This window comes from Podarcis filfolensis (assembly GCF_964270895.1).
Source record: "Podarcis filfolensis genome assembly, chromosome: 4".
Classification (NCBI taxonomy): domain Eukaryota; kingdom Metazoa; phylum Chordata; class Lepidosauria; order Squamata; family Lacertidae; genus Podarcis; species Podarcis filfolensis.
Window position 1 is genome coordinate 80,065,252 of NC_139607.1, and position 288,358 is coordinate 80,353,609.

The 288,358-nt window shown below is 41.9% G+C and overlaps 5 protein-coding genes and 3 long non-coding RNA genes across 29 annotated transcripts; 3 read left to right on the forward strand and 5 right to left on the reverse strand.

Moving 5' to 3' along the window:
- The first annotated feature begins 8,813 nt into the window (after positions 1-8,813).
- SPATA13 (spermatogenesis associated 13) lies at positions 8,814-111,438 on the forward strand. Of its 14 annotated transcripts, none has more exons than XR_014546983.1 (13): positions 8,814-8,965; positions 66,868-68,670; positions 80,401-80,754; positions 85,111-85,255; positions 98,134-98,270; positions 98,580-98,759; positions 101,832-102,017; positions 102,683-102,862; positions 103,850-104,082; positions 106,895-107,024; positions 107,974-108,346; positions 110,589-110,801; positions 111,035-111,438. XR_014546983.1 is itself a non-coding variant. In XM_083608989.1 (13 exons), exons 1-13 carry the CDS (start codon positions 8,951-8,953, stop codon positions 111,214-111,216), a joined length of 3,993 nt encoding a protein of 1,330 aa, XP_083465115.1. In that variant the 5' UTR covers positions 8,814-8,950; the 3' UTR covers positions 111,217-111,438. The 14 variants fall into 14 exon arrangements, 12 of the variants coding, with proteins under 12 accessions (XP_083465115.1, XP_083465124.1, XP_083465121.1 ...); XM_083608989.1 differs by having other exon boundaries at positions 110,589-110,663; XR_014546984.1 differs by lacking the exon at positions 8,814-8,965 and adding an exon at positions 31,338-31,733.
- On the reverse strand, positions 56,204-57,408 carry LOC310760589. The gene is made up of 2 exons (XR_014547029.1): positions 57,018-57,408; positions 56,204-56,311 (listed from the first exon to the last, which is right to left on the reverse strand). It is a non-coding gene; the product is annotated as an uncharacterized lncRNA (long non-coding RNA).
- LOC310760484 (heterogeneous nuclear ribonucleoprotein M-like) lies at positions 57,951-60,864 on the reverse strand. Its single transcript, XM_083609120.1, is given in 4 exon segments — positions 57,951-58,731; positions 58,733-59,351; positions 59,353-60,293; positions 60,297-60,864. Coding segments are annotated over 4 exon segments (2,217 nt in total). The 5' UTR covers positions 60,726-60,864; the 3' UTR covers positions 57,951-58,503.
- A 154-nt stretch (positions 111,439-111,592) lies between the features above and the next one.
- On the reverse strand, positions 111,593-125,597 carry LOC310760591. Its single transcript, XR_014547033.1, has 5 exons — positions 125,507-125,597; positions 120,637-120,734; positions 118,947-119,043; positions 111,982-117,906; positions 111,593-111,799 (listed from the first exon to the last, which is right to left on the reverse strand). It is a non-coding gene; the product is annotated as an uncharacterized lncRNA (long non-coding RNA).
- On the forward strand, positions 117,915-124,676 carry LOC310760533 (uncharacterized protein). Its single transcript, XM_083609250.1, has 4 exons — positions 117,915-118,043; positions 121,422-121,602; positions 122,604-122,666; positions 123,217-124,676. Exons 1-4 carry the CDS (start codon positions 118,029-118,031, stop codon positions 124,008-124,010), a joined length of 1,053 nt encoding a protein of 350 aa, XP_083465376.1. The 5' UTR covers positions 117,915-118,028; the 3' UTR covers positions 124,011-124,676.
- A 43-nt stretch (positions 125,598-125,640) lies between the features above and the next one.
- On the forward strand, positions 125,641-178,863 carry MIPEP (mitochondrial intermediate peptidase). 2 transcript variants are annotated; one of them, XM_083609125.1, is made up of 20 exons: positions 125,641-126,080; positions 127,986-128,159; positions 128,787-128,875; positions 130,262-130,348; positions 131,680-131,743; positions 132,080-132,262; positions 133,219-133,375; positions 134,560-134,608; positions 135,131-135,191; positions 136,666-136,718; positions 142,085-142,238; positions 143,741-143,818; positions 144,315-144,519; positions 146,666-146,775; positions 154,611-154,685; positions 160,151-160,270; positions 171,042-171,163; positions 173,537-173,610; positions 177,268-177,833; positions 178,068-178,863. In XM_083609125.1, the coding sequence occupies exons 1-19, from the start codon at positions 125,907-125,909 to the stop codon at positions 177,363-177,365; spliced, it is 2,127 nt and encodes a 708-aa protein (XP_083465251.1). In that variant the 5' UTR covers positions 125,641-125,906; the 3' UTR covers positions 177,366-177,833; positions 178,068-178,863. The 2 variants fall into 2 exon arrangements, with proteins under 2 accessions (XP_083465251.1, XP_083465252.1); XM_083609126.1 differs by having other exon boundaries at positions 125,756-126,080; positions 177,268-177,798; positions 178,015-178,863.
- Positions 178,864-197,425: 18,562 nt separating this feature from the next.
- LOC310760636 lies at positions 197,426-203,964 on the reverse strand. Its single transcript, XR_014547088.1, has 3 exons — positions 203,554-203,964; positions 202,744-202,852; positions 197,426-197,610 (listed from the first exon to the last, which is right to left on the reverse strand). It is a non-coding gene; the product is annotated as an uncharacterized lncRNA (long non-coding RNA).
- A 5,594-nt stretch (positions 203,965-209,558) lies between these two features.
- On the reverse strand, positions 209,559-260,826 carry TNFRSF19 (TNF receptor superfamily member 19). 8 transcript variants are annotated; one of them, XM_083609226.1, is made up of 11 exons: positions 260,686-260,826; positions 260,339-260,427; positions 242,703-242,801; positions 239,936-240,046; positions 234,639-234,817; positions 232,761-232,846; positions 216,443-216,607; positions 215,391-215,516; positions 213,764-213,866; positions 212,238-212,635; positions 209,559-211,324 (listed from the first exon to the last, which is right to left on the reverse strand). In XM_083609226.1, exons 3-10 carry the CDS (start codon positions 242,766-242,768, stop codon positions 212,245-212,247), a joined length of 1,227 nt encoding a protein of 408 aa, XP_083465352.1. In that variant the 5' UTR covers positions 242,769-242,801; positions 260,339-260,427; positions 260,686-260,826; the 3' UTR covers positions 209,559-211,324; positions 212,238-212,244. The 8 variants fall into 8 exon arrangements, with proteins under 8 accessions (XP_083465352.1, XP_083465357.1, XP_083465358.1 ...); XM_083609231.1 differs by having other exon boundaries at positions 212,349-212,635; positions 260,686-260,822; XM_083609232.1 differs by lacking the exon at positions 260,686-260,826 and adding an exon at positions 260,558-260,663 and having other exon boundaries at positions 212,349-212,635.
- Positions 260,827-288,358: the final 27,532 nt, after the last annotated feature.

A 288,358-nucleotide genomic window follows, 5' to 3' on the forward strand; every position in this document is an offset into this window, starting at 1 on the left:
TTTATTGGCTGTGTTGACCTTTTAACACTGTGACAAACAACACTCATTCATTGAGGGGAGTGAAAACAGGCTGTTTTCTAGTTTTCAAAAAAATGCAATTCAGCTATCTGACTGCCTTCTTCACATGGGGCCACAGACACGGACTCTCTGTCTCTCACTCACTGTCTCACTCACACACTCTACCAAAAAAAAAAAAGTGCTTGGAAAAGTTCACCTGATTTTTAGATTTTTTAGGTAAACTCTCTAGATTCTTGCAGGCTAAATAGTTGTGTAGAAACTGGGGCTTCTCTCCCAATCCTAGCATCCATAGCTATGGGAGGGCTGGCCAGGTTGTTTGTCCCAGGTGAAGCCTCCAGAGGGGCACCATTGAGTCTCCCTGCCTTTGTGTGCGTACGCAAATGTGTGTGGGGTGTGTGTGTGTGTGCGTGCCAAACTGGGTCTTTGATCTGGGTGAAATAAAGCCCAGTTTTGCCCCTGTCCAAGAGAATCTGCAGGGAAGGAGGTAGCTTTTGAGATTTTTGGGGCCTAAGTCATTCAGGGCTTTAAATACTAATGTGAGCAACTTGAATTGGGTCTGGAAATGAACTGGCAACTCATAGAATCATAGAACCTTAGAGCTGGAAGGGACCCCAGGATCATCTTGTCCACCCCCTGTAATGCAGGCATCTCAGCTAAAGCATCCATGACAGATGGCTCTCCAACCTCTGCTTAAAAACCTCCAAGGAAGGAGAGTCCACTCCATAATTAAAGAGGAGGCTCCAGTAATGCATAATTAGCTGAAACCTACCTTACAGGGTTTAGAAGAGGCAGAGGAACCAGAGACCAAATTGCAAACATGCGCTGGATTATGGAGAAAGCTAGAGAGTTCCAGAAAGACATCTACTTCTGCTTCATTGACTATGCAAAAGCCTTTGACTGTGTCGACCACAGCAAACTATGGCAAGTTCTTAAAGAAATGGGAGTGCCTGATCACCTCATCTGTCTCCTGAGAAATCTCTATGTGGGACAAGAAGCTACAGTTAGAACTGGATATGGAACAACTGATTGGTTCAAAATTGGGAAAGGAGTACGACAAGGCTGTATATTGTCTCCCTGCTTATTTAACTTATATGCAGAATTCATCATGCGAAAGGCTGGGCTGGATGAATCCGAAACTGGAATTAAGATAGCCGGAAGAAATATCAACAACCTCAGATATGCAGATGATACAACCTTGATGGCAGAAAGTGAGGAGGAATTAAAGAACCTTTTATTGAGGGTGAAAGAGGAGAGCGCAAAATATGGTCTGAAGCTCAACATCAAAAAAACGAAGATCATGGCCACTGGTCCCATCACCTCCTGGCAAATAGAAGGGGAAGAAATGGAGGCAGTAAGAGATTTTACTTTCTTGGGCTCCATGATCACTGCAGATGGTGACAGCAGTCACGAAATTAAAACACGCCTGCTTCTTGGGAGAAAAGCAATGACAAACCTAGACAGCATCCTAAAAAGTAGAGACATCACCTTGCCAACAAAGGTCCGTATAGTAAAAGCTATGGTTTTCCCAGTAGTGATGTATGGAAGTGAGAGCTGGACCATAAAGAAGGCTGATTGCCAAAGAATTGATGCTTTTGAATTATGGTGCTGGAGGAGACTCTTGAGAGTCCCATGGACTGCAAGAAGACCAAACCTATCCATTCTTAAGGAAATCAGCCCTGAGTGCTCACTGGAAGGACAGATCGTGAAGTTGAGGCTCCAATAATTTGGTCACCTCATGAGAAGAGAAGACTCCCTGGAAAAGACCCTGATGTTGGGAAAGATGGGGGGCACAAGGAGAAGGGGACGACAGAGGATGAGATGGTTGGATGGTATTCTCGAAGCTACCAGCATGAGTCTGTCCAAACTGCGGGAGGCAGTGGAGGACAGAAGTGCCTGGCGTGCTCTGGTCCATGGGGTCACGAAGAGTCGGACACGACTAAACGACAACAACAACAACCTTACAGGGTTGTTGTGAGGATGAAATGGGGAGGAGAACCATCTGTACCACCTTGTGATCCTTGGAAGATAAAGTAGTAGATATGTAATAAATAAATAAATAAATAAATAAATAAATAAATAAATAAATAATAAAGCAGGGGAAGGGTGTAAGAATGAAGGTGTTGCACACATCCTATTTTCATCTTCTAAAGTTTGGAAGACATGAAATGTCCTCAAAAGTATTTTTTTTTAAAAAAAAATCCTTGGTGGTCAGATTTGAGAAACTCTGCTTTATATAGGTTGCTGTGATTTTTTAAAAGTCCCTTTAGAACATGCTCAGCAGTTTGAAAAACAAACAAACCAACCATCCCTCTTATACAAACAAAGTTTGTTAGCTTTGGTACCTGAGGCAGATTAAGTTTGGAATCTGTGTCCATGTTGTTTCAAACACATCCCAAAACATCCCACAGTTAATTGCTCAGGAAACTGCTGAAGAATGGTGTGGGAACTTGTGACGGGGGAGATAACTTAATTTGAAACATTTAAGTGTCTAGGAGAATAGAATCTCTTATTTTGAGCTTTCAGTTTTTATTAGTTTCCAAATAACAGACTGCAAACCAGGACACAGAATGTTGCACTGGAGAGAATTAATTGTGTTCTGTCAGTGGTGTACCAGCAACTAGCATAATGGAACTGTTACAGTCACTTAACCGTGATGGAGTTCGTCTTGTCCTTTGGACTATGGCAGAGGTTTAATAATAATAATAATAATAATAATAATTATTATTATTATTATTTCACCTGCCTTTCAACTCAAGTTCCCAGGGCAGGTTACAACAATTTCAGATACAATATTAAAAAGAGTCTAAACCCCCAACCACTCAGAAAACTAGGAATAGACTTTCAATAAACATTCAGACTCTTGGGTTCTTACCCAAGATATTACAAGGTTTATCTGCTGTGAGCAACAACTTCATTTCCCTCTCCAAAGCTTTTCCCTTGCTGGCTTTTTATCCCATTAAAATTCTTGCCCTTGATAGTCTTTGAGTGAGCCCAAATGAAAACACCTTCCCCTATTCTGACAAGTCTCTTTTAACAGGCGTTCCAAAAAAAGTTTTCATAGTTCATTCTTCATCGCTTTGTTAATTATCCTCCCTTGGTAGGTGCAGCCCACCTACATTATGTCTTGGCAACTGAAGCTTTTTTTTTGCAGAGTGCATATTCCAAATAGAATACAGGCGGGAATTGTATACACATCTACGTGGCTTTTAAGAGTTTTATACACTGTTGTATACGTTCTGGTTGTATAGGTCCTTCAATTCACAGCAGGTTAAGGGGGGGAAATAATTTATGAAATGACTCAAAAGTATGCTTGTTATGCCTAGCAATGGATTTTGTGGGATTTGCTGGGTATTTGAAAGGTATTAAGTTTTAATCTTGCGGAGCAATATTTGCCTTAAACCTGGTAGGAATGTGTCAGTACTGGCCCGGTTTTGTTGCTTTTTTAAAAAATGCACTGAAGGTATCTATGTCCAGGTAAATAGGCAGTTGGAACATATATCACAGATTATATCTCATATGCTCTAACCACCCCTATTTACCAGGGATGGTCCCTGTTTTCTGGTGCCTGGCTCTGGTAAATCATTGGCCGGGCTTGGACAATTATGCATTGATTTATTGTTTCATGCAAACTTTGAAACTATGGTTACCAACCTCAGCCCAAGCAAGGTTATTAAACCAACTTCAAAGGAAACAAGGGACAATGCTTAAGAAGCAGAGCTCTGCAACAAAATGTTGCAGTGTATCCCTGGTGTACAGGGACACGGGTGGCGCTGTGGGTTAAACCACAGAGCCTAGGGCTTGCTGATCAGAAGGTCGGCGGTTCGAATCCCCATGACAGGATGAGCTCCCGTTGCTCGGTCCCTGCTCCTGCCAACCTAGCAGTTCGAAAGCACGTCAAAGTGCAAGTAGATAAATACCTCCAGCGGGAAGGTAAACGGCGTTTCCGTGCGCTGCTCTGGTTCGCCAGAAGCGGCTTCAACATGCTGGCCACATGACCCGGAAGCTGTACGCCGGCTCCCTCGGCCAATAAAGCGAGATGAGCGCCGCAACCCCAGAGTCGGTCATTACTGGACCTAATGGTCAGGGGTCCCTTTACCCTTTATCCCTGGTGTACATGCATCACCTGGTTCCTTTGCTCCTCTGACCCATCCTGTGTCCTTTCTCAATAAACTAAAGCCCACCCACCTACTCTTTTCACACTCCCCTCTCTAAAACATAGTGTTCAGAAACCCACACGTACTAAAACACATTACAATAATGCCCATTGGAAACAATGGACCCTTATGTGAATGCTCACTGGAAATAATGGAAGCTCTGAATGTCAGCTTTCATGACAGGGCTCCATTGAAATAAATGCAGGCTTTAGTGTTAAATGTAATGCAAACATGTTAACTGCTCACTTGAATAGAATAGGAAATGGACAGAAAAGAGTCTGGAAAATCTCATTATACCCAGTTCTCACTTTGGTCCTGATGCTGGAGGTGATGGAAGAAATCTATCCCGCCTTGCTGCATATGTAGCAAATAATAAGAAAGATCAAGGGGAAAGGGAAGGAGAGACTTGGCTTGCTTTTATCTACTTCGGAGATTCTCATATACTCCATTGCTGCATTCAGATGGCACTTTATCCCGATTTCCTGATGTTTCCTTATCATGCCACACTTTTGTGACATTTTGGTTGTTCCTAATAAAAGTGTAGGTATCGCTTAGCTGTGGATTTGGGAGTTGTTGGTTTTTTTACCTATGGCCCAGCATGCCTAATTCTGCTTTTTTATGTGCATTTTTTAAAAAGACAGTTTTGGAAGTCTGATCCGCCAGTGTGGAAATAATAACAAGCTGCCATGGGGCTGCATATTTTCATTTGTAAAGAGTTTTTGGTTGTCTCCTGAATGCATTGCTGGAATGAGTCACTCACCTCAAATGGCTTGCCAAGGAAACTGAGTGAGAGCTGATGAATTGACTGCTGTCCACATAACAGCCCCATTGTAATAGCTTCCTCCACTCCCATCCCATCCTTTAATTGTGCTCATTACACCGTCAAGTGCACTTACCTGTGCAAATTCTCCAGAGGCACCACATTAAACTTTTAAAACGCTTATAATTGTATTGCTGTCCTTTTCTTGCTGTTGTACCAAAGGGTAGTACAAATGTAATGCAGCTGATCTCGTTGTTAAGAGCATGGGTAGGCAAACTAAGGCCCAGGGGCCAGATCCGGCCTAATCGCCTTCTAAATCCATCCCGCAGACGGTCTGGGAATCAGCATGTTTTTACATGAGTAGAATGTGCCCTTTTATTTAAAATGCATCTCTGGATTATTTGTGGGGCATAGGAATTTGTTCATTTTTTATTATATATTTTTCAAAATATAGTCTGGCCCCCCACAAGGTCTGAGGGACAGTGGACTGGCCCCCTGCTGAAAAAGTTTGCTGACCCCTGGCTAAGAGAGTTAAGGTAGACCTGGGGGCCCCACATTTCATGCCACCTCCCTTTTCCCCTTTCTGGTGGTCTGTGGGAGAGAATATTTTCTCCCTCTTCTAACACCAGAGCCCAGGGCCACTCAAGGAAGCTGAGAAAAGAAAGTACAAGAGAGACAAAAGGAAGCTCTTCTTCACAATGGGTATACACAATGGAATTTGTGACCACAAACTGTAGTGATGGTTACTGACTTGGATGGCTTTAAAAGTAAATTAGACAAATTCATGGAGGATAAGGCTATCAATGGCAATTAGTCACAATGATGACTGTATGCTACCTCCAGGATACTTCTGAATGCCAACATCATGTGTCTGTATACCAGTACCTGGAGAACATGTTCTGCTTGTGAGGTTTCCAGAGGCATCTGGTTGACCACTCTAGGAACAGAGTGCTGAACTAGAGAGGCTTTTGGTTTGACACAAAATGGCTCTTCTTATGGTGCAAATTTCCACTTTATTTATTATCCACTTTAGCTGTGCATTCATGTTATATCTGCATCCTTCAACACCATGATTAATGCAGGCCATCTTCCCGTTTTTCCAGGGATTTCCAATCCATCTACAACCCATGGTTCAGATACATTCTCTCCTCCTACCCTCCTGTCTCAACTCCTTGTAGGTGAAGAAACTAGGGACTGAACTTGGGAGGATAAGCATGTAAATATGTTGTCTGCCAATGATCTCTACCATCCCTCTACACTTAGACAAGATTAGTAACTTGCCTGTAGTAATGGGAAGGAGATGTGCTACTGCTGGACAGAACTATACTCATAGCTGTCAACTTTTCCCTTTTATTGCGAGGAATCCTATTCGGAATAAGGGAATTTCCCTTAAAAAAGGGGAAAGTTGACAGCTATGACTATACTTGCCTCTTCTGAAAGAAGAAATCTCTATGTCTTTTCCACAGGCTTACCAAGTTTCTTGTCCAAGGCATTAGCAGAGCCAAAATTCTCTTTTATGTTGGGGAGGGGATGACCAAGGGCAATAGTAGGTTTTGGAAAGAGATTACAGTTGTCAATCCCTTCCTGAAATCAGCATTGACCCTAGATGTTTTGCTGCTTGAAACAAGAGTCCAAATGGCACTAGACACAAGACTTTTAAAAGTCTTGCTGCACCATTCAGACACCAGTTCTTGCTGTTGTGTATCCCCCAAAGTTCTGTAACCGATTCGCATTGTTGTATGGTAGACCCAGAGTACCTGGGATGTGGCAGGCACAATCCCCCAGTGTAAAAGGAGCTTGCTTTTTAATAGGGAGAACTTGAAAGGACTGAATTCTCACAGCTTTGTGTATCTAGCTACAGTTGTAGCACAGACAAAAATAGCAGTGCCTAGTTGTTTGCAATAGTTGTCACTTGCCACTGATATCATCTATTAAGATGGAGCAGAACATGATCATAAAGTTCTGTGTGCTTCTAAATTGGAACCTTTATGAAACCGGCAATGGTTATATAACCATCATGCTACTTCATTAAATGTGGATTAATGTCAATAACATTCTTTTTTGTAGGCTTCCTTCCAAAGCAGAACAGCGAGATTCTTAACAATCTGACACACAGCGGAAGGAATATAATTGCCTTTTTTTCAAATTTAAATGAAGTGCAAATACATTTCCATTTTGGGCTTTTTACTGCTGTGTTTGAGCCAGCCTTTCTTCAAAAGGTTTTGAAAAACCTACCTGGGGGCATGTGGATTATTCTGAGTTGCAAAACTGTGCTGTGTTTCCTAGGTGCCTTTTGCAAATTGTCAGATTCTTTAATCAAAATCAGAATATTTAACAGTATCTCCTGGGCTACATCTACTGTGTGCATGTGTGTGTGATTAGCTGCTTTCCCTACAGCTCAGGTTACACTGGTGAATGTGCACATGGGTTTGTCTGAATTGCTCAACAAGACTTCAAGTTGCTTGCCTGTTTAGTATTTTATGACCTACCGTATTTTTCGCTCCATAAGCAGCACCCGACCATAAGATGCACCTAGTTTTTAGAGGGGGAGTGCAAGGAAAGAAATATTCTTTAAAGGGAGCACTGAGCAGAGCCTATATGCATCCCAGGCTCTGCTCAGCGCTCCCTTTCACGAGTTGTGTGGAGTGTGTGTGCGGCTCTCAGGGAAAAGCCCCCAAGAGCACACACGCTCCGCACACTCTTTAAAGGTCAGAGCCTTCCACCTGTATTCGCTCCATAAGACGCATACACATTTCCCCTTACTTTTTAGGAGGGAAAAAGTGCGTCTTATGTAGCAAAAAATACGGTATGTCAAAGAGTTGCAGTGAGGGTGGAGGAATCATGTCTCACCCAAACTGGTTCTGGGAGGGGGTCAGGAGAACCCCCAGAACAGCATGCAAGGGGAGGAGATACTTCTGGCTTGCATGTAGAAATGCACTGCAAAGCCCAATCTTACTACTGGGGTCCCTTTTAGCTGGAAATGCCTGGAACCTTCTGTCCTAAAAGCATATATTGCTCCCACTACACGAGCCTCTGGCCTCTCCCCTTCATAAATGCAGCAGCGGACTAATATTTTCAAAACGGTAGTGCTTGTAATATATAGGGGATGGATATGCACCAGAGCCAGGCCAGGTTAAGACATGTTGAGGCTCTAAACTATGTTAAGTTTAAGAGGCCCATAAGCAATACAAAAAAGTGTATTAATCTAACAGAAAGGACAATGAAAATAGAAACAATAAAGTTTTATATGTGCAAATAAGTGAGGATGCAACTAAAAAGTAACATTTAAAAAATATTCTTTAGAGGCCTTGCGTAATCTGATGCCATAAGAACTGTAGTTTATTTAGTTTATGCATAAATCCAGCACTAATTTAAGTTCTACCTTAACTACCCCTAGAATCCAGCAAAAATGGAGCTTTAGGGGCAGTTCTAACAGGTGTATACATCATTCAAGTTCATAGTTGGTGTTTTGCATCTCCCTGTGTGGACAGATTCAACAGAAGAGTGCTGTACTTGAAATAATCCGCATGTTATCTCTGCAGAGTTTGATCTGTGTTGGCTGATTCAGACATGCAAGTCAGTGCTGCAGTTGTCAACTGCTGAATATGTGGGAAGGGGTGGCTCAGACCAAGAGCAATAAGTTTTGCATGCAGAAGGTCCTAGTTTCCCTCTCTGACATTTTCAGGTAGAGCTGGAAGGAATCAATACTGAGTTGGATGGGCCAGTATGATGCAGCTTCCAGTCCAAAAGCAGAGGAGATGACAGAGTGAATGCTCAATATTAACTTACAATGGTGACCAAGGATGCCATATGCACATCACCGCCAGCAGGGTTCATTGATGATTTACAGGTGACATCATAATTGCATCCCTGCTGAGTGAGCTTATCTGTTCTTAGTGCTATAGAGGAAGTACTGTGGGAGGAAGACGTGTGTAGGATCTGGGAAGAGAGGATACAAAGGAGGTAGACAGAGAAATCAAGGAAGGATGGAACTGAATGGCCTGAGGTGTAACAGCCCATGGATTTTCCCCAGGTATGACATGTTATTTTATAAGAATTAAAAAGGGAGTGGTGAATTTAATAGAATGCTAAACATAACATACTTCAAGCCATAAGCTTTCTTTCAGTTCATAAGCCTGAACTGAACCTGCAGTTGACACGCCTCATTGGAAAGCCGAACTACATTTTCCGGCAATAAAGTGGTCTGACTTTGCTCTATCAAGCCTGCTTTCTCAAGTGGAAAATATCAACAAGCCCTCAAGCTCAGTAATTTAGTGGAACTCCTTGAAGTGCTTACATTGTGCAGCAGGTGTGGTATGGTTGTGTGGAGTTATTGCATTGGGGAAAGAGATTCATTGCCTCTGCTCTCACATTTCCTCAGTTAGGCTTGGGAAGCTGAGAAATGGCATCTGTGTGATGACTTCTTCATGGCGCTGCTATAATGTGTATGGGTGGAACTGACTTTTATCTTTGCTGGGTAGAGTTTCTCTGCCAAAGTTTCCATGACATTCTCTCTCGGCTGGCAGCAACAGCTACTGGCATGGAAACTTTCCTTTTGAAGAGCAAGATCAACCATGGGATCAAATGCAGTGTGCTGCATAGTCATCACCTAGAGAATCTACCTAGTCTCTCCATGTGATAAGAAATAACACACCCATATGAAAGTTCCCATGTGGAGGAGCAGTTTCCCAGTACTACATTCTGGAGGTGTCCTGTGAAACAGGAGCAGAAGCATTGAAAAATTAAGGTGCCTCCTACCCACCCATATTCAGTCTCTGCAAATACTCCAGAAGGATACAAGGATGGATGGTATCAATGGACCTTTCACCCACCCACTCATTTGGCAAGCAGAAGGAGGAAGTTTGAGCTGGCAGGAGACCAAAAGGAGACCAGCAGAAGTGAGTAGAGGATAGCCTCCACTCAGTCCAACACACAACCCCACAGCCTAGCAAAATCAGGGCGTTGGACTGCAATCTGAAGGAGCTTCCATCCTAAACCCCAGCCAGAAGCCATACTGAAATGGATATAAATAATCTGGTTCATTCAAGAGTACTTTGAGCTGATTATACTACTTTGGCTTTGAAAGAAGGCTTCCTTCTTTCATGTGAGCTTCCCTAGAAATAATCAATAGGGATTGATGTAGTGAGGCATCACTGTGGAGCAACCCTCCCAATGCCAGTGTCGCCACTGCTCACCTAGATAGCACGTGGACGAGGCAGGGCGGTGGCAAGGTCAGGGCTGCGCTTCCGCTTATATGTCCATGCAGCCCCACCTCAGTGCCACCAAAGGTGCAGCGAAGCCAGTGTGGGGGGTACAGCTCCATGGCATTGTTCCACCATACCAGCCGCTATTGGAAATGCTTATTGAAGGCAATTAATTGATCTTTACATTCAATTAAGCCATTTTGTAGGGGTTTTTTATGTCCAATTACCTTGAATTAATGTAAATTGCCTTGAAATTACATACTTTATTAAACTTGTCATTGACAAAGTGTATTTTATTGCAAAGGATAAACAGGTCTAAGGAACTTGCGAGAGGCACAAGGTTTTTGATATAGAGGGACTGCCGTATGGCATTTGGCATCTGAAGGTATGGATGACAGTGATTGAAATGAGTGTGTATAGATAAGATCTACCAAGATGAGGAGTACTTCTCTCACTAGAAGGATTCCAGAAAGAAAAAGCAAGCAAGCCATGAAGGTCATTCCGCATTTGAAGTACAAAGTGGGAAGTGCTGTCTTTTGTGGGATGAAAGGGGCCTACTAAATTCTCCCTCAGAGCGCTGGCGCATTAATTCCTCTGTTCCCATGTTTGATCTTTCCCTGTGCCTGTTTTAGCGGTGAGGATCTTAAAAAACAAATTTTCTATTCACAACACCCAGTATGCCACTATTCAATAAAGCCCTTTACTGAAATAAGCAGTAGGCAGGAATGAATTGATTATGTCAAGTATGCTATTGAATAATATAATAGGCTCTTCTGTACTAAAATTATCTGAATTCTCACTAGGGGCAAAGACTTTGTTAGCCTATTCCCTTAAAAAAAAAATTTCCTCAGAGCAAAGGGCATGGTGACTGTTTCTTTCATCACTCCTTCTGCATCTATCTCGTGTGATGTGGGTGGAAGCTTTGTCAAAATGGATAACTTTCAGGTTGTGTTCTGGGATTGGAGGAATTATGGAAGATCTACAGCGTCTTGGTGTCAACACTGTATTCATTTGGGCACCTTGTTAAACTCTTTTTTATTTGTCCAGGAAATTCAAATTATTGTATTTTTTACTTATTTTTACTGGTTTTGTTCCTCTCAATTTTAATGTTGTGCCAGAGCCAGTCCTACCATTAGGCAGAGTGAGCATATCTTCCAAGTGTCCCTATTTTCCAGGGACAGTCCTGGAATTACAAAATCTATCCCAGCTTCTGATTTGATCCCGGAGTGTCAGGGTGTAATTTGGAGAGGAGAAGCAACTGCAGGGGTCACTATTCCTTCCCCAGCTTACTGCCCTACAATCCCCTCCACCAAAATCCTGCTCTCTGTTACTTCCCCTTGAGGCATGTGCTTTCATTGCCAAGCCAGAGGAGTCTCAGGGGACAGATTTTTTTCCTGTTTTTTCATGAGCTGAGCTAGATAGGCAATTGGGTAGCAGGAAGCTGTGATTTATTTTTCAGAAGGGAATGTTATGCTTTAACATTACAGTGGTACCTTGGTTACATACGCTTCAGGTTACAGACTCCACTAACCCAGAAATAGTACCTCAGGTTAAGAGCTTTGCTTCAGGATGAGAACAGAAATCGTGCTCCGGTGGCGCGGCAGCTGCAGGAGGCCCCATTAGCTAAAGTGGTGCTTCAGGTTAAGAACAGTTTCAGGTTAAGAACGGACCTCCGGAATGAATTAAGTACTTAACACGAGGTACCACTATATTGTATGCGTGTGTTTATGTTTTGTGTTTGTTTTAAATACAACAGGGGTCCTCAACCATTTTGAGGAACATGTGGATTTCTAAGATACAGTCACAGGCACTACAAAATATCAATTTTATGGAAGAAAAACCTGTGGTGCTCAGAATACCCATACTCCCCACTCCCAATAAAATAGACACAAAGAAAGCAGCTCTCAAAACAACAACAGGGAAGCTCCCCCTCCCGTAACCAACCCCTTCAAAACTCAATAAAAAAATTAATCACCCCATGTAGATGGGACCAAGGAGTTTATCTGAGGGTGCTGTACATGGTCCTGGGAATACTTCTGAATAAAAAGAAATAAGCAAAATTTCTAAAATTCCTAGTGTACCGTATGAATAACACTGAAGCAAAAATGCTACTGAGGGCAATGCTCTTTCCAAATATAGTGCATTATTTAGCCTTCGGGTTGGTATATTTACTTTCTAGCTGATACTGTTATGGTCAGTTTTACACAGGGAGGGGAATTCTGTACCAGAATGTGACTTAATCACAAATTATGTGCCATGTACACGATACTGTATGTAATGTTTGCTGATAAAGATAAAGTTAACTTGGGCCCCAATACATTGCTTTAGCAGCTACCCACACAGCTTTTTTAAAGCAGCCCACAGCGGAAAATGAAACGTTTTGTCTTACAAAATAGTTGTTTCAAATTATTTTTTGTGGCAGTTTAGAACTTGTTCTGCAGAATGGGACTCCAAAGATCCACTGGATACATTTGAGGCACATCCAATGCACATTTAAAACACAGGACTTTCCCCCCCAAAGTATTCTGGGAACTGGAGTTTGTTATGGGTGCTGGGAATTGTAGCACTGTGAGGGGAAACTACCATTCCCATGTTTCTTTGGGAAAAGTCATAGAACCATATTTAAATGTGTGGTTCTGCCCTAAGGAAACAGTGTTTTTTGTTTTTTGTGCAGTGTGAAGTGGCTTACTACTCAGTTTTGCTCCGTTGGTGAGTATAGCCAGATGTGTGGCAAAGTCTGGAGATTATTTATACCACTCTTTGAGGATCAGGCCCTGCCTCCATCTGAACTGACTTCATTGCCATAAATGTACATTTCTAGAGCAAACAAGGTTATCTGGCACTAATAATTCTTCCAGTGGGGAAAATCATCCCAGCAAAGTGCCCCAGGCTTCCTATAAATTATATTTTACTCAGTCTGTAGGTTAGATGTTTCCTTTCATGCAAACATCAAGAGATATTTGTAAAACAAGTCTGAAGTTTCCTACTAATGAAATATGGTGCTTAAGAAAGCAGGACTGTTTTAATGAGTTTGTAAGATATATGCTGCCTTTTAGATCAGGGTATGATGAGAATAAAATAACTCGCATTAAGATCTGGAGATTTGCAGTATTTTAAAAAAATGTATAACAAATAAGAAATTTGAAAGAAACAAGAATTAGAGAAGATGTAGCATACTCTTGAAATTGCAAGTCTATGTTGCTCAGACTAAAAGTTGCTACTACCGCCATAGCTGGGAGAGCAGCAAAGCAGCAGCACCCCATCTTACAAATACCACAATTGCTGTAGATTTATGTAAGTTTTAAAACCAATTTAATTTTCATGGCTTTCTACAAAAAAATGGTGGGGATTGTAGATTGCCCACTGCAATACAGCTTCCTGCCCAACAGCTGCTGAGCAGGGTAGTACGGCGACTAGACCTAATGGTCAGGGTTTCCTTTACCTTTACTTACTTAAAGATGCCATAGTCTCTAGGTAGAGCAGTGCAGGAGATCACTGACTGTACTGTATACATTGTCCAGAAGCACACTGACTTCCTGTTACTTGGGTATATGTACAGTGACTTGCATGTATGGCTTGGGCATCTGATTGGTGGCTTGTGTACTAACCAATTCTGACAAATGGCAGCTTTTAAAACCATCAGGGATTAAATAGCATGCACTAGCCATTCACACTGAAATATGTCTCATGTTGTTTGAACTCACCTTTAGTCATTTAAAGGTGATAAAAGAACTGCATAAGCAAACAGTGTAATCGGGTACCCCTCAGAAGGAAATAATAAAATGGAAAGTAAACACAGAGCAAACTATAACATGAGTGAATATGTGTTCAGTACATTTCTATGATGAGCAGCAGGTGTGAACTGTGTTTCACTATGCTGGCTTTAGGCTAGATTGTGTACTCCTCACAGCAGGAGTTATCCTTTGCTTATGTTATACAATATTACACCATACACACTTATCACACTAATTAATAATAGGTAGCCTAGCAATTCGAAAGCATGCCAAAAAAGTGCAAGTAGATAAATAGGTTCCACTCCGGTGGGAAGGTAAACGGTGTTTCCATGTGCTGCTCTGGTTTTGCTGTTCCGTTGTGCCAGAAGTGGCTTAGTCATGCTGGCCACATGACCCGGAAAAACTGTCTGCAGACAAATGCTAGCTCCCTCGGCCTATAAAGCGAGATGAGCGCCGCAACCCCATAGTTGTCTGTGACTGGACTTAACTGCCAGGGGTCCTTTACCTTTAGCCTTCGCTTAAATAAATATCCACAATTTACTCAGATCATGTGTTCCCTGCAGAAGAGCTCTGTGTAACTCAGAAGCGTGCAGAATTTCACAAACAGTGTGTCTTACGTTAGCCTCACAGTTTACTCTTTTCTGGGGCCAGTGTGCCACAGCCACTACAGATAGGGCTGGGAGAGGCCCCTGACTGAAACTCTGAAGAGCCACTGCCAGGTAAGATAAACAATACTGGGACTAGGTGGACCAATATTTTGATTCTGTATAAGGCAGCTTCCTATATTCCTATGGCCACCCTACTACCTTCTTTGATTTTGCGCGCGCGCACACACACACACACACACACACACACACTGCAGAGTGGTCCTCCGTTAGGGAACACTTGGCAGCAGAGTCCCTTTGCACTCATTTCTTGCTTTTGGGCATCCCATAGGCATCTGGTTGGCCACTGGAAGCAGAATGCTGGACTAAAATAAGGCTTTGGTCTGATCCCTCAGGGCTCGTATGTTCATATCAAGGAGCAATCTTCTAACAATTAGTTCCCATTGAGAGATAGCACCTGAATATCTCAGGCTATTAACATTCCATTGCCAAGTCCAAGATTATGGCCAGGCATTACCTTAAGGCAAACCCACAGTGATAGTTCTATTAACAGAATTCTGATAACATAATAATATCCAGAGGCTGAGCCACGTTCGACTGTTGCACTAAAAACAATAAAGAGTCTTTTGACTCCTTAAAGGCTGAACTTTCTGGCATAAACTTCCCTAGACGACACAGCCAATCAGATCCACAATCAATCAGAAGTATATAAATGGTGGCAAGCTACAATAGCAGTGGTAAGCAGTGAGATCAGGGAAAAATGAAATGCAAGAATTACAGACAGTGACAATTGAACCAGAGGTAGAATGCATGCAAAACACAGAAAGTGACCCCTTAAGAAAGCGTGATTGCTTTGCTGACTTAGTTAACATTTATAGTGGAAAACTTGCTTCTCTGTTCAGGCCAAGATGAATAGTTTAACTTCTTGATTGATTGTAATTTTGCATTCTCACCCTGAAGTGTCCCTTTGAAATTCTTTTGCTCGAGTATGGCCACTTCATGTTCAGCAGCAGAGTGCCCAGGTAGATTGAAAAATGTTGTTCCACTGGCTTATGAATATTGCCATTTTCATGTCAAATTTGGATCCATTGGTTCTTTAGTGTGTAGATTGGTCTGTTTTTCCTGTGTACAACACAGAAGGACTTTGCTGACAGATGATGATATACATTACACTTAAATACAGGAGTATATTTGCCTGCTTAATATATTGGGCATTCATATATGTTGTCCTTTTTTTGTCATTTCAGCACCAGTTAAAGTCTTACAATAATTCAGGCTTTTGTTGGTTATCAGTCCCATAAATGAGTCCATGTGTGGCTCCAAACTATTTTTATAGATGGTAATTTTGAGGATTTGTCATGGGTTTTTTTTTATTTGTTCTTTTGATAGTATTGGAACTATTCAGATTTTAATTGCTTCTGCCTCTCTCTGGGTTCTTAGGATAAAGTGTGCACTAAAATATAGTAGTACGAAGCTAAGTTGCAACCTGGCAGGCAGGGACAATCTTCTTGTTATGATCTTAATGTACAGTATGCTGCTGTGGGAGCCTTTTTGGCTGAAGAGTGAAAACCCTTCAAATATTTAAATTAAATAGATACAGTAATGCAAACTATTTGTCTATCTACTAGAATTATCTACTCTGACTGGCAACAGGTTGTCTCCATGGCTCAGGGGTTTGACATCACTTATTGCTTGATATTTAACTAGAAATGTCAAGGATTAAACCAGGGACCCTCTGCATATTGTCCTGTTTCATGTGATACTGAAGCCAGCTGTCCCAAAGCCAATCACAGGGTCAATCAGAAAGGCCAGGCCAGGTCATGGTCCAAAGTCAAATTCCAGGGGAACACAAAAAATGCAGGTTTCAGGAGAAGTCAGTGGTCAATGCAACTTTCCCACTTTTGATTAGGTATCTTTTTAGTGTCACTGTGAGTCTTCACATTAATTGTGCTCTTCATTTAGACTTCTTTCACTTTCCCAGAAATATTTCTTCAAATGAATATTTACTTCTGCAGCAGCTTTTGTGCCCCGAAAAGCCTGATCAAAGTTTATGCATGCTGTCTGTTTGGAGAGAAAAATGTCTCTGCAATTCTCTTTGTCTGCAGTTATTTTGGTATGCTTGATGGGGCATCAACACCCACACAACATCTCAGCAAAACGTGTATCATGTGCAGAGCTATTAGCCATGTATTAGTGCTTACCCATCCACCTTCCACTGCTCCTGGCATGATTTTCCAGATGGTCAGGCTACTAATGTGCTGCATGTACATAGCTAGAATGCTCTGCTGACAAGCAAGGAGGGCATGCAAGATTAATATTGTTGGCTGCCTTCCACGGCTGTGCCAAGCAGGACTGAGCTCAAGGGAGGAATCTCAGTGGCTGTAATCAGGAGGACCAAACTGTCCACACTCTGGTTTTGCTCAAGAGTGTACATTCTTTAAAGATGCAAGAGGCATTAATCGAGTTCAGCTATCCATTCTAGCCAGGCAACAACACTTGGGGTGAGAAGCTGCACCAGTGCGGGGTGGGGCCTGGGGAGAGTTTTGAGGACCGGCAGAGATCCTCCCATCTGAAGTTCCCCACCCCTACTTTGGATGAACTTGTCTTTAGACAAATGAAGCCTTTAACAGTGCATTCCTATCCATGTCTTCTCATAAATCTTACAGTGTGCAATGGGGTTTACTCACTACTAGACTGCAGCCTTGTGAATCATACCTCAGCTTTCTTCACATTAAATTCCAAAAGCCATTTCTTCTATTGATTGATTGATTGATTTTTACAATAATTTCTAGACTGCTTTTCAATAGGAGGAGAGAGTGATCTGTCGCTCGAATCCTGCTTGCAAGCTTTCCACAGGCATCTGATTGGCCACTGTGAGAAGAGGGGGCTGGACTAGGTGGGCCATTGGCCTGATCCATCAGGCTCCTCTTACGTTCTTAATATAAATTCACAAAGTCCAGAATACAATAGAAGCCTGATCAGCAAACGGTAGAGTTTTCATTCCCTTTTTGCACATTAACGTTCAAGACAAATCCATCTTTCAAGGTTGAGCAAGAAGAGTAATTTAAACCGATACTTTAGGAGTTCCTCAAAAGTTTATGTGTCTATGACACTTGCATAGCCTGAGGCTGTTGTACCACTCATAAAAGTACACCACGTAGGCAGCTGAAGAATCCACAGAACAGATCTGTGATGGACTAAGTTGGCTTTTGAATTCCCAAGATGAGGGCTCTCCACAGAGAATGCCATGTCCCCAGATGACTACCTTCCTATCAAATAAGTATTTGCAAAACATGGAATGTGAATTATGCAAAGTACTTCTGTTCCTTCAATGCTATGGACATACCAATATATCTACTACTAGTGCTTGGTGAAGTGAAGGTGTTGAAATAATCTGCAAAATAAATATTTCAGTGGTGATATTCATTAGAATATTCTATCTGGATTCTGTAAACTGCCCTGAAAGCTCCACTGAAGGGCAATTGTAATATTAGTTGAACCAGACAGTAGTGTTTATATTTAAAAATCATTTTAGTTGAATTTTTATTATTTTTGTACACCGCTTTGTAAACATGCATTGAAAAGCAGCATAGACGCATTTCAAATGGATGGGCAAAAAATACCGTAATTTTTGAATTGAATACAAAGAAAACTAAAAAGGGAATTAAAAACTGTTTGGAATTTGTAGGAAATGATTATTCGCTCCCTATTTAAAATTCTCTACTAGTGTCAGCCCTCTTAAAGTGATAGGGACCTGTAGTAGTGATACACTCCTGAACATGACTCTTATTGTGGGGCAGGGAATAGCAAATTTACATTACTGTTTGTATAAGTCTAACCTCCCAGATACATGTACATTCATACAATTTGTTCAGCCTCAGTCTTACAAATATATGTTCTGCATTGGCCCAAAATCCCTCCACAGTATTGCCTTTGCTTTTCAGCACTATTGAGATTACCCAGAAGTTGCCACTGCCAGTCTGTGCTGCACTCTTGCCCTGAAAACTGCGCTTTTTCAGGGCCACGCAGGATCTAGACCCGAAAAAATCACTTGGGAGGGGGGGACGAGAGTGAAGTGCAGGTCACGGGACTCGCCTGGGAGCAGTGGCGTAGCGTGGGGGGTGCAGGGGGGGTTAGGGTTAGGGTTAGGGGGCGCAAATCCACGGGTTAGGGGGTGCAAATTACTTGCCTTGCCCCGGGTGCTGACAACCCACGCTACGCCACTGCCTGGGAGTGCATTCTGACTGACGCATGTCTCATTTTGGGATGTATCTCAATTCACTTGGGGAAGTCCTACTGAAGATGAGCCCTTCTCACTGAGAAGGAGACCACCCCCCAAAAATTTTTTTAGCTTCCATCACACAAATGCTTGAATCTTCTGCTTGAGCCATTTGAAAGGGCCTATGGTTTGACCCCAGTTTAGGAAGGATCCTAGTAAGGAAGAACATTTTTAAACAAGTGATACGGCCCTCATAAGGTAATAATGGATCACAGCAGGATCTGCCTGGCAAAACACGCAATCTGAAAAAAAGCAGCTTTGCGGTGGCTGGTTTCAGTCACAGTACGGACTTACTGGCAAAAGAAGACATTACAACCCACCAGCGAAACGAAACACAAACAGGTCCTACCACTTCTAAGGCCAACTGGGCAAGAGCCCCAGAGCATGAATGTTCCAGAAGAATAAAGGGGGATTTTCTCTTTGTGAAGAGTCCAGACAACTCTCACATTCCATTAGCAAATCGAATCTCTAGGATGAAACTTACATGTAATTCTTGGCTAAAACATGACTTTCACAAGCAAACCAAGTCAAATGGAGCAGCTAGGTAATTTCCAGGATTTGGGTGACTTTCATTTCTTTAAAGGTTCAAATCCTTCAAGATGGCCCTAATGCATGTAGTATTTTCAGATGCAATCCTAAAGGCCCTCTCACATCCGACATCCTACCAGGCTCTGGCCCAGTACCTGCTTTCCCATCTATCCCAGTACCTGATGGGCAGAGGCTCCTCAAGATCTTAGACAAAGAGAGAGGTCTTTCACATCGCCTGCTGGATATTTTTTAACAGGAGATTCCAGGGATTGCAAACCCTTTATCTATATGCAGCTTTGTACAATAGTGCTGTGGGCGCTCTCCTTGCTCCACATGGGGACACTGCAGCGGCAAGGCCAAGTCTTGCATTGGGTGGCTTAATTTTCATGAAAAGGGTTCCTGCAAGAGCACGGGGAGGGTACAATGAGTTCCTCTGCACCGATCATGCAGAGAAGCAGCCCGTGGTCAGAAACACACACTCCAGGGAGCCTTTTACATTATAGAATTTCTCCCGCAACACCCCCGCCAAAACGGGTATTTTGCAGGTTCTATTTAGAAGTGAAAAGCAGCCGCTTGTTCAGCAATTGCATATACCGTTTAAAAAGGTAGCAAAAAAATAATAAAACAGGTGCTTCCCAAAGCAGCTCTTGGGTACAGTTATTTAATTATTAACACAGTTGCATTGCTAGAGTGGGGGTTGCAGAGGTGTTTTTTAAAGCACCCTTCAGACTTTGCCCTTAACCCTTTAGCAAGCCAAAGTAAACACAGGTTCTGCTGTTTGGATGCTGTCATCAGGTCCTGTTTGATGACTGTGCTCACTAGCAGTGCTAATGCGTTCTCTCTTTTCTCTCACCACCACGGAGTCCCTGGGAACTCGTGTCCCTCCGTGTATCTCTGAACACCAGTTGTTGGGAATCACAAGTGGAGAGAGCACTGTGGCACTCAGGTCCTGCTTGCAGGCTTCTCACAGACATGAGGTTGGTCACTGTGTGAACAGGATGTTGGATGAAATGGTCCTTTGGTCTGATTCAGCAGAGATCTTCCTATGCTGCTTGCCTGCATTGGCAAGTGGCATGGAAGGCAGACGTTTTCTGAATGCCTCAGCTACTACATACCATATTTTTCGCTCTATAAGATGCACCAGACCACAAGACGCACCTAGTTTTTGGAGGAGGAAAACAAGAAAAAAAATATTCTGAATCTCAGAATCCAGAACAGCAAGAGGGATTGCTGCGCAGTGAGAGCAGCAATCCCTCTTACTGTTCTGGCATCTGTGATAGCTGTGCAGCCTGCATTCACTCCATAAGACGCACACACATTTTGCCTTACTTTTTAGGAGGGAAAAAGTGAGTCTAATAGAGCAAAAAATACGGTATTTAACTCGAATGGCAATTTTACACACATTTACTTGGAAGTAAGCCCTATTAAACATTGGTAGAACATCCAAGTAAACGTGAACAAGATCAGCATTCTCATGTTGACTTTAGAAAGTTTAGAGTGTTCTGTGATTTTACAGAACGGTGCTAAATTAGGTATGAAGGCCCATTTGCTACTTTCAAGAACAATGTAAAGTGTAATTAACTCATTTATCCTGTGTTGTTTATTTATTTAGGACGTTCCCATGCTACCCTTCAGTAGAAACTCTCAGGTTGGCATAAAATAATACAGTGGAAACAAATAAATGTGTAAAACATTAGAAGAGTAAAACAGCAGAAGTAGCAATTAAAATTAATTGTTATTTATGAAGGGCACAGTCCATTGCAATGTTCTGCGCAAGCAGCATTAAAATTAATAGAAGTTGCAATTAATAGAAGAGAGCATAATGGATTGTGCCATTTAAGTCACATGAGTAACAATGCTTTCCTTAAAATGCAAATACAACCGCCCCTACAACTGCAAAAGGTCATTAAAATTATATATTTCAGCACTAAACTTATTGACAGGAATAAGAAACTTAGGCTGAGGACAGCTGCCCCCTTGAAAGTGGAAAGTGTGAGATGAAAGAGCTGAACATCTGTAATGTTGGCATTTTCATTTTCACATTTTGTGTGAACTCTTTTTATCCTCTGCTGAAGAATTCTCTGTTGGCACTTAATTACTGCCAGGTATAATAATGACAGTGTTGTTTTGTTGGCGGCACACACATAAAATAAAATAAAATAAGAATGATTGTGCTTGTACTTAAGAAATTTAAGATTCCTGGGGCAAATAACTGTTTTTCTTCAAATACTGATGCAACCAACCTTACTTAAAGCTGCACAAAGAAGTCAGGGAGGAACAGGTTTGGCTCTCTTTGTTGCCCAGAAAATGCTAGGAGCAAACCTTCCTGGCAGCAGGTTATCAAGTTACAAGCATTACATCATCAGAATATGTTCTCATTTGCAGAACTGTGGCCTGAAGCCATTTCACAGTTGGTTGCTGAGTGGTGCAAAGTTGTGCCCTTATAGCAGTTAACTCTTTCATGGGATATGATCCAGAAGAGCTGGTGTTAAGCCATAATAGGAGGAAGTGAACCACAGTGGGGGGACAACACACTTTAAAGGGAGCTTGTTTGTTCTTGAGGTGTGTAAACTTTTGTAGGCAATTGCCTTCTTCATTGGATTCGTGCCATGGAAAAGGGAGTGTTAACACATTAAGTTAAATAAATCACAAACTAAAACGGAATGCACATGCCTCAAGCCTCTGTCGAAGTGAGGCTACCTGCTTTCCAAAAGCAGAAATTGGAGGGTTTCTACTCAGACACATGTGATTTGAGCTGCAGGTTCCTGCAGTGTTCCATTCTTTTTAACATTTAAACGTGAAATGCCCTCCTATCAGAGATATGCCTGGCACCGATATTGTATTATTTCTGGTGCCAGGTTAAAACTCTTTAAAAATTTGCCCAGACACTTTCAATTACGGGATTCTTTTACCTAGTTGAATAGTTTAATCTTCTCAGTTTTATTGCTGTATTTCGTACTGTATTTGTAGATTAAAAGGTAGAACAGTTGCCTTGATCACGATGCCACCTCACTGCTGCCCACTCCTCTAGCCACAAGACTGCTTCCATTTCCTCTGTGGATTCCACATAGGGGACATTGGTGTCTCTTCCTGCCTCTCTCCCTGCTGTGTGTGTGAGGTCTCACCTACCCACCCATGTGCCAATAGCAGACTTTTATAAGATGCAGGGGTGGAAGGATAAGTAAGGGGCTTTCTGGCATGGAGGGTGCCTCATGCTGAGAGCCCTCATAAATGTAGGCTTGGGTTTTGAATGCCAGCTGTCAGAGACTGGCAGGGCTTTGACATGTGTGTGGTGGAGGCAAGGGACCTAGACAGTGACCCAGGAGAAGGATCCAGTAATTTATGGGGTTTGATGCAGGAGCCAGTGCAGATAGGAGAGTCAGGGCAGTCCAAGGTGGAAGATGTGGTGGAAGAAGGAGAGTTGGTTCAAGCGAGGGACAGGTCAGTAGATTTCCCACCTTCTACTGCCCCATTGTCTCCTAGAACCAGGAGGGGCTTCCAAATACCTGCACCTCCCCACCTCAGAAGGAGGATGGGGAATCCCCAACATAGAAGCATATTACATTGCCAACCAAATACGCCATATAATCCCATATATACTAGAAGATGAGACAAAACAATGGGTACACCTAGAGAGGGACACAATTGAAAATACCTGCACCACAACATACCCACTCCTCCCAAACAAACTAAAGAAAATTCCCACAACACTTAACAGGTACACACAGACCATGCTCAAAGCATGGAAAACACAAATAGGCAAACTATCCCCAACCCCATCCCCACTAATCCCCCTGGCGTACCACCCATTATTCCACCATGCAGCACAAAACCTCCAGATAAAAACCTGGCGAACCAAAGGCTTATATCGCCTAATAGACTTTTATAAAAATAACAAACCCTTGTCAACACAAGAAATACAAGACAAACTAGAAGACACCCAAATGCCCTGGTTAACACAACACCAACTACATGCCCTCTTAAACAACCCAACAGTAAAATCAGCAGCAACTAGACCCCTGACAACCTTTGAAAACCTCCTCCTAACAACAAAGGGAAACGGTAAAGGGGCGGTATCCGCAATATACAAAATACTACTCCAAAACCCCGCAAATCCCCTAGACGCAATCAAAAAACAATGGGAGAATGACATAGGCTATGAGATTAACCCCACTCAATGGACCAGAATGTGGTCTAAACCCCCCTTTAAATCCATATCAACGAAAAGAAAAGAACTCACACTGAAACTCACCTACAGGTGGTACCTAACACCAAGGAAACTAGCGCTAATACACCCAGGAACCTCACCAAAATGCTGGAGAGGGTGCACCTCCACAGGCACATACCTCCACATGTGGTGGGAGTGTCCCAAAATCCAACTATTCTGGACAACAGCCATACAAGAAATATGTAAAATAACTAAACAAGTATTAGACGTCACCCCAGAATTGGCCCTACTAAACATCTTCCAAGACAACAATGCCCATTTACACCACAAAGAACTCATAACCCACCTACTTTCAGCAGCCAGAAACACCATAACCAGACACTGGAGAGACCTGTCAGGAGTAAGCATGGACCAATGGTACCAAATAGTATGGGAAACAGCCCTCCTAGAAAAATTAACTAATAAACTGAAACTGACACGGGGACAAACAGAAGAAGACACCTTCACCCCGGTATGGCTCCCCTTTATCACATACACAGCCCAACAGGACGACAATAATCCACCAACAGCATACAAATCAATATGGCTAACCTGATCCAAAACACCCACCCACCTCACTCACACACGAAAACAAAGATCACCACAGCCAATCACAAACAAACAATCACACCCTAGGCCAACCCCAACCTCTCTCACCACCAAAGGAACACAAGTGAACAACACAAGCACGCTGACACCAAACTCTACATACATTAAGCATAACAGAAACACCGCTACCTGACCCCACCCCCATCCATCTCCCCTCCCTCCACCCCCTTTCTTTTTTCTTCTTTTTTTTTCCTCTCCCTAATGCCTCATCAAATGAAACAGATTTGTAAAAATGTTACATGGAAGAAAAAAAAAATACGAGGCATTACACTTACACTGTAAAACAAGAAAACCCTTAATAAAATATTAAAAAAAAAGAACCAGGAGGGGCTTGAAGTCTAAAGTTGTGGGTACGCAACCCATCAGAGGATGGTATAAAAGCCAGAGGAGGTGAGGGACCCACTGCCACTGCAACTGCTCCATAGGGCCCAGACCTGTGGATGGATGCCTAGAGGTTAGAACCCTTTGTTTATCTGAAGCACTGTGGAAGCTGCTGTGTTTCTCTTGCCAATAAAGAGTAGTTAACTATCTGATGTGTGACTTCCTTATCTGGGACTAGTTGGGATACCAGTGGACCAATTACCTACGTATTGGGAGGTGTTAATAATAATAATAATAATAATAATAATAATAATAATAATAATTAATACCCCACCCATCTGGCTGGGGTTCCCCAGCCCATTGTAGAGGGACACATATTTGGACTTTATGCAGCCTGCAGGATCTATAAGGCAAGATTATTTAGAAGATTTATAAAGCAGAATTCATACATTCCCAAGACTTTATGTGGGTTTGTGTCTGATAAATATTCCCATTAATTTCTATATCTGTGATTCACCAAGCACTAAGCATATGTTTAAATCCTATCCACTTCAAACTACATGGTAAAATGTTTTTGATTAATCCGGTTCTAAATGTACAGTTTGGATTGATGAAACCATTGTTCAGATATTAAAGGCATTGGCCACAATCCAAATAAGCATCCCCATCCCTGCAAGACAGACTTCCTCTTTGCTGGCAACAGAATGGGGAAGAGCCCTGGGGGCTCCCAGAGCACCATTTGGGAAAGCCAGCATGGAAGCATATGGGGATCTGGATTGCAGCCATTACTTTTAATTGCATTCATATATCCCCACTCTTTTTTCATACTCAGTGCTAGTATTGTCTTGGTCTGGCTGTCCATACATCATTCTTTTCTCCTTGGTTTTTCTCTTTGGCTATTAGTGATGTGGGATTTATATTTGCTTTGACCTGATAAAATGTTAATTATAGTTCTGACGCACTTGTTGAAAAGGTATAGAAACCATATGAGAATTAATCCACTATGCTAATATAACCATTAAATAAAAGAGCTAGGAGTAGCCAGGAAATCTTCTACTTGTTTTGTTCCTTAATACAAAAGAGCCTAAGAAACACCATCAGCCATGTTCTGTGAGCTTTGACCAAATAGGTTGCTTGCTTGAATTCATGACAGTGCAAATAAGACTGTCCATTTAGGTCTACCTTTCCTATTTGGACATGCTTCTTTGGGCAGCTGCTTATAAGCACTAGCTAGTGTATTTAAAAAATGTTTAGGGTTTTTTTTAAACCAAAGCCCCATTAATTTCAGTGCTAAGATTAAGCACATAAAAGTGTTTTACTCATGACATATACAATTTTCAATCTTCGTTTAGTTTAGTTTATTAGTCAACCGAAAAGGTTTAAACTTTCAAGAAACATTAACAACTTGGCACAAAACGTAATATAAAATAACAAGAAATCGTAAGACAGACCATCATTCTGGCCATCAGTCATTTGAACCTCCATAAAAGTGTTTGAGCCTGGTAGTGAATCTAAACACAGTAAGGACATTGTAATCAGAAAGTAATAACTTAATTGCCTGAGTGTCATCAACTCCCCTGACCTGAGTTTAGCAACCCCTCAAGCATGTTTTTTAATTGGCAGTGACACAGAACCATACAGCCTATAGGCATGTGCTGCTTTTGCAGTTCACTTTTGTACCGCCCTTCTATTAACTAGGCAAAATGTGAAAGTGGGGAAAGTTTGACATGGTTGCACTGTGAATGTTGTTTGTATTTACTATGGTTTTTGGCCCAAAGGCCCCCAAAGCAATGCCCAACATTCAATAAGAACAACATGGAAGGATGGCGCTTGCAATATTTTTGGCCTCTTGGGATTTTATAAGGATTGATTAAGTCCTGCAAGTACTCAAGATATGTTAAATCTTATATTTAAACACTGAATGTATTCTAACTTATTGCAATATGTTTATAAGATAAAGTTTTTCTATTTAAAAAGGAGTTTGATTCAGTCCTGCAAGCTGTAAATTTTAGAACATATAGATATACGTACAAACATCTTTCCTCACCAGATTTCATGAAAGGTTTCCACAACTAGTCAGTAGATTCTTACTGATATTTTATTATTTGGTGCTCACATGAGTGATGCCAGGATTTTTTTTGGGGGGGGGCAGGCCTTTTGTTAGGATGGAGGCAGAACCTCAGTTAGCTATGTATTTTTATTGATGTTTATTGATGGAGAGGCAGCTGCCCCTCCCTGCCCCCCTTGGCTATGCCCATAGGTGCTCATAAGAAGAAAGTAAACATCCACAAGTACAATATTTTGGTTGAAACCTGCTCTAGATAAGCAAAACTAACATTGAGCGCATTCCCGGTATGTATTTTTCACTAGGAATGGTATGTTAAGCAGACCTAGTAGTATCTTATAAAATACGAGTCAGAGGAGTTCCATTTGTTGTCTCACTTGGGCTATGTACACTTTAGCGGCTCAAAATGCAGTGCGGTTGCCCTCTCTCACCTGCTGCATTTCAACTCACATTCTTGCATTGCTGTACAAACCAGGGAGAGGGTGGGGATATATTCACTCGAAACCTAATTTGTTTCCCTACACCAAACTCCAATTCACTGAAGTTCTAATCTGCGCATGCACTGTAATTTGCACCTGCGCAATGACTGCCTGAAATAAATTCATGGAACAGGCTGAGTTGCAAAGAAGCAGCTCCTGATTCATAAGTTGATCTTTTAGCCACTAGCTACACCAGTTCCTGGGGATGCGGGTGGTGCTGTGGTCTAAACCACAGAGCATAGGGCTTGCCGATCAGAAGGTTGGTGGTTTGAATCCCCGTGACGGGGTGAGCTCCCGTTGTTCGGTCCCAGCTCCTGCCCACCTAGCAGTTTGAAAGCGTGTCAAGTGCAAGTAGATAAGTAGGTACCTGGCTCTGGCAGGAAGGTAAACGGCATTTCCGTGCGCTGCTCTGGTTCGCCAGAAGCGGCTTAGTCATGCTGTCCACATGACCCGGAAGCTGTCTGCGGACAAACGCTGGCTCCCTTGGCCTATAGAGCGAGATGAGCGCCACAACCCCAGAGTCGTCCGCGTCTGGACCTAATGGTCAGGGGTACCTTTACCTTTACCTTACACTAGTTCCTAGTCTTTTTCCCTGACCTCAATGGAACTCAAAACTGTTTAACTGCTTAGATCATGCCTACCTAATAAATGGTGGACTAAAGGAAGATTATGAAGTTGTTATAATGATACTAGCATACCACTTGAAATATTTAAAGAGCTTCACATACATTATCTTAAAAATTATTGTTACAACTCTGCAAGGTAGGCCTATATTATCCCCATATTGCGGATGGAAGGGGTAGATAGGGTCTGAGAGATAGTGGCTTTCCTACCACTGTCTAATGCCCACATAATAAAGAGGGATTCCAGACTCACAGCTCAGACTTCGACCAACTACACCACCTTTCAACAACTGCTTCTACCTGCAGTGACCACCAGCATGTAATTACACCCATTCGCATCATCAAACACACTTGACACCTTTTACAAAGGCAAATGGCTTTAATCCGAATCTGAAAGTGATCTAGCAGCAGTATAATTTTAGCCCTTCATTCCTTGGAAGTGCTCACATATCTGCATGACAGATGGATGCGTCAAACAGGAGCTGGCAACTTTTCTTCAAATACTTACATTTGGTGAGAGGAAGGCTTAATGAGAGAGAAAAAGGAAATGGTTATTGCAGGGTGGACAGAATGTTCTGACTAGCTGAGATGCTTAGCAGCACAAATGAATATCCAGAATGAACTGCAGAGATTTGCATCATTTGTGCTTTATGCCTCTAATGGCACCCTACCTGTACCCCCGTGTTTCCTGAGGGTGTGCCGCACAAGCGCCGGATGTATGTCACACAAAAAAAGTAATACTCTTCGTATTTGAATCATCTTTATAGGTGACTGCACATTATAATGCAAGTGGATTCTATGCCCATAAGGTGCCTCAATACATGCCAGGAAAACCCTGTGCAGCGTGGAGGCTGCAGTCTGCCCATATATGGGCTGAAACATCATCCCATATGAATATGCCAGGATTCTTCATGTTCAGCCCAGCCCAAGTAACTAGAAAATCCCAGAAGCAGGGGTGTTGCTGGGTACCATAAAGTTCCTATGGCACACATTTGCATATGCTAGTTTATATGAATAGATGCCTCTTGGTCACTTAAGATGGCTGGAGGATGGGGTTGTGCCAACAGTACACTTAGTGGTGTGCCCAATCACCTTATAAGGCAGTCTTTGCCAAAATGGGGAGGCCAAGGTTGGCAAGAGCTGCAGTAACCAAAGTAAACTATATTAAAAAATAAGTTTAAATGGAGGGAAGGCAGCAGAGAAGATGGGTCCCAGCAAAAGAAATATGAGCAGTGCTGTTTTTCTAGAAAAAGAGGTGCTGGAATTCACCATGAATGCCTATGTTGTTCCCTTATAACGGCAATGGTGCCCACCTGAGATGTGCCAGAACTGAGTTCTGGTGAGTTCCAGCTGAGAAAAAGTTCTGGATATGAGAATATGCAGATTAGCAAACACCACCCCTTTCCCCCTCCCTCATGTTGAGTCAATACCTGGAGGGAAGGTGAGAACAGGTCTATAATGGGCATAAGAGTATGCTGCCCATTTTAATCCAGGAAAATGTACTCTGTTGTTGTTGTTGTAAATGCTGTTGTATCCACCAGACATCCTGCCATTGAAAAGAAACTAATCTGCTTGCTTTTTTTGCTCAAGGAAAAAAAGGTCCCATTATACATAAGAAAACATGGCACATATTTTTGCGTTGTCCATTTTTGACCTGTCCTCTCTGCATCCACAAGGATTCAATGGTTTGTTACACACTTGAAGTCATTTGTGGAGATTGGCAGAAATCTGTTAAACAAAATAGGGTTTAAGAATATTACCCTGAATGACTGAATTCATGTGGCACTATTCCAAAACTGAATTGACTGTTTTTAGCATCCAGCGTCATCACAAAAATTTGTGGGCACCACCCCACAATAGGTGCAGGAGATTACCCTATTTAGGTTTGCAAATTATATTGCACTTGGGCCAAAGATGACTAAATTCTGAGGATGAATGTAAAGTGGTTAGGGACACAGTCTTCCTAACCAGTTAAAAAAATATGTATAAAATCACATTCTGATCTTCACGTTAACTAGTTGAGAAGAACAGCCGCATACATGCACACATATCCGCTTTCATACTTACATTCGCCAGCGTGGATTAGGAAAAAATACCACGCTATGGGGAATAAATCAAGCCACCCTCAGGAGGAACCTGTGTGGGGGGAAAGGATAAACCCACTTTTCATCTTGACTGTGAGTATAATGGTGATTTTGGAAAAGCACAGGCAACAAATTTGACTTTCTCTTTTAAATTTAAATCCAACACAAAGTGCCTTAAAGTGAAGAAAAAGGGAAAAGGCTATATTCCATCACAACAAAATTGTCAACTTTTCCCTTTTCTTGCGAGGAATCCTATTTGGAATAAAGGAATTTCCCTTAAAAAAGGGAAACGTTGACAGCTATGTATCACAATAACAATTGTTAACAGTTAACAATTACAAATGTTAACCTGCTGTATTTTGTATAAATGGGTTCCAAATTTCATTATACTTTTGCACAAACTTGATTTTCATGATTAAAACTTATTTCAGCATGACATTTTAAGAGTTATGTAATCTTCTCCGAATCAGATGAATTTGGCTGATGAACTTGGTTTTATCTGCTGGTGCTTATTCTATTTTCTCTTGTAGTCTGTTTCTTAAGTTGATACTTAGTGGGCTGTGTTCAAAGGTGGCTTTGCCTTCACAGAAAGCACTTCTACTTGCGCCATGTAGGCACCCAATTTTCACTGATACTTCTTACCTGCTGAACCCCGCTCCATGAAAAGCTCTTCCTGAGGGCAGGGAGACCCACTGAAACAATATAGGATATGGTGCAATGGGCTTCCGTAGGCAGGAAGCATGAGCAAAAAGTGCTTGAGTGGAAGCACTTTGCAGCAAGACAAAGCCACCACTGGATATGACCCAATATTTCTTAGTTTAAAATACAACACTTGTAGAGAGTGGGGAGAAGTGATTTTGGGCTGGCATGACCAGTTCAGCCGCACTGGGTGCCGGTGCCACATGACGTACCACAACAATGATGTAAAACAGAGAGCGAGAGGTGGGGGGGGGGCTGAATTTTAGTGTCGCACAGGGTACCGCTGAAATTTGAGAGCCCAAAGTTTCCCTGTGGGGAGGATTATTATTATTTCTTAGAACCTACCCTTCCCTTCATGAGAAAAATAAAAATTGGTAAGGGGAATATTGACGTTGTTGTAATTGTACTGGATGTTCTGCCAACTTCTGAGTTTTGGGTTGTGGTGGCCTATAAACAATACAATTGGTATTGGTATTCTGAAGTAGGAAGGTGTGCCTGTAAAGAAAGGCAAAATTAATTAAAATAAAATATTTGGCATGATTCTGGAATTTGGGGAAGTAATGGCCTCTCCGATTCCCGGATAGGGATGTGGGGTTCTCTATGTCTATCTCCTCTGCCCCCTCATTATGCTGGGGCGGAGAAGAATGTGAAGACACCTCAGGATCCCTTGTCCCCACAGAAAATAATTGGGAGGGTTGGCATGGCCTTGCCTCCTGCAGTTCTCAGAATTGTGCCTTTTATTTCATTATGTTTTGCATGTAGCTACAGACTGCTACAGGCCGAGGCGTTCTTCCTTTCCATCGTGTTCATACAAAAAGAAGAAGGGGAGGGGAACCAAAACAACCCAGGGGTGGTTACTATGCCAACAAATTACGGGAACTGGGTCTATGATTCCTGAAGGAAAGAAGGCTGCAAGTCTTTAAGATGGCAGAGGGAGGACAACAAAATTGAGAAGCGTGCTCGTTTCGTGCTTTCACACTCCGTTCCCAGTCCTGCCGCCGCCTACACTGGAGCGAGGCGAGGGAGGCAGGACTGGGAGCGAAAGAGGGAGGAGAGGTCGGCTCCGAGGCCGCTGATTGGCGGAGGAGACTGGCTGCTGGAAACAGCGAGGTGCACTCCGTACTCAGAATCCATTTAAAAAGCTCCAGATACCGACTGCACTTCGCCCAGGCTTAGGAAGGGTAAATATTAGTCACAGGACCCGAAAGCTTAGCTGGTGGTTTAGGGCTTGCGGGGGAGAGGAGAGGCTGAAACAGTAACTTTTGTTGATATGCTGCTGGGGAGGAAATAATTCGGGATCCGTTCCGTATTGCTGTGAGGAACTTGCAGGTGCCTGGGGTTTTCCCTGCCTTCTCCACAGACAGGTAAGAGAGGACTGTGGTGTTTGCCCACCTCTAACTTTTTTTTGCTTTTCTCCTGTTCTCTGGAAGTGTGTTGCAGCCGTTTAAAAGGTGAAGTGGGCTCACGGTGGCATGAGTCGTGGTTTGAGTGTGGCGATCAAGCTGCATCAGCCGGGTGTTTTTGCACTCAAACGCGTAGAGCTTTTTAAAAGTTGCAATAGTGTGCTTGTGCTGCTGCTGCTGCATCTACAGCGGAGATGGATAAAAACTGAAAGCCCGAGGGCGCTCACTGGAAAGCAAGTCTTCGTGTGCTCGGTTAGCAGGGCTCGAGGGAAGGTGTGTTGTGCGGGTGCTGAATCTTTACAACAAACACAAGTTTTATTTAAAAAACAAACCAACAGACCGAAAACTGGAAAGAGGCTTTAAAGGACTGAAGCAGACTTAGCTTGCAATGGTGCATTCGGGTCCAGATGCTTAATTTTGATCATTGATGCAGTTTGAAATCTGCCAAAGTTCGGAATTTATGGATATACGAGGAATATGGATTTGTATGTATGTCTGGGTGCCTGTGGCTACAATGCCATTACAGTACAGTACTCGCTTATTTGGGAGTAACAATTTGACACACACACAGTGGCGTAGCGTGGGGGGTGCAGGGGGGGCGGGCCGCACCGGGCGCAGCATCTGGGGTTAGGGCAAATCCACGGGTTAGGGGGCGCAAATCCACGGGTTAGGGGGCGCAAATCCACGGGTTAGGGGGCGCAAATTACTTGCCTTGCCCCGGGTGCTGACAACCCACGCTACACCACTGCACACACACAAACTCCTCCAGTGTTAATGAATCCGAGGCAGTCAAGGTGTTTAGTTAATGTATTCAGGATTAGGGTGCAATGTCTCTAGTAACTTCTAAAAAAACTAAATGGCATGTTCAATTACATGAGGAGAGTGTTATTTACTCAAGATTACCTTGATTTCATGGCCATAGGATGAATGGGCGGAAAGTGATTTGTGCAAATTTTATCTTCATGAATAACATAGGATTTGGATGACTGAATATTTATGATGTGGATTATCTGTATGTACTGTACCTACTTGATAAAAACTGAACACACCACCTGTGTGTTAGGCAAGCACTGATAATGTACATGCCCAGTATTCTCACTTCTCCTTTGACATTCATGTTTCATGTGGTGTTAAATTAGTGAAGTGGGGAGAATGGATTGGCCGATGAACAACAAAGTATAGTGGAACGTAAGAATATTGTTTAAACATGTTGCTGAGTTTTAAAACAGGGCAGATCCATTCAATAGTCTCCCTTCTATCCTCTAACTCCTCCCACCCACCTGTCTGCTCCTTCCTTCTTCTCCAAGCTAACTTCACAGCTCTTAGCTGAGCTTTCTGTTTAGGACAGGTACACATCATACATTTAAGGGACTACCCTGCTCTGGGACTGTAGTTTGTTAAGGGTTGTCACTGTAACTCTGTGAGGGGTGGACTACAGTTTCCAGGATTCTGTGGGGGTGGGAATGTACTTTAAATGTAAAGTGCTTATGCAGCCTCTGTACCATTAAGCAGGGCTCATGTGTCCTAAGAAATAACTGAAAATCTTTATTAAAAGCTTGAGATGTAATCCATGCAACCAGGCATCCTGCTTTTCCAGGCACATGTGCACGATATGTACAGTTCAATTTGTATAGGCCCTTGCTGACACTAACATAAACGTATGCAAGTTGGGAGCAGGGATAATGTATTTGACCCTGTTTCTCTCAAGTGTATGGCATGTTGGAGGTAAGGGGTGCCAGAATATCTTTTGGTGCAAGGCCCTCATGATTTTTAATTGGTGCTGTTCCCAATAAAACAGAACAGCTAGCAGGGCAAGACTGGTAAATATTCCCAGCTAATTCTACAAATTGCAATATTATTTATCCATGGTCAAGCTCTCCACATAAGAGGAATTGAGTGATGGGGCAGACAGTGCTCATGTGCTTTTGGGTAGTTCTCTTGTGAATTCTTAAGTTGATGAATGGGACAAGGACACAGCGGCTCCTTGCCACAGATCCTAGGTTTTTAATTTTATGTGGCATTTAGTGTGTGTGCGTGTATAGTTATTGTAAACCACTTTGATATTTTAAAAATGAAATTGCAGTATACAACTAATTAAACAAACAAACAAACAAAATAGAGGCCTGATGAAATTGGCAGGAGATGTTCTCTCGCCTTTCTCTTCCTGTCTTCAACCAGTCGTAACAACTGGGCCTCTTGGAGAGGAGGTTGGGCCTCCAGATTACTTCTCACCTCTCCTGCTTTCTACCGTGGTTCCTTAAAAGACATCATGACAGAGACCACAGAGCATTCTTTTGAAATTTTAGTGGTTTCACATATGTTAGTTGGCATAAGGCATGATGGTAAATGAAAGCTTGCTTTGTAGAAGTTGTTCAGGAACAGTTTATCCATGTGAAAGTATAACTCCAGCAAACCTGCCAGGGCCAGTTAGACCTTAGGTGATCTCCTGTGCAATTGTTGGCAGGCTATACAATGTTAGGCTGTTTGGGTCTACTGTAATTCTTGCATCCAATTTATTCAGGATTTCAGAAATCCTGTGAGCAATGTAGCTTTCTACTTGGGCCCAGTTTCTTTTCCCTTGCTATCAACAACCAAAGCTGGGTGCATTCGTTATGCTTCATAATGTACTACCTTTTCACTTTATCAGAGCCTGGAGGAATGTGCTGCCGAGGAGATACATTACTGTGTTTAAGACCTTATCTATTGATTTATATTTGGCTTGAATCTATTTGCCTTACTGAAATAATTAGGATACTAATTTTGTGCAGAAAAAGATTTTGCCAGGAGTATTCATTTAGATCAGGGGTGGGAAACCTATGATTCTTCAGATGTTGTTGGACTTGAGTTCCCATCAGCCACTGCCATTATGGCAAATGGTCAGAGATTATGGGAGTTGTAGTCTTAACAGCATCTGGAGGGCCACAAATTCCCCATCCCTGGTTGACCTGAATAAGGTATTAGTGAGGAGTAAGGGGTGAGGCAGCCTACATGTTACCACAAAGGCCTCTTCATTCCCAGTGAAGAACAGAAATTCCCAGTATCAGCCTCTGTGAAAGGCAGGCAAGAAGAGGCTTGGGGATTGGCTAAATGAGGTGTAGTTAGAACTTTCTCCAGTAGCATAGATATTCCTTGCCTCTGCTGCTACAGAATATGTTCCAAGAGGTACCCAACTTGTACATTCCCTCAGTTATCCCAGGCACAGGTCCACACTGTAAAGCTTTGTGTCTCAGCACTCTTTCTTTTAACCCTAGAGTCCCGTCCCATCCCCCACTAAAAATCCCCTGTTAAAACCGCAGCGAATGGCAATTCAGGAATTCAGGTTCTCCGCAGATTGCCATTTGCTCCAATTCAAGAAGTAAAGAGCAGGTTTTCGCAGGGAAAGCTCTAGAGTGAAAATCAGAGTGCGTGGAAATGCAGGATGTGGTTTGGAGGAAAGGTAAGTGTGGATAAGCCCTAAGATTCTAATTCAGGTTTATCGCTATCCAAACAACACCTGCCTTGTACATCTAGGATCAGATAGACTCAGGACTAGTCTTCACACACAACAGTTCTTGTAAGCGATGGATGGGTGAAAAGTTAGAGATCACCACACCTTTATAAGATGAAGAGATAAAGTTCATTACTGCTCATTATTTAGTAACTGGGAGGGGAGAGCGCCTACTTACAAATTAGGCCTGCTTTTCAAATCTCCTCAGCCCCTGTTTCTCCAAACATGAACATGGCCTCAAGGTGGAAGCTTTCTCTCCTTCTAACCAAGAAGCTGTGTTCCCACACTTCCCCTATGAATCTGACTTGTGTCTCAGAAAAATGTCACTGTGTCCCTTGAGTACAGGAAGAGGGGGCATTGTTTGCTCTCCCTTAGGATAATCCTGTTGATGCTCATGGCTATCACAACATTGTTCTCAACACTTGACTTTCCTCCATAGGAATAATCAGATACAAACCGTTATCTCTGTGCTAACATTAGATGTATGGTTTTATTTTCCAAAGAACCAGCATCTCAAAAAAATAGCTCTTGGCCAAGAGGTGGCCTGCACATATAAGGAAAATGCACATATAAGGAAATTTGACCAGGGCTGGAATGCTTAGGTAATTGACTTGCCAGTTAGCTCAGCTGGTTAGAGCATAGTGCTGACAATGCCAAGGTCACGGGTTTGATCCCCATGTGGGTGCATATTCCTGCATTACAGGGTGTTGGACTAGATGATCCACAGGGTCCCTTCCAACACTATGTTTCTATGATTCTCCTGGGACAAAATGCAACGCTAGACATTGGTGCAGACCCACCATAGAAACAGGAAGAAAAGGGGAATTAGGCTTACAATTGTAAACATACACACTGGATAGTAAGTCCCATTGGACAGAGTATGACTTGCTTTTAAATTAAATTTTAAAATAAATAAAAATGATCAACTGCTTGTTGGTTAAAAAAATTCTCGAACAAATATGCACAGGATTGTGCTGCACATTCAAAAAAAGGCAAACTCTTAAATGCTGCGGTGATGAGGTTTAATTGATCTTGGCAATCTATGTGATTATCCATACACAAAAACATATTCTAATCGTTGATCTGTCAGCATAAGGTGACAAAAGTCCAATTTTTGTAAGATTAATCAACCTGTCACACCTACGAGTAACACCTGAATCAGCACACGGTGCAGTAATAAGGGATCACTTTTCCCTACCTTTTTTGCTTGACTCCACTGAACCACCACTGCCCAGCTGTGTCAGGCATTTTGTTGAGAACTAAATTGGACCCTGCTGCCTTTAATAACGTTTTAATGGCTCAAGCCGTGTATATCCGGCTCCTTGTAGTGTTTTTAAAAGGTCCCCACCTAGCTTCGAATGAATGCTTCAACTTATAAAACAAAAGCTTGTGCGTGTGGGGTTGTTTTCAACTCTTTTTTAAAACGCCTAATGCAAAATTCACACTGGTTTCCCTAAAATAAAAATGAGCTTCTGGCGGCTTTTCTACACTTCAGACTTCTTTATACTCTGATTCTGGCAGTAATTATAAAGAAAATGTAGTCCTGTATATATATTTTTTAAAGAGCATCAACGTTCTGCCTATACTTTCCCATGTGAGGTGCAGTCTTAAAAATACCCAGAGATTCACAGGTCACCTTTTCTCTTTTATCCCATGGGAACCATCATAGGAACATATAAAGCTGCCTCATATGGTGACAGACCATTGGTTAATCTAGCTCAGTACTGCCTGCACTGACTGGAAGTTGGCTCTCCAGGATTTGACAGAGTTTTCTCTCATGCTCACCTGAAGATGCTGGGGAGTGAACCTGGGACCCTCTGCATTCAAAGCATAGATATAGACATAGAATTGTAGAGTTGGAAGCAATGCATGAATCTTTGGCCCAATGTGAGGCTCAAATCCACGACCCTGAGATAAAGAGTCTCATGCTCTACCGACTCAACAGACGCTTTTCAACTAAGCTACAATCCTCCCTATGGCCTATACCTCTGCTAAGTAATTTTTTTACTGTCCTACCCATTTTCACTGATCAGAGAAAAGAGAAGAACCCTGAAAAATATAGATAACTACTTTGTCTTTTGCTGCCCAGTACAGCCTGAAATATCATTCATATGTAGCAGTAGAAACATGCCAAGTCCATCTGAGAAGTAGGCGTCCTCCTACATCTGATGTCAGATACAGACAGCGCGTTCACAAGATTTCCTGTCCTTCAGGGCTGTGGTTCAATTAATTACTAAGTTGGGCAGGTATGAACCACTGCAGGACCATAAAGCTATGATTTAAACAAACAAGCAAACAAGCACGAAATATTTTCCCATATGTATATACTATATATGAACATTGGTTCTTAACATTCCATCCTACAGCATACATTTGAAGCTCATTTTAGGCATATGACTTGCCCCCAAAGAATCCTGGGGAACTCTAGTTTACCCCACTATAAGGAGTTAGGTGTCTTCTAGTAGGAAATGTTGTATGGACTGACTTGTCCGCGTAGAGTTAAAAAAAGAGAAAAACTGGAGAAAGAATGGTTGGATAATGACAAATTTAGGAAGGAAAGAACAGGGACCCCCAACTTTTTGGGCCCTGAGTACATCTAATAAACTCTTGTGGGCACCATAAAATACCCATTTCACAGAATTAAATCTGGTGATACACACACACACTCACATTTCTTGGGCACCTTGTGGGGGACTCCTGCTCTAAGATGTAGGCCCAAACATGCATGAGAGACATTGTATGAAGGTATCTGATAGGAGATAACTTTTCTTTTATAGAGAAAGTTTTGATACAGTAGAAAGGACACAGCATGGTATGGACTATTAACAGTTATCAACAGCACATTCAGGTGCAAACCAAATGCAAAACAGCTAATGCAGACTAATTTTCTATATGTCAGTCACAGAGAGTCCCACCAACAGAGCTGGGGAAGTTGTCATGTAGATGAATTGTTTCCAGCTCTTTTCCTTTTCTCTTTGCCCACTTTAATGCTGTATAATAGTTTTGTGTCCTGCTGTACTAGTGTGCATAATCACTAGCTGTTCAAACACTGGCCTCCACAGTTAAAAGGATCTTGCTGTCACAATCTGTACAACGCAACATGCAATGAGAAGCGTGGTTTACAAAAACGTAGATAAAGCTAACTCAAATTTTCAGTGTGAATCATTCAAACTATGTTGTTTTAGTACTGTTTTGGGTGTTTAGTACAATGTTGACAACATACAGTGGTACCTCGGGTTACAGACGCTTTGGGTTATGCATTTTCAGGTTATGGACCGCGGGAAACCCGGAAGTACCGGAAAGGGTTACTTCCGGGTTTCGCTGCTCATGCATGCACAGAAGCACCAAATAGTGTCACGCGCGTGCGCAGACGCAGCACTGCAGCTTACGAACGCTGCGGGTTGCAGACGTTTCTCCGTCACGGATTACGTCCGCAACCCGAGCTTCCACTGTATTTTCAGATTTAATGCTGAAAGGCTGTTTGCATTGACATTAGGGGAACATAAGGAGGTCAGACCAAAGACCTTTCTACTCCAAGATCATCTTGTTCTTGGCCAACCAGTTGCCCATGGGAAGCCTACAAGTAGCACCTATGTCAAATAGCACTTTACCTACTTGTGATTCCCAGAAACTGGTATTCAGAGGCATATTGCCTCTGACAATGGAGGGATGTGTGTGTATTCGATCAGTGAGAGAGTAATGGGAAAGAAAAGAAAGAAGAAACAAAGAATTGAAATTGTGATAAAATAGAGTATATAAGTAATCAGCAGTTTTCCATTAAATGTAAAAGTATTAACAAGACATTATACTTTTTATAAATAGATTCCAAATATAATTACATTTATCCATACACAATCTGTGTCTAAAAGCAATCTGTTGTATGTTACCAGAGTTGTCATGTCTTCTGTTCATTGATTGAAGGGGACCATGGTATTATCTTTCAAGTGAATTAATATCAGTCTTTTAGCAGAAGTAAGGGCGCAGAGAGTCTATCTACATTGAACTGTGGTCAAACCCCGTATAGTTGATATATAGTTTAAAACAATGTTATCCTCTGAAAATATTTTATATTTCCCCCCAAAACAATATTTATGCATCTTAGTACTTTTCTCGAAAAAGGTAAAACATAACCATCATGGCTAGTAGTCACTGAATTGTGTCCAAGTAAGGACTTTTAAAGTGTGAATGTCTTTAAATTAGGGCTTCAAACCTTGATTAACAGTACAAACCTATGCATGTTGACACAGCACTGTGATGAAATGGAGCTTACTCCCATAAAAGTGTGTGTGAAAAATAGATCTGTAGCCTAAAAGGCGAGATGCCTGAACAACTAAATGATCTTTCTTTGATGGACAGCTTTATTTTTAAATGCTAAAAGATGAAGATAATAGGTTTGTTTTAGGAACATGCAGAGGTTTGACACTGCTTAATGTACAAAAATACTACTCTTCTGCACATGTATACTTCCCGAAAGGTGTTTGCATTAGCCAGAGCTCCCTTAATGAGTTCCATTGTAGTTAAGAAAGATTGTCTATCACTGAATGATATGCCGCTTACAAGTGAGTATGAGTGTTAATGAAAGGCAGATTGGAACAGATGGTCTGTGCAATACAAAAAGTGCCACCTTATCTGCACGAAGTTGTTCTTGCTGGCAAGCAGCGCCAGTTTAGGGAGGAAAATACATGCATCATTACCAAGTATTACATGCCTCGCTTGATGAGAGCACAGTATTGCCTTGAAAGTTCTGTTTTGACTAGGGAGGAAAAACAATAGCTTCTGCAAATCTTGCAATGTGACCTCAAGGTAAGCATAATTTTCCTGGAACTGATGCATAAACAGATTTTCTGCAGTTTTGCATAAGCGGAGTTTTGCATTGTATATGATGACCCAAATTCTGCAGCAGGTATCTTCCATTTTCAGTTTAGCGCCACAGGTTTCAAGAGCTTTCTGAAACTATATAGGAATACAAGATATAGGCAACTACATCAATATTGTTCAGGTATTTGAAGCACTCACTACTTTATTAGAGAAGTAACAAAGAGCAATGTTAATCATGCTAATTACTATGGTCTCCCAGAAAACTCCAGAATCCAGTCCTTTCTAGAAGCATGTCAGATATGATTTGTGAGCCCCTTCGTCTCCCAACAGCACATACTATTGACAAAAGAGTCATCCTGACTTCTGGAATGTTGTCACCTGTGTGGGATTGCCACCTTTTGTTTACAAAAATAATGGCATCTAAGATGGAATGCATCAGAGCATGTGTAAAATTCCTTTGCAATAGATAAACAAGCTTTCAAAAAGACAAAAGTGTCTCTGAGCATGTGCAGATTGCATTTCATTTGCAGAGACCTGTCAAGAAACTGGTGTCTTATGCTTCAGCTGCCAACAGAGAATGGTAGTAGTGACCCATCAGACACAAAACTGCCTGAGAAGTGGCCTTGGATGACCTAGCAGGCAGGCAGTATCAGCAAATTTCACATATAGGAGTGAGATCGAAGAGGAGTCTGGGTCAGGGATGGGGAACTTACAACCCTCCAGGTATTACTGGACTCCAGCTTGCATCAGTCCCAGCCAACATGGCAAATAGTCATGGATGGTGGGAGTTGGAGTCCAGCAACACCTGGTGGGTGGGTGACATGTGTTCCCCACCAGAGCCTAGGAGGGTGTCTGCCATCTGTCCTCTGTCTCTGTGTAATTGAGTTCCGCAGAAACTGCAAGCTTATTCCATGCTGTGATAGAAAAAGCAACTGGTCATCTTTCCCAGCATAGAAAAGAGAGTGCATAGAAAGAGTGCTTACTTTCTTGCTGTTTAGAAGCACCATGACATAAGGTGGTTAATGCTTACTTGAGTAAATAATTATTAGGCTATTAGTTAAATTGGCCTCAGAGGGCCAAGGGCTACCAGTGAGAAACCCAATATCATGGAGCATTAGTTCTTCCCATTGAGCCACATTCTAGCTTCCAGAGTAATGGTGGTGTTAATTAAAAGGGGAACCTTTCTATGGATTTTAAGGTGCAAACTAATGAAGTGTTATAAGAGGGTGCCAACCTTACTACTGTGATAGAATACTATGTTTGACAGCTGTGTGCAGTGTTGTGAACTGATCTCTACTGAGAAAATTTTCAGATCTTATTCCTGAGGCTACTATTGTAGCTTTATGAGAAAACTCTTAAGTCCCCAAAAATGTTTGCACACAGCAAAGAAGGAATATTTTTTACTTCTTAAGCATACAGACATACAAACATTTGTAACATCTACTGAACTTTGCTCATTTGTTGTGACTAGTACTCTTAAACAGTTTATGATTAAAGTTAAGCATAAATGTGAATGTAACTACAATACTTCCCCTTCAGTGTTTAGTATTGGGCTGCTATTATTATTATTATTATTATTATTATTGTTATTGTTATTGTTATTGTTATTATTATTTACCTTTTTTCTCAGATGGGACTCAAGAACTGCTAAAAACCTAGAAAAAATTCATTAAAAACAATTAAGCATGTTTTTATATATGTATGTAGAATAAAACTACATACATATATAAAATCTATTAAAACCATACTAGTAAAAACAGCACTGCACCAGACTACCTACACACCATACATTTAAAGCACATTATTCCCCCTCCTCCAAGAATTGTGGGAGCTGTAGTTTGCTAAAGGTGCTGGGAATTGTAGCTTTGAGAAGTAACCTAGAGTTCCCATGTTCTTTGCAGGATGTCTGTGCTTTAAATGTATGTCTTTTAAAACCAGACAAACCTTTTTTGTTCAAACCAGTGTCTAAGACTCTTTTGGACACACCCCAACCTGGGCTAGCTCCCAAAGAGGATTGTCTGTACTGTGTTTGCAGGTACTTCTGAGAAGAAATATTCTTTTTGTAGGCTGTTATCAGACACTACTTTGTCCACAGAGAGCCTCAAATTGGTCTCTTGGTGGCATGTAATAGATAGAGAGCCTTTTGTTAAGACAAGGCTCCACAACAGTGGGCCAAAGTCTTGCCTTCCTCACTCAGTCATCTAAGTAGTGCTATCAGATACCGCTAGACTACTCTGTTTATAAAAAGGAAGGCTAGGCTTAGCTCTCCACAACTGCTTGTTGTCATACAGAATAAGTGACAAGAACATTTGTTGTTATTACAAGTTGTTGTCTTAATTAACAAATTTCCCCAGTAAATTTGAGGAGTAGAGGGTTTCGTAGTTAAAGCTATTCCAATTAGGATTTTAGCCTTCTTTTAAAGTCCTTGGAGGGGCAGTACTTTGCTACCTTGCCTAAATATTTCTGCAGCATCCCCCAAGTGTTTATCTTTCATCTGTCTCAGCAGTTAAATCCCACAGCTGTTAAGATGAGAAGATAAAGGATGTTATTAAAAATGGGAGAGCAGCACATTGCACATAATCAGATGTATCTAGGAAAAATGAAAATAGCACATGTAAGCAGTTGCAAGCCAGGCAGAGAGGAGCAAATAGGTGTTGGAGTATTGGAGAACAAGGATCGTCAGGTCCCATTCCTTTTGTAAGTATTTATTTGTCAAAACCATGAGCCGTAACAGGTCCAAACCTATAAAAATAAACTGCGTTTACCATTCCCTAGCCATGCTACCATTCCATAAACCATACTATCATGTACCACAAGAAAACCAAAGTCTGTGATTCTGTTAGGAAGTAAGTGTTCTAATATTGAGAACTGAAACTGTAGGACAGTTGTCTTGTTGAAATAAAAAGACCATATAAAATCATTGCCCTCAAAGAAGACTTGTTTGTCAGGATGAAAGATGCAGTTACCACACAAGAAGAGCCTGCTGGGTCAGGTCCCATCTAATTCAGCATCTGAGCATAACAGTACTTTCCCATCCTGCCGTTTTCAGGAACTGATATTCAGAAGTGGAAGTAGAACATAGTGTCATGAGTTTGTGGATGCTAGACATCCTAAATTCCTGGATTCAGTAAATGTCAGTATTTAATCAATGCTTGGAGTGTTATCTTGGTGCCATTTCATTATCTAATGAAATCCTAACAAAGGCTATTTCTCCACTTAGAAGTTAAACTTCTATATTTATTTCTTCATTGAATGAATGAGTTTGTGGAACCGATTCCCATCTGCTTTAGGAAATATATTGCATCGTTTCACCTCCTTAATCCGCATGTCCCAGAGAGAAGTCAACTCTTTGTAGAGGAAACCAACCACTTCGACATCAGAGTTGGCCTTTGGTATTCTGGCTCCTTGGTCTGTTAATGGTAGACTTAGTACTTTGTTCCAACTTTAGATAGAAAACAACCCATCAAAGCAACAGCAAGAAAATCTCTAGTGGTCTCATGCTAAAACATTCTCCCCAGTTAGAATCTTCGCTAGGGTAATTTGTCACACAACCATGAGAAAAGGTACCAAGAGGCAAGGCAATGTCTCCTCAGTTTGTTTGGGTACTACTGTTTCCCCCATCATCACTTAAGAGACTGGTTGGCCCATTCAAACTGGTCTAGTAGTTGGGTGGCCTTAATTCTCAGGTGTCTGTGGAGTTCTTTTGGAAGGGTTGACTGAAAATGGACCTGGCTAGGATCTCTTGTAATTCCTATCCAACTAAGCAATTTTTCCAGCTCATTCACACTCCTACAGCAACAATGCCAGAGCGCAAGTGGAGAAGGTCCAAGGTTCAATCTCTAGTATTTCCAGATAAAAGGATACGGTAGCAAGTTGTGGGAAATACTTTTCTGCCTAAGATCCTAGAAAGCCATTCCCGGTCTGAGTAGGCTTTACTGGGCTAGGTGGACAAGTAGTCTAGAAGGCAGCTTCTTATATTCTCTATGTAGCTCTTCATAATTAGTAGATAATTCCATCCCTGCCTGAGCCACTCACAACTTGCATAATATTTAACTAGGCATCTGGAGGCAACAAATCCCTTTAATTAAATGAATTGGTTGGTTCACCCCCTCCTTTCCTGTGGATTTAATTTAATGTGTACAACAATGTGTTCTGTCTTCTCGTATGTGATACTAGCGTAAAAATAATAATTTATGAAATAGAATCCTAAATTTGCTGGGCTTCACCTTTGTTTGTTTTGGATGTTGCGATTTTGTAAGTATATATTTAACTTGGTGATCTAATACACCGGTTTGCACTAATGTGTTACGCATTAACTCAGGTTTCACATTTATGCAGGGCTACTGCTAGAAAGACAGGCTCTCGACTCCTGTGTCCTCATCACCTTGAAAGTTTCAGCCAGCGAATACCCAGGCAACGGCGAGCATTTAATGATCAGAAGCCAAACAAAACAAAATTTGTGCTCCCAGTGGAGAAGGGTTCATTTTGCAGCTGTGAGATACTTCCATGTCCTGGGGAAATCAGTAGACTTTCACTCTACTGCTGTCTTGAAAATTTAAAAAATGTTAAGTAGAGCATAACTTAATGACTTTCAGAGCTTTACTATTTTCTTCTCAGTCATTCTGTTTTAATTTCTTTCTTTTATACTTTTTCTAGCAGTGTGGGGTTTGGGTTTTGTTTTGTTTTGTTTTTTAGCTATGCATGTGCCAAAGTTCTGCTTTCGGGTGGGGGGGGGCGTGCTTTGGAGTTACCATTCTTGCCCCTGTTTCTAGGGAGAAGCTTGCAAATGTCTCCCTTTCAGGCTTTCCTGGCAATAGGCGTCTCTTGGGCTATGTGTGCAGAACGGCTTTATATATGCCAAGTTTCAGCTTCCTGGATGCTCTGGTTGTGTTGTGCAAAAGTCAGAGGTTCCTGCATACACTGTCACTTCCCACACGCATCTCTCTGTCCTCCATCCAGCCAAGCAAGAGGCAGAACCACAGTGCAAGGACATATTCCAGCCGGCAAGAGCACTCAGGGAGGATATAGTGCTGGGCCACTGCAGCATGGGGAGAGGGGGCTTGGCCTGGAAAGCAGTGTGACCTGGGATGAGTCCCAGGGGCCAGACAGAAAGCCCTAGAGGGCCACATTTGACTCTGAGCCTGGGATTCTCCACACATGTGTGTTGAGTGCATGTACGTCATCCAACAATATCATGTGCAATATATAATTGCTCACCCGGTATGGAGAAGGCTCTTTTGCCTTTTGACAGCCGCATGATAATTCCTACTGAAGAACCTTTCCCCCAGCATGGGTATGCAGTGATGGGGAGAGCTTCTGCTAAATGATGCCCAGTTGGTAGCTCTTAAAAGCTCACATCCAATTCTAAGGAGGAAAAATGGCAGTAGCAGCCCCCCAAATTCATTTCCTTTAATGTTGTGAAAAAGTGTATGTGTGGATTGAACTGAGGACTGGTTTAATGCAAGTTCACTCATTACAGTGGTACCTCGGGTTAAGAAACTGTTCTTAACCTGAGGTACCACTTTAGCTAATGGGGCCTCCTGCTGCCACTGCGCCGCCAGAGCACAATTTCTGTTCTCATCCTGAAGCAAAGTTCTTAACCTGAAGTACTATTTCTGGGTTAGCGGAGTTTGTAACCTAAAGCATCTGTAACCTGAAGCGTTTGTAACCCGAGGTACCACTGTACAGTCATACCTCAGGTTAAATATGCTTCAGGATGAATATTTTCGGGTTGCGCTCCACGGTGACCCAGAAGTAATGGAGCGTGTTATTTCTGGGTTTCGCCGCTCACGCATGCGCAGATGCTCAAAATGATGTCACACGCATGCGTGGAAGTGGCGAATCACGACCCGCGCAGAAGCGTGGACGCGGGTTGCGTTCGCTTCAGGATGAGAACGGGGCTCCGGAACGGATCCCGTTCGCATCCAGAGGTACCACTGTACTTGTCCAATGTCTGCTAAACTGACATCTTTTAAAATTTGCACAGGAGTCACCATGATAATAACTTCATGCCTTAAAAAAACACACAAAGCAAATCAACTGTTATTTCATGCAGCGGTAGTATCTGCTACAGGGATAAATACCAGTGTGGTATTTCTTACAATGCACATGTAGAGTGTGAATGACCGTCCTTAAATCAGGGGAAGGGGACTTCAATTTAGTGGCCCAAATGTGGTCCTCTAGCCTTCTCTTTCTGTCCCTAGCGACTCTTCCCATGCCACACCGCTCTCCGGCCTTGTGTCACATCCCCTGTGAGTGCTTTTGCCTGGTTGGAATATGTCCTTGAACTCTGATGATGATGACTGTTGCTTGTGCATGGAGGATAGAGGTGTGTGTGTGTGTGTGTGTGTGTGTGTGTGTGAGAGAGAGAGAGAGAGAGAGAGAGAGAGAGAGAGAGAGAGAGAGAGAGAGAACTAGCCTACTGCTCAAAGGTAAATATTATATTCACTGCTCCATCCGCTTTTGCCCCTAGCCCCATTGGAATCTGGCCCCGAAAAGGGAGTGTGGTCCTTGAGCTGAAAAAGGTTTCCCAACTCTGCCTCAAATGCCTGAATTTCTTTCTTGCTTTAGGGTTGCTGATGTCTGGCCATGAGTATTTAACAGGTGCATATATTTCCCCATGATGTTTGGATATTTGCTGCAGGAAACAAGCACAATTACCACACAAAGTGCTTTCAGTTTTGTGCCCAGCTTAAGTCAAGGGAACTTGGGTACTGCCAGAATTTTCTCCCTTATTCCACATTTGAAAGTTGGAGACTGGAATGTTTGAAAGGTCAGCATTACGAAATCATTCTTAAAAAACAGATGCACTGTTTCACTTGCAGGAAAACAAAGCAGTAAAGTGAATTGCAACCACCCCACTTACTTTAATCGGTCCAGAAGTGGTACTGGGGTGTTAATGTGCTCCTTCTATTCTGAAGCTCGTCTAGAAGAAGATTGTTTTGCTGCTTGGTGTTGCAGCAATATTAGAGCTATACAAGAGGGAGAAAATCCTCTCTCAATCCACTTTATCCACACTCTGCACAAATTTTGTAAACCTCCTTCATGCAAACCAGGGGTAGAGAATAGTCTTTAGGTGACGGTGAGGCAGGTGGATGTGGCGGGTGAGTTTAGGTATTTAGATAATGTTTTCACTTAATGTTGCACTGGATTTTTACAAGCATAAACTAGATAATGCTTGGTTTATCTCCATGATCTCAGTAGATTGGTGGCATACAAATGTGATAAAATAAATGAATGTGATAAAATAAATGAATCAAGACTTACCTGTTGTAGGAATGTGAAATTATGCACAGTTATGTTTGTAGGATCCACATACGAATTATGAAAATAGAGTATAGTGTGGAATGAGCTATGTCAAATGATGGATTTTTATTGAAAAACTGTGTTCAGTGTGGCAGGGGTAGGGATGGGAGCTGGAAATGAGAGAAAATTAAAGGGTGGCTACAGCTTCAGTTGGCTAGTCTAGCAACTAGTCCTTTTTATTCATATGAAGTTAGATTTGCTGAGCTGCGGCTTAAAAGAAGTCAAGGATATAGGTGGAAGTTTGTATAAACAGTGGAGGCTCTTAGTAACAAAGAAAGGCTTGCCACAATCTTTTTACTGTAAGATTAGAGCAAATACTAGTTTCCATGCATGAGTATGTAGGAAGCAACTTTTTCCTATTAGCCAATAATCTATTTGGGATGGCAGTAGCTAATGGAAACCAACTTATTGTAAAATATTAATTTTCTTTTGCCCTGTATATTGTTAAATATTAATGTTTTTGTTTTGTGTAAATAGATGGGTTGCTTTGACAATACATTCATATCTCATTTTAGCATCTAAATGAATAAAGCATGAATTGTAAATATGGTTGTATGGCAACATTGGGTACACACCCCACAGGGGGGCAATTTGATTTTTAAGGGGGGCAATTCGAGAATGAGTTATTAACAGTTAATGGCCTTTTAGGCTTCCTCCATGTGAATAGGAGTTTATTTTGTAGCCGGTTGGACTTTTCTCTGCATGAATCTTCCATAGTGGAATAAAAACCAAGCTGCTAAATTTCCTATTATTATCTTTATTATTTATTAAATTTCTATACTGCCCTTCATCCTGATTGTGCTTCGTAGGGAATGCATACCGTGCAAAGTCATTAAAAAAATTTACTTGTGACATACTACTAGTCTTCATGTGAATGACTACTCTGTGTGGTATTATCAGTGCTGCTCTATTTATCCCATGCTACTTAATGTGGAACATGTTGGGTTTCTAGGTTGCAACATTTTACAGGGGAAAACTTGTCTTTAGGATTACCGGTTTGCAACCCAGAAAGCTAAAACCACCTGCATCCAAGCAAAGATAGCTGCAACTACCCGGATCTGGGAATTAGTAAAACTATATGCTAGTTCACTGACAACCCCAAGAGCAAATTAACACAGTGTTATATACTGGATGGTATGTAAAACTTTCTCTAAGTTCCATTTACCTTTAGACTTTGGTACAGCAGGCATTTGGAAAGACTACAGCATGGTGCTGAAATGTAATTATTTCCCAAAGCATAAATTTACTAGGACTACAGACATACTGTTCCTCAGTAGCATTCATAATTCCAAACATCAGAGCATTATGAATATAGACTGCTGAGGCGACTATTTAGTGTGACTTGTTGAGCTGCAATATAAGTGATTGGAAGTGTTGATCTGCCACCTGGACTGACTACTCAACTGTAATACCTAAACCCCTAAATTGCAAAGCGCTTTTGAACATATTAAGCATATTTTTCTTGGTTTGATGCTTTTGGAATAATGTCTCTGTCATCTGGGGCCGCTTGTTACAATGGTTTACTTTTTACTCTCCTATTTGCTGGACTTCTACTCTTTCGTGGGAAAAGCAGCAATGCTTCCAATACGGTCTGTGAAAAAGATTTTTCCCACTGTTTTATAATGAAAGCCTTTTTATACAAGCCTCGTCTGTGCTATGAAAAGTTACCCAGATCTGACAAGAGGCACAATCTGCCAAGCATTGCTTCTCAATGGCTCTGGTTCACTTCCTTGGAGCAAACGTTGGATCCACCGTGTGTAAAGCACTCCTGTGGCACATAGAGCTGAAAAGGTGGGGTGGGAGCACCTGTACGTTTAGAGTGAGATGAATCAGGCTTTCCTTTCTGTCCGAAAACAGGTTTTACAAGTACTTGCTATTAAGGTCCTAACAAAGGTTACAGTGCCAGTTGTGCCTATTAAAACATAGCTAAATGCCTTTTACTGCCAATGCAGAGAATGGGTCGGTGGGTGTGCTCACATGCACACATGCATGCTTAGCACCTGTGCACATCAAAGCTCCTGCTGATGGGCCTGGTTAGGTGACTCCCACCCATACTGCTTTTGCATCACAGTCAATAAAGGATAATATTCCAACCATCTCAGGAGCCAAATACAGCACTGGGAGTTTACATATAATTCCCAGCAACTGATCGCAGATCAGCCTGTATGTCATGAGGCTGTATCACTCTGCGCAGCAGAAAACCCCATGTCTGCAGAACTGCAGTTATGAAAGTGCACAAGGAGGAATTCTTTGGATGGAGAACTCCAGCGGAAGGGAGTACTCTGCAAGAAGGAACACTTCTCTAGTTGTGCAAACAGTCATGGCCAACAGCAAATATAGGAGGGGCAGATGGATAATGTTTGTCACATCTCAGGACCCTTGCAGGTGTACTGCTGCAGGACACGATGCAGATACCCTATGGAATTGCAATTCTGCCGCAACAGTGACTGCAAGGACCGGCTGCTCCATACAGGTAAGCAAGAGGGTCTTGCCAGTTTCCTGAACTTCTTCCATCTCCCTCTCCTCGCTTTAAAGTATGCCAAGCACTCAGACATGTATCAGAGTGTCTCCTCCCATACCCTTTGCCTTGCAATGTGGGGAAACTGCACTGGTTTAACAAGCCTTTCTTGCTCAAAGGGACGCAAGGCATATAAGTGCTGTGTGGACATGGGAGAGGGGGCTGCTAGCCACAACCCAGGGAATACAACTTACATGTGTTAGGGTGGGTTGTGGGGAACACATTGGTAGTGAACACCATGCACTCCCTTCTTCTTAATGGAATTGTTGGCCAATCACTCACGACTCTTTCTTCCTTATTACAGGATCAGAGCCAGGGCACATGGAGCAGAAAAAGCTGTCACTGGAGAAGGGGGTACCGGTGCAGCTCATTTTTTTGCATGGGTGAGTATTAGCCCAGTTGCTATATTGTCTCCTCTAGCAAGCTGAATTTCCAAAATCTGAGGTGTAGCCAATGAAGTCCTACTCTGTGGACCCGTTGAAATTAATGGAACTAAGTGAGTCATGCCCATTAATTTCAGTGAGTCTGCTCTCAGCAGGACTAGCATTCCATGCAGCCCACTGATAGCTGTGGTAGTGGGGGTGCCAATAGGAGAATGGGGGCTGGGGAATGTGGAGCAGAAGAGCACAGAGATATCGCACTCCTTCTTGAAGATGCATTTGCCAAATGAGCACCCACTCATTCATCTGTTGCAATAGCTATTCGTTATTCGTTCCTACGCCCATGTCTGTCTTGTCTCTCCACAGGCCACCAAGTAGCCACTGAACACGCACAGGGGAAAGGATGTTTCTTACTGCTACCAGTGCACAACACCAGGCCTCCAGCAGCAGCAACCAGTGGGAAACCTGTGTTCCTACGTGGGGTTGCTGCCTTTTAAATCTCCCTGGACTCCTGTGCCTCTCAGAAGCACATGACAGACAGAAATGCAGCAGGAGCAGGAGCACCCTTGATGGGGATGCACTGAGCTGCACTTGTTGCTCTACTGCCCGTTGTGTCACACAGAGTGGCAGGAGTCCTATAGCCAGTAGCAACCCCACGTTGCTAGGATGCTGTCAGAACTCCCTTCAACACTGAAACTGTTCAATAAAAGCTTGTGCCAGTGTCCGCTGTGTTTTTGTTCTGTTGATGGCTGTCCAGTGTCTTCACTGTGGGAAACTCGCAATAGGAGGAGGAGAGCATTGGGCTTTCCATCATCACAGCCCTTCAAGGCTGACTGACTGTGCGGGAATCAGATCCACGCCTCTCCTTTTACACTGCATTGCTCTGTCCTACTGCATTGCTAAGTGGCTGGATGTGTTTCCTTCTGTGAGCTTGCTTTTGTAATGTCTACTCTTCCCTGTCCAAGTGGCTCTCTCCCACTCCCCCTGGCTAAATGGTTGTTCCCTAAACATAGACACCAGCATATACTTATTGTGTGAAATGTTACAAAAAGCATCTGTGCACATTCTCAGAGCTGGCCCACCCGTGAGGCTGGGTGAGGTGGCCGCTGCAGACGTCACCTTCCTGGAGAGGTGGCATCCTGTTTCACTGCCCAGAGTTACCGCTGGTTCCCCCAGCTTTGGGGGCAGAGAGGGACTGGTGACAAAGCTATGCAGAATGCCTCCCCTCCTGCCGAGTCGGTGAGAGGGGAGGCACTCTGCCACTCAGCTTTGCCACTAGGCAGGAGATCTCCCACCCACCCCCTGCCTGGCAGTGTGATGGAACTTTTCACCAGCTTCTTCTGAATGGAGGAGCCCATACAAAGCCCCACTGGCAGGTAGGAGGGGAGGGGGGATTGGGAATAGATCTCCCCACCACTTCCCGGCAAGGGAGTCTCCTTATGGAGTTTGTGCCCAGTGGGGCATTTCACCTCGGGTACTGACCTGCCATGGGCTCCCTCTCTGCATTCTTGATGTTGCAGGGACCTTGTTGTGAATAAATTGGCACTCCTTCCTTTGGTCCTAGCTATTTTCCTGACCAATGCAGGGGTGGTACATGTTTTTCAGCCCAAGGGTTACATTCTGTGGCAGAAATGTCCACAGGGCCACATGGTAGTGGAGGGTGGGGGCAGGTGTAAAAATGAGTGGTGCAATGTAGGTGATGCTTATCTTTCTACACTGTGTTGCATATACATATACCTCTCTCCATCTGAGAGGACCTTTTCGGTGGCTGCTCCCAGATTGTGAAACTCCCTTCCACCTCTCTGCTTTCCTTTTGCCAGCAGGCAAATACGTTTCTGTTCCAACAGGCCTTTGGCCACCAGCTGGCTGTTGCAGCAGGGTCTTCTGAGGGTGTTGTACTTTGTGTGTGCACGCATGCGCTTCTAAATGGTTTAATGTGTTTTCAGTGCTTTTTTATAATAGGGTTACCATTTGTTTTAATATTTATACTGTGTGTGTGTGTGTGTGTGTGTGTGTGTGTGTGGTTTGTATCTGCCTTAATTTTTGCTGTGAGCTGCCCTGCACTGAGAGAAGGGTGGAGTATAAAATAAATAAATCCAGACAAGCTAGAGGCAGCACCAGAGTTCAACGACATATACCAGTCAGGCAAAAACAATCAAGGAGGACGAAGGTAAGGGGTGGGGCCTGGGGAGATTCTTGAGGGCCTGACAGAGAGGTGTGCAGAGGCACATCTGACCCCTGAGCCTAAGATTCTGCATCCCCACATTTAAAGGGGTATCCCAGGGGGATGCCAAGGAATTTGAACCCCCATCAGAGGAGAGCCCTGGAACCTGTGATTGCTTTTCTCCTAATGCCTAGGACACAGGAGTCTTGTGGTAGGGTGAGCCCTTATTGACTCTTTTCTCCTGAGGGCATCCCATGTGTATGGGAGGAAATATAGAATGGGTTCTGTTGACATCGAGCGTCATACTTAACCATGGTGCAACCTAGATGTCACATAGGTATTTCTGTCTTCCCTGCTTGGTGTGAGTAGAGGGCAATGTCATGAGTGGTGGACAATGGTAACTAGTAGTAGTGTGGATTGGTGGGCAGTATTGCTGCATTATTTCTTCTTCACGTTGGCATTGTCTTGCTTTCTTCTTTGCTGCTTGGAGTGCATAAGGATGCAACTCTACTATGGCAACGTAACATTGGCGTAGCCATGGCACAGTGGCTGGCCATGTAGAGTCTGTGAGAAATCAGAGGCGTGAGATGGAGCATCTGCAAAGCTAGAGAAGCTTTGCTTCTAACCACGTTGAACGCTTGAGAAATATGTGCTGAATTAGTCATTGGGACATCAAAGAGAGTTTTAATGAGATTGACATTTAAACCATTTCAGATCATTGTACAAAAGAGATTTTAGTCTTTTTTAAAAAAACAATAGTTAATGAATATAGAATGCAGTAATGGTTTTCCAATACTGTTCTGGGAAACACCAGGTTCCTTGGAAGCTCATGAGAGATTCCTCAGTGAGAAGGAGTGGTGGACAAGCTTGCTGGAGATGTATCTTCCCTGATATGTAGATTCATGTACGGTGCAAGCTCAATATGTACATAGCTATGGTGAGGTCAAACAGGCCTGTTCTGGGCCTTCTATGAACTGAGTGCACTCCCTAGACCAGGGATACCCAATGGTGACCTCCAGATGTCGTTGGACCTCATATCCCATAGTCTCTGCCCATAACCCATGCTAACTGGGGTTAGGGTGTTGTAGTGCTGTGACCTATTTAGGGCCCTATGTTGGCTATCCCTGTCCAAGATAGTAGTACCAGCAGGATAGGTCTTTGGGACAGGTATCTTGTGTTACTTCACTTAATATGGTTTTACAGGGGGGGGAATCTTCAGATAGTAATGTGTATGACTTAAAAATAAGGTAAGCCAGCACTCTTGCTCATTCTACAGACTTGGAGTGGTATTCAACTAAGTTTTACTTAGCGTAGACCCACTGAAATTAATGAGCATGACTAAGTTCATTATTTTCATTGGCTCTGCTCTGAGCAAAACTTAACTGAATACCACTCCAAGTCTGTAGAATGAGCAAGAGTGCTGGCTTACCTTATTTTTAAGTCATACACATTACTATCTGAAGATCCCTCCCCCTGTAAAACCATATTACGTGAAGTAACGCATATTAATTACCATCTAAAGTGCTGCCCCCAAGACCATTAAATCCAGTGTGTGTATTCTGGTAATACTTTAAGACTAGTCTTTCCCAACCTTAGGTCCCCAGATGATGTTGGACTACAATTCGCATCATCCCTGACCATTGGGGCCACCTGGCTGGGACTCATGGGAGTTGTTGTGAATCAGCTTATGGGGACCCAAGGTTGGGAAAGACTGGAAGAGTGTAACATTATCCCGTTGCACCACTGTCCTCATGAAGGGGTTTCTCAACAGACAAGTCAAGGTAGGAAAGACTCATTGAAACTTGAAAGGTTAGAAACTTCCATAACAGAGGAGAGAAACTACCGTACTGGTTAAAATTTTCAAGTCTTCCTTGTTGTGAATGGCTTTGAATGTTAAAATGGGGCAAAGGGAACAGGAAATGTTCTCTTTGTCACACTTTAATGTGACGGTGTCACACTTCCTGTTCCTCTGCATTTCCATCTTGAGCAAAAAAAGTTATTTTTCATATTCCATGCTGAGGGGACTGCACAGAATCCTGATGCAGGGACAGCTTGTCCATCTCTCTGTTAGGTTGCAGTCCCATGCTCACTGACCAGGAAGTAAGTCTCATTGAACTTGTGGGACTTACCTCTGAGTAGCACATGCTCAGGATTGCACTATAAAAACTGTTTCACACCAGATGGAGATATAGGGCAACAAGCAGTGTGAAGCTCTTACATTTCCTGTTACCTTTGCAAAAGCCGAAGAGGCTTAGAGGGAGGGATGATGGACATGGTAGGAGCTACTATGCATGACTAGAGCTACCCCGCCTACAAGGGCTGCCCCATCCAGTGACAAAGCTCAGGTCAAGGAAAACAGATGAAATATAAACCCACTTGAAAATATCCCTGCATCTGTAAATGGGATTCAAAGTGCACAGTTAATCACTTGATTTTGATGGGATTTAACTTTTGCTGTGTCTTTTCGTACACATCTAATTGTCCAGAGCCTTTCAACATAGCAACCGCAGAGGCAGCTAAGGTAACCAGCTTCTTGCCAAATTCATTGGGGTATTTTTGTTGCATCATGCAACAGGAGCAGTTATGATGTTGCAAAATGCTTGTGTTGCTGCAGTGTTCTTCTCTTGCTGCAATATTGCAAGAAAAGAAACTGCAAATCTTTCAGCAAGCACACATTGTATGCAGTTTTGAGCAGCCTTTCAGACTGCAACTCTCATCAGCTCCAACCATTATGACTAAAGGTCAGGGATGATGGGAGCTGTAGTGCAACAGCACCTGGAGGATGTCAGCTTGGGAAAGGCTGAGTTAGAGAATAATTTGTTAGTTAAGCATAATAATTAAGGCTACATACATGCTATACCTTTAAAGCACATTTTAAACATTCTTTCCCTCAAAGAATTATGCACTGTAGTTTGCTAAGGGTTTCTGGGAATTGTACCTCTGGGGGCTAAACTACAGTGCCCAGAATTCATTGAGGCAATGAATATGTTTCAAATGTGCTGTAAAGGTAAGAACATAAGAAGAGCCTACTGGATCAGGCCAATGGCTCATCTAATCCATCACCCTGTTCTCATAATGACCAACCAGACCATGCTGATTGTATATAGTGTGTATACAAGCTAAGAAATGTGCTGGACAAAAGATAACCACCTTCAAAATGTGGGGACTTCAAAATGATTCCACACATACATTGTATAGTGCAACTTTTGCCAGTCTGGTGCCCCCAGATGTTTTGGACTACAAAAATATTTGTGAAGTCCCAAACATCTGGAGAGCACCAGGTTGGCAAAGGCTGGTATGGAGGAACACTTAGAATGGAAGGCTGTGGGCGTTCAAGATAGGAACCTGCCTTATATGCCCCTCTTCCTTCACTTGGAACATTGTTTCCAATCCTGGGATAGGACAAGTTTAAAACTAAAACAAATACTTAGAAATATAACTTTGCTAGATTAGACCAAAACTCCATGAAAATCAGAAAGAGCCAGTTACTATTGTTCTTTATATCTTTTTCCATCTGTAACATGATTCCCCATAATCTGAAAATGCTTTTCATTTAGCATGAAACCTGTTAGCCATAATTGCTTTTAAAACCCGGTTATGGAAAACCAATCTGTGAGATTAAAATTTGAAGAAACTTGACCACTTCCATTTATCTGTTTCTTTTCTTCTTTTACATGCATGGTTTCTCTTCCCTGTTTTTTAAGCATTAAGTCATAAGTTGAGACAAAAAAAAGAAAGGTAGAGTTGCAGTCTGCTTAATTAGAAACAGGAAGTTTTCTTTAGATTTGAGACACAATGATCTATTTATTAGAAACTGCTCTTCTGTAGTATGGACCGTTTCTTCATGTTATGCTGCCTGAATAATGCCTGTTGAGGATGGGAGAACAATAATAGTGTCACAAGCAAGCTCAATGAGGGTATAAATAGCTTTCTTCCAGACTGAAAGGCTGAATCCACCATTAAGTTGCATGCAGCTGCACGGGTGAAGGTGGGTGGGTAAGAGCAGCTCTGACAGAATATAATGGTAACCTGGTACACAGAGGTCCTGTTTCTCAGATTGCGTCACTCCACAGGGCCTTTGTTCCCCAACCTAAATTGCAGCTCTGTGCCAAGTAGAGTGGGGTGCAATAAGCTCTCGGCAAATGTGAAGAAGGATGGTACTGATAAAGGATAAAATCTCCATTGCGCTTCAACCATTAGTTTTTGGGGACAAGTTAGTTTCTAACCTTGAGTTCATGGATGTTGTTAATTGAGAGAACATTTGGGGATCTTTAGCAAAGAGTTAGTGAATTCTTTTTACATGCTTCTTTCAAATTAAAAGGGCAATCAGGCAATTTCATATAGGCAGATTAACAACTCATTTTTCACATTTACCCATTCCTCCGGAATTGAACAGGTGGCCCTTTAAGAGATGGGGTTATGAAAAATATCTGCTTTTAATGACTGCATTAGGACATAGCAAAAAATGTTTTAATCGCAAAAAAAGCATAGACAAAGAGATCAGAAGCCTTCATTTCTGTTTTTAACTAGCTGCTGCTTAGACAAACTGTGATTAGTCTTAACTATGGCTTACTGCAAGGATGGGGAAAGTGGATGCAAGGAGCTGGAGTCAATATCTGAAGGACCATGGGTTCCAAATCCGTGGTTTACTGAAAGGAGATGCTTTTATACTGTGGTTCATGAAGCTAGCTTGCTTTAATAAACCATATGTGAGGAGGCACTTTCACAGGAATTCTCTTGCCCACAGTCATGTTCCCGCACTCCATTTTGCCTAGTTCAGTATACTTCACCACCTGTCTCCTTTTCCATCTTCTCCCTTATCCAAACATCTTCATTCTGTTTCTCATCCCCAACCCCTCAGTATCATCTCATTTCATTTTATGGGACAGACTCCAAGCTGTTGATCTTCACAGCAGGCTAGGTAGCTTCCTTGCAAGTAAACGCAGAAGTGAGGAAGGCATAAATCAGCTTTGTGGCAGATCAACTCTAGAAGAATCTCACCAGCTGGGGCTGTTTTTATTCCATTCTCCTTGGAGACGTGAGAATGGCCTCTGTTACCTGTTTCAAGAATGCTGGGAGTGGGCCTGGACATTCTCAGCTGTGGTGTGAAACAAAGTGCTGAGGGGAAGTCCTGAAGTTTTCTCCCCGAGTGGGCATTTTCTGACCCCAAACCTATTTTTCTGCAAACGTCTGGAGCTTGAGGACTGTATCAAACCCTGAATCAATTATATTCATCCAGAGGTTGTGATTCTTAGCATACCTACTGTCAGTTTGGTATCCCATTTTTTCTCCGTCACATATGGGCTCCCAAAGAGAGAAGAATAATACTGAAGTTCGTTGAAGAAACTTAGGTGAAAGTGCACAGAGCAAATGCAAATATGCAAATGGAAGAAAAGATGAAAAAGTGGTAAGAAAGCTGTAGGGAAGGGAGGCAGTTTACTGTTCAGAGTGGAATAATGTGAAAGACTGGGATTATTGAGCCAGCTGAAGCAGGTCCGTCCCCCCCTTGTAACCCACAAGAGAACACTTTTAATATAGACATCGACTTCATACAAGGCATGTGGTTTTGGTTTGACTCATGGTCTAGTTGTACATTTTCCAAGAAAAAAACCTAAAAAAACCTTTTCAGACATTCACAGAAGTTCCCAGGTGGAATATTTCCCATAGGAGAAACAGATACAGAGTTATCAGCACTACCTGCTTTCTTCAGAGAGTCTTTCCAAAGAGTTTCTCTAACCAGGGAAAGGGTGGGAACAAGACTTGATAGCCACCCGCCACTGGCATTTATTTACCAAAGACATAGTGTAATGTGACGCCACTACATGGAACCAGATTGTGCATGTTAAAACACAGTTTCAATTCAAAAACCAAAACCCAGGACAGTAAAATGGGGAAAAAAACAAATCTTATTTTTAAAAAGGAACTAAAATTACTCCAGAAAGCAACTGAGTTGTCTTACCATCTTCACATTCAAATTTTTAAAAAAATCCCAACAAGAAAGTACAAACCCCAAGCACTCTCCCTTCGTATTTAAAAACGCCCATGCCAAAAAACAAAACTTAGGCATTCCTGTCAATCCGTACGTCTGTCTCCCTGCTACGAAGCTGGATCCCATTCATCATACGGCAGGCTCTTTCGGCAACTTCCAGGGATTCAAATCGGACCATGCCGCACCCTTTGGACTTGCCTTTCTCCATTTTGATGTCCACATATATGACTGGGCCGCACTCATTGAACTTGTCTTTCAGCATTTTCCACGTGAAATCAAAAGGAAGATTTTTCACAAAAAATCTGGCAAGCCTTCCTGGCTACACCGGCGGCGGCGGCAGGTCCTCCGGTCCCGAGGGCACCGGTGAAGCTTTTGGCGGCAAAGTTCCCCCTGTCCATCTCCATCATTCTCTCGAAGGTACTCCCCTTGGCGAACCCCATCCTGTCTAGCCCTGCCCCCATGCCCTGCCCCATGGCGGGCCCCATCCTGTCCATGTTGGTTGCAGCAGCCCCCATACGGTCGAGACCCATCCTGTCCATGTTGCTGGCTGCAATACAGTCCAGTCCTATCCTGTCGATGGAGGCCGCCCCGAGGCGGTCCAGCCCCGTGGACATCCTGTCCATCACGGGGCCCATCCCCGCGGGCCCCATCCCCGCAGGGACCATGCGGTCCATGCCCAGGCCCATCCTTTCTATGCCGGAGCTCATGCGGTCCACGCCGGCACCCATGCGGTCCATGGTTGTACCGACGTGGTCCATGGCGGAGCCCATGCGGTCAATGCCGAACCCTAGCCCTGTGCCCATCCTCTCCATCCCGATCCCCATGCCGTCTATCCCAGAGCCCATGCGGTCCATGTTGGACGCCAAGTGGTCTATCCCGAGGGGAGCCATCCAGTCAATGCCGGAGCCCATCCTGTCTACGATCCAGCACCAGCCCCATCCTATCCATCTCGGAGCCCACTCTTTCTATGCCATGCCCCATGCCCGAGGGGAGCCTATCAATGCCCGTGGCCATGCGGTCAATCGTGGGGATGCTGGCCCCCCCTCCGCCACCACCCAGCCCCCTGTCCAGGGTGTCTCCAAAGCTATGAGGCATCCCCATTTCGTTCCTCGGGAAGTCTCTTTCAAAACTGCCTCCAATTGCACGGTCCATTTCGCTCATCCTGCCCAGGTTCATCCCAGAAGGGAAACGGCCCAGATTCTCCATTCCGCTGAAAGGCCCTTCCATCCCTCCCATTTTGTTCATTCCAAAGCCCAAGCCTTCTATACCCATTCCTCCAGGTCCCAGGTTGCCCATACCCAAACCCTTGTTCAAATGGTTTGCACCAATAGGTATTCCTCCTGGCCCCAGTCCCATGCCAATGCCTCCGAGTCCATGAGGAAGCTGCTGTGGCTGCTCTGGAGGGAAGAAGTCCCCTTTCGGCAAGGCTCGCTCATCCATCTTCACATGCATCGGTCTATCAAACAGCAGCTGCCCATTGAACATGGAAATGGCCTGAACAGCTTCAGTAGCCTGCTCAAAAGTCACTGTGCCAATGCCCCGGCTCTTGCCATCTTTCTCTTCCAGGATGTCTGCCCGGACCACTACGCCAGCCATGCTGAACACCTCCTTCAACTTCTTCCAGCCAACTTTGTAATCCACATTGGCCACAAAAACCGTGCTCCCAAGCCTTTCTGCCTGCAGGGCATGAATGATCTCGTTGGGGATGTTTGGATTATTGAGGATGCTGGGAGGGATGTTGATCATCCTGGGGCTGCCGGGACCAGTGCCGATCCCCATCCTGCCACCAGATGCAGCCATAGCCTTCTGTACGGCTCTCCTCACATGCTCTCCATCAGGATCCTCCTTCACTTTCAAGGGCTACCCGCTGAGGCTGTGCTTGCTGAGAACTTCCACAGCCTTCTTCATGCTCTCTTCCATCTTGAACTCGACAACAGCACATCCCCTTGACTTTCCTTCAGCGTCCATTAAGAGCTCCACGTATGTTACCTCACCAGCTTTCTCTTTGACTAGATCTTTGAGGTACTGCCACTTCACATTGAAGGGGATTTTGGTAATGAAGGCTCGGTATCTTTTTGAAGGGCTGGCATAGGGCTCAAAGCGACTCCCTCCTCCACGCTTGGCACTTTTCTCCTTCCTTTTCTCGTTCTGGTTTGGCCGTTCGCCTTCACTCTTGGGGACGCCATCCCTGACACCGTTGCCAGCCCCGTTGGCTGGCGCCATCCCTCCTCCGGCCAAGGCCCCGGCCTCCGCCATCTTGGTGCCGCCCTCCGAAACCGCTGCTGCCTCCATTTTCTGCTCCTTCTCAGCCCGTCGCCCGTGCGAACCATTCAAGCAGATTTATGTATATTTCTGCTCTACCACAGATATATAGCCTTTTGGTAAATTACTGTCTGTCAGACTCTGGTCTCTCGCTGTGAAACGGGAATAATATAGATTTATTGCACAGGGTTTTGAAAGGTGAACACAATAAAAGCTAAACAGTACATTGCAAATTAGAAGTGCTATATAAAGTATTTACGGTGCTAGGGATTAATATGAATTGCTAATATCGAAACACATTTGCATTTTTAAAATTATTTTTTCTTCTTTTAGACAGAATCCCCCCTTCAGTATAACTTGTTTCCCGTCACCTTTCTGTAATCATTTCACACACTGCTTCAGTTTGTAATCCTCTTCACTCCTTGTCACATGCATATTAAACCTTCTTTAAATCAGAGATTTAAAATTTTAAAACATGCCTTTCATTTTGTTGCTATAAATACCAGAGACCATCATCAACACACACTAACAGCTCTTTTGCCCATTACCAATCAGGATTTTGCTCTCCAAACTTGTTCTGTTTTTTAACATCTACACTTGATTCTCCCATGCTTTATGATGTTTGCAGAAGGGTTTATTGAATTACATATGTTATTGTTCAGCTGGGGACAAAAGAACAGGTTGCAAATAATAAGAATGAACTGCAGCTTTTTAGAACAACCTACAAAAAGTAATTGTTCAGTTTCTTGTACCTCTGTTGCTTAGGCTCAATGCTTGCATAACCCTCCTGACATTACTTAACCATGCTTAAGCAGTTGTGAACTGTCTGGGGTATCACACATTCCTTCCCTGCCTCCTTCTTAAGGAGATGCCATCAGTCTTAACCACAGATGATGGATGCATCAGCAGTTCACCATGGTTCAAATTAGGGTTTCTACAAACAGGATTTGCATCCTAATTTCAACCCCTTCTGGTAATCACTATCAATATAATGCCTAGCCTCAGTTAAACAGTGGCTAACAGAAATTCCCATCCCAGAAGCGAGAGGTGGAAGAAGGGTATGTGCAGTCCTGCAACCTGTGTCCAGTTGCCAAACCGTGGTTTGGTGATGGCTGGTGCTCATAGACTCACACCTTCCTCTGCTTCTCCTGACTTTTCCTCCCCTCCTCTGGTTAGCTTCAACTTAAATTTGAACCATTATAACCATGGTTACCACTAACCATAGTTTGCTTCTAAAATCAGAGACTGAAACCAAGATCAGAAATTGGTTTCAATCTCTGGTTTGAAAGCAAACTACAGTAAATGATTATGTTAATGCATGTGTAATCTGTCACTGTAGTTAACACTAGCAAGGAAAGAGACAGGGTTTCAGAGTGCTGATTCCCAAGCCATGGTATATTCCAGGTTCCCAATAGCATGTACAGAGCCTGAATCATAGAATAGAAGGGATCCTGAGGATAATCTAGTCCAATCCCCTGCAATGCAGGACTGTGCCGCTGTCCCTTACCTTGAACCTGCAACCTTGGTGTTATCAGCACCACTCTCTAACCAACTGAGCTAGCGTGCACAAATTGATTGTATGTATGATATATGTATATATATACAATATATATTGTTTCTGAAGTTATCCTGAATGTGTGTAATGAGAAGGCAGTTTCAACATGCATGAGCAAGACTCCCCACCATGTACATGTATAGAAACTTTGCATAAAAAAAAGAAACTTTGCATATTCACCAATGTCTCGACTACCCTTTAGAACAGGGGTTCCCAAACTGTGGTCTGTGGACCACCAGTGGTCCATGAACTTCATTCAAGTTGTCCTGCAGCATGTCTGTGGATTTGTCATCGTACACAACACATCAGTTGCATTAAATACGCATAATGGTTTTGAACTGTATGTTATTGGCTCTTTTATTTCTTATATTTTATTTCATAGAATTCAAATTGTGATGCAGAAAATACTATAATATGACAGTTGCTAAAACAGGTAGAAAAACCCATCAGTTGCCTGCCATTACTAGATCCTTTGCGATTATCAAGTGGTTGGTCGGGGTGGGGGTATGAGAGCCACTGCATTAGAACATGTGAAATTTTAGAACTCAGAACAGGCTATTTAATTTTCAGGTTTTAAGTAAAACATTTCTGCAAATGAGAACACAAAGTTCTCAATTGTGCAGTTGACAGTACATGGGCAATTAACAGCAGGTAATTTATATGTTAAAATATCTTCAGTTTCCTCTTCCTCCAGTGTGGCTATTTCTTAAGCCACAACCAGCTTGAATTGACTCAGCAGGAACTGCGATAAGGGCAAGATTTTACAGGGGGGTTATTTTTTCAAAGTGCAATCCTATACAAGTCTCCACAGAAGTAAATTCCATTAATTTCAGTGAAGCTTACTCTTAGGTAAGTGGGTATAGGATTGCACCCTTAGCCTGCTGCTTTTTCAAAAGAATTTTTTTTTTTTAGGTCTAGCGATTTTGCAGGGGGAAACTTGATAATATGAACCACTCAACACTTTTTAATATTATTTTTAAAGAAGCTTCGCAAAATTCATTTTCGATATGATTTAAAATAAAATCTTGCAATGTTTCTAATGTTGCTAGATTCTGAGGGTAACTTAAAAACAAAACAAAGCACCCTTCCCCGACCCCCACCAGGGAGAAAGCTGGCTGTCCTGGTTCACTTTTTGTCATTTATATTGGCTGGGCTGCTACTCTTGTTATCGGCTGTTCAATTGATAATGAAATCCAAACGGAGAGCCAAACAGCCTCCCTTTGTCTCTGGCAGAGTCGGAAGAAAGGCGGGGGGGGGGAGGGGCACTTAATGAGTGTTTGCCCAAATGTAAATCACCCTGTTTTAAGTGAGATGCGTGATTATTTTATCCCGTGCCCCCAGCCCTCCCCTCCGGGTCAACTTCCGTTGTATCTTTATAGATAAAGGAGCATGGACTGTGCCTCTAGGGTGAAGGGGCCACAGGACGGGCATCAGCTCCTCTTTCACTGAGGAGACAAGGATAATTTCTCTCACCACGAGGGCGGGAAATTGATGGGAAAGAATAGAGATGCGACGGATCGGGCAAGGTTTTCTGACACCACCACTCCACTTGATGGATTTATAATTGTTTTTAGTGGTGGCGTTTAAGATAGCGTTTTAAGGCTGCCATCCTACGTCAGGGAGTTTTAAGTCCCATTCAAGTCCACGGGACTGGACTTCTAAGGTGACTCGTATAGGATCGCGCCATGCGTGCTGCGTTGGACCTTTAATAATCTGCAAAACGGCCAGAGCCGTCGGTTATATGGGTAGTATAAAAACGCAAAGTTGTTTTTACAGCTGCTGCTGGGGTGAACTCGGAGTGGACTTTGGTGCTGAAGGGGGGCGAGCTCTGTTCAGCCCTGGTGCTAAAAACAAGTTCCTCGGTTAATAATCCTTTTGCGCCAGACTCAGGGTCCTCGGTAGATTTCCAGGAAACTTAAGAAGCGTGCACGCACACGAAAGCTCATACCAGTAACAAACTTAGTTGGTCTCTAAGGTGCTACTGGAAGGATTTTTTATTTTTATTTTTAGTAAAACAAAGACAGCCCGCTAAGGGACTATCCGCAGATCCCTGGGGGAGAGGGGATCCCCGGGGGCGACTTTGGTACGTGGCTCCTTGAGCGAGGACAAAATTTTGCGGACATTTATTTTCCACAACAGTGCAGTTGGCCTTTTATTGATCTTCGCAGCAGCTACCCGTGTAAATGCACCGTAGGTGGTGGTAGTTGTGTTTTTGCGCCCCTTTGGCTCCCCATCCTGTGCGCTTAGGCTAGCCGGGCACCCCAACCCTGCCAATACTAGTCAGGTCCCTGCCCTCATTGCCCAGCTTGCTACTAAGGTCTTTCCTCTCCCCCTCCCTCCCTCCGTCTCTCCCTCTGTTCCGGTTGCTGCCATAGTGATGCTTGGGAGCAGATTAGCCTCCTATACCAGGGGTGGGGGTGGGGAGGCAGCCGCCGCCACCACAGCGACTAGGAGGCGTGTTTATGTGGGAGGTTTCTGCCGCTGCTCCACATTCATTTCTCCGTCCTCTTCTCCCCTCCGGTGTAAGGGGGTGGGGAGAGGCTACCTTAGAGGATCAGAGGTGATCCAGCTCCTCCTCCTCTCGATCCTGGCTGTGATCTGCTGTCCGGCGTGCAGGCGGAAAAGTTTAGTCCAGTCCTCCTTGCCAGGTAACCGCAGCTGCCGGAGGGAGGGAGGGAGGGACGGCGAGCGCATGGCTTTCCCCGGCTTCCTTAGCTATAGGGGCACATCTGCTCTGTTGGGGGCTCTCTTTTTTTCTTCCTTTCCTCGGATTAGAAAGAAAGCCAGAGCCTAGCAGGTGCCCCATTGGAACTGGAAGTCTGAAACTTCGGAAAGCTAAGAGGGAGAGGGGGAAAGACTAGGCAGACTCCTTATCTTTTGCAGGCCAGTGAGGGAAGCGATTCATTGAAAGCATTTTTTAAAATCATCCTCTTCACTGGCAGTTTATATGTGCATTTGTTTTTCTCTGCTTTTTCATCTCATTGTGTTTGTTTAAAAAGAAGTGTGTACAATTAAACAGGTACTGATTTGTATTATAATGCAGCATCTTAAGCGCTAACTTACTCACTTCCTGACTGTACTGTTCTTTTTATATATATATATTCTGGGGGCAATATGACTTTGCAGCATGACTTTAGACATGTTTATTCAGAAGTCTGCCCCACTGTTTTCAATGGAGCTTACTCCCAGGGTGTCTAGGATTGCACATTTAAAAACAATTGTCATGTTTTTCTGTGAGAGTCCTTGACTTAATCCAGCCCCCCAATTTCCTCCCCCCCCCCATTTTTACTTTTAAATATAAGAACTAAAAGGATGCTGAGATGGGAGTCCTTGTTCTGAACTCCCTCTAAAGTTATTTGAAAAATTGTTCTAACCCCATTTAAAGCAGCTCTTTGTAAATATTTATGTTCAAGCATGTGAATTACCCTTTATGCAGGATGATCAGTTAAGCTGTGAATATGGGAATAGGGTAACAGGGCAAGATGGAATTGCAAGAGTTGTTAAAACATCTCCTGGGAGCCCACACTTAAACTCCCACTACTCCTACTGTGACACAAGTTTTAAATAAAAGAAAATAAAACTCCTACATAAGGAAAAGATGGACTTAACAAGGCTGGGGTAAGTTTGAGGAGGAGGGTTCTAGGAATTTCCAGGTTACTTTATGAAGCGTGTACTAGATAATGTTTATGCAATGTATTTTTCTTCTAAGGGAGAAATGAAATCTAGACTGAAAGACTTATTGGGTATTTTGAATTTCCAGTAATCCACACAGAAGCTTAATTTGTTGCTTGTGTACGTGGGCTGGGGCATGTTTCATATTTTTCACTCCCTTTAATATTTATTAAGCTCTGAATTCTGAACGTGTTAGTTAAATTTATTTTATTATTTTTATTTTAGGATTCTTTATCTTATCCTTTCAACAAGTCCTAGCGGTCAGAGTCCCAAACATCTTTTTGGCAGGCACAGGTCCCTTCAGCAGGTGCTTTTGGAGAAATACTGCAAAGAGTGCTGCGGGGCAGAGACAGGAATCCTGAGAAATAGGTCTCCTAGGAAAAACTGACTACAGAATCAGGCCCCATTGATACAGCAGCGTGAAGGAAATCCAATGGGAGCTTGAGCTGGATCCTGATCCATGAAAAAAATCCATTGATTTGACCCTCTTTTGGCCCTCTGGATTCTTTCTAATATCAGTATCCCAAGCCTGCAGAGCAAATGCCCCCCCTTATAATATAATACAGTGGATGCTCGGGTTGCGAACATGATCCGTGCGGGATGCACGTTGGCAACCCGCAGCGTTCGCAACCTGCGTCTGCACATGCATGGGTTGCGATTCGGCGTCTGCGCATGCACGACCGACAAAACCTGGAAGTTACCCATTCAGGTACTTCCGGGTTTCGGCGGTCTGCAACTCCAAAAAAACGCAACCTGAAGCAGCTGAAACCCGAGGTATGACTGTAGATATAATTAATAACTCAGATAATGTTTGTGTCCTCAAAAAGTATTTCTCAATTCCACGAGAGAGCCTTGTTTAAGAAATCCTTGCATTTTACACAAAAGAATCCTTTTTTTCTATGGAGAAAAAACATGCTAAATGCTGGCTTTGTTTTCTTGGTGCAGGCAGTGCAGACTACTGGAGAACTAAATCCACACCACAGATGTGAAAACAACAACCCCAAAAGATGCACCACTGAAGAAAAGCTTTGGTTTGGTGAGAATGAAGGAGACAAGGTTTTGGATGTGAGATATAACCCCATATATCCCGATGCTTACGCAGAAAATATGACAACGTATCAGAATGGCTGTGGAAACGGCACCTCTGTTACCTGTATGGTGATGGATAATAAGGAATCGAAGCACTGCAATACCTCCTTAGGTCAGAGTGGTGACCCAAGTCACAACTATGAAAATGAAGGCCAGGATGATAAAGTCAGCCCTTCCAAACTCATGCACTTTTTCTCCACTCCTCGGAAAAGATCTGGCTCCAATGTGGAAAGGCCTCGTTCTCTGATAGTCATGGGGAACCCCTCAACATGGAATGCCCTGTCTTCCATTAGGAAAATAGGATCTTTCAAGAAGTTAAAATCCTCCGTTCTCCAAGGAATGCCAGCCAAGGAAGACTCTGACACCTTAAATGATAGCGTGTTGGAAAATAATATCAGAAAGCGTGTCCCAAACAATACGTTGGTGAGAGTTCAAACAAACAGGTATTCTTATTCAGGGCCACTACATGACTCGCAAAGCACAACAGACAATGCTTTTGTTTCTGATCATTCTGACGGGGAGGAAGGCGATGATTCCTTCCTGAGGAACACTCGCAGGTCACGCAGCATCAGGCGTGCCTATGGGATTGGCCGTATAAATTTATTAGACACTGATAAAATCCAGGGCCATCAGGAGGCTACCAGGACGGTATCCCCTGTCATACAGGAGGCCCAGATTTGCGAAATAGTAGTGAAAGATTCTGAAAGCAGCAAAGTCATCTACCGGAGGAGCAAAAGCACAGATAACCTAAACTTCCTGAAAAAGAGCTCATTCAAGAGGAAGTCGACCTCAAACCTCACCGACCTCAAAGTAGTGAACGAAAAGCAGACTCCACAGAGAACAACAAGTATTTCTTCAGCGGACTCTGACAAAGCCAGCAGGAACTCGGAGCGCCAGTCGAAACGCTGGAAGAGCCCAATCAGGGCGAAGGATTTCGACAGAGTTTTGAAACTTGTCAGCAACGTTGCTGACGTTGCGTTGAAGAAAGACGGTCCCAGGAACGAAATCCCATCCTCTAATGAGCCGAACCAGAGGACTAGATCAAACAGTCGGCTGCATGATGATTACTCACGTCGGGTTTCCAGCAACACTGAGAAAGACAGACGGAGGTGTGCACCTCCCAGGAGCAGCCCAGACTCTACTGTTTCCACATCGAGTGTCCAGAGTTCTGAGGATGACAGTGTTGTGGCTAATACATTAACCCTCGAAGGCAGCGGTCTCAGGATGTCGTCCTGTGACCTTCCAGATTCGGTGTCTTCGCCGCCTCCACTTCAGGACGTTGGGACAATTGCGAACGAAGTGTTTTACGAAGACTCTGATGAGCCAAGAAGTTCTCGCCAGTTTACATGCAGCAGCACCGAGCACCCTGCCACCCCTGCCAGACCCGTCATCCCCAAGCCTCAGAGCCCTTGTGCCGGAAACCTCAAGTGCAATATGGATTTCCGTTGTCCTGACAGGAACAGCACCTTGTCACTCAGCTCCGTGGAAAGCGAGGGAAGAGGGGATGGGCCTTCTGCCAAGCTAGGGAAGAGCCCTGTTTGCTTCCAGGATTCGGTGCAAGCTGTGTTCTTTGACGACACAAATGAAGACAGTGGCATCAGCAGCCACTCTCAGCTGAGTCTCAATTTAGCTGTGAGTGTTGATGAAAAGAAGGAGGAGGTAAGGAGGAAAGCAAGCCCCGTGCCTGTAAGGAAGGGGTGATACTCCACTTCTGGGGTTAACTAAGTATTGACTACTACTCATGTAATGTCAGGTGGCTTAGATAACTTGTGTGTATATTTTAACCACTCTTGCAGTTATATTCTCTGCATATTTACTCAGAAGTAAGTAAGTGTGCAAAGAAGTGTGTAAACAATTCCATTTCGAAGGTGAAACTGGAGTAGTTTGCCCTCCTGTGCACATTAATAAAGAAAGCCATGGAAGGGAGATGGCTTGTGTACATTTTCGAGGGCAGCCCTATTGCAATTTGCAACCTCACCACCTTGTGACAGGATCAAGACCAAGCAGGATCCAGCTAGGTGAGTCCATGGCTGGAGCCCTGACAAAAAACACTTAGTGTAAGCCATATGGTAGTGGCCATGGTGCTAAACGGTTAAGGGACCTTGAAGTCACTCCCAAACATGCTAAAATTATACAGAAGGCTTCACGATGACAGGAGCTGCATACACAGATCTTAAGAGGTTGTTGCAGTTCTACCATGTTTGAACAGTGGTATGTGTTGGTACATTATTTAAAGGCGCAGTTAGGGGCATATTTAAAAAAGAATCCATTCTTTACTGGGCTCTGTTTATAAAATGGCAGCTGTGGGTCACATATGAGTCCAATAATTAAGAGTGACCCTATGGATTGATTTCCACTTTATTAACCATTTCAGATGTATTCCTCATCTGTAATCCTTGTCTCACTAGCCCTGTTCTGTATAGCGTTTGAATGCCATAGCAGTCATTATTATAGTTGTTAAGATATGCACATAGCATGCAGGCGTCTAGTCCTGTTGGTTTGGAGAGGATAACTTAAAAGAAAGTTCAAAACTTTTGGCGGGTCGGTTAGAACTTCAATCCAGAAAGGATTTAAGTTTCCTGCAATGGAACCTTGTTCCATTTATCTTGTCCACCAACCCCTATCTCTCTTTTCATATGCTCATTGGCCTTTGACACTGTATACCAGGAGTGGCTAACCTGTGGCCATCCAGATGTTGGAATCGAACTCCCATCACCCAGCATGGCCAATAGGGATGATGGAAGTTGTAGCCCAACAACATCTGGAGGGCCAAAGGTATTCTTCCCCCAACACTCACCCTGTTATATACCATTCCTGGAATATTTAAAAGCATTTAAAAGAAGTAAATCTCAGGAGCAGAACTATGTTAAGTAAATACATCGGTGTGTTAAATTCCCAGCGCATCCCAACAGCACAAATATACCTGTAATTGTGTGAGATATTGAGGCACAGAAGTGCTATATCTTTAGCAAAAGCTGGGGACAGAATTTGTGGAGCAGCAGGGAAGGAACCACTTCTCTGTGACTTCTGCTGCACTCAGGTTCCATGCTTTTTCTTATTTTGCTTCCTGTTTCTTAACTTGCAATGTATACCGGCAGTTACATCATTGCAGTATTGCAAGGAGGTTAATTAGGTAAAACTCCTATATCTCTTTCTGGTATAAATATAAAGCAGCTGTTGGTGTTCTGAAGGTCTATGTCAAATCTGCCCAGTGCATCTATGATACATACTTCATACAGTTTAGGCTAAAACTTGCTATGAGTGAATGGAACGGTGTAAAAATAATGCAGAAATGTTGTGGCTCAGCAAGACTGACCTACTTGCTATAAGTAGCAGTTAGTAAAACCAAATAGTGTGTGTGTGTGTGTGTGTTTTCACTTTCTCAGGCTCCTTCTATTAGCTTAATTTGTTATGTTGTAGTTTTGCATAACTTCATTAATTCTACAAATCACATTCCTTCCCACAACCATTTTGTAGAATCTGAAAGATGGTATTCAACTCAGCTTTACTCAGAGATGACCCACTGAAATTAATGAACATAACTAAATTAGGTCCATTAATTTCAATGTGTCTGCTGTGAGTAAAACTTAAGTCTAATACCACCCAATGTTTTCCATCGCTTAGACTTCCTGTATTTTGTAATACTTAGCTCTAACTGGTTAGATACTTTTATTCTTTTGGAACAACATGTATTTAAATGTTATATTGCAGATGTGCGAAGGGAAGAGCCTCCTCTAGCACAATAGCTGAATCACATGGTGGCAGGCAAAGAGGAATAAAAACAGTCCATATTTCACCTCTTGCAAACTGCTACACTGTGTGGAAGAATGAAAGAATGTCAGGGCTTCAGAATAGTTCTAGGTGTTAAGTAATAAAGCTTCAAAATGCACTTCAAATCCTACACAGATTCTGTCACTGGAATAAACGGTAGAGATCTGCATAAGAACATTTATGTGAAGAGAGCCAGTGTGGTGTGGAGCAGTACCTGGGACACCAGGATTACAAGTCCCCACTCAGCCATGAAGCCCAGCAGGCGATCTTGGGTAAAGTCACTGCCTCTTAGCCTAACCTACCCCACAGGGTTGTTGTAAAGATAAATAAGGAGAGAACTATGTACATACATCACCTTGAGCTCCTTGAGGAAGCAAGGGAAATAAATGTGATAATAAAATGAATTATTATTATTATTATTATTAATAATAATAATAATAATAATAACAATAATAATTTATTTATTCCCCGCCCATCTGGCTGGGTTTCCCCAGCCACTCTAAAATACAGAACACTAAAATACAATAACCTATTAAACATTAAAAGCTTCCCTAAACAAGGCTGCCTTCAGATGTCTTCTAAAAGTCTGGCGGTAGTTCTTCTCTTTGACATCTGGTGGGAGGGCGTTTCACAGGGCGGGTGCCACTACCGAGAAGGCCCTCTGCCTGGTTCCCTGTAACTTGGCTTCTCGCAAGGAGGGAACCGCCAGAAGGCCCTCGGCACTGGACCTCAGTGTCCACGCAGAACGATGGAGGTGGAGACTAAAACTAAAAAATAAAATAAAAACTAAGTATGTAAATATAGTCCCTTGGGCACAGGGGAGGTGCATGTATTAGGCGAGGTGAAGCCATTAGCTTCAGGCTGTGGATCTGACCCCCTCCTCACAGCTGTATGGGTGCAATGGTGGGAGCAGGAAAGGAGACCTGGGGAGGAGGTTGTCATGAGGGCAGCGGCAGGGCGTTTTGCTTGGGCATAGCGCAGAGGTAGAATCATAGAATTATAGAGTTGGAAGATGCCCCAAGGATCATCTAGTCCAACCCCCTGCCATGCAGGAATCTCAGTTTGCATCCAGTAGGTCCAAATTTCAGTCCCTGGCATCTGCAGCCAAGAAGGATAGCAAGTAGCAGGGACAGGAGTGGGCTCTGTACAAGACTTGGCTAGCAAATAGACAGAAATGCACTTAGTGGTTCAACACATTGTAATACGGCTTCACTTTTCCCCCCAAAAAAATGCTTTTCTGTGACCCAGAACCTGCTCTGTACCAAATATTTGGGTTGTAAGTCTTTGCATCTTTAGTGATATTGTTACTTAATTGGCTGGAAGAGAGTTTGCATGTTCTGCCTTGCTTAGAGCTAGTAACGTTTGAATGAAAGCTTGTAAGTCGTGCTCCTGATTCTGAAGCAAAGTACCAAAAGAAGACCTATGTTGGCGCAGGAAAACACAGAAGACTTAAGTTGCAGCCTTTTCAGGCTGTTGGATTATTATGCAGTTCTCATACTTGGTGAATGTGTGAAGTCTTGCTTTGAAACGAATAGGAAAACCAAGATAAATGAAAACAACACTGCACATTTTCTTCCATATTGTACCAGGGTCCTTTGAAACAGTCTGTTTGTGTTCTCAATCTGCCATCTAGTGGTGAGATACTTTAAAGCAGAACTTGCCATGCATATTTGACAGGTTTGATTTTCAGTTTGGGGTTTTTTCAGCCATCCAGAATACTCCCTTAGATATGCGCAACATCATGCTTTGCTTTTGTAATTTGAGACTCCAGTGCAGAATTTTGAAACACTCCATAACTTGATATGAAGCATCTGGAGTAGCTACTCAGGTTTTATTTTTTTAACTATCTAAAATCCTACTGGATGGGTTGGATTTATGTAGTTCTCAGAATTACAGTCAAAGATTGGAGAGAGAATTTTAGTTCCTTCCCTCCTTTTGCTGCTTCCCCCTTGGCAAAATGTAGTTGGAAGAGTCATTGAGAGCCTTATCCTCCACAAATGTGGAGTTAGTGGCTATTGCTACATTGTCTAGAAGCAAATTCCATCATATGATTGTGTGCTATGTGAAGTACTTCATTTTGTTTGTCCTGAATCACCCCTCCCCCCCACCATACAGCTTCATTGGATGACTGGGGTCTGGTATTTAGGGGGCAGAATTCATGGTTATCAGTTCAGAGAGTAACAATCCAACTTCATTCTGTTCTCCTTTCATGGGTTGCAGGATTGCAGCTCGCAACATCAGCAGCAAAAAAATCCAGGTACTATTGTGATATGGTAGCAAGAACATAACCTTATTCATGGCCACCATGCTTCTGTTTGTTTATCATCCCACAATTGGGTGTTTACGTCTACAAAAAGAGAAGTAAAAATTTACACAGGAAACATTTACCTTTCTGGAATGTACTTTGTAAATGAATGTGTAACTGGCTAGGACTTTGTCCTAAAAGGTACAATATACATAGTTAAAATAAAATAAATAATAGAATAGGTCTTGAATCTTTCTATTTCATTTTGAGAATTTGAAATAGCATGTTGGCTTATTTGGGTTTATTATTTTGGTTTCTGAACCACTAGAAAACCCAAAAGTTATGTTTTCCAGAAAGCTGCCCCTATGTTACCAGGAGATAGAAAATCTCTGCCCCCTGCCCTAATTGTCATGCTTATGAACTCATGAAACATGACGTATTTCTATAACTGCTATACTATTCCCATTACTATTCTGTTACATGATGTGGACAATTGTATCTTTTTTAGACCAATCAAACGTTTTGAACAATACGTAGTTGGCATACCTGTGTGAGCACTTAAAACTACTATAAGCAACAGTCTAAAAACTAAAAACCATATCCATATAGAAATAAATTCGCTGATTTCATAAAGGGGAATCATATCCCGCAGTACCTGTTCTCAAGACTGCAACTTTAGATTATGTTGGCTGGGGGTGGTGGAGGGGAAACAGCTTTGAATATTTTAGTAAAGTGGGAACGATTTCAACAGCTATCATCAAATAATTTGCCTACTATCTAAAAAGCATTTTTAAAAGGCATAATGAGCAACTGTTCTCATAGCAACAACTTGAGATTGGGAGGCAAGGCCACTGCCGCAACTTGGGTTATGAATCATTCTATCAATTCTTTGTTCTCATCAAACTGAAATGAAACATTAAAGGCATTAATGTAATAACGGAGTTCCAGTCTCAGGAGATTAGAGAAGTATCCAAAGCAAAGGAGGGTGGGAAACCTTCTTTGGGCCATTAATGATAGCATTGTTCTTTTCTCACAAACTGCCTTAGCCAGCTTGGATGTTAAGAACTTTGCATTCCTTGGCACAGCCATCAACCAAGAAACGCCAGCGAAATGGGCATGGGAACTGGAATGAGCGCAAGCTGAGAAGGGAAGTGGTTAGTGACAAGCTAACTTGAGCAGGAGAACCCAGAGAAGTAGGCAATAAAGGGAGATGATGATATGGGAAGTCATAAGAAGAGCAGAGCCCTGAAGCTGGAAAAGACCAAAGGCCCATCTAGTCCAGCACTCTGTTCCCACAGTGGCCAACCAGATGCCTGTGGGAAGCTGAGCACAACCCCACTCTTCCCCACTTGCAACTGGTATTCCAAAGCATAAAAGTCCTGTTTTGGAAGAGCCTAAAGAGGCCATGTGCAGGTAATTTGGACCTAGCCTGGGACTTAGCCTTGTCTAAGAATGCAAAATATGTTGACACTTTGCTGTGCCGTGAAAAACGCTGGAGGATGTGATCCTGGCTTTAAAAAGAAAATCACCTAAAGGACTCTGATGACCACCAAGCCACAGTCAGATGGAGAAGATGCCAGTTACGTCTTGGTGTATAACCATGAAACACTTTTAATTCAGCTTAATACCAGCAGCAAGAACTTAGCATTTATAGTTTGGAAGCAGAAGTTGGAGCCGAGCGGATTTGGCCACAAAAACTTGTCAAGGTAATGGCTACAAGATGTCAGTTGACAATTTTCCCTAATAAGATGAGTTAAGATTTAAGGGTCCTGGTGGGGTTGAACTGCTGAAGATAAGGGTGATGACTCTGTAAGGCTTACCATAGAAATAATATCTTTGATGTGATGTATGTCAGGGTAGGCTATACCCGCAAAACATTGTTCTTTTCTTGACCAGCTACAGGCACAGAATTAGCAATGGTATTCTGTTTCATCATAGCAGGTAGTGCGTATCTGGAATTAAGCAAGTGTTCATTGATTTGTTCTTACTAGTTACTTAGGCGAGCAGAATTTTGGCAGTTATATAAAGTCTCAAGAGGGTGGAGCAGGCTGTAGACTTAATAGGGAGAGTGCTATTTTTTTTGCTACCTGATTCCCATCTCTTTCTATGTGTGTATTAGCTCTACAGCAGGTGGACAATGGGTTGGGGAGATGCATGGATAATTTTGTTCTTTCACTTCAGGTGTGAAAATACCCTAAGCTTGGCACTGGGAAGGTGGGTGGGAGCCAGTTTGCTTTGATCATAGGCTGTGGTTCTATAAAGTTATTTTCAGGTTATGCATAATTACATATACATTCAATCTTAATTTCTTTATTTAAAAAATCCTTTCCAAATATCCTACCTCTTGCTGTTCTTTTTCTCTGCTTTTAGACCCTTTCAGCAGGAATTTCCTTTTAAAATGAAGCCCTGTGTAAGTTGCCGATTCTTCTTGCACAATGGAGGAAGTATATTCGAAAGGTTAAGCAATCTAGCCTTGAGGAACGTGTTTCATTTTCCAATTTGCTTTTGTACACACATGAATGGTACACATTAGAACTCTGCATGTACACTGAGTATTCCTTTCTCTCTCTTGCGGGTAGGAATTAAAAGGAAAGTAAGTGGTATTTTAAGTTTTCTTGCACAATTTTTGGTGATAGACTTAAGTGACTTCTGAGAGGTTAGAAAGCCAGCTGTGGGCAGACTGTATCCTGTCACCTCACATCTATTACCTTTCAGTTCTTCAGGACTTTAAAACTTTGAACTCTTTGCAGGATCTTTGGATCATACATGTATGCCTGTAACTCCCTTGTTCAGCACTTGGGACTGGTTGACTCAACACATGTTTACTGCTGAATGCCTGCAGCATCTGGCAATGGCATTGCCACAGATAGAACTTTCTCAGATCATTCAAAAGGTCCATTTTTAAATCCCTGGTATCTCCATGTAAAAGCATCTCAGGTTGGCAATACCCTGCCTAAGAACCTTAGATAGCTGTTGCCAGGTGGAGTATACTAGTAGCCACTGATAGCCTTATTCTCCATGACAGCCTTTCTCAACCTTGGGTCCCCAAGTTGTTGTCGCACTACAAGCCATCATTCCTAGCTAGCAGAGGCTACCCCATGGTCAGGGGTGATGGGAGTTGTAGTCCAACAACACATGAGGACCCAAGGTTGAGAAAGGCTTCTCCAAGAACCTGTAGCCTCCCGATGTGTTGGGCTTCCAACTCCCTTTAGCTGTCAACCCAGGGTGTGGCAGCTGTGAAAGGCAAATCCCATACTAGGGATCAATAATCAAAATACCAACATCTATGGTGCGACTGCATTTGGAATGCTGTGTGCGGTTCTGGTTGGCTCACTTCATAAAGTTATTGTAGAGTTGGGGAAAGGTTCAGAATATGGTAACCCAAATGATCGAGGGGATGGAGCAACTCCCCGATGAGGAAAGGTTGCACCATTTGGAGATTTTTATTCTAGGGAAAAGGCAAATGAGGGGGGTGACATGATAGCATTTTATAAAATTATGAATGACATGGAGAAAATGGATTGGGGGGGCGGAATTGAATGAAGAAACTGCCTGCCGGAGGAAGCGCTTTTGTGAGGAGCCCCTTGAAAGGGGATGTGGAGAAACCTAAAGTGGATTTTTCTGCACATGGGCATGTTCTCTGATTCTACATTTTGGCTGGCAAAGAAGGTTGGCTGGGTCTTTAATCTCTTATAAAGAGAGATGGTAGAATTCAGGTCTGTGTGAGAGTCATGCTGTATGCCCTGTAAGCCTGCTTCTTTAGCTGTAAATTTGGGAGGAAAGGTGGATAAGCTTTCAGTAGTGATTGAAATGCACTTTGCACATGCGCTCAGACAATTTAGACAATTCCTCTCCTATATTATATTATATTATATTATATTATATTATATTATATTATATTATAATGACTTTGGTGCTGAATGTATCTTATAGGCCTTTTGTCAGGGGAGCCTTAGCACAAATGGAGTCCTAGCCAATGTACACTTTCTCCTTTTGGGGGAAAAAAACATCTGTGCATATGTATCTTGTGATTCCCAGTGAGTGGCAGTCAGAGGCCTACCACCTCCAACAGTGGAAGTAGAACACAACCATTGTGACTGGCAGCTGTTGAGAGTGGCTTGCCCGAAACCACCTAGTGAGTTCATGGCAGAGGCAAAATTCAGCCGGGGGTTCCCTTATTTCTTAACTCAGTCTTGTAGCCACTAAGTTTAGTGCAGGGATAAGGAACCCTTGTCCTGTCCAGATTTGGGCTACAGTTTCTATCAGTGCCCGCCAGCATAACCAATGGGAGTTGTAGTCCAACAATGTCTGGAGGGCACAGGATTCCATGTCCCTGCACTAAGCAACATACAAATGTTTCTAAGTAAAATACAGAAATCAAAGAAAGTTGGACTTCTGTGCAGCCAGCTCAGAACAGGCTGTTCTCTGCTTCTGTGATTCGGGCAGAGTGGGCAGGTCATAATCTCTTCTGATTGTTCACCAGGTTTTATTGCTTAAGACAGGGCAATAATAAATAGCACACAAAAAGACGACATGTGACGTGTCCTTTCCCTGGTTTTAAGGTACAAGGTCATGGAAATGAACACTTTGCCTGGCTAAGCTACGCTGTGAGTTGTGCTTGTCTTTCCAGCTCATTTGTGAAATTAAATGGGAACGACAAAAGAATGACTTTAGTCAACTCTTTGATGTCCCAATGTATGTGCGGGGCTCTTATGTCTGTGTCCAATGACAAAGTAAGTTGATTGTTTCGTATATGATTTTCCTGCCTGGGTATATAATTGTAAGGAAAAGGCCTTAAGTGGTGTGAAGCAATGCACAACTCTGTTTAAATTCAGTAGGGTTACTTTGATTTTAGACAGCAATATGGATTTATACGACAAAAATATTGAGTCTGAGTGACTTCTTTATGAAATGAAATAAAGATGGTACAAGAATGTCTCCAGTCAGCTTTTCACTATCTTGAATGATTTAACACTCCGGAATGAAGAACTTACTTCTGAGTAAACATGCCTGCCTGCAGTTTTGTGCACACTTACCTGAGAGTAAACCCTATTGAACATAGTGGGGCTTGCTTCTGTGTAAACAAACATGCACAGGCTTAGGCAGCGTATAGCACATGTTTACTCAGAAGTAAGCCCCACTGTATTCAGTAGGGCTTACTCTTTTGCAAGTGTGCTTATGATTGCAGCCTTGGTAGTTGTGATTTTAAAACACACACCTTTAGTTGCTGTATGTGAGGCTACTCACTGCCACTGTTTACTGTATTGTTTAGTGCAGAGTGTTTCACTTTGTTTCTGATCTTCTAAACATTTATGCCACTCTTTCCCAACCTGGTGCACCCCAGATGTTTTGGGACTGTCAGCTTCAGCCAGCATGGCCAGTTGGCAGGGATGATGGAAATTGTAGTTCAAAAAATCTGGAGAGCCTCAGGTTGCGTGAGACTGATTTAGCCCATGAAAATACTGTTGATGGAATATATGGAATATAAGATACTTATATATGGAATATATAAGTATATGGAATATATAAGATACTTATATATGGAATATAAGATACTATGGAGAGGTGCAGGAAGCTCAGGTGACTGACCAAAATTAATTCTTTTCCAATTATGTTCCAAGTAGAATCTTAATTTAAAACTCATTTCAACACAGAATGGAAGCTGTGTTTTTTATCTGCTAGTTTACCCATTTTTCCAACCCCAGCATGTTGCAAGTCAAAAATAAGACAAAGTGAATTAAGCCAGAATTTAACAAATCTTACTGGCATACCAATATCAGGGCTACAAAGTAGGGACAATGTTGTTGATCACAGAGGTTGTAAGATGTTACACCTTAGAGAAATGGATAGTTCATAAGCCGATAAAGATTTGATGAAATGGTCAAGTTAAGTATCGTACTTTGGGGCTGGGCCAGCCTGTAGGGTCAGGATGTTGCCTGATGTCTTGTACCTGGGTTTTTATTCCATTGCCCAATGTAGTGAAGGTGAGAGCTGTCTTCTCCTGGTTTCCATCCCGCTTCTGCCATATAGAATGCTGCAAGCATTGCTGTCTTGCGAGAGGAGCAGCTTCCTATGATACTAAATATTACAGTTTTGTTTTTAATTGTTATACTTTTAGGATAACATGAAAAATATTTACTTTGCAACTAATACCGAGGGTTGCTGTCCAGTGGATCTGGTGTGGCTAGTACAAAAAGAAAAAAAGCGAAAGGCTCCTTAGTATAGTAGCCGTCACAGAATAATTTGTGGATGATCAAGGTATTAATGCTCTGGGAAGGAGAAGTAAATTATCTGCAAAACTGTGAAAGGAGTGGGAGTCTACTTCTCATTTTCTGTAATGGCACCCTTCAAAGCGACAAATGTCAGTGTTAAATAGTAATTGCAAAATAATAGTAACTTCAGACACTGGGATGCATCAACACTTTTACTTCTACCAGTTTACTGGTAGATTCCCTTGTATGTATGCACGTCTTTCTTTTGTCACGTTCTGGACAGTAATGTCTCCGCCTTCATTTACACTGGAATTTTATGTGTATGTTTGACCCACTTTCATTGTGGAAACAAACAATGGGAGCTGTATCTGATCTCTCTTTCTCTGAAGGAAATCACCTTCAGACCGTTTAAGATTTAACCTTGTGCTTAGGTTTCATTGCGGGCAGTTCTGCTACAGTTCTGGACTAGAGGGCAACGTAGCAGCCCTTTGCTTTCTGCTCACAGCATCGTATTCGTGAGTTAATTTCCACCTTGTTGCCTGGTGCAAGCAATGAGAGCATCTGTGGCAACTGCGTCGGTTACGGAGATGCAGGCAGCTACCCTTTCCCAGGAGACCGAACTCTCTGAATGCACTGTCCAACAGGTGATGCTCCCTTGGCAACAGCTCATGGTTTGTCTAGAGTGGGATAAACTATGAGTTGGGGCAGAACACAAAGCCAAACAATGGCTTAGTTCACAGCAGCAAAGCAACAGAGGAGGAGCAGAGCAACTGTGACCTGTCTGGGAGCCCCATATTTGTTTATTTGCAATAAACCATGGTTTGGCTTAGTCCTTTGTGCAAACTGGTGGACTACCGAGCTAGGCGGACCAATGGTCTGAGTTGGTATACAGCAAATTCCTATGTTTCTAGCTTATGAACAATTCTTTGTGTAGGGTTTTAACTTTCCAATTATTGTTTATGTGGTTCCATGATATGTATTGCTCTAGCCACTGGATGGCATCCTGGGATGAAGGGCAGCTAATCACTTGAACAAATAAATAGCTCCAAATGTCTGGAGGGCACCAGATTGGGGGAGGCTGTGTTGTACCATGTGAAGGATATAGATTATTACATCTTTTAAGTGCTTTTGGTTTATTTGACCTGTTCACGTTTAAAAAAGGTTGTTACTGATGATCACTGGAAGAAGGCCCCATATCAGGATGAAGAAAGAACAGACACTCAAAAAGTCACACCCAGAAGATGGGGCTCTGGAAAAAGATCCCGCCCTCGGCCCCTCTCAGATTACGGCCAGTTGGCAATTAGGAGTTTCTCAATACCAGAAGATTCCGTTGCTATGGAGTCTCAGAAAATGGATTGTGTGGATGCTGACACTGAGCCCGGATCGCCTTCTGCTGCGCCGGGAACCTGTATGGTAGCCAGTCAAAGAGCGCGCAAAAGAAGACCCATCTCTGTCATTGGTGGGGCCAATTTCTATGAGAACCAAACAGAAGAAATAACAGACCTCCTTACACAAGTAAGACACAAAATGCACAATCAAAAGATCCTCCTCCTCCTTCCTTGCCTGTAACCTTCAAGTTAGAATTAGTGGACACCTCCTTTTCCTTCCTTCTGCTTATCCCAAATCACCATCATTCTTCTAAAAAGCATGACATCAGACTAATTAATACTTCTCAATGGATGATTGTTCCTTTGTGGTGTACACTAACTTTCCTCCTTTCTGGATGCCGATACTTGAGGCTTATAAATATTTATATCTCTGTGTATATCTAAGTACGACCTATGTAATCAACAATACAGGTTGTTGTTGCATATAAATTTCAGTATTAACGTGTATTAATTGTGTTTCTTAGGCCTTTGAAAGTGTTTATTAGCTTAGAAATATTTATGGGCACTAATTCTGGCATTTGACCAACAACCTTAGGGAAATGTGCAATAGAGTTATTAAGGGACTCTCTTATAAACCAGAGTGTTAGAGATAGTGCCTTGTATCTAGTACTAGTGACTACAAGGCTTGTGGCACCTTAAAGACTTAACACATTTATTGTGGTATAAACTTTTGTGGACAGAACGATACATAAAAGGATCCTATAGCCATGCAGGCATATATCACCCCTGAGTACTAACAACCTACCAATTCATTTATTTTCCTGCTATTCATTCAGAAGAAAAACCAAAGTGACAGACAACACATCAGTAAAATCTAAAAAACAATCCTAAGAATCTGATGTAGCCGACGTCAACATTTACAGACCCAAATCCACCATGCATGTACCCAGGGACCCATTTCTTCATTTTGTTATGGTATATTTGTAGAGCCCACCTTGGATCATGCCAGGACCCAGTAGTGAGTCCTGACCAATCAGCTGAAGATGCATGTATCTGATGAAGTGGACTCTACAGAAACATATGCCACAATAAATGTATTGATCTTCAAGATGCCAAATACCTTAAATAACTTCGTTCTTTTTGCTACAGCAAGTTAACATGACTACCTGTCTCTGGAGTTAGTACTAGGTGACATGTTGCAGAAAGGACCAGTAACATATGTGAAATTTGACTCATTGTTGACTTCTGGTCCAGTTGTGTTCATATACCACTGTGGGCTTAGCTCTGTCCTGATTCAGCTTTTCAAACTCTTTATCACTAACCAACACCTAGGATAGCTTGCAGAAATATGCCAAAAGCTTCGTTCATCCCATGGCACAATCAGAAGTGGACAGGAATTCAGTGTGGGCTAGCTTTTTCATGCACAGGCTGAGATGGTTGTGTGAACTGGGCCTGAGACATGAATTAGCTCTTAGGTTATTTCTCCCCAGATATGGCTGCAACTATATCTCTGCATACCAGCAAAGAATGTTGCACGCTAATCAAAGTGACATTGACCTAGCTAAATTTGAATACTGTAACATTTTTAGAGGTTGCACAGAAGCACAAGTCCCATATCTGCCTCTGTCTTGGAAAAAAGCAACATCTAAATTTGCCCTTTCTTCATGGAAAATGAATAGGTAGTCGATGACTACCACAGTCTAAATGTGTATTTTGATCCATCTTTTAAAGCTAGAAACTTAATACTTCTCTTAAAAGATGGTCTGTAAATAGTTGGGTTTAACAAAGAGCCTGTTTTGCTGTACTGACTTTGGTTCAAGTTATATAAAATATAATTTGTAAATGAATGAAGTTTGATCAGAATTAACTGAAATTTCATTTTCTAACATTCTGGAAACTTTAAAAAGAATGTACCCTATTTTTTATTTTTCAAGTGTTCAGACATACAGACATTTCCATTTCCTTTTAGCACAACGCCTCCTGCTGGGAAGCTCTTTAACAGTGGGAAAAGGAAACATTCATACAAAGATACAGCCTTCTCACTAATTTAAACTACGATAGAGAGCTGTATTGTTTCTTTTGTGAAAATGAATGGGTTTCTAATAGACATCTTATATATGCGTAGCGCTTCAGATGAGCCCTTAGCCTTCAAATATTCTAAAAAGAAAAAATTGTCTTGTTCGTCCTTCATGAAAAAAAGTTTTGCTTTGGAAGGGCCTTTGCATGGCATCCAGAAATCTTCACTTTGGCATTTATCAATTCTCTTGTGATGGGTCTTTGGCTTCTTACTTTACAATAACTCTCATCACCAGATTGTCATGAAAAGATTACCAGAAATGGAGTCTTCTTACTTTGGATGTGACGGGAATGTTGTTTCACTGTTTTTTGTTTTTTTGTTTAATAAGCTTTCCAGCAAGGCGAGATATTTGCTTTCCTCCCTAATTCAGATTTTCTGCAGTGTATTTAAGGAGGAAATTCTTCACACTTGTGATTTCTCCTCCACATAGGATGCTATCTAGAGGTACTGTACCTGACAGCATAGTCTATTCTGAGTCTGACTCTGGGCTTATCCACACTTAACTTTCTCTGCTCTTTCCAGGCATGGTCTGTGATTTAAAGCTCTATATCTGAGCACTCCCCCCCCCTCCCCAGTTCTTTTCCTGCAAAAAAGCCCACTCTTTAAAGCTCAATCGGAGCAAACACCAATCCGTGGTAAACCTGAATTGACATTTGCTACGAATCAGCTTTAAAGAGCAAGTTTTTGCAGGTCAAGGTAAAATAAATCAGAGCATTAAAGCATGGACCCTCATGCCTGGAAGAGTGGGGCAAAAGGTAAGTGTGGATAAACCCTCTTATATAGGTATCACCCATATTTTGTTCTCATTGGATAGCATTCAGCAAGTCTGCCAGTTATACTGGCATTTTTAAAACTTAATCTTCTTGTAAAATTCTACTTTGCTGAAATTCTGGAGACAAATTCAAAGGTACGGGACCACTCTGAAGGTAGGTATATTCTTATTATTACTGATGCTAAGAAGAGGAATCAATTCTCAAGGCTTGGATTTTGTTAAGCACAAATGTACTAATTACTTAAAGAAGAGTTAAATGAAACACTTGGTAATATCCTAAGTATAAACAAATTCACAACAAACAATAAATTAGCTTTTTCTTGAAAGTAAGACCTGCTGAAAACTGGTATTAGTTTGTTTTTTTTAATTGAACTGTTGGGTTAGATAAGAGAATTGAAAGAGATTTATATGAATCACTAGATATGATGGATTTAAACAACAATAATAAAACATAGCAATCAAAGAATTGCTTGAGGGAGATTTTTCTTTAGATGATATTTTTATTTAAGAGAAATCAGGAGGAAACACACAAGCTCCAGCAGAGTGTCAGAAAACCCAAAGCAAAGCCCTTGTTGACCTTTATTTTATTTGCTTGGGAATTGGGTGCAGGGAAAGCTCTGTTCTATAAGAATCCTTCTTTCGTGCTAGAGGGTCAATTAAGGTTTCCAGAGAGGCAGCGTTTAAGTTTTGATAACTAGTATAGCCTTCTGAGAAGGAATATGTGCTTGAAAAGCTGTGAAAATGTGAAAAAGAGAGTAGCAAATAGAGTTTAGTGTGAAGGTTTTTAATGTAAAGTGTGACTGGGAGCAAACACTTTAGAAAGTGCAATCAAGTAAAGGGGAAAGGCAAAGAACAGTATTTATTTTATTATATCACATTATATAATATAAGAAAATAATCAAAGTGCTTACATTAAACACTTAGAGAATCAGTTGCATGGAATGTGTTACTTAAAAGTGCATCTATAAACCTAATCAGTACTTTTTAATATAGGGAGAAAGATAGAGGGGCCCATAATAAAAACTCAGAGACCTTTTTCCTTCCAACTTCGCTAAACCTCTATAGGCAGCTTGTTCAAGTTTCACCATCACCTGCAGGTGGTCACCAGGGAAAGAGCTTTTTCAGTTGTAATGCCTTAGCTCTGAGTGCTAGTTAACTGAGTCAGCAGCCATTCTGTTCTCTGTAATACGCCATTGCATTCCATTCACACACACCCCTGGTTTTTTGTTCTTCCCAACAACTAGTTAGTATTCTATGCCTCCTGAGCATGCTTAGCACACATTGGGCTATTTCCCCACCCTCTTAGGGTTTATTTCCCCTTAAATGGGTTGTTTTTTTGCTGGGGGGAGAGAAGGCATTGCTTCCGCAAACCTCATGGTTTCCCCAAAGCCTGCTGAGACAGATTATGATGATGATATTAATTTTATTTTTACCTCACCCATCTGACTGCCCCAGCCACTGCTTTGCATAAGCGACAACACTCACCTCCAAACATCAGAAATAGAAGGAATGATGGACGTTTACAATTACATGGAACCCTAATGTTGATTTACTGCAATAGAGTGCTGAGAACACTTTTCTTTTGCCTATGTAAACTACTTCATTTCTAAACAGTGTTTTCTGCACAGCTTGGTTGGACTTCCAGGTAGATTTCTTTGGTAACAAGCTTTCTTTGTTTTCCTTTTTTTTTTTAGCCAGTTGCACGCCCTCCGGTACCAGCACATCAGGTTCCTCCCTATAAAGCTGTCTCCGCCAGATTCCGCCCCTTTACCTTTTCTCAAAGTACACCCATCGGTCTGGATAGAGTTGGATGTAAGCGGCAAATGAGAGCATCCAATGGTGAGTTTCACAGAAGGCCAATGGAAAATAAACTTACAAGTTATTCAATGGTTGCTCTAATCAGTGGTGGCACCCAGATTGCTGAACTCTCTCCCAAAGAAGGCCTGCCCAGCCCCATCTACTCTGGCAGATTAGCCTTCCATTTGGATTTATGTTTGCTTTATATCACCTGATTTATGGTTCTTAAAATTTGGGTCATCTGTATCCTGTACGGTTATTCTTTTATTCTTTTTCATAGTTTATGGCGTGGGTAGGCAAACTAAGGCCCGAGGGCCAGATCCGGCCCAATCACCTTCTAAATCCAGCCCACAGACAGTCCGGGAATCAGCGTGTTTTTACATGAGTAGAATGTGTCCTTTTATTTTAAATACATCTCTGGGTTATTTGTGGGGCCTGCCTGGTGTTTTTACATGAGTAGAATGTGTGCTTTTATTTAAAATGCATCTCTGGGTTATTTGTGGGGCATAGGAATTTGTTCATTTTCCCCCTTCAAAATATAGTCCAACCCCCCCCCCCCAGGTCTGAGGGACAGTGGACCTGTTGAAAAAGTTTTCTGATCCCTGGTTTATGGTGTTGGTTTCGGTGTATTTTGGTTAAAAAAATTACAGACATACCTCAGAGATACTTCAGGTTCAGTTCCAGACCACCGCAGTAAAGCAAATATCACAGTAAAGCAAGTTTAACTTCTCCCACAGAGTTGTTATGAAGGTTAAAAATGAGAAAACCATTAAAGCAGTTGTTACACTGAAATTCTTCATTTCCCCCCATGCAAAACCCTAATATCATCACTGTGAGGCTTATAATGGGGTTAGCCACTTCCCGCAGAAAAAGACCATTGTTGTTTTCACACACAGATTTAAAACCCACCATTGCCCAACAGTGAGGAAGAGGTGTGTCGTGTCTTGGATGTCAGGTCTTGTTCCTTAAGGACTTGAATAAAGTCATGCTTTTGTTTGGCAACTTGATCTGGAGTCTTGTGCATGGCTTAAATCCCACCAATGCAATGAGATTTAAGAGGCCCAGCTGTGTGCAGAATTATACCTTGGTTTTCAGATGTGTGAATGGGATGGTCCCTTGATGTATCAGTCTGTGAATGAAGCAGGCATATGCTTTTTGTTCTCCAGCTGTGTTTATCAAGCAAGCCAGCCCTTTCTTGGGATAAGGTTGACTTTTCTAACCTAGTACAGTGGTACCTCGGTTGTCGAATGTAATCTGTTCTGGAAGACTGTTTGACTTCCGAAACATTCGACAACTGATGCGCAAAGGGAGGCCTGCAAAGTCAATGAAGAAAATTAGGGGGGGGGGAACGCAGCGGTAGCTGTTCGACTTCCGACGCAGGTTAAAAAAACAGAAGCATTTACTTCTGTGTTTTTGGCATTCGAAAACAGGAATGTTCAGCTTCCGAGATGCTCAGAAACCGAGGTACCACTGTATTGTATTCCACTTGCTTTTGGACCACATTACCCATCATCTTTGCCTGGTTGGGACCAATGAATATTCGGAGTCTGATGGTATCAGGAGGGCACAGGGTTGGGGATGGCTGCTTTAAAGGGCATTTAGACAAACTCATGGAGGAGAAGCTTCTCAACAGCCATGATAGTTAGTGAAACATATTTCAGTAGCAGTATCCCTCTGAATACCAGATTCTGGGGACGCAAGCAACTTGAAGTTGAAGTTGAACAGAGGGCTGTTCCCTCTGTTCCCTGCTTCCTAGAGGCATTTAACTGGCCGCTGTTGGGATCAGGATACTGGGTGAATTCTCAGTCTGGTCCAGCAGGGCTCTTTCTATGTGCTCATGTCTGCTGATACAGAAGGACAGATGGCAGTATCTTCATGACTGGGCAGCCGCTTTCAAATGACAGAGAAATGCAGATTCTTATCAGCAAGAAGGGTAGAGACTTTCATTTAATGCCTGGCTTCTTGTTTTCCATTACAGCCAGCGGCTTTCAGGAAGCCACGTGACTTCTGTGGCTGTTTGGTGCTGTTTGTGTGCAGCAGGGGCCTCCAGGGTCTGGGTCTTTTGAGCTGGTCAATAGTGTAAGGATGTGGGGGCTGGAAATGTCTCAGCTAAATAACTGAGCTGCATTGTCCCTGAAAAAGAAACAAGACCAGAGTTTTGCCAGTCATAGAAATGCGTCAGGCTGGTGTTGAATGCGCTTTATGGATGAGTGGAACGCTCTTTCAGTACCAGATATTACCGTATATACTCGAATATAAGCTGAGTTTTTCAGCATATTTTTTATGCTGAAAAAACCTGCCTCGGCTTATACTCAAGTGAGGCGAGTGGCTGCGGAGGGACGAGTGGCGAGAAAGGAGCCCTTTCTCACCGCTCATCCCTCCGCCGCTACCCGCATCTCGCAAGGGCAGGCACAGGAGCTGCGGCTGGGAGAGGCGCTGCACTGCACTGTGCCTCTCCCAACCGGGCTCCTATGCCTGCTCTTGCGAGTGGCAGAGGCGGTGGCACGAGCAGCTGCTCCTTCCTCCTCCGCCGCCTTTGCCGCTGTCGGCGGCAGCGGAAGAGGAACAAGCAGCCCAAAAGGAGCCCTTTTGGGCTGCTCTTTCCTCCGCCTTTGCCCCTGTCTGCGGTGGCGGAGGAGGAGCAACCAGCCCGAAAGCAGCCCTTTGGGGCTGCTTGTTCTTCCCCCTCTGCTGCTGCCACCACCAGGTTTGTGGTGTGGTGAACCAGCTTATACTCGAGTCAATAGGTTTTCCCAATTTTTTGTCCTAAAATTATGTGCCTCGGCTTATATTCGGGTCGGCTTATACTCGAGTATATATGGTATTTATTTTTTAATAGGCAATCCCAAATGCAGAAAGATAAAAAGGGCAAGCCACACTTATTAGGAATATAGGAAGCTGCCTTATACTGAGTCAGACCATTGGTCCATCTAGCTCAGTATTGTCTGCACTGACTGGCAGCAGCTCTCCAGAATTTCAAACAGGAGTCTCTCCCAGCCCCCTGGAGATTGGACCTGAGACCTTCTGCATGCAAAGCAGATGCTCTACTACTGATCTAGGACTCTTCTTCTTTTTAAATGCTTTTTATTGGATTTTAATATATAGTCACAAGCATCAAATTCTTTTAAACACATTACAGAGATTATGTGCTCAGACATAACTTATTCATATCTGTGCCTATAACAAAAACAAACTAAGAAAACAGTACAGTAATAGTTGGAGAAAGTAGCAACAAATGCACCATCATCTATAAATCATACAATTGACCATTACATAAACAGAGAATTTATATGTGTATCAGTGCACTATTATAAAACCGTCAGCTTTAACTAAGTTCCCTTACTGCGTTAGGGAAGGGATTAGCAAGACTCTATACAAGTCTTATTGTATTAACGAAATCCATTTATATGCAGGAGGTGGGGTTTGACCATGTTCTGTCTTGTTTACATGCATAATAAAGTTAAGCCACACTGAGATGAACTTGTTCTTTTTACTCTGACCTCAAGAAACCCATAATATATACATTAATTTCTCTAAAAAGGCTGTTTCTTAAAATCTTATTGTACCAATATATGATATCTGCACCAGCAAGGTCCCTCCAGAAACAGGTGATGATAATAATAATAATAAGCCACTCTGGGCGGCTCCCAACAGAATATTATTATTAATAATAAAAGCAATAAAAGATCAAACATAAAAAACTTCCCTAAACAGGGCTGCCTTCAGATGTCTTCTAAAAGTTTGTCAGCACCCTCAAACATGCTCAAAAGGGCAAGTTGGGGGAGGGTACATCATGGTTGCCTGTAATTGCATTGATTTCTTGGAAAACAGGACGAACTATGGCTCTTCTTCATTCTGAGGTTTTTATGAAGGGACGCGGGTGGCACTGTGGGTAAAACCTCAGCGCCTAGGACTTGCCGATCGCATGGTCGGCGGTTCGAATCCCCGCGGCAGGGTGCGCTCCCGTCGTTCGGTCCCAGCGCCTGCCAACCTAGCAGTTCGAAAGCACCCCCGGGTGCAAGTAGATAAATAGGGACCACTTACCAGCAGGAAGGTAAACGGCGTTCCGTGTGCTGCGCTGGCTCGCCAGATGCAGCTTGTCACGCTGGCCACGTGACCCGGAAGTGTCTGCGGACAGCGCTGGCTCCCGGCCTATAGAGTGAGATGAGCGCACAACCCTAGAGTCTGGCAAGACTGGCCCGAATGGGCAGGGGTACCTTTACCTTTACCTATGCCGGATGGGCACAGTACAAGCACTGGAAAGATACAAGTCAAGACTCTGCATGTTGCACTGGTGTTGCTGTTCCCCATGCTGAGGAACAGCTCTTTACAGAAATGTGCCACATTCTGATGCGTTGAGGTCTGCTTGACTCAGCTGTGTGAAAGCTGACATTTCAGCTCTGGGGCTGGTATAGAGTCCTATCTCTTTCCCTGCCACCCCATCTCTTGTATGCCACAGAACAGCCATGCTGTAGCTAAGATGTAAGTCAACAGGATGCAGAAATAGTTCCTGTGCTTGCTGGTGTATGCAGATGTAACATTTTCGAAGTGGTTGCGGTGGTTTTGTTATAGCACTACTTGTCCGCAGCATATGCACGTTTCCCACCTGCCCTCCTGTAGTCTGTGCTTAAATTGGTTTCGTAGGCTTTTGGCACCCCTCAAGCTGGAACTGAGAAAACCTCAGCTCCTCCTTTCAGAAGAACCAGCAAGGCTCATTAAGCAGTTCAGTTCTTGTGGTTGCTTCTTGGAGCCATACAACTCTCTTTACCCCACCCCTCTCCCTACAGCAGTTATGTAACTGATTTAAGGGGGAAGTTTTTTTAATAAGATGAATGATGAACGTTATCCTGAAGTAAGCCAAGGAGGAAAGAGGCCTACTCCTTGTAGTGCCTTGCCTTCGGATTCTCTCCCTAAGGGTGCTTGCCTGGTGCTTACTTACATGATTTTGGTGCAAACACTTTCTGCCCAACATTTTAAACTCCTGTGATGCTGTTATTCAGCTCCTGAATTTTTCTTAGCTCCAACTATATCATATGCTGCTGTGCTAGCTGCTACTTTATATGCTCCCATTCTGTGCTGTTTAATTGTTCTTTTTCTGACATTTCCATGTCTATTTTAGTGTGGCTTATTAGGCGCCTTCATTGTACTGTTTTGGGCAACTACTAAAAGTTTAAGCAAGCCTATTCAGACATGTCATTAAGTATATTTAACTGTTGATTTTGTGTGTGTGTGTGTTTGTGTGTGTGTATGAATGACTGCTCTTTTAAATACATGTTTTTATCACTATCTTTAATGAATATTTTATACAATTTTATCTAAACAGCATAGGTTTGTTTTTTTAAAAGTGGTATATAAAAGGTAAAGATACCCCTGCCCGTACGGGCCAGTCGTGTCCGACTCTGGGGTTGCGCGCCCATCTCACTTAAGAGGCCGGGAGCCAGCGCTGTCCGAAGACACTTCCGGGTCACGTGGCCAGCGTGACAAAGCTGCATCTGGCGAGCCAGCGCAGCACACGGAAACGCCGTTTACCTTCCTGCTAGTAAGCGGTCCCTATTTATCTACTTGCACCCGGGGGTGCTTTCGAACTGCTAGGTTGGCAGGCGCTGGGACTGAGCAGCGGGAGCGCACCCCGCCACGGGGATTCGAACTGCCGACCATACGATCGGCAAGTCCTAGGCGCTGAGGTTTTATCCACAGCGCCACCCGCGTCCCCAAAAGTGGTATATACATCTTGTTAAATAAAGATAAATAAAATGACCTGACTACACTATTATCAGAGAATCTGTCTATAATCTGGGTGGGTGGAAGAGACCTTTGCTGGTACAAAAGCTGCCTCCCAATTGGTGTATCTCTCTTTTGTGGGGTAGCTATGCTTGCAGCATCTGGTCTTAGCTCATGTTGGATTATAGCTCTAGCTCCTGGGCCTGGCTCTGACTAGACCTACCTGGAGACTAACCAGGAGACCTACTCAGGAGGTGCCTTCTCTCTGGTACATTTCTAGCTGCTGTACTTAGGCCACGATATAAGGAAGCAACCTCAAATATTGAAACAGTGGTTCAGAAAAGGGAGCAGGAGAGTAAGCAGAAAATGGTTGAGAACAAAGCTCAGAGGAAAGGCCTTAAAAAACTGGAGAGGGTTTGGCCTGTGGGGTCAGCTGATCGTATTCAGGCTGGCTGGCACTGCAGATTTGATGACACCCTTGACCCACAGCACTCAGCTTGCCAGGCCTCCCAAGGAAGCAAGAGGAAAGGGGGCCTGTTTCTTGATGGCCAGTCTTGAGAGAGAGCATGCAAACAGAGTAAGCACAGTGCCATATAACCACCTACAGGGAGTACCTGCGAATTTAGCATTTGCCATTTACATTCTGACATAATGTTCTGGCTGCACGATTTGCACCAAGTGATTTGCACCAAGGGACTTCGTGGAAAGCATGGCCTCCATGGGGCTGTCCCTGAATAAGTCTGGCCCAACCCATAGCCGCGGACATGCCTTGGACCTGGTGTTTACCTCTATGGATGTTGGTGATCTGACACTAAGTAAAAGCGAAACGAAAGAAGTGCCATGGTCAGATCACTTCCTGGTGCAACTGGACTTCTCTGCGACCCATCCCCTCTGCAGGGAGGTGGGACCAATTCGGATGGTCCGCCCCCGCCACTTAATGGATCCAAATGGTTTCCAGAGAGTGGTAGGGGATGCTTTATCCCATGTTGATGGCCTTTCAGCTGATTCCCTGGTGACCCGCTGGAATGTGGAGCTAACCAGGGCTATTGACTGTTTGGCTCCGAAGCGCCCTCTCCGATTGCTTGGAGCCCGGACAGCCCCGTGGTTTTCCACGGATCTGAGGGCAATGAAACAATCGTTGAGACGGCTAGAGCGCCGGTGGCGGATAACTCATTCCGAATCTGACCAGACACAGGTTAGAGCTCAACGTCGAGCCTACCAAGTGGCGATAGCGACGGCGAAGAAGAATTTCTTCGCCGCCTCTATTGCATCTGCAGAAAACAGCAGCAGGAGACTTTTTCAGGTGGTTCACAATTTAGCGGAACCACCTGCAACATCGGGGCCCAGTACGGGCCACATGTTCTCCTGCAATGATTTTGCAAAGTTTTTTGCAGATAAAATCGCTCAGATTCGGGAAGAAGTAGACTCCACCGTGGGAGCAGGGCCGGGGCGGGAGAGTGCTAGAGTTCTGTCTAGTCAAGTTGAGTGGGATCAATTCCAATCTGTTACCTCCGAGGATGTGGACAGGCTGCTTGGACGAGTGAAACCAACCACCTGTCTCTTGGATCCTTGCCCATCCTGGCTTATAAAAGCGAGCCGGGAAGGACTGGGCGATGGGCTTCGTGGGGTGGTGAATGCTTCCCTCCGTGAGGGAGCCTTCCCAGACCCGCTGAAAGAGGCGGTTATTAAACCGCTTCTTAAAAAACCATCTTTAGATGCGGCCACGATGGCCAACTATCGCCCAGTCTCAAATCTTCCATTCTTGGGCAAGGTGATTGAGCGAGCGGTTGCCGAACAACTCCAGGCACGCCTGGAAGAAGCGGACCATTTGGATCCCTTCCAGTCGGGATTCAGGCCTCATCATGGGACTGAAACTGCCTTGGTCGCACTGGTTGATGATCTCCGGCGGGCTAGGGACAAAGGTGAGAGCTGTTTCCTAGTTCTGCTGGATCTCTCAGCGGCGTTTGATACCATCGACCATAACATCCTTCTGGACCGTCTTCAGGGGCTGGGAGCTGGAGGCACTGTCATACAGTGGTTCCGCTCCTTCCTCCTGGGCCGTGTTCAGAAAGTGGTGGTGGGGGATGAGTGTTCAGACCCCTGGGCTCTCACTTGTGGGGTGCCTCAGGGTTCTGTCCTCTCCCCCATGCTTTTCAACATTTACATGCAGCCGCTGGGAGAGATCATCAGGAGGTTTGGGCTGGGTGTTCATCAGTATGCGGATGATACCCAGCTCTACCTCTCTTTTAAATCAGAACCAGTGAGGGCGGTGAAGGTCCTGTGTGAGTGTCTGGAAGCGGTTGGAGGATGGATGGCGGCTAACAGATTGAGGTTGAATCCTGACAAGACAGAAGTACTGTTTTTGGGGGACAGGGGGCGGGCAGGTGTGGAGGATTCCCTGGTCCTGAATGGGGTAACTGTGCCCCTGAAGGACCAGGTGCGCAGCCTGGGAGTCATTTTGGACTCACAGCTGTCCATGGAGGCACAGGTCAAATCTGTGTCCAGGGCAGCTGTTTACCAGCTCCATCTGGTACGTAGGCTGAGACCCTATCTGCCTGCGGACTGTCTCGCCAGAGTGGTGCATGCTCTGGTTATCTCCCGCTTGGACTACTGCAATGCACTCTACGTGGGGCTACCTTTGAAGGTGACTCGGAAACTACAACTAATCCAGAATGCGGCAGCTAGACTGGTGACTGGGGGCGGCCGCCGAGACCATATAACACCGGTCTTGAAAGACCTACATTGGCTCCCAGTACGTTTCCGAGCACAATTCAAAGTGTTGGTGCTGACCTTTAAAGCCCTAAACGGCCTCGGTCCAGTATACCTGAAGGAGCGTCTCCACCCCCATCATTCTGCCCGGACGCTGAGGTCCAGCGCCGAGGGCCTTCTGGCGGTTCCCTCATTGCGAGAAGCAAAGCTACAGGGAACCAGGCAGAGGGCCTTCTCGGTAGTGGCACCCGCCCTGTGGAACGCCCTTCCAGCAGATGTCAAAGCGATAAACAACTACGTGACATTCAGAAGACATCTTAAGGCAGCCCTGTTCAGGGAAGTTTTTAACGTGTGATATTTTATTGTATTTTTGGTTTTTATGGAAGCCGCCCAGAGTGGCTGGGGAGGCCCAGCCAGATGGGCGGGGTATAAATAATAAATTATTATTATTATTATTATTATTATTATGCATTTTATTTTATTTATTTTTACATGTAGTGGGGGTGGAGGAGAGAGAAGACTCCAGCAATTTGCAAAGGAACCTTGGAGTTAAAAAAACAAATGAAACAGCAGGAGGGATATATTTGAATGCACAGCAGAAGCCTAATTGAGAATAACAAGAATAAATCTGCACTATAGGCATTAAAGTCCTGAGCTGGCTGTGCATGCAGTATGTGCATGAGAGCTGTGTGTCCGCTGGGGCAGGTGTTTCTTTTTTATAACTTCCTCCCTAAGGGTACCCCATGATGCCAACAAACTCACAGCTACACTGAACAGGGAGTGAGCTGTCAGTTTCCAAGTAGCTCTCTGTCCTGAACTGCAGAAACAGAAGCTCAAAGCGATGAATAAGCTGTTTCTGCATTTCCAGTCGATTGCAGCCTCTCCCTGGTCCTCCGTGATTTTTTTTTTTTAAAGGACTAAGCCTTACATATTAAAAACCAAGCTGTGCATTGTGTATGGTTTTTTTTTTTTTGGATGGCAGGATGGTAGCCAGAGGGGAAATGGCCCGGTTTTGGAGCCTGGAAAGCCTTCAGATAGGTATGTTTGAGTAGGAGATAAGCTCCATTTATTTTCTATGGCATTTTATGTTTTAAACTGTTATAATCATGGGGCTTGACTTGGTTTTAAAATAATGCTTATACTAGCAAGACTAGCAGTTGGACCAGCACAGGAAGAATAAGATTAAGTACTACATCGACTTTTGGATTTTTGACATTCCATTAGAGAGATAAGAATTGCTCATTCATGTCTGCATTGTTTACTCCAGGCAGTAAACAATAGAGAAATGGCTACAAAGAACAAGAGATGAAAAACTAGCTATACAGAATCCAAGCTTACATATTGCAAAGGAAGACTCAACTCCCCGTTGGTTGTTTTTAATAGGTGCTTCCTTTTAAAATATCTGCATATAAGTATTCACAATTTACTGTGGCTTAAAAAAATTAAGAGTGGGGGATGAAGCTTTCCAAATGCAGCCTTAGGCTGTGTGTTCTTTACAGATATTTATGAGAGGGGTTTTGTAAAAACATTGTAAAAATTGCATTGTAAAAATGTGTATTCTTGTATAAGTTGTTCAACCTTCATTTATGTTTGCAATACTGTATTTTGGGAATATTTCCTAAAAGGGAAATTTAGCAATACTGTTATGATATAGTTGGAGATTTAGATAGTGCATTTTAAATAAAGTTTGAAATTAAGAAATAGTGTTGATCAGAATAGACAGACTTGCCTTCATAAGCAATGAGGTCTAGAAGGTAAATCAGCTCACTGTTTAATCTGAAAAATTAGGTCTCCCTTAAAAATAAAAAAAGGCAAAGCCTTGAAAAAGTTCGAATTTGTCAAGTTCTAAAACCAGGACGTGGATAATATGGGTGCATAGAACACCCTTTTTTCTAATGCTGTGTCATCATGAGAACCTAGTGGCCAACTTTTTGGCATACCCATATAACTGCCACTCTAACATAGTCAGTACTAAGCTCATCTTTGGTTTGGTGTGGTTTTGCCTCTACACCAGACTTTGCCACCCTCCAGATGTTGTGGACTACAACTCCCATTAGCCCCAGAACAGCCAGTGGTCAGGGACAGTGGAAGTTGTAGTCCAAGCATATGGAGGACACTGCTTGGTAAAGGCTGTTCTTAGACTATTGAGTCTGAGAGCCAGTAACCATATAGTTATAGCAAGGCAGGTAATACAGGCCTGGCTCTCAGGCCCTCTGCTCCTGGCCTTAGCTTTGCTTGAAGTCCAGCTACTTGTGCTTCTTGTGGTACATGATCTAGCAAGTCTGATTGTACTCAGTCATTACACAGTTGTCTGCTAGGATTTGCACAATTGCATGCTAGTAGAAGGCAAGAACTCTTCTTATTGGAATTACCAAAATCCTATATACAGTGGTACCTCGGGTTACAAACACTTTGGGTTACGTATTTTCAGGTTGCAGACCGCGGGAAACCCGGAAGTACCGGAAAGGGTTACCTCCGGGTTTCGCCGCTTGCGCATGCTCAGAAGCACCATATCACACTTTGTGCGTGCGTAGAAGCACCAAATCGCATCACACGCGTGCGCAGACATGGTGCTGCAGGTTACGAATGCTGCAGGTTGTGGACGTGCCTCCATCACGGATTACGTCTGCAACCCAAGATTCCACTGTAGTATGATAATGTGGTTTAAAATGTCACATTCCTCCATCCCTTGAGGAAAAGAGTAAGAGTTCTCTAAGCTACTTGCAGTCACCCGTATCCATATCTCTGCTTGGTACGTCTGTGTATTTCTACAGTTTGCTTAACCACCACCCTTTCCCAGCTGGAAGCCTTTACTGTGCTTACACCTCTGTACAGCTCTGTTGGTCCTGCAAAAGCAAGTGTGGTGTAGTAGTTAGAGTGTTGAACTAGGACCTGGGAGGACAGGGTTTAATTCCCCATTTAGCCACGGAGCTCAGCGTTGACCTTGGGCAGTTATAAGTCTCTCAGCCTAACCTACATCACAATGTTGTTGTGAGGAAAAAATAGGGACGGGGAGAACCAAGTTATCACCACCTTAAGCTCCTTGGAGGAGGTGGGATATAAATATAATAATAAATGAAAATAAACAAGTTCTACCTTCTCTACCACAGCACTATGGCAATGGTCTGGTTCGAAGCATATTATCTTCCCGACTTCCTGCATGGGCAGGTGTCTGTCACTAATTACCCTGGAAGGGTGTTAGTTTTGAGGTTTCATTAGTGTTGGCTCCTTCATATAATGCCATGGCTGCTTTTGATAATGGATTGTTTTAGCTGTAGTTGGCTTTTAGGTGGAATACATATATATTTCATTGTTTTTCTTGAATGGTTTTCACGGATAACAAAGGTAAATATAACAACTTTGTTTTCAGAGTCCTATCTACAGGTCAATTACATTTGATGTCAGACATTGCATTTGATAAAACATAGGCTATAATGGTTTTCACCCATTCTAAATGTTCCATGCTGTGTTGGGTAGAAAAGTCATCCACAAAAGCTTTAAATACACAAATTAAACAGAGACCCAGTTCTGTTTAGGAGGAAAAAAATTGTGGGTTTTTTAATTTGTCAGTCTGCATGATATAAAGGGATCCAGCCCAGTTGCCATTTCTGAGTGGTACAAAAATGACGTGACAGAGCAGGTAAAATTCTGGACTGTTCCACACTTTAGGTAGGGGCAATTCCACCAGCTTGTCCTACATAGTAACGTAGAACACATTATCCAAGTGTAGGTAGGTAAAATAGCACCATCCACACACAAAGAGAGAGGTATTAGCAGGCTTCCCAAGGTTTGCAGAAGTACAAAAATATTTAGGTTGGTGGGGGAGAACATGACCCTAAGTCAGGGGGAAGGGGGCTTCAGAAACAGCACAATGAGGACTAAGTATGCCCAGTAGCCATGGGATTTTGACCAGCTTTTGGAGAGAGGACTGGAAAACGGACAGGGAAGTGGAATGGAATGGAGTATCATGACAGAAGGCATGGCTTGCTGGAACACTAAACAAGGAGCACTCCAGACTTTCAACTGCAAGCCTCATTGGCTCTGTATAATACGTGGATTTTCTCTTACCGTGTGTTCAGATTTTTCTCTGCTCTAACATTTCCCTTCAGACAGATAGCTGCCTGAAAAACAGTTTCTACGCTAATGCAATTCTGGTTCTAAACGCAGCATAAGGGGTCTCTGTAGTATAGTGTATTTTAAAATGGGGTTTTAGAGTTTTTAGGGGGTTTTGAATTTTTTATGTAGTTTTATGTAGTTTCGTGGTAGTTTTATGTAGTTTTTATGTAGTTTTTCAATTTCATTGTTCCGCAAGGGACAATGACAATAAAGATATCGTATCGTATCGTATCGTATGGTTTATTCAAGTGGATGTGAGAAGTTGTAAATCAGGTTCCATGTCTTTTTATTAGTATGAATGTTTTTAATTTAAAAAGTCACAGAGATGGGCTTTGACTGTACATAATTTATCAATATTTCACTGTCCCTGCCAGGTGCTACTGATGGAGGTACTGAATCTTCTGCCTTAGTGGATGATAATGGTAGCGAGGAGGATTACAGCTATGAGGACCTCTGCCAAGCCAGCCCTAGGTACTTGCAGCCCGGAGGGGAGCAGCTAGCCATTAATGAGGTAAATGAGGCGATGACTTTGGTGCACGATTTCCCCCCGAAGGTCCACTGTTTTGAGTTTCTTGGACAAAGAATCAGATCTGTGGGCCCATAATCAGCTCCTCTTCTTTTTGGAGAACTTCCAAATTACAAACTGTTTATCTTTCACCATTTTGACCATCTCCATGGATAATACCTATAAGCTTCAGAAAAGTGGCTTGATATCTCGGTTGCTGCAGGTGCTTCTTGCATCTACACATAGTTACTTAAAGCATTTGTCTTTGGCCATCCCTACAGAAACCTTGCCCTTCACAAAACATTTCTGTTTCAGCTGATAAGCGATGGGAGCATGGTCTATGCAGAGGCACTCTGGGATCACGTGACCATGGACGACCAGGAATTGGCCTTCAAAGCCGGGGACGTCATCCAAGTCCTTGAGGCTTCCAACAAGGATTGGTGGTGGGGCAGAAATGAGGAGAAGGAAGCCTGGTTTCCGGCAAGCTTCGTCAGGGTGAGTGAAGCGAGAACTCAAGTTATTTTTATTTTCCTTCTAGAAACTACTGAACCACCTCTTTACGCAATATTGTGGTCTTGGGCGGCTGATGCATTGCTCAAGTTTACTAGTACTTCCTTTCCCACTGCAACACATAGATTGCAGTGATTATTTTCAGTCCTAATTTTCCGGCTTCATCTACGTCAAACTGTTAGAATCACTGCTGTCCAGAATGTCCTCCTCCTCTCCTTCCTTTTTCTTGCAGGTTACAGTCATTGCTTTTGCTATACAAACCGCACTGTGACTACAGGGGGACCCAGCAGATGCATTATCTGAAGGGCTCGTTTTTTACAGTAGGCTATCCTTTAGTTTAGGGATGCGGGTGGCGCTGTAGGTTAAACCACAGAGCCTAGGACTTGCCGATCAGAAGGTCGGCGGTTCAAATCCCCGCTACGGGGTGAGCTCCCGTTGCTCGGTCCCTGCTCCTGCCAACCTAGCAGTTCGAAAGCACTTCAAGTAGTGCAAGTAGATAAAGTAGATAAATAGGTACCGCTCCAGCGGGAAGGTAAACGGCATTTCCGTGCGCTGCTCTGGTTCGCCAGAAGTTGTTTAGTCATGCTGGCCACATGACCTGGAAGCTGTACTACGGCTCCCTCGGCCAATAAAGCGAGATGAGCGCTGCAACCCCAAAGTCGGCCATGACTGGGCCTAATGGTCAGGGGTCCCTTTACCTTTACCTATCCTTTAGTTGCCATTGTTGTTTGTACCCACAACCAAGTATTTTGTGGAGGAGAAGGAATCAACTCAGTGAATCCAGCAAAAGCTGGAGGAAGAAATTCACATAGAGCATTTTATTTCTCTGTCCTTAAAAGCGATTATAAGAATATAGGAATCTGATTCCTGTTTTAAGAAGAGATTTATATTCTACTTTTCAGGTCATGTGTTCTTTGCTACAATGAAATGCAGCATACATATTCAGTTTCAATTAAGGCCACCTGAGCCTCTAGAAACAGCATAGAATTAAGGATTACTCCTAAGCAAGGTACTTGCTCTCTCAGGGGAAGTGTTACCCTGTCTAGAACAGGCCCAACGTCCCAGTTCCTGAATCCTAAGCACCATTGACCCACTGGACCCGGTCTTGTCAGGATTTAGCTTAGTTCATTGGCCTTCATCCTGCCCATTGCTGCCTCCAGACCCTCGTTCAGCACCTGAACTGCCTCTCATGATTCAGATGAACTGAGAGGGAGCTGAGTGTTATCCACATATTGATGACACCGTGCTCCAAATCCCCAGAAGGCAGCATGGGATCAGGCTGCATGTCTGGCATTGAGATGTGTGAGTCTGCATCGTACTTCTGCTTCTGTAACGATATAAATGGGTAACAGAAGAATAAAGGGTCATGAGTCAGTAGTTTCAGACTGGTATCGCCCTTCCTCCATGCGGCCTGTAAAAAACCTTTACTGAATTGCCCAATTTTTGCCAGTGTGAGAAACACACGCCAGGCTCTCTGCATTAACAACTATGCGGTTGAAATCCACAAAGTGTCACATGTTTGCACACACTGCAGTCCTGAGGTCCCCTGAGTACATCATCCTCTTCTTACAACAACTGCAGTAAGAGTTAACCATGTTTTCAATCAGACAAAGGCCGAAACAAACTCCTGTCTTCCCCCACAGCAATCTTTTGAAATGGGCAGCCTAGTTTCTTCTGTGCCAGCTCAATACGCGGCCACTCAGCATTCCACGCTTCCTATTCTTGGGGCTATTTCTTTTTTAACTTAAGGCATAAATAATGTATCACTTTAAAAAGCCTGTTGTAAAGACCAACAGAGTCGGTACAAAGGTTGAAAGGGCTTTCTATAAATGATAGGTTGATATTAATTGGAAACCGCTCTTTGGATCATTTGTTTGATACTGCCCATTCCCACGCAATCTCTTAATGCTCGTTTTTAGATGGCAGTGATATAAAACCTCTACCTGTTTTTCCTCCTATTACATTGGAGAAAGTCCAGTCCGATGCATTTGCTGTAAGAGGAGTGTGCTGCACATAAAAGAAAGGACTTCCTTGCCTAGAGCTTACATCAGGGAGGGGGAACATGTGGCCCTCCAGATGTGGTAGGATTCCAACTCCCATCATCCCCAGCCAGCATGGCCAAGGATCAGGAACTTATAGTCCAGGAACATCTGGAGGGCCTCATTTCCGCCACTGGTTTAAATGATGAAATGATGAAATTCTTCTCAGGGAACCCTGTTCACTGTAATAATAACTACACCAAGCTGAGCAGAGCCAGGCTTGTAAACGGTAACTCGCCAAGTTAATCTGTGTTGCATAAGACTCTCTTCTAAGTTGGTTCTTAGGACTCGCTTGACTACATAATATGGGTAAGCTAAATGCTGAGAAATCCCAGTTAATTTCAGTGGGGCTTTTCCGCAGAATATAAGGAGGCTACCTTGTGCCAAATCAGATTTTTTGCCCATCTAGCCTGATATTGTCTCACCTGAGAGGCAATGGTTGCTCTCCAGGATCTCCAGAATACTTTTCATCACCTGCTTGCTTTTTAAAAACAGAATGCCAGGGAGGAAGAAGAAGAAGAAGAGTTTGGATTTGATATCCCGCCTTTCACTCCCCTTCAGGAGTCTCAAAGCGGCTAACATTCTCCTTTCCCTTCCTCCCCCACAACAAACACTCTGTGAAGTGAGTGGGGCTGAGAGACTTCAGAGAAGTGTGACTGGCCCAAGGTCACCCAGCAGCTGCATGTGGAGGAGCGGGGAAGCGAACCCGGTTCCCCAGATTACGAGTCTACCGCTCTTAACCACTACACCACACTGGCCCAGGGAGTCTGCCTGGGACCTTCTTCATGCAAAGCATGGACTCTACCACTGAACTGTGGTCCCTCTCCAACTGTATGGAGCTTTGAGCCATACTAGGTAGCATAGGCACAAAGGATTATCTCCAGGGTTGTGCCAGGAGGGCTTGGTGCCCACCCCGCTCCACCATATCTGTTCTGGAGGTCCCACAACCTTCTGGAGGGCTCTTCAACTCAGCAGTGCTTCCTCAACTCAGTTGCTTTCTCCTCTCTTACGATTCCAGCTGCGGGTCAACCAGGAAGAACTTGCAGAAAATGGTGGCAGCCTCCAAGATGAAGAACCCAATGCAGACCCTGAGAAGCACCGCCAAAAAATTGCTGAAAACAAGGATCAGATGAGAACAAACGTGATTCAGGAAATAATGAACACGGAGCGGATCTATATCAAACATCTCAAGGACATCTGTGAAGTAAGCTGTAAAATGCTGGAGAGGAGTTGCTTTGGGGGGAGGAAATACCTGTGTTTATTGGGGACCATAGGAAGCTACCTTATACTGGGCTAGGCTCCTGGTCCATCTAGCTCAGTATTGTCTGTTCTGACTAGCAGCGGATATCCAGGGATTCAGGCAGGGAACTTTCCTAACCCTTCCTGCAAAGCAGACACTCTACCTCTGAGCTATGGTGTCAAACTTTGTCTTCAGAAAACTTAAGGTGGGCATATGCTGCATTTCTTGGGTTGCTGCAGTACTTCACTTTCTTGGCCTGGGAAATTTTGTGCAGCTCCCTGGCAGCTAGGTGTTGTTAGTTGTTTAGCTGATTTCTTGGGGCACTTGTTATTTGCTTTGGCTGAATAGCAAAATTATGGCTTATATATAGGATTTCTCTGTGAGCGGGTGCTCTGGTCTTACTGTCAGATTGGTTCTACTGTGTACTGGAATCCAGACCATGCAGCTTGGGTTTGGGAAAACTTGTATGGTTATTGCTCCTCGTGAGTAAGGGTTGCAAGGGAGGGACAAGGAAGTCTTAAGATGAAGCTTTCCTTTGTTGACTACTGAGCTTGATTATTTGATGCAACATTTTATTTTCAAACTCTTCATCTTTGACAAACCAAAGAGTCCTGCTCTGTCATTTCCAGGGGTACATTCGGCAGTGTCGGAAACATACAGGAATGTTCACTGGGGCCCAGCTGAGCACCATATTTGGAAATATTGAAGACATTTACAAATTCCAAAGAAAGTTCTTGAAGGATCTAGAGAGGCAATACAACAAAGAAGAGCCCCATTTGAGTGAAATAGGATCCTGCTTTCTTCAGCATGTAAGTTGGGTAATTCTACTGCATTAAGTTGATTAGCTAATGAATGTTATGCCAGAAATGCAGTCATGTGAGCCAGGGCAGCTAACAGTGTGATAACACTACAGAATTAAATGCTGGATTGCATGCACCCTTAGCCCAATTATACATACAGATATGGGGTGTGTGGGGTAGGGTGGGGTGGGGGGAGAGATAGGGTTGCATAAGAGAGTGAGAGAACATATTATACAAACCTGCAGTGCTGCAAACTCCATCCCCTTTATGCTTTGGTTATGCCTACCACTGACCCTGTATCAACTCTCCATCAGCTGCAGCATCACCTTCCATTCACTTCTCTCATTGTTCAGTTGCCCTTCATAGCAAAGAAATAGAGAGATTCCCTGCCTCTACCATAAGGCAGATCCTCAGTTTTACAATACCACCATCCAAACAGGTGTTGTTGATTACTGTCACAGATGTCAACATCACACATGATAGTTCCTTCTGGAACAGCTATGATAAGTCTCAAACTTAGTTTTCTGTTCCTATGTAAGATCTTTACAGAGGAAGGGGCTGTGATTGGAAAATGGATGAGAACACCAAACGGATTAAGCTTTCAGCTTCCTATCACCTCAAATCAGTGATATGGAAATATGTTAAATTCTCAGCTCCTTTTGGGGTCTGGCCATTTTTTTTTTATTCCACCCCACTCCCACGTTCTCATATGAACCACCCCAGATGCCTGATGGTGTTGGGAAATGTAAATTATGTTGCAAAGGAACAACCGGGAGTGCCCTCCTAAGACATGGGCTCCCAGTTGTTTCTTGGAAATAAGGTTTGCATTTGCAGCTGTTTAAATTCAGCACTTAAGGCAAGCAACTCTGAGCAGTTTCAAGGCATATGGAAGGGAGCGATTGGAAAAGGGGATGGCTACAGGAGTGGGCGTGCCAATCCCTTCCTTGATATTTTAACCACAGTTTTGCTTTTATTCTCTCCCCCACCCCATTTTAGCAAGAAGGCTTTGCTATCTACTCTGAGTACTGCAACAATCATCCCAGTGCCTGCATTGAGATGTCTAACCTGATGAAGCAGGGCAAGTACCGCCACTTTTTTGAGGCTTGTCGCCTGCTTCAGCAAATGATTGACATCGCCATTGATGGTTTCCTTCTCACGCCTGTTCAGAAAATCTGTAAATATCCCCTGCAGCTTGCAGAATTACTCAAGTACACCACTCAGGAACATAGGTAAGGCGAACATTATGTTTTTGCCAAGGGGACCTCCCCAAACTCACTTCCAAACTAACCTACAGCAACTACCGCCCTCTCATTCTGCTTAGTTCATTCTCTTTAGCCTGGAAAAGAGATTATTAAAAGGCTTTCACATAGACGGTGAACTAATTTTGAGGTGGTTGTTTTTGCTCCAGAGAGGAGGACCAAAACCAATGGGCTGAAATTACAAGAAGGATTTAGATCAGGGGTAGCAAATGAGGTGTCCTCTAGATGTTGTGGACTACAACGTCCATCAGCCCCAGGCAGCATATCCAGTAGTCAAGGATGATGAGAGTTGTAGCCTACAACATCTGGAAGGTGTACCACGTTGGTGGTCCCTGCTTTAGGCTAAACTATGGAAGAACTAGTTCTGGCAACACAAGTTGTTCCAAGAGTAGAACAGACCGCCTTGCTAGGTGGTGGACTGTCCTTAATTAGATGTTTTTAAGCTACTTTATTGCTACCTTTAGTAATGTAGTAGTTGTATTTCCTTGGACTAAACAGATGAATTTTGAGGTTCCTTCTATTTCCACAAACGTTAGCTCAGATTTGTATATCCTTTTCAAATATGAGCTATCAGTGACATTGGGAGAAGGCCAATACTGCTTCTGCACTTGACGAGTGGACAGAAGTGGTTAAATTGTGTTGATGAGTAGCTTCAGCATATTAACTGGCCATGTCTACTTTATTCAACATAATTCCCTGACACAGCATCCATCCTTCAGCCACAAATCACTTCAGTTTTTCTTAGCCCACATGAAGTCAATGGGATTGGCTATTTTTAAGTGCAAGCTTTCTGTTTTAAGTAGTTTATGACTCATAACCTTATCGGTTAGGATATGTTTTTTGCCCTGTATGTCTAGTACAAGTTCCCCTATTCTTAATGTAGAAGAATATGTAAGTAGTCAAATAAAGAGGAACATGATTTTACAGTATTGCAAGCGGATAAGACTAAATGCGGTAGACAAACACTCATGTAGTTAATTATGGCCTTCAGTTATATATTTATGGCCAGTGTCTGCATGCATTTCCTTTAGGGTAGGGTTTATTCGTCACTCTCTTGGGCAGGATTTTTGTGTGCTTTTAGTTTAACATTTTCACAATAAAAGTGCTTCTGTGAGCCTGGATAATATGAGGACAGCTGAACCCTGTAAAAACTTGCAGGGTTGTTGTGAGTTTAAAAGGCACTACATATATGGAGTGACAGTAGCTCAGTGGGGCTGCCAATCAGAGTAGACAACACTGCACTGGATGTCCAAATAATAATCTGACGAGCACATATTAGCTTTCTGAAACAAATCAGGGGAAAATGCAAGCTGTGCATTGTCTGTAGGCTGTTGTCTGGGCTTACAGACAATGATTGTAATGGTCATGTTGTGGTTTTCCCATCTCTGCACTGGGTGTGGGTGTAACTGAAATGTAAGTGCAGGACGACATTTGCTGAGGTGGTACAGTCCTCTCCCAGGAACCCAGGAGGCTGATTGTGTCCTTGAGAGATTCCGCATCTCTGTCTGTCTGCATACGGAAACCCAACATGACAGCAATAACTGCTTTTAGCATTTTCAAACTAATGCTACCCTCTGTACATGCAGATATGATAAAAGTCCAGTGAGAGGGCTGCACTGCCTCAGCTGTAAGAATGTGTATCACACAATTGATGTTGATGTGTGGTGGCCAGCAAGGGGAGATGGTCAGCAAAAACCTGCTCTGAAACCTAAAATTAATGTGGAGGGGTCTGGACACTGAGGCAATTAAGCATGTGATCCCATAAAGTTTTGGTTTATGTGCAATCAGTCCAGGAAGTCACACTGCTGACGCCACACTCTCTTTCAGTAAAGTAATCCCTTTCATTAGCTCTGTTTTTCCTCCCAGCCTGCTCCTGATTCAGCTGAACAGGACTCTTGTGGGGGCAGGAGCTCCTTTGTTGTCTGCTTCCGTCCTCAACTTTGTCCTTCTTCTCCTTCTCCAGTATTTATTCATTAATGTATTAGAAATCTCCATAAAAAGGGTGATCCTAGCATCATGAAGAAAATATGCCAGGACTCTCGCTCTCTCTCCAATGGAGCGGTTCATTTGCATACTCCCTGAATATATACAGTATATATATAAGCTTTTGCCAGCCTGGTGCCCTCCCAATGCTTTGGACTACAGTTCCTACTAACCCTAGTTGTTAATCCAAAGTATACCCCCCCTCCAGCTCGTCACCCCCCCTACCATTCCCCACATGCTTCTCTCTCTCTCTCTCTCTCTCTCTCTCTCTCTCTCTCTCTCTCTCTCTCTCTGTGTGTGTGTGTGTGTGTAAACTTTCATTTACTAGAAATGTTTTCAGACAGCTTCTTATGGCCTCAACCTTTATATCACACAAAGCTGAAACCTAGGGTAATGATTGCATTATTAACTCAGAGGAGGGGTATGCTCAAGCCCAAAGGTTAACAGATGTTTTTATCCTCTTGACGCTTAAAGAAATAGAGTGAGGGCACACATGGCATTTGAAATCCTGGTTTATCAGCAAACCTTGGTTAGCATAACTACAATTAAGGACCATGCCAGCATAAGCCTGTACTGTGGTTGGGAAAAGTCAGAAGTAAAATGATGCTATTTATACTGGGCTTGAATTCCATGCACCTTAATGCTCACTGTATCATGACATGAGTGCTGCTTTTCTGAATCGTACCCAAACCCTTGTGGCCTGGCGCTCTCGTTTCTGCTGGTGTCTAGCTGCATGGCTCTCACAAGCCGAGTTCAAAGAGGATAAAATGACTGACCCATGCCTGCCTTCATTTTGCAGCGACTATAATGATATAAAGGCAGCATATGAAGCCATGAAGAACGTAGCCTGCCTGATCAATGAACGCAAGCGAAGGCTAGAAAGCATAGACAAGATGGCCCGCTGGCAAGTGTCCATTGTCAACTGGGAGGTAAGGGTGCACTTCCAGGAGGTTTTCATCTCAAAAGTCGCAGACAGTTAGATCCAGTCTTGGGATTAGAATACATCCATTATAATCAATGGGACTTAAGACAGACGGGGGGCTAACCTATTACCCACCAGATAATGTCAGATTTTTTAATGTTTGTTTCTTTAACAATTGGTCAAAAAGTGGTTTACGGTACAAAACAGAACTAATAGGAACAAAAAGTATAACGGATAAACCCAGTTGGTCAATCAACACACTAAAACGAATCACAAACAGCAGCTTATGGATTCTCAAAGCAGCATCTCAGTGAACAGAACCATCACACTCAAAAATGCCCAATGGTATAGAAAAGTTTTTCTATACCATTTCTTCAAAAAAGAGCAATTGATGGGGCCAAACTAGTCTCCAGGGAGAGGGCAATTCTACATCAATGGGGCAACTACTGAAAATACTTTGCTCCATAATTTTAGGTGTCAGTTATTTTGTAGTCATTGAATCCTATGCATGAAACTGAGAAGACATGAGTAAGACAGCCCCACCCAACCTGGAACTGAGTTTGCTTAAACCTAGTTATCAGGGAACATAGGCATGCTTAATTCTGTTGTGACCAAAGAGTCCAGAGATATCCATATGCAAAAAATGCCAATATATCTCCGTCCAGCAACTGTGATCCTCAGATGGAGCACTGCTGAAAAATATCACATACCCCAGGGATGTGCTTTAGAAACTGGGCTTTTAGTGTTGAAGCTCCAGCCACCTGGAATTAGTTACCAACTGAAATTAGACAAGCATGTAGCCTCTTGATATTTAGGTGGCTTTTGAGGACATTTTTAAGGAGGCTTTCCCTGAAGTGACCCAGACATATTATGGAATATTAATTGTAGCAATTGTTTTGTTGCTTTTAGTTTATTGAGTTCGTAACTTTTTGTTTGTTTGCTGCAAACATTTTCAGGGGCAAGACATTTTAGGCAGAAGCTCAGAACTAATCCACTCAGGAGAGCTGACCAAAATCTCCAAGCAAGGCAAGAGCCAGCAAAGGACTTTCTTTCTCTTTGACCACCAGCTTGTGTTCTGTAAGAAAGATCTCTTGAGAAGGGACATGCTGTACTACAAGGGCCGGGTGGACATGGATGAGTTTGAAGTGCTGGACATTGAGGACGGTAGAGAAAAGGACTTCAATATCAATGTCAAAAATGCTTTCAAAATTGTAAATAGTGCCACAGAAGAAGTCCATCTATTTTGTGGGAAAAAGCAAGGGGACAAGAAGAGGTGGCTGGAGGCCTTTGCAAATGAGAGGAGGCGAGTGCAAGAAGACAAAGAAATGGGCAAGTATTGTCTTCTGTTGACTTCTCTTATTTCTGTGCTTTGTGGAAACCCTGGTTCAGCTGTATAAGCAAGTTTATTGATTAACAGTTACCACTGGAACTGAGCAGTGGGAAGCTGGCTTGGGGGAGTTAGGGGTGGGTGGAGATGGATTGATTGACGTACATTATTTTTTACTCTCCCTTCACCATAAGGTCTCAGTGTGAATTACAACATTAAAACTGTTACAAGAATGAATAACATGGTTCTAAACAGAACAGTGTGAATTCAGCAAAAGAGGTGGGTCCCACAAAACCAACTGCCACCCTCCCAAATGGAATTTGCTACAAAATAGAAGCTTTTGAGTTCTGGTGGGTTATCTCAGTATTTTAATATTCTTTTGGAAGCCGCCCAGAGTGGCTGGGGAGGCCCAGCCAGATGGGCGGGGTATAAATAATTATTATTATTATTATTATTATTATTATTATTATTATTATTATTATTATTATCTCAACAAGACAGCAGTGCCATTTAACAAACTCTGAAGTTGTAGACACAAACACAAAGCAGCACATGAACTAGCGACAACCTCACTAATAGGTGTTGCTTTCCAACAGTCATTCACATTTTCAGCCTCACTGATGGATGGTTTGCTGAAAAGTAGCAGCTGCCCCTACAGTCATGGCTGCTTCTACAACATTCTCTGCCTGCAGCTGTCATTCACAATCCCACACCTTGTATAGGATTTTTGAGCACATGACACAGCCTTTAACCTGCCTCTCATTCGTGGGGTTTGGATACGTCGCCATACAGTAGGGAGGCGAAATAAAATATGGACTAAAACCTCATTCCCAACTGAAATCTTGGACTCCAAATGCTACTTTGGATGTTTCTGAGCACAATTCAAAGTGTTGGTGCTGACCTTTAAAGCCCTAAACGGCCTCGGTCCAGTATACCTGAAGGAGCGTCTCCACCCCCATTGTTCCACCCGGACACTGAGGTCCAGCGCCGAGGGCCTTCTGACGGTTCCCTCACTGCGAGAAGCCAAGTTACAGGGAACCAGGCAGACGGCCTTCTCGGTAGTGGCGCCCGCCCTGTGGAATGCCCTCCCACCAGATGTCAAAGAGAAGAACTACCAGACTTTTAGAAGGCATCTGAAGGCAGCCCTGTTTAGGGAAGTTTTTAATGTTTAACAGACCACTGTATTTTAATACTTTGTTGGAAGCCACCCAGGGTATTAATTATTATTATTATTATTATTTGCTCTCCCTCCACCCCCCAAAGAAACTCCCACTACCACCACCTTTTCCAGCTCTGCAATATTCCGAATGTGGTTGAACGATAAATTTGTATAACGGAATTATGATATCAGTAGTTTTATTTTAAATTGAGATACTTTTACAAGGTACAGTTTCTGTTATCCGGATAAGGTCCACATCCAACCTGCAGCTTACAAAGCTGACTGCAGTCTCAGGGAACTCACTTTGTCCAAAGCTTTTTGAAAGTCCAATACAATATATCAGCTGGATCACCTTTATCTTATGCTTGTTAACACTCTTAAATAACTCTTAATAGGCTAATAAGAAAGGACTTTCCCTTACAGAAGCCATGCTGGTTCTGCTTCAACAAGGCTTACCCTTCTATATGCTTGGTTATTTTAGTTCAACAATATTTCCCACCAGTTTTCCCAGGACAGACACTAAGCTAACTGATTTCCAGAATCCCCATCCTGCCATATCTCTTATTAAAAATTGGTGCTGGGAATTAAACCTTGGACCTCCTGAATATGAACAATGGAAGAGACCTTTTACTTACTCAGACAATTGGTCCAGCTAGCTCATTATTGTCTCAGGCTCTAAAATTCCTCTAAAGCCACCTTCTACTGTTCTACATCCAAACTGGTGCCGCATAGATAATCGTTAGATTACAACTCCCATTGTCCTCAGTCAGCATGGCCAGCGGACAATGGGAATTGTAGCTTAACAACATCTTGGGATCCAAAGGTCAGAAAGGTTGGCTCTCAGCTGACTGCCAGTGGCTCGCCCAGTTTTCAGGCAGGTATCTGTTCCAGACCCTCCTGGAGATGCCAGGGGCTGAACTTCGGATCTTCTTTAAGCAGAGCATGTGCTGTACTGCTGAGGTTCTCCTTTGAATGTACCATTAAACTGAACCGTTCCTGTGTGACATTTTAACCTGAAATTATTTTCCCTGCAGTCAAAAACCTGAGACGTGTTTAAAAGTACATGGCTTGTTTTTCCATTGTAGGAATGGAGATCTCAGAAAACCAAAAGAAACAAGCCATGCAAAATGCACGGAAGTCAAGACACGGAAAGATGAAAGGTGACTCTTTCGCTACCCCCACCCCGACCAAAGGCTAATTCACACAAGAAGCTTTTCTCCTTCTCGTGAGGAGTCCTGCCTGTCCTTGGGCATGGTGGGGAAGGTGGTAGCCCATGGACCAGACAATTATAGATCCAGGTGACAGCAGTTCCCATGCTTTCTGTGCCTGGAATTGCAATGCTGTCTGCTGGCTGTAACTGTGGCGTTTTGCATGTACCATTTATCTACCTGTGTGTACGACTGTGTGTATGACTGTGGACATTTGCAATAGCTTGGGTGCAGAAACAAACGTCTTTGTGCAAACTTTACACCACCCCAGTCTTTGTCCCCACAAAAGTCTCACCCCTGGTGTCAATACTTTCTTTCTACAGGTGTCGGATACAGTGGGTGCCCGATGCCACCCCCTCACCAGAGTTTACATCCTATCCACCAGCGTCACATCACCGTGCCCACTAGCATCCCACAACAGCAGGTCTTTGCCCTGGCAGAACCGAAACGGAAGCCCTCTATTTTTTGGCACACTTTTAACAAGCTGACCCCATTCAAGAAATGAGTGGCTGGAAGATCCCTGGACTATAGAAGGTTACAAGGCGAAGGAAGAGCCACTTGCCGTCAAAGAATTGGTTGGTCCAGCCGGAAAACTCTGGAGGAAGGAGTCCTGATCTTCCTCTGCTTCAGTGAGAAGGACTTGCCGGCGGTTTAGTGGAGAAGGCTGTGGCTTGATGTGAAGCAAATGTTGACTTGTGTCAATAAACATTGCTGAATGAGAAACCCACCACTTGGTCGCAAGGGCAGAATTGCTGCTACTCTTGAACGGTGGTGCAGGGTTGTTGTACTTGCACCAAAGGAATGGTTTAAATATCTTAGGTCATTTTGCCTGTCTTAATAATAAATTCATGGCCAAATTTAGAAATAGGAAGGATAGTATCCAACCACCTCCCACTGGCGCAGCATGTGGAAAAAAAGAGGTACCATCTTCTGTGTGAGCACCAAGCAGGCGTATGGATCTCTGGGATCAAGTTAGCTGCCACTGCAAGAACTGCTGAGCCTCCGTCCTTCCTATTTCTCTTATTTCACTGTCCTTATTTCTTGTTAATTTAACCGAGTAGGACTTCCTGCAAGGCCTTAGCATCTTCCTGGCAAAAATGGGAGAAAATGTTCACTTGGTGACATAAATAGATAAACATGCATTTTTACGTGCTGTTGCAAATGACGAAGGAAGAGCCCAATGCATCTTGGGTGGATCCTTATGAAAAGCGGTACTTTGCTGCATGCATTGAATGCACTTCAAGAAACTGGTTTTGTTTTATTTTGTTACCTGCTGCTGTTTTAGCCTGTGAAAATTGCCTCTGTGCTTTCCAGTATGCCTGCTTTTTACACTATGAGAAACTGAAGTGTTCTCTGTTCTTAATGGCGCCAATGCAACTAATGAATAAGAGAAACAGAAATCCAGTTGTTAACTCAAGGGAGATTTTTGTCACTCTCCTATAAATCGGGCAGAGAATCTCTAGTCCTTGAGTGGTTGCTGGACTTCAGCATCCACAATCCCTGACCACTGGCCATTCTGGCTGGGGCTGGTGGATGTTGGGAGTCTAATAACATCTGGAGGGCCACAGGTTCCCCACCCCTGCAGTAAATATAGAATCATTCCAGCTGGTTTCTGTGACTCCTAGAAAAACCTTCAGAATATCTCCAAAATGCTGTTGATTTCATTATTCTTGCCTACATCAGCCAAGCCAAGAGGGTCGTTCAGGGATTGTTTCTTTGCAGTCACAATGATCCCACACAAGGGAACATTTAATGGCATCAGAAATGAACTTTGATCAAAACTCAGGTCAAATGTGGCCGGTTTATGGCTTATTAAAATTATGTTTTCTTGTTTTGCTTTGCTTTGTTCTGTGAATATGAAGCTGCTTTTAATACAGCATTTACAGAATATTCTACCCGAAAAAGCTGTTATAAATGGAAGTTTATGGCACACACTACTATTTCCCTATCTCAGTAGTTCTATATTAATGCAGCTTTAGCCTAAGTATTATCGACTCAGTAGCGGGACAGTTCTATTTCAAAGGTTGTTTTTCAAAAGATATCCAGTCTATCCAATTGCCAGTTATGTTGATGTCCAGAACTTTATCTGATAATGAAGGTTGATTCAGGATTTTTAAAAGTTATTTATTTTTACTGTGAATACAACTTGAGGCGGGGGAAGAGAAAAGGGGTAAATCTGTTAAAATATATGAAGGACAATGGGCTACAGCCAAGGTTATTTAACTACAGGGTGAAATATAAAGCCTTTGGCTGACATCCTAAGCATATTTACTAGAAAGTAAATCAGTTGACCTTACCTCTCGGTAGATGTGGTTAGGAGTAGGCGATTTATTAACTTCCAGTTTTCTCTCTCTTGCTCCCTGCCACCAGCACACAGAGCATATAGACTCTGGCAAAAGTGTGTCACCTTTAAACCCCATTAATTTCAATGGGAATGCTTAAAACACATGCATTGAATTCAGTGAGACTCAGGTGTTTGGCAAAGGTGTATGTTGTTAAAAAAAGATTGTTTAATTGAAGCACAGGCATCTGGGAGGGCTGCAGAGTGCAAACCATTGGAGAGATGATTTGTAGGATGAATGAAAGGGCACTTGCAAACACCCCTTGATTAGTTCAAAAGTTAGATAAGCACAACAGAAACTGTCAGGCAGTCACGGACCTGGGCATCTCAAATTTTAGTGGCACCCTGTGTGAGTCCAAAATCCTGCACCCCCTGCCTCTTACTTTCCGATGGACTTTATAGTTGCGACACCTGCTACAGTGGTCCAGAAACTCCGTGCCCAGGGCAGCCATACTAGTCATACTTCCTTAGATCTGCCTTTGATACTGGATAAATTTTTGGCATGGCACTGGGTAAATTAAGTTCTTGTACCTGCATTTACCATCTTTTTGAAAATGGATCTTTTATTAACAGGCAAGTGGAAGTAGCACATCGAAGACTGTCGTGTTAGATATGCCTTCTGTACATAGCTTAGCAATGATTGTAAAAAGACACTGATGCTAAACTGGATTGCCCAGCATGCTGTGAACCTCATTGCTTGCATTTCAATAATATTCTTTTCCTGTCCCCAAATGAAATAGTTGAGAACTGGATATATGGAATTACAGACTGGCATTTTAGTCATAGCGGTTGTTAAAGTTTTTTTAAAAAATCATTTCAACTGAGACAAAAACAACTGTCTTGATAGCCCACCTGATTTGTAGTCACCTGCTTTGCAAGTTGATTTTTGAAGGCACAGCCTCCCTTCCCCAGATGGGTGGGGTATAAATAATAAGTAATAATAATTATTACATTATATTGTTCCATTCACTCTGAAAATGTGGCATAAAATTATTTTCAACAACTGGAACAAGCAGCAAAACATTGCAATGCATTCTTCTATTGTAGCTGGAGGGTGTTAGCCAGCCATGCAGCAATACCTTCCATTCCCTCCTCCCAACCTCCAGTTTTCCAGTTTTCTTTTCCAACTGACAGCACTCTGCAGCTACTGCTCAGTCCTCAATGGGCTGTTTCTCAGCGGTGTTGTCCCCTTAGGTTTATGAGTTTAAAAAAATCTATTTTGGGTACTTCTCCTTACCCCAGAGCTTCCCCAAGCATGCTGCCACCTCTCTCTAGTTTTTCAGTGGTCCTGTTTTGGCCACTGTGCCTGCACCAGGGTTGATTACAGTTTTAAAACCTTTTCACATTTATCATTGCACGACCACAAAACTTGAGAAAGCTGGATGGACCCACTCACATGGCTGTGTCTGCCATAGTCTAGGTGCCTATGCCGTGATAACAAAGAATTTGTTCAGACTGTTGTTCAGTGTTGTAGTCCTGTGACCCTGTGGGTATAGAAAGCAGGGTAAAATAGAACGGTGGTCGCCAAGGTCTATTCTCTGCTCCTGTTGAAGTGCTGCTGCTGTTGTCTGCTCTCTGCCAGAACCAGGCAATTTGCATCAATGCTTCTGCCACTCCCCCCAGCCCCCTTCCTGGCCTATGGAGCATAAAAAGAGCTTTGCTGCATTAGGCAGCTTCTCTAGTCAGGCACCTTGCTTTTCACAGTGGCCAACCAGATGACTATAGGAAGCTCACAAGCTGGACATAAATGCAATAGCAACTGGTACCCAGAGGCATACCACCTCTGATACTGGACGTATTGTAGCCATTGCAGCTAGCAACCATTGATAGCTTTATCCTCCATGAATGTGTCTAATCCCCCTTTTTAAGCCATCCATGTTGGCGGCCCTCAATACTGCTGGTGGTAGGGAATTCCCCAGCTTGAGAATGCACTGTGAAGAAGTATTTCCTCTTGTCTGACTTGATTCTCCCCTTATTTCACTGCATTGAATGACTCTAGCTTCTACAACAGCAGGGAATAGAAGCCCAGGAGATTCTCCAGGTGTTGCTAGATACGTTTGACCCTCCCACTGACACAAATTGCCTGCCTGACAAGTGTACCTTCATTATGGCAGCCTGATAGGAGATAGAAGGATGAGAATGGACTGCTATAGCTGACACTCATTGCCCTCATACCTGCAGAATTGTGCCCAGGGAACACTGCTGTTTTAGCACTGGAATGGAGCAGAATGCTTTGGATTTGCTTGTAGATGCACTGATGTTACTCCCTTCAGGAAACTCAAAACATTACAAAGAGAGGGAAATGTTTATCATTATTCAGGTTACTCAGGAACAATGTTGTGTACAGTACCTTGCACACCAAAGCCGCTTTATTTAACAAACCTCTTCACCTTGACCCCTTTTTGCAGCCAAATTTTGCTTTGCGTGAAGGTGGTAGTGGTTGCAGCATATTAAGGCTGTGGGGACTGCTTTAATATTAATAACTTTGTTTAGAATGTTTTTATTTTAGAAAATACGAAGGCTGGAAGAATAGATTGGGCTTAAGGTAAAGGTAAAGGGACCCCTGACAATTAAGTCGAGTCGCGAACGACTCTGGGGTTGTGATTAAACATGCTCTCAAATTATCCTGGAAATTCAGTGGGTGGAATTCAATGGAGCACTAAGGAGATTGTTCTGTCACAGCAAGCATCTTTGCTTGCCCAGTGGAACAATATCCTCTCCCCCTCCACACTGTTGGCAGGGGTGTTTCCTGACCCTTCAGAGCAGATTTGGGGAAGGAGGGAATCCTCATTGTGCTAGTGGAAGTTTTCACACTGGCTACTGCTAGCGGAATGGGTTTGCTAAATCAGACCTTATATAATTGCGCAGCCCAAAATCCAAAGAGCCATTTCAGACCAGTCCAAAGGCTTGATCTCACTCAGTTGGCTTTTTTCCGTTTTACACTATTTCTTTTAAGAACTGATTTATCACAGCAGACATCTGCAACTGGGTCAAAAGTTGTTTTTCCAATTTCACCCTAGAGACCTGCTATTTATGAAATAAAGTGGTACCTCAGGTTACACAAGCTTCAGGTTACATACGCTTCAGGTTACAGGCTCCGCTAACCCAGAAATAGTGCTTCAGGTTAAGAACTTTGCTTCAGGATGAGAACAGAAATCGGGCTCTGGCGGAGCGGCGGCAGCAGGAGGCCCCATTAGCTAAAGTGGTGCTTCAGGTTAAGAACAGTTTCAGGTTAAGAACGGACCTCCGGAACGAATTAAGTACTTAACCTGAGGTACCACTGTACAGGACCAAAATAGATCAGAGGTGGGGAATCTCTCACCCTCCACAATGGTGCTGGACTCCAAACTCTCCATCTTCCCTGCCCATTCGCCATGCTGGTTGAGGCTGATGGAACTTGGGGTCTAACAATGTTTGGAAGACCACAAGCTCCCCCATCATTGCTTTTAGTTCCTGGCCTGGGTCTGTAGGGAAGTGGGCTTTAAGAATACAGTATTGTTTTTGCAGGTCACCATAAGCTGACCTTGAGCTTCATCAAATTAATGTCCCTTTAAATAACATTGCTGAGTTTAAATTTGCATAACACCCCCACCCCAATCTAAACCGAACTGCTGTTAATTTCTACTGCAATGCTTGTAAGTGTTTGTTTTTTTGTCATGTTCTCATATGACCACTGATTATGAGGTTCCTCACAATGCTAAAGCACAGCATTTGTGCAAATAACCCTCAAAGCACACTTTTCCTTGTCTCTACTGGACTAAACTAGCGCTAAACTCTTAATTCTCTGGCTTGCTGCTAGCATCTTTTAGCAAATAAATAATCTAGGTTTTACAGTGGCTTGTGTTTCAATATACAAAAGTGAAGGAGCTTAACTGAAACTTTTCGCATTTTTTTGCGCGGGGCATTCTTTTTACATTTTAAATATATTGTAGATTTTAGCTTGGAGTTTGAGCCAAAGGACCTTAGCCATAAATAAATGGTATATTTCTGTTGACTGCCTTTTCTTTCTCAATGTATATTTGCATATTGAAGACACCTTCTGAATGATTCTGTGATTTAACTTTGTTGATAAATATTAGGCCTGCTTGTTCAACTTGCTTGTATATTTTGACAAGTGTTCTCTAACAATTCCCCGCCTTCTGTATATGTTCTTATGCATCTTAACAGCTCTGCGCTGCTACATATGTTTCAAGCCAGAATTCCTGGCTTCAGAAAAAAATATTACTTGGCTGTTGACAGCTAAAGGTATAATGTATAGGATCTCTTTACCTTCATATGTTGTTTGCTGTATCATTTGTTGCCAGATTTATTTGCATTCTGTATGTTTTATATCTTTTAAAAAAATATCTTCTGGGAATGAATCTACAAACGTACATTCCATGTACCTTGCTCTAACTTTATATGTTTTGATTAAGAATGTGCATAACTTAACATTTCTCAGCTGTGTCTTACATAATTTCAACTGTACAGTTTCAATGTTTGTGACTTTTTCATAGCATATAAAATATTGTATGTGAGCTTTAAATATTTGAACATTATCTGACAGCAAAATATCATTTGTTTTGTTTATTTTGTCTATTTATAATCTTGCTCTACGAACCTAAGCCCCCCCCCAACATCTAGTTAACATTTAGCTTGCATAACTTCTCATTTTGCATGAGTTATCCCAAAGGAATTTACAATAACATATATAAAAAAGTTAAAGTTATTGCACATATAACATTTTTTTTAGAAACAGATAAAAACAGCTTTAAAAAACTAAACATACATAAGATCAATTTGGATCCAAGACAGATACCAACAGGTGTTGCTGCTGCCGCTTCTGTAAATAGGATTGCATCTTTTTCTCATTTTCTAAGAGAGAACAAATTAGGAAAGGTGGAAAGGTTGGCTGCTTTCTCAGTCACTGTATGTGATGTTTGTGCACAAGCCAAAAACATGCATATGTCTATCTCTGGGTGGGTACAGTTGCCCGAATGTCTCATGCAAATGTAAGTAGACACAATTGCTGGCTAAAGATACATTCAGAAAGAACACATGGCCCCCTTTGCTGTGCATTGTGATAGCTAGAAGGGTTTGGTACTGCAGAAACAAGTAAATTTGAATTTCTAAGAAAGCAACTAAATGGTCCATATAAGTCAAAAACATGATAACATTTCATCCCCCTTCCCCCAAAGACCAGGATTATATTGTGAGCGGATGGAAGGGGCAGGCAGTCTCCATGCCATTTTTCTAACCAAAAAGCTTCACCCGCACCCCCAGTTCATACATACTTCATAATGAAACTGTTATTTATGTCCATAGCAGTTTCCTTCCCAGGGCAAATAACAGTCAGGGATGCAGGGAGGGAAAGTCACCTGGAAAATGTTTTGATGCTGGGCTTACCTGAGGCTAATATACAAAAACGTGTAAGATTGGAGAAATGCAAATGTGAACATTTATTTAACATATCGTTTAGTTTGTCCCAGAGCTGGCCAGTAAGGCAAACCTGGAAGAGAATTCCGTTCTGCAAGAAATGATGTGTGGAACGTCATGCTGGAGGGAGTTTTGTTTGCAGAGTTCCCTGTAAGACTGAAAATGACCTCAATATAGCAGTAGTTCAGTTTATTTGGTCTACGGATAGGGATGCAAGAAGACACTGGTTTCCATTCCACTCTGTGTTGGTCACCTATAACACTTTCTTCTCTGCTGCACTTTGGCTTCTGACAAAAACTACCGGTACATAATTTGTCTCGCCGGCCACTCTGGGGAAATGTTACACAATTGCCTAATCATTACTTTATTCCCACACAAATTATTTTAATGAAGAGTAAATGCAATGCAAATTGGAAACCTCGATCAATTACGTACCGTTACTCATAGTTTCTGGGCTGAAAACAACAGTGAATACTGACCACATTCACAAGACTTGATTGCAGTTCCGGATGTGGGACAAATCAGTGAACACCGGCATTTTCCACTCCTGTTTTCATCACAATTCTCTTGACAGCCCTGTAGTCAGACCATAAATATCCAAAACTCTCCTTCCAAGGAGGTTTTTAAGCAAAGGTTAGATGGCCATCTGATGCTTTAGTTAAGATTCCTGCATGGCAGGGGATTGACTAATGACCCCTAGGGTTCCTTCCAACTCTACAATTCTATTATTCTAAAAGAAATCACCTCAATCCACTAAATTATTCCTCTCCCAATTGCAAAAGGGCAGCGTTTGGCCCTTCCTGAAGCCTTTAGACACTGATCATAGATCTGTCTGTAGGAAACAAGACTCTTAATCTCAGGGTCATGGATTTGAGCCCCACATTGGGCAAAAGATTCCTGCATTGCAGGGGGTTGGGTTGGACTAGATGACCCTTGTGGTCCCTTCCAACTCCACAATTCTCTGATTCTATGAAGCTTCCAGAAATTATTAAACCACTTATTGTCCAAAGGTTCCTGGACAAAGGTTCCATTGTTAGAAGCAAACTATTCATGGAGTCATGGGATGAGTAAAATACAGTAAGGTGCTCTTATTAATGGGAAAAGTTGAGGGGATGCATTATTTAAAAGTGGGGCAGGGATTTTTCAATCTTAAAAGATCCTTTTTTTAAAAAAAAAAAAACTTCCCTCAAAGGGAATTGCAGTTTGTTAAAGGTGCTGAGAGCTGTTGGAAGACCCCGTTCCCCTCACAGTGCTACAGTTCTCAGAGGGTTTAACACTAATCCCTCTTCAGAGGGAATTCTGGGAATTGTAGCTCTGTTAAGGTGAATAGTGGTCTCCTAACAACTATCAGCACCCTCAGCAAACTACAGTTCCCAGAATTCTTTGGCGGGGGAATCATGACTGTTTAAAGTCATGCAATACTGCTTTAAATGCATAGTGCAGATGACTCCATGGTAAAGCTCTGTGCAGTTAACAAGAACGGACTTTGGGGGTTCAAGTGGAAAACCGACAAAACATTGTACACTGGTGATTAATATTTAAGTGCTGGAATCATTCCACATAAATATCTTGGCACCTGCCTCCATATTAATCATTGAGCGTATCTGAAAACTGGATTAACAGCTTTTAGAACTTAGTAACCTACTCCCCAGCTGCCCTTGCTTTAGCTTCACATACAGTGCCTGAGTGTTAAGCACAAGATACCCAAAAACATATCCTGATAGGCAGTGGCGGAAAAGGTAAGACTCGGGTGCAAACTATGCCTGGGGAGTAGTTGAGCAAATATGTAGAGGTTGAACATAAAGTCTCCTGTTAGGAAAAATATTCCATGTATGTTAGGGACAAAGGGGCTGTCGTATACTGAGTGAGACTATTGGTCCCCCCAATTCAGGAATTGTCTATGGACTAGCAGCAACTTTTCAAATGGGGGGGGGAGGTTTTCCCAGCCCTAAGTGGCCTTTATCTGAGCCTCACTGGGCGGTTTTCAGTATAAAACAAGTAAAATAAACTATTAAGACATTAAGAACCACAACACATTAAGTGAGAGAGAGTAAAATTCCTGAAAATAACAAGATATTTGGCTGATGCCCAAAGGATAACAAGGTAGGCCTCCCTGAGGATGGATTTCTATACAGGGGTGCCACCACTGAGAAGGCTCCCTCTGGTCACCTGGAGAACAGGATCCAAGCACTTGGAGAACAGGATCCAAGTTCTGCCTCTGGAGCAAAGGTAGCCTGGCCCTACCAGCTCTCTGGATGGAAAAGCAACTGAGAACAATGAGAAATATGCTCTGAGCCGTATGCAAATGAGATGAGAAGTGACAAACTGAACAAATGTAATTTTAGGAAAAAAGCATTGGCACTCGCCCCCCACCAGTACATTATTAATTTGCTTGCTGCTAAAATTAGCTCTTGATTAAGGGGTTTATATACTTCCCATAGGAAGTCCTACTAACCTAAATGAATTATGGACTTCCCATATACTTCCCATAGGAAGTCCTACTAACCTAAATGAATTATGGACTACAGCAACCTATAAGGACTTGTTCGGTGACAAAGTACAGACTTTGTATGCAGGCATCTCTATTTCTCACCCCCCCCCCAAAAAAAACCTGATTCCTTCTCTTGAGATCTCTGACCTGCTGCTAGACAGAGTACGGAGCATTGGACTAGCTGGACTAATGGTCTGACTCAGTATAATACAACTTTGTATGTTCACAGTAACCTCCTCTGTTATCTAAATGAATTTTACCCACACACACCCTACACTATATAACCTTGTGCCCAATTGACAGCATGTGCTAGCATGTGTTAGCGAACTCTCAAATGCATTTAAAACAAGATGAAGATGCACAACAACTTTATGATTAAAACATAGTATTTATTTTGCAAAGCATGCTATTCACTGGTTGTTTTATGTTGGTTTTTTGCTTTTAAATATATTGATTCCTTCAGCTGAAATTAGATAGCATGAAACTCTGGATTATTCTGCTGGCTGTTGCAGTCAGCACAGAAGAAATACAAAGGCAGAACAGTTGCAATGAAAGGTTTCCTGGGATCCCTGGCAACCCTGGACACAACGGCATACCAGGACGTGATGGACGTGATGGACCAAAGGGAGAAAAAGGAGACACAGGTATCACACGTGTTGTCATCACGAGAACCCTATGAGCAAGTTATACAAAATATGCTGAGGTAGAGGAGAGCAGAGCCACTGATTCACTGTAACAATTGAGTTTACGGTGATCTTCAAGGCTACTTTGGGTGTGAGGTTAATGTTTGCATCTGCAGCCAATGCTGATGGGTTGTCAGGAGTTGTGGCTGTGCAGTACTATGCGTAGTACAATTATGTGGTTGGGAGTTAATGAATGGAAGAAGTTTTATCCCCTTCCCCAATGAGAGCCTGCTGTGAGCATCTCTCAGGTGAGAGATGGGAAAGCAGTATTTGGTGGTCTAGATTCCAGCGGGTGTGGGGCATTAGTGTTTCAGAGATGGGATGAGTCTCTAATGTGTGTATACCTGGCAGTGATCCTTTGTATGGGAGTTATAATGTTGCTGAGTGTGAGTGGTTGGCTAATGAATGGTTGGTTGATAAAGATAACAAATGAGGTAGGACTTCCAGTTTTAAAAAGCGAAGCTAATTACAGAAGACCAAAGTCACCCAGCCATTAACTTAGAATCGATCAGTAAAAAATATGAACAGGTGATATAATGCACGTACTCAAGATGGCTGTACCTCTGTACCTGTGCAAGCAATGACCAGTGTTACTGCTTGCAGGAAAATAATAATAATAATAATAATAATAATAATAATAATAATAATAATATAGTTATACCCCACCCATCTGGCTGGGTTTCCCCAGCCACTCTGGGTGGCTTCCAATAAAACACTAAAACACAATAACTTATTAAACATTAAAAGCTTCCCTAAACAAGCTTTTTTCCCTAAAAAAGCTTCCCTAAATTATCTTGCACTGCCTTGGATTTTGTGCATTCCAGTTCTCCCTGATGGAACAGAATTGTGTGTTGTTGCAGGATGTGAGGTCATTTTTGCAGTCCAAAAGCAGAAAGCTTAAACATCACCTTTTTTAGAATGAAATGCTTAACAGAACTGACACTGCCTTTTTCTGCGGCTAGGTGAACCAGGACATCCTGGAAAATCAGGCACAGATGGCATAAATGGAGAAAAGGGAGATTCAGGTGAGAGCAAAAAGTGGTTTTGCCAAAAAACATTTTAGCTTGTTACCTGCTCCTGAGGGGATATGGATAAATGCAGCTGAATCTTCATGGGTTAGGGATGGGGTTCAGCTACGATTTTAATGCAAACCTACCTAATGGGGGGCGGCATTTAATTTGAAGTAATGTCAAGTGAATTAAAAAGTGCCACTATTGGAGAAAAGAGGTCACTGTCTCCCACTGTATGTCTTAAGCACTTCACTTAATTAAAGTGTAGTCTGGAATCCTCCCATTTCCTATATGTTTGGATATATATATATCCCAAATGACAGCTAAATTGCAGCTCTGGAAAATCTCTTTTCTCCCACAACACTTTCTCTCGTGCTCTGAAAATTCCAAGGCCGTCCTTGACCTTCTCATCTCCTATCAGTGCAGTGTTAGCTAATACAAGAATGACGAATGCCTTTTCCTGTTATCTTGCACATATGCTCCTAACAATCTGATACTAGATAATTAAACCACTCTTTTAAATAAAATAAATCTCTCTCTCTCTCTCTTTCTCCTTCTCTTTTAGGAGCTGATGGCAGAGTTGAAGAGAAAGGGAACAAAGGCAATAAAGGGTCAAGAGGCTGGCCTGGGAAATTTGGCCCTAAGGGAATTCCTGGTCCTGTGGGTGATAAAGGTCAAAAGGGTGAGCTAGGACTGCAAGGACAAAAGGGGACAAAAGGGGACATTGGGCCCATTGGTCCAAAAGGATTTAAAGGTGAAATTGGAGTCCAAGGCGAAATAGGCTTAAGGGGTCCCGTTGGACCAATTGGCCCCATTGGTCCAAAAGGAGAGGTGGGAGGCCCAGGTCCAAAGGGCAGTAGAGGAATCCAGGGAGAAAGGGGATGGAAGGGAGACAGGGGAGAAAAGGGAAAACTTGGTAGTACCCCAGTCATCCCAAGAAGTGCCTTCAGTGTAGGTCTCACCACTAAGTTTCCTCCTCTCAACGTTCCCATCAAATTTGACAAAGTGATGTATAACGGCTTAAACCATTATAACACAGCCACTGGGGTATTCACCTGCCAGATTCCTGGTGTCTATTACTTCACCTACCACATCACTGTCTATTCAAGGAACGTTAAGGTAGCTCTGATTAAAAATGGGAACAGGATGCTCCACACCGCAGACAGCTACCAGAGTGGTGAAGACCAGGCCTCAGGAGCGACCATCTTGGAGCTGCAGAAAGGTGATCAGATCTGGCTGCAGACCCACGGGACTTCTAATGGTTTGTTTGCAGACCCTGATGATGACACGACCTTCACAGGCTTCCTTATATTTAGTACCTCAGAGACAGCAGCGCCTATACCACTCCTTAGTTTGTGATCTGTTTTGTTTCTAATGTGATGCCAATTATACATACTATTACTTATTTCTCACATCGAGATTTGTATGGCAACAAAGCTCACAAGAGCATATTAATAGCTCCTTGCCAGTGACATAGTCCTTGATGTTAAACATTTGCACATGACTTTGTTCATATTATTCCCAGGAGCGGTTTTGTTGGTTTTGAAGAATAAATCTGAAACTAGGCCAACTAGGCCATATCTCAAATTATACAAAATTCTGCCTGCAACACCATATGTAACCCTCAGAATCACAAATGTGCAGAATTATCTTACCCTGGGATGAGAGGGTGTTGCTGTTTGTTTTAAATGAGGAGATTAAGCTCCCATACTTTTTGCCAGAATAGCTAGACCTGGATTAAATTGTACAACCTACTTTTGTATGCCCATGCCAAGATGCATTGAGCTTGTTTGCTAGATGCCACATCAGGACCTGAAGAAATTTATCCTATTTCTGCCACTCCCCACCCTCTCAAGTTCCCAGTTAGTCTGTAGAACTTGCGTTTTCTGTTTTGCAGTGGTGACAAACCAAGCAAATTCATGTTCTCTGTTATGGTTGGTGCTGTAGCTGGCATTTTCCCTAGTATGCCACAATGTTTCTGAACACTGGACAATGTTTGCCTGGAATAAAACATACTTTTACCTATTTAGTGTCTTATCTTTTGGGGCATAAAAAATTATTACACGTTACTCTGGAATTCTAAATGTGTGAGAGAGACAGAGAGGAGAGGAATATCCCTTGATGCCTTATTTGGGTGAAGGGCAGTAAGACTGCTATCCAAATTTATTTAATTCATTTATTTAGTAATACACAGTACAGTACCCTTATTTATTACATCCCATGCTTCCTCTCAGGAGCTCTGGGCAACACTGAATACTCTTCCTTGTATCCTAATATCAACTCTGTGAGGTAGGTTGCTGCAAGACAGAGCGACTGGCCCAGAGGCAGCCAGCAAGTTCCATGACTGAACTTGAAGCTGGTTGCTCTCCCTCTGAATCCCACGCTCTAACCACTATACCACTCCACTTAATTCACATTTCCAGGGTGTAAAACCCATCAGCAGGTCCGGTCCACACATGAGACAAGGTGAAGCAACCGCTTCAGGCAGCAGGATCTGCAGGGGCAGCAGATCCAGATGTGGGTCTTTTTTTCTCCCCCATTTTTTTTCTCCCCTATTTTATGGTCTACCTCAGTCACCAAAATATATGGGCCTGGGCTGCCCATTCGTCTCAGCAAGATTCCCACTTCAGATGAAATCTGCACAGCAAACTGTGGCTCGGGTGTAGTATTTACACCTAAAAGTGGTAGAGCTGTAAATAATGTCCATGCAAGGTGCAAGGATGGGGCGTCGTTTTTAAATATTCTTTCGGGTTAAAAAAAAAAAGCCAGCAAACAAAATGCTTTGCAATACCAGAGCAACGTGAAAAGTTGCAACCCCCTTTTTGTAAGGATTATTGCTTGCTTGCATTATTTACTAGTTCGTTCGCTTTCCCTATTAAAATAGCGTTCAAAAAATTAAGTAGAGCCTATTAGCAGAGCACCATCATCTTTACCATCATCTCCTTCAGCTGCCCGCCGCCGCCGCCGCCTCGGAGGATAATTGAAAACATAAGCACGGAAAGCCGAAGCGCCACCTGGCTCGGAAATCCCTCTTGCCGCCACACCGGGGCGAATGTCTGCCTCCAGGACGCGAGAGGGGAGGCGACGAAGCTCCTCCTCACGGCCCGGCCGCGTAAGAGGTCGCCGCCGGAACCAGGAACAAGCGAGGCCGAGGCATTCCAGCGGCCTGGTCGGCGTGTAGCGAAAGGAGCTTTTCCCCTTCAAGAAAAAGAGTACAGGCCGAGCAGGCAGGCGGGGAGGCCGGCCGGTGCCGCCATGCTGGCCGGCTGCGGTCGTGTGGCGCGGTCTGCCGCGACCGGCCTGAGGTGGGGCCCGCCCGGCCGGGCCGGCGGCTCCGCTCCCCAGAGATGGGTCAGCACCAGCTGGTCCCCGGTGGGCGCTGCCTTTAACGCTCAGCAGCAGCACCGGCGGGAGCTGGGGAAGAAAACGGTGAGAGGCTGCCTGGGCCGGGGAGGCTGGGGCGACCCCCTGACGGGGTCGGAGAGAGAAAGGCTTGTTCTGAGCCCCACAACCTCTTTTCGGTGCCAAGACTCCGGAGCAAGCGATGCCAAGACTGTGCACGGCCAGAATTTTATTTTTATTTCTGCCTGCTTCCAAAAGGAATAGATAGCTGCTCCCACCCATCCCTTTATCCTCACCACAGCGGTTTGTCTGTGTGTTGTTTCATACCTGTGCATAATTATTTTGCATTATTGTGTGCTACTTAAAGGTTTTAAAAAAGTGGTTTATATCCACTTCCGCTCCTAAATAAATAAAACAGCCCTGTGAGGTGGGTTAAGCAGCTGGCGTAAGTTTTGTGGCGGAGTGGAGATCTGACCCAAAGTGCCTCAGGTTTGAATAAAACACCTTAACTACTACACCACACCGGTTCACAGCCTCTGGGGTCTTCACTGAATTTCCCTACAGAATAGTCCTTGATTTGAATTGTGGGGTTAGGAACACCTCCCCCCCCCCCCATAGAGCTTCATGGCATAGTAGCTCAGACAGCTAGAAATCCAGCAGGACCTTTTTTCACCACTGTCTCTTTATGCTAGGATAAACTTTCCAAGCTCTTTGCTTGTTGTGCACTGTTAAAGCATACCTGGACACTCCTTGTTCTGCTAAGTTGCAGCACTGACATAAGGGTTCAGTAAATTCCATGTACCCACTGTTGGTTTTGGGTGAGCTGAATTTTAACTCTGAACTAACCCTGGATCATCAACATGTCACATAGCACAGCCCTACGGTTGACCTGAAAAGCCAGCGAGAGTTGTCAGTAAAACACAGGAACAATCCATAAAAGGCGACAACCTTAGGCTTAACAGTGGCATTTGGAAATTAGTGACCATTCAAGAGTTTTGTTTCTTTGGGAAAGTGTTTAGCAAGTTATGGTAACCTGGTGTAAGAGGTCACTAATGTATATACTGCATCTCAATTTCCAAGTTATCCTATACCCTATTTCTCAGTTCTCAATGTACCGGCAGTTCCTTATGTAGCCAAAAGATCACCACCCACACTCCAGAGAGAAAAATCTGCAGGCTTGGGTAAACACTGAGATTTTGTGTATGCGTACAGATGTAAATGTGTGTATAGTGGTATCTTGGTTCCCGAACGCCTCTGTTGTTGTACGTTGTACGTTTCGGTTCTCGAACACTGAAAACCCAGAAGTAAATTATTCCATTTTTGAATATTTTTTGGGAACTCAAACGTGCGCCGTGACTTCCTCTAAGTGCAAGAAGCTCTTATAACCGATGGGAAGATGTGCCTCGGTTTGCAAATGTTTCAGAAGCCGAATGGTCTTCCAGAACAGATTACATTCGAGTTCCGAGGTACCACTGTGTATATATAATGTACACCACAGACACTTGCATATATATATGACACATGAACGCATATGTTGCAGACATGTGCATATACAAACCTATGGGAGGGGGAGCCCCAAAACATCACTATAACTGAATAAGCTCAGTGGATACAGGATGCTGACTGGCCTATGGGATGGGGTGAATGGAGCATCCTGAAAGACAGCATGGCTCACCAGCTGAACTGAGTAGCAGCATCCCAAGCAACAACATTTTGTTGAAAATCATACCAGTGATTCCCACTTGTACCATAAACACAAGATGCTGTAATATTAATTTAGGAATTTATTTGGGGCACCCAAATAAAAACATAATTGCTGTGTTGTGGAATTGGTGATTAAATCAAGGGTGCTGAAACATTTTCACACTTCATGTATTTTTACAAATACAGCTTAAATGTAAAAAGCGGCTTTATAATTTATAGCATTGCTGTGAAGCAGGAAAAGTTGTAGTGTATTTATTATTTATATGGGACCTGTTCTCTGTGTTTTAGGGTCTGTTTGGTGTACCAGAGTTGAGTTGTCCAGAAGGATTTCAAGAAGCTCAAGAAAAATCACTGCAAGAAACAGAACGACTAGTACAAAAAGCATGTACTACACCGCCTGGGAAGGAGATAGTCATGATCTTTGATCAGCTCTCAGATGCTTTGTGTAGAGTAGCAGATCTGGTAAGTTACTTTTGAAACTTTGAAATTGCCATTTGTTAATTATCACATTTCTAGATTCCAGTTGCGTAAATTTTGTCAAATGCAATGGGAAGTATATCAATGTTATAATTAACAATGAAACTAAATGAGATTTCCTGTTAAAACAGACAAGCCTGTTGCTCTAACTCCTTGATTTCTTTTTTAAAATGTAGTGCCCAATATAGTGAGCATTGGGCTTGTTAATACATTGCTTTTAGGCAGTAATTTATTTACTGGGGATTATGCCGTTGTGTTAGATTGTGCATGTATTTGTTTTATACATTTTGGTAACCCACTGCTAACTATGGCTTCCCATTATGTATACAGGCAGTAGGATAGACATGTGGCTCAAGCAGAGTGGTACAAAGACTTTCCTCCTCTCATGTTCATCTGTGTTTGAAAATAATTTAAATGTGCTTTTTCCTGAGGCTGTGTGAGGAAAATGCCATTTTTAATAGTATCAATAGATTGTACTGCTATGAAATACAAGATGCTCTTATGAAAAAAGATTCACATGGCAATTTAAGTTTAAATTTCTAACGTTTCTTTAAATATCAAAATAAACATTTCCCTATCACTATTATGGTTTCTTTTTTTCTACTGCTTTAGGCTGACTTTGTGAAAATTGCCCATCCAGATTTTGCTTTCAGAGAGGCTGCTGAGGAAGCCTGCAGAAGCATTGGCACTATGGTAGAAAAGTACGTTTTATTCATTATGTTACAGTTTATCTGTTTATTGAATGCTGCTATGAACAGTAGACAACAAGGTGTTTTGTTTTCCTATGTGTTCTAAAGTCTTTATGAAAACAAGCAGAATCTCTCTTCCAATTAAGAAATCTGGTAAAAATGTTTTTTAGTTTATAGTAATTACAGCCCTGATATTCTAATTCTAAATACATGTTTCCTAACCACTAGGGCTGTTTCCAGACTGAAATTCAATACCGTTTCTAATTATAATTGAGATATTGTCCTTTTACAATGTGTAATATTTTTCTGTGTTCTGTTCATACCAGTGGAAGGACATTATCCTATTGGTGGGGAAAGCAATGGTCCATATTACATGAGTGGTCATTTAAGAAAAATGAAATCCAAGAGTTCCATTAAAAAACAACAACCCGGTCATTTAATTAGCTCCAAAATGCTTATTGATTTAAGCATGATTGCTTTTCATGAAATTAAAAAAAGAAAAGAAGTAGTACTGAGCAGTAGTTTTGAATGAGAAGTGCAGGCCTAACATCTGGATGGCTCAGTTGCTTAGAATGTGGTGCTGATAATGCCAAGGTTGCAGGTTTGATCCCCATATGGGAGAGCTGCATTGCAGCGGGTTGGACTAGATGATCCTCAGGGTCCCTTCCAACTCTACAATGCCACAATTCTAAGATGGGAAGTGTTTATTGGGAGGAGCCACTTACTATAATGTCTCTTGCTAAAATAGCCTTGCATGGTGCAGGGGAAAGGCTGCCTCCCCAAAAATGCCTGCTGGAGAGCAAAACCTTTACACCCAGCAAGGCCCCTGTTGCACGGGTTGGGGTCAGGGTCTTTTGCTGCCTGTTAGTTCTTTTTATGGCTGCAGCAATCTTAATACGCTACCTATTTTCATTGTTGTGTTGCGAATAAGTACCGTATTTTTTGCTCTATAAGACTCACTTTTTCCCTCCTAAAAAGTAAGGGGAAATGTGTGTGCATCTTATGGAGCGAATGCAGGCTGTGCAGCTATCCCAGAAGCCAGAACAGCAAGAGGGATTGCTGCTTTCGCTGCGCAGCGATCCCTCTTGCTGTTCTGGCTTCTGGGATTCAGAATTTTTTTTTTCTTGTTTTCCTCCTCCAAAAACTAGGTGCGTCTTGTGGTCTGGTGCGTCTTATAGAGCGAAAAATACGGTACTTGTTGACTGATCTGTTGCTCTCATCTACACTTCACTGGTTATGGTGATGTTAACGTTCTGTGGTGTCTGAAAACAACCTGACAGTTTAAAAGACATGACAGAAAAATTCTGCAGAAATAGTAAACCTAAAAATGTTTTTGTTACTGTACTGTGAAATAATTGTATTAGTAGCAACTGATCCTTTAATCTTCTGTGTTTCTAGATTAAATACAGATGTAGATTTGTGCCAAAGTCTAAGAAAGTTGTTGGCTGATAAAGGTGTAATGGCGTCCCTTGATCCAGAAACAAGGTACACATTTTTAATTTTGTTTCAGTAGATATTTCTTCATGATACTCAGAATGTTGGCTATTTAATGTTCTACATACCTTATTACAATATAGGTAGTTCAAAACACGGAGAAATTATTTTCATAGTATACCATATTTGTGAGTCTAATTCCAGTCTTTAACTATGGAAAACATTTTGTTAGTGGTCTAGGTAACCTATGGTTACAAGTGCCATTTCATGCTTTGAAATATAGATCCAATATATCCAGACCTGTCCTTTGATAGACTTACCATGATTCCATCTACATTCCTCAATCCAGAATCTACTTGCTACTCTGAAACTGAGGGGACTTTTGTAAAATTCTGTGCTTTCCTATGGAAATTTTAAAACTCCATGGTTTGGTCAGGGTTGGTAACCCTAACACCCCAATTATCATGGTCACCTTAAATTCCTTTTTGACTTTTTTTGTCTAAGGCCTCAGAGCTATATCAGACTTATGGTCAGTGTGCCACAAAAAAGTTTGCAAGCAAAACATGATAATATTTATTTTTAGAAGGAATTAAACAATGCAAATATTTGTCTTCCCTGTGAACATGAAGGTTGTCTGTATCTAGTTTATTTCATCAATGTAGCAACACCCTACGACACTTAGTTCCATGAGACTGCAATCCTAACCCTGCTTACCTGGGAGTAAGCACCATTGAATTCAACAGGACTTACTTCTGAGAGCACATGGTTAGGATTGTTTTGTATGTAGGCCATATGGAAAGCTATTTTCATTAAAAAAAAAGATGTTCCATTGCTGTGAGATTGGATCCATGTTATTATTTGTTTTCATCAGCACCAGGCAATTAATGAGTAAATTGCATAGTTCATGATTCTGCTGACTTGACGGTGAAGTCCCTGGTATGTCATTGTTAATGATTTTCAATATTTCCTGTATGCCACACTCAGTTTGTGGAATATCCTTCCCTAAGGCATGGCTGGGACTGATACTGTCCATTTTTCAGTGCCAGCTGAAAATCTTCCTCTGCCTCCAGGTCATTTGGATATTTTGGGGCAATTTGCCTGTACAGAAATAGTGATAGAGGATTTTTTAAAAAATTGAATTTGTATTGCTTTTGAATCTTTTTTACGTATTTTAATAATTGTAACACGCTCTGGGGTCCTGTGGTGAAAAGTGGGATAGAAATTATATTAAATAATGAATAAATTATATTGATAGTTCCCTACATTGACAAATTAGAACTTGGTCTGCAACATAATAATCTGCAAAATATAATATATATCTGTAAAAGGGATGAGTCTATAACAGTACATGTCCTGGAGTTAATGTGATTTTATTATTTCAGGCGAGTAGCAGAACTTTTCATGTTTGATTTTGAGATCAGTGGTATTCATTTGGATGAAGAAAAGGTAAGTTATTTCCATTATAAGAAAGGCTATTGGCTAAGCCTTCTAGAAACTAAGCCCTTATCCCAAGCATAATATGCTGATTAACCACCATAATCAAGATTTACAGAATACAATGATCCCTAACCTTAATGGCATGGTATTAATTTCTACAGCTAAGATACTATGGTCTTAGTTTTTAAAACATCTTAATTTCATAAGGAATATGTGTGCATGGGAATATTCCCACAGATTGCTGAACCAATGCAGTGCAGGAATCTCAACTAAAGCTTTTTAAGATGTGAACAGAAACTATATTTTAAAGAAATATTTATTACTTTGTTTATTTCTCATTTGCAGCGAAGGAGAGCAGTAAATCTCAATGTCAAAATATTGGATTTGTGTAATGAATTTCTCATAGGATCTCATCTTCCGAACAAGGTTGACAAGCACATTTTACCAGAACACATTCGGCATCATTTTGCAGTTGAAGGCAATTATGCCCAAATCAGTGGTCTCAGTGCTGATAGTCCTGATGATCTGGTATGTATACATGAAGTACGTTACAGAACCATATACAGTACGATCACATCTTACAAGCGTTTAACTCATTTTAGTTCAACCCTATGTGGTTGAAGGCCGTTTGGTTGAAATCCACAAGTTAAATGCAAGCAATGCAATGCCTCTTGGCACATCGGTTCTAGGATGCTCTCATGAGATCTCTTGGAGTCATCCTTGTTCCTATGAGGTCTTGTGCCAGCATCCCTAGCCTTCTGGAGCCGATGTGCTGAGTGGGCCTTGCCAAGCAAGCAAGGCAGGGAGCTGAAAAGTTCTTTTCACACTGGGAAAACCCAACAATCCAAGTTGGGGACCATCAGTACAATTCCATAGTATGTGCTATGTAAAGAAGACTTCCTTTTGTCTGTCTGGGATCTTCCAACTTTCAGCTAGGTTCTTTAAGTACATGAGATGGAAGAAAACCTTCAACTATATCCATTTGTCTGCATGGAGGTCTTTTAACTGTGTACCCCACACCTAAGCCATAGGTGCGATGACTAAATTTGCAAATGCTATCTTTTTTAATGCTCCATCTAATGACCGGGGAAAGGGATTCAGAAATTGACCAGTTAGGGAAGAAGTGAATATTCCTACTGTCTCTTCCCTTCATTTGCAACAGGGTGATACTGTATACAGTGGTACCTCAGGTTACAGACGCTTCAGGTTACAGACTCCGCTAACCCAGAAATAGTACCTCGGGTTAAGAACTTTGCTTCAGGATGAGAACAGAAATCGTGCTCCGGCGGCGCGGCGGCAGTGGGAAGCCCCATTAGCTAAAGTGGTGCTTCAGGTTAAGAACAGTTTCAGGTTAAGAACGGACCTCTGGAACGAATTAAGTACTTAACCCGAGGTACCACTGTAATATAAATGTCTTTTCATCAATTTCTGCATTTTGCTATTGTAGTTGTCCATATATTGCTTTTCTTTTGAATTAACCTTAGGTACGTGAAGTTGCCTACAAGGTTTTCCTGTACCCAAATGCTCAGCAATTACACTGTTTAGAGGAACTTCTTACCAGCAGAAACCTTCTGGCCCAGTTAGTAGGATATGATACATTTGCTCATCGGGCTCTTCAGGGGACAATGGCCAAAACTCCAGGTAATGCTAATTGTGAATTATGCCAGGATAAATGCAGGCTGTGCGGATTGTTACAAGAGACTAGTAGTACATGGGAGGAGAGAAAAATGGGAGGGGAGCATTTTCATTCGTGTTCAATTCCCCCTCCCTTTGGCAACAGTTTCTCTCATATTGATTCGAATGGGAGGGAAATAACACTAGCTCTGTTTCAGGGAGGTGGATCCTGTGGATCTACAGCCTTTCCTGGCATGCCCCTGACAGCACCCTGCAAGGCCCATATTTGCCGTCTCCCAACACCTGAGGGGCACTATGTGGACCTTTTCACAGCCTCATGGGGGAGGTGTACAAGGTTGGATCTCCCTCTCCAAAGGTGGACCTTTGTTTCTCTCCATCCTCTGAAAGGGGACATCAGAGAATCCTATGGTCCTGGCACACTCTCCCAAGGAACATGAAATTGCAGTCAAACACTAATTTATGCAGTGTCAGAATGTTTTAAATATATTACATCCTCATACGAAATACACTGCATAGAATAATGTCTCGGTGAAATTGTTGTGTTAAAGAAATGTTGCTGCTTGTTATTTTAGTTATGTTGACCGTCCATGAGTATTTATTATTTGCTGCTGATAGAGAACTTCCTTATTCAATATATTCACATTGTTTCAAAGTTCCAGTGAACTTTGCATGGGGAACCTGTGGCCCTTCAGATGTTGTGAGACTACAATTCTTGTCATCTCTCACCATCCCAGGCCATCCTTGCTGTGATTAATGGGAGTCAAACAATATCTGTTGGTCCACAGGTTTCTCAGCTGTAATAAAGTTGAATACTCAAACTTCTGCATTACAATTTAATTGTTATCAATCAGTTTTAAGATTAGGAAACCAGAAACCTTGCACTAGTCAGCTCTGTTTATTCAGCTATGACCGGCTGTAGTTCTTGTAGGGCTGGAAATGAACCTACATTAATGTCTCCAGAGAGTCAGAAATTTCAGGTTTAATTTTGCTTAATGGCTTCTTTAATAAATAAAACAGATAACCACTACATTCAGCCTTTTTAAAAAAAACAGTGACTTAATTCACTTCTGATTTATGAATCATTTAGTAGATTACTTTAAACTACATGAAAGTTTACAGCAGTATATAAGTTATTTCTTAAGTGTTCTTTCTGCCTACTGTACCAATATTTCTTCCATTCTGTTTTTTAGAGAAAGTAATGCAATTTCTTGAGAAGCTTTCAGATAAGTTATTCAGTCGGTGAGTTTATTTTTTAATAAGATTTAAAAGGAGAACAAATTTGCCTTGCTGCAAGGTAAAAATCTTGTAATATTACTAGTAGAATCAATAAGAAATACACTTAGATTTCATAATTAATTCCCCCCATCTTGATTCTGCAAGAATATTGTAAAGGATTATATCTAATCAACTACAGATTAAGGTCATACTGTAATTGTAAAAATATTCTGAACGGTGGGTGTCTCACTGCCAGCCAAAAGGCCCTTTCATGGTAAACGTACCAATGTTCTATTTTCCAGTGATGTAAAGAGGGAAACCAGCCAAATATTTTCTGTATATTGGAAAGTATTATTCCTTACTGAAAAACCTATTCTAAAAAAGCAGAGAAGAATGACAACTCTTTATGGCACATTTTGTTCGTTTGCTTGTGGGAAAGATACTTTTATTTGCAAAATGGACAAATGATTGTCTAGTAATTGTATTATACTACAAAGTCTTTTGAAAAGCACTTTAACAAAATATTATGGTGAAATTGTTTTTCAGTACTCTAAAGGATTTTGAAATGATGAAAGGCATGAAAATGAAACTAAATCCTATAAAATCAGTAAGTTATATTTTGCATTTACTTTTTCTCAACTTGAATGAGTTGAATGCTAGTTTGAGAAAATACTTTCTATAATTTCAGAGTTATGTTGACGTAATCTAAGCTTTCTCTTTCTCTTGGCTTTGTATTATAACGGTGTTGGGTTTCAAGGCTCTTTTCTCTAAGGGAAGCTAACCACTTAAAAGAAGATATTGGTTTAAACACAGTGATTTATGTGGTAGCCAAAACTTAAGATGGAAAATGTAATGCCTTCTCTTGAGTATGTCAAACATTTTGTTCAATTAGTTTTTGCAAGCTTGAAAAGGCAGAGGCCAGATTTGAAAAACTGCATGTGTCTAGCCTGTGTGTTGGCAGGCTCCAGTATTTTTGTTCAGAAACCACGGTCTTTCCAATAACTGGGTTGCTGCATGATTATTCTAATAGTTCTGCTTCACAATGTATAATTTGGGACCTCAAATGCCCCTCAGTGAAATTTGGTTGGATAAATACAGATGGAAATCTTGAAGCCTTTTAAGTCTTAGATCACATTATTTGATTATATTTAAATCTTCTAGCTGCCAGTCCTGAATCTCAAGGCAAGTTCACTTAGCGCCACTTTTCACTTGCTGCTTTGTACTTTGATGCGGTCATATCATCTGTAAATGATGCAGATGTGTTAAATCTGGGCTTTCCTTTGTAAAATACACAGAAGTAGTAGGTAAATTCTATCCTGATCGTCATTTCTTTGTATTTCTCCCCGCTCCAGAAAACTGGAGATACTTAATTGAACATGCCCCTTTTAGAGTGGATGCATGTGGGAGGAGATGTTTGGCTTAAGTTACTGTACTAAAGAGATGATGGTTTAAAAAAAGCATATTGAATTTTGCCTTTGATGTCATTGATAGCCCTTGCCATCACTGAAACACAGGTATCATGTGCTTCCAGTTATTGGTTTGGTGTTTAGTCACATATTTTTCATTTGTTACAGGGGGGGCTATAAAACATAGGGCCTTTTCAGTAGTAGCACCCAATTAAGGAAGTGTGTACCTAGAGAGGCTCACCTGTTAACATCCTTCTTCATCTTTTGATAGCAGGTGGAAACCATAATTTTTCAAAGGGCGTTTGGCTTGCTAAAATATTAGGATGTTAGCAGCGTGCTTAGCTGGATTATTTGCTTAATTCTTGCTTTGGACTTTATTTTTGTTTGTTTTCTTGTTGTGTTATTATTGATACACTTTTATGTAAAACCTTAACACTGGCAATGAAATGATATATATGTTTGAAAAACAACATGGTCAGAACTTGTCAATTGTATTTCCATGCACCGTGCATAAGCCGAATAGTCAGGTTGTGTACAGGGCAGGTAAGATAGCACCTAAAGCTCTGTGAAAACAGTCATTACAGAAATGCTGCTGTGGAAAGAAAGCTGTTGTATCTGATTTGTTTCGTTTGATTTGTGTTATGTGTTTGAAAATGTGAATGCTTTAATTTTCAGAAATTGATGCCTTGGGATCATCCATACCACAGTGGTGTCCTGCGTGCTGAGAGGTCAGTGTTATGGCCTTCTGCTGCAACTGGTGTATCTAGCACTTTATTTGCATTCTAATATTTATTTTTTAGTTGTTAAAAGTTCTGCTGTAGTTATCATATATACTCCTGTAGCAAATCACTGTTTCTTTACCTTTTTGTATTGTTTTGAAATGTGTTCTGCGGGGAAAAGCATTTAAACTCCTCTGCTATCTGTTGGATTTTTTAATTGATATATATATATTGATATATAACTGAATCCTCCCAAAGTAAAATGTGCCAGTGTCTTCCCAGATAATATTCATCATAAATACTGAACATACATTTTTTAAAAATCACACTGAAGCCAGCAAAACACATATGTACCATGTATGTGTCAATAATTATTCCTAATTAATTCATTACCTCAGTTGATCTTTAAAGAGAGGCATTGTGATACCTTATGCTATTGTAATAAAATAATATTGTGGTTAGTTTATCATCTTACATCATAACAGACACATTACAGTCAGTGAACATAGTTATTCAGCAATAATATAATGGGAAAGGCTATGCTAAGCTTATTTCTAGGAAATAAAGTTGTGCGGAGACACTGTGCATGTTGGTGAAATCACATATAATTGAAACCCATTGAAAAAGCCTGCAAACACCCCGTTCCACCTTCCCCGTTCTGCCCTTTTAGTGACTCTTTAGCGGCATCTTTATGATGTTTCCAGGTCACTTCCAGGTTCAGTTGCATGCAAATTGAACGTGTGTAAACGGGGGGCTGCCTGTAGTGTCTCAATACATGTTTCAGTTCCCGTTATGAATAGTCGTTTGCAATAGTTTGAATGTCAATACCATTTCTGTTAGTTTAAAACCTCAAATACCCTATATAAAAATTTGCCATGTAATCAGTGATTTGAGACTGTGCATAATGAAATATATTTCCTTAATATCTTTGCCCCTGATTTTACTGGTGCTTTTAATGTTTATTATTAACAGTGTGATTTTAAAGATTCCACTACATAAGCAGAAAGCACTTGCGTTTGCCCTGGGCAAGTCTACCAGCCCACCTCCCACCATCGTCGGCTCCCCTAAAACTAAGGTGGAAGGCATCTTGATTCCTTGGAGCCAGTTTTCAGGGGTGCAGGGGGCACAGATGAATTGGGGGGTGGTGGACAGGTGTGTCCCGTAGCCTGAGGCCCTTCCACATGTACAGCAGGATTTTGCATCCAGTCCTATAAATAGTAACATTTCTGTTTGTAAACACCAGGGGGAGCTCCTGCATCAGTTTGCCATCTTTTTTGCATAGCTTTGTCAAGTTTTCTTTTGGAAAGATGAGCTGCCTCTTAGCTTTGCCATCAGAGAACAGCAATAGTTTTCATTTTACGATTAGATATATGTCATTTAAAATGATGTTTTGTCTGTGATGTGGCATTTGTGTTGACTATATGTTTTTGTAGTCATATCATTTATACGGACATGACGAATACGTCAGTGCATGTTTGGAACACTGGATATCAAATTCTGAAATATGTCAAGGGCCGTCATTTGTACAAAAAACCCCACAAACCCCCATCACTGAAATCATGATAAAAACAAAACCAAACATCCAGCCTTGCACACTAAAACAATAACAATACATTACGAAATGGAAATGTATTGCTACATATATTTGTAATTTGACTCAGTGCTTTTAACCCAAAATTGCCAACCAGATTTTTCCTTTGTCTTCTTCCAACTTTCATTGCTCTGGATCATACTGGCAGTCAACCATATGGAATTTGGTTCATTTCTTTTTATTAGACAGGACTGCAGCTAGGAAGCTGGCGAGATCAAATATAATCCAGTGAATCTGAGTTGTCAGTAGGAAGACCAATATATCCTCTTCCCTCCAATCCCTTTTGTTTCCCAATCACTTGAGGGCTTACAAAACACATTTTATTTATGTATACATTTTTTTTTATGTAATGCGTTCAAGATATGTAAGCATGGAGAACAGTAATTCAATTATTCTGCATATCATATATAAACAGGGACCGGTAATTATACACTCAGTTCAGTGTTCAAAAACCTGATAATACCTATCACTTACCTAGTATCTTCCCAGTATCATATTTCCTTATCCAAATTAATCCAAGGTTAGTACATACTAAAATCCTAATCAAGTACACTACAGTGGTATTCTTGAGGGGGAGTATGTTTTGTTTAGCTCAAGGGTGAGGATTGATTGATTGATTTTTGGCCCAAGGACTACATTTCATCTTGGTCAAACCTCATGGTGGGGGGGGGTGCATGCAGTGGCGTAGCGTGGGGGGTGCAGGGGGGGCCGGCCGCACCGGGCGCAACATCTGGGGTTAGGGCAAATCCACGGGTTAGGGGGCGCAAATCCACGGGTTAGGGAGCGCAAATCCATGGGTTAGGGGGCGCAAATTACTTGCCTTGCCCTGGGTGCTGACAACCCATGCTACGCCACTGGGTGCATGCCAGTCGTGGGCAGAACTACCACCACATACACACATATCCACATGCACACATACGTGCGCGCACACACACACACACACACAATCTGAAAGTTTTAAATCCATGTTTGTCTCTTTCTTCAAATAACTGTTCAGGACTGCAATCTGAAGTACGCATCACCTAGGAGAGCCAGCATGTGAGGCAGATAATAGTGTTGGTCTTGGATTGGGAAGACTTGATTCAAAACACCCCTTGGCCATAGAACTCCTTGGGTGGTCTTAAGCCAATCGCTGTTTCTTACTCTGCGTTATGCCACAGGGTTGTTGGGAACATAAAATGGGTAATCCCATGTACACTGCCCTGAGCAACTTGGAGAAAGCATAGACATGCAGAATATGAGAAATAAATAATTACACCTATTTAGGACTAAGCTGTAAGTCTGTAAGTATTGTTGTCTGGCATGCAGTTAATGCTAGAAATGATTTAAATGAGTCATTTCTTTGGCTAATGTATTCCAGTGTTTTGGTTGTTAAAACAAAATCTCAAAATGCTCAACAATCAAACAAACAAAAAACCATGTTTTATATGGGGTACTTATATTATATTTTCCCCTTTTATTGGCATATGTTATGGTTATGGAATGCTGCAAGAAATTATTTCCCCGTGTGATAGCTACAGTTCTGAATGTTCGGTGATTAATGATATTGAGTAAATATAATCCTTCCTTTAATTACTAGGTCTATCAAAAAGATTTTGAATAAAGTTGATGACAGCCATAATACACAAGAGTCTTAACTTCTTTCCAAATGTACAACTTAAATGAATGCCGTTTTATACTCCTTCATTTTATTTGGACTGAATGAAGCCATCTAGGCTTAGAAATAATTGTTTACAATGGCACACTACATCTATTGCTCTTTAGCAGTACTTTCTTTTCAATTTGAATCGTGCTGTTCATGAAGAATAATGAGCGCCTCATTGTACCATTTAACTTCATGTTTAAAGCAGCTGGCTTGGTGTCTTGCCTTTCAAAATACTAGTAAATCAAATGCTGTATGATTAAGGCCATTGGATTTCTTCCCATAACTCATCCTTTTAATCTAAAACAGAATTTCACATCAAATAAAGAACCCAATGCCCTCTATCATTTTATCAACTTTGTTAGTACATTTGCTGTGCTTTCTCAATCCTACATTTACCTTCTTGTGAAATGTGTTATGTGGGGGGGGGGGGACCTCTTATTACAGTGGTAATCCTGATGTAACATATCAAGCTTTGCCTCTAGAAGCCAAGGAGTTGGAAGGAACCTGGTGTATGAAATATGTTTATATTTATCAGCAGTAAAACTGCCAGCAAACTTCGTATACTTTAGCTGTATCCTGTGTACAGTTCAGGTTGCATCACAATCAGTTGTTGCTTGATTTAAAAAAACACACGTTTGAGATAATTCATTGAATGGTGGGGCAGGGGGGGCAGTCTCCTTACTTTCATTTGTTTGTTTGCTGCACTTCATATCACTTAATTACTGTGTCTTTTTTGAGTACTAGCAGCATAGAAATTTGGGGGGCTACTGTTGCAGGTATTCATTGGCTCAGTTTGTGGGTTATGGTTAATGGTTTACTTTGAACTCACCTGTCTGGACTGTTTTGCTCCTCTCTGCTAGCATAAGTGCAAGAAGAGCCCTGTTGGATCTGACCAAAGTCCCATCTAGTAGGGCGTTCTGTTCTCATGATGGCCAGCCAGATGCCTCTGGGAAGCCCACAAGTAAAATCTGAGTGCAACAGCACTCTCTCCACTTGCGAACCTTCGCAAGTGGTACACAGAAGCATACTACCTTCAAAAGTGGAAGTGGAACATAGCCACAATGCATTTCTGTATTGCTCAAAATCCTTGAACATTTGGTTGCATTTTTCTGAAAGTTTCCCAGCTCTACAATACCCTTTTTATTTTAGGCAACCGGAACTGTACACAGTATTCCATGTGTGGTCACTTCATAACCACACTATGATATTGGCTGGCTTTTTTAAAAGTCATTTTCCTATTGTAAAATACTGTAAAGGTAAATAAAGGGACCCCTGACCATTAGGTCCAGTTGCAGACGACGCTGGGGTTGCACCGCTCATCTCACTTTACTGGCCGAGGAAGCCGGCGTACAGCTTCCAGGTCATGTGGCCAGCATGACTAAGCCGCTTCTGGTGAACCAGAGTAGTGCACGGAAATGCCGTTTACCTTCCCGCTGGAGTGGTACCTATTTATCTACTTGCTCTTTGACGTGCTTTCGAACTGCTAGGTTGGCAGGAGCAGGGACCGAGCAACAGGAGCTCACCCCATTGCAGGGATTTGAACTGCCAACCTTCTGATCAGCAAGCCCTAGGCCCTGTGGTTTAACCCACAGCGCCACCCATGTCCCTGTAAAATACTGTAGCTAGGATCAAATATTGTAGCTGAACACCAGAACACAGGAACCGTTTGCCTTTATCTAGCAAAAATAAAATTGTGGTGCTACATGTGCAATCCACCTGATCTATTTATTGAAAATATTTGTAGGCCACCTTCTAGGGTGAAGAACGAACATTGGCTACAGCTTGCGGTTAGTAAGGAGAGAGCTTAGCCACGTCTCCTGGTTTGGATGACCTGCTAAACCAAACTTTGGCATAGCTTAGGGCCACTCAGCAGCAAAAAGGACCAAACAAGCAAAGCAGCTGCAAGCTCATTTCTGGAATCTACGTGTTTGTGTTGACATGCTAAGTCAAGGTTTGCCTTAGCATGCCACGTGAATGAGACCATGTTTCTGCCTAAGTGTTCAATCTGAGTAGATGCCCTATTTCTAGCAAGTGTGATGTTTTAATTCATTTAATTGTGGATTGCGTGATATAAATGTTTAAATTGGGACGATGTTATAGCTATTCACAATTCATTTCCTTCCATTTTGTATGTTTTAGGTATAATATTGAACCCAGCCTGTATTGCCCCTTTTTCTCTCTTGGAGCATGTATGGAAGGCCTGAACATCTTGTTCAATAAACTCTTAGGGATCTCTCTTTATGCTGAACAGACCGTGAAGGGAGAGGTGTGGTGTGAGGATGTTCGCAAACTGGTAAGAATTCAAAGTCCTGAATTTCAGACCCCTTGTGTAAATCTAGTTCACTGTTGAGCAAAGCACAAGATGCTTAGAAAGGAAGTTTTCTGAATTACACCGAAACACACCTCGTAGGGCAATTCATAGCTATTTGTTTTTCATTCCTGCATTGTCTTTGTTACCATTGACAATCATTTGTATAGCACCTTTAAATGCAAAAAGGCTTTAATTTGTGTGTACTCAAGTTGGCGCTTAAGAATATCTCTCTTGTTTCGATTTTAAAGAAAGGAGAAATATGTCAGGCTTTTAGGCCATTGGGAGGGAACAGACAGCAAAATGAAGAGGTGGATTCTGGTGGCACTACCTAGAACTTTCCTAGATCAAGGAAGGGCAGCATTTTGGGGAATTTTGGGTCAGATAGTGGTAAACAATTGGACATTTGGTAATATCTGATTTCCTGAGCCAGGGGGATTCTGGGCTGTTGGTGTGAGTTTTCAAGCTTGAACTGCCTGCAGTTCCCTTCTCCTTGGTGCCCAGTGATGACCGAGATAAATATTTGCCCAAGGCCACTGAGGAAGGGCTCAGTTCTGGTGCGACATCTCCCTCCTTGCATTTTACAAATATGTTTAAGGAAGCAGCTTGAAAATGGCTACAGGCAAAAATTTCGTAAAGTTGGAAAAGCCAAGACCTAAGAATGAGTTGCACAAACTTCAAAAGAAAATGTGTTTGATGGCACATTGAGACTAACTTTTAATAAGCTTTTTATTGCAAAATGGCATGAGCTTTCATGGGCAACAACCAACCTCAGATTCTGAATTGGAACAAACTTTAAAGGAGATCATGGGAAAACAAGTTTGCAAAACAAATTAAATATTTACAACTTAAATTTATTTCTTAATGCTTGAACTTGTATCCTGCTTTTCTTTTCTCTACGGTATTTCCAAAATCTAAAACATACATGTAGGAAAATGTGACATTAAAATTAGTACTGTGTCTAAGAAAAGATTTAAAAGCAGTTTTATCAGGGCCAGGGCATGCTGGCTTTCTCACATCTTTTTATTTCCTTTTCTTAATGCTTGCTAGTGGGTCATCTTTCTCACTTATACTTCAAAGTCCCAGTAACAGCAGGAGCTGTCATTCATCAAACATCTGTAAAGTGGATAAACTATTCCTGTCTCATCTTTCATAACTGCTTCCTATTAGATCTTTGCTCATATTGCTTGTGATATATGTAGTGTGAAACAGATTTAAAACTCAAATATTGCTTTAAAAGGTATTGGTTATTTTTGTATTGCTTCATGAGTCATCCATTTGGATAAGTGGTAGAACTTGTGTATTAAAACCTTTAGTAATCTTGTGAATTGGACTTGAATCATCTAGTAGTAGTTTGAATTCTACAACAAAGAGAAAAAAATGGTAAAATCATATAAAATGGTCAGATTTGGAATGTTCATAAAGCCTACAGTAGCACATCATTGGTTATTGGGTCTTTCACATAGTACTTTCCTGTTTTATTTTAGGCAGTTGTCCATGAACAAGAAGGATTATTGGGATACATCTATTGTGATTTTTTTCAAAGACCAGACAAGCCTTATCAGGTAACAATTCCCTAACAGTACAAACGATATGAGCCTTTTTTCTTCTTCTCAAAATATGATCCTGCAGCCCCCTGTGCCCCTCCAAACACATCTCTGGTCAGGAGATCTTTGTAAGGAACCAGGGGGCTGCTAGTGGAGGGGGGATCATGGAAAATCTTCAAAGGGTTGAGTTGGTATTTCAGCTTCAAAAGCAGAATTATGCCCCGAAAGCATGCACCCAATTTGATCCCGGTATCTCCGTGTTCAACTGAATTGCCACATTTAAAATAAACTGGTAAACAAACTTATAAGCAGAATGCCAAACAATCAAGTTAAACCAAAGGGCTTCACTTTGCTTAGCCACTCCATCTGTTCTGGTACGGTGCAACAGCTTGATTTCAGACAATTCTATAATTGTAAGCAGATTCTGCGACTGCTTGAAACTGTGCCGATGTCTTAAATTATATTAGTATGGTGAAAAAGAGTCTTTATTTCTGATCTAAATATATATTTATAGGATTGCCACTTTACGATACGTGGAGGCAGGCTAAAAGAAAATGGAGAATACCAGCTTCCTGTTGTTGTCCTTATGCTAAGTTTGCCCCATTCCACTAGTAGTTCACCAACATTGCTTACTCCTGGGATGCTGGAGAATCTCTTCCATGAAATGGGACATGCCATGCATTCTATGCTGGGAAGGACTCGATACCAACATGTCACTGGTAAGCTTACTGGTTAAAGTTCAGACAAGTACTTCATTTTTTACATGCAACCCTTTCATAGTTTGCACGTGGGGTATCTGGTTGTACTGCAAGTAGAGGTTTTAGTCTTATCTTTAAGGCAGCTGAGAGCAATTTTCTTACTGGCCTTTAAAAACTACTCCAAATTATCTTCTGTATATTACATATAAGCCTTTTCCCAACTGCCCATCATACTGTGTGTGAATAAGGAGCAGAAACGAGGGTGGTACTATGCAGGAACAGACTTAATTCTTGATAGGTGGAGTAGTAAGCAGAGGCAGGGATCAGATTTAGCCTCCATTCCAGTTGCATCCATGTCAAGGGTGATTTTGCGAGCATTAAAATAGTTCTGAATTTAATTTAATAGATCTTTAAATCTTTCAGATCAGTAGTAAGTGGTGAGCTAGGAATTTTGGTGTGTTGCAGAAGCTCCCTCCCCCAAGTCTGTTGTGCTTAACCTTCCTTCAGACCCTTTGTGACTTCTCAGTTTCACTGTTACTCCCTTCTTCCTCCTATCCTCCTTTAAATGATGTAGTTAAACTAGTTCTCATCCAGTGCAATGGGTGGGGGAACATAAGAAGAGCCTGCTGGATCCTGTCAATGGCCCATCTAGTCCAGCATCCTGTTCTCACAGTGGCCAACCAGGTGTTTGTCGGAAGCCTGCAAGCAGCATAAGTGCAGAATAGCACTCTGTCCACCTGCGATTCCCAGCAGCTGGTATTCAGAGGCATACTACCTCTGACAGTGGAAGTAGAACTTAGCCATCATGGCTAGTCGCCACTAAAAGCCTTGTCGTCCATTAATTTGTCCAATCATCTTTTAAAGCCATCCAAGTTGGTGGCCACCACCACCTCCTGTGGGAGCAAATTCCATAGCTCAACTACAAGCTTCATGAAGAAGCGCTGGGAGTGAGAAATGTACATTGCATCCCCCCCCCAACCTGGCACTATTCAGTAGATGTTCATGACACTCATGTTCCACACAGCCTCCCAGACCACAATGGATCTGCTAGCTAAGGCTAAAGAAACAAAACTTCATCGCAACATGTTGTGGTTTGAGCGCTGCAAAAATGCAAGATCTCCCATCTAGTAACACTGGAGGAAAGAAGTCCAGGCTGTGTACAAAGTGGTGGGGAACCTCCAGCCCGCAGGCCTAATTAGGTTTGCCAGGTTTTGGAGGCTGGCTTGCCAAGTGGCTTTGGGCAAATCACACCCACCTTTCTCATAGGCGCCAGTTGCAGGAAAAACCTTCTTTTGAACCTCGGCTTGAATTCATGCCAAGGATGCAAAGGTTCTTCCTTTCAGCTGTGGTCTGAACATGCTGCAACTTCAAAGGAAGGTCCTTTTCATCCCCAGATTGAATTTTCCATTGCAGCTTGAGTTTTGAATCACCTTATGTTATATGATGTCACCTTATGTTACATGACTGGATCAACCAGCTGGATCTAGTTCCCTACCCCCTGCTGTACAAGGAATAGTAATATACAAATATTTGTAGCTCCAGAAAGTGACAATCTATAAAAGCTTGAAGCCCACTGATCACAAGGGAGAAGAGAGTAGATATGAGGGCTTAATTTTTTAATTGTAAATTGTTATTTCACCATCAGGTGTCTTGAGGTAACTGCCCCCCCAAAGCTGCTCTTCAGTGACTGATACCTTGAACAATAAAGGAAAGCAAATATGGACAATAATTGTGCTAGCTCATCAGACAGATGGGATGATAATATTTGTAAATGGGATTAAATTTTTAAGCAGTTTGATATTTTTATTGTAATTAGGTATAAAGTAACGACAATTAAGGATTTAGTGTTTAAAGTGGGGCCAGATTGGCTGTAGCCTGGTTTAAGTTTATAAAGGGTGTGAGCCATAGCTTTATAGGGTGCCTCACCCAGCTGTTCAAATATTGTATTTACTTTGTGATTTGCAGTAAAACATGTAGGATTATAATTTAGCTTTTCTGCCAGTATGTACAATAACATTACAGAAATGAAATATTTACTTAATGAATGATTTACCACAGTTCATCAAAAGTGCAGATGGAAAGCTAAGAGGAACTTTGGAGAAGACAGAAGAATTTATGTAAACTTTATGGCTACCTGCATGTTAATGCTTCTGCTTCTTTTCTATAGGGACAAGATGTTCTACAGACTTTGCTGAAGTTCCCTCTATCTTGATGGAGTATTTTGCAAATGATTATCGAGTGGTGAACCAATTTGCAAGGCACTATAAAACGGGTCAGGTAGGATAACTAAAAACCAGGCTGGTTGTAAATAACATAAGAGTTTTGGGTTGTTGGTTTTTTTGGGGGGGCGGGCGGGCGGGCGGGCGGGAAACATAATAGATTCAGATGTATGAAACTAGGTGGAGAAATATTTTGTCATGAGACTCATACTTCGTGCCCCCCTTTTTGTATCTTCCCATAAGTAACTGAATGATAGAAACAAAATGGTTGAGACTGCCATTTTCCTTTTCCTTTTTAAAAACTTAATTTTTGAGCCTTCGGAAGTAATAAGTCCTAAGTGCTGTGGGGCGTCCTCAGGCTTTTGGGCAGCCTTCCCCAACCTGGTGCCCTTCAGGCGTTTTGAACAGCAATTTCCATTGGTACTGGATAGGGCTAATGGGAGCTGTGGTCTGGAACATCTGGAGGGCGGCTGGTTGGAGAAAGCCAACTCCAGTGCCTCTTCCTCCTCAAGTGGTCCATTGCCTCCCTGACCTGGAAGGATTATAAAGGTTTCCAGAAATCTGCCTGAACACATTTCAACTATGGCTGCTGTTTCCAAGGCCTAATTCCTGGCTTTGCCTCCCCTCCCCTCTGTGAGGCCCAGTGCAGAAAGGGATGCTGAGGGAAAGGGAGTGTCAGGGCTGGAGTCAGACGCAGGTTAGCACAAAAGACGCAGGGCTCCATTGTCAGTGAAGTTAACTCTTTATTCAAAGAAATGGCATACAACCCCAGGGACACTTCTTAGTAGGTCTTGCTCTATGGAGCAGTTGCCAGGACTGAAGGTCCCTGCCTTCCACACTTTCTAAGACTCCTCCTCTCTCAGATGTTTCCCAAGCAGTCTCAAACTGCGCCTGCACGCCTCTGTTCTGCTCTCCTCATTATTCTGCATGTTCTTGGAGACCAGCAGGGAGGGGAGCCTGGTGCGGCAGGAGAGGGAGACTCCCTGGATTCTTCAGCAGCCTGTTGACTCCCCTTTTCTGCTTCGGCCTTGGAGTCTGAACTGCTCCCTGTCACAGGCTCTTCCTGCTCACTAAACCCTGTTGCCCCTTCAGCATCCAGCCCCTGCTCCCCATCTTCTCCCTCTGACCTTTTCTCAGCATCCCACCACCAATCTCCTGGTTCTGAGCCTTCCTCCTCTGGGATTTCTCTTGAGGGTCCCCCAGCTGGTGCCTCTCACCACATCTTTTCATTTAGCCAGTCCCTGACTGAGTTAGATAAAATTGCTATAAATTGTTGTGGTGATTCAGAGGTTTAATTTGATATCAAGCTGGATTTGAGTTTGTTGTTGTCTCCGGTAACTCCTCTGTTACATCATGGATGTTGGCTCATATTATGACTGTATGATCCGTATTGTTTTATTGGTACTGTTGCTGCAGGTTTGCCATGGCCTTTGGCTAGAACAATAAAATTGTGTTGAAGTCCTAAGTGTGCTACATGATTCTTCAAAGAACTAAGAGCTTACAAATCTGTCAAACAGCAGTGGGAATTCAGGATATTCAGTGTTTAACAAGGAGCTGCCATCACTTAGAAGAATCAGTAACACGCAATTCCTTGGTGGTAGAAAGTTGCGGTTGGGATGGTTGCTCCCAGTGCATTTCAATGAATTTATTTGTTTAATATTATTTTGCAGAGTTGAAAATATCACGGGCACCTCAACATTTAATACTGACTTTTAAAAGATGCTTTTGTTTCTTTTTAGTCAGACCTGTTGTCTAGCCTTGTGGAACTGATTTATAGAATGATGTGGGCTTAAGGGAGAAATACATTTAAGAAAGATACTTACAATGCAATCCTAAGAACGCTTTCTTGGAAGTAAGTCCCACTAATCCAGTGGGATTTACTTTCTGGTAAGTGTGCCTCAGATTGCAGCCTTAAGGGTATAATATACTACTTCTATTTTCCAGATACTTTACAAACCTTGTCTCCTTTTAGCTCACAAATTTGGAGCCAGGCACTGTGCGCCCCATTCCTTAAATATTCCTGGCCTGTTTTGTGATGGAAGCCGTTTGGCATAGAATCATTGTGTACCAGGAAGTAATTGAGTCAGCTTTAATTCATCATTGCAGACAGGATAAAATGTAATGTGGGATTAGGACTTGAGCCTAAACGACTGTTTTGCTGTCATGTTTCTGAATGTGCATTTCTTTCACCTTTCTGAATAGCTTAAAAATTATTTTTGACTCAGCTGTCTATTTTTCTTTTTTAAAGGGTGATTGGTTTTAAAGGGTTTGATAACAAATGCTTTATTTCCTGTAATTTTGAATACAAATATGAGCAATCGGAGTTTGAGAGCAGACCTGTTGTTTGCTATGTTAATAACTGGTTTTGACCTTTTTTGTTTGGAGGAACCTTCTTTTCGTGTGCTTAGAAGTGGGACCAGATTCTACTCACTTTCCTCGCCATATTTGATTCAGAGAACTGTTGCTTTGACTTGGCACTCTCAATTATATCAGCTTTAGTAAAACGTAAGCAAAAAGCTTTCACCAAGCATTTTTTGTTATAGAACAAAAAAACTGAGGCTAGGTTTTGAGTCTGGTGCCTTTTGAACATTCACTGATTTAGTGGAATCTAGACAGCATCTTAAAAAGCAGAGACATCACCTTGCCAACAAAGGTCCATATAGTTAGAGCTATGGTTTTCCCAGTAGTGATGTATGGAAGTGAGAGCTGGACCATAAAGAAGGCTGATCGCCGAAGAATTGATGCTTTTGAATTATGGTGCTGGAGGAGACTCTTGAGAGTCCCATGGACTGCAAGAAGATCAAACCTCTGCATTCTGAAGGAAATCAGCCCTGAGTGCTCACTGGAAGGACAGATCGTGAAGCTGAGGCTCCAATACTTTGGCCACCTCATGAGAAGAGAAGACTCCCTGGGAAAGACCCTGATGTTGGGAAAGATTGAGGGTACAAGGAGAAGGGGACGACAGAGGACAAGATGGTTGGACAGTGTTCTCAAAGCTACCAGCATGAGTTTGACCAAACTGCGGGAGGCAGTGGAAGACAGGAGTACCTGGTGTGCTCTGATCCATGGGGTCACGAAGAGTCGGACACGACTAAACAACAACAACAACAAATATCATTAAAATATGTTTTCTCAGTTACTTTCTTTGTGAGAAAGGAAGAGAAAATGAAGAGGGAATGGGATGGATAGGCTGGGGTGTGGGTGGGTGGGTGTAAGAGAGAGAGAGAGAGATTGACTGATTATGTTAGGTGCTGATGACCTAAAAATCATCATGACCTCACATCTCCATCCAGCTCTGTTTGTTTGTTTGTTTGTCCCCCCCTCTCTCTCCCTCACACACACACACACAATTCCTAACTGAGTCTCAGGAAAAGACATAGAAATAGCCACTCATCTTCCTCTCCTCTCTTTATCCCCTCTGCACTCTTTGCAGTCTCTATCAAATAGCCTTCTCCTGCCCACCAGCGACTGGCAGTGTTTTGAAGTCCCATGACTTCTGTGGCCATGTCCCCCCTTCATTGGCCGTTCCCATTCCTCCCCTCCCCTTTCATTTTCCAGCCATTTCTCAAGAGACTGTGGCTATAAAGTAAGGTTAGTCTCCACTGGGATGTTTGGGAAGAGATAGCGCCTTTAGGTTTTTTGTTTTTTTGAAAAAGAGCTTTTGTACTTCTGCTTATCTCAAGGTTCCCCTGAGCATGCTGATAACCTTTGTTCTTCAGTAGCCCTGTTTTGGCTACAGTCATGTTGGCATTTGCCATCTGAGCTGTCGGTTAGAAATAGTGATATGTTGTCACAGGTTGACATTTTTAAATAATTATAAAAGGTTGCTGAGGCAGGAGTACCCTTTGTAGAAACCATGTGGATTAATTCTCAGCAAGGGTTTAATAATGCTAGCTTTAATAATCCATTTACCTGAGGCAGAAGAATGGCTACCCTGGGCTAGCCTATGTGGTGCACTTCAGATGTTGCTGGACTGCAGCTCCCATTGGCCTCAGCCAGCATGGTCAGTGGTCAGGGATAATGGGAGTTGTAGTTCAGCAACACCAGGAGTGCACCACATTGACTACCTCTGGGCTAGCAGCCATAGGTTCCAGATACTATCTTTTTTAAAAAAACAACAACATAGTGTCCAATTGGTTGCCCTCCAATCATTTGGCAAGATGGCTAATTTTAATAAGTTGCATTTTTTAAAAAACAAACAAACAGAAGTTCAGCAAGTTCACATTTCAACGATTTAAGGACAGTTAGGTGAAAGTTATCTGGCCCCAGGGACATATTAATTTGTAATTTGCCAGAGATGAAGTTGACTCTTACCTTTGTATATTCTGGTCATGCCGAAAGCAGAGGTTTCCACACACACACACACACACACACACACACACACACACCCCTCCATCCATGCAAGGAAAAATTTGAAGACACATTCAAGGCAGGCAGGAACAGTCTACAAGGGTGTAGAGCAAGCCTACTGAGGGCTGAGGCCTAAGAAAGAGGTATGTCTCAGGTAGAGTCTTGAGGGCTGGATGAAGAAGCCTAGAGATCCACATTTGAGCCTGGGCCTGGGATTCCCCACCCCTACTGCAGAGGGGAAATATGTGTAGTGCTGCCTTGTTCTGTTACCTGCAGTGGTGGTTTAACTGCGTCAGGAGGGATGCTTTCACCCCTCTATTATTCCAGAGAGGTGCATAGTTAGTGGTGTTTCTCATTCCCTGACAACAAAGGGCTTCCTGCTCTATGCTTCACTGAACTGCAAACCTGGATTTCCATTTCAGCGAGGATTTGTGGGATTGTGGTTTACCAAAATACCAATTAGCAGGGTTCTGCTATTTTGTTCTGTTTAAAACAGGATACCACTTGACAGCTCTGAGGCTCAGTTTCTGTTTGATGTGATTTGAAACAGCCAAAGTATAAAACTGCAAAAAAAGTAAAGTTATACTAGAAGAGCCAATTTGGCTGTAACTGTGTTAAAAATTAGAGCCCTATAAAATAAAACCATTCCCTCCTGCCAAGTTTTTAAATGTTTATATTTTGTACTGTAGACTTCTTTTAAAAAAAAAAAACAAAACTCAACAACTATGAGTATATTGAATGCGTAAATGGGGACTCTTTCTCAGGTGTTTAGCGACCGTGATGGGTCATGACTGGGAAGAAGGAAGTTTTGTTCAGGAATGGGGAACCTGTATCCTTATAGAGGTCATTGTATTACAACTCCCAGCATCCTTGTCCAGTAGCCATGATGCCTGGGACTGATGCAAGTTGTAGTCCACTAACATCCGGCTGGGGTCACAGGTTCATCATCCCTGGTTTAGAACATAAGAAGAGCCTTGCCGAGTCAGACTATAGACCCAACAAGCTAACACTTGGTTTCCAGCAGTGGCCAGCAGATTTATTCATTTAATTAAATGGTTCCTTTTGTAAGCTTTTCTTAGAAAGTGCAGCACATGAAGGGTGGGATTCAGCATTGCGCCGTTGGGAACATTCAATCTCTGCAAGCATTTCCGTTTGCCAGATGGAACACTGTGCCCTCGTCTCCCCTCATGTTCTGGGGGTTCTCCCACCCCCTGTGAGCCAATTTCAGGGGGAGAGGGGGAAACCTTGTTGTGTAAGTGGAAGTCCTTGCTCAGGACTTCCGCTGCTGGGGCTTCTTAGATGAATCCCACCTACAGTTTTTCTCCACTAGAGGGAAGTAGAAGAAATGGCCTGGGAGGCAGGCAGTGGCAGGAGTCCCCACACACCCTCAGCTTAGGCCTCCAGAGGTGGCTTCTTCACTCAGCCTAAAGGTGGGCTTTCTGGACTATCACTTGCTCCTCTCACTATCACATTAAATTTTCCTGCCTTCCAGAATAGGCAGAACCACTCATCCACAGCTTCTGCTCATCTTGTGTTATACAGATGTGGTCTAGGGGGAATCCTAGGATGAGCTGATGCAGTGTTCTTTGAGCCTCTTATCTCTCGCCCCCCCCCCCTTTAAGCATTAGATGCCACCTGGGATACAGCTTTGGAGCTCAGAGGAGTAAAGGATTAACTGGCAAAGTAGCAATTACCAGCTTCAGAGAGTTAAGTTATATTTTCAGTTTAACATTTCTTTCATTATTAAGAAGAGGAAAGCCTTGGGTCCACCTGTCTTGCTTTTATCTGCAGTAGTGCTGATTAGGCCTGTGTGTGGTCTGACATTTACGTCTCTGTTATATGTTTATGTTTGTATTCTTTACAGGGGGTTTTTTTGGGTGGGAGGGAGTGGGGAAAGAGATCTGCTTTTTTCTCGTTTAGAAATCATTCTAATCAAGGGGTCCATGTCTGGGGGCTAAGTCCCAGAATAGCAGTTGTACTACAGTGTGGAATAATTGTCTGCTGTTTAAATGGTGCAATTTAAATTACAGCTTTGCACACTGGATATTCTTAAGTTTTCAAAACTATACTGCTATTTTCTGGATGGGAAAATTATAGATCTTGTGTGGTTAACTACTATGGGAAGCATTTCAGTTTAGGAGCATTTCTTGCCCATTTTCTCTTCCATCTAATTTGCTGATAATGTTTTTATCGGTTCTCAATAACTTTGATGCAGCTGCTTTTGTTCTACTTGCATGAGTAGTTTTTCTAGATGTCATAATTAGTACAGAACCTGATCACGTTGCTATTTTGTAATAGCAACAATTCTTTGATAGAACAATTCTTAAACACTTCAACTGTAAAGCTTCAGGCATGACTGAAGGGCTGTTTGTAAATGCCAGACATCTGTATTCCATTTTTGAAGCTACAGAGGCTCTTTAACAATTTGAAGGATTTGGTCACACTGACATTCAGGGCACAAGTATAAATTAGTAAGAAGCATTCCGTGTTCAGTCTTCGCACTTCGCTCTATATTGTGTAGAAAAACTTAATCTGTTCCTTCATGTTGTCAGGATGATCCCAGGAGATAGGCTATATTATAGAGGAGAGGGGGAAACTGGACAAAAGGATATACAGTGTTGTTCGTAGCATATAGTTTTGTCTTCAGACTTCTAATTTATTTTATTCTCGCTGCATTTTTTTAAATGTGAGAAGCTATATCAAATTAAGCATCTTTCTTCTTACCTTTCTCCTCATAGCTAACAATAGATACGTTCTCCTATCATAAAACGGACAGTTTGTTTGCCTGGAATAGTTTACCTGTCTGTGTCTCTTGACGTGGTATAGATTTGTAACAAGAAGAGAACTAGACTTTCCCTGGCTGGCATGCAATACGTCCACATGATGGGTTGTGTCTTACGGTTTGCCCAAGTAAGGAACATGTGATGTGATTGACTTCCTGTAGCTTCTCTTTCAGTTCTGCCCCTGCCTGCCTTTGCCCAAAGCAGACAGGGATTCTCTCTTTTTCCCCATCTGCCTTTGATCTCAAGTTTCCCCTTTGAATTTTTCCTTTCCTTTCTCCTTTGTGTTTTTCCTACCTCTTCATCCCCCCAAAAATCTGGAGCAGAGATTCCATTTCTTCCATTTCTTCTTACCTGCTTTTTCTGCTGGTTTTATTCTCTTCTGTGAGAAGGGGAAAACCTTAACTTTTCTTTTCCTCCACTGGAAGAAGATATTTTGTGTGACATGCTGATCCAACTATTGTTACTTCATCTCCAGGTCCTAAGCAAGCACCTGGCTATGTTTTTACTTGCACAACCATTTACCTTCTCCAGACTAGAAGGTAGCAAGGAAAGCCAAGCCAAGTGTCCTTTCATTAAACAATCAAGATGCGAAATAGGTTGTAGAAGCAACAGAGAGCCCCGAGCCATGTTCTTTTCCAGCATACAATTAAATACACGTTTTACTTGCACGTGACTGTTACTTTGTCTGTTCATTGTGTCTATTTAAAAATTGTTTAAAAGATTTCCATCTCCCCATCTTTTTTTAAAATTATTTTTCAAGCCACTGCCCAAACATATGGTGTCAAGACTCTGCGAATCTAAGAAAGTTTGTGCTGCTGCCGACATGCAGCTTCAGGTATGTTGTTTGCTTCTATGTGATTTTAACCTTACTATGAAGTTGGGAAAGATCTTAAGATTAGCACAGCATCATTTTAAAGTTATGACTCAGTGATGCAGATTCTTTGGCACATTTGTACAACTGTTGAATACTTAAAATGAATTACTTTAAAACTTTATGGGATTTTAATGTCATCGACTCTTAAGTGTAGAATGAGTTGCAGTTTGAAAGTAATACATATCCAAATAAACTTTTCTTAAAGCTAAAACTTGACAGTCAAAAGTCAATCTAAGCTTTTTAAAGTCTGCAATGCTGTTAGAAAAAGTTCAGGGAACTCTGTAGGGAAAGAGATTTCTACATTGTGCAGCAGCCAGTGAAAACCTACTTCTATGGAATGATGTGACTTTTAACTCTGGTTTCTTCTTGACTTCAATTAAAAAAGAGACAGACAGCTTCAGAAGCACATCTTCCAAACACTAGCGTGAATTCCCCTCTGCCTTAACTTGCCTCTGATGTTGACTAGTGCTAGTGCTGAACTAGGTTTCCTTTTAATCAGGATCTGAAACTGCAGTTTAAACGGGTTCAGATCCTAGTTTAAGGGCAAACTTGGTTAGTGTGAACTGGTTGAAGGTCAGTGCCTATATTTATCTGAACTCCAGTTAAGGCAGAGTGGGAATGAAGAGAAGATGGGAGGATAGCTGCCTCCCACTTTTCTTGGTCATGGGTAACAAAGAGCCAGCCTTACATCTGCACTAGCCCCATGGTGTGCCTTTGATCTCTAAATTTGGTGCACAGATAGAATGATTGTTCCTGCTTCCTTATGATAGATTATAGTGGGCTCCTGAATCTAAATGTCTTGCTTGTGACCTCTGGATTGGAGGATGAGGCCAAATAATGTGAGGCCTTATCAAAGCCAAATTGTGTTTTACTTTGTTTTTTGTTTCTTCTTTTTTCTTGGTTAATGTTGTGTTATAGTCCCTCTAACTTCAGTGGGACGTCTGCAAATTAAGCGTGCATGGTGTTGCAGCTTTATTTTGTGGCTCCATTAAATAAAAGGCACTGGAAACTGTCAGCCTAAAATATAAATATGCAGAACAAGAGCATGCAAGCCAAGTTTTCATTCTGGCAATGGACTTGAATGGTTCATAAGTTGCCATGTGCTTTTCCAAAAACTAATCATTCTAACAGAAGCAACATAATCCGTTAGAAATGTTTACATGCTTATTTCTAAAGACTCTGATAAACGCATAAGCCAGAACAAATCTATAATAAATAAATGCATTTCGGGGGAAATCACGAGCTAATCTAGTATGTAAATGTATTTATTTATTTATGAACCCAAATCTAATTTATTCTAAAGAGGAAATGCATTTGAACATTCTAAACGAGAACTGATTCTATTTTAGGTAATTTACGCACATAACATATTGGCTTAATCATAAAAAATCTTCCCCAAGGAAGTTCATCTCTAAGAAAATACTGAATAAAGCTTTCAGTTGTGTTTATTTTAATGAAAATGCATTTGGTTTGTTTATGGGTCTCAAATTATTAAAAGAGCTCTTTTTGGGGAGATTAATCAGTGAACAAAATAATTAGAACTTCTAGCTTATTGGGTAAGAAAAGCACCTGCTATCTCCCTTTTCGTTTATTTCCCTTAACATGAGATACAGTGCTTGAAGAATATATATGAATGAATGAATGAATGAATGAATGAATGAATGAATGAAACAAGTGGAGGGCAAGTACATAGAATGCTTTTCTTGTGCCCTTGCAGTATGCTATCTGAACTGAGATGGGTAGGGGGATCTCTGAGTTGATCATAAGGTCCCAGTGATGGAGAAAACCGTCCTGTCTTTTCTCAGGTTTGCTGCTTAAAAAATATACCATCCTGGAACATGCTGAGCCCTTCTGTCATGACATCAAGAGCTGTAAAAGCAGCCTTGGCAGTCATAGCAATTTCTCCAACACCAAGCTTGCTTTGGAAATTGCAGGGTGACTAAGAGTTATGCATAGGTCACCCACCTCATTCCACAAAGAACAAGGACAGTCTGAAACATAATTGTGGTTAAATGTCTGTCTCCTCCAAGCCTCTACAGGATATCAAGGCTTAGATAATTATAACTTTAAATTCTTAGCTCTTTCCCCTTCAGTTCTCTCCAAACCCACAGTTTGACTGGGAATATTTGGAATTCCAAATCTAGGGTAGAGGCTTTTTGTTCTCCTTTCACATATCGCAAGAGTCTTTTCTGAACTGTACTGTTTCACATGGGTAGTTGCATTTAAACCCTTATTTCACACAGTCCAGCTCTCTCCCTCATGGGTTATATTTTTAGGTGCAAGGATCTTTAGAAAAACAAACAAACAGATGAGGTGGTCCAAAATAGAATAACCCTCCTGCAATCTGAAGTAATTTAATTTTTGCCCCGCCAAAAAGCAGAATAAGGGAGCCTCCAGGCACAAGTACTGGCATATCTATAAAAGTTGTAGAGCTTCATAGTAATTGAGTTTTTACAGGCCTCTCACCAGATGAGAGATAAGTGGGTGGCAAGGTCATGTTATAATGTTCTGTGCCAAGTTCCACAGAGCACAGGACTGATAAATCGGTGGTTCTTTGTGCCAAGAAATATCTTGGTGCAATTCAATCAGTATTAAGCATTTTTCAGCCATGTTGCCTTAATTGGGAAAGAGAAGCACATGAGACCTAAAAGTCGGTAACTCTGGTGAATCAATCCTCTGGTTTCATTTTAGATACACTATCTTACAAAATGTTACTTTCCATCCAAATTTCTAGTGCGAGCTCTTTTGTGGGATGAGAGATTGTGGCAGTACTGGGAGGACACCAGAACCCTGTCTTTATGTTCTAAGACTAGTTTTAAAAGGACCTGGAAAGAAATTCTCCCCACCACTATAGTTTTCCATGGGAATTTATGTGGTACAATACTGGGGTTTGGTTTTTCTTGAAGATGTTCTTCTCATGGTTTGGAATCCACATCTTGCCACTCCCACAAAGACTGCAGTGGGGATAATGACTGCCACCCTGTAAAAAAAAAAAAAAAGACAGTACCGTATTTTTCGCACCATAGGGCGCACCGGACCATAGGGCGCACCCAGTTTTTTGGGGGGGAAATAAAGGGGAAAAATTATTTCCCCCCCAGGCGCGGGGCTGGGGCGGGGGAAGCTCGAGCTTCCCCCGACCCCAGCCCCCAAACAGGCAGCTCTCTGCAAGCCGTGGGAGCGCTCCCACTGCTTGCGGAGAGGTCCGCGAAGCCTGGGCGCGCTGAGTTCAGCGCGCGCAGGCTTTGGCATGCTGGCAACTCTCCGCAAGCAGCGGGAGCGCTCCCGCTGTTTGCGGAGAGGTCCGCGAAGCCTGGGCGCGCTGATCTCAGCGCGCGCAGGCTTCCGCATGCTGGCAACTCTCCGCAAGCAGCGGGACCGCTCCCGCTGTTTGCGGAGAGGTCCGCGAAGCCTGGGCGCGCTGATCTCAGCGCGCTCAGGCTTCCGCATGCTGGCAACTCTCCGCAAGCAGCGGGAGCGCTCCCGCTGTTTGCGGAGAGGTCCGCGAAGCCTGGGCGCGCTGATCTCAGCGCGCTCAGGCTTCCGCATGCTGGCAACTCTCCGCAAGCAGCGGGAGCGCTCCCGCTGTTTGCGGAGAGGTCCGCGAAGCCTGGGCGCGCTGATCTCAGCGCGCGCAGGCTTCGGCATGCTGGCAACTCTCCGCAAGCAGCGGGAGCGCTCCCGCTGTTTGCGGAGAGGTCCGCGAAGCCTGGGCGCGCTGAGTTCAGCGCGCGCAGGCTTCGGCATGCAGGCAAGTCTCCGCAAGCAGCGGGAGCCCAGCGCTGGGCTCCCGCTGCTTGCAGAGAGGTGTGCGAAGCCTGGAGAGCGTGAGGGGTCGGTGCGCACCGACCCCTCTCACTCTCCAGGCTTCAGCGAAAGCCTGCATTCGCACCATAGGACGCACACACATTTCCCCTTCATTTTTGGAGGGGAAAAAGTGCGTCCTATGGTGCGAAAAATACGGTATATTTTTAATGTACAGCAACCATTCATGACTCAAATTAATTATAATTTGATTCTTTATAACTTTGCTCTAGGCTTTGATTGATAAGACCAGTTATTAAGATGTCAAAAGCAAAAGATGGAGTAACACCCCCCCCCCCGGTTTCTGCAATGTTTCTTTATAAATAGCACATCAATGATGGCCTCAATCAAAATTTGGCTAGAAACCAACCATATGTCCCAGCCTACCTTCAATATATTAGCTGCTGTTCAAATAACATTGTAAAAATATGCTGGTGGATCCAGCATAGGGCTTGATTTCTCCTTTGCTTTCCCGTCTCCCTGACTTGTTCCTATTAACCCCAGGTATTTAGCTAGAAATTAGTACTGACGCAAGAAATGGAAGCCTTGGATTTGCTCAGGTGTCCTTTTATAACAGCTGTGCAGAAATAAAGATCCTGATGGCTGTGTGGAGGATGCTTTTGTAATACAAGAGTCGATAAGACACGTGTGCATACCTACGTGATGCAACAGTATGGTATCTTTTAAGGATCAGGCTGAAGTCCTATGGATGTATGGTGGCTTCCTTTTGAAAAAGCAGGATTTTTGTGCATACACAAGACTTGAGAATGGGAACATCGTAGGAAGGTGTATTGGGCAGAATCAGATCACCATCTAGCTCAGTGTTATCTATGCTGATTGGTAGTAGCTGCCCAAGTTTACAGACACAGGTCTTTCGGAGATGCCAGGGGTGTCTAGAGTTTTCTCCATACAAACCGTATGCTCTTTTACTGAACTAAAACTCTTCCCCAGTATTGAACATGTGAACAGAATTATGTTTTTATTTTTTTATTTGTGTGTGTGTGTGTGTGTGTGTTGCGGGTGGCGTTGTGGTCTAAACCACTGAGCCTCTTGGGCTTGCTGATTGGAAGGTCGGTGGTTCGAATCCCTGCAGCAGGGTGAGCTTCCATTGCTCTGTCCCAGCTCCTGCCAACCTAGCAGTTCAAAAGCACGCCAGTACAAGTAGATCAATAGGTACAGCTGCAGCAGGAAGGTAAATGGCATTTCCGTGCACTCTGGCACTCATCACGGTCCTCTGTGCTCCAGTAGCGGTTTAGCCATGCTGGTCACATAACCTGGAAAACTGTCTGTGGACAAACGCCAGCTCCTTCGGCATGAAAGTGAGATGAGCGCCGCGACCCCATAGTTGCCCTTGACTGGACTTAACCCTCCAGGGGTCCTTTACCTTTTACCTATATATTTGGAAGCCACCCAGGTGGCTGGGGCAACTCAGTCAGGTGGGCAAGATACAAATAATAATAAAATTAGTATTATTCTGAACGTTATTCTATATTATTCTCATGAAGAAAAGTAAGGGAATACATGTATTTTAATCTCTTTTATTCTGCTGCATGTCTGAATTTGTTAGCCACATGCTCAATAGCAAGAGTGAGCCATAGCTCAGTATATATATATTATCTATCTAGATCTTTTATGCTGTCTTGGACCAAATATACCATGGGAAACATCCTCTAGAGAAGTCAACCACAGAGATTTTGAAGGAAACTCAAGAGAAATTCTATGGATTGCCATACGTTCCTAATACTGTGAGTACCATATTTCATCCGGATTGATATTTTAAAAGAAAACAAAGGTTAATGGACTTAGTCATGTTCATTAATTTCTGAGTAAAAATTAGTTGACTACCACCCAAATGATTTTATGTTATCTTTTTTAAAAGTTTTTTTATCTGTGGAACTGTTTTATATCTGTTATTATATTGTAAATTGCTTTGGGATGACTCACGGGAAGCAATTCACAAGTAAAATAAATGCTACTAGTAATAATATAGCTTGAGGTGAGGAGTCTAACATTCAAAATAGGAGGGGCAAGTAAAAACGTCCTTGAATAAGACCAGTGACTTGGATGCACCTAAGGTAGCTGTCTGGACCCCAGGCATAGTTTAGGCTTACTGCAAAGCATAGAAAAAATATTGAGACTACTTCAAAATGTTTGGCTGTTACTTCATTTTCAATTTCCTAAAGGGTATAATGTAATCATTAGCCTGCATGCATTTTACACAAGTGAGGTTACAAACAGTTTAAATATGCATTGAAGAACTTCTGAGTGTTTTTATAATGTTGTACAGAAAGCAGAAGTGGGTCATTTTTAAGTGAAATATATGTTGTGGTCAGTGTGGCTCTTTCATTCAATTTGCAAACCCAGAAAATTCAAAAATTCAGATTTTAGAGACGCTTGTGAAAACATCCTTTAGTTTTGGAATGCTTGTAACTTGCTGCTTCAGCCAAAGTGGAAAACCCATTTGTTTATACAAATTGTATACCCTTGGATTAACTTTCAACTGGGTCATCTTAAAGTACACTGTAAAACCAGGTTTTACGAGACTGCGTGTAGGAAGAGGAAAATTAAATGAATGTGTAACAAACCCTTTGTGGATTTTTCTGTAAATAGTCTCTGGTTATTGTTTTATAAAGGTGGTTTCATAAACTCAGCATTCATTTCAAAACCATAACAAAGTTAGTACTTTGAAAACCAGCTCATGAATCTTGGATTGCTTTTTTTTTTTTTAAAAAAAAAGAGAAGCCCTTTCATTTCTTCATTTGAACAGAAAAGCTACAGATAATGATCACAAGAAAACTGAATCCCACTTAGGTCCCATTGAAATCAATGGGGCAAGTTAGTTGTGACTAACTGGAGCTATTAATTTAGTAGAGCTTAAGCCAACGATCTTCCTTTGAAGTGAGGCCAACAGTTTTCAGGAAACATTTCCCTCCAGCTATTCACAGTTCTTGAAGCAGAATGTTTGGAAGTTGTCAAATTGTAAACCACTTGAAGCTTTTAAGGAAAAACTGACCTCATGAAATCCAGCCCTTTATGACTGTAGCATTAGTGCTTTTTTAGTAATATGGTTGTGCCAGAAGTGGTTTAGTCATGCTGGTCACATGACCCCAAAAGCTGGCTATGGACAAACGCTGGCTCCCTCGGCCTGAAAAGCGAGATGAGCGCCACACCCCATAGTGTGACTGGATTTTGACTGGACTTAATCACCCAGGGGTCCTTTACCTTTACTTTAGGTAAAGGTAAAGGAACCCCTGACCATTAGGTCCAGTCGTGACCGACTCTGGGGTTGCGGCGCTCATCTCGCTTTATTGGCCGAGGGAGCCGGCGTACAGCTTCCGGGTCATGTGGCCAGCATGACTAAGCCGCTTCTGGCAAACCAGAGCAGCGCATGGAAACGCCGTTTACCTTCCCGCTGGAACAGTACCTATTTATCTACTTGCACTTTGACATGCTTTCGAACTGCTAGGTTGGCAGGAGCTGGGAACAAACAATGGGAGCTCACCCTGTCGCGGGGATTCGAACCGCCGACCTTCTGATCGGCAAGCCCTAGGCTCTGTGGTTTAACTCACAGCGCCATTTTGGTAATAACGTAGCATTTTGCTTACACATTGAGGGGTGTATGGCTTCCCCCTTCAGACTACATCCCCCTGCCCTCAAGAGTCGCTCAGGGTGGCTGGAATTTCCTGGGATCCTGTGTAGTGTGGCACAAAGTCTGCAGCCTGTGGAAAAAAAATGGGGTCCCCATCCTCTACTTTCTGTGTGACTGAATGGCCTTCCCCCATAATGTATGGGGAGTTTGGACACAAGTCAATATGCATTCTATACAATCTGGGAGCTTTCTTCTGAAGCCTGCAGACCTCATTGACCCGCATATAGCAGTGAGCATATATAGGACCAGGGATGTGATTAGATTTTGCCAGAGCCTGGCTTGGAAATGAATTTCTAGGATACTTAAAAGCGTGCCTTCGAGGAGATGTTAACTTTTAGGAATCCCTGGACTACTCCCTGCAACACCTTTTGCTAACCTGGATCAATATCTGGGTCACAGAAGAGTTCCTAGTCTCTCCATGCTAGCTACCAAAGTGACCTCTCCTCTCCTTCCTTTACTTGTAGCCGCAGCAACTGCAAAAGGGCTTGGGAAGGAAGGACCCTCTGCATTGTCCCAGTGTGTCACTCTTCCTGGGCACTATGGCCATGTGATATGCCTTGGGAAGACTCCAGTTCCCAAGAGCCACTGCTCTTTCAGCCCTGACATGCAATAATCCATTAAAAAGCTATAATTAATAATTCAAGGACCATATGGTATCTTTCCAGAAACACCTAAGTGGTTAATTGAATGTGAAATTCCTTTCCTCTTCTCCAATATAAACTACTACAAAAATATTTATATCCCTTGTCTTGCTGGGTTTATTTATGAGTTGGTAATAAAAACACAGAAGTGTTATAAATTGAAACTTTAATCTCTCGTTTGACTCACTTTTCAAAATCTCAGGGTGCTTTTTTGTTTTGTTTTTTTTACTTTCCTATTCCTGACTTTAGAATATCCCCTCTTCCTGTATTATTTTAAGCTGCAACTGTACACACTTACCTGTGTGTGCACAGTTCACATACGTTCACATTAGAGTTGGACTTAAATTATTTATGTAATTATTCATTGCATTTATATCTCACCTTTTCACTAAGGAGTTCAAGGTGGCATTCTTGGTCCATTCATCCCCATTTAATCCCCACATCAATCCTGTGGGGTAGGTTAGGCTGAGAAGCAGTGACTGGCCCAAGGTCACCCCCATGAGCTTCATGGCTGAGGGGAGGATTTGAACCCTAGTCCCCCCAGGTCATAGTCCAACACTCAATAACTGTTACTCTACACTGGCTATGCATAGGTTTGCACTGTAAAAAGGCAATTTTGCAAGTTAGCAGAAAATGGAAAATAATACTTGGGGCCATATGTATTTGAGGCGCTTGCTGATGACCCATTCTCCCAGAAGACTTAAATGGAGGCTAAAATCCACTGTTTGTGACCAAGAGGAAATAAAAATGTTAGGAGGGCCTTGCTGGCACAGAACAAAGGCCCGTCTAGTCCAGCATCCTCTCTCCTGCAATGGCCAACCCCATGTTTTTGTGAACCAGGGCATGAAGGCAGCAGCCCTCCCCTACTCTTGTACCATATGGCCACCGTGGCTAGAAACAATCCCAGTGAGTAGATTGCTTTCCCTACAGGAAAACAGGGCATTTACTGAAGAGGCAGAATTCCCATATTTAAGATATTCTGTGCTTATCGCCATCTTTGGGTTATAAAATAGCTAAGAGAAGGTACCTCATTAAACATGTAAGCTTCTTTGAGTTACCAAGAAGACTCTCAGGGAGAATGAGCAACCTAATCACAAAATCTTTACCACTTCATAAACATACAGAACAGGATGACCCACAGGGGATTATAAAATGTTGCAATAACTTAATAATGCTGTTTGCCCATACATTCACACAAAGAGAGTGATAGCATCAGAGGCAACCTTAAGTCCCCGTTCCCGTCCCCCCGATCAGAGACCAGGAAGCAGTTTTGTTGTTGTCTAGTCTAATGGAATGTTGTACAGGGTGGGATTCTAGGAGACTCAAGGACATTTTCACTCTGGGTGGGTAGGTAGCTCAGTGGATAGGTTTTGCTTCACCTTCTACCAGATTGCCATCTTTTGGCTTGGGAAAGCGGTCCTTGCCAGCAACCATGGCTTTTATCATTTATTTACTTGTAACTTAACTTGCTTTTACAGCATTTGCCTTATTAGTTCACTTGCCTAAGGCATGTATCTCTGGTCTGATTCATCTTGTTCATTCCTGCTTTCTGAAGCATAGCATTCATGAATTTCATTGAGTTTGAAGCATTCATCTCAAGTTGTTATGCTAGAATGCCTTTCCCGTACATCACATACAGGGCCAGGTTACCTTTAATGAAATGCAATTCTCTTTACAGCCCAAGACATAGTGAAACAGACCATCCCTTTGCAGGCACTGCATTGCAAAACATAAGGAGGTATTGAACTATGTTTTATTCAGAAGAGACCCATGGAAATTCATTAATGTGGCTAATGTCCATTAACTTCAAAAGGTCTACTATGAGTAAAACTTGATTGAATATCACCCACAGTATTCTACAGGCTTCACAATAGCATTACATTGCTGGCACATGCTGGTATGCTTCTCCTTACATTTGCTGTCATGTTACCTGTTCCTTAATGAAAACAGTAAACTAGCCCCAAAACATTTTCATGCATCAAAACATTTTGATGTACAATTAATTATCCTGAAGAAGGCTATACACCCGATTGCAAAGCCTTTCTCTTTAAACCATACTTTATGTGGCACAGTACTTTTTTCTAATTACCCAGGACACCCTTTAAGGATATTGTTGAAGTTTTCATTATGAATGAAGATCAATAGGGAGATGTCATGTTAGGAGAAATTATAGCTTCTGATTTACAGTCTTGTTACTTCTGATTTGCCTGCCAGCTTAAATAGTTAATCCCCATTCCGTCCATATTAATAAATGTTCTACTGATGTGAATAAAGATTTGCTTCCATATAAAAGCATTCTGGATCACCTGCATTTAACAGATTATTTTCATTCTAGACTAATTCTCTATAACTTGAAGGGTAGAAAACTTTTTCACAAACATGTTTGACTAAAAAAAGTTTATTTTTTAAATAATTGGCTTTGGAGTTCTAAAATCACAGCAGGTATCTCTCTCCTCCCCTAAATTCTCAAGCCAATTGAATGAGAGCAGTGCTTCCTGAATAGGCATACACTTGAAGGAATCAGAAAATTACCAAACATCATTTTCTGACAGTTGAAAAGATCCATGCAAAGCAATTAGTACTTTCAGCACAGCCCTAAGTAGGTCTGTATTAAGTTCTACCATGTTATCTTCAGCTTTAAAATCTCTCTGCTTTTGCAAATGTTAGGTCATAATTTGATGTAGTGATCTCCAACATTTTGCTCCATAATTCCATCAAGATTTGACTAACTCAGACTGCTTACAGCTTTAAAGTTTAACTGACCCCTTTAGATAGCACATGGCTGCAGTTTGCATCAAAGCTTTTTTGTGTGCTAAATTGAATGTAGGGTATTGTATTAATGCACTTATAATTATGTTTTATAGTCCTAGAATATAACAAATGTGTGTTTTATTTAAGACTCTTGGCCACAAGAGAGCAGTTAGCTTTTCATCCTTTCTAATAAAAATCATGTATGGGGTTTTTGGAAAACGTTCAGACAAGATAATCATTGGTGGATTGATGGTATGTTGATGGGAAGCAGGCATCTTTAAGTATTAATTTTTGTAGCTCAGTCATGCACCTTTATTTCTGTCTGTTATACTATATGAAAAAAACAGGAAGGAACATGACCTGCAAATGGCATGTTATCACAACCTCTGGGCTATGCTATAGAGCACATCACGATTTAATAAACTCTTGGAATGTTTTCCTGCAGCTTTTTCAAGACTTATTACTTATTTAACTGGAGCAGTTGATGTAGTTGAAGACTTCATCAACTTGCTTGCAAGTTAGAAACATGACCTTCAGTAAGGTGTAGGTTTTACTTATTTGTGCATGTAGCTGCAGGCTGGGTGAGTTCCCAAATGGAATTTGAAACATGAGGGTTATTTTTATAGTTGAAAAGATCATATTGTGCAGTGACAGAAATGTGGATTATAAGCCGCAATTGAAATGAGAGTTAAAGTATGAAATGGGAAAGAACACCACTCTTTCGCACTTCCTCCTTCAGCTCTATAGACTTTTCAGTGCTAAGCTGGGTGGGAGCAAGTATGTGATTCAACAGCTTGCTCTTGACTGCCTAATCATGGTGACATTAGCATCATATCCTGCAGCTGTGTAGTGAGAGAAGTGAATCCTGCAGCACAACCCATTAATCTGCCATATTCTAAACGAATGGTTATAATAAAAAAATACATGCATGAAAAACTTCTATGATGGTAAAAAATGCCTTTAGGATGTTGTGACATGCAAGATCCCCATCCTGTCCGTGTCCATGTCTACACCTAGTTTCATGCAATACAACAGTTTTATGCGATATCACTGTGGTGCATCTGGAGACTCTGGCTGTTGACGGTGCACCAAACTGACTCAGCTTGCAACACATTCATATTTCACACTACTGAAACAGGTGTTGTCTCACATTAATCAAAGGATCAAGCCAAAAGCTCTTCCCCTGAAATCATTCTGAGGGCTTGGTTGCAATCAAGATTCCTCATGGGAATGCGTTTGTCTGGAATCAGTTGGATGAAGTCACAAATGCCAGGACTTCAGAAGTGATCCACTGCTAATGGAATGCAATAGATAGGTACTCCCCCTCCTCCTCCTCCTCCTCCTCCTCCTCCTCCTCCTCCTCCTCCTCCTCCTCCTTCTTCTTCTTCTTCTTCTTCTTCTTCTTCTTTGCCGCTGGTGTATGGAGCTGATCAGTTCCTATCTTTCCAGTCAGCGCACGTAGCAGCAAACCTGTGGTCCTATTGTTAGTCAAGAAAAAGGAGGCTAACACAGAAGAGAAGGAGGTGGCACTCCTACCCCCTTTCAAGGCCTTTTAATAAGAATTAATCTACAGTCTCTCACATTAAATGAGAAGCACCACATTAGGGATGGGAGGGTGTTTCCCCATAAATCAATGTTAATTTATAAGAAGGGCCCAGCTTCAAAAAATGTGTATCCAGAGTGATAACACGACTCAACCAATGTCCTATGTTAACTGAGCATGCATACACCTCCCCAAGAATCTTCTGCAATGCTTGTTTGAGTGTAGATATGCTGAGGCTCCTCATAGGCAAGTCAGTATTGAAAGGGGTTCCTGCAAAGTAGGTAGCTGAAAACCACTGCCCCAGAAGATAAGAAAAATCCTCTTTTAGAGGCTCAGAGAGGGAGAGAGAAATCTGAAATAGTAGGGAAAACATCTATATTCTTTCACACTTTGGTAAGAAGGTCTGTTTGGAAATAATTCAGATCCTGGGCATGTAAAGAATGGTTCCATTGAAACCTTTCAAGCTGAAACTTCAAATCCTCAGATGAAAGACTTATAATAGACTATAATAAAAACCAACATGTTTTATTACCGTATTTTTCGCTCTATAGGACGCACTTTTTCCCCTCCAAAAATGAAGGGGAAATGTGTGTGCGTCCTATGGAGCGAATGCAGGCTCCCTGGCTTCAGTGATAGCAACGCGAAGCCTCAGAAGCCTGCGCTCCGGAGGCTTCGCGTTGCTTCCGCTGAAGCCAGGAGAGTCTGCTCTTTGAGGCTGGTGGTGGGGAAAGCAGCGCTTCCCCCATCTCCCGCCCCAGAGATTGGGGGGCAGCAGGAAGGCGCGCGACGCCTTCCCGCTACTCTCCAACCCGGCTTCGAGGCTGGCGGTGGGGAAAGCAGCGCTTCCCCCATCGCCAGCCCCAGAGGATGGGGGGCAGCAGGAAGGCGCGCGACGCCTTCCCGCTACTCTCCAACCCGGCTTCGAGGCTGGCGGTGGGGAAAGCAGCGCTTCCCCCATCGCCAGTCCCAGAGTATGGGGGGCAGCAGGAAGGCGCGCGACGCCTTCCCGCTACTCTCCAACCCGGCTTCGAGGCTGGCGGTGGGGAAAGCAGCGCTTCCCCCATCGCCAGCCCCAGAGTATGGGGGGCAGCAGGAAGGCGCGCGACGCCTTCCCGCTACTCTCCAACCCGGCTTCGAGGCTGGCGGTGGGGAAAGCAGCGCTTCCCCCATCGCCAGCCCCAGAGGATGGGGGGCAGCAGGAAGGCGCCCGACGCCTTCCCGCTACTCTCCAACCCGGCTTCGAGGCTGGCGGTGGGGAAAGCAGCGCTTCCCCCATCGCCAGCCCCAGAGGATGGGGGGCAGCGGGGAGGCGCGCGACGCCTTCCCGCTACTCTCCAACCCTCCTGTGGGCTTTTGCGGGAGATGGGGGAGTTCCCCCACCTCCCGCAAAAGCAGGCAAAAGCCGCGCGCTCTTTAAAGGGGCTCCGTGGCTTCTGCTGGCTTTTCTAGGAGGTGGGGGAATTCCCCCACCTCACAGAAAAGCCTGCAAGAGCCGCGCAGCCTTTAAAGAGCGCGCAGCTCTTGCTGGCTTTTCCCCAAGGAGGGAGAAGGGACTGACTGGCCGAGTCAGTCCCTTCTCCCTCCTGCGGGCTTTTGCGGGAGATGGGGGAATTCCCCCACCTCCCGCAAAAGCAGGCAAAAGCCGTGCACTCTTTAAAGGCTGCGCAGCTCTTGCAGGCTTTTCTGCGAGGTGGGGGAATTCCCCCACCTCCAGAAAAGCCTGCAAGAGCTGCGCAGCCTTTAAAGAGCGCGCAGCTCTTGGGGGCTTTTCCCCAAGGAGAGAGAAGGGACTGACTGGCCGAGTCAGTCCCTTCTCCCTCCTGCGGGCTTTTGCGGGAGATGGGGGAATTCCCCCACCTCCCGCAAAAGCAGGCAAAAGCTGTGCGCTCTTTAAATGGGCTGCACGGCTTTGCTGGCTTTTCTAGGAGGTGGGGGAATTCCCCCACCTCGCAAGAAAGCCCGCAGGAGCCGCGCAGCCTTTAAAGAGCGAGCGGCTCTTGGGGGCTTTTCCCCAAGGAGGGAGAAGGGACTGACTGGCCGTTTCAGTCCCTTCTCCCTCCTGGTCGAAAAGCCCGCAGGAGTCACGCGGGGCTCCTGTGGGCTTTTGCGGGAGGTGGGGGAATTCCGCCACCTCCCGCAAAAGCAGGGAGAAGGTCTTGGAGTAGCGCACAGGCTGCGTGCAGCCTGTCCACTGCTCCCAGAGCTGCGGGGGGGGGGGATCATATTTTTTCCTTGATTTCCCCCCCTGAAAACTAGGTGCGTCCTATGGTCCGGTGCGTCCAATCGTGCGAAAAATACGGTAATTCAGCCTATATTCCCAATATGTTTTAAATGTGTTTTGTGTGGTGGATTATAGCTAAGGGAGTGGTTTCTTTTTTGGGGGGGATGTTAAGTTCAAATGTTGTTGCCAAAATACTTCTTCACTGTATGTAGAATAATCGGACTTGAAGGTTACCTCCTTTTCAGATCTAGTTTAGAGGGAATTAGGGTACAGCTTGAAGTTTGGTAACTTAATTTAAAAGCTACAGGACCATTTTCATTACATGTTTTTTTTTCTAGTGTAGCATATAACCTGCAAACAATTATAGGAATAATCTAGTCCCTTTGTGGCAGAGCATGAATTTTGCTTGGTAGGAAGAAAAGAGATGCATTTTCCCATTAATTATTTGAGAGACACTGAGTTCTAGCTTGTTAGCGTGTACAATCCTGTGCATACTTACCTAGGAGTAAGCTTCAGTGCACAGAATCAGACTTGCTTCCAGTTAAATCTACATAGGATTGTGCTTCACATCACCTAAAGAATAATGTATTAAATATCTATTCTGTTTTAGAAAAAATGAATTATGAATGAATTGACTAGTATACCAACCCAGCTAGCTTCAAACAGGATTTAAAATAAAACCAAATAAGTGCATTAAAATGTATATATGAATTTGTTCTTTATAAATGCCAAGTAAGATTTATTATAAATCATTACTAAATGTGCTGAAACAGCCTCCTTAAAATTCTGTCAATACCCAACATGCTTTGAGAGACAATCTGGTTTTTGTTTTGTTTTGTTTTGTTTCTGGTGGTCTGCTGCAGGCTTACCTTTCTGGCTTTTATAAAAAGAAAACCCCAACAGTAATTCTAACCAGTCATCTCTGTAAATCGACTCCAGTCTCTGTTCCTCATTAAGTAATTCAAAGAGCTCCAGAGCCTGTGTGCAATTTTCGGGGTGCCAGTTTCCTTGTTTCCACTTGGATTCTGTGGAAACTTGGGCAAGCCAATGAGCCTTTTTGCTGGACTCTGCAAAGTCACAATCCAGGAGAGATATTACTCATTTTAATAGCATAGCACTCAGTGCTATTTAACAACAGTACTTAGAGGAGAAATCAAAGCATGAATCATAAATCCCTGACAGTTTATGGACAAATAGCAGCAGAATTACAGATGATGGTAATCTGTTTTAAATATACAAACAAAGCAATGAAAAATGGCATGTTGTGTGTGCATCTCGACTACCTCTGAGCCTGTATTTTGACATGTGGGAAGATGTTCTGGAAAGCAGGACATGTCTCTGCTGTGATTTTGTTTTTGGCAGACTGTTGCAGGCTTACCTTTTCCAGGTGCAACCTTATATGTACCTAGATGGAAACTAAAACATAGTGACACTTATAACATGTAAACTGTGGTTTTTCTTTAATCCCCCAAAAGAAACAAAGATGGATATAATGAAATGCACCTGCAGTTCTCAAGCCAATTGTTCTTCGGTACCTTTTGCACTGTTTATAATAGTTTCTTAAGATTAGAAAAGCTGAGATGTTGCCATTTTGTTAAAAAAACACACACGACTTAAGGGTGATATAACATTTTTTAAACTGATGCTTTAGTTTCATAACAAACTTTCTGAAGAATGACAGAGTTTATTCTTTTCCTCCCCTCACATACAGGCTTGGCAACTCAGATTCAACCATCTTGTGGGCTATGGGGCCAAGTATTATTCCTACCTCATGTCCAGGGCTGTCGCATCCATGGTTTGGAGACAATGTTTCGTACAGGATCCCTTCGACAGGTACAAAAAAATAAATAAAGGCGTGTTGCTGTGCAGTTTCCATCTTTACCATGGTTCTTTTACCTATGATAGCATTTTCTTGAAATTCAGGGGTAAAACACAGCAAAGATAATTTATTCTCGGTAGAAGTCAGATGTGGAGAGATGAGAGGAGTGGTTCGTTTTAAAGAATTGCAAATGCATTGGGTTCTCCAGCTTCCTGTCTGTGTTTATGAGTAGGTAAGTACTGCGGGAAAAGCAGACTGGAACCTCAGCCAGTGTATGCACACATTCAGGGCACGACAGAGCAGGAGCATTTTCTTGATGACCAGGGAACCATAGTTGCATTCTTGGTAGATGTCAGTTTAGACCTCTGACACCAGGTTTGCTTCCCCATCAGAACCCTTTTGTACCTCTTGTTCTGTCGTTTGTGGAGTATGATGGGGTGGGGGATAAAATGGAATGGGGGAGCACCAGAGAATAAACCTCCCTCCATTGTCCATGATTCAGAACCGCTAATGACAGTAGAGTGCTATGGTTGGGTAGTTGCCATTGTGAAATAAAACCATTTTCAGTACGCTTGATTGATTGCTTTCTGAACAGGCCTCCTGTGCTTTTCTTTTCTTTTTTAAACTTTTTTTTATATTGTTTAATTCAATTACACATTTTATCATTCTTTACAATACATTCCACATTATACTACCTATCTATATATGTGTGTGTTTATATATTTTCCTTATTCCTACCCTTGTGACTTCCCTCCACCCGAGCTCGGCTTCTTTTGTTTTTCATTACTTTTATATTGTGTTATACATATTGTTTACATATTCCCCAATAACCATCTTTCCATATTTTAACCTTAACTTTAGGAACTTCCATCAATGCATATCAGTATCTTTGTTTTGGAATAATGTTTTGCCATATATTCTTCTACACATTCCCATTCTTTCCTCAGTTTCTGATTGGATTGAAATCTAATAGCTGCTGACATTTTGGCTGATTCTGTATACTCACAGAGTTTGTTTTGCCACTCCCTTATTGAGGGGACCATGTCCCCTTTCCAATTTTTAGCAATCAATATTCTGGCGGCAGCTGTAGCACATAAAAACACCTTTTTCTTGTCATTAGGGATGTCCATTGAGACTATACCTAAAAGGAACGCTTCTGGCTTTTTCTCGAATGATTTTTTTCTGGCTTTTTCTCGAATGATGTTTTAAACATCCTTTTTAATTCTTCGTGAATACTACTCCAGAATTTTTTTAATTTTCCTGCATCCCAGCCATACATGATACATCGGTCCTTCTCAGGCCTGTGCTTTTCGTAGGTGGCTGCCATTGCAGCACTACAGCCGCAAAAGCAGCACCTACTGAAAGGCTGCATGCCTCCATTACAGTTAGTTGTGAATATTGTAGGAAGTTTGTCCCGTGTGGAATTTGCCATTCTAACCTGTGGACCTTTAGGACTCTTAAGAAACAGGCTTGTTCCACTTCATTTAACAAAGACACATATTTTGCACAGCTAAACTCGCCACATCACAACTCATCAGTGCACACTTGTTGAGGAGCCATCCCCAAATGGATGGGAAATGCCTCAAATCAATGATGGTTTGAGGCAGGTAGAGAATTCTGTAGGGAGTTGAGAAGCTTGGAGGAAGTCTGAAGAGCATGTTCGAGGGGCCTCTCTTCCTGCTAGGAGCAGCATGTTTTCCAAGCTCTGGAGGCAGATTGGGATTCTCTGACTTTACCCTTGACATAGCATGGAAACCTGCACCTGCTTGGATGCCTATCTGCTTACAGAAATGCAGTTCCCATGTGGTGATGCACATGCCAATCATCCATTCCTTCTTAATCCCATTAACTCAACCTGGATTTTTCTAGGGGATAAGTTGCTGTCATTTAAAGAACTTCCTGTCAGTGAGTAACATCACAGTGTTTAAAATCAAAACCACATGACTATTAATGTTGGAACTGGTCCAGGTCCTTTCTCCGCTGCCTATTTTAGTGTGAATGATACGATTGTCTACTGAAACGTGAAATTTCAGCCTCTGAATTTCTTACAATTCTGTAAAGCAAAGATAACACAGACGTGTCACACTTTTCCAGTTCAGCAATGAAAGCTTACTGTTTGGTGTATGTGTTGCGAGTGGCAACACCAACAAAATGATATGAGATATAGATATATATATATTGCTTTGGTTACAGCCCCAATCTTTCAAGCTTAGCTTGCTGTAGTGTAACTTTATTTATAGTGTGCGTTTCTGAAATGGACATGTGAGTTTGAAGCGACAGGCTTCATTAGATCTTTATCTGCAAGGAATCCGGAGACAGGTGTGACAGGAATCTGAGCTGGTTGTGATTGCAGGTGGCTGTAATAACAATACCATCTTTTCCTTCAGGGCAATGGGTGAACGTTACCGTAGAGAAATGCTAGCACATGGCGGAGGAAAAGAACCCATGCTCATGGTTCAAGGTAATATAAAATATTGTCACAGACTGGTCCCCCCCCCCAGTACACTTATTTGAACAAAGACTACTGCTTGTACTTAAAAAACAAAAAAACAAACAAAACCCTGCAAAGTAAACTTCTTTACCACTGTGCCCTTTTCACTGCTCTTATAGATAGCATTTGCTAAAGAGCACACACGATACAGCCATCCAGTTCTTCAAACTCTTCTTTGCTGAGGAATGAATGGAGCTATCTGCTTTTAGAGGAAGCTGAATATGGGGGCTGGCCCCTAACTGGTCCTTGATATTTTGATAAAGCTAATTAATACAATTTTGAGTAACGTCATGTTAGACGTTAAGTGAATAGTCACTTCAATGTGATATATTATTTGCAGGTGTAATGGGTAATTGCAGCCTTAGCTGTGAGTTGCTATAACACCAACTTAACGAAACAAGCTAACGGAACCAAAATCATTATGAAGTAATGAAAGGAACAGGACAGCAACATTTTGCCATGGTTTTTACAGTATACCAATTGCTGGTGTTTGAAGGCTAGGAAAGGTGTGGTTAACCCTAGTACTGTAATATGGAAGGTGCAGTACTTCAAAGGAGGCAACTTCCATAGTTGCCCCAGGCTTGGGAGGGACTGAGTCAAAATTACAGCCAGACCTATGCTTAAAATAAATTCACAGGTTTTAAAACAGCAGCTGCCTTTGTTAGATCTCAAGAGCTATGTATTCTGTATATATCACATACATTATAGTCCCTAAGGAACTATTGTCGTTACTGTAGTCATTTGATCCTTGTGTTTTCAAACAGTGGGCATGTTGGCTTGGAGGGTGTGGATTTTTTTGTATGTCTGGTAAATCATGAATTTGTAACATTAGCCTAAGTTTGTAAGACGGAAGAGAGTGTTTCGTAAATATGACTATAGTGCAGGCTGTTCATTGCTCTCAGTGTTTCTCTGTTGAGACAATGGAAGTGTTTGCCTTGGGCCATTTCATGTTTTGGAAAGGGTGATAGGAAATAGACCTCTTAGTGCAGAAAACAGCTATAGCTGGTCAGAAGCTTAACTGGGATTGAGGAAGAAGAAACAGGGTTTTGGTTTTGATGCATTACTAGAACTAGCAATGCAGTCATACCTTGGAAGTCGAATGGAATCCATTCCGGAAGTCCGTTCGACTTCCAAAAAGTTCGAAAACAAAATCGCAGCTTCTGATTGGCTGCAGGAAGTTCCTGCAGCCAATCAGAAGCCACAGAAGCCCCGTCAGATGTTTGGGTTCCAAAAGAACGCTCACAAACCAGAACAATCATATCTGGGTTTGCGGCGTTCGAGAGCCAAAACATCCAAGTTCCAGGGCATTCGACAACCAAGGTACGACTGTATATACAAGCCCTTAAATAAATGTGAAAAATATTAACTAACTGTACAGGAAACTCCTGGTTTAGGCATATCTGAATAACGCTTGATTGCGCACATGTACACAGTGCCAAACCCAGAAGTTGCCCCCAAATGTCATAAAGACGCCATGAAAAGGGGCAAGTGGTGCAGGCTTAAGTGCTCCACAGAAGTGTGGGTCCAGAACATAACGCCTGTGCAAAATGAGGGTTGCCTGTAATTCCCCGAAGGGACTGCTGTTAAAACTATGTTATGCTATCAGCAGTTCGATAACTGGAGGCTGCAATTAAGATAAGATGGAGAAAATGTTTGATTTAAGTATATCTGACAAGAGACTAATTCAGTTCAGTTATAGGATTGTAAAATGATTATGTTGATAAATTTATCACTGATATGAATAATATGGCATACTGTACAGTATATACCTGCAATTAGCTGTTTAACCTGGAACTCAGTATGATTTTTAAAATTTTACTGTCTATCAATGACATTCATTTAAAAAACAAAAACAACTTCCCTCCCATTCGTCCCACACATACTACAGGGCTCAAGACGTCCTCATTTTGGCTGTGTTTGTAAACTCTGTTACAGATTTTTACTTCTAGAGAGAAACAAGGAGCGATGAGCAGTGGTTTCAGGGGCAGGAGAGAAGTGGCTTATTGTGAGAAAACGGGAGAATGGCTGTGGGCAGAACTAGTATTTGGAAACCTTACAAAACTGTTTTATCAGTGTCAAATGGAAATTTATTGTCAAGACCGCAAAAGTGTTACCAAAAGTGAAGGGGGTCCGAAGAGTCATCACTGCCATATAGCTGATGCAGGCAGCCGGCTTCTGTAAAAATCTCATGAGTCCATTCCCCTCCCCATCTTTTTTACTGCAGTTCATTTGTGTTTCAGAAATACGGGCTCCCTTAATATTCCTCCTCAGATAACTAAATGCCTGTATTAAAGCATGCCATATTTTTAATCATCTAGGTATTAACTTTTTTTATTCTACCAAAAGGCAAGGTAGCAAGCATGGCCCATGTTCAGGGTGCTTCTTATACTGCCTTTGATGATGAAATATGATCTGACTAAATTTTAATTCTCCTTTTTCTTTTTCTGCACTATTCATCAACTTTCTTTAAGGCCATTCTTGTTCTTACTTGCAGTGTACATATTTTAGGCTTAATTAAAATCACGATGCGCTGAGATCCTAGCAAGGAACTCTCATAGTAACCGCTTCAAATTGCCTCAAGATCTGGACTCTTTCTTTCCCTGATTGGGTGTTTCTTTTTTGGGAACTGTTACTGTACATCAAAAAATACCTAATCAAACCAGTTGGCTCTTGTAGAAACTTATTAAAAGGCTCATGTGAAAGATTTCAGTTTTCCTAAATGCAGCAAGTATTGTTATTATTATTCCAATGGAAACCAAATAGATGGAGGCATGTTAGGAGTATAAAGTAATTGTACTAGGTACTCCTACAGTAAAAGGGTATTGCAAGGTTATATTTACATTGGCACTTCTGAGAGTGATTTACCTAAAAGAAGAGCCAAGTTTACACAGAATGTTTTCTTTGTCCATTGCAAAACAATACTGGAAATTTCCTAATTTGACACTTAAAATGACATGAAAAACACACATCCATATGTTAAACTGCATATATTCAATTGTATATTTTTTCCCTATGGGAAAGAAAACATACACACACAAATTCATCAATGGCTGTTTAAAACCAGAGAGGTAAGTACACACATAGGTTATGCTTTCTGATATACAGTGGTACCTCTGCTTGCAAATGGTTCCGGAGGCCCATTCGCAATGTGAAAAGCCCGCAACCTGAAGTGCCGTATCTGCACAGGTGCACGGCACAATTTGGTGCTTGTGCGCATGCATGAAGCACGATTTAGCGAAACTCGGAAGTAACCCTTTCCGGTACTTCTGGGTCGCTGTGGGACGCAACCTGAAAAAACGTAACATGAAGCAAATGTAACATGAGGTATGACTGCATGTCTGTGTATTGTTTAGATATGCATATCTGCTGGACATTTACTGGACAAGTAGGCATTTCCAAATAGAAACAATATTCCTTTCATACTTAGAGGAGTGGTGAAGTGCTGATTGATCATGTGGTGTTTCTAAATCAATTCCCATATAATCTGATTCCATGTTTTTTGGCAGATGCTTTTGACAGCTATATTGGAGTGGTTCGATGTGGCACAATTTCCTTCCACTTCAGGGCTGCCTTGCTTGTGAAATCCATTTTCCACTGACCTGTGTTTCCACTCCCCCCCCCCCCCAGGTATGCTTCAGAAACGTCCATCAGTGGAAGACTTTGTGGATGCCCTTGTTTCAGACTTGGATCAGGATTTTGAAACATTCTTCATGGATTCTGAATAGCAAGAGAAGAAAATTAAGCTTTCCGGTGAAAATTTTTGAAAAAGGCGTGTACCATCAACAGTGTACACAGAACTCTTGTGGGTTGCATTGCTGCATCCTCACGAGTGCTTGGGTAAAATAAATGGTTTACCTGAAGAGCAGGATGTTTTTTCATTATGGAAAGATCATCATAGCCAAGGCTTTGAAACAGGTATGCTTTGCATTCCTGTTAACCTATTTGAAAACGTATTCTTATATGAACACGTGACAGCTGATAGGCCAGGGTTACCAATAGCATAGGACAGCCTTATGTAGGTACTAACGGCATGTGCTGTAATGGGCATGGCCAGTGGGTGCCCATGGAGAAGTGCCCAATGGGTACTATCCCACACCCTTCTGTGAGTTCACTGAATGCACTGGGAGGGTGTTGTTGTTTAGTCGTGTCCGACTCTTCGTGACCCCATGGACCAGAGCACGCCAGGCACTCCTGTCTTCCACTGCCTCCCGCAGTTTGGTCAGACTCATGTTTGTAGCTTCGAGAACAGTGTCCAACCATCTCGTCCTCTGTCGTCCCCTTCTCCTTGTGCATCAGGGTCTTTTCCAGGGAGTCTTCTCTTCTCATGAGGTGGCCAAAGTATTGGAGCCTCAGCTTCACAATCTGTCCTTCCAGTGAGCACTCAGGGCTGATTTCCTTAAGAATGGATACGTTTGATTTTCTTGTAGTCCATGGGACTTTCAAGAGTCTCCTCCAGCACCATAATTCAAAAGCATCAATTCTTCGGCGATCACCCTTCACGGATTACTGCCTTGCCGTGGCGAAGGGGCTTGAATAACTCGGAGAAGCTATGAGCTATGTCGTGCAGGGCCACCCAAGATGGACAGGTCATATTGGAGAGTTTACACCTTGGAAGCAGGGGCCAGTAGGCGAAACTACAATAGACTCAAGAAACCTCAGTCTTTGTTCCCAAATAACTTGGGATTTTAAAATGCATAATAAATAAAAAAAATGCACAATAATTTAGGATACACTTTTCAGTTGTTATAGTGCTATCCTTAAACCATCTTTGCTTTGCTTTGTGTTTTTAATTTAAAAGTCAGACATTTATCAGACATTTAAGGTGTGTGCTTCGACCATTGTGCCAGTACAAAGATGTAATTTGACACATTAATGTTTTGCATTTTGTTTGGCTCTAACCACACGAGTGTGGAAAAGTTATCAGATTGCATCATCCTGTAGGCATTACATTTTTATGAACAGTAAAATTCACTCTAAACTAATTGCTCTGGATTAAGATGCCAATAAAGAATTGTTACAATAAAGATAAAGAAAAGGAATTATCCCACTTACTGGAATATTAACCCAGGGCTTTTCCTTGCTCTTGGAGAAGTTACTTTCTGTAATTCTCTATTGGAAGAAGGAAGGTTTATCGAGGTTAACTGTTATTAAAAGAGCCCATATACTAGGGCCTGGTCTGCACATCATAATAAACCATGGTTTTCTAAATACCAATTGATCAAACCATTGTGTGGTGTTTTGTGTGAACCCTTACAAGTAGCTTGATTATGGTTTGTTTACTTCCAACAAATCACAGCCTGAAGCTACGGTTTGCTGCTGACTTACAGTTTGTGGTTTCAGTTGCCTTGGCATCACATGTTTGCTTGACCACCTCATCCCAGATGCTCTCTAAACGACAAAGACAAGTACAGCTGGAAAAGAAACCAAACTTTGGAGAAGCAAACCATGGTTTCTTTGATCATATGTGAGACTACTTGTGGTTAAGTCATGGCTTATTAAAGAAGCCATGGCTTAGAAAAAAGTAGCATCTGTTTATTGAGATTTCTACATCTATAGTTTTCAATTTATGAGATGTTCCTCCACATGAATGTATGGCACCTGTTAGAAAAAAAATTGAGTTCTTTGATGGTAGAGGTGGGGCTCTGTTTTACTTCCTACTCTAGTCTGAAGTACAAATGATGAATATACAGGGCAAGGCCTTTTCATCTGCAGCACCCAAACTCTACCCCTCACGTATGGAAGGTTGGGCTAGTCCCTTTCCAGTTGGTGGAAGATGGTGTAGACCATGTGGCAACAGGCCTTCAAGTATTAGACCATTTGTGCCATCCAACTGGTTTGCGGTTTAGCTCTGCAGCTGGTTGTGCTTTGTGTATATGTGTTGCTTATTTATTATTATGATGATGTTTCTTTTAAAATCTACATTTATATGCACCTCTCTTCTGTGGAGCTGAAGCTGGTATACAGAAGGTTCCCAGATGGTCTTCTCCCCGTACATTAACTCAGACCGAAACCTGCTTAACTTTAGCAAGATTGCTTCAGGACCATATGCTGTCAATCCTCAAATGTTACAAAAGATTTGTCAGTTCAAATTATTTTTATCTATGAAATATACATGCACTGGAACTAAATAGCAACCATGGTCAAATCCCTTGCTAATGTATTGTTTTGTTGTCTTACTCAAAAGGAAACAGTATTCTGAAAAGATTTCTCCGTCATCTGCTAGCTTTAAAAATGCTTCCAGCTGCTCGGATGTCATAACTACGTTAGCCATTTATTCTGTGCAGATTTACAGAGATCACTGAAATTGGCTTGGTTAACATGTAACAAAAGCCATGATCTAAAACATTGAAGTGAAGGACTTACTGCAAATGAGCAGTGTGCTGATGGATGCTGTTCATTTGCCTCTGCCCCCACCCCCATGCATTGCAAGGGTGGAAACAGATCAGATGATTGGCTTAGTGTTATGTGCAAATGGACACTCACAGCTTGTTTGGAGAGAAACAAGCAGTGGCTTGCATGTAACTAAGCCAGAGCTCTAGGTTGTTTCTTCTCCCATGCAGTCCAGGGAGGAAGGGTTGTGTGTGAATGAGCAGCCTGCATAAGCAGGCTGTCCATTTGCAACAAGTCACGGTCTTCATATTACATATGTTGGGAAATAACTAGGGAATACCAATTAATTCTGAGGTCCCACATGTGTGGGAAGCCACAAAAGAAAAAATGTCTGACTGCTTGAATTCAAAAAGAGTGGTGTTTGACTTACTCTCTAGTCAAAAGAGCTCCCAGCACTAAAATATGCAGCACTTGCAAAGTGCAGGACATCTAGGTTGTTAGACCTTTTAAATGTCCCAGCATGAAGTGCTCACAATGTGCTCCCCACGTCTCTATCCCTCTTGCTGTGAATAGACTACAAACTTAAGTAAGTTTAAATGCTTTACTTACAGTAATCAAAGGTCTCACTCATGCATCATAGAATTTTAGAACTGTAGAGTTGGAAGGGACCACAAGGATCTTATTCTCAGAAAGTTCTTCCTGATGTTTAGTCAGAATCTCCTTTCTTGTAATTTGAAGCCATTGGTTTGATTCCTATCCTCCAGAGTACAAGCATCGTTCAATGCTGCAGCAGAAACAACACAAGTAAAAACTTCTTAAGTACAAAATACAAAAAGTATCTTTAAACATGGAGTCTGGACATGGGAGCACAAGCATAATATGTCTGGTTAGTTACATGGTTCAAGAAGAAAAGAGAGGGAGAGAACAGGAAAATAAAACTTTATGTCCTCCCTCTCTGGCGTTGATGGGTCATGACCAAGCTGAGCCTTCTCTAGAAATTTACAGCTCTGTGGTCCTTAACACTTACATTTACTAGCTAGCATAGACATGGGTTGTTAGGTATGACTGCAAAATCTCCCGCAACATGCTAACCAGGTCTTCATAATATTGTAAGCAGACCATGTTACTGAGTAGCTCCATTCAGTTGAAACTCTGCACATGCCCCAGAATGGTGTGTGAGATTTGGCTTTGCTAAGCAATCCAAGTATCATTGTGGTGGATAGGCAAGCTCTTATTGTGTTAGTCAGCACTGGTGTAAGATGGGGGATTGCATCTTTTCCCAGTTTACATTTATTCACACCTATTAATTTACAGTTGCAGTGCTAGCATTGTTGCTGGTCCTCTGGAGCAAGCACACTAATATTGATCTTAATCATCCAGACTAAGCAGAGTCATCAAGGTCAATGCAATTCTGTGTGTATGCAATCATTTCCAGTAAATGTCCTAAGAGAAATATTGAGAATTCTCAGAAATGAGCCTTTTGGTGACTACATGTGTCCCCATGAAAGTGTGAGCACACCTACAGATCTGGGAGCGATCTCTTGTGACCCACAATCTGTGCTTGCCCAGTCAACTCTTGGCAAATAGCACCATGTGGAAGAAGGAGCCATATTGTAGCACTCCTGTCTTATTGTCTCAGTTGGGTTCTCAGAAGGGCGTTTATATAACTGTCCTTTACTTTTAATATTGCCATTTGGTGCAAAGGGCTCTTCAACGCAGTTTTTCATTAAAAAGGGTAAACAATGAAACACTCAACATCAAAACATGCAAGTCATCTATTAAAATTATGAAACCAATATCACAACCGATAAAAGCAATAGCAGGAATCTTAAAATAACAGCAGTGAGAAGTAACAGCACTCTCAATAACCCAACCATATAAAACAGCAGGTGAAACGGGCTAAAAATGGTTAAGGATGAATTCTAACCATGTCTACTTCTAAGTTCCATTCAATTCAATGGGTCTTGCTCTCATGTAACTGGGGTTAGGGTTGCTGCTGACCACCAAATTTTGCGCAGATCATATATTAATCTGAAGGAAGGTTATGCTGCTTAAACTAAGCAGATCTGGCCCAGTAAGTGTCACCTTGGAATTGCATGTAAGCTGCTGGGTCTGGGTGTGTGTTTTACATCCCAATGATTTCAGTGGGATAATCATCCGGCAAATGCTTAAATCTCTCCATTTGAAACCGCTGGATCATGCTCTTAAAAGTCTCCGAGGTCCTTTGAAACGACATGTCTTTTTGCAGCAGCCTATATACCATGCCTAAGTGTCAGATCCAGAAGGAAAATTGTTGCAACACTTTCCATTGGAGCCTCTGGGGAATACAGGTGAACTAACAACTTTTATGCCACACTAAAACCCTCAATAAAATAAGTTATATCAGATTAATTGATACTAGGCAGTGGTAAAAGGTGTTTATTGCAGAGTGGATGTTTACATTATGGTTTATTATGGCCTTTGAAAAAGCACTGGGCAAAGAGAGTAGAGCAACAGCCCTAAATGGCATAGGCTAGAGGGTCTACCTCTTGTGTATATATTAGGCTGAACCTTCCATAATGATATAAAACAAATATCTGAATAATAAGGCTTGCAGCCCACCCACCAGAAATCATCTCCCGTACAGCACATTGGGGAAATGGGATTTTGCACCTTGGGCTTCAACCACAGCATCAAAAAAAGCCAATGAGCTTGTTAGCTACTATGGTTACCAGATTCTCAAATGGCAGCTGGGGATGGAATTTTCTGAAAACCCACATGAAAGCTTATCCACATAGTTTCACTCCCCCCCATCCCTTTCTCTTCCTTGAGCTCAATGAGAAGCAAGGGAGGTGTTTGTTTGTTTGACCAGTTCTGCTAAATATAGGAATACTTTTCAATGCCTTTCGTGGGTTGCTCTCCCCAAGGATGCTCACCTGGTACCTTCATTACATGTCTTTAGGCGCCAGGTGAAAACTTTTTTCTTCTAACACATTCTAGGGCTCTTAAAACGTGTTCGTAGGAATTCAGAAACATTGCTACTTCCAACTTATGGTGGCAGAGCATAGCCATCATGACTAGTGGTCATCAATGACCTTCTCCATGAAGTTGTCTAATGCTCTTTGAAAGCCATCCAAGATGGTGGCCCTCACTGCCTCCTTTGGGGACAAGTGTCATTGTTTAACTATGTGCTGCATGAAAAAGTCCTTCTATCTGTCGTGATAACTCCCTGATACATAAATGTATTGTTTGCATATTATTAGCTCGACTAGTCAGAATCACCCAATTCTGTGTATAAATACATTAAAAACAGATTCCTCCTCCGCCCCTACTAACAGCATTTTTGATGTTCAGAAGTTGCTATTTATCTCTTGGTTGTTGGGGTGGGGGAACCACCTAGTGATTTTGAGGTCCCGAAAAAGTTGCAAAAGGGAGACCGAGCCAGTTTCTGCTCACCCTACCTGCTACCTGCTTCTCTTGCTGGCAAAACAGTTCGGGGATTGGGAAGTTTCTTGGTCCTGCTCATCTTTCCCATGAACAGCGTTTACAGGAAAGGGTAATCAGCTGAGTTCACTGCATTTCTTTATGGACATATGCTTTAAGTATGTGCAAAAAAAGTTTCCCTGCTTGGCACCATGATTTCATTAGCTGGACTCTCGTTGGGAACAGCTACTGAGAAAGGGGATTCAAAGCTCTTCTACAATAAAGTAAATTATATGTGTGTAATAACATTGTGGAGGAATATTATGATTCATGCAGCTTTTCAAAGCTGTTGCTGTTCTTTGCGTTCTAGAAGTGCTTTGAAACCCTCCAAGTGGTAAAGCTTTTTCTCAGTGGGGTCATTTTTTAACATCTTTAAAAATCCCTTCTGTTGCCATCAGTTGATACAGCTGCAAAGCTAAAGGGAACAATGGCAAAGATCCTGCAAAGATTTAAACAGCTGCTCAGCTTTATGTGCTTTGCGAATAGCCTGTTGGAAAGGATATAAATCAAGCAAGCACCTGTATATATTTTTGCATGCTTAAGGGCAACGGGAGTGCTAGTTAAAGAAATACTAGACTTTTACTGGCTACAGTAAAAGTCTGTTATGTTTAACGCCTCCATCATCCACAGACGTCCTGTTCCGCAGCTATAATTTTGAAATCATCCTTCTCTCACACAGCTTGTGTGCTGGCTACCACCACCAGAACATGTAAATCTGAATTTCCAGTTTAAAGAAATAGCTGTAGTACAGATGCTGCCCCAGCAGAAAAGTTGTCCAGTGTCCACACCAGAGTTTACCGTGTGTTTGCAGCTGTTTGCATTCACATTTACTTTGTGTGGTATACATGATAACACCCTCAAACAGCACAATCTGAGTGCCCTCTCTTAAAACCTGGGTCTACCTGATAGTGGGGATAATAAGATAAGAAGGGAGAAATTGGGCTCCAAACTGCCCCACTTGGGTCACAGATGATTTAGAACCACAGAATTGTAGAGTTGGCAGGGACCACTAGGATCCTAATTCAACCCCTGCAATGCAGGAATCTTTTGCCCAATGTGGGGCTCAAACCCACAACCCTGAGATTAAGAGTCTCATGCTCTACCGACTGAGCTACCATGTTTTGGAGTTCTGGGGTAAGTGGATCCATCATTGCTTTCTGCCACTCCCCTTTCTATGCCTACTACTTCCTCAAGGCTTTCCTTTCTGGCTGTGATGGTGAACTAATTCTGGTTTGCTCCTGAACTGATCCCCCCCTTTTGTTTTTGTTTTTTTTTAATAAATTTTTTATTAGATTTTCCACCGTGATAACACAAACCACAAAGCAAGATGATACACAAAAACAGAAAAAGAAAAAGAGAAAAGAAGAAAAACGAAAAACAAGGGGGAACAATAAGCAGATAAACAATAACAACTAACTTAATTCTTCACAAATCCAACCTTTTAAACATCTTGGTTGACTTCCTCAAATCCCTCCCTTATGAGTTTCCTTGTAATTAAAAGTAACAGCTTTCCAATATCATTATTAAACTAAAACAATTTCCAATTATAGTCCATCTTACTCACTTTTCTTAACATTCTAAATCCCATTTATAACTTAATTTAATCCTAGGCCTATTTGCTTCTCTCAAGTAATTTCTAATTTTTTATATTACAATATTTATTCAAATAGTCCTTGAATTTCCTCCAATCCTCTTGAAACTCCTCTTCTTTCTGGTCGCGGATTGAGCCCCCTCCCCTTTTGAGCCCACAGATTTGCACATGCAACTTTGCAATGGTTTTGCACATGTTTTGGGGTGGATCTAAATTAATTAATTAATAATATGTGCCCACAGCTATCTGTCCTCATGCCTGTTGTTATTTAACAGGCATAATAGAACAATCAGATTAGAAGGCAGCGACAAAGACAAAAGAGAAAGCCTACTGGTATGAACAGGAAAGATCGAAGTTGCTCCTCATATACAAATTCAAAAACCTGTGGGTGTGGACTGCTACTTCCTAATCTGAATTGGGGGACAGGGGGTGGATTAGCAGTTAAATAATGCTCAAATGTGGACAGTCCTTAAGCAAAACAATTTTGTCTCCTGCATCCATGGGACTCTTCCTAGCAGTAAATGTTGGGGACAAATGGAAATGGATGCATTGGGAGCACCCTCTAATTTTGCAGAAGTTATTCAAGCTGTGGGAACAAGGAAGACTCTCCCTCATTGACATGGTTTGAACTCAAGTCATGGCTAGATCTGCAAAATTAGATTCTTCCCTTTCAACTTGGTCCCAAGGTAGACATGTCATGCAGGTGCAAGATAATAGTGCCTTGCTTTCAATCACCTTCCCGTGACATCACATGGGGCCTCTGCTAGGTCTAAGGCAGGCAAAGGCAAACTTGTACCTCCAGATGTTTTGGGACTACAACTCCCATCATCCCTGACCACTGGTCCTGTTAGCTAGGGATCATGGGAGTTGTAGGCCAAAAAACATCTGGAGGGCAGAGTTTGCCTATGCCTGGTCTAAGGTTTGGGCCTTGAAATCTCAGGGACAGGGATGCTCCTGACCTGGCAACCCTAATCCTGTCTCAAATACAAATAGGTATAAATGCATGTGCATGGACACTAAGTGCGCCATTTCACACCATACGGGTGATATAAGAATTAGGACATGTGCTTGGCATGCAGAAGGCTGAAGTCCCAGCATCTCCCATTCAAAGTGTCATGTAGCAAAGGGTGCGAAAGACCTTGGAAAGCCACTACCAATTAGAGCTGACAATACGATGTTCCAGCGAAATAAAATCTTTTATTATTATTTTTTGGTGGTTATTTTTTAAAAAATGTTTTGTTTGTTTTTATTATTTAATTTAAAAACAATTTTAAACTGCAGAATATGTTATTGCAAAGTAAAGGGAAATCATGCCAATTTGCTTATAATATACAGACCACAGAATTGGGAATCCTGCAGCTCAGGTATTTTTAGTTTGCTTTAGTGCAAAGAACAGACAGGGTGCTGGTGCTAAGGCTGTGATACTGGAATGATCAAAAGCAAAAATGGGCAGCAGCTCCTCTTTTGTTTTGGTAAGTGTGCAACATTGGCATGCATAGAGGAGAAAAGCACTGGGTGCTGAGATTCCTTCCTCAAACGCAGCTGTAAAAGAGAACCAGACCTGGCTCCTTTTACAGCCGGGCACCTGACACGGGTTAAGGGTGAGCAAGCAGAGTCAGGAGGGGTGGGGGGAGTGTTTGGAATGGCTCCACTCATCAAAGCCCCATCTCTGATTCCTCAAGTTCCTCCCCCCAGCATAAAGGAAATTATGAAGGAGCCTTTTCTTGTGGGACAGGGACTGGCTGGGCCGTGTGCATGCCCTGGGATGTTTGAACGATGGAACGCACCGTGCAGAAAAAAGCCCTAGGCTTGCTCAAGGCCTAATCCTTTTCGAAAGGCATCACGGCTGGAAAAGCACCCATTCCCTCCCAAGTCTCCACCACCCTCCCAGAAATTATTTATTAAAATCAAGAAGGGTTTTAATTTACTCAGTGCAGATACAGTGGAAGGCCCTCCCCACCCATCCTCAGAGGGAAAACATGCTGCGTGAACAAGGAAGCACCAGCTATTTCCTCCTCAAATTCTCTTTGCAGGCGGGAAGTGAAAGAAGCATGAGGAGGCCTGTTGTTTTTTGAGTGAGACTCCAAGGGAATCAACCACACTGAAGGGGCCTGGTGAGGACGTGCAGATGAGAATGCCATGCATAACACCTGGTGCCTGTGCAGCAGCAGTTTGAAGGGTGCATGTGTCTGCCTCGCTCAATTAGGGTCCCCATCCCTGCAGAGAAAGCTCTCATCCTTTCAAAGTGGCACCATGCAGATGGCCAAGTGGCTAAACCAATGCTTTTGTTATTTTCATGGGATGTAGCTCAGCTACTCTCAGTAGCTTCTTTGCATATTTGTCACTAAGGATGCAAGAATCATAGAATTGTTGAGCTAGAAGGGACCATGAGGGTGATCTAGTCCAGGCATAGGCAAACTCTGCCCTCCAGATGTTTTGGGACTACAACTCCCATCATCCCTGACCACTGGTCTGGGTGATGGGATGATGGGAGTTGTAGTCCCAAAACATCTGGAGTTTGGCTGAGTTTGCCTATGCCTGATCTAGTCCAAAGCCCTGCAATGCAGCAATATTTTGCCCAACATGGGGCTCGAACCAACAACGCTGAGATTAAGTGTCTTATGCTCTACTGACTGAGCTATCTTAGCCTTAGGGCACTGATTTCTATTCTGACCCATGTTCACCACATGCAGCACTGTTTCTGTTCCACTGCAATTCAGCTTCCAACAGAAACGACATTATTCATCTGTTATGGCAGAATTCTACATCTTTAATTGCGTTATTGTTACGTTGTTTCATCATAGCATTCATTTCAATGCAAATGAAACACAGTACAAAGAGGAGGAAATAATTCTGCATCAATTGCAGACAGAAAACAACCATCTCCGCAAATACCAATTGTATTCATTGAATCGTAAAGTTGGAAGGAACCTCAAGGGTCATCTAGTCCAGCCTCCTGCAATGCAGGAATCACAGCTCAACCAATTTAGCTGAATTGATTTCCATTCTTGAAATGGGACAAATAAGTGAACACCAACAGTTCCTGTTCCTGTCTCGATTTTCGACGGATTTCTCCAACGACTAAATCTGGCACCCACAACAGGAACTGAACACCTGAATAGGACCAAGATAGCTTAGATTAGGGGTGGTCAGACTTGAGGCTTCTGCAATTTCCCTTGCGGTTTCTTTGATTTAACTAGAACAGTGCTTGGTGCAAAAGACAAAATTAGAATTGAGGAATCCCAAGCCCAAGAATTCATGCTGAGTACCAAGACTGAACTGAGTTAACTTTTGGTGACCACCACACTTTCAGCAGTATAATTAAGAGGTAGGCAGTAATTTGGGTGTTGCTAAGTTGGAATCGGAAATATTTGCTGATTTCCTGAAAATTGCCTAGAGAGCTATTACCAATAGATCCAGATCTACCTTCTACTCTCACCCACTGTCAACTAGAAAGGAGAAAGCCCCTATTTATTATTTACTGGAGAAGAAGGAAGTCTAGCTTCAGTGCCAAATACAGAAAAGTTAACAATATGTATATGCAATGGGGGAATCTAAAGCATAGAGGGCCAGAGAAGTTGTGCTCCCCTTGGATTTCCATCCCTCTCCTCTCCCTGGTTTTTGTCAAGTAATGCCAGAACTATTATTTGTACACAAATATATTCCTGCCTATAGGCAGGCTTTTTATTCCCTGCCCTGATTAATACCTACTCAGGAGTACACCTGACAATGAAAGAAATGAACCACTCCCTAGATCTAAGCCAGGAAACCCTGAATCCCAGAATAATAATAAAAATAAAACTGTTTAAAACAGAAAAATGTTTTTGTTACAAACTAGCTGGAGGGAACTGGGCATTACATTATGTTTCCTTGAATTAAATTGAAGGGTTACAGATAGGTAGCCATGTTGGTCTGCCATAGTCAAAACAAAAAAATTTTTTTCCTTCCAGTAGCACCTTAAAGACCAACTAAGTTAGTTCTTGGTATGAGCTTTCGTGTGCATGCACACTTCTTAATTAAGGGTTGTGCCTTAATTAAAATTTTTAAAAAATCAATTAAGTGTAACTGGAGCTGTCACTCAGCTAGAATATTTTAGTTGATCAATTGTCTACCTTTCAGATGATGGATTATTTCATTAATGGATTAAATTTAAATCAAACTGTATTATACCCAAATAGGCATAATTTTTGAGATCCTGAATGAAGTGTCAAAAGCATTCATAATTCAACAGCTATCAAATGATACCAACAGCAATCAAATGAAAATTCACTTAACGATTTTATTTTTCATGCCCAACTTCAATAACGGACCAAAAAAAATGGCTTAGGAAATTAGGGTTGTGTCCTTAATTCACAGCTGAACCAATTAAAATCGGGACTGATAAATTAGCTTTGTTGATTCAAACCACTTAACAAACCAGTTAAAGCTGGCAGACGTAATTATAATCAAAGCAGAGAACACAATTCACTGGAATGCTAACCTTGTAACACATTCATTCATTCAGAGCATTTTTACCACACTCTTCAGAAAGAAAAGCTCTCAACCATGACTTATGAATTGATGAGGAAAGAGGAATGCAAGCAAACCCAGGCACCAGTTCTGAATGTTATGAGAAATGTGGTCGACCTGTAAAAGGGTAAAAGAGTATTGGGAAATAATTTAAAACAAATTGGAAAAAAAGTTTAAAAGCACCTTTCCAAAAAACAACAACCAGAGTCCTTTTTGCTGAGGATAATTCAGATGGAAATTCCCAGGTGTCAAAAAAAGGCTATTTATGTATGCCACTATGGTGGCCCGTGTTTTGTTTCCAAAAATGGAAAATGAGTGCGGTCCCGACCAAAGAAGAATGGCAACTTAAACTGATGGAATATGTGCAGCTTGCAGATCTAATGCACAGAATAAGAGAACAAGAAGAATATTCGTTTAAAGATCAGAAAATGTTTACTGAATATTTGGGGGGAAATTGTGTACACTTGAAAATGTTGACAGCATTAAGATAAATTCAACAGTGTAAATAAGTTTTGATGGAAGTAATAATGGAATACTGAATGGTTTTGTTTATATAAAATTATGCAGGGATTTATGCTATGTAAAATGAACCATGGAAAGAGAAGAAGGGAAGTCACTGACATTTTAAGGTTGTACAAATGAATATTCTAAATTGTAAAAAAGGAAATCTAATAAAAATTATATAAAAAAAGAAAAAGAAATGAGATGGTGCAGCAAGATACAGTGGTATTTTGGGTTACAGACGCTTCAGGTTACAGACTCCGCTAACCCAGAAATAGTACCTCGGGTTAAGAACTTTGCTTCAGGATGAGAACAGAAATCGTGCTCCGGCGGCACTGCAGCAGCAGGAGGCCCTGTTAGCTAAAGTGGTACCTCAGGTTAAGAACAGTTTCATGTTAAGAACGGACCTCCAGAATGAATTAAGCTCTTAACCCGAGGTACCACTGTACTTGAACTGACATACAGTAGCTATAATGGCATTGTAAAGAAGAAGAAGAAGAAGAAGAAGAAGAAGAAGAAGAAGAAGAAGAAGAAGAAGAAGAAGAAGAGGAGGAGGAGGAGGAGGAGGAGGAGGAGGAGGAGGAGGAGGAGGAGTAATTCCTGCCTTGCAAAAGAATGTGATGCTAATGTCCAATACCAAGAAAGAAGGTCTACCAATGTTATGGGTTGAGCACAATGCTTTATGGAAGTGAGACATGAGCAACTTACAGCCGTCAAGAGTGACACCTCAATGCCTTGCACATGCACTGTGTCAGGAAGATTTGGCAGACACAGCAGAACAGAGTCTCAAACAAAGATTTGCTCTCACAAGCCCACTTAGTGATGTTTCAATCCTGCCGTACGGGAATCCCTTGTAGACGACTGCAGTGCCTGGAGACCGACAAGTCCGGTTGTACATCCACACCAGTGACCAGAGGAAGAATGACCGTTGGGAGGAGCACAGAGAGAAGAAACGCCGTGGTGCATCTGCAGCAGCACAACCAGACGCCTTCATCTGGCCCAGCTGCAGCAAAACATGTCTCTCCCCTATTGGTCTCTACAGCCACAGCAGGCGCCATAATCTTCCAACAGTTTGATTTCACCCCAAAGGTGCACTCCTCCATTGTCTCCTGAGGCAGACGGATGCCAACAAAAATCCCAATGTAAAAGATCACTTCCCAAAACTTATAAATCAGGCCATTTGAATGCAGGAATTCCTACATGCGCCCAGGACTGTTCCTAGCAACAACTTCTCCATTCACCTGGGTGAGGAGGAGGAGATCCACCCGAATGGGGTGTCTGACCGCACAAAGCAGCTACTATACCAGGGCGGTGTCCAACAAGCTGTGTGCCATTAAGAAACAGCCATTAACAACAGAACAAAGTAATAATTAAAATTACCAGTAGATCAAAAGGTTTTAAACAGTTGCATGTAGGCATAAAAAAATCTCCATGAGATGTCTGAAAATAAAAAGGGAGGATGCATCTTGGCTAGAAGAGTGTTCAACAGCATTGAGATGGAGGCACTAAATGCCCAGCTTCTAGTTAAGGCTCATTGGGCCTTTGCAATATGGAGGACAACCAGCAGCACTTGTGGATCAATCTGGGATATAAGAGCCCAGGCAGTCCATAAGGTATCCTGGACACAAGTTGTTCAGGACTTTATATATCCACACAAGAGCCTTCAACCGAGCCCCATGCCAATTTATGACCCAATGAGACCACTGCAGTCCAGCAAATGTATTGTGGCTTGCGGCTTATGAGAAAACAACAAAAACAACAGAAACTAATAAATGATAAATGATTTTGATTATTTGGCGTACAGAGGGGAAGACTGGAGGCCAGTGGAAAAGCACAGGCTAAGAGCTTCCTTTCCAAGCCAGGGCCTCACCTGGGATAGAGGCATTAACATGACAAAAGGTGTTGATGGCTCATCTGAGAGCCTGGGCAAACAGAGGTTGCCATGGTGATGGGGTAAGAGTTCGCAAAGACAGGAAAATAGAGTCTTTAGAGCAAGGTGTGCTGGGAAGAAGAAGAGAAGAAAAAAGGCTGGGATCGTCTTGGACTGGCTGGCTGAAGATGCCATCGACTCCATGGCAAGTCCCTCTCAGAATGACCATGCTGTAAGATCTGGACTCCCTCCACACAGACTGAAGGTTCAAATAGGTGAATAAACCATACAGTGGTACCTCAGGTTACATACGCTTCAGGTTACATACACTTCAGGTTACAGACTCCGCTAACCCAGAAATAGTACCTCGGGTTAAGAACTTTGCTACAGGATGAGAACAGAAATCATGCTCCGGCGGCGCGGCAGCAGCAGGAGGCCCCATTAGCTAAAGTGGTGCTTCAGGTTAAGAACAGTTTCTTTTTAAAAAAAAATAATAATTTTTATTAACTGGCCAATCACATCAAATTAAATCACATCACATAAATTCCAAATTACAAAGCCAAATTTTTAAATTTTGTTGGGGGAACCCATACTTCAAGATCCAAAGGGGGATTCAAATCATCTTCTTATTACTGCGTTAGTGTCCAAATCAGTCCCAATCAGTCCAGACAAAGCTCATAATTCTATCCAGTCTTATCTTGGTGTTTCCACATCATATCTTGTTCATATAATTTCTCTTTTTCTTTTACGATCTCTTCTGTTAGTCTCCTTAAGCCGATAAGCAAATATAAATCCTGTGTGAATTTCCCGTTCTTCCAATCTAAGTCCAGATGGTTTCCATATATCTCCTTCGTAGATAACATCACTCTTTCCATCATAAATCAGGCATTTTTCGCTCTTAAGTCCCACAGAGAAGTTAATCCACGATATGTAAACAGCTCTATTTCTCTCTTTCTCCTCCCAGACCCAAGAGCTCCAACAATGCCTCCCAAGATGGCGACGGCATTTTTAACTGCGTCATTCCAAAACTCTTTAACTTTCCAGCTTCGTCTTGAAACATTGCTTTGGTTCGAAAGTTTATCTCCACACAGCCTTAAATCACAGCTTAAGTCCTTAAAGTTCTAACTCATTAGGGGAGGGGATTCTTGTTAATCACATGAAGAGGAAAGAAAAGTTTTTTCCCCCTCCCCCCTCAGTCATTTGCAATACCGTATCTTGACGTATCTTCTCATATTTTGTTCTTGCCTTGTTATCAGAGATCTCTTCTGTCAGCAGTCTTTACTCCCCCTTTTTCCTTGAAGTATGTGCAATTTATCTCGTCCAAATTGTTTCTTTTGAAGATTCTTGCAAACTAGAGGCGCGGATCAGGGACGGCGTCCAGGAGTGCCGGAGTCCCACAGGAGGGCTTTGTGCCTAGTGCCCCCACCCCCACAAATTCGGGGGTGGTATAGGGCACAGCAGGCAAGGGCCGTCCCCCCCATAATCCTGGGGGGGTTAAGGAGGCTAATTACCCCCATCATAGCCTCCAAATTACCTCGTGTGGGTCGGAGAGATGTTATTGTCAGCCATCTTCAGATGCGCCACCTAGTGGCCCCCCTAGGTTAAGAACAGTTTCAGGTTAAGTACGGACCTCCGGAACGAATTAAGTACTTAACCCGAGATACTGCTGTATTTCTTAAAACTATGACAGTCTCCGCCGTGTCTCAATTCTCCAAAGGAACACGGAATCTGGGTGAGTGCCTGGAACCCCCTGGACTCACTTGGCAGAGAGTGCAGATGGCACCCAACATTTGTAACACTATTATTTCACCCTCCCATGCAAGGCAGAAAACATATGACATTTATCAGCCCCTTGGCGAGCTAGTACATTTTGTGGCTAGTGGGCTCTGTTCAACGTCCAGAGACCCACACGTTGTGGAGGCTTATTCTACCCTGCATTTTTACTTGCCCGAGCAGGAAGCAGCTCATGGGATCAAGTCCTTCCTTTTTTTTTTTCTTTTAAAAGGGAACATCTCATTCTAGTACTAATTTTGAAAGAGTCTCTTTTGATGTTCTTTTTAGGCAAGATCTTTGATGTGACCAGTTTAAACGTCTTTAACCAGTAATTTACATACCAAGGTATAAACCAATTGCACCTTGAGAGAGACAGATTATAGGGAGAGGGACTGGTAATTATACCTTTCTTCTTTTAACTGCACATGTCTGCTGCTTATTGATAGTGCCGGAGGGAGGCGGGAACAGGGAGAGGGGCTGCTAAGTTCAAAGCCAGCCTTGGAGATGCTTGTTCTCTCCATGTCTTTAGCCTTCCTGCCGGCTGGATACTTTTGAATTGTAAGTGAAACCAGGGCGGGGGAGGAATCCACACAAGTCTGGGTAAATAATACACAGGTGTGGCTTGCAGGCACGCCCTTCCATCCTCTTGAACCGGTGTTAAATGTTTTATAGGTTGTCTTATGCTGTGACTCATTCTATGCATGAACGGCAGTGGTCTACTGTTTGATGGAGCCACTCCAAAAGCTGGAAATAAGACATTTTAGCCTGTGTAACGACTATTCATTCATATATATATATATTTTAAAAACCATGCTTTCCCTCAAAGAATTCCGTGTGGTTTATACTTCACAAGAGTTACAATTTCCAGAAACTCTTCACAAACAATGCAGAGCTTAGGGAATAAATAATGTCTGTATGTAAAGTAGGCATTTGAAAAGGTGTGTTCTTGGTGTGAAGAAAGGATCCTTGCATTTTTTACTTTGGTGGGCTGCGACTCCCATCACATCCTGTGCCTGAAATACAGAGATTGGGGTACAAAGTGTGTGTGTTTCTGTTGAAAGCAGAGACTGGGGAAGTTAACCCTGCTCCCCATTTGTGGCACATTGCTCCCCACTTCTACCCAATTGCTTTATATGCTAGACAAGTAACGATGCACACAGGGCTTTCCTGCCCCCCTCAGTTCTGGCACCTCTCAGGTGGGTGCCATTGCCATTCTAAGAGAACAAGGGAGGCCTTCCATAGTGAGCTCCAGCTCCCCTTTTTCTAGAAAAATAGCACTGGCTGTACAGTTGACCTTTTCTATGTTGATGTCAATGTTCCTATGAACTCCTAAATGTGTTTTTTTTCTTTTTCTGAAGAAGCAAGGTTATCTTGTGGCATCTTAAAGAGTAAGAAAGTGTAAAGCAGTTTAAGTGTTGGTGTGTGTGCGTGTGTGGAGTCAGAAAGGTCAGAAGGAAATTAAGTGGAGACAGTACAGGACTCGCAATTGCAACATTAACACGGACTGTTTGCAACAGCAGCTCACAACGAGCATAGGAACACCCCCTTCAGCTCAGATTCCTATCTTAATTTTCAACCAGCGGCATATTTGAAGGCAACCTTGAATAGGGAAGTTTTGTTTTGGTGGATGAACCTCACAGAGCATATTACTAGCTCCTTCTTGCACGATATTGTTATGAAAGCCGGCTGTCTGCTCCTCTCTGCACCGAGTGGTGGGTGGCAAGAGCCCATGGGGTCCCAGGCAAACACACAGGGGGTCTGTGTCACTTTGGAGAAAAGGAGACACAGCACAGACTCTCGTGCTTTAAGAAATACAGTTTATTCACCTGTTTACACCTTCAGTCTGCATGGAGGGAGTCTAGATCTTACGGCATAGTCATTCCCAGAGGCAGCCGTGTAAGCTGCCTGTTGCCAGCCTTCCCCAAGATGGATCCCACCCCTTTTTCCTGTTTCTTCCTACCCTTTTTCTGTTCCCTCAAAGGCACAGCCCATCACCTCTCAAACCTTTCAAACCCCGTCTCTGTACACACCTCAGAGCAGGTGTGGGGAGTTTTCTTGCATTGGCAACAACCCACAATGGCCTCTCAATGGCCCCAGCTTGGCCAGCTTAGCCAGGAATTCCTCTGCAGCTTATATCTCTCCCTTCCCACCCCAAATAATCACAATCCTAGAATTTATTAATTTCTAGGGTTTACCCTAAATCTATATAACTATACAGTGGTAGTTCTCAAACTCAATCCATTCTGGAAGTTTGTTTGACTTTCAAAACATTCAAAAACCAAGGCACGGCTTCTGGTTGGCTCCGGAAACAATGCCAACAGCCGAAACGGGCGTTCAGCTTCCGAAAAACATTCGCAAACTGGAACACTTACTTCCAGGTTTGTGGCGTTCGGGAGCCAATTTGTTTGTAAACTAAGCCGTCCAGGAACCAAGGTACCACTGTATAACTAACTCTCTCTCTCTCTCTCTCTCTCTCTCTCTCTCTCTCTGTGTGTGTGTGTGTGTGTGTTTATGAAAGATGTAAAGTTAATAGAAAGTCCTCACACTGTATCCTGGGGGGGGGGACCCCTTTTTTGGCCACTGTCATCTTGGTTAGTCTTAATTCTGTCAGTGCTAGTGAGCTGCTACCCTCTGAGACCCTCCGACGGAGGCCAGTTCCCTTTGGATTCACACAGGGGTGAAACGTTCAGTCTCTTCAAAGCGCTGGCCTCAGGCAAGAGCTCAGGTCACTACTTGTCCCCTCCCCAGCTATCAGAAGAACCCCAGGAATTCCCCCCAAGAGGGATTCCAGGGCCAAAGGTCTCCTGCTTGACTTGCCCCCGTGCAAAAGGCATCAATATAACCCACCCGAGAGCAGACGTCACATAATCCAGCTTTCATTAAGTTGCTCAACACACAATGATTGTCTTTGCCCTTGTCAGTAAATTAATTAAATCTGTCAGGCAACTCAGCAGTACTTGCAGAGGGGTTTCTCTACTTGTGAATCAAAAACATCTCAAGATGTATCAGAGAGATATGGCCAAGATTCTGTATATATTATGCAGCATTTCAGAGGAAAAGTTTGAAAAATTGTATTCAAATAAGTGTGTTAAGGGCAGAAGAAGATAGGAAGAGAGATTGTGAAGGCTTGCAGATGTCCTTTAGATGTCTCCCTCATATCCTTTAATTTATGACATTTATATTCTGATGTTACATCTTTAAAAGGAGCAAATGTTCACCTAATATGTTTGGAATGTACGACAGAGCTATTAAAATGTGGGGTATGTAAGAGGTTCAGGCAAACAAGGACAACCTTCTGGAGGTAAGCAAGAACACTATACCCATATACATTATTATGAATATTATTATTTTGTTGTATTTTCATTAGTCATTACTGTATATACTCAAGTATAAGCCGACTTTTTCAGCACATTTTTAATGCTGAAAAAGCCCCCCATGGCTTATACTTGAGTGAGGCGGGCGGTGGTGGTGGAGGGACAAGTGGCCCGAAAGGAGCCCTTTCGGGCTGCTTGTTCTTCCTACGCCGCTGCCGCCACCTCCAGGTTTGTGGTGTGGTGAACCGGTTTATACTCGAGTCAATAAATTTTCCTAGTTTTTTGTGCTAAAATTAGGTGCCTCAGCTTATATTCGGGTGGGCTTATACTCAAGTATATACGGTAAATGTATCATTGTTATTATTGTTGTTTGTTCATCACAAAAAAGTCTTTAGGTAATTTACGGGGGGGGGGGAGATACAATGCAAATATAAAAGAGAGTAAAAGCACAACAAAATATAAACACACTAAAAACGATCCTACCCTTTTAAAGTGATCTTTTTTTAAAAAAAGAAGACACCAAAGCAGTAGCTGACACTCTCTGTTCATATTTTCAGTTTTAAATGAGTCCTTTTCAATGAAGGCTGCCTCTCTCTCATCTGCTGATTGATGGCTAAAGGCTGGTGAAACAAGGATAACAGGTTACACCTGCAGCTAATCCCAGAAAAAACCCAACTTCCTTTGGAGTTAGCTGCAGTTCTTAAGTGTGGCATGACGCCCAATTGTGGAATTACTCACTTAAAAGGGTGGGAACCAAGTTGGGCATTCTGGGGGCCTTGAGGGGGGATGACCTTCCCATAAAGGCTTTATAACAGTGTTATGCCACATTTTGAGACTGCACAAGTATAGGGATTCTTCCTACTCTTCAGCAAGCTGTCCTGGAGGGGTGGAGAGGAGATCTTCTCGGACCTCTTCGCCTGAACCCTGAAGTGTTTATCACTCCAGCAAGGGAAGAAAGAGAAGGCATTACTGTGCAAAAGCCACCACTAGCACCTGTCCTTCTACTCTCAATGCTCTTGAACAGGAGTGAGCAAGCAAGTGATCTATGCCACTTGCTCCTTCGCCATTAATTTTGGTGGGAAGGTGTGCAGTGCAGTTGCTGGCCTTCAGGAATATGAGTGATCGGCATCCCTTGCCCAGTGGTGGCTGGGCACAAAGTCAACCAGCATGCAATGTGTGTTACTGCATGTTGGGTAATTTTATGCTTCAACCTTGGAGACAAATTACTCCTATTCAATGACAATGGTGGCTGCAGCAGCACAACAACATATGCCTTCCTGTGCATATATCTAGTCTGGGAGGAGGGCAGCAAGTAAATGGCGAGGCAGGAAAATGCTGCTGCCTCAAATTTGGCACTATGGGCAACTTTTGTGTTTGCCCTTCCATAAATATGTACAGTGGTACCTCAGGTTAAGAACTTAATTCGTTCCGGAGGTCCATTCTTAACCTTCCGCTGCCGCCGTGCCGCCACCACACAATTTCTGTTCTCATTCTGAAGCAAAGTTCTTAACTTGAGGTACTATTTCTGGGTTAGCAAAGTCTGTAACCTGAAGTGTCTGTAACCTGAGGTACCACTGCACCTGTGTGCACTCATTGCAGAGGGTCTCTGTATGCCTGGAGAGAGCTTGGCAGGGGCAAACCTGCCCTTTGCGATATTTCCACAAGCAGTAAGCCCCAAAACAAGGTGTTCTAGCACAGGTTGCCGGATGGTCGTGCATCTGCTGGAGCCAAAGCTTCTTTCATTCACACAAGAGGCCCAGGATCAGGCCCATCAACTGTATTAAGGCTGGAGCTTACGTAGCTAATTTGTGCCCATTGGTTTCAACAGGAGTGGATTTCAGAATGCAAAGATCTGCTCCCGGGAAACAAGCCAGCAGGGATTTGGAGTGGCGGATCACCCATCACTTCACTCTCTCCTCACTTTATTATGGGTTTGCCCTACAGATAATGCAACGAAAAGTGAAAAACGGATACTTAAACGTCCAAAGGGCAATTCATGTCTCTCTCCTATGGGGAGATGTCGGGCTCCAGAGGCATGTGGAACATATGCAACTCTTGCAGAGCAGAATAATACTAAGGCCTGCCACCCCAATCTCTGAGTGGCTGAAGGAGCCAGGCAAGTTTCTTGGTGAGTAAATGGCCCTAGTTATGTTAAACTGATCGCCAAAGAATTGATGCTTTTGAATTATGGTGCTGGAGGAGACTCTTGAGAGTCCCATGGACTGCAAGAAGATCAAACGTATCCATTCTTAAGGAAATCAGCCCTGAGTGCTCACTGGAAGGACAGATCCTGAAGCTGAGGCTCCAGTACTTTGGCCACCTCATGAGAAGAGAAGACTCCCTGGGAAAGACCCTGATGTTGGGAAAGATGGAGGGCACAAGGAGAAGGGGACGACAGAGGACGAGATGGTTGGACAGTGTTCTCGAAGCTACAAACATAAGTATGACCAAACTGTGGGAGGCAGTGGAAGACAGGAGTGCCTGGCGTGCTCTGGTCCATGGGGTCACGAAGAGTCGGACACGACTAAACGACTAAACAACAACATGTTAAACTTTTGCAAAGAGGCAGGAGTCATGACGCTTTGCAAAGGCTTTACATTCTTCATTTGCCTTTTGGGGGCAAGGGAGAATTATTTGACGTCCCCCAAGGGTGTCAACTTGAATAAAATATTGGGGGGCAGCAGGTAAGCCCTACCCTGCATAATGGATCACAAGATGCGATCACTCACGGACACTATTTGAGTGGCAATGCCCATGAACTTTGGGGACCTCCAGCCCCCTCAAATAATCTCTGGGACCTTGGCCCCTAGGAAGTGGCTCCTATGAAATCCACTCACATAATTGGGGTGTATGCGGTGTTAGGGAAGGGGTAGTGCCTTTGGTAGGGGGCGTCATGCTCCTCCTAGGGTAGTTTTCCCACCTTTGGCCACCACCCTGCACTGAGCTCTCACCTGTGGCTCCTAGAAGCTGTTAGCATGTGACAGCGACCACACTCTGGGAAATGGCTTTGACTGGCTGTCTGAACCAGGTGAGGGGAGCTGATGGGTCTCAAGCCATTAGTGAGGTAGGGACTTCTCCTATATGCAAAGACAGGCTCCAGAGGATCGAGTGGATGAGACCGATAGTGGGTCCTACGGTCAAGAAGGTGGCTTCTGCACATGTTGTAGAGGAAGTGAGAGGCAGATGGGGCTCGTCAACCTGGGAAGGTAGCCCATCCAGGACAAGGAAAACTCTGATCCTAAACCTCTGCTGCCTTGTGGGATATCTTTGGGAGAAGAAAAGGCTAAGGAATAAACCCTACACAAATCCAGAGTGGAGTCCCTAAGATGGTTGGATGGTGCCTTATACAACTTCTGGTGACTTCTTCAGCCAAGCTGGTGCCAAACGTATTGCTCTGCTTTCCTTTGGACCACATCAGTGATGTGTCAACCAGCAGAACAAGGTGAACATGCTGCTGAGACATCCAGGTCTTTTGCTGCTTCTTGGCCCTGGGAATAACCTATGAAGGGGCCCTTTGTGTGGAAAGCACAAACTATTGGTAATATGCTTTGTCACTTTGAAAACTCCCAACTGTTTAGCCTGGCAAAGAGCCCCTCTTCCTACGCCAGTAATGGTGCATTAGCTTCTAAGAAAAGGGCCAAATGAGCAGCCAATTAAAGCTCTTAGCGCCAACAAAGGTTAAATCAACAACAGAGAGCAACACAGTTTGATTGAAGTGTTATGAAAGGCATAATGAAAGCTAGAAGGAGACTCCGAGCCCAGCTCTCTCCATTTCTAATATTCAGCATCCAAAAGGGACATACGATCAAAACGGAATCTATTTTAATAGCATGAATAAACATTCTGTAATTGGCACTAGGAGGCCACAGGAACAGACAGGAAGTGGCATCAGACCCTATTTTCCAGGGACAATCTTGGATTTACAGAAGCCATCCTGGTTTCTGATGTCCCGCTTTTCCTTAGGATGTCCCTATTTTCATCAGAGAAATGTTGAAGCGTATTAATTCCGAGTTGGAGCATTGCTCCCTCTAGCTCAGTATTGCCCAAACTGATTGGCAGCAGCTCCTACATTTGTGGTTTTTGCTTATTAGCAACAGAGGGGAGTGTGGGGACTTGCATTCTCCATCCAGGGAAGCAAGAGGTTTGGGGACACATTACAGTGAGGAAAAAACAGCTAGGGAGCTTGCAAAGTGGGAGTGTGGTGTGGCAAAAGCCCCTAGGGCAACGGTTCTCAACCTGTGGGTCCCCAGATGTTGTTGGACTACAACTCCCATCATCCCTGACAACTGGTCATGCTGGCTAGGAATGATGGGAGTTGTAGTCCAACCCACAGGTTGAGAAACACTGCCCTAGGGCAAGATGGAAGGGTTTGGAGAGCCAGCATTGGCCTCAATTCCATTACCCATGATACCTTCACTACCACCAGTATTAGAAGTTTTATTTATTATTTATTGCATTTATATAACACCCTTTTCTTCCAAGGAGCTCAAGGTGGTGGACATGGTTCCCTTCCCTCCCCATTTCATCTTCGTAACAACCCTGTGAGGTAGGTTAGGCTAAAGGATGGTGACTGGTCCAAGGTCACCCAATGAAATTCATGGCTGAGTGGGGATTCAAACCCTGGTCTCCCATGTCCTAGTCCAACACTCTAACCATTACACCACACCAGCTTAATGTAACCAGCAGTGACAAAAAGCAGCAAGAGGTCTCTTAAAAACCTGCCCATGTCGGCCTGTAGCATTCTTGGCACACCAAGCTGAGCAGAAAATGTGCAGCAACTTTACAGAAAATGATAGGATAATCCGTATTGTGGCTTGCCCCAACAGGTAACACAGAGAAGGTGTTTATTAGAATACTGTACTGGTTTTCACACTGTGTTCCAGGTTCCTTCATCAGTGGGAAGATCAGTAATGGTAGAACGGCTTTACTGAAAGGCAGTTTGCCCAGCGACAACAACAAACTCCCTCTGAAATGCACAAGGCTGGGTGCCTTCTAAGGACACACTCAGTTCATGTTAAGGTGACAGCAAAAGTCCAAGGACAAGAGTGGGCAGATGTCAAGCTTGCAGCACCCCCATCTTGTCTTTTTACTTGACCCCCAAAATCTTCCAGCCAGAGTAAGGTGCAAAATACAGAGAGAGGAGGATATGCAATACGGAATTAACGAAAAGGGTGCCTTTTTGTATTCAATACCAGAACTAGGGCTAAAGGAGAAATTCAATTCAGTTGACATTTAAAGTTGAAGCTAGCAAATCTGCACGTTCCAAAAGCAACACATGAACACAACCATCTTTCAAAATTTGCACTTCTTTAAATTTTGCAATGCAGTTCCCCAGCCAAGCAGCGTGTAGGAAAAGTGTGTACACCGGGGTAAAGTATGCATTAAAAAATCACAGAGAACATGCAAAAAAAAATGCATTATATTAGGGGAAATAATATTTGCATACAGTTTGGCAACATTAGCATTAAGATGCTAATGGATTTTCATGTGGAATTTTAAAAAAAATATATCGCAAAGTGATGTGGAAATGTGGAGAACTAAACATAAGATGGCAAAATGAGAGAAATCCAAATTCACCCACCCCTAAGCAGAACTGACTTCACAGCTTCTCATTTCTTAGTTTTAATCATCTAGTTTAGGATTAGAGGGGAGCCTTACTGTTGTTTCTTTTGTTTTTGCTGTTTTTTGTCACACAATCACGAATCAGAAACCCTTGTTGATTGCCCAGAATCTACCACTAGATCTCACCCTACCTCCTTTCCATCCTGTCTCACAGCTCTTTGCAATATTCAAAGTTTCCTCAGCAGATTTCCCCCGGGGTTTCTTGGTACCAAAGTCATGGTAGTAAAAGGCTCTCTAGAGCTAGAAAAAGATGAAAGCCACGGAGTCATTCCGCTACCTCAGTAAACTGTTGCTAGTAGCCAATACAGCGCCCAAGAGAAGTTCACAATAAGGGCAAGCCAGTTATATTCACCAGCAGTTCCCAGCAGTTGCTAGTTAGAAGCAGATGTCTCCCGGAAAGGATGCTGAACACATGGCTATCAGAGTCCAGTTCACAGATGGAAATGTACCCTTTTTCAGATGTTTCCCTACCTTATTGTAACTGTGTGGAGAAGAACAACAGAGCCCCACCAGCCCCACAGCGCTCTCATTCTCTCTCCTCTCCACTCCACTCCCCACCAGCAACCACAATTTAGGGAAATGCTGGTAAAGGGAAGGCTGCAATACATGTAGATTCAGAAGAACCTCATTTGTGCTTGACATGTTTTGAGCAGTGCTGTTCCCCAGGGGCAATAGTAAGTTTTTGGTTTTCAATCAAGGGAAAGTCCACCATCCTCAAGCCAACATTTCCAAGAACTATTTTTCAGCACGCTGGAGGTTCATCTTTTTTGTTTTTTTTTTTACAGTGGTGCTTCTCTGTCTCTCCCCTGGTTAAGAAAAAAAATATTACTCCAGAACATTCTACAGTATTCTAGAAGGCAGGCCACAAAAGCAGTAAACTGAACCAACAGAAGGAAATATCGAATCACATCTGTATGATATACTTAAGATGTATCATTTACCTTGGCAGCCGGCAGCTGAGACTTGTTTTCTCCAACTTTCCCCCCTGTTGCCTCAAAATCCTCTACGCCCCTTCTTTATCAGGACCAGCCCTACTATTAGACAGCGTGAGGTAAGGGGGGGGCAGGGGAAACTGCATGTCCTGAGCCCCCTTACTCATATTCATCTGTTGGGAGGACAGAGCTGTATGTGGTCTGTTCCCCTCAGGCACAGTGGAGCACATTGCCAGTACTGAAGTAAGATTTTACTGCTGTTCCAAACGGCTTCTGTATGTGGAACAGTGGTGGCTGCCATCTTGTCCTTCACCTCAGGCAGCAAACTGCCTTGAGACAGCCCTAGTCTTTATTCAGGCATTATATGCACTCAAGAGGTTTGTGCAACAGCACTTTGGCCCCTCCTTTGCTTGTAACACCAGCCCAGGTCTCTGTGGAAGCTGTTGATCAGTTCCAGCTGGAACTGAGGTGGAATGTACCAAGTGGTGGTTCAGCAAAGGGATGAACTCATCCATGAGTCATTCTTCATCCATGACACAAATATATAGATGAGAATTGCACTCTGATACTGTCAAATGTTGCGTCCCCCACCACACATTTAAAGCACATTTGTATCACTTTGACAGCCATTTCCCTGATTAATTTTTTGGGTCCATAGGGCCGTTGTTTTTTATTTCCCTGATTAATTCTTTGGGTCCGTAGGACCATTGTTGGCAACCCTTTCACCAGTGCAATCCTACATAGGTTACTCAGAAGTAAGTCCCACAGAATCAATTGAGACTTGTCAGTACAGAATTGCATCCTAATTGCAGCTGCAGTCGTATACCCTGGTACTTGGAATCCTGTAACTGGTTACTGGGAAGTAAACTTACTTCTCTCTCTTTCTGTGTGTGTGTGTGTGTGTGTGTGAATGACAGTGCTGGCAAGGTGCAAATGCATGAATCCTAATTGGCTTCCTTGGCTTAGCAAAAAGCAGTAACTTTTGGTTTTAGCTATTTCTTTTAGATTTCAAGTATTACTGTATACAGCATTTACAGAGGCTGCCTAACAACAGCGTTTCTTGGGTGGTAGTATGTTTCAGTCACTACAGTAGGAGCCTGGAGTCAGTTTCCAGGATCACAGGTACACGATGCGCAAAAGTATATCAAAGCTGTTATTTCCAGGGAGAAATTAAATTGGGTGTTTCTGCAAAGAGCAAGCTCTTGTGTGCTTCAGCATCTTTCAGGATTTCCAGGCCTCAGGGGACAATTATATATAATTTTTCTGAAGCTGAGTAATCTGCACTGTGCGCTTATGTCTTTGCAGAAAGGAAAGGTAACATGTTGTAACTCATAGCTTGTGAGGCAAAAAGCAACAACACTGCGTGTAATTTGGGTACTGATTGACCTGTTCATCCAATGTTTCTTTTTGAACCGGCACCTACTGTAAGGGAATGTGCTAGGCAGTGACGGCATGGCTTACAATAAGAAAAGGGGTGGAGAAGACTCAGGGTGGTTAATGAAGACAATTGCCTATAAATAGAACAAGCTTTGTTCAACATACTTTGGAAACATCATCTGGCAGACAGATTTATTGTTGTTGATGGATTTCTTCTTTTCCAACTTATTTGGAATGGAGAGAAGTCTAACATTGCTCTACTTTCTGATCCATTTGCTGGCTTCTGGACTTTCCCAGTGAGAAAATATGAGTATTTTAGTCTTCCTTTATCTGTTTTGCAATGTGGGGAAAAGGATGCAAGTTAGTTTCTGCAGACAGCCACTCCAGGCAGGTAGACCTGGAAGGCCTACAAAGACAGGCATGGTTTGCCCAGCACTCCCAGAGGGGTAATGGGTGAGCAATGCCCTCAAGCTTTAGTTACAGGGAAGAGTCATAGCTCAGTGGCTTTTCATGCAGAAGCTTCAATCCCTGGCATCTCCAGTTAGGGCTGTGAGAGACTCCTGCCTGAAATCCTGGAGAGCTGCTGCCAGTCAGTGTAGACAATATTCAGCTAAATGAACCAAGGGTCTGACTCAATATAAGGCAGCTTTCTATATACTGGTGTTTCTAAAGCTGCAATGCCTATTTTAGGCTGCAAACCTAAACCCACTTACTTGGAAACGAGGATCACTCAGTCATTGAATAACTGTAGTGTCAGAGGCAGTATGCTTACGAGTACCAGATACTGGGAATCAGAAGTGAGGAGAGAGATGTAACATTCCTGTCCTGATTGCAAGGCTTCCCATAAGCATCTGGTTGGATCAGTCCTGCTGAATCAGATTAAAGGTCAGCCTCCTGTTCTCACAATCATCAGGAAAAGGTCTTAGTATGTGGGCATGGGTAGGCTGCATTTGTGGACAGCTGCTTAGTATTTTTTTGGGGGGAGGGGGGAGAACAAATATATAAATTCTTATTCTTTATGCACTGATCTGTAGATGCAGAAGGAAATGTGTATTCTCCTACTACCTGTGGCCACATCATTTTCCCACCCACACCAACCCATACACAGGTCTATTAAAGCATTGCATCAGATATTTTGGGATCAGGGCCGTTATGAGATTAGCAAGAAGACTTTCTCGGAAGTGGGACCTAGTCCTTTTATGGAGCACCATTCACTAAAAGGTTCCGTTGCTTTTCGTTTACTGAGTTTGCAAACTTTTCGTATTTGGTCTTATTTTTTTGTGCTTTGGTAACTTTTGGCTGTGAAGCCCTTTTGAAAAACTGCAAATGAGTAGATAAATTTTGAAGAAGTGAAATGAAGTCAGTGAAGCAACAGCTTTTAGCGGGAGATTATTCTGAACCCTGTCTTATTCTGTTTGCCAGCAGGACTTTTTAAGGTTCAAAGGACAGCAAGGGCCTGTAATCCCCTTTTTATCTGCCGGATGGAAGCTGAGAGGAGTCTTTCTTTGGCTTTTCAAAACCTCCCTTCAAAGTTTTATCGCAGGCCCTGGACAAATGATGCCTTTGAACTTTTGGGGGGGATGCCTTGACACTAATCAGCTCAGTCAAATTGAACGCTATCTCTGTTCTCATCCCTTTGAATTTGGTATGATTGTAATGAAGTGTTCTTGAAATGAGAGAGAATTTGTCTCAGAGCCTTCACATTCTGTTCACACATTCGCCAGGCGAGAAGGCTGCTCAGTTTTAAATGTGACTCTGTTTAACTGTTGCTCAGCTGCAATCAGGAAAGGAGGGGGTGATGCTTTTAAAAAGGCAATAGCCCAGTATTGAGAAGGGTAAAAAATGTTTCTGAACTTGTCATTAAGTCAAGTAATTGCATTCTGCACAGTCAAACCCCACCGTCCTCAGTTTCACATACTCATGGAAGTCTGCACTTTGTGGTGCAGCGTAAGACGATGCAGCAGGATAGCTCAGTCACTAGAGCAGGAGACTCTTAATCTCAGGGTTGGGGGCTCGAGCCCCACATTGGGCAAAGAGATCCCTGAATTGCAGGGGGTTGGATGAGATGACCCTCATGGTCCCCTCAAACTCTACAATTCCATGTTTCTAAGATCAACCCTGCTGGATCTCATCCAACATCCTGTTCTTCTGAGACTGTGCCCTTGAAGTCACTCCATTGGTTTTTAAAACAATTTTTAAACTTAAATTTATTTATTTTTAAATCAAATTACAGTTTTAAAAATTGCAATAAAAAAAACCCACAACCAGAAAAATAGTGGGCCTTGTAAATATACATCTCAGGTGTCAAAGGCCAGGCTAAAGAGGAGCGTCTTCAACATTTGCCCAAAACTGTATATTGAAGTTGCCTGTGTGAAGTGAGTGCTACAACTTTGCGGCTGCCACAGAGAATGCCCTCTCCCAGGACGCATAGCTGTCAACGTTTCCCCCTTTTTAAAGGGAAATTCCCTTATTCCGAATAGGATTCCTCGCAAGAAAAGGGAAAAGTTGACAGCTATGCCAGAATGACTACCCAGCTTCTGAGGGCAGTGGAACTACCAAGAGCTTAAAAGGCCTGAGGAGAGGTAGTTTTTTCAGATAGTTGTGACCTGAGTCATTCAGGGCCCTAACACAAGCACCTTGAACTGGGCCCAGCAGTGCACATTCCCGTTTGTTAGAATAACTTCCCTTCCCACCAACCCGCCCCCCTTATGTTATCAAAACCAAATTACAGGGAAATCTTAACATTACTCCCGCTGGAGAAATGATGTCACTTACCCTGATCCTTAGTATGCCCTCAATCAGCTCTCCCTGTCAGTACACTATTATGGAACATTTCCTCTAATCCCATCATTTACTGCTGATGTGAATCACAGCAGGACTGCTGGCAAATCCACCTGCAGCCCTTTTCATTCTATAGATGGGGCTGCCTTGCAGGACACAATCAAAGGAGCTCCTGTGTGCTGCAAGGGCCAAGGACGGTGTGCCAGCAACACTCATGCCTAAAGCAAGTATGGATTAAATTGCACCCTGCTAACACAGTGTGCACATTGTGCTCCTTTGTTATGCAAGTTATACCAATCGCATTCTCTTGCAGAGGGCATGCACTAGCTCAAATAAGGGGTCTTTGTTTTTTCTCCCCCCTTAAAAAATAAAAAAACCCTCAAACAGCGACTGAATTGGAATGTGCTTCAGGTTGTAATCTAAACCTCTAGTTATAAGGCTCAGAGAGGAGGCGAGAGGATTACTTTAATCTACAGGAGATATTGCTCGTAAAGACTTCGGTGCATGCAAAGTTAAAGCCCTCAAAAGGTTCTGCAACAAAGGAGAAATGTTAACTGTGCTTAACCCATCTCAGACACTGAAATAACCTTCTTCACACAGCGCATATAAAATTTGCCCCCACAAAAGGCACTGATGGCCATCGACTTGGATGTCTTTAAAAGAGGAGACCAATTCATGGTGGATAAGCCCATGGATGGCTACTGGCCACAATGGCTGTGTTGTCCCTTCTCTTTCAAAGGCAGTATACTTTTGAATACAAGTTGCTTGGGAATTGTTTCAGATATGCAAGGCACCATTTGATGTTACTGTTATGTATAGGCAAGCGTGAATTCATTATGGGATTGTACTTGTTTGCTCGGAGTTTCATAAGAGCCCCATAACTGTGTGCATCTATGAATGATATGCAAGCAGATCTGCTGCAATAGTCTTCAAATTATTGGCATCTTACAACCCTACTGTTCTATGATTCTACATGCTACTTTAGGAAGGGTCTTCAGACACTTTGGGGCTCCTATGTAGATCTTCTCACGGGATATACTTGTTTAAATAAAGGCGCCTGGGGCAAGACTTGTGAAGACTGCTGTCACGAGTTCCACAGAGATGGCTGAGTTGGTCACAGTGGGGAGGGAGGAATGGGCCGAGAGTTCAGAACTGGTTCCTAGAAAGGGGCCTAGGAGGCACTGATCTATATGCTGGGGAGCAGGTGGTCAGAGGAGAGGCCCACCTCAGTGACAAGAAATACCCAGGTTCAGTTAGTATGTTTGGTGGGCATGCTACCACACCCTAAAAGTTGTTAGGTGAGTGCACCTGCTCCCTGGCAGAGCCTTCCATTTAAAGTGATGTAATGTGTGCTCAAGGAGAACAGGCTGTGCATTACACCAGTTCTGTTACTATTTTGTACAAAACTTTCTCATTAACTGTATTAATGATTTATGTGCAGGCACGGGTCCTCTTCTAAGTTTCTAGTTGAGAAAAGCAGTTGAAGGCCACAAGCTGAAGAAATGGGAACACAGGATTGTTTCAAATGTTCACCCGAAGTGGCAACACAGGAAACTAAGTGACTTACTTATCTATCGTCACTTCCAGTTTGTGGGTGCGCATATGCACAGATAGGTTATTATATTTGAGGGAGAGTGTGCATCTTGACACAGAAGATACAAGCATCTTCCTCTCCCCTCCTTGCTTTGCTCCAAATTTGGAAGCAGCAACAAAGGAAGCATGGATCAGTCTTATAGCCTAAAGAAATAAAAACGGACTAAAAGAAGGCAGAATCATACTGAGATGGTTTGACATGTTTCTAAAATATAACAATTATTTAGGGGAAGATCTATGTTTGAAACACACATATATACAAATAGTATTTAAATGACTATTTATTAACAAATAGAAAAATATATAAACATATACACAAAGTTGTAATTTACAGTCTTCGTCCACCCCTTTGAATTCCTGCATGTAAAAGAATATTGGGAAAGCATTTTTGTTTGAAAGCAAATAGTATAAAAAATTCAGTGTATGTTTTCTATTGGCATATACAAAATTGCTTGCCATAGGCAACATAATCAAGACCAATTTGGTTGAATCAAACATTTTGTAAACTGCATTTATACAATATGCACATTTTAAAATCCTGTTCTTGCTTCAAACTTTTGATCTTCATTACAATGGGGCACATACCACAGGCCTTTTGAAAGCAGTTTTTAGAGGTAAACAGTAGTCTCCACGCATAGTCTTAACCATTTTGCAGAATACTGAAATGCACATTGGATTACTTTATTTACAAAGTTTACACACATATATGGTTCTTCATGCAAAAAGTATACGTATTATTTGCAGGTTTTCACTATCGTATAAAAACGTGAATTTTGTAACATTAGTTTTCTAACATAGTATAATTCCATTGGATGTTTGCTTGAAACAACACGTATTTTTAAAGCAGAGGTTGAATGGCCTTCTGTCATGGATGCTTAGTTGGAAGAGGTTGGACTAGATGATCCTCAAGGTCCCTTCCAACTCTGAGTCTATGATTCAATGAGGCTTGCTTCCCACATTGGTGTGGGAAGAAATACAGCCTTATTTTTTCAATGATACTAAAGGATTCTCCACTAAATATAACACAAAAGTCTCGGTTCTTTGTTTCAAAGTTTAAAAAATATACAGGATATAGTTTAGCCAAAAGCAAGCACTTCAAGTCCTCCTGGTATTATTGTGAGAGTCAGCACTACTCAAAAGCATTCCAAATGAAATCAATAGGACTTAAAAGTATTTAGCTTTCCTGCCAAAGTACCCACAGTTTTAGCACAACATCATAGAAATGCAAAAAAATTATGGGAGAAATATCTGGCTGGGAGTTGGAGTTAACATCTTTTGGCAAGCAAAGTTGCTGCCACATTAGAACTGCACATGTATCTGGGAATATTAATCCCTGAATACAGTGAGACTTAGAATTCCAAGTAAACATGCATAGGACTGCACTGTAAATAGCTGTGAAAAAAGCACTTTGGTATAGTCTTGCAATTTTCACAGCATGTTTTCTCCACACAAGTATTTATGCATTCTGTACTGTAACAGGCAGATCCCAAGTTCCCAATGAAGTTTCATTTTATTATTTTTAGATTCTTTTTACTGTTGTATATTTGGCCTATTATGTATTGACTCAGTACAGCTTGTTGAAAATCCTGTTAAATGCTTCCTTTTGCCAACAGAAAAATGGACAAACAAGCACCTGCTATTAGTAGCCACACACACACACACACACACACACACACACTCACAATTCTATTGCTCTTTATATTTACATAATCTGCTTAGCAGTAAGATCAGTCCACCAAACTTTCCTTGTGTCAATGAGACACAGAAGCTTGCTGTTCAGAAAAGAGACAGAGTAGCATGGATCTGCCTTTGGTCTTTTACCAAGCTGCTCCTTGAAGTTTTCTCATACAGCTGCTGTATTTCAAATGCAACTGCCTGAGAGAGCTTTGAAATGCTGCCAATTTAGTTCAGCTGTTTCTGAAACCTTGTAACATGGAGCTCCAGGCCACATTCCATCCACAAGCATTCAAAGAGAAGCACGTTGGGAAGCATTCAGTTTAAAGGCTGCCAAGAAAGGTCCTTTAGATTCCTAAAAGAGAGCAAGATAGCAGGGGTTAGCCATATGCACAGAACCTACAACTGGCCACATTCTGGATGTCACTGTCATAAGAAGATGCCTTTGTCATTTTTATTATGTACTGCTGAACACAAGCTTTCGTATACTAATTATATTCTAATTAATAGGAAAAGTACTTTCAGCCAGTCAATTCCAGCCAGAAACATTGGGAAGAAAAATATTTTCAGCCCATAAAGCAAGTCTATACTGTTCCCCCAGCTCCCTCTGGGGACATTCAAAGTGTCTTATGACAACCCCATCCCGTCTCTGTCCTGCTGCCCCTGCTGGTGGGATTGTCCAGGAATCAGCCTAATCCCCGCAGCAGCTCTCCTAAATCCGCCATCTTGTCACAATCTTATTTAAATTCAGGTCCTATACATTATAAGCCTGCAAATGTATTATACAGTCACATTCTTTTTAAAGTTATAATAAATATAATATTGATATAAAGGGCTTAATTATTGTTCGAAAATAATACAATTCAAAACAGGAATATGAACTTTAAAACAGCAAGGGAGATCCATATGCAAGTGACTTGGAACCAGTGCTCATCTGAACTGCGTTCAGTTTCAGATGCACAGAAATGACCCATGCCCTCCTCGGGAGCTCTTGGTTGTGAACATGTGACTGGAGCTGGGGTCACAGACTTTAACAGGAATGGCTATGCAAATCAGAGTAAGATTTTTAAAGCGGTAGGAATTTGCATAAATCTGCTTTTATAAAGCATGCAAAATATATACACGAGGAGGCAGAATTATTAGTGAAGGATCTTTGAGACACCAATTTCAACCAGACAATTTACAAACTAGCCTAGATAATATTAATAAAAGTTTAATTGATACTACATAGTACTTCACCTGGTAGACAACTAATGTTTTGTTCTTACCTGGCCATCAGTTTAGAGAATCACTAACTGTTTTGTCAAGCTCTGTTGTTGACAGTGGTTCAGCAGTTAAGAACTGGTTTAATGAAGCAGTGATACTGGAAGGACTCTTACTGGAAAGTTCAGTTGATTCTGTCAAGCTTCCAAAATGAGACGTTGTAGACATGAATACCCTTAAATCCTGTTCGTTATCTGAATCCACAATGGCTGTTTTTTCAGTCCCTAGGCTGAAAGAATTTTCATCTTCTCCCGTTAGCTCAGGGTATGACTCACAGAAAGAAATACTATCACAGCAAGCTGGATTTTGGATAAGAGGCCAGGCATCTGAAAGATCTCCACAGGTTGAATGTGAAAGAGAACCGAGGAATGCTGGAATCATTTCCCCAACAGAATTGGAATTCCTGCAAGAAGTCACAGGAAATAAAGGATGACTTTAATAAGGTTCAAAAAGTAACACTGCAAATCAAGAACTAGAGTAAGAACTAGTGTTTTTATGTTACTCGTGATTCGCAGGTGTCAACTCTATGGGATCTGGATCCCTTCAGCTCCCCCAATTTAGGGTGGGCAGCCCCTCCAATATTTTATGCAAGTTAGCACCGCTCTCTCTCCCCCGTGGGCAGCCACCAAGTGTCACCCTCTTTTCCCAGCTTTCCTCCTGACTTTTGGCGCCATTTCCAAGTGCATCTGAACCAGGGCAGCTGGGGAGAGACAGGTAGGCAAGACGGTAAGAGAGGCAGGCCTGGAGGAAAGGCAAGCAGGTGAGTAGGGGTGCGGGGCAGGCGAGGCAGGCAGAAATGTATTGCGAACAGTTGGAGGGGAAGGGGAGGCCTGCACCCAGTTGCATGTAATGGAAGAAGGTGTGCTCCACAGAAGTGTGGGTTGGGGAAATAAGGGCAGGTGGGGCCCAACAATATTTTGTTCAAAAATGGCAAAATCTGTGATATGCAACCATGTTTCATGCAGCACTCTCAGCTGCAAATGCCTGCAAAGCAAGGTGAGCAAGAGATTTGTATTTTCTCACATGACAAAATCATGTGGCTTTAGTGGTGCAAATATGCAATAGATTTGCAACAGAAGTGCTACATTGCGCTAAGATGTCTGCAACAGAGTCAGCAAGCAATTCTGAAAATTATTGTTTGGAAACACTCTTAGAACTTCAGTTACTGGCAATAACATTTTTCCAAGCAAGGTGTCTGTTAAAATGAGTATGCATAGTACTTTATGGATCAAGTACTAAGAAATCACCTCAGGGTCTTCAAAGGGGTATATGGATACCCACCCAGAAACAGATCATTAACTTCTTTTAACTTGCTAGCATTCACACCACAGAAAGTGGCCCACAACCAGTTTTTATTTAGTGAGCAAAAGTAATAATGATATTGCCATGAATATGAATTTTCCACAAAGCTGGCAGCAAACATGTGTCAATTCAAAGTTTTTCACTTCACTCTTTTAGTTCATTTAATCTTTATTACAGGATATAAGAACAGAATAGTTAGCAGCGGACACAAAGCAAGGTCCTGAATTACCTTTCATGAAGTGTATTCCGAGAGTGAAAAGGGCAGCTATGGCAGCTGTGTTCCAGGCTACATGTCTCATCACAGCACAGGGATGGAATCAAATGCACTGGTCCTAAAAATAAATAAAACTTTTATCTTAACAGATATAAGATATTTTGGGAACATGTGTTGGAACACAATGTGCAACAATATTCATATGCACAAGCAGAGCCACTGCTTATAACAACTACAGTGGTACCTCGGGTTAAGAACTTAATTCATTCTGGAGGTCCGTTCTTAACCTGAAACTGTTCTTAACCTGAGGTACCACTTTAGCTAATGGGGCCTCCTGCTGCTGCTGCACCGCCGGAGCACGATTTCTGTTCTCATAAGCAAAGTTCTTAACCCGAGGTACTATTTCTGGGTTATCGGAGTCTGTAACCTGAAGCATATGTAACCTGAAGCGCATGTAACCCGAGGTACCACTGTATACACTTTTTGCAGGGCGGGGGGGTGGGAAGCAGGATACTATTAGCATGAGTTACATAAAATTGGTCACCTATGACAAGTTAAAGCTCACAACTGCCTCTGACAATGTGTAGGTCTTTGATGCCAGTTACAGCCCTACGTGTGCTTAAAAGTAATATCTTAACATTTTAAAATTTCATATTGGATTTTCTTTTCCAAAGGTCATTCAGTGTTATTCTGTCTACAACCATGAAGGATGACACCTAGCCATTTCTAGATGAAAGACCACATGAGCCATGTACACAACTATTTAAAGGTTCTCTTTAGCCACACTTAGGGAATATGATTGTAAAGCATAACCATAGCCAGGTCATAGTTAGTGGCAGCACTAACCATCTCATAAGTTTACAGAAGTACAAAAACTCCCTTGCCCCGCCACTGGCAAAGCAATAACAACAGTCCAATGAGGACTAAGCACGTTTGATGGGCATGGAATGTTGCCTAAATGTTGGTGTGGGAGGACTGAAAATCAGGGAACAGGAGGAAATAATGGAGTAACTGGAAACCTGTGCAGGAGAACCACACGCTACAATATTTTGCTGAAGGTTCCACTTGTAGCATATAACATAACAGCTGTCTCAACATGGCAAACTTTCAGTTTCATTTTAATCAGACACCAGAGACCCAATTTCTTCTTTAATTAAGAGAAGCTGAATTCCAGTCTTTAACTGCTAGAAGAAAATCTAATGCACAGTCTCTTAAAGTGCTTGCCAGTAACTTACGTAGTACTATTATATGCTACAATTTTATTATGATTTCTTTGCCAGATACCGTTTGAAATTACAGCATTCTCCACTAGCCTCTGAAGAAATGTGTTAATATTTTTCTTTTTTCCATTCCCTATATTCATATAGAATGTAACTGCTAAGAAAGTTTAAGATGTAAGGCAGGTAAAAATATGCTCCTGAGGATCTACACAGCAAAGTGTACTCAGAAGTATAATGCCAATTGTTTTTGTTATGTTAGACTATTGAGATCCATGTAGCAATGTTTGGTTACAGAGATTCAAACTCCTATGAAGAGTATAATTTCAGAATTTGATCATTTAAGTTTTCTCTCTATCTCTTATGTCCCTGCTGCTTGCACTAGTCCTTTCCCCATAAACCTCCCCCAAAATGAATGTACTTACGACATATCTGTGATGGGTCCCGTTGACATTGGCAGCATGTTCTATGAGCATACACATTAAGTTGTGGTCTGTCAAAACATGAAAGCTCAGAGCCTTCATAGTGAATATCCTGTGATCGCACAGACCCTTAAGAATAGAAAAGACATTTGAAATGGTTAAACTATCTTGGTTTTGTTTACAGTTTTTTCTAATCATAACCAGCATAATTTCACATTCATGTATAAAATTTATTCAGCGATGAAGCACTTCATTATGAATCATTTAGATCTCTCTGCTTTTGGGTCCACAGTTAAGATTCTAAAGCATTGTGAAGTAACTATCTAGGTTGAGTATGCACTATACCTTTAAAGCACATTCAAAGCGCATTTTGCTACTCAAAGAATTCTGGGTATTGTACATTACCCCTCACAGAGTTACAATTCACAGCAACTCTTAGCAGTCTTAAACCAGAATTCTTTAAATGTGCTTTAAAGGTATAGCGTGTACCCAGCCCTAGTCTGGCAGAAGTGTAATAGAAACCATTTGCAGAGGAAGAAAGCTGAAGTTATTTCCAACCAGAAGTACAGGGTAGACCCCAATTCTAGTGTAGAGCTGTAAGCAATCAAAAGTTGCTGAATAAGAAGTGTTCTTTGTCTGCTTTTTTCCCTATAAGAAAAATCCAGGCATGGATTACTTTTGGTTGTCTGATAGGAAATTATGGTCCACCTGCTGCTATTTGACATTGCTAATTTAAAGAACATCTTTCACACGTGATTTTGGTTTGGGTCATTTTTTGATGCATGTGTAGTCTTGTGAATGGGTTCACCATGTGCCAGGCAAGACTAACAAGCATCTAGACATGCGGTGGTTGGGCGTATGTTCATCAGATTCACACAACGACCTTTCAGTCAATTACTGTCTATGATGTAATCATAGGTGAAGAAAATGCTTTGGGAATCAGCTCCAAAGTGTAATAAGATGCTGATTGTGAAAATTCAGGTGAAAAAGTTATTGGTTTTAAAGGCAAAGAAAACAAAGGCAACATTATTAAACATATAATATGGAAAACTTACAGCTTGGCTTCTTTTCCATGAATTGCCTTTTACAATAGATAACACAAAGGATGAGGAGAGCTAACAGTACAGTTGCCAGTGCGCTGCATATCACAGCAGCTAAAGCAGTGTCTCGTGGACTGGAAGCAGTTGATGGGATTTTCACCAGATTCACTTTTGTAGTGCCTAAATAAAGATAAGTACATATACTTTTTAGCTATATGAAATCAGATGCAAGGAACATCCAAGAAGCACTTAGTGCTTAGAGGAACAACATCCTCAACAACAAATATAACATGAGCATATTTAATGCAGCTTATTCATAAATGTAATGCCAGACATTAGTTGTTTTGACATAACTGTTTTCTAAACAGCTTAGGGGTGCTCCTGGATTTAACCTTGTTACTTCAGAAATTCAAGTGGTCCAAAATATAGTGGTCCAATTACTGATTTGAGTTGTATTTAGAACTCATATGACCCCTGTTTTATAACAGCTGCACTGGCTGCCAGTTCAAAGCCCTAAATTGCTTAGGTCCCCAAATATTTGAAAGCCTACCTCTTTCCCTAAAGACCCTCTTAGGTCTTAAGATTCACCAGAGTAGGACCCTCTTGGTAGTTCCACTGTTCTCAGAGGTCTGGGGTGTGGGGACCCAGGAGAAGGAATTTTTCTGGCAGATTGTGGAATTCCCTTCTCAAAGAGGTGTACTTTCATTGTAGTTTTTGTCACATGCTTTAGACACACCTCTTTACTCTGGTCTTTGATACTTATTAGGATTCAAACTACTTGTGACTGTAATTTATTTTAAACTGTTTTTAATGCTGTATTTTATATATTGCTGTAACCCTTCCCTGGGACTTTCTGGTGAAGGACGGGTAATAATAATAGTAATAGACGGGTAATAACAACAACGTTATGAGAAATACAGTTCTATAGTGGTATAAGAATTGCATGTTCTATTGTAGAATCAACTTATATGAAAATTCATGCCATAGAATCTATCCACTGATTAAGCGATATAAATGAAGAATCAGCCAAGCCACAAAGCAACTACTTAAATATCAAATACATTGGAAACAAACCTTTGAGCACAAATTCTATTGAGTGAGCAGAACTTAAAATATATATTTGCTTTCTTCTCTGCTTTTCTGATGTAATAGGAATTTTTAAACATGTTTTCACAGCAACACTGTAGCAGACAAAGTCTCCTACCAGCTTTGCCCAATTTACACCATCATAGAACTAAAGAGTATTTAGTGATGGTTCTGATGTATCAGATATGAACCCTGCTCTCCTTCCTCTCATGTGCTTAGCTTAAAAAAAGGTAACTTCTTGGTACGTCCAAGACAACAAGCCTTATTGTTTGCACAGATTTTCCAGGATCAGGTTACTGATTGCATCACTGGTTTGGATTAAGTAATTAATGGTTATAAATGAAAAATAAAATATTTCAGCAATTAGAACAGTATATCTGCTAAAGGTTTTCTACAACTAGCATATTAAGTAGAGTCCACCACAGTATGTTTTCCACAGGTTTTCTTTATCACAAATCACCATTTATTAAAACTTAAGTTTCATTTTTAAAATGTTCAGATATTTTGCCACAAAGTTAACCCCAAAGAAGAAACAGCATAAAAAAGTCCAGAAAAAGAATCTAAGACAGAAAATGTATTAACTTTGAAAGCCTGTATGCACAGATACTTAACAACTAGAAGGATTCATAAGCCACACAGCTGACGAGTGTAACATACATATTTTCCATGCTAAGGAAACTTATTAAAATACTTGGGATGTTCCAAGAGTCATTTTATCTTAAGCTGCAAATGGAGATCAATGTCCTCAGAAGGAATTCATCCAAGGACCTTTTGCCAACTTTGAATACTAATGATCTGGGCCATTTAGGGAGTGGCCAGAAATAAAGGGGGTTATTATTTTCAGCATGCCACAAACAACAGGGGCTGAAAATGTTTAAAGCTGGGAACAGAGCTTGGATCTGAAGTTGTTCCTCAATTCATGTAAGGGAGGGGCAATAATCTGCCTGCATCCCATACCATCCCCAAGGACCTTTCAAGCCCCAGCATCAGATTTTCAGGGCATGCAAGGGGCTGCAAAGGGACGGAGCTGGAAAGCTCCATTCTGCAAACATGAACTCTTCTTCTTTTTGTTAATTAAAATGTTACAGTATTAAAACACAAAATAGTGTTTTTTAAGAGATCAGTAGCTTGAAAAGCATTCTCTCTCATAATAGATAAACTAGTATACTGGAGAGCTGCAGGCAATGAATCAGACCGAAAGATGGCTTGAATATAAATAGCAAAGGACTTGCTGCAAAGATGACTGAATGTGTGCTAGAGCACACGCACGCACGCGCACGCACACACACACACACACAATCATTGCATGCTACTGCAGACTGAAAAGGTCTACTTTTTAGTTTCCTTTGCATTGTTAAGTAGTCCAACAGAGCTTTTCCAGGTCTAAAGCAATGGACATTGATTTGGTACGTGAGGCTTTACAGCCCTGAGAGGCATGAGTGACAAATCTGCAGAGGCACTTTCAAAGGCAAAATTGTTTGTCTCTGTAATGACTTCAATGCCACAGTTGTGACAGGCCAATGAGAGGTGTCCAATGCCCCATTTGCTCAGAAACTGTAGAATTATTTTCATTGATTGAGGCTTGAGGCTGTGGATAAGGTGCTTGTATCTGTTCAGCCAGCTTGCTGTCTTGATCCTTCATTGCTTATTTGTACTTGCTGGGGGGGGGTATTGTCCAGGTGAGTCCAGGGAGTTATGAAGATGTCATTTAATGAGGAAGCAGCCATCTTGAAAAGGTAGTGCAATGACGCCTGCTTAAAAACTCCAACTCTGGACCACTTGTGAGAGTGGTGACAGCTCAGCTCCAGGCACAGGCTTAGGCCTGCTTTTGGGACTGAACTGGCCTTGGTCACTTAGATGAGCTTTACCAGGAGAGGGACAGAGGGAGTTCAGCCCTGTAAACTCTTGCTGGCTCTCTCATCAGCTTTTGATATCATTGACCAAGGTATACTCCTTGACTGGTTGTGTGAGATGGGAGTTAGGCACACTTTGTTGCAAAGGTTTGACTCTTATCCACTGGACAGGTATCAAAGAACTTTGAGTGACTGCACCTCAGTCCCCTGCCACTTGTATTATGGTGTGCCACAGGTGACTATACTGTCCCCCATGCTACTTAATGTTTATATGAAGTTGCTGGTAATGATCCCTGTGGAAGTTTGGAGCATAGTGATGCTGATGATACCCAGCTTTATTTGTCTGTTATAGACTGTGTACTGGTTACAGTAATGGGTTGAGTGAGGGTCCATAAGTTGAAAATGAATCCTGGCTAGACTGAGTTCCCGTGGGAGGGTGGTTTCCAGGTCTGGGGGTGGGGTAATGTGCATGTTTTAGATTACACATGTACACAGCTTGAGAGTTTTCAATTCTTATTTGTTCCTGGAAGCCAAAGTGGCTTTAGTGGCTGGTATACCAACTATGTGAAGGAGCGTCTCCACCCCCAACGTTCCACCCGGACACTGAGGTCCAGCGCTGAGGGACTTCTGGTGGTTCACTCACTGCGAGAAGCCAAGTTACAGGGAACCAGGCAGAGGGCCTTCTCGGTAGTGACACCAGCCCCGTGGAACGCTCTCCCACCAGATGTCAAAGAGAAGAACAACTACCAAACTAGGGTTTTAGTGTTTTAGTGTTTGACGCACTATTGTATTTTAATATTTTAATATTTTAATATTTTGTTGGAAGCCGCCCAGAGTGGCTGGGGAAACCCAGCCAGATGGGCGGGGTATTAATAATAATAATAATAATAATAATAATAATAATAATTAATTAATTAATTAATTAATTATTATTATTATCATTCTTTAATAATCTAGCCATTGTGTCTGATGCATTGGTAATCTCTAGAAAGGGCTACCTTAAAGTGCTCTATATGGGGCTTCCTCAGAGCTGGGTCCATAAACTGAAATTGGTGCAGAATGCTGTAGCATGGTTACTTGGAGGTGTTCTATCAAACACATATTGAACTGCACCTAAAAGACCTGTACGGGTTGCCAATAAGTTACCAGATCAAGTTCAGATTTTGGTTTAAACCTATAAAGTCTTGAACAACTTGGAACCAAATGGCCAGGGAAACCAAGCCAGATGGGTGGGATATTATTATTATTATTATTATTAATAATAATAATAATAATTTATTTATTAACCAGGATGCCTGCAGGAGTGCCTTGCTTCCTACTGTCCTGTCAGAGCATTGTGCTTTGCTGTAGAGACCCTCTTACTGGGCTAATCTTGATTGGCAGCAATTGGAGTGGGGGCCTTCTCTCTGGTGACCTGCTTTCTACTGAATCACTTGACTTTGGAGTTCTGACATGTGCAAGGGAGGATATTTTGGCACTTGTTAAAAACGTACCTCTGAACTCAAGCCTTTCTGGCATTTCATGTCAATAATTAATTAAGCCTTTGACTTAGGGCTGCATTTTATTATTATTGGTATATTAATGTATTGTTCATTTTCTGTTCATTTATGCATTTTTTGTTATTTGTACAGTGTCTTGCTGGTATAAGGTGGTATATACCGGTAAATACTTTGGGTAGATGTAGATCCACTGAAATTAACAATTTGACTAGGTTAGGTCCATTAACTTCAGTTGTGTCTCCTCTGAGAACTTAGTTGGATACAACATTTTTGCGAACAGATAAAAAACATTTTTCTTTTGTTCATTAGCCTTCATCAGACATTTAACAGAGTCTATAATGTGTGTAGAGGTGCAGTGTCATGTCCAACCTACTCATGTTTATATTTAGATGTACAGACCACTTCTTCATATGTACAGTTGGTCTCTATACATGTTATAATGAACATTGGTCAAGGGCAGATCCTATTGCCATAATGCCACCCTGTGAATGATGGATGATTGAAGTAGGCTAGCTATTATTACCGCTGTTCACAGAGTTTTCTATAAAAATATGCAAAACCTGTTCACCAGTGGCAAACTAGGATGACTGTGCACACAACAACCATTGGTTCCTCTTTCAGACTGCCTTCAGTTCTCTGGAAGCAAGCTATAATCTGTCTCCAGCCCAAATGGGTTCACTCATTGCAGTAAAAGACATGAGGAGGCTTATTTCTTGCAACTGACAGTTCAACACCATGAATTGCAGTGCTTACAGAAGCCCACATCAGTACAGCAACTTCACAGGCAAAAAACAACAAAGATTTCATGAGACAAAAGATCAGAAGAAAGCAACCCAAACGTATTAGCTTCTGAAAACATGTAAAATCTGCCTGTTCCCACAAGCATGCCTGGACAAGACTGAAAGTCTATAATTTCCTGAAAAATGATCTTTGTAGTCATAATGGCTAGTTAGGAAACCAAGCACTGCCAAAATATGGTAAAATAACTATAAAACTCCTACATGTAAAAAACAAGCTGCTATGCCAAGCCTACAAAATGTACTGAATTGAAGTGAGGAGTCATTTTCATGCAATGACCTCTATTATGAGCTCCTACATTCCCTGTGCAACCTGGCAGCAAGAGAAGAATAAAAATATATGTTTGGGGAAAATAAGGGTGAAGGAATGACCGGGGTACATGGAAAGGGCAGGAAAGAAAAGAAAAGGAAGTAACCAGACAACTGCGGAATGGGAAAGGCGGCTCAGGTTAATAACAGAGCATGCCTGGATCAAAAGCTCCATCCACACTTATATTGTCCGGATATGTTAAAAGGGATGATTCATGAGTCCTCAGTACATAATTCATCTTGCTCTGTTCATACTTTTATAATGTTTTTAACACATATACTTCCCAATTCCTTCTTTCTTCATAAACTTCTAGCTGTAACGACAAAGTTTACAGCCTCCACAAACCAGTGTACCAGAACTCAAGACAATTTCGTTGCACTGAAACTAATGGAATGGTTTCATTAGTGTCAGTAGACTGGGGTGAGCTTTATCAATGCAAAAAAATGAAAACAAAAAAGTGCTGGACTGGATCAAATCGAACAGACAGCTGGATCAAATAGGTGCTCCTTCCACTCAAGGAAAGAAATATTCGGTGAGTGGAAGTGCAACTGTGGATCCAAGCCAATGCTACTCCAGCACGAAAGGGATGATATAATACACTGACAGGGACAAGTAGTTCAGACTGGGGTATAACTGGAAAGACAGTTATGATTATTTTAGTTTATTACAAATGCATGTTTAGTAAATGTATCATTAAAAAAATGAAAGAAAGCACAGTTTTAGTCAAGGGGACTCATGGAGGAGCCTTTAGAGCATGGTATTCCCATAGCCTGAGTACATACCATACGTTTCTGTGTATAAGACTATGTTATTTTCCTTTAAAATCAAGCTAAAAAATTAGGGTCGTCTTATACATGGGTAGTGAATAGGGTGGACGTTTGATTGGTTGCCGCTGCGGCTGTTAGCAGCTAATGTGCATGTTATTAGTTGCTGTGTCAATGGGTGGTGTTGATTGGCTTACGCTGAGGCAATTGGTCGTGTGATTGGCAGCTTTTGCCAGCAAGGGGACAGACGTGAGGTAGATTTTGTGACGTGTGCAGGTGAGCGATTTTCGGCAATCCCCCCCCCCCCCAAGAAAAGCTCTACAACCCTGGGTAATCAGCTCAACAACTCTGTGCCATCTCCACATTTTCTGAAATTTGAGTCCCCCAAAATAGGGGGCATCTTATAGATGGGGCATCTTGTATGTTCATGCAAGATGTATACTCATCTTTGCCCTTTTATACCCAATGATGAAAACTTTATAGATTATCTCTTTTGTATTGTGGTCCATGCCTGATTCTTGAACTTTAAGATATAATTTGTTATGAATAGTTTAGCAATTTGAGTCAATAATAAAAGTGGTATGATTCAATATTACTTTTTTATTCAGGTGCATAAAGGGAACAGAAAAAAATATGACCAATGGAACACTGGAAAGCTTTTCTCTTTAAACAAATATATGAGTTGTTATTTCATTATAGAAATGAAACTAAGTTAAATTGTGGCTGTAGTGAGATAGATTTATTATTGATGGGAAACATTTTATTTTTCTTTGTATATACATAATATTAGTAATAAATATTTTTCAGACTGTTTCTTGGATTATTTCAAATAAAAATTCTTTATTCTGCAAGTCAATAATGTTTTTGCAATCTCAATGTAAACTCAAATGCAGGGTGTTCTTTAAACAAAAAAACCTGAGCAATATTTGTGGTTATACAAAGTAATCCCAGCTGTATAATATAAGCAGTTGCCAATATACAGAACCGTTGACATTTCCCCAGTAATTTTTTTTTAAATACTGTATTCATATATTGGATTAGAAATAAAACACACACAAATCCTTAATTTATCTTATTTTCTCTTTCTTTCCCCTCCACTCCTTTGTGACCATGTACTTTCCAGTATTCATAACTTTACACACAAAGCCATTCAAGGAACGCAGCCAACTGCTTATTACATCAGACTATGCTTTCCACTGTCTACTATGTTCACTTAGAAGTCTTATTTCTAAATTAATTGTTAAAATGTTTTTCATTAATAAAGGGAATTGTAAGAATGTTCATAAAAAATAAGAATGTATTGTGTGTTTGCAAACTCTGAAACAGGGGGCAAAAAGCACTGAACATTTTATATGATTAAATAGAATGAACACAGATGAATATTGAATAACTTAACACAAAAATATTACAGCCATGGGTGTAATCCTGCTGGCCCCTCAGACACAGAACAATATCCTATAGAAGTTAGTACAACTGCTACTTCCATGCTGTGTAGCCTCTCTGCAGGCTTACAGCATACTGTTAGATGTTTCTCACTGTCTGCTAGTCTCCACACTCCAAGTTGAGGCCTTCTGCACCTGCCTTAAAGCACCTAGAAAACTTGTTCTTCTTCAAGGATCTGCGTGTTTGTTCCAGGACTAGCCAACGCACTGGGCTCCTGAGGCAGAACAAGCTGCTGCATGCTCCCAAGTGAAGTGCTGAAAGTTTACTTTGGATTCTACTGACTTGCTGCACACCTGGCAGCATATTAGCAGCTAAAGATGAATACAACACATTGCTAAACTAGCTCCTAAGGGTTGGTGCCACATTTGTTCTATGCACATGAAGCCAGTAAGGTTTTACCTTGTCCTACAACTTCTGGAAGTAAAGACTTGAGAAGCTAAACAATTTGAAATGTACAGCCTGAGCAAAATAATCTTTCTGGTTTTCAGGCATATTAGCTTCTCATGCAAACAAAAATGAAATGCCACTGAAAAATTATGGACAATACAGTAAATTCAGAGAACAAACCCAACAGAATGGATGTAGATAAGATCTAGGCAATCTAGTTGTTCAATGAGCTGCATCTAGCAGATTAGTCACTACTTAGCCTTCAATACTGCTTTCTAAATTCAAAGCATGAATACTGTAAGTCGCCTTAAGGGTCAGCCTACTGATAAATATACAAGGCCGACCGCAAAGAGCATCCACACAGTATAGGTCAATCATTATCCCATTTTCTCTGAGGAATTTCAAGTTCACTTAAATCTGATAACTGAGCAGCTAGCTCTTTGTTAATAAAAAGTAATGATTAAGTTAAATATCTTGCAGACATATTATACCTAAAACAAACACTCACTCAGCCTCTGGCAAAGAATGATGCTAATTATAGGATTGACTCAAGAGATGAAAGGTTGCTTCTAGTACTAACTTGTGCAGAAGGCTGGTTAAGAGAAATACTGACATTCTCAATCCCTGTAGTTCAAATTAACACCTTCTTCACCCTTTCCACATCATAAAGTTAAAACATTACAGACGATTGGTATAATCCTTTTAGTTCATGAAACTCGTGTTTCTACCCTTGCTATATGCACCAAGATGGGCCTGTTAGGGGAAATGGAAGGACTGTGTACGCATCTCATATCTCCTTCCAGTTTGACCATGAAGGAGTGTGGCTCTACGGTCTTACAGCAGAATGGAGAAAGTTGAGCTGGGATATCAGAGACATGCACAGACCTCCTTTTAGACAGAATTAGGCTCCCTCAGAGGTCTAAAGAGGCCCAGGCTTCTACCCCTTTTGAAGCCCATATCCGTAATAAAAATAAAAATGACAAGTCAACACATAAAAACAAAACAAGGTACCCCCACCATTTCAACAACCAGAACAAGAAATAAAAATGATATGTATGACAGCACGTCTGAGAACAAAACTCACAGGTAGGATGGGAAAAATTTGGACAACTGAAACTCCTTGGATTCTCACAACTTTCGGCTGCAAAACTAACCCACATACCTGCGAGTAAGCCCCACTGAATTCAAAAGAACTTACTTCTGAGTAGACATGGTTAGGATTTCACTAATCATACTGTGAGGGAAGAGGTTAAATCACACCCCAAGATAGGGCACAATAGCTGTAAGTGCTTTATGAGAGAGGAGCAATAAGACAGGTATTTGTTGTGGCCTATTTGTATCCTCTGGGCTCCATATATGTATCTGAGTAATTAATATGGATAAACAGGAATTCTAACATAACTGAATTTATATGTCAATGGATAGATATTCAAACACAAGAGGAGTTCAGTTTTCAGTTTTAAATATTCCTAAAGAAACTGGAAATTAGCCAGTTTAATGTACGTTGTAAGATATTTGAATACCACACAAAATACCCGTCAGAAAAAGGCACATTTTTTACAGATTGAGCAGGAAGAATATATTCTGTCTTTAAAGCTTTGGTATACAAACGACCTTTCTTTTTTCTCCATCAAGGTAAAATTAATCAAGTAGTGTGAATAACCATGTACAGAGCTGACTGAGTATGCAACCTGCTTGATAAACGCAATGGGACATCCCTAGGGTGCACTGTTTTCAGTCATCCAGAGTCTCCTCAGGAGGGTGAGGCCTAGTCAGAGAATAAAATACTGAGACAGCACTTTTAAAGGTAATTTTAAGAAAAGCTGGAGGGAAAGAAGTCAAGTCAGTAAGCCAAAAGCATGAGTGGCAAAAATATGTTAGCTGATTGTCTTAGAGGTGCTTCAGAGGACTTCTGAGCTCCAGGGAAGGAGCAGTCTAGACACAAAATTGGGGGGGAGGGAGGCAACTCCGTATGATGCATGATAAATAAAGCATCTCGGTTGTCAAAAGAAAAGCACTGACTTGTGTTTTTTAGCCTCCATACATGGCTACTTATTAACAAGGGAGTTTGGTGGAAATAATGGGGACAAAAAGACTTGGGCAGCACATTTATTTCAAAGTGTGTCCAGCTGAAAGCGACGTGGATGTATTTTTTAAAAAGAAAATAGAATTAAGAAACTAGTAGGAATGGGTAGTATTCAACTTAGTTTGACTCAGAGCAAACCCAGTGAAATTAATGAACCTAATTTAGGCATGCTTATTAATTTCAATGGGTCTGTGAGTAAAACATCATCCAATGTTTCAAACAAGTTTCTGTTATACAGATGCAAACATTTCATTTCTGCCTAATGCTCTCTCACACCTCTTTCTGCCTGATAGCTCTGAGAGGCCAGGCAGATGAACTAGCTATAATCTAGGCATTACAAGCTTCTGAAGTGTGTACCAATTGATATGGAGAAAGCAACTAGCTACAAACTGCTTATAACAAAACACAGGGAAGAAAAAGCAAATGGAAAATTCTCTTCCTGCTGTTATTATAGTTGTGCACAATTAAGTACAACAACAACAATTTATTATTTGTACCCTGCCCATCTGACTACTTATTTCTCTATTTCTTTAATGCATTGAGCTACTCATTTTCCTCCCTTTACTGGTAATATTAGTTTTGCTTTTTTTCTTTCTCAACTCTTGCTACAAAAGGATTAATGCTAATGCAGAAGTCTCTAAGAATACCTTTTACCTATTTAAGCCCTGAGACAATAGGCTGTGTCTTTGGCTTTTGTAGACATTTTGAGGAAAACACTAGCAGGAAGGGAGGTTTGCACAGTGAACAAACTAGCCATTCATTGTGCCTTATTTCCTTGAGAAAAATATAAAGCCACCAGTGACTGGCAGGCCACAGGAGAAAGTAAAAGGGAATACTAATGTCACCTAAAAGATAGTATCTCGATCTCTACTATCTGCAATTATTAAAATGAATTCTAATCAAATACAAACCTGCTTCCTAACCCCCATAGTACAATCAGATGGATCCAAAAGGAAGATGGAGAAAAAATGCAACATAAAATGAGCATCATCCATGAACAGCCAACATGGAAAGTCTACAGCTCTGTGACAAAGGACATGCTATGTAAGCAGAAGAACCCATGGTGCAGTTCACAGCATTGTAGTTCAATTTATTTTTTCAGTTTCACATTTAAAAACCCCCTCTAAAAATAAACATTTAAAAGCCCATTCAACTAGCTTTAAAGAGCCCTTGAAAGAAATACACTTTTCACTTTGCACCACACACCATCCCACTATCACCTTGCAATCTGGCTAACAGCATGAGGAAGCTATGGTGGAGCATGATCCTCTAGCGCACTGCATTTTGTCACTTAGATGACAAGTGATTGAGGGAAATGAGAAGAGAGGCTTGAAAAAACGTCACCCTTTTCTCCTTTGCTGCTGCTACACCCAGCCAATTCATCAGGTAAGGAGATGGAAGGGGGAATGTATGAGGCACATGGCTCAGCCATGGGCCCAGTGGAGGTAAGCAAACCTGCTCCAAGGCAATCAAATTTTATTTTGGGAAACCTGGAAAATCCTGAGCCAAACCAAAGGGAGCCTTGGAAGATTTGTCCTTCACACACCCACACATCTAGTGTGTTGCTTACATTTCATGACATCTAAGCTTTCTTTTCATTTCTGACTTGCAGTCGCTGTGAACAAAAATTACAGAATGAAACAAAACTACAAACTTGTGAAGCTCTTTCCATAAACCTCGATTCTAGAATATGTCTTTGTCAAATGACACTATTTACATTATCTTGTTTTGCCACCCACCCACTAACCCACCCAAGGTTTTTTCCCAGTACTGTAAGTAGCAAAGTTGTGGAAAAACTAGTTGAAGCCAGCTAGGTGCACACTGTGCTTTTGGCTAGCATAGGATAGGCCTTAGGGAAGGAGCACATAGAAATATTGGCAACACTGCAATGAATAGTGAAACTGTACCATGTATATCAGTGTTGCTGGTCAAGCAGAGGGCCTCTGAATAGGGGCTACAGAATTCAGTTCTACTTTTGCCACTCTTTTAAAAGCATAATAAGAGCCATATTGATTGATTTTATAAGCTGGGATTAAAAGAAAGGTCTATAGTCCTTTATATGATTCTTCCAAAATTCAGTGCAGCCCAAATATAAGACTACTGCTACTCCATTCCAGGCATCTCACTAAATACAAACCTATGCAGTCCTACCTGAATGTGATAGAACAGCAGAGTAACCGACATAAAATGTTGTGAAGACTCTCTTCTAATCAGACTGATATAAAGCAATATTTATTTTCCACCTTTCCTTCAAGGTGCTGTAAAGGTCCTCCCTCTCCCCATTTTATCCTCACAACATTTCTGTGAGGTAGGTTAGATTGAAATATGGTGAAATGGGAATCAGAAACTTGATCTCCCAGGTTCTTGTCCTAGTCCTAGAACTCTAGGGTTACTGCAGTCGGAAGCAGTGTACAGGCAGAAATGGGAAAATCTGGATGAATGGCAACAGATATGTTGTCAACTTTGCCAAAAAAAGCTCAAAGCTCAACAACTTTTGTGTCCATATTTTCACTTTTTGAAATATGGCAACCCTAGCTACTACATCACACAAAGGGCAAATATGATTACAATATCTGAGGTGACATTTATTCCTCGTATAACTAAACACTAATGATGTATAATTAAACTATTAGTGATGACAAGGCATGCTTTTAAAATTCAATTTAGTTGCAACTGATTGTATTTATGATACTTCTGCAAATGACCTTCATTTATAAAAGATATAATCACTGTAAGGTAACAAAGAAGGGTGTGATAAAATCAGAGAAAACCTGTAGTTAAATTCATTTATAGGATGTTTGTATTAAACTAAGTTATCAAACTGATTTCACTTGTTTAACGTTCTTATTTCATAGTTTAATGAGCAAAAGATCTGAAGCTAACATCACACTATTAAACTGCTTAATATTGTTATTTCAACTTTCTAAAAACTCTCTTGCATGCCAAGCTTACCTTCACTAAAACCGCTATATATACTTAATATTTGGCAAAACATTTGTTTACAAGATGATACATATCAACCTCAGAATTCAAAATGCTGGGAAAAATAAACATCACTGCTTCATATAAAAATAGTATTATGAAACTGTATGTCTTGCAAACACATTATGTGAAGATAAAAGGCTTTATCACCAGCAGTCAAAAGCAATGGAATAGAGAAACACACAATGTCTTGATGTCGTGAAAACAGGGAAACTGTACTAGAAGTTACAGGGAGCCAAGAAACTAGACATGCAGCTGCTGTTTTTGGCAAGAGCCATGTGTTAGGAAAACATCTTCTGGCCTAAAGTTCAAAACATAGCTATAGTTTAGTCAGAAAATCTTGCAGAAAATCAATGCTTTTTTATTCCAGACACTGAAACATGAAGCAATCCAAAATGACCGCTCCCCGCATTAACTGGGGGGCGGCTTTTGCGTGGTCGCGCACAGCCCCCCCTGGAGACTACTAGACCCCCGGCAGGGTAGCTGGCTTCACCGCGCCCCCCCCAGCTGGATACCTGGAGGTTCCCGCCTAGCCTCATCAATCAGCCAATCCTGGCTGGGGTGTGTGTTGCCAAGGGAGTTGGCCAGGTAGAGTTAGGACCGCCCACACTCACAACAGAGGGTGTAACTTACCTGTTGCTCCTCAGTCGGCTCCTGAACTTCCCCCACCCTGCCCTCCCTCAGTTTATACCTTCTTTCACAGTTTAACCTTCTTCCTTACAGCTATGCAGGCACTGCTGCGGTCCTAGATGGTCGTCATAGAGGGATCAGGAAGGAATTTCCCTGCATTGGCAGGTTCTGCCTTCCCCGTAGCAAAATGTCACAACTTTGGCAGTTTGTAGGCCTTGGGCGGAATCCTTTAGTCTATCTTCTCTCAATGGGGGGCATGAAGCAGTGACCCACCCACCCCCTGCGGTGGCGATCCCAAGGTTCCCCGTTAAAGGGGTTATTTTGAGGGGAGGCACTGGCCATACGCCAATGGGTTGTTAGTGCTCTCCCCTACGACGCGGCAAAATGGGGGGCGGGCTCTCTGCTTGAACAGATGTTCTCCAGAGTCAGCCCAATCCCCACACACTTTGGATAACCCTGATGTTCCCCAGATTCCCGGCTGGGGACTGGGACGGAAAAACGCCCAATGCCTGAGCCAAAGTCTTTCTACATCTGAGAATTTAATAAAGTTGTGGCCAATTTTAATCCCGTAACACGTTGTCAGGTATCATTATTCCTCCCGGGGGTCGCCTGGGGGAGGGGTCTCCGCCTGTCCATGCAAATGTGGAAGAGCAAACGTTTTATACAGCTTTGGACAATCGGTGGTGAAAATAAGATTAGCCCACATCTTGACTAAAAGAAGCTATGCAAAATAGGTACTGCCAGTGAAATTGTTCAGCTCTCATTCTCAATGAGCTTAATGTCTGCTATTTTTTAAACATTCTGCAACCAGTCTTGGAGAGCCAAGACTTAACAAGGGCTTGATTATTATTTGTTGTAATGAATTCCATCTGATTTTTAAAAGTTTTAAATAAATAAAACCCATCAGAAGATAACTGAGTAAAATTTAATGTAAGGTTTTTTTGTACACTTTCCTACCTTTATTAAAAGATTTTTTCTTCTCAATACAGAAATAATTGAATATACTGTACATTAATTTAGTATTGTTTTAATTTCTGCTTAAAATCTTGCACTGCCATTGTACAATCAAATTTCTCTGTAAGTAAATGCAAATATTTGGACTTGCTATTTTAAATGAATTTATGCATAGGCTTCAGTTGCTATTATCATATGACACAGAATTTTTTGTTTACCCTATAAAGTTTACCCAAGAACGATAACAATTCTCTTGGCCTTTTACACCCCTTACTTGATCATTACAAAATCCTTTCAACTTTCTGATGGTCTTTTAACAACTCACAAGCAGCTTTTCCATGAGTAAATATTTAAACCATGTTTTAAAGAGGTCTACAGAGAGAGTGAAGATGAAAGCTAGCCCTGAAATTTATAGCCAGCTGGGTAATAATCAACTGCTTCCAGCATTCTGTAGTCCTCATTAATGCTCCACCATTTGATGAGACTTTAACTCTGGAAGTGTAGCCTCAACTTGTATTCAAGAGCAAACAAAAATTTGCCAAAGCATACACATTGTGATTAATTTATATAGCCACATAACCTTAATATTTGCAACTTTTATCTATTTGAGATAAAGAATTAGCAGTGTACAAATGTATGCTTAATACTTGAATGAATTTGAAGCATTATGCAAAACATTATATGTTCTTACTAAAAATGCATTATTTTATTCACACATTACTATTTTATTTATTATTTATATCACACCTATGTATACTGTTCTTCGCACAAATAAAAACAAATTAGAAAACTGCACCATGAATGGCATCAAAATACTAGAAAGATAGTTTGATACCAGAACTCATTATTAAACAGAACTACAGACACTGTCGGTTCATGTCAATATTAAAACATAACACATGTGACCCATAGCAAAATGTTAGTGTGGGACACAGCCATTCACAGTTCCAGTTGGTTAGCCATGCCCTTCTGCACAGTACTCACAGTACTTTCATTCCTCCTCTTGCCATAAAGAGAAGGCATCCATTAAAACTACAAGGAAGCAAGGGCATACAAACAACTCCAGGATTATCCCCACTGCCAGGCTCAGCTTCAAATCTGGGATTGTTCTGCTCAGAAGTGAAGAGGAGCCAAGGTCAACAAGAACAAGGGCTGGGAAACCACTCAGAGAAACAATTACTGGTTAACATGCTTATACACTATTCATCCATTTGTGGCTGAAGCTTGTGCCTCATTCTGCAAGGGACAAGGCTCTCGAGTACCAGTTCTGCCTGGAGAAGGGCTGCCTAGTGTTTGTCCCATGTTAGAACCTGGGACAGTGCACTGGGAAATCAGCAGGGCCTAGGCTAGACAGCCTCTTTTAAAAGGCTAGGATTATCAAGCAGTTTTATTTTAGTGATATGCCATTTGCTTTTCTAGGTGAGGTATTTGTGGCAACGTTATCAGTTTCAATTATTAAATTCAATTCAGCTGTACATGTTTAAAAAAACTCAAACAAACCTGAATTCAATATCATACTATTTTACTGTCAGGAGCACTTACAGTGAGGTTCATAAGGAGGTGGAGGGTCACCACAAGGAACACATTCCATATCCTGAAAGCCCCCAAGCTTGGTTTTTCTATAGAATCTGAAAGACAGAGGAACAAATAACACATTCCTCATGTTGTCTACAAAATTTTAACAGCAGGACATACAGACATATTTCATAGATAAGGAAGAGTGTACCTAGAGAACAGCTCTGGAAAAATGTGAGATCATGCAGTAAATCAGTAACTAAGTTAGAGGATAAAATCCAATGTCTATTAATACCGAGAACAGATATTAAAGTTATTAATGGGAGGGGGAAGGGAGCAATGAAACCAGCTTTCCTTTTAGCTATTTCCCCACCACCACTTGTTTCACAGTAGTAACATCAATTTCCAACACCACATCACCAAAGAGCAGCATTCTGAGAAAGGTTCTGATGAGTGTGGGGACCTGTACAACATTCCAAACAGCTTATGTATGGAATTTCTGCCCATTCCCCCCCACCCGACAACAGTCTGTACATAATGATAAACAATGGTTTGCTGTGTTATGTGGATGAGCCTCTATAAGACCATGTGAAGCACTAGGCTAGCATACTCTCCCATCTGTCCTCCCATGCAGCTGGGAGGAGAACTTCTACCAAGTTTCAATTCAAAGAATCTTGGCTAACTGTTATGTACAAGCTGGGAACCGTGATTCATGGCAAATGGTTAGCCAAACAACCATATTAATAAATTCACGGTTTGAAGTTTGCTTGTTTAGCAACTAACCATTACAGCGGTACCTTGGTTTACAACCAAACAGAGGTCCATTTGTAAACCAAAACAGGTTGTAACCCAAGGCATGCTTTCGCTAATGTGGCCTCCAAAATTTTTTTGTTTGTAATCCAAAAAAATGGGTTGTAATCCAAAAAAAGGTTGCAAACTGGGACTTCCGGGTTTGACGTGTTTGTAATCCAAAACATTTGCAAACCAAGACGTATGCAAACCAAGGTACCACTGTATATGATTTAATGTTTTTAAAGTAATGCTAAGCTGAGATTCTTTGAAACCAAACCTGGGAAAAGTCCTTCTAGCCATGGAACAGGAGTGGAAAGGAATAAATAACAAAGTTTGAAACTTTGTTTAAGGGCTCATGGAGGCTCATCCACATAGTGTTAAACCATGGTTTTGTGTATATGCAAATATAAGACCAAGTCTTATATTTAACCATATATGAGAATATTTTAAGCTCTTGTTCCACAGCTGTGGTCACTCAAATAAAAGAGATCTCTACCTTTTTAAAGGTAGTGCCATCTTTCTGATAAAATTCTATGTGTTGTGCTGTGAAATAAACCAACTCTTCAGCACTAGCTTAAGCACGGTAGCATGAAAATTAGAATTTTTCATGTCAGAGTGATATTATGTTTACAACTTTTTAAAAATGACCAGAAAAGCATGTGGAATACAGTAAGCCTGCAATTTACATTGGGTTATGTTCTGCGGATCGTGCCTAAAGCCAAAATAGTGTCTAGTCAAAACACATTGGGTTCAATGGCAGGTGGGATTGCCAAAGTCTTTTTTTCCTGGATGCCCACCCTCTATTTATTTGTTAAGTGTAAAGCTGAATGTGCACAAGCTAAATATACGTAATTTGAGGGGTTATTGTACATGTGGTTAATGGATTTCATAGTGCTGGAATAACGTAATGTTTCTCATTGAAGCACTGAAGTATTCATCAAGGACATGAAATCAGTCCTGAAGATATAATCAGCAAAACAAAAAGGTAGAGTCATCAGTCTATGATGGGAAAGCCAGCAAAGTCTCAGATTGTACGGCTTTCTAAATCTGAAGTGTGTTGTACTAACCCTGCAGACAAGTTATTTCTAGTTTCCTTATGATTCCTTAACTCACCCTGGCAAGCAGTCTCCACAAACAGCATTGCTGGTAGCAGAACAATTGGCTTTCTGAAATCGATTTATTAGAGCGCAGTCCAAACATGGTTTGCACTTCTGAAAGCCCCTGTCCTCCTTGAATCTGTTTGGTCTGCATGTCATGCACTGGGCATCCTCCCCATATCCAAAGCCGCATTCCTGTAGGGATTAACAAGCAAGAACACACTATTCAGAAATTTAGAAGCGTGAATAAAGGGAGATTGCAAGGATGAAGCAAAGACTCAGTGTAATTATTTCCGAGAATAAGACTTTCTAGAGACAAAAGCAATCCTTTCAGCAAGTTCAAATGTGTCTTCCACTACTAATAATCTCCCTTACTTCTATAAGCAATACTTATTCATCTACTTTATTTGAGAAACGGCTAAGCATTTGAATGATAAAGGACTCCATGGTCTCCCACAGCTACATTATTACAGGCTTATGGGAATTATTGAGCTGTCCACTATTAATTAAGCTAGGTTTGTGAAAATGCAGAAGCTCTAAGTTCTTGGACACTTACACCAAAACAGGAAAAATAAAAGCATATCAAATGATAGTAGCTAAACTAAGAAAGTAAATAACCATTTGCAACTGTTTGAAATATGCATCTTTCATCTTTATAATAAAGTGCAAAACTCTGCTTTTCACTAAAAAACAAGGCATCATGGATCCAATTTTTAAAAACCCAAATATTAACTACCAATATTAACATGTTTTCAATGTTTATTAGCAACACTGAGAACATAGTGAGGAGCTGGTGCTATGTATTTAAAATAGCTAGAATATGATAGTAATTTATTTAGCAAAATTGGAGTGCAAATTACTTTATTTAAGGAATGTGTGCACCTTCCTTCAATATTTCCAAGGTGGTTCACACAAATGATATAATACAATAAAACAGCATCAATGATATTAATAAAATAGTAAAGCAAAACTGAATAAAAACAGCAACATAAAATATACCATTAAGTTAAAATTCTTGAGAAAATAAAAAGGGTATTTGACTGATGTGGAGGATACATTACCTATAGCGCTCTGAGAAGTGAATTATTTAAGCAAGGTGCCACTATGAAGAAGGCCTCTCCAGTCACCACCACCCGACTCATTTTAGATGGCTGGGGAGGTCTACTGAAAATAACCTCCGTGCATAGGCAGGTTTATGTGGGAGTCCACCATGTTGCTATTTTAGAGTGCTCATTATAAAGCCTTCCCTTACCCAATTCCTTGCATATTTTTGTGGCAGTTTGCAGCCACTGTTTGAGCGCAAATTTAAAATGAATTGGTTTCTTCACTGTGTGGTACCAAATGTTTAGGGGGTCATACAGTAAGCATGATGACATCAAGTGCTATGTAGTCAACCAGATATGGTCCTGCGATGCCACTGAGTTCTCCAGTTGTCCTCACTCTAAAAAGGGAGTGCAAGTGTATCGCACACTTTCCTATTTCTTTGGGAAACCCTTTCCCTCCTTGTAATTTTCTATTGCCAAAACCAGCCAAGTGGTGTCTTTCTTGCAAAAGCTAACTCTACAAAAGCACTCTGCTAGACATAATGATTAGCTTTGCCTTTAGGAAGCAGCTGAAAGACTCTCTCATTTGGCTTTAGGGAGGTTAAAGTTATGCCTGTTGTTGAATTTTTTTTTTACTAAGATCAAATTCTTATTCAGAGTCATAAGAGTGGGCTACAATGTTCATAGTGGTCCCTTTTTGATAATAATAAGCACCAGTATGTCATTACTGCAAATATATTCCATAAACAAACTGCAAGGGATATCTGCATTTATATTGTTCTGGCAAATGGTAGTGGATAGGGGTGATATCAGGAACAAGAGTTTTAGAAACAGACACTTCTCCCACATCCTTCCCTTAAATACTAGATAAACTAAAAACACAGCATTTTTATATGAAGTAATTTGTTTCTTTTTAAAAAGCATATTGTATTCTGAAATGTGCATATTGTAGTTAGAGTTGCAAAGCATATTGTTTGAAAGAGCTAATTTTGAAGGACAAAATGTTATCCAGTAACTGCTTCAAAATAGTTCCTTTGAAAGACTTGCCAAAGATATGGAAGATATGTTTTAAATAGCACATACAATAGACCAGTTTCCTGATTACTATGTTAAAAGCAAGCAAGATAATCTAACGTGTATCTAATTTAATGGACATAGAATTGGACAAAGTATAATAATTTATTTATAAATTATCTATAAGCCTTCAGACTGATGCAAGCTATAACTAGGGCTAAACCCAAATGGCCCCTCAAATTTCACAGGCATATTTGACAAGGCATTAAAGGCAATGCATTTTGAGTGGGTATTATTTTTTGGGTTTAGGAAAACACTCACTGGCACTCTTGAAGTTCTGTCAGGCTAGTGGCTGCCATTCCTCCCCAACCTCCATATCCAACCTCCCAACCTCCACGTAAGAAAGAGGCACTGTATTAAGGGAGAGAAACAAAAACAGTGGCTGCCACCTTGATGGCTCTTCAAGAGCTCAAATGTCATCAACCACTCCCAAAAATAAGCCTGCTAAAAACAGTGGGAGGGACATGAATCTGACCTTTAGACAGTTTGTAAGTAAACCAATTCTTAACTTACCAAACCTGTGGTCTTTTCCTATGCTGGGGGTAGAGAGATGTTTTGGAACTTACAAGAGCCTATTTTAAAGGTCTAACATTCCTTATTTCCATGCTTTAGTTTGCTGCATATTTTGTGATTTTAAATCTCTGCTAAGGGTTCTCTCATCAAAGAGTACTTGCCCCAAACTTAAGATCTTGGCAACCAGGAATTTTTACCTGTATTTTCTTGAACCAACAGATACAAGCTGTGTATTGCTAACAGCGTACTGCTAACAGTGACTCCATCGAACAAGGGGAAGTGAATTGTTGTAGTGAATTCCATAGCCATGAGTTAATAATACAAACACACATGAAGTTTATTTCCTCTTCTTCCCTCACCCCCCTCTCTCTCCCAAACAGCCCTGTCTCTCTTCCCCGTACCCCACTTTACTGGCTTCTCTATCAGGGCTTGGTCTAGTCATTTCATTGCTGGGACAAGGGTCCACCCTAGAAGATGCCATCTACCAACTGGAGACAGCAGTAGAGGAAGCCACCCAGGGGCATGGACGAGCCACCCCATTCCTTTCTCTCTGCAACCACATTCTGCCCCTTCTCAGTGCTTCATGCGACAAAGTAAAAGAAAACATAAAACCCTGTGTATTCCTAAGCATTTGAGTATTTTACTTGGGGGTATCATGACCCCCAAAGACTTTTCAGATATATTAATCCAACAGAGTGACAGAACTGGAGTAGAGGCAGAACTTTTAAGTCAGTCAGCCTCACTGACTCAATCTTCTGCTGCTCTCTTACCAAAATATCCCAGGCCACGGAGGGCTGGCAGAAGGGGGGGGGGGATATGGTAAGAATATGAAGGACCAAATGTGATCTTCCCAGAAGAAGCTCCAGCAAGGAAGCTGGGCAGAGAATGACAAGTCTTTTCCTATGAGAACCAAGGCAACAGCCCCCTCCTCATTCTACCTCCCCAAATCTCTCAGTTCTGTAGTGAGCTTCCACCTGAGCCCATAGTAGAGGAGAGCAGCAGCAAATCAGCTGGGAAAGGAGAAAGCTGCAGCCTGAATGAAACTCCTGTTCTGCCCCAGCAGGAAAGGGAAGAACAGGCAATGTTTTGATTTATACTTGCATGTGAACATGTATCTTACATGTGTATTCACTGTAAGATACATGTTCACAAGCAAGTATAAATAAAATGTGGTTTTGGAGATCTTTAATATGGAGGCAGTTGTGTACCACAGGAGTCTGGATAATGCAATGGTAAAAAGATTTGGAAATTAGACAAGGTAGAATTTGGAAGGACAGGTAAAACAGCAATAGTTATCTATTCTGAAGAAGTAGGGAGAGCAGAAAGACACCATTCCATGAGTTCCACCATAGCCTGCAGGTGTGAAGTAATGACTTTATATTTGGGTGGTCCTGTTTTGCTTCCAAACTTACAGGCACTTGGCCACCCAAGCAAATGGGAGGAGAAGACTCTGCCCCTGGAGATCTAAGTATCATAGGTTGTTGGACAAAAATCAGGTAAGATTTTAATGAGCAACGTTGCTCTGAGGTGTCAGAAACTGAAGAGCTAATATTTACCATCTATCCAAAGATAAAAGATGAAAAGAAGCAGTTAACCAAGGGAGAGGCTTTCACAAAAGATGGTTAGACAACCCTAAGTAAATCTAATCTGAGTCACCACCAGAATATCGCAACTTCTGTCATGAACTCTCAGTGTACACTACTTTCTATGGGAAACATCTTGTCTAAAGGACTATTATCAGAATTCATCCGCATTTGGATTTGTTGTTGTTGAGCTCAAATTAGGCAAACCAACCATGGTTAAGAAAAATCCACTGGGTTTGACCACAACCCCAAACTTTAGTTTAAAAAAGACACAATTTGTAAGCTAACAAGAAACCATGGATTCACTTCTCGGTTTGCTGTTAACGACAGCAAGTTGCCTAGGGTGGGTTCAGATGTTCAAGCAAGTCACAACAAATAATTATTTAGCTTTACATGCAAATGCAACCAGTCCGTAGCATAAAAATACTTTCTGCTCTTCCAAGTGGCAAAAAGCACATAGCAGCAGTATTAAATGTTATTTATGACACTCATAAGATGCACAGCTTTTCATTTAACTAAAAGCAGTGAAGAAAGGGTGTAATGTTCTTTAAGAATAAAATCTCCTACTAAATTTTAAGCTTGTGGATGCTCTGAGCAAATCAGTTCAAAGAAAGCAGAAACCACAAAGCTTCTGTTTTAACATTTTTACTCCAGAACCAAATATGGCTAAGAATCTAATCACATATTTCATGTTTTTGTATATAAAGGAATGGCCTAAAAGTTATGAATAGCCTCATAACTATATAAAATGACTCTGACAAAGTGTATCACAGAATATTGGTTGCTGTGAATACCAGCTGCTGTGGAACACAAATGTGAGGGTGCCATTGTGCATGTGTCATCTTTGTGGGCTTCCCATAGACATCTGGTAGGCCTCTATGGGAAAGCAATGCTGGATTAGATGGGCCTTTGGGCCTAACCTAGCAGAACTGTTCTTAAATTCTTAATACTGGGAATCTAAATATTTTTAACAAAACACTTGCTTGTCATTTCTAAGTGCCATTTCACAACCCTCAATACATAATACTCAAGTTAATCTCAATAACTGCGAAATAGGATCAAAAGAAAAAATGGTTTAGAGAATGTGAATACATGCATACCTTAGACAGTTCCATGCCAGGTCCACATTGTTTGCATAGCATACAGTTTCCATCATGATCCCTGAACTCTTGCTCTCTACAGTCTCCAGTTTCACAAATTACAGTGTTTGTCTAAAAATGAAAACATAAAATTAATTAATAGTGCTTCAGTTAATCTCTTTCTATTGGTATAATCCTACATGTCTTGCTCCTCCCCCCTGGTGCTTTCAAGGTGTTGAGATTGCGCTCCCTGGCTGCAGTCCTGTATGCACATATCTGGGATTAGGTAAATGCCATCGAACATTTGGCATCTGGCCCTTCTTAGGATCCAGAGCAGCTGACACCCCACACTGAAACACTCCATTTCAGGCCTTTTTGCAGGCTACAGTCAGTGAGAGGACCATTGGCAGTAGCCTCCAATCTTGCTGGTTGAAACAGTAACCTTACATTATTGGAGCTCTCTTTACTGGTGGATAAACCTATGCTTTATCCTAATCACCTCCAGTAGGAAAAATCTTTGAACGCAAATTACTGATGCAACATCTGTGCTTAGATTCATTTTATCATTAAGACATGTAACTGAAATAGTTGTAACTTTTATCTATCTAATTAAATTGGTTTAGAAGCAAAGTCAAATTGGTGATATGTATCTGTGCTACCTTAAAATATAGTTAACATTTGTATTTTTGAAGTGTTTTCCTAGAAGTAGATGCTATTGACAGAAATGCACCACCCCTCACTGAAGCAAGTTGGATCTATTAGGCACAGCTAAGGAATCGTTAAATTAATTTTTTTAAGTGTACAAATATCAAAATTCTATTGACAAACAACGTAAGCTAAAATTACAAAAATCTTTAAAAATCACTAAGACAAAAATAATATGCTACATCTTAGTATTTGAAATTGTGCAAAATAGGTATTTACTCAGAAATAAGTCCCACTGTATTCACTAAGGCTTACTGACAGAGAAATCTATTTAGCATTACAGCCTTACACACATAACTCCCATTTAAAATCAGTGGTACTTAAATTAACTATGTGTTTAAGTCCTACACACATTTGTGAGACAAATACATGTTGTTTTCAATATTACTTCAACATTATTATTCAAGAGCGTGGGTGGTGACTTCTAAGTATTGTTATTCTGCAAGTATGAGCTAGAGGTTTGCTAACCTTAACTAAGCTTGTAACAACACCACATTCAGAACTAACATGATCCTACATTCATTGCCTCTTGGTAAAGCATGAACTGCTTTGGGCTAATTCACAATATCTTAATCAGCTGAATTTTATCAATAATCTTATAGAGCCTTCCCAAACTGTTGACCTTCAGATGTTTTATACAACAGCCCCAACCAGCATGGCCAACGATTAGGGATGCTAGTTCTGGCCAGTTATTCTGCAATTGCCACTGATTACTAAGAAAAACTATCTCCAATATATTCCAAGAGGACATGAACACTTCCTCTCAAGCGTCTCAGTATTTCCACACCGTTGATCAGTTCCTCCCTGTTGGTGAGGACCATGTCCAAGATAGATGATCCTCATGTTGCTTCTTCCATTTTCTGGGAAATAAACTTGTCAGCAAGGCAATGGGGGAATTTGTTGGATCGTACATTCTTGGTGGAGTTTTGAGTTCCAACAAATATTGGAGAAGCATACGTCTCCCATGACTACTGTAAATCTCTTTGTTGAATGTTTGGTCATCTACTCTAGGAAGGCATCCAAGTCTTTAGTCTTCAGTCTTGCTTGGCTGTCTATAGCAGACACTAAGGTTGCTTGCCTCTACAACAATTATTAGCCATATAATTTCTATCTGCCCTCCATCTTCCAGATCATGGAACTCTTCACAAGTGCATACATCCTTTACATACAATGCTACTCCTCCTCCTTTCTTGTTTGGTCTATTCCTTTTGAACAGGTTATATGCTTCAGTTTCCACATTCCAGTCATCAGTCTCATACCACCAGATTTCAATAATGCCTATTAGGTCATATTTGCCTTCCTGTTTTAAGAGCTCAAATTTGTCTTGCTTGTTTCCCATATAGTGAGCATTAGTATAGAAATAACTGAAATCATGAGTCAATCCCTCCAGCTGCTACCATCTTGTAGTTTGTCCTTTAAGCAGTTTCTGGAGCACCACCTCAGTTACCTATGCATCAATGAAGCTATTATACCCAATACCAGGTGTTCCCCTGCTGTTTGTAAAATTGTCTCCCACCCCATAAGGATTTAGTTTAAAGTTCTCCTGATCAGGTTTGCAAGACTCTTAAGCAAATATATTCTTGCCAACCGCTGTGAGGTGCAACCCATATCTTGCCAGATGTCCTTCCTCAAAACAGAGGAGATCATAGTCCAAGAAGCCAAACTTTTCCTGACAACACCACTTGCGCAGCTAGTAGTTTACTTTGAGTATTTTACTCTCTCTTCCTAGGCCACAAATGTCATCAGGAAAGTGTGTTGAAAAAGCCACCTTTGCCCCAAGGCTCTTCAACTTCCTGCCCAGAGTTTCATAGCCCATGCTATATGTCAAAGGCTGTGTCTGGCAGTATTGTTCGTACCCACACAAATCAGAAGGGTTGTGGTCAGTGGGGTTTATAAAATTTGATGACAACTCCGTCACACTGTAAATCTATGCACCTGGAAGACAGCAAACCTCCCAGGACATCTTGTTACTACTGAACACTGTTGTCTCCGATTCCCTCAGTAGGGAGTCATCTACTACAACCACTTGTGCAACCCACTGGAGCATAAATTCACAACACACATAAAGAAATTGTCTACTTACAAAACATATTAGAAGTATCAGCAACTTCAGCATGCTAGAATGCCACTGTGACCTTTTTGTATCCATTTCTGAAGTCTTTCCTTTAATGAAGTACTAAATCTGAAAAAAGAAAATAAGTTTAAAACTGCAGGGTGGATGAACTAGCAGTGTTGCATCTAGGTTTGAGGCCTGCACAATGGTGAGTAATCACATATGGGAAAACTGGTAACTCCTGAAAATCTGACCTAGTCCTTACAGAACTGTTTGGGCTGTGCTACTTTAGTCTTCCACGTGCTCCATAGAGAAATACATTCCTCCACATGTATACTAAATGACAGAATGAAGGGTTTTAAGCCTAGCGTTCTCCCTGCCCTCCAATATAGTTTTCTACATGCAGTAAATGTTTTCGTACAAAGGAACATTCAGTCATTTGTTCACTCTCACCTGGGATCCAAAGTGGTACATCCTAATCAGCATTACTATCTAAGTTACTGCAACTCTGAACTGTAGCAAAGTCTCCAATAATCCAGTCACAGCCACTGGCTCATCAAAAGTAAATCTCTACTGGCCATGAACAAGAGAGTTGGTTTGGTGCTAAGAATCAAGCCAAACATAAACTTGAACCAAACTCAGCACAGAACCTTTCTCTTTCCTGATTTAGCACCCCAATTCTAATTTGAAAACCTATGTTGGACATAAACATAGATAGAAAATCTGCCTGATGCACAAGGAACATAGCTAAAGGTCCACACATGCACTTGGTTTGGGAAGCAACTCATTGAGCCAGCATTTGGCTAGAATGGCATGCACATCTCTCTAATATATAAAATATCACATTGTCACATTGCACATTGGCTACACAGACAAGTGGCAGTGTGCTGAGCTGCTGAGCTGGTGGGTGGGAGGATCCAAAGGACAGAGACAGACCCAGGAAATGTGAGCAGGAGGGTGATCTAGGCAAGGTGAGGAAGAGGGATCTGGAGGATGGAGATATGGATGGACAGGCAGCCAAGACAAAATTAGAAGGAAGAGGAAAGAAGAGAAGGGAGCCATGTGCAAGCAAGTGGCTCAGGCAAGCAAACGAGCAATGGCAAGAGCTAAGGGTTTTTTGTTTTTGTTTCGCCAAGGTGTAAAGAGGAATAGGTGAGGTTGGTGGGTCTTGTCATCTGGGCAGCCCTGGCCCTCCATACACACTGTCTTAGCTTGCGACCTGGGTAGGTCATTTTGGTGCTGCAAAAACTATGTGGGAAGAAGCAAAAAACCACCTAACTATACTGGAACAAAACTATTAGCAAAGGAGGGACAACAAATTTGATACAGCTTTTCTTATATATAATTGGTCATACACTTTAAAAGCTGGGTATGCTAGCTTTTTATTATGATCCAAATATACTATTTTTATATATCTATATTCAAGGCTGAAAAAGAGCAGCCATATAAATAATGTCTGAATACTAGGTACCCGTCCCATTCTTCAGTCACTTATCTCCTCCTCACTCTCAGACTTAGGGCTCTTGGGTTCAAGGTGAGCTGCAGCAGTCACTTCCAATGATTCAAAGAACCACAAGTGCATATAACTTCAGATATGCAAATAGTCCCCACAAGGCCTACTCAAAAAAATCTTCATCTCATTTGTGCCCAAAGAGCTATGTGCACAGCTCACATGATTATGTGCTTGATTTCTGGGTCTGCCGATCCCAAGGGATAGATGATAACTAATGTTATTGTTGGTAACAAGGCAACTGGCAGACTGTAATGCAAAATAAAACAAATCATTATTATAATGTCCAAGTGCACTCCTTTTTTCTAGGTTTCCAGTTTCAAGAGGCCTTTCATAAAATCCTTATAGTACAGTACACTGGTGATGCATGTTTACAACTTATATGCTTAATTATGGTATTTGGAAATTCAAAGGCTGGTAATGATAAACTAAACTAAATAGGAACAATTGTGATATATGGCAATACTATGATAATAAAATTGTACAACAGAACAAGAGGTAACCAACTTTTTGGGGCCCATTTGCAAAAGAGCTAGATCTGTCAGTTATTATCTGATCCCATCCAAAGGCTTGGACTAACAAATAATATATTAAAAGAATCAGAAATTAAACTAGTATAGAAAAAACATCATAGCAAGTATTCTATCAGGTACTTTCTTGAGAGCAAAAAGGATAGGGTATAAATTTAATAAACAATAATCATGCTAAGATAATGGGATGAGTCTTACTGTATTTACCTGAAAAAGACTCATTCCATTGCTGATCCACAGTGCCCCTCCCAATTGGCTAGTCACTTCTCAGGTAGTGGGACAGACAGAAAGGCTCTTTCCACTGGCCTGCTTTGACACATTTGTACTTTTTGTGCCATCTGCTCTAAGTTTTTCCAATCAATAACTAAGGGAAGGATCTAAATATAATAAAAGTAAATTCCGCCTCTGTACCCAATTATCTCTGGTTAACAAATGCCAGCAAAATAATACAAAAAGCTATGTGTACATATTTTATATTTTTTTATGAAGCTTTCTACAGAGATATTCTTTTCTTATGCAATTCTTTGAGTATTTTTATATTGAATAGCAAATCTAACATTTTCCTATGAACATTGCCAAACCCAGTACCAGTGTCAGGAATTTCACATGCAGAAACTAAGTCGTACACTTCAAAAGCCAAACATTTCACATCGCATAATTCTACTACTAGCCTAGTACATCTGCTCATCTTGCTGTGAACTGTAAGCCGATTGCCTCATCTATATATTGAAGAATTACTCAGCCTTCAAAATAGAGCAATTCATCAAAAGGCTCTGAGTTGAAGTTTACAACTGCTGGAACTTCCAAAAAGAAGTCTGAGAACATCTGGATATTAAATTTCAGAGAACTCATTTAGCCTCAAAAGTTGCAAATTCTCTTCAGTACTTTACAGCAGATATGTCTGAACTTTCTAATCACACAAGTTTTATAGGCACTTTTCAATTCACAGAAACATCTCAGGAGACGGCTCAGCTAATATACGTAGGAAGAGTATTCAATGTAGCATGCAGTATGATCCCTGAATTGGAATATGCAGTAATAACATAGTGCTTTTCACAAAGAAAATTAGATTAAAAAATAAAAGGACTGGAACATACAAATAACTGACTGACTTGCCTGGAAGCAAGTCTTGAAAGGAATGAAACTGTGCCAACTGCGTGTTTCCTGTTTCTGTCTCCAGTTCAAACATTTCTGGTTTAAAAACAGACATTACTGCACTTAATAATAGGCTGCTATTGGGCAAATTTGTTCTCTACTGCTATCAAGTGGCACTGTACTGATGTCAGTTGGACACAAGCCATTCAGTCTATCCTTTTCCTGTGTATACAGAGAGCAAAATATGTCCAGAAATGTTGTATCCCAAATCCAACTAATGTAGACATTTTGTTTCTACTTATTAATATTAATAATGAGTTTTAATTAACAATATAAAAACTTTTTCCCCTACCAAGGGATAGCCACATCAACATAAAACATTCATTAGAAAATACTGTTTTGCAAAGGAAATGAATGTTTCTGCTAAATTGTCCAAATCCTAACTTAAGCTGTGATCTGTCCCCATCCACATCTGATAGCAGCTAGTAATATAAGCAACATGGGTGCCTAAAGAGAAATATCTCCCAAGTTTGTTTTAAGTATAACAAGAGAACAATTTTAATGTGAATGTGGCCATATAACTGGGATACATACTCCTTCATAACTTTTAAACCGAGTTCCAAAACATACATCAGTCTGCATGTTGTGGTGGGCAGCATTATATTTTGTTTTTCCATATGTAAACATGCAACAATTTAAAACTACAACACCTATTGTTTCAGCCAGTCAGACTCCATGAAGTTGGACCTCTATTTCTCATTTTCATTCTGTATGGTTTAGAACACGGGTGTCAAACACAAGGCCCGCGGGCCGAATCCGGCCCGCCAGACCTCGTCATGTGGCCCTTGTAGCCGCCGCCGACCGCCAGCCTTCACCTTTTATTCTCGCTTTTTTAAAATTTTTGACACAAGAAAGCCGCCTCTTCAGCGCATGCGCGGCAGCCTACAAGCCAGAGAATGTCTGCCCTCTAGCGGCGTCGGCTGTTCTACACAGGAAACCTCCACTTCACATGTCCTTTACATAGTCCTACAGATACAACCGGCCCTTTGAGGGGGACCAAACTGCTGATGCGGCCCCCGATGAATTTGAGTTTGACACCCCTGGTTTAGAATAACTAAAAACTGTTATTCCATTACATTGCTTTAGAAAAAATGGTCACTAAGCATTTTAAAAACCTTGTACAGCCCATATCACTAACAGTATGAACACAGTATGTGAACTGCCCTGAGACTGCCGGGTATAGGGTGGCATATAAATTCAATAAATAATAACAACATGACAAATAAGACTGATCAGCTTAAGTTAGAGATAAAATATCTTATAAAGCTTGAAATATTCAAAAACCTCAGACTTCTTATGCTATATTCTGTTTGTAGTGCATGCAGAAAATGAATAGGCAAACAAATAGGTTGTAAGGTTTTTATAATTATTTTCATAGTGCTGTCAATGTGCATATTGCTTTTTATTTTATTTTATTTTATTTATTTTATTTTATTGTTGTTAGCCGCCCTGAGCCCAGCTTCGGCTGGGGAGGGCGGGATATAAATAAAATTTATTATTTATTATTTATTATAGTACTTCTCAAAGTGGAAGCAAAGACAGATCTCTTCCTCGAGGAACTAACAGTGCAGTCCTAGGCAATATACTCACAAGCCCCACTAGTTCAATGAAACTTTGTCCCAGGTATGTCACGTATAGTTTGCTCCCTTACAAACTAGGTTTCTTTTGGGTAAGTGGGTAGGGAAGACAAAGAGAGAGAGAGAGAGAGAGAGAGAACAGTGTGGAGGGTCGTAGTATTAAGTTGACATGTTCAATCCCCCTGCCTCTATTCATCTCCCCACAAAGCTGAAGTACCACATGCTATGTCAGTATGGTGTTGTGGTTAGAGTATTGGCCTAAGACCAGGGAGACCAGGATTCAAAACCCCACTCAACCATGAAGCTCACTGAATGACCTTGGAACAGTCACTGCCTGTCAGGCTAACCTTCTTCACAGGGTTGTTGGGATCCATCTATCTCAATAGACAATGGAGTGTGCCTCCAGGGATGAAGTCAAATTGCTGTGTTAGCAGCACTGAAGTGACCTTCCCAGAGCACAAGCCTGGGCAGTGTGTATGGAGGTCCTGGATTGGCAACAAGACACCTCCTCCCTGGCCTTGCTGATGTGGTCCAAAGGAAAGCAGAGCAACACATTTGGCACCAGCTTGGCTGCAGGAGTTGCTGGAAGGAGGTACCATCCAACCATCTTAGGGACTCCACTCCAGATTTGTGTAGGGTTTATGGTACTTCTTAGCCTTTTGTTCTTCTGAAGTTATCCCGCAAGGCCACGGAGGTTTAGGATCAGTGTTTTCCTTCTCCTAGATGGGCTACCTTCCCAGGGTGACAAACCCCATCTGCCCCTCACTTCCCTCTACAGAAAGTCCAGAAACCACCTTATTGACCATTGGACCCACTGTTGGTCTTGTCTGCTCAATCTGCCAGAGACTGTCTTCATAAACAGGAGAAGCCCCTAACTCACAAAGGGTTTGAGATCCATCAGCTACCCTCACCTGGTTTGATGGGATTAAAGAAGGGGCAGAACTATGTGCGCTACCTTGAGCTCCTTGGATAAAAGGTGGGGTATAAATGCAATAAATAAGTAAAAATAATACCACTAACTATTCAAGCTAACTATTCTTTGTTGCTTTACTATTACTGCATTTCTATTTGTAAGTGGTGCAGTATTAGAATAGGACAGGGGAAATCAGGGCTCAAACCCCTAAGCCGTGAAACTAACTTGGGCCAGTCACAGTCTCTCAGCCTTACCTACCTCACTGAGTTGGTGTGACAGATAGATAAGAACATTCAGGGGTAAGTAGTTTCAAAAGCAGAAACTAAGCTTAAAATATAGCTTTCATATAAGTTGTGTGTATGCCAACCCTAATTTCTTAAAATCAAAAGCATCTGTAGGAGTCTGAAATCTTATTTGGAGAATCAGATTTGGGAGAAGAGAAGAGTCTGTTTAATACTTGTTTTTCCACTTAGCATTGTCCTCAGGCTACCCAGGAATTCTAAATGAACTGGTGGGGATGCAAGAACACCATCCCACCCCACCCCAAGTTTAAGCAGTGCACAATAGCTAGGATAAAAAGGTAAAGGACCCCTGACAGTTAAGTTCAGTTGTGAATGACTCTGGGGTTGCGGCACTCATCTCGCTTTACTGGCCAAGGGAGCTGACGTTTGTCCACAGACAGTTTTTCCAGGTCATGTGGCCAGCACGACTAAGCCGCTTCTGGCGAAACCAGAGCAGCGCACAGAAACGCCCTTTACCTTCCCACCAGAGTGGTACATATTTATCTACTTGACCTTTGACGTGCTTTTGAACTGCTAGGTTGGCAGGAGCTGGGACCGAGCAATGGGCACTCACCTCATCGCGGGGAATCGAACCGCTGACCTTCCAATTGGCAAGCCCTAGGCTCAGTGGTTTAGACCACAGGAAAGAGCTATTTTAGGGATGCCCAAAGTCTTTGGCATCCCCAGTGGGATTGCAATTTTTTAATTATTATTTAGACTCTTACACCATATCACAAAATATTTTTTTTAAGTCCCCCTAGTTTTGAAAACACTGGGCTAAATAACAGGGAATAGGTTTCACTGTTGAGGAAACAGTAAATATGAGCAACTTCAAATGTATTGGAAGTTTGTTATGGCTGTACTGTTTCTTGATTAGTGTTCTGGATAGGCTTAGCTACACTGAAATCATAAATTGAAATGGTTGAAATTACTGTACTGTCACTCTAAAATGTTTCTGCTATCATCTAATTTCAGGTATTCATGTGTGGTAATTTGGTATAATTTCACTGTATGCATTTCCTGATCTTACTTTACAGCAAATATATTTTGTATTTATGTCAATTACATACAGTTAACACAAGGAAAACACTATGGAGCTAATAAGCCAGACAACACAACACAAACAGCTCAGGTGGATAACATAATACGTATTTATGTAGCTACAAGAAAATATAAACAGATGTCATGGAGATTAGCTTCTGCAATTAGCAAAATACAACGTGTAATAAATCAATAAAGCATTAATCTATCCCACTCAGCACCTCCTATCTGCTTCCCCCACCCTCCTCAACTTATAAACCTAGTTGCACAAACTTGACATCAATAAAGGCTCCTACATTCATATCACCAATGTATTTTATTTAGATTTCACATGCAAAGAGAAGAGGAACAATGTATAATAAAAAGATAATTGACTATTGAGTCCTGGCCTCCTTGACACATAAGCTTTTGATAAACTATTACGTCTCACACTTTCCCCATGCAATTCTTACGTTTGAGAAAAGATTAAAACCTCCACTTATCCATACTATTTTAGGCACCAGGGGGAAAAAAAATACCATAAGACGACTAAACAACAACAACAATGCAAGTGCAGAAGATGGCCAGTGTCAATAACATAGAATTGCATGAATCTACACTCCTTATAAACAACACACTTCAAAATTTTCCCATTTTGCCAATACCAAATCCCGTTTTTTTTAAATACTCCCAGCACATCTGGAAGAACATGTCTATCCTACTATGTTTCCTACACTCTGGAATGGTAGATCTCAAGTAACCTGAGCTCTGATATGGGGTCACATTAAAAATATATTAATGGGTTATATTGCTAGATTGGCAAAATACTTCTGCTCCTCTTTTTGTTATGCTAAAAAGTATAAAGGTCTTTTGAACAAATAAAGTTTTTTAGGTAGTTAATGAATTACTCCCCCATATTTCCAAATTCCAATAAATTAGGTTAAATATGAGAACCCATTCCAGAAATGAAAGGTAAATGAATGGGTGACTTGGCAAATATGAGGTCTGTCTTTTCTCCCTAACCACACTAACACATCCAAAGGCAAAGAGTCAACTGCAGATTGTTGAATCAACTTCTAATAAATCTGCAATTAAGGGTAATGCCAAGCAGCATATTGAGCCAAAAAAAGGAACATCAAGATCCCACACAGCCACAGACCTTTAGAACTTACTTCTATGTAGTCTGATTTATTTTTTTTACCAACACAGACAAAATAGCTAACCAAGCACTACTACTTTGTTAAGGCTTTTCCTGACAACTTAAGGGCAAGGAAAAAAACTCAGCAGCCTTGGCAACACGTGTACTTACTATTGTGTACAATCCATGCCAGCAGATTTTTTTCCCCCAAATGCCAGTGCTTCAAATCCCTTTCTGACATAGTGTATAATGGGCTATAGTTCAACTGGTAAAGTTATTGCCAGTTAGCATACACTCCCATCTGTTATCATGATTTATCATACCACGAAATAAGGTATAAACCTTGTGCATTGGCCTGATCCAGCAAGCTCTTCTTTTGTTCTTATATTCAAACAATTCTTTCTTACTTTTGAAGTAGTAACATTTATTACTGCTGATTTACTAAAGGCTACTTTATAATTAGAGATACTTTTGAATTTGTCAAATTCAACATTCAAAGTAAGGGAGGTTGCACATGTATATCAGCAACATCTATGTGTATATTTGAGCTTATTTAAATTGTCAACTATTTTGAACCCTTCAATTTAAGGCAGAGGAACAGAAGGCACCCATGTCTGTTATCTTTGTTAAGCTCAAACCATGGGTTTGTTGTTGCCATCGCCATAGCTCTGGGTATACCATACCTATGGAAGTTTTGGTCAAATTTCTTCTGTACATGCATATTCCTGGTCTCTCTATTCCACTAAATTAAAGGTTGGTGGTTGCATCCACCAACACCATTCCCAGTGGACATCTGGCATGGGAGAGACTGCCCGATTTGAAGCAACCTGTTTGGGAAGCTTTATGGGCTACAAAATCTCCAACTGGATCGGTTGTTGTTACCCCTTGACACAATTTTGCTAATTTGCACTATTTGAGGGCTAGCTGCTATCTGGTTGCAACGTTGTCCCATTTGGAAAGCCAAATAATCCTTCATTTATTTGAACTTGCCTGAAGTAATTTTGCCACTTCTGGTGCTGCATCCAGGCATTTGGGTTTAAATTAAAGTTCTGAAGTTACAGTATCTGTTCTTAAGCATCTATCTTGTTTGATAGCATAGTTATACCCATACTCCAATATTCTGTATTTAAGACCTGCCTTTTTATCTGTGCATTGACAGCCTTTGTTTGAGTGGGTATAATTCTGTAAGTACAATTTAAATTTCCTCTTTAGGCTTGTTTGTTATGGGCAGAAGAGACACATAGCATAGTAAAAAGAAGAAAGGACAATTCCACTCAAAGTCTCTTGACTGGAAAGAGAGCATCTTTAAGTGAGAATTCAGCAGGCAGCACCAGCAAACTGCATTGCCACACCAGGGTTTCAACTATTTAAGAGCTACACACTGAAATCCTTATCCGGAAGCAAGCCCCACTGGGCACATTGATACTTAATACCAAGAAAACACACACAGGATTGTACCGACATATAACTGAAAGGTGGGGGCTTAAGAACCCACAGAGCATCTTACAATTACAGATTGCTGTGGGGGGTTGGGGTTAAACATTAACACATCCCCAAAAACAAAACCACGCAGCAGAACAATAGCAAAGCCATATAAAAACATTGTCGCAAATTAAAAGCTCAGAATAAGAGGAGGGAGTCAAGTATAACTAAGGAAACATCCCTAGGAAGGGGACTTCTCAAGTCAGGGCGCCACCACAAACAAGGCTTTCACTAGGTGACCTTAACAGATCTGAAACCACCCTGGGTACTGAAACCATCCCTCCCCTGGCTGGCATAACACAATCAGAAAGCATGGTCTGAGGACGACCACCCACCACCTTCTAGGGGGCGGAAGAACTGGACACCGCGTGTATTCCGCCTTGGGTTGCGCAGCGGGAGAAAGGCGGCATACAAAAGTTGGGAAATAAATCCCAATATCCAGCAGCTAGCCACGTTCTCGGCGCTGACTTGCTCCCTCAGCCTCCCAGCCAAGGCAAACCCTTCCTATAAAACCCTCCCTCCCGCCTCCGCCTTTCCCTCAGCCCCGCTGCTGCCGACGCCTTTCTGGTCACCTCACGAAAGCAAAAGGGCTCATCCCTCTCCCTCAGCTCCAGGGCGACGGGTGCCTCACCGTCATCGTGGCTCGGCGAACTTGGCTCGGCGAACGCAGCAAAACCCACCAGAAAAGAAAAGAAAAGAAAAAGCTTAGAGGCGGCGGGGTGTCCGTGACCGTTAAAAGTTACGCCAGCCGCCCGCCACCGGCTGCTGCTGCCGCTGCCGCCGCCGCTGCGCGAGGCTCCCATCCAGCCGCACAGCGGCTCCTCCGCCTCAGCCAGCCAACCAGCCCACCCGCCGCCTCTCTTTCTGCCCTGCAGCTCCCTCTCGTAGCCTAGGCAACCACCCGCCGCTCCACCTCCCTCTCCGCGCTGGGAAGCACGGACCAATCGCAGGCCGTCACGCCACGTGACCCTTCCGGGAGGCGGCAACGCTTAAAACTCGAGGCGGACGCAGTGACGGTTGAGAGGGAAAAGCCGTTGGGGCCTTCCCTCAGCGCCTGCCCCCCACGCGCCGCTTGGCAAGAGGAGGGAGTTTTAATAGCTGGGTATGTGGTGGGGTATGATTTCTATTGAGTGCGGCTGATAAGGGTCCCCTGCTCTCTCTCTCTCCGCCCCCCCCCGCCACGAAATTAAAAGGCAATGGGGAGCGGGGAGCCGTTTCTGTGCTGTGGGCTGTCGCCACCCTTTACCCCTTGCCTACCACTTTTATATTCGGTATTTCTGATCTTGCAACGCAGCCTTGCGAATTTCATTTCGCAAAGGTCACCTTCCTGGGGCAGGTGATAAGTAAAAGCAATATAAAGATATAATTCCTGCCGCAATGATAATCCTATGTAAATGCACCTGAGAGTAAGCCCCATTGTATACAGAGTCAGATTTACTTCTGAGTAGTGCTGCAGGAAGGGATGGGATGTCTGTTTCTTCTCTCACTGCTACCTCACCCCCTCCAGTTTTATCTATTTATGCTAGTTGAAAGAGAGCTGGTGCAAATCATGCCAGTGTAAATGGACAAAAAGGGGCGTGTGGATGGTGGGAAGTGGGATTATTATTATTATTAATTGAATTTATATACAACCCTATACCCCGACGTCTCAGGGCACTTAACGGAATAAAATCAAAATATAAAACCACAAAATACATCATCAAAATAAAAACAACAACCCTAATAACCCCCACTACCCAAAACCATATTTTAAAAGGGCATAGGATCATCACAACATTTAAAGTAAGACAATTAACAAAGCCACTCATTAGAAAGACCATTATCTCAAAAATGTCTGCAAGAATATTTATTGGCAACCAAATTGGCTGGGTGCTTTTCTGATACAGTTAAGCTGCATCATAACTGTTTACTGGTTCTTCCTGTGTGCTTGGGATAACCTAACTACCAAAAATGCAGGTGTAACTAGAATTCACCATATAGGAGACAATGGAAAGGAACAAAATGAAAGTCCACATTGCACCCTCTCTACAAACTCTGAACAGTTAGGATCCAAGTGAATTTACACAGGTGATACTGGCATATCTTCCTGGTTGGCATTGCTGTATAAGACTTGCATAGGATTGTGCTGTAATATATTTAAATGAAAATGCACCTGGGACTATCAGTATGACTGCTGTGCTTTGAACAAGAGTATTGCTCGCTGCTGCATGTATCGATAAAGCTAGTGAACTAGCCACTGTGCACAAATACAGGGCCATCTACAATGTTTTTGTGCTAGTGCAAATTTGCATTTGGATTTCTAGGACAGAAAAGCCATCACTGACTCTCTTTGGTAATATTAGATCTTTCATTGTGGAGTAGCAAAGAGAACTTGACTCCGATTGCAGTGTTGTTTTCTATCAAACTTTGGGATTAAAGTGTCAGTCACTTGCTACTACTGAAATATCTTGCATATGCCCGACTCTTCATGTGATGCAGTGGTTTTCAGATATTCTGCCTTCAGGAAATCCTTTTCATTTCAACTTGTTTCTTAGGGAAAGCTATGTGCTTGCTATGTAACCCCTGCAGAAGACAATGTATCCTTGAACATGACTCTTGCCTTCACCCTCCCAATTCCTATAGGACATTCTATTTACCCTATGTGAATGAAGAATGTACCCTAGATAGAACATACATAATATTCCATAGGCTTCATTTCAAAGGTCGCTCAGGGTTCTCTGAATGTTTTGCTTATTCAGATCCATTTAAGGCACCCACTTTTACTTCAGACCAGACCTTCTGATGTGATTACTTCAAGGCTTCTCTGTCAATTTCTGTACTCTGAAGACATGAGCTACATGTTACATATGGCATTTGCACAGGTGAGGCCTGAATCAACTATAATTGCACCAAATATGTGTTTCATCTCCCACATTAACAGGCTGGTCCTCTGCAGATTTTCCATTGCACTACTCTAAGAGACAAGGTGTGCTAGAGGTGTACCTTTTTAGAGGGAGATAACATGAAGAACTATCAGAAGCAGTGACAACCATTGCTTGCCTAATCCCTGCAGCCATCCTATGGAAGCAGCAGCTGTTTCTACCAGGAAACATTGGATGTTCCCTTCTGTTGGTGTAGTGCGTTCTTGGCTACATGAGTAAGGGCTACTCACCCATGAGTTAGGGAATGAGTCCTTGAGATTCTAAAAAGTATATTGATAGACCAGTGGATTTGATAGTCCTGTATGAGTTGTAGAAAACAAACCAGCTCTTTGTTATATCTGGTGAAGAGTTCAGTGTAACAGCAAAGCTTACTTGCCTGTTATTGTTCCACTTTATTGCCTAATTTTAATCACTTGTGGAAAAGCAAGAATGATCTATTTGAGATGTTAACTGAACTGACCCTTATGAGAAAGCAGAAGTATATGGAATATTATCTGTGTAGCTCAATGACAGAGACAGCTCTAAACGTTAGAGTCTAAAGACAGATCTGTACTTGTTATGACAGCTGTTGGAAACTGATGTCAATATTATATTACAGAGTATTTTAGTAATCTTTACTTCTACTAGTCCTAAAATATGTTTATGGTGTTATTTGAGACAGTTTGATTGTAGGAAGGAATCAATAATTGCTCCCATCTGTTGAGTAAATAAATAGTATATGTACATGTGGCTTTTGAAGTCAGTTTTGTTGAAAACATTGTGCAAAGGATTAAAGAATGTTTGTGTAGTGCTTTGGAAGTCTAAAGTATTATAAGTGCCAGGTATTATTATTAAATCCTGTATGAATCAGGCCCATGAAAGACTAAACCACCAGCGGGTTTTTTAAAGTGGCAGAATGCTGCACTGTGTTTTTTTATGTTATGCTTTTGCTTTTTACATTGCTTCTGGTTATTCTGCCTACATATATAGTTATTTATACCTTTCACATTTGTATCCTGCACTTTGAGGAGTTCTAAGTATACAGTGAATTTATTTAAACCATTTGTAGTCTGCCTTTCATTATCAAATGCTCAAGGCAGCTGACAACAAAATTAAACCACAATTAAAAATGTCAGTTAGAAGCAACACAAAAACCCCTCCAATAATACCAACAGCAATGGTAAAAATTATTCCATAGCAGTAGGTTAAAACCAATACAATAAAACCACCATATAAAAACCAAAATTCTTCTTTAAACTGAAGTTTTGTTGTTCATGTTGCTAGTTTCTATAAGGCCAGTGGCAGGTGGGGATAGGGTAAGACATATTTTCCACAGGAGGGAATTCCAGATTTTCAGGGGCAGCCATAAAAAAGGTCCTCTTCCTCTCCCACCCAAGCATTTTAGGGGATGCTGGGACCACAGGAGGGCTTTGAATATGATCTCAACAGACTGGCAGAATTTATACCATTTTGTTTTCTTCTTACAACTCATGTGATTTCACAGCTAGTTACCCATCCAAGCACTGAACAGACCCAGGCCTGCTTAGTTTCAGCAAGATGGTGGGCTCATGTTCTTTTAGATCTGGAGCAACTTTTGTCTCCAGACCCAGTTCAAAGTGCTTGACATAAAGCATTTCCTGGCTTGGGATCAGGGTACCCGAAGGACTACCTGTCCAGCATATTGGCATAACTGAACCTTAAGATACTGTTTTGGGGTTTTTTGGGATGCACTGTAGGGTGACAGTGTGACAGAGGCCTTCTATGGCCTTCTCAGAAGTGGCAAATCCCCAGTTATCAGCTTTCCTAGCTTGCTATCAAGTTGGGTGTAGGCTTATTTTCCCAGGCTTTAAATCTGTTCTTAATTTTGATTTATTTTAACTGGTTTACGTTTTTTAAGTTGTTCTTATATGTACACACCAACCGGAGTTTTTCCCCTAATAATTAATTGTCACACAGGAGGTTTTTTTTAAAAACAACAACAACAACAAACAAACGCAAGATTGTGGCTGGTGATGGAAGAATAATTCTAGAGTGGGTTCTAGAATTTTGCTGGAACTCTGTTTAGCTACCATTACAAATGTTTTTGGTTGCTGTGGTGAGATTATTACTTGTGAAAGTTATAGGTATCAATTCAATGGACAAGTTCACTTATGCCTATTGAAATCAATAGAAAGGAATGCCTAACTTTGTATTAGATTGTGTCTGGTATGTTTCCAGAGTGACTGTGTTTCTAGAATGTGAAATATTGGAAGGGATATTAATTGCAGCAAAGACAGGGCATGCTTATTTCACACCTGGCTTCTTAGATTGTCCACCTGTTTAATATATCTTCAGAAATTCAAGTGTAATTTATTATAAAATGAGGGCATCCCACTGACATGACCTAATGACAATTTACTACTTTTTCATTTTAAAAATTCCATGCCAGCTGTATTTCAAGAGAGGAAAATATGGCATATAAAAATGTTTGCCATTAATGGTCACTATATTAACATGTGGTTGCACTAACCTAGTTATCAATATTGCTGATGTGCCAAGAGTTAAAGAATTTGATAATTCACCACTATCTTCTAAAGATACCGAATAAATTAAAACTGATGACAGGAATTTTGGCTATTTTAAATAGTCCTTTTAAAGTGAAAAGTTGTTGAAGGAAGAAAAGACGGAGCAAGAGACCTGTATTAGATAAAATTAGAAGTCTTTGAAATATTTATATAATAACCTACAGACCCAAAAGAAGAGGTTGTGAGAAAACGTTGCTAGACATATACTCTTAGACAAATCTTATAAAAGTCAATTAGGGCAGATTATTGATTACTGATGTAAAATTAAACCCTAGAAAAGCTCGATACTGTATGTATTGCCCTGATAATAGCCAAAAGCAGCCTTGTGGAAAAATAGATTTCATGAATGGATTGTGGGTGGGTGGATTGAAAATGAGTTGGTAATAACAAGTGACTCCAATAGGTTAGTAAATAAAAAAGATCCCAGAGGCACTGAATTTATCACAGCACATCTTCTGTAACTGATTATACTGTTGCTTCAATAAATAATTTAGTAAAATTAAGAGAGCAATATTTATGTTGATCACAATGTGCCTGTAATAATAAAATTAGTGTAGGAAGAAAGAAAATTGTTTTTTTGGAATTTTCAGAGATTGAATACTGATCTGTTATAAAATAAGGATATAAAAGAAATTGAAAAGGGGAAATAAACTTGTTCTAAAAAGAAAATAAGTTGGGTAACTGTACAGAATCTGTTTAAAGTCTCACGAGAGTCATGTTTTTAAGTTGTAGCTCTAAAAGCAGGAAGAAAGGACATTTAAAATATTGACAGACATTACATTAGGGTTCTTAAACAACTATCTGGAGACCTAAATTGATCCCAGTTTACTGTATGGGATGAGTTCTTTAAAATTCTCATCTATCTGGTTTTCATGCATGCAGAGCACCAGCAATTGAGGACCATATTTTCAGAAAGTCTTCCATTTAAGTTAATAAAACAACTAATATTCTTCAAAGTATATAAATGTTTAGCCAGAGGTCATGGTATAGATTATCAGTCCTAAAAAATATGGTCATGATCTCATGTTGAGAGGCTGAGTTTTCAAACATAACATCCAAAACCCTTTAACAGATGTTCAAGACTAAAATATGTTAAGAGCAGTTAATCCTCAGTTAGCATGTTTTAGGTATTAGCTGCTTTTCTTTTTAAGCAGGAGTTAGTGATCTGCTTTATATTTCATTTCTTTTACTCCCATGTTGAAAAATACTGGGATTTGTTAATTCTCTTTATTTAAAAAAACCCACACCCTGAAATTGTTTGAAGTATGCAGTGTCTGATTAAGATACGGAGATATGAATAAGCATATAATATAGCCTACATTGTTTTTCCTGTTTAAACTTCAAAAAAGGATGGAGTGGATTTTTAAAAGTGATCATCAAATGAAAGGTAGTAGATAAAATAAATAAAGTGTGTGTTAGTCTTATTTACAAATAAAAGTAACATTTATTATATTCTTTTTATGATCAGCAGGCCCTTGGTCTGTAATCCTAAACATAGGCCTATTGGATGCAGTGGGATTTACTGAGTAATGCTTAGGATTGTGCTGTTACTACTAAAACGTAAAGCTTTTAATGAATATATAAACATGGCCATAAATTGCCATGATAATTATGCATTGCATCCCATAGATATGCATGGGTTGTTTCTTGAATGGATAGGATTGCAACTGTGCACATTGATTTTGTGCCAATGCAAGGGTTAGCCCATTGAGTGCTTCCAGCATCTCCATCTATACATGGAGCTGTCCTGACAATGTAGTCAGTTGGAGAACCTGACCTGGAGAACACACAGACACATGGATTGAAGCCAGAGTCTTCAATGCTACGACAAGATACAACATATAATAACTTCTCAGAAGTGCATCATTGAGTTCAACAGGACTTACTCCCAGATAAATGCGTAAGCATGCTTATTAGAGAATAAGCTACACTGAATTCTGTGGGACTTCATTCAGAGTAAACATGCAAAGTTAGAGTAGTTGTGCTCTTTATTTAACACATACAGTTTATAGTTCAGTGTTTTCACTTCATGGACAACTCCATTTTTTAAACACATTTGCTTAGAGGTGAGCCCCCCGATTTCAATGGAACCCTAAGAGTATATAGCATGAGGGTAACTAGGCATGGAGTTACAAGTACAGATCATGATCCTCAAATAATTTCAATACACATTCCATTTATTTTCTGAAATTGTGAGAATGCATACGTGTAAAGATCTCAGCTGCTTATGTACTCACTAAGCGAACCTGAACAACTCTTAAGATTTACATATGTAACTTTTGTATGTATTCCCACTGTGTATTGAAAAACAGTGTACCAAGAACACTAGTTACTATCAGTGCTTTCAATTTCTTTTCTGAACCAGGTTTTGAGGTTTATTCTTATTAAAATATCGCACAATAAATTCCCCCAACAAGGCTGTTGTTAAAATATTTCCTACATTCAACCATATGCCTTTCTCAAACTGTAATTATCTGCATGGCTGTTTAATATCATTTATTCAACTTTCAAGCTAGCTTTTGTTCCATTAAAAAAAATCAAAACCGACAGCCTGTCAATACATTGTAAGATTAAAATGAAATAAAAAATACAGTACCTGATGTATGCCGTTGTTTATCCAATAGCCACCCTTTCTGCAACTGAATTTCACTCTGCCAGAGCTTCTGCATTAAATGCCTTCATCTCCTTAAAAAAAAAAAAAAAGTATGTCAGCACAAGCCCAGGCAAAATTCAAATCCAGGAAAATAAAATTAAGCACGCAGATCAAAGGGAGACGAGCAGTGCCTGTAATCTGATCAGTGATCTGTTGCCATACATCAAAGGCAGTGCTTGGGAGACTGGAGAGAAAGAACTTTCTTTATAGCAGGTAGTTGTGCTCCATTCTCTGCCTTTCTCTTGTCTCAAATACGGTTAATAAAAAGTCATCGCTATAAGCCCACCTACCCTCCTTTTTTGTTGTGAGGAGGGGAAAAACATGATTCTTGGAGCTGAATGGCTGGATCTGTAGTCCTCTCTCTCTCTCTCTCTTTTCTTTTTGTTCCCAAGCTGTGCTCGTTGTGGATTGTGTGTTGGAAGCTTTCCTCAGTGCCAGCGGGTTCCGCTTTATGCCTTTCATCTTGCTGAGCTGATCCCATGACATCATTCAATGCTGTGGGACTGGTTGGAGAGCTATAATACAGCCTGTGGGGAAACACAGCTGAACTGCAACAAGAGTCTGTGCAGTTTTTAATTGAGTTAGCTGTCGTAAACAGTGCAAGAATGTCCTTCAAAAGTTTCTGTTATTTGGAATTTTCATATGAAGTCACGAAAGAGGCAGTGCATTTTACATGTCCTTGTGTAATAAAGTTATCAGATAATCTTCAAGTAAGGGTATCTTCCAGCATTGTGACTGACCAAAATCAAAATTTCCCACACGGGCTTAAATGATAAACTTGTAGGATGATTTGTAACAGCTGCCAATAAATTACCATTGAAGCCACCAAAAGAAAGAACAGATTCCCACACTCAATTCCAGTACCAAAGAGGCTTTAGAGAAAAATGTCCTAATAAGTCTACAAATTTTTAAGCAACTTGAATTCAGTTGGACACCAGTGTGTTCTGAATGGGGGGGAAAAACATAGTCCAAGCCTGTGCACGTTTACTCAGAAGTTAGTTCCGCTGATTTAAATGGGACTTCCTGATAAGTAAATCTGCATACTCTCACAGGATTAATGTGAACTGGATGAACTATGACAGTAAGAGGGAGCCTTTGGAGACAATTGCATTGCTTTGCTCATCATGGCTACTGGTACCTTGTGCAACACTGTTAAGTACTTCTGTATCCCTTAATCTATTCTTCTTTCTTCTGGTCTTGCTGGATGCTGATTTCTTTCCTCTGTTGTCTGGAGTAGAAATCTCACACCTCTTCTGGCTTGGAGAGCTGCAAAGTCTTCCTTTGCATCAGGAGTAGTGCATTGATGGGAAAATACTAATATGCTTATGAGTAAGCACAGGGACAGGAAGCACATGTCATCACCAAAGTTACTCAAAGGTCCACCTTCTTAACCACCAACACCACCACCACACACCTGTGCCCATTTTTCATTACTGGGGGAAATAAATTATGTGAGCAATGCACCTCTACTCACACAGTGAACATGTGAGGGTCTAGATTAACCTTGTGCAACCTAATCCCCCCCCCCCAGATGTGTTGGACTACAACTCCCATCAACCAAGCCAGTACAACTGGGCTAGCTGTGGTGAATGGGAGTCGTAGACCAAAACACCCAGAAGGAACCAAGTTGCAGAAGGCTGATCCAGCTAAACAAAGCATTGTCATTAGCAAGGCACAGGTCCTGGTACAAATCTATGGCCCTGTTGAATAGGGGATTTGAATGTGGGACCCTCTTCACTGTACTGCAGTCCGTGTCATCTTGTAAGTAGGAGAACAAAAGGCCAGGAGCCAGTCTTGGTCTGGAGCTGGAAGCTGGAAAGAGACAGAGGCTAAACTTGCTCTTTGCTCTCCCCCCCCCAAACAACAACAACAACAGTGGGGAGCAAGCAAGATCTGTTAGTTAGTTAATTAATTAATTAATTCGGTCAGTCCTTCCATCTTATGCTCACATTATATATGTGTGTAAATAAAGCCATATATCCTAAAGATGCCCCGGTCTCCAGTGACCTTTATTCCAAGGAAATCAAACCCTGAGTAAGTGCCGGCAACCCTGGAATCTCTCACAGCTCAGGGATTGGGGTGCATGCAACAATACTATATCTTGGAACCACTCAATGAAAGTGACTGGCAATAGATTCAGGACAGACATAAGAAAGTACTTCTTTACTCAACACGTAATAACTTTATGGAATTTGCTGCCACAAAATGTGATGATGGCCACTGGCTTAGATGGCTTTAAGGGGGAACTAGACACATTCTTGAAGGATTTGTCTACCACTGGCTATGAGTCATGTCAATATGTAGCCTCTAAGTTCAGCAGTATGCCACTACAAATTAGCTTCTGGGGAGCAGCCATGGGAGCATTGTGAGCTTCCTAGTTGGCCATTTGGATTAGGATCTTTGGTTTGGTTCAGTGGAATTCTTATTGTGTCCTGATCTACTTGCAGGGAGGGTTGGATAGAAATTCAGAACTTTCATATTTTGCACTAATAATGCACAAATAAAACACACAAACATATATAGTGCAAAACATGCTCAGTTTGAATGCTTTATCTGACCTTGATATCTGAGTGGTTATATAATTGGGATTTTGATTTTGAAAAGGATATGATCGTAGGAAGAGAGAACTTTGTAACTATGAGATGGGGAACTTGTGGTTTTTCAGATATCAATGAGCTCCAAGTTCCATCAGCCCCAAACAACACTTCAAATGATCAGGAATGATGTGAGTTGTAATCCAATACCACTGCGGTGGGAAGGTAAATGGGATTTCTCTGTGCTCTGGCTTCCGTCATGGTGCTCCATTCTGCCAGAAGCGGTTTAGTCATGCTGGCCACATGACCCGGAAAGTTGTCTGTGGACAAACGCCAGCTCCCTCAGCCTGAAGTGAGATGAGCGCCACATCCCATAGTCGCCTTTGATTAGACTTACCCGTCCAGGGGTCCTTTAAGGGGTAAAGGGACCCCTGACCATTAGGTCCAGTTGTGGCCGACTCTGGGGTTGCGATGCTCATCTTGCTTTATTGGCCGAGGGAGCTGGCGCACAGTCATGTGGCCAGCATGACTAAGCCGCTTCTGGCGAACCAGAGCAGCACACAGAAACGCCGTTTACCTTCCCGCCGGAGCGGTACCTATTTATCTACCTGCACTTTGACGTGCTTTCGAACTGCTAGGTTGGCAGGAGCAGGGACTGAGCAATGGGAGCTCACCCCGTTGCGGGGATTCGAACCGCCGACCTTCTGATCGGCAAGTCCTGGGCTCTGTGGTTTAACCCACAGTGCCACCTTTACCTTAATCCAATAACACCTGGAGAGCCAAAGGCTCCCCAATAATTGTAAGCAAAAGCCATATGTATAAGTAGGTGTGCTTATGAGATAATAATAATAATAATAATAATAATAATAATAATAATAATAATAATAATATAATAATAATAATAATAATAATAATAATAATTAATAATTTATTTATAACCCGCCCATCTGGCTGGGTTTCCCCAGCCACTCTGGGCGGCTTCCAACAGAACACTAAAATACAATAACCTATTAAACATTAAAAGCTTCCCTAAACTTCCCTAGTAAGGACAGTAATTTCACCCCCTTGATAATGTTGCATTTCGCAGCTTTATTTTATTTATTAAAATTTTCAGTCACTTTATCTTGCCAGGGTTAATCCAAAGTGACTTACAACCAACCAAACAGACCACAAACCCCACATAAATACATTAAAACCAAGAGGAAAGAGAAATACATTAAAAACACCCACTTCTAAAAGGCCGCATATAGTTAAAGGCCAGACGCTTGGTTATAAATGAAGGTTTTTGCCTGTGTGAATCTGTTCTGGTTTTTTTTTAATTGGCTGTGGATAAGTGTTTGTTCTTGAGAACTGGGATATGCTAATAAAACACCAGCATGATGTAGATGAGCTGCCATGTGGGTGAAGAGGGAATGGGAAAACCTGGGCACTAATTCTTGAAGTTCACAGTTCTTAGAACAACCAGCTTGAATGGAAAGGAAGAGCAAGAGTAAAATGGAGCTGGTCTTTCAGCAGAGATAATACTGCTGCTGCTGCTGCTGCTACTACTACTACTAATAATAATACCCCCCCACATCTGGCTGGGTTTCCCCAGTCACTCTGGGCAGCTTCCAGCACTTACCCCGTATCCCATTCTCATGGCCAACTGGTTGGAATGGCTGCATCTAGGTGTCAGCTGAGGGAGAAATGAGCCCAATGGAGCTGGTTGCCCAGCAAAGCCAATGCAGTGGTCCTCCTCCTGCTCCCCATTTCTCTGTCTAGTGCAGCGTGACTGAGATCTTCTGGAGTCAAAAGACCATAAACAACGTTGATTGTTTCCAGCCTCCTGGTGGCCTAGCCTTGACTCCTGTGTTGTGTGAACTTTTATATGACCTCAAAAGTCTCCCTCACCCCCTGCTATGAATTCTTTATACAGAGGAGTGGCTTTAATATAACTCTTGATAGAGGCTCATAAAATTTTTATATGCTTTATTTTTTCCATGTGTGTATCAATGGAAACACTATATATTTTAGAATTAATATGGTCTCTATTAAACTTAGATTGTAAACAGGCTTATTTTTAAATAGCTTGAACTAAAATGTAATCAGTATCTCATTTATTTTCTTTTTAAAAACTGGGGCACGATCCTGCCAGATATAAGCACTGTTAAGATACAACGACTTTAGCGGATGTGCTAAGAATCTTCTTAGATCTCTCCCACTGAAATAATAGACTTCAACGTGGTATATTTTTGTCAGTTGTTTTTTTTATACACTTTGCACTTGACTTGCTCCTATCTGTTTTAGTCTAAATGTGCTTGTACCTTATAATAATTCCACACAGTACAGCTATGAGAAACTTGCGATTGACTACATGAAGTATAATAATACAACTGATGTAAGTGATTCCATCTTCATCTTGAGAAAATTACAGTTTGCAAGAGGTAATAATCTTGGAATTAAGTAAAAATCAAAGACCAGAACATTTCAAGTATTTTAATCTAAAACTTTAAGAGGGAAGGTGAAAATTACAATTTGAAAATTCTTAGTATTCATAATAATACTGCACGCTTTCAGAATGGTTTAAAAAGTATACATCTGGAGCCTGGCAGTCTAGCCAGCCCAGTTCCTTGTTATCCTGTTTCTGTCCACTTGGCTTAAAGGTTATTAAATAATAAAAGGTTACTTTGCAGCTATATTTTTTGTCCAAACATCTATGAATACTTTCCAAAATGGGTCATGGCTATTTGTAACACATAGGGAAAGCTGTAACACAGAGAGAGAAATCTGAGATTACATGGTTTCCTGTAGATCTACATGCAGCTTGTAACGGAGGCTGAAACAAAATTGCAGGCGTTCAGAATCTTTCCCAGGATCTTTCTACCCAGTCATTCAAATCATATGCTGAGTGCATTTTAGCCTTTGCACAATTCTCCTGCAAAAGACAGTAAAGCGATAGTAGCACATTGTCCTCTCCTATCTAACTATCAAAGCCATTTATGGTCCTTTGATACTGTAACACAACATTTTGTATTTCTTCAGGCACATTAGTAAGATTACTGAGGTGGTCTTACTGAGTAATCTTATACTCCAATTTTGCCAGCCCCCAGGAGGGAAGGGGCAGTGAAAGAAGATATGCTGGTGCATCAGCTGCCATATTCAGTACTCATCCAGTTTAGAAGGGAGAAACACAGCACGTGGAAAAGTCCCAAACAGTGCCCCATTCTGCTGGTTTGTCTTTTCCGGTGGAACAACTGCGCTGGTGGGGGTTCCACTGGCACATCTAGGATGTTCACCAGTATATCTGTCATGGTAGAAGCTTAACTGGTATTCTGCAGATGTTGTGGGACTTCTACCATATACCATTAACATTCAATTGGATTATCCTGTTCATATGACTGCTGTGTTATCTATTCATTTTTATACAGTAATAGCATAGAATCACAGCAAAGTGCCTTATACCAATTCAGACCATTGGTCTGTCTAGGTCAGTATTGTCTACACTGCCTGGAATGCAGCTCTCCTGGGTTTAATACTGGGTACATTTTCAGTCCTTCCTGGAGATGCTGGGGATTGAAGCCTGGGACCTTCAGAATGCAAAACAGATGCTCTATTACTGAGCTTATGGCCTTTCTACTCTTCTCTGCAAAGCAGAGAATTTAGAAAAATCAAAGAAAAATCAGTGTAACCATTAAAAGTAAAGAACAAACAACAGAAGAGCAGATAATATATGGAATCCCCTTCCACAAGAGGCATTGAAGGCCACCAACTTGGATTAGCTTTAAAAGAGGATTAGATAAATTCATGGATGATAGAGCTATCAATGGCTACTTTTACTTTTTGCCCCACTCTTTCTAGGCAGAGGTCCATGCTATTAAGCTCCACGTCTGAGCGTTGAGATTTGGTTTCCCCCAAGCTTTTTCTATGAAAGCCCATTCTTTAAAGCTGAATCAGAGCAGGTTTTCCATGGATTGACGTTTGCTCTGATTGAGCTTTAAGAGCAGGTTTTCATGGGGAAAACCCCAGAGCAAAAGCAAGGGTGATTGGACATGGAGTTTTAGTTGTGGGCCATGCCTGGAAAGAGCGGAGGAAACGAAAGTTTGGATAAGCCCTACCCCTGATGGCTATGTTCTATGTTCTACATAATTGTCAGAGGCAGTATTCTTCTGAATACTAGTTGATAGAAACCACAGGAGGGAAGAACACTGTTGTACTTTAATTCTGCTAGAGGGCTTCCCATAAGCATCTGGTTGGCCACTCTGAGAACAGGATGCTAGACTAGATGGACCATGGGCCTGATCCAGCAGGTTCTTCTTATGTTCTTAAATTCCCAGATTTCCTTCTTGGGAAGCCCAACATAGTGTTCAGATTTAGCATTGTGAAACAACCTGAAAGGAACTGAAACAAAAACTTTGCTTTGGCCTGGTTTGACCTCTTCATGAATGAGTGTAGCTGATGAAGTTGGTAAAAGGCATTGTTGGCCACCACTGCTACCTGTAAACAGAGATGAATCCCTGAAAAAAGCCCAAGTGAAAATCTGATGTTTCAGTGGGAGGACAACTTATCCATAACAAGCTCAATACCTCAAAGGAGGTCATCTAATGCAACTCCCTATTCAATGGAGGATCAAAAATGCAGGCTGCAGTTGCAGTAGCCCTGACAGATGCCTATCCATCCTTTGGTTAGATGCCTTCAGCACAGCCATCTCTCTCTCAAGGCAATCTGTTCCATTGTCAAATGGCTCTGATCACTTAATCTTCCCACCCACCCAAGGGCTGCAATGCTGAAGGTTCTATGTGTGGCATTCCGTCTCTGCTTCTTTGATTACAGATGAGCAAGCCTATGCACAACCATTATAGACACTGTCAAACTTTAAAAATATAAATATCTCTGTAAGTAAATGTATTTCTGATTTTTGCAGATTCCCCTCTTCCAGCATCAAATGTTTAGGTAACTGCCATTAGGTGACTGTCCCAAATGTTTTAGGGATTGTCTTCTGGGCATTGCATTTGGCCTTTTAATGGCTTGCCTTGGTATGTCTGGAGAAGGGAGAAAGAGCATATGACCCTGCAGATGTTGTTGGCCAATGGTTTGTGATGGGAGTTTTATTTCAACAATATCTAGAAGGCCACAGGTTCCACACCTCTGGTTTACAGCATGCAGTAGTAACACAATTTTGTTTTGCTCATGCTCATCCTAAATTACATCTAAAATGAAGCTAAGATGGGAAAACACGAGGAAACTCTCTTACAACTTCATATCTGATGGTGTTTAAGAGGCTCTGTACTAGCATGCAAAACTTCAATAATGTAACATTCTTTCTGGAGACTTTGGTGCAATTGAGTTCATAAACTGACTTCCTCAGGCTATTGGCCTTAGATCAACAGTGTCTATTAATATAACAAACAGAGAACGAGCTAGGCTTAAGTTTTTGAAGATGACTTATTGAGTAGCAGCAGACTGCTGAATTTTTAGTGCAAGACACTGCTCTTGTCACCATTTCAGAGCATCAGTATTTGCTACAGAGTTATGGTTTTTTTTGTTCAAAGGTAGAATATGCCAGTGAAGAAAATGGAAAGGAACTTGGAATGCTTTTCTAATGTCTTTCTTCTTATAGACAAGTTTCACTGTTCACCTTTGAACAGTTGATGGTAGGGAACAAAACTCATGAGCAGAAGGCTGTTGTCCTCATGTCCTGCTTACAGGCTTCCCATAGGCACTTGGTTGGGCAATCTGCTAAGCAGGGTGCTGGACTCTGTGGGCTTTTGATCTGATCAAGCAGGGCTCTTCTGATGTTCTTCATGCTTATAATAACATTCCTTTACAAATTAATGCCTTTACTTACACAAATATGCTTTATCATGGTAGAATTTACTATTTTTCATTGATTGAGCTTGGCTGGATGCAGGCAATGTGCTATATAATTTCTCTTTTACATTGTGGTGGAAGATTCAACCCTGTAGTGTTCATGGGAATGTTCATATAACCTCTAAAAATGCCAAAACAAGTAAGAAGACAATAAGCAGCCATGCGTGTGCTAGCACTTACTATCTCTTTTCTTTTCCCCCAGACACCTGGTACTCTTCTGGCTTTGGTCTAAAGAACTCCAAAGAGGTACTTGCTGTACACATTAAATTTATCTTGTTATCTATTTTGTCTGACATGTGTCCTAATTTTTGCTGAAGATTTACTGCTCTCTTTTAAAAAGTGAAGAAGTTCCCATCTCATCAGCTTAGTCCCCCAGAGAGCTGGAATGGCCAAGATCCTTGTAGTGCTAACTCTACATTAGAGATGGGGAGCCTCAGGCTTGGGGGCCAATTCCTCCAGGCCTCTCACTGATCCTCAGGACTCTTCCAGGCTATACCTCCTCTCACTGACCCTGCTTTGCACCCCAAGTATTCGAGTCTAACTCAGTGTTTCCCAAACTTCGGTCTTCAGCTGTTTTTGGACTACAATTCCCATCATCCCTGACCACTGGTCCTGCTAGCTAGAGATGATGGACTCCATTTCCTCAGGGTCTTGCGAAAGAACAATGTCAAACAAAAATTGATTATAGAAAGTGTCCTTTCATACTGTATAACAGTGTGGTACGCTGGTTTGACAGCCACAGACAGGAAGTCCCTACAGAGGGTGGCGAATACACCACATGTCATCATGGGCCGTCCTCGGAGTTCGCTAGATGACTTCGTGGGAGACCGCTGCCTCAGGAGAGTGAGGAAAATTCTTAGGGACGACTCACACCCTGGCCAGCACTTCTTTAATCTCCTACCTTTGGGCAGTATAGTCAGCCACACCAACAGGTTAAAGAACAGTTTTTATCCATGGGCTGTTGGGCTGCTTAATGGAAAAAAATAGTGGTGTAACTGACTTCTGACAAGCACACAGGGTGCGAACAAGATTGAGTGTATGGGGGGGGGAGCTCATTTAATTTCACTGCACACTTGTGGTGTAGTGACAATAAAGGTTTTTTTATTATTATTATTATTATTATTATTATTATTATTATTATTATTATTATTTGTAGTCCAACAGCTGGAGACCCAAGTTTATCTGGAATGTGTCCTTGAACTCTGATAATGCCTCTTCTTGTCCAGATCAAGAACAGAGAGAGTTGTGTAGAGTAGAAACTAGACAACATTACAAAAGGGAAACTTTTGCTTCTCAGTCCACTTTTGATTCAGGCCCTGCCCATCACTGGCATGTGGCCCTTGGAAGTTTGCCCAGGAGGGAATGTGGCCCTTGCATTGAAAAAGGTTTCCAGGTAGGGTGCTGTGACTGTAAATAAGCAACTGGGATTCGCTACAATGGCCTTTTGACATTGCATTGGCAGAAACAGGACTGTGATGCAACACTTCCAAGAACAAATAAGCTAACAGTAAAAGTAGAGGCGGCATGAAAGGCAGCTTACACAGCTGAGAGCTGAGTACACAGGAAGGCACGATTTGGGGACAGGGACCGGATGGAACATTTTGGCCTCCGTGCTGCCATCTATGTTTACAGAAATGTCTCCACAGGAAAGGAGACTGTTTTTTCTTCTTCTTCCTCTTCAACCCAAGCAAGCAAGCAAGCTGGGATTCTCTGATGGCATTATCTGAGTTTGCAATTTGCAGGATAGAGCATGGCAGTCCACATCTCAGACCCCTGTCTCCATTCTGTCAAGTTATTTTCTTAACCACAACCTTTCACAGAAACTAAGAATTAAAATATACATGTTATTTACTTCCCTTTAATTCAAGATGACTTATAATTAAAGTTAATGATGCTGTTCTTTGATACCTTGTGGGAAGATATTTAAGATTCCATGACAGAGGTGCAGAGGCAGAACCTTTTCTGCATGTTTGAATGGCAGCCAAGGAATTTGTTAAGTATCTATCTGAAGTGTTTTAACTGACCAAAAGAAAATATTGGTAGCTGATATTGCTTGCAGCTTGGAGTTCATTGATATTCATCCTCCTCTCTGAAGGGATGCTTATGCAGTCAACTGTAGAAAATTATAGCATCTAGCAGTCATTAAGGATGAACTGCTACAACTGGAGTGAACATATTCAAAGCAATATTCCAGTTTTAGAGGAATTGTGTTTCTTCTAATGAACGGCTTATTGTAGAAGTCACTCATAGAGTTAAGTTGATCATTTTGGATGCCAGGTCTATATCCGTTTTGAGGTGAGACAATCAGACCTGTATTCCAAGAGTGAGTCGCCTTGCAAAGCAGGGGGATGTGAAATACAACAAAAGATTTTGCAAAATCACAAAATTAATAATAGCTTATGGAAAATGCATCACAATCCTTACATGAAAGTTAGTCTGTTAGGACAATAATAATGTTTTTTTTTTTAAATCCTTTGAATTTAATGAATTTTTACCATGTGGCTGGGAAAGAGGTCATTGATGTTTCCATGTCAGGAACAGATTTTAATGGCTACTGTCGGCACTTTTTAAAACAGTGAGCATGTCTGCTCTCTCTTGGAAACTGTTCAGCATTCTTGTAACAGTACACAGAATATAGAGATGTATGGATCAGTCTATTTTCAGTCCATGTCAATTTTGCAGGTATGAATGGTTAAGTCCATTCCATCTCATTTCCACACAAATCTGTGATTATTATTTTTTTAATTCATGTGAAAACATATATTTAAATACACATTTTACTCCATTTTCATTGTTGGGGACAGCTGATTTCCCCCCCTGTTTTTTCTGACGCCCTTGGGAATCTTTTTTGTTTTGGCTGTGAACTGCTTGACTACAGTGTATTTGTGGAACATGTGGTATAAAAATAAACTGACTCTGGCTGTAAGTTTCCTAAAAGCAGACAATAATACACAAAACATTAAGCAAAAAAAGCAGTACTTTAAAAATAGAAAATTAGAATTAAAGCCACTAAAATACTTTAGAAGCAGGGATCAAGAAACAACCACCACCCCAGACTAAAGGGCAGATGAAACAAAAATGTTATTACAACTTGCTGAAAGGCAAGAAAGGAAGGGGCTGGTCGGCTTCCCTAGGGAGGGAGTTCCACAATCTGGGCACTGCATTACAGAGCTTGATATTTGTTTGCTGTGTTATATCAGGACCTTTAATCTACCATTTCATCCAGCTGTAATAATAAGGGATGACTAGGATTTGACATGTATTGTTAAAACAAACACATGTGAAGACCTCTGTGATCTATCAGTGTTTTCCAGTAAATGTAGAACTGCAAATTTCCTAACTAATAATGCAACCTCCCCAATTAATCCACAAAAGTTACCAAGTGCATACAAAATTTACTAGCCCAACGGGCCACACATATCTGTGTTACCTGCCATTTGTGGTACATCAACATCCCGAAAGTAAAGTAATAATAATAAGCAACTCCTTTCCAGCCAATTATGAAAGCTTATTATGGAAGCAAATTCTCAGTCACCACAAGTGATGAGCCAAGTGGCTATTTACAATTATGTGGCAAAGTGTAATGAGAATAAGCACATTTACTTGGGGGCATTGGTATGCCACGGGGATATTTAGATTAGGAGCTGGAGATGGCATTTATAAGTGGTCCATGTTTCACAAGCATGTAGTAATTTTACACATCACTTGGGAAGGCAGGCGAACTAATATCAGTGTACTGGAAGAAGCAAAGATCACCAGTGTTGAAGCAATGATTCTTCAACATCAACTTCGTTGGACTGGTCATGTTGTGCGGATGCCTGATGATCATCTTCCAAAGCAACTACTTTATTCTGAACTTAAAAATGGAAAGTGTAATGCTGGTGGTCAACAAAAGAGGTTTAAAGACTGTCTCAAGGCAAATCTAAAAAAATGTAGTATAAACACTGACAACTGGGAAATGCTGGCCTGTGAGCGCTCCAGTTGGAGAACAGCCTTTACCAAAGATGACTTGGGCTTTGAAGACACTCGAACTCAGGACACAAGGAAGAAACCTGCTAAGAGGAAGGCACGCTTGGCAAATCCACACCGTGATCAACTCCCACCCAGAAACCAATGTCCCCACTGTGTGGATCCAGAATTGGCCTCCACAGTCAATTACGGACTCATTGGTAAAACCATGTATATGGAAGACAATCTTACTTAGCTACAAGTGATCGCCAAAGAAGAACTTAGATTAGGTTACCTTTTTGAATTTCCCCGGAGCTCTACATTTTAATAATAAATTCCACATGGGGCAAGCTGTGAAGAAATACGGATTGTATCCAGTGCTAGTCTACTCAGTGTGGACCCACTGGAATTAATAGAATGAAGTAATGTCCATCAATGGGTCTACACTGAGTAGACCACCACCATATGCTTGATTAGTCATAAGTTAAAATTGCCTAAAAGTAAACCAATAAACTAACATGGAAGCCAGCAGAATTAGCCACAGTTGTCTTCCCCTTCATATTGCCAACTATTTCTTACATGCAAGTAATGGGGTCCACTATGCAATTAAATTTGTTCATAAGTAATGTGGAGTTAGGGAGTGAGCAGTCAGGTGGCCAACACCACATTGTTCCTGGTGGTAAAAATGAAAATGGATTGCAAAAAACTACAACCGGAGTGATTGGGTTATAGATTCCTGGGATTTCTGCCTATATGTTTGGTGCATGTGGGATAACATTTCTTAAAATTGACACTAGGCATGGCTACGATCACCATTCTAAGAAGGCCTGTCTAAATAAAAATGTATCTAGTACGTGTCAAAACCCTAATCGGGTTGACGCTTATCTAATAGCAACCAGAAGGGAGCTCCATTGTGTGGATGCTGCCTTTTAATGAGGCTTTCTACTTATACTTCATTTCTCTACTTTAAGGGATTTTATGGTTCTCCTGCTCTCCTTTATTGCCTTCCCAAAGCCTTTAGGATGGGACAAGCTATATACTTAAACAATTTATAAGCTGGTCATAATTTAAGCCCTAGTTGAAAGGAGGACTGACTAATAGTTACCAGTGTTGCCATTATACTATGTAATGGCAGAGTCACAAAACTTTCTCTCCAAGGTTATTTCCCCTCCCCCTAGCCAACTTGGCATGAATTCCATGGGGAACTTAACTATGGAAAACATCCAACAGTTGTTTAGATTTCAGGCCAAAACAACTTCAGGAACATTTAAACAATCAGGTGTGCCAGATTCATGCTGGCACATGATCTGAGGATGCGTTGCCTTCCGTTCCAGTTCTGCATGGATCTTACATGAGGAGACTTGGGGGAGGGGGAGTCATGCGAGCCCACCATAATACCATTTGTTTTATCAAAGAACATGTCACATCAATATTTCTCTTTGCTCTTGTTGACTTGACGCTTAAAATCGCTTATTTTGTGGAAGAATTTTCTAGTTTACCACGTGACTACTTAATCACTTCTTTTCACAGATTCCATCAAACTAGTGTTTCTGTGTTGCCCTCTAAAGTAGGAGTGGGAAACCTCAGGTTCTGGGGGCCAATAGTGGCCCTCCATCTCTCACTCTGGCCCTCAAAACTCTTCCCAGGCTACAAGCCTATCTGGAATGTGTCCTTGAACACTGATAATGACCCCTTATCTGGATGGAGGATTGTAAGGAGTTTGTGAGTGTAGAAAATGGCCTACCATACAAAGGTAACATTTACATTGGTTGTTTTGCTCAATTTTGCCTCTGGCCTCGCCCACCACTAGCATGAGTCTGTCAGAATGGAATTGTCAGGAGCAAGTCAGCAATAAATCACACTGAGAAAGTGAAGTTAATTCTTTATTAGAAGGTCTGCCCAGGGGAGCCAGACCCAATGAGCACAGAAACTCTTCTCGGTATGTCTTGCCTCTATGAGGCAGTTGTGGAGACTGAAGGTCCTTACCTTCTCATGGCTGCCTGTCTCCTCCTCTCCGACTTCCTTTGGGGGGTTCTCCAGATGGTGCCTCCCACCATTCCTCTGTGTCCACTCATAGAATCATAGAGTGGGAAGGGACCTCAAGGGTCATTCAGTCCAACCCCTTGCAATGCAGGAATCTCAACTAAAGCATCCAAGGCAGATGGTCACCTAACCTCTGCCCAAAAACCTCCGGTGAAGGAGAGCCCTCAACCTCCTGAGGGAATCCATTCCATTGTCAAACAGCTCTTACTGTCAGCAAGTTCTTCCTGATGTTTAGTTGGAATCTCCTTTCTTGTAACTTGAAGCCGTTGATTCAAGTCCTACACTCCAGAGCAGTAGAAAACAAGCTTGCTCCATCTTCCATGTGACAGCCCTTGAGATATTTGGCTATCATCATCTCCTCTCAGCCTCCTCTTCTCCAGACTAAACAGACCCAGCTCCTCCAAGCCTCATAAGGCTTGGTTTCCAGGCCCTTGATCATCTTGGTTGCCCTCCTCTGCACATGTTCCAGCTTGTCAACATCCTTCTTAAATTGTGGTGTCCAGAAATGGACACAATATTCCAAGTGTGGTCTGACCAAGGGAGAATAGAGCACTACTATTACTTCCCTTGATCTGGACACTATACTTCTGTTGACACAGCCTAGAATAGCATTAGCTAGTCAGTCCATGACAGAAATGTGGCCCTCAGGATGAAAAAGTTTTACTTGCTTGAAGGCAGTGTGTTGCCTTACCAAGCTATTAATTTGTAGCAACTTGTTTTGTATTGGAATTCTGCATTTTTAATCCTTGTTGTTGAACCAATAATGCTTGCGGAGGTATAACTCCAGGATCAAGTCTCCATGTCACTGCCTTGGAAGGGCTTCAAGAGCTGGCACGGCACGGGGGAAATCCAGTCTAATTTATTTATGAAGCTTCTTAAATCAAAATGCCAAGAAGTCAGCACTTCAAGTGACATGGGAAGATCAAACATGTTGTATTGTGAAATAACTCTAACAGTGTACATGAGAGGAACGTTAAAAAAAACCCCATGTATTTGAATGTGGTGTTCATGAAAAGCAGAGATTAAGAACATGTGAAGCTGCCTTATGGATTGTGCCAGCCCGCTGGTCCATCTAGCAGGGCTCTTCTTCGATGAGAGACACATAAGAACATACACAACAGTGTTGGGATCAGATGTAAAGAAAGATGCACTTTTCCACTTGAGTTCGTCAAGCTCAACTTTAGGAGAGACTAAACAAGAACACTGACTGTGAATATGTGAGCAAGAAACAGAGTTCCAGAAATAACTCCACTGAAAATGATATTTGGAGCGGGTGGGTCAATAAATAAATAAATAAATAAACAATGCCTCAAAAGTTATTGTGCATAATCCGCTGACTTTTCCACACTTTCCCAGGGTTGTGAGCTCTGGTTCAGTGACAGTACCGTCATCTATTATGGCTACAATACTAACTTGTAGACCATGAGGTCCCAACATTTATAAATTACCCATGAGAACTTGTGTTTCTGTATGTGTGTTCCTTTCTTGTCAAAACTATGAGTTTGGATGTCTTTGCAGAAACAAAACAACTGTAAACGTATTTGGGACAATCGGGGTGCCAGGTCAGGAGCATCCGACACCCTGAAAATTTAGGCCCCAAACCTGAGATTTAGGGGTGGCCCCTGGTGATTGTCAGGGGTCTGTGTGGTTAACATCATGTCATTGTCAATGTCATCTGAACCTTCTGTGGCTTACCTCCTTTGTTTCTGTAGCTTGTAAGTGGCACACCCCTCCCTCTTTTCACCTCATATGACAATCATATCCCTCTCATCATCTATGAAAAAATTGAGACTATGGATTAGGAACCACTAGCACTAATGCTGTTTTCTTTCCTTGTTGGATTGAAGAGTTTTGCTGGCACATAATTGGCTATAAGTCACAGGTTCAATCCCCAACACTGGGCTAGCAGAAGCCCCTTTAGTGAATCAATATAACTCTGTCCTCAATCCAGATTTTAGTTTGTAAAACTCATTTTTTCTTAAGCACACTTCCTGCCCCACTTTCACCACTATCTTTTCAACATACTAAGTTATTTCCTAAGGTTCCCGACTGGACTATTTCTTTTGGAGGGGGGCAGGTGTGAGAGAGCTGCCGTGGAGGTGGAAGGGGGAAAAAGCTGGACTGGAATTAGGAACTTCCCAAACTAGAATTTTGTTTTCTTCTGTCTCCAGGGCAGCCCCTACCCCATCTGCTCACCCAAATGATCCATCTAGTCTCCACTCCATTTCAAATGAAAATATATAATAAATGCCTCTTCCAGTCCAGGCTCTCCAGTCTCCCCTCCTGTCTCTCAATGTTCCAGACTCCCTTGGCCATTTTTTGTTCTTGCCTCCTTGGACTTGCTCAAGACAAACCAAAGGCCAGAGTTGTCACAGAGGTGCAGAGGCAGCAGGGCTCAGCTCCTGTTGCTGTTTTTCACACATATCGCTTGCTTTTGCAGCCCTACACTTTGTGCCATGTCATAAATTCAACCTCTTGACCCCAACCCAGTACTTTTTACTCTTCTGAGCTCCCTCCCCGGGCAGATGCCATGGAGTGTCTATGCAATAATTTGCAGAGATGGAGTTTAATTGGGAGAGATGAGAAGGGAGGTGAGGAACATCCTTTTGAAAGTCTGCAATAATTCGCAGCCAGCTCCTGCTAGGCTGAAGCTTGCAAGCTGCATGCACAATCTTGTGTTGTTGTTTTTAAACATCCTCTTGCCCTCCTGGAGAGACAATCCCTTCACTGGGCACCTGGAGAGGGGCAGGCAAGCTTGGAGACTCCAGGGGAGCCCTGGAGGTCTGGCAAATGTAAGGACAATGTTACTAAAACTAGGAAGTATATTGCTCTCCAATGCCTATCCTCTAAGCACATTCATAGCTAATGAGCTCTTCTAGACGTCCAGAATTTGCCAAGAGTTATTTTGCTTAAAGTTTTTTTTTTATACCCAACACTAAGATAATATTTTTTCCTATGGATGCAGTCTTCTTCCTTTGAAAGTCAATAGCAAAATCCCAACTGATGTGCAGGATTGCTACCTAAGATGCCTTGAAATGAAGAAGGGATCTTCTATTGGACTGTACGACCAACATTTTTCCACTACCTTCCCAGGGCAACTGCTAAGAGAGCATATTATTTGGTAATACATGGCAGTCTGTACGGAAGACTATGGAATAGCAGCCTCTTCTCATTCTAGTTCACACTACTTTGAATTGTTGTAACTAGCTCTGGGATATCATGGTGAAGGGTGGGTAAGGAACAACAATCACAACAAAAATTCTATGGGCCTTAGAATGAATTTTTACATGCCTTACAAAGAAACAATAATTTAGAATCTGCTCTGGGCACATCACAGCTGTCCGGAGTTTCCAGGTTTGGTATCACCAGTATGCTGATAACACTCAATTCTATTTCTCCTTTCCACCTAAATCCAAGGAAGTTGGTTTGGTTTTAAACTGGTGTCTGTTATCACTCATGGAAAGGATAAGGGTGAACAAATTGAAACTCAATCCAGAGGTGCTCTTGGTCTGTTCGAAGGCAGAACAGGGAAAAGTGATTCATCTTGTCCTGGATGGGGTCACACTCCCCCTGAATACACAGGCTCACAGATTGGGTGTGCTCTAGGATTCCAAGTTCTATCCCAGCAAGGCAGCCCAGAAGGACACTATGGTCAATGGTATCAAAAGCTGCTGAGAGGTCCAGCAGAACCAACATGGACACACTCTGCTTTACCAGCTCCTAGCATAAGTCAACCAGCAAGGAGACCAAAGCTGTCTCTGTCCCATAGCCAGGCTTGAAACCAGATTTAAATAGATCTAGGTTCCCATGAGTGCGTCCAGAGTCTGGCAGACAAGGGTCTCTCTTGTCTCATCCCTCCCTCCCTCCCTCAGATGTAGATAAAGGGATTTAGGGAAGCTTTTAATGTTTGATGTATCACAGTATTTTAATATTCTTTTGGAAGCCGCCCAGAGTGGCCGGGGAAGCCCAGCCAGATGGGCGGGGTATAAATAATAAATTATTATTATTATTATTATTATTATTATTATTATTATTATTATTAACACCATGTATTTAATCACAAGGGAAATTCATTTTACACTTAATCAGAGAAACTGTTCATATATTCCAGATATTCCAGACCCCTGATTCAAACTGAGTCCTTCTCAACATAAGTTCTACAACTCTATACTATTTATAAGAATGAAAAATTCCCCTCCATCCTGGGAGCTATAGTTGACCCATCACAGAAGGACAGTTCTTCACACTTTTAAGAAACTACAGTTTCCAGGATACTTTGAGGGGCAAATCTATTTTAAATGTGCTTTAAATGTGAGGCGCGTGTGCAACCTCAGTGCTATTGAAAACAATGATGAAATAAATTTCATTTCACATTTTAGAATAGCAACAGGTCAAGTTTGTTAATCTTCTTACTAGTGGTGACCTACTTTTTTACCTATTGTTTATAGAAAATATCTGAAGTTGTGCATATATTATTTAGTAAATTTATTATAGCTGGATACTGTGTGTGTGTGTGTGTGTGTGTGTGTGTGTGTGTGTGTTTGCCTTTAGGATGATCTGAACCTAATCCAATTTTGTAAATTAAAAACAGGTGTCCAGATGTTGGGAAATTACCAAATGAAATAGATCAGTGTACATTCTCTTTTTCCTTCAGCATTAACTTGCCTTGCCAAAAAAAGGTTCATAACATGAAAGATTTAGTGTCAAAAATTCGCCCCACCTCAAATTACATTGCAATTAAGACTAGGTTTGTCATTGCATATATTTCATTGGTTAAAACTGAAACAGACTTCTAGCTATTAATAAATCACCTATTTTGGATGTTTCCTCATATAATAACAATAATAGCGCATTTATTGGAGGAACTGCTTGTTCTAAAGTAGCATTTGAATAACACATAGTATTATAAATAAAAAAGGATCTTATGCCACCTTAAAGACCAACTGATAATGGTCTGTATCCAACATTATATGTCTGCCAGAGCAAAAGTCCTTGTGCTAGTGGATGCCAGTGTTTAAAGGTTGTGCAACAGAGGAGTTGAATGCAATTGTTGCACTAGCAGACAGGCACGGAGGAAAGGGGGCGGTGGGGGGCAGGCTGCCCCGGGTGTCACCACTAAGGGGGGTGACAAAATGCCATGCAGCACTCACTGCGGAGCCTGCAGTGCACCCGAGCCAGGCGTCTCTCCTGGGATTGATGTGGTGGCTTGGGTGCCCGCAAGCTCCACGCTGCCCCAAATGGTTTGCCCGCCGCCTCCCCCTCAGCTGTAGGGCAGCTGAGTGGGAGAAGGCAGGCAGATTCCTCAGAGGCCCTGCAGAGTGTCCTGCCCTGGCTGGGGAGGCCCAGCCAGATGGGCAGGGTATAAATAATAAATTCTATTCTATTCTGGCCCCACCCCTGGGCACAGGGCACATGCGCAGCCCCAGGCGCCCGATCAGCTTGTTCCAGCGCTGCTAGCAGAAGCTTGTTGTGAAACTGTTGGTTTTGTTGTGCAATGCATTGCACAACAATCTTCTGTAACAGACTGTAACAGACAACAGTGTTCCACCAACCCAAGAAGTACACTGATTTTAACCCATAGCTGTCAACATTTCCCTTTTTTTAAGGGAAATTCCCTTATTCTGAATAGGATTCCTCGCATGAAAGGGGAAAAGTTGACAGCTATGTTTTAACTTAGTGCTACATTGGATATAACCCTTAGTACACAATCGTTTACTACAGTGGCACCAACTGAGGGTCTATAGGATTCAACTCACTGCAAACACTGCCAGATATATCGTTGGGTAGAGATCTTTAAAAATGTAGACTACTCTGGACAAAAGGCTGTGAAATGGAGTAAAGGCAATTCTGAATTAATTTAGCCTTCTGAGGCAAGAGCTGAGCACTCTTAATTCCTCGCCGCTGAAGTTCAAAGTTATACAAGATAAGTAAAGTAACCACTCACAATAGCAGCAATAACACAGTCTTCTAAGCTTTGCTGCAGTACTATTCTAAACATAGCTGAAGGCTCAGTGTGAGATTTCGAGTGACATTACTCCCTTATCTTTCAAAACGTTGAAGAGGAAGTCTGAAATGTGTTTGAAAATGTTCTTAAGCCATTTATGGGACAGGCTCTCTGCTATGCCTTGGAATGGGTAAGGTTACCGCATTGCAGTCAATGGAAATTTGGATCTCTGCCAAGGTAATAAAATTCAAACAGCCCACCCCACTGAGCATATGCTGTCGCTTGTTCGCTCAACCTCTTCAATATTCACTTTTAGGCCAGAGAGGGTGTTGTTGTCATCAAGGTTACTCCAACTTAAAACAGTCATTTACTTCTCCAGAAGAAAGAGAAAGGGTGGGATTTGGAGTAGAGGCGCCTATGTATTTTCTTCTGAACAGTAACCCTAAGTACTGAATCAACAAGAAGGTTGCCTGGTTCAGCCGTGCTTGTTGATATACCGTATTTACATGAATCTAAGGTGCCATTGAATCTAATGTGCACCTCAATTTTCAAAGCCTTGAAACCCAAAAAGTATTTGCTGGTGAATGTAAATGCACTATTGAATTTAATCCGCACCCTAATTTTTGCCACGTAATTTGGCCAAAAAAGGTGTGCATTACATTCGAGAAAATATGGTAACTGTACTAGTAACAACTATCATTGCCCAATATGGCACAGCAGTTGCTCTGTACATGGCATTGTAAGGATTGCCTTGTTGAATCTGGCCAACTAAAGGTCCATTTAAGCTAGCACTCTATTTCAAACAGGCCACACAGCCCAATGCTCCTTGGAAACCTACAAGAAAGAGTCATCCTCAATAGATTGCTCCTGGCATCTGGTAATGAAAGATGAGGCACCTCTGAATATTGTAATACCTAAGCGTTCGACAAGAACGCTTCCAGGGGTGATCTGGAAAACGTAAGTATACTAGTCCCTCCCCCATTCCAGTTGAGTTTGTCTGGTTTCCTCCTTTCCCTGCTAGTCAATCAGATGTCTCCTTTGTGATACATCCCCTTTCCTAGTTCTTACCAGTAAAACTGTGGGTGGATCAACACAAAGGAAAAAAATGCTATGAATAAGTCAGAAACTAGAAGAAAACCCTATGGAAAATATGTATAATTTTTTCCTGCTCTCTGGCGCCATCTGGTGTTTCTTGTTTATAATGCATTCAAATCACTGTTTTTCTACTAATGTAGCTGAGTCCATAGAGAGCTAATCTACATGATATATTTGCCATTGGAATCATGGTGAGTCCAGGCACACACACACACAGCCATATTTTTCTTAAAACTTACCATGTGAACTGGCCTTATCACTTGCTGTGCTTTCCTGCCCATGATTCACATCTCTGATCAGCAGTGTAAGCTGGGAAAAAGTGCTTGTGACTTATGAAGAGGGATCTAGTTCTGGGATTCCCAAACTATGAAATCACTAGTGGTCTGCAAACTTTTTTCAGGTGGTCTGCATCATGTTCATATTAAATATTGATACTGATTTTTAAATGTATTTTCACTGCTTCCTTTATTTCTTATATTGTACTCCAATTTGAATTCTATGGACTGCAAATTGTAATACAATGCAAGGAATTGCCTTTATTACAGTGCAAGAAATTTACTCACACAGGACTTAAGTTTTGAATCTTCGCATCATTATTAATTTCTTATTGTGGTTATTGAAACATATTTCTAAATTGTAGGTTATATGTGATTGCCTGTAATTTAAATCAACGGCTATTTCTACATTCAGTAGCAAATTAATTTTAATCTTCTTTACACACCATAAAAGTGTTGCCATTTGCTCCCTCTTAGCAGCTTAGCCTTTTGTGCTTGCACTATTTTTATTACCAGTTTTAAAAATAATTGGTTTTTAATTATCATTTTTTAAAATTTCTCCATTCTGTGCTTTTATGAATATCAGATGGCTAATTTTACACAAAGGGTTTCCTGGGGATCAGGGTTACCCAAAAATATTATATTACAGTGGCCAAGCCTTCAAACACAGCCATGTGCTAGCATTCAAAGACATTTATAGCTGAAACAACAGATTGCGCTCTCCATTCTGAGCCATATGGTCTCCTCCTGAGTTCTGCCTTCCTGCTCAACAACTAATAGTTCCATAGTGATGGCTACAAGCCTGTAATTAACATGCTTTGTTTTTATTTTGATTCTTGGTCTTTTAAAATATATTTCTTCCACTCCCTAATGCATAGTCTCTGCTGCTGACTGTGGATCACACAGGACTTTTTGTGGAGAGGTCTCCTATTGTTTATACCTTGCTGATCCAGTGAAGAAGGTAGTACTGCATTTGTTTGCATGGCTGGCAGGCACATTCACAGAGTACAGTATATAATTTATGCCATAATGAGAATCACATCTGTTGCTCCACCCACTTTTCTCTCTCGCCCCACCAACCACCGGCATGTGCCGCCTGAAGGATGCTCATGAGGGAATATAACCTTGAGCTGAAAGAAGTTCTGCATCTCTGATCTGTATTATTGTGATTACTATACTATTAATCTAACTCTGGCTTAAACTTAATGCCTTCTGATCCTTGAAATATATGTATGTCTGCTTCATCATAGTACTTCAGTATTTTTCCTATTAGCTTTCAATTCTTAGCTGCCACCAGCCTTTGAGATGAAGATGCTTTTTTTTTTTTATGTGGCGAAATGTTTGACTATTCAACTACTCTGAGAATCCTAACTCTGTGAGGAGAATAGTGGTCTCCTAACAACTTTCAGCACCCTTAACAAACTTTATTTCCTGGGATTCTTTGGGGCAAGCTTTGGCTGTTTAAAATAATAATAATAAATATTTTTATTATTTATATCCCACCCATCTGGCTGGGTTGCCCCAGCCATTCTAACACAGCTTCCAACACAACAAAGCATCAATCATTAAAAACTTCCCAATGCAGGGAAGTGGTAGAATACTACTTTAAACAATACTAAACTAGGGCGTAAGCCCTATTTGACACTATTGAACTTACTTTGGAGAAAAAATGCATAGATCCTCATCCCCAAAAATGCTAAATTACAGCAAAAATAAAAGTCTTATCTTTCCCAGAAGATATTCATAGTTAGGGCCAAACAGATGAGCGCGCAACCCCAGAGTCGTCCGCGACTGGACCTAGCGGTCAGGGGTACCTTTACCTTTTTACACAAGGTGGTATACAAACTAAAAACACAATATTTCAGTAAAAACAATTACAAATGTCAAAAGCATCGGTTCCATAAAGTTACATGAAATTAACAGTCTAGGTTAGCCTCTACTTTACAGAGGACATTCCTCTATTTGAAGGGTTGTCTGGTCCAAGTCTGGATTACAGTTCCTTGAAACATAAGGAAGAAGAAAATGAGAGAACAACCATTAGCACCTGATAGTAGTGTAAGCAGGCACACAGGTCCCCTAGTCCTAGTCTGGTCTTTCTATATAAATTTCAGTTGTGATTTCTAAATTTTGTAGCTATACATATGAAGATGGAAATTTTATGCAAATCTATACCCTCTTTTATCCTCTTTCTGGGCTACGTGTATGTTCTTTAATGTTGGCACTTATTTCTCTTCACCTCTCTCCCTTTATCATATTTGAATTGTTGCAAACATTGCACCCCGGCTCAGAGGCATTTGGGGACAAGCCAAAATGCTATCAAATGTATGACTTAACTTTTAAACACTGGCAGTCACTGCATAAAAATCTCACATGTCGATTTGCCTGTGATAACTCTGCAAGGCAGCTTCTGTGGACTTCTTTTTTAAAAAAGGGAAAATTAGTACTGTTTTTGTTTGTTCCTGTGGGTTCAAATGACTTCATTCAATGAATGAAGATTAATAGCCATCATTACACAACTTAGCTTTTGACAGCAGAATATCTACACACCGAAAAGGCTGTTTCGTTTATCAGTTTTATGCAAATACTTGATTGTTTTCATCTAAGGCACTAATGGTATTGTAAGGCTGTTTATTAGACTCCATCCCAGCATACTCAGCTTAATTTTCTGCAATCCTACACAGACCTCTAGTGGACAAAAGCTAGGCAGCAGCATTTGGAGATTTCGTTCTCACATCAGCTGTGTAGGGTTAGCACTGCAAGAACATTAGTAGAATTTGCAAGAGAAAAATAACGCTGTGAGTTGGTTTCCCCCCATTGTGTTGCAGATTTTGGAATAAAGATACAAATACATTATTTTTGAGGGCTCAGGAGCTTTCCCTGCTAAAGGCTGCAAAACATTTCCCTTTTCTAAGTAGCTAGGCAGGAGAACTGAAGTAAATACATAATTTAAATCTCTAAAATAAGTGCTTTTCTATAGTTGGGACAAAATCATGTATATATTTCAAATTATACTTTTGCAGTTTAATACTGAGTGTGTGTGTACCACTGTTGCTATCATTCTTATCCTGTAACCTTATGGTCCCTGAGAGGGTAATGCAGGGGCACAGGAAACCCCGAGATCTCCATCCCTGAGAGTGGAGAGATAGATCTGACCTCCAGAGGAAGATCTGCTTCCTCCCCACTGTCATGGAAACCTCTGCAGCAGAGACCTCTCACGTTGCTAGGGCAGAAAGCTGGGCGTGCAGTGGAGCAGACAGGTCAGCTCAAGGCAATGGATTTGAAGGACCCATAGCTTTCCCAGTCCTTCTACAGCCCACCAAACATGGAAGGAATTTATGTCTGGAGTGAATTTCTGACCCATTCTTTCCAACGGGAGAGAAATTGCTAACCAAAAAAAGCAGGGGGAGGGATATAAAAGGACCGAGCACCTCCTCACCCTTATTTTCACCCTGTTGGCATAAACCTGATTGTGGTGATTCATCCACCTTTGGGTCTTTCTTCCTCCCTTCTCTCTTTGGGATTGCAGTGTTAGTGTAGAATTCAGAGGTAGAATTTGCAAGTTGATTGAGAGGACCCAAAGCAACTTCCTGACATTGTGAAGAGCCAGGGGCGCTGATGAATGCCCTCTGAACATTGGCTGGGGCTAGCCCCCTTAAAAAAACCCAATTGGGGGGCCCCTAAACTGCTTTGGCCCCTAGGATCTGGCACGTATGGTAGAATTGATACCATCCCCAACAATACACTGTAGCAAACAGTTGCGGGCAAGATTGGACATTTTTAATTGGTTATGCAATTCCCTTCCCATATTATTATTATTATTATTATTATTATTATTATTATTATTATTATTATTTATATATCGCCCTATACCTGGAGGTCTCAGGGCGATTCACAGAATAACATCAAAATATAAAACCACAAAATACATAATCAAAATAAAAACAACAACCCAATAACCCCCCCCCCAAAGAACCCACATTTTTAAAGGACATATGTTGTCAATCAAATCAACCAAAGACCTGGTTAAAAAGGAACGTTTTTTGCCTGGCACCTAAGGGTATGTAATGAAGGCCCCAGGCGAACTTCCCTGGGGAGAGCATTCCACAGACGGAGCCACTGCAGAAAAGGCCCATTCTCATGTTGCCACCCTCCAGACCTCTCAAGGAGGAGGCACACAAAGAAGGGCCTCAGAAGATGATCTCAGGGTCTGGGTAGGTTCATATGGAAAGAGGTGGTCCTTGAGGTATTGCGGTCCTGAGCCTTTTAAGGTTTTATAGGTCAAAACCAGCACTTTGAACTGGGCCTGGAAACTAATTGGTAGACAGTGCAGTTGGACCAGGACCGGTGTAATATGCTCAAGCCATCTTGCTCTGGTGAGCAACCTGGCCACTGAATTCTGCACTAGCTGAATTTTCCAAACCGTCTTCAGAGGCAGTCCTTCGTATAATGCATTGCACTAATCTAACCTTTAGGTTATCAGAGCATAGACAACAGTAGTTAGGCTATCCTTGTCTGGATAGGGACGTAGCTGATCCACCAGCCGAAGCTGATGGAAGGCACTTCAGGCCACTGCCACCTGGGCCTCAAGTGACAGCAAAGAAACCCCCAAGCAATGAACCTGCTCCTTCATAAGAAGTGTAACCCCATCAATAACTGGCAATCTCCCACCCATCTGGTCCAGGGAACCATCCACTAACAGTGCCTTAGCCTTATCAGGATTGAGTTGCAGTCTTACATAGGAGGAAAGAACTGAGGATGCAAAACATAAGATCATTACTGGAAAGAACTAAAGGTCCATCTAGGCATGTATTGTGCTCCAGCAGTAGACCCTTCCTAGGATATCTTTTCCTTGGCTGGTGCTGCCCAGATATTGTTGGACAACAGCTGCCACCAGCCTCAGCCAGCATGGCTATGCTGTGATAGATCCCAAGATGTAGACTGGGCCATCTCCTTGTGTAGTTATTACTGACAGCAGATTTGAGTGGGGAAATTATGAAATTTACATGCCACACAGTCTCTGGATGGCTTGCAATAGAATCTTCACACACTATTTAAGCAGTAAGACTTTTACTATTTGATTTTTGACAGCTGTACTGGTAACTATGCATTGTCAACGTAGGAAGCTCCCTTACATGAACCAATGGTCTGATTCAATATATCTCAGTATTGTTTATATTGAATGGCAGCAGCAGCTTCTTGAAGGCAGTGGAGTTGTCACACAATAATCAAAATATGCTTCCTGTGAGGGCCTTGGACATCAAATGAGCATTCTAAATTGGCTAAAGTTTCCAGACTGCCTTCAAGGGCAACCTCACACAGGCTATGTTTGGATCATCATATCGTGACCTAATTTGCTGAGATATGCGCCTTGGGCCCACACCTGCAGCCCCTTCCATGCTCTCGGTGTGCCACAATTAACCCTAAGAAGATTTCTATTGCCATAGTTTTCCATGACTTCCTAACTCGGAAACTATGGTTACAAGATTTGCAATAAGCCAAGAGGCAGAGATGAACCAGGCTGGTGATGAGTCATGAGTATCTTCCCCACTTCCTGTGACAAGCTCACCACCTCCCCGTTGGTCTCCCAGAATCTGAAAACACATAAAGGGGTGGAGGAGAGTTTGGCTGCACACAGGCACAGTCTCTGGTTGCTTGGGGAAACCCCTGGAGAGAAGGGAACTTAGATGGGCTTAGAAGCAGGGACTTGCAGTCTCGGCAACTGATTTTCATGGAGGAATGGGTTGCTCTGTTCATTAGGCCTGGCATTCAACCAAGTCTGTAGAGATTGTGATTTTGCTAACTCTGTCTTTGAACTGTGTGATTACTGACCAGCATGTTTCAGTGACAAAACCCTTGTTTTGAGCTATACCTTCTCCTCCTTCCTTGGAGGTTTCTAAGCAGAGGTTGGATGGCCATCTGTCTTGGATGCTTCAGCTGAGATTCCTACATTGCAGGTTGTTGGACCAGATGACCCTCGGGGTCCCTTCCATGATTCTAGAGTGGGGCTGGAGAACCTTCAGCCTGGGGGTCAAAAACAGCTTCTTAAGCCTCTGAGTACAGCCCTTGAGGCTATTCACAAGCTAAGATGTTTCCCCAGGCCACACCCCTCACCTGCCCTGCTCTGTGTCTTCCTTCAGAAGGTTGCCTATGAAGGAACGTGCCCCTCAGGCTGCAGGAAGTTCCTGACTCCTCTGTCTGAATTCCAAAGCAATACAGTGGTACCTCTGGTTGCAAATGGGATCCATTCCGGAGGCCCGTTCACAACATGAAAAGCCTG

Coding starts and splice junctions, on each gene's coding strand:
- SPATA13 (XM_083608989.1), top strand. Junction 102,018..102,682: donor ATCTCAAGGACATCTGTGAA/GTAAGCTGTAAA, acceptor TGTCATTTCCAG/GGGTACATTCGGCAGTGTCG. Junction 102,863..103,849: donor GATCCTGCTTTCTTCAGCAT/GTAAGTTGGGTA, acceptor ACCCCATTTTAG/CAAGAAGGCTTTGCTATCTA.
- LOC310760533 (XM_083609250.1), top strand. Junction 121,603..122,603: donor GGGAGAAAAAGGAGACACAG/GTATCACACGTG, acceptor TTCTGCGGCTAG/GTGAACCAGGACATCCTGGA. Junction 122,667..123,216: donor TGGAGAAAAGGGAGATTCAG/GTGAGAGCAAAA, acceptor CTTCTCTTTTAG/GAGCTGATGGCAGAGTTGAA.
- MIPEP (XM_083609125.1), top strand. CDS start 125,907: ATGCTGGCCGGCTGCGGTCGTGTGGCGCGGTCTGCCGCGACCGGCCTG. Junction 135,192..136,665: donor AACTAAATCCTATAAAATCA/GTAAGTTATATT, acceptor TTTAATTTTCAG/AAATTGATGCCTTGGGATCA. Junction 143,819..144,314: donor GACCAGACAAGCCTTATCAG/GTAACAATTCCC, acceptor ATATATTTATAG/GATTGCCACTTTACGATACG.
- TNFRSF19 (XM_083609226.1), bottom strand. CDS start 242,768: ATGGATACAAAAAGGTCACAGTGGCATTCTAGCATGCTGAAGTTGCTG. Junction 234,818..239,935: donor CTGGCATGGAACTGTCTAAG/GTATGCATGTAT, acceptor TAATCCCTACAG/GAATGCGGCTTTGGATATGG. Junction 215,517..216,442: donor CATGGAAAAGAAGCCAAGCT/GTAAGTTTTCCA, acceptor TCTATTCTTAAG/GGTCTGTGCGATCACAGGAT.